General features: G+C 44.8%; 1 protein-coding gene across 6 annotated transcripts; it reads right to left on the bottom strand.

The window, feature by feature from the left end:
- Positions 1-127,914: 127,914 nt before the first annotated feature.
- On the bottom strand, positions 127,915-286,716 carry ESRRB (estrogen related receptor beta). 6 transcript variants are annotated; one of them, XM_019499256.2, is made up of 9 exons: positions 286,395-286,716; positions 280,710-280,935; positions 276,986-277,099; positions 178,497-178,906; positions 167,973-168,089; positions 152,164-152,274; positions 151,340-151,501; positions 139,653-139,922; positions 127,915-132,438 (listed from the first exon to the last, which is right to left on the bottom strand). In XM_019499256.2, exons 3-9 carry the CDS (start codon positions 277,000-277,002, stop codon positions 132,194-132,196), a joined length of 1,332 nt encoding a protein of 443 aa, XP_019354801.1. In that variant the 5' UTR covers positions 277,003-277,099; positions 280,710-280,935; positions 286,395-286,716; the 3' UTR covers positions 127,915-132,193. The 6 variants fall into 6 exon arrangements, with proteins under 6 accessions (XP_019354801.1, XP_019354798.1, XP_059579089.1 ...); XM_019499253.2 differs by lacking the exon at positions 276,986-277,099; XM_059723106.1 differs by lacking the exon at positions 280,710-280,935 and having other exon boundaries at positions 276,922-277,099.
- Between the last annotated feature and the right edge of the window lie 1,642 nt (positions 286,717-288,358).

Genomic DNA, 288,358 nt, shown 5'->3' with positions numbered 1-288,358 from the left:
ATATTGGTGTATATATACATAGATATAGTATATAAAGATATATTATCTATATTGAGTATATATTATTATATGTATAGATGTGGATATATACAATATAATTTATATATAAAATTATATTAGCAAATTTGTGGATGCTTAGCAAATTTACAGATGATGTCAAGTTGGGTGGAGTTGTAGCTACTCCAGAGAGTAGGGGTAGGATCTAGAACAGGGGTGGGCAATTATTTCAGGCGGAGAGCCGCTTACTGAGTTTTGGCAAGGCATCAAGGGCCACATGACAGGCAGCCAGGGGCAGATAAATATTAATTTTCTAAATTTTTTAGGGGCCCCGCAGGCCAGATAGAATGGCCTGGCAGGCCGCATGTTACCCACCCCTGATCTAGAATAACCTGAATAGACTGGAGAAATAGTCTGCAATCAGTCAGATGAGAGTCAACAAGGATAAGTGCAAAGTCCTGCACTTGGGAAGAAATAATTGCATGCACAAATACAGACTGGGGAATGACTGGCTAGGCTGCAGTACTGCAAAGAAGGGCCTAGGGATTACAGAGGACCATAAGCTAAATAGGAGCCAACAGTGTGCTCTGTTTGCAAAAAAAAAAAAAAAAAAAAAAAAAAAAAAAAGCCAACAGCATACTGGGTTGTATTAACTAGAGGCTCTCTTGCAAATCAAGATACGTCATTCTTTCACTCTATTCAGTACTGGCACAGCCTTACTTGAAGTACTGTGTCCAGTTTTGGACACTGCACTTCAAAGAGGATGTGGACAGTTTGGAAAGAATTCAGCACAGAGCAATGATAAAGATTGAGGCCTGAGAGGCAAGACTTATGAGGACAGGTTGAAAGACCTAGGGCACGGGTGGGCAAAATATGGCTTGTGGTCCAGATATGACCTAACAATTGATTGGAAACGGCCCGTGGCTGTCCCCACAGCGCTCCACATGGGGTTGAGTCCTGTCCAGGGCAGCCTGTATTGCACTCCAGCCCACATCTGCTGGCTTGGCCCTGGCCCATATGGACAGCTTACTGGCAGGGCTGCTCCCAGTGTGGCTGCAGCTGCCTGGGTTCTGCTCTGCTCCCCTTGCCTCCAGTGGCAGTTCTTTCTTCTTCTCCTGCTGTGCCACACCAGACTGGGAGGAAGCTTCAGCGAGGTGGCTCCTGTCCCAGTGCACAGGGCTCTGGTTCCAACTTCTGGCTGCCTTCAATCCACTCTGCCCACCTGGCATAGGCAGCCGAGTGGGTGGAAGGCAGCTGGGAGTTTCAGCTGGGTGCCCCAGTGGCCAGGGTCTCTGCGGAGACTGACCCAGGAACTCTGCAGACAAGATGTGCTCGGCCGGATGGATGGCACGGGGCTGCAGGCAATCGGCCAGGTGGATGAGATGGGGCCTTAGGCAGGTGGAGAGTAGCATCTGGGACAGGCAAGCAGGGGCCAGAGCTGGGATTGTGGGATGGTGACAGTGTGGGGCTAGAGTCATGACCCTCTCTCTGTATGCCCTTGCCCACAGAACCAGTGCCTGTTGCAGGGATGTGCAGGGAGTGGATCATGTCTCTGTCCTGGGTCCTGGCCCTGTGCTGTAACTGCCCTGCAATCCCAGCCCCAGCTCCGGCCCTGGCCCTGCCCACCTTTCCCACTCCCAGATGCTGCTTCCTGCCCATCTGCAGCTTTATTCCATCTGCCCAATTGAGAACACCCTGCACATGGGGGTCCCTGCCAGTCTCCATGCAGACCCCACCCACCTACTCTGCCTGGTGCCCCTGGCAGTAGGTATAGGGTGGACAGGCCCGGATCAAGTGCACCCCCCACCTCCGCCAGGCTGGGTTAGCCCCCTCCCCACCCCACCTGCAACTGCTCACCAAAACTTCTTAAGTGCTGTGGCCCTTCAGCCCAAATAATTGCCCATCCCTGTCCTAAACAGTCCCTAGCTCAGCTGCTGCTACCACCATTAAATGTCTTGCCTGACCCAGCTGTTGGTCTTAAAGCAGCAGCAGCAGCAGCAGCAGCAGCAGCAGCAGCAGCCAAGGACTGTCAAGTTCCCAGCATGGAAATGCTATGGGGCCATGGATTCTGCATGGGTGAGGGTGATTCTAATGCTCCTCCTAACTTGGCACCTGGGGCAGGTGCCCCTCTCTCCTGCCCCTAGTTACACTACTATGTCTAGTGTACTGATGTATGTCCAATCTTGCTACTGCTTGAAAATTGCCCTTTGGCCGTTAAGACTTTGAAATGAGTTTCAGTCTCCATTGGTTTTTACTGTACAGTGTCTGGATCAGACCCACAGTTGGCACCATCTACCCTCCTCGATCCCTCAATAGCAGTCTTGGCAAAAAAGCCAAACACTGAATGAGCCATTAGGTGATTAGATGCTACTTCAGTGATGTGTAATGCAAAAGCTTAAATAGATAAGTTGAAGACTCCTCCCTTACCCACAGAGGTGACTCCTCCAAAGCAGTTCAAATGACATTCTAAACATGTTCCCTTTTTCCTTGATAGGCTCCTGCCTGCATGTAGTAGGGTGATTCCTTCTGTTGAGTTAACCAACTAGAGACAATTTGCTGTTTTAACTCCTGCCAGTACTGCAGAGCCATCAGAACTACAGGAAAGGACCCTGTATTCAATGCTGGCTTACACAGCATCAACAGGGCAGTGAAGTGTTTTGCTTGTACAATCTTGATGGCTGGTGAGGAGTGAGATGGAAAGAACCCAGCTTGACTCCTGGCAGGGAGATTGAGCATCTCCTTATATAGGACTGGGCACCTTGGAGAGGGAGTAACAGTGAGTGGAGATCTGCTCTCTACGAATTTTTACAAAGTTGCTCTTCAGAACTTTTAAGGAATCTTCAGGCACCTCAAAGATCATGGCTATGAAAGGCTGGGGATGTTAATCCCACTTCCTGACTCTATACTTTTGGATTAGGCCATCAAGAATTGTTGGCTGCCATGAAGGCTTTTCATCTTACTCCTTCTCCTTTTTCTTCTTACAAGGAATTGATCACAGGTCACAAAAATAAAACTGCCAAAATGTAACCCTGCACTTTGGAGTGATGAGCATCCAGAATTTGTTAACTTCTTTTCTTTTCTGCAAAAAGAAACTAGTCACAAAATAGCTAATAGTCAGACAGTCAGAGAGGGCTGCTGTGGGAGGTCCTGCCATATCCTTTCTAGAGCCCCCTATCCATTGTTTACCGATTTCCCAGTACCATCTTAAATGAAGCATATGAAGCAGGATTTCTTCCTACAATATCTCATGGCACTGAATTGGTGAACATTTTTTTCTGGGGATGTGCTAACCCATAACTGGCCTCCTGTAGGGTTTCTTGCATCTTCCTTTGAAGGAGCTGTTGTTGGCCACTGTTAGAGACAAGATACTAAACTAGATACAATATGGATGCGGCATACATGTGCTCCAGAACACCTACCCTGTCCCAAGTAGTTAAAACTGAGGTCCTGAACAGACTAAATATTGACACTAGTATAGTCAGCATTATAATAGTAAAAAGTTGCCAACAAATTATGAAAACCCCTAAACTGGGATATTTCAGCCTATCAGGTGGAGAACTACCCCTGAAAGATGTCATCTCTCCACATTCTTCCCAGGATTGGTATTTACTAAAGGCAAACAGGCTACTTCAGGCTCCCTCCCAACTTGTAGTTAGTCACAGCACTAGGTGCCTAGTACATGCAGCTGAATGTAGCTCTGTCCATTTCCCTGGTATAATTTACATTATTATTCAAAACCAATGCATGTTACACTAGGGTATGTGCTCATCTATCCAAGACCTGACAGAAAAGGGAGCAGAGGCAGCATTTATCACTGAACCCAGGATCTCTTGTTTATTCCAGCTCTGTCTCCCTTAGCTAACCCTGTATAAAAGCACTTCTCACTTAAACTGTGCATTAAGGTACTATCTTTTCATAACATACTAGAGTCAAACTCCTGGTACATCTTCTTTCTAGACACAGTAACATTTCTTCTTCTTTTTTTTTTTTTAAGAGAAACTCACCATTTTCCATACTATTTCACCACCACCCTGATAATAGGATAAGAATGTGGGGATCCTCTCACTCTCAGTCCAATGCCTTACTGCCAGGCCACGTCTCCAAAATGCTGCAGTGATCAACTAGGAAAGCTATCTGAATATCTTGGAGGAAAAGACTCAGCAGCCACATGTACATGAGTGGTGGGCTGCACAGTTGTTGCTACACAGTCATTTAGTGCTTGCATAAGCAAGTACTAAATGACTGCGCAGTAAGCGGTGTTACTGCACAGTAGCATCCCTGCACAGGTTTTTTTTCTGATGTTACTGGACAGTAGCTCTTACTACTGCACAGTAACATTGGATCACAGTTAGTGCACCCCAACTCTACTGTGTAGCAGCATCTCGTGTAAATGTGGGCAGCAAGTTTGTGGGTCTGTATTTTATTTGCCATGTAAGGGATAAATTATTAAGTACCCTCTGTAATGTAAGAGACAGGAATCTTTCTCTTCTGCTTCTGTTAGACTCACCTATAGCCACAAGAGAGGGCTCCCTGTTCTAAGTTGACAGGATTGTGTCCTCTTCTGGCAAAAGAGATGTTCTATAAAAATGTGGCAGATGAGATGATGCAACCTGCCGCTGCTTCAGGCAAGCCCTTAGGGCAGTTTGCCTCACTGCACCTTGCCCTTCTGAAGAGCAACACCATTTTTTCCATTACCATGATGTAGGACTGTCTATAGTACTTATCTAGCCTATACATGTGCTTGGGAGTTGGGGGGGGGGGGGGGCAGAGGAGGATTTTAATTAGAGTGGTTCCTAGAGAGACTCTCTAATTAAAATGCTGCAGCATCACATGTATTAAGCCCCCGCGTGTTTAAAAATGGCCGCATGATACTTTAACTAAAGCTTATATGATGAGCTTTAGTTAAAGCGCCCCAGCAACCCTTTTTAAAACTGCAGGGGCTTGTACAAGTGACACTGTGATGATGCTAGAGCATTCTAATTAGAATGCATTAGAGTATGTGTATAGGCACCCTTAGTTTCTGATTTACAGAGCTATGTCAAGGATATCAAAATGGAGCAACAGGTTCTTGCTTTATCTGAGCACCCATCCAAAAGGAATGGGAAGAACACGCTAACTACCCTGTGGATCACGAGAATGAGATCAATTCTGTGGAAAGGGTGTTAGACAGCACTACTTGTCTATTTGCTTCACCAGTTGAGAAAAGCACTTAGATTTACACCAGTTGTCATGTTTGCTACTTGTTCCTGATCATTCCATCAGTAATAACCCTCTTCAAGGACCTGTTCTTCTAATCTGGACTCCATTCACATTCCCCTTTCCCTCTGCCCAAAATGGAACCAGACTGCAATGCACATCCTTTTTCAGCTTCAACTCCTCACAAAAGTCATTGTGCCCACTTCTATTCTGTGCTGTATGCTGGAAATGCCTTCCTTAAAGTTGTTTGCCAAGCTATTCTCACCTCATTCCTTTCCCTTCTAAACACTCTTTTCTGCCCAGGATCCAGTGAAAAGTGAAGTGGGAGGATATATACATTTTTGTTCAACAAAGATGATCAGAGCAGTCACTAGGGAATCTTACCACTGTCCCTTTATCTCCTCCCCATTTTTCTGGTTGTGTATGATGCTTCCTTGTGAGGGTATGTGACTTGAGAATGCAGGCTCTCCTCTAACCATTTACTTATTTGTATAATAGACCTAGACTAAAACTTAAGTGCTTAATATATTTATTAGAGACCACATAGAAAGGAGTTGTATTAACTATTTTGGCAGCAGCCTGCACTCCCCATAAGATTTGGTTACTTGCATCAGGCTGGTAGCAAAATTGTTTTGTTACACAGTTTTCATGGTTGATGTGGTACTGGTGACCTCATGTAAATGCATTTCTCCAAATTGGGGACTTCATACTCAGCATAATCACCTCCTGAAATAAATGAATATAGCTTGTGTTAATTGTTACACTGATGACCTTTTGGTGACCTATGATAGAAATATCTTTTTTTTTAAACTTTTTCCTCTAACCAGTGGTCCATAACAAATGAGTGAATCAGATTTCAAGGCAGTAGCTCAAAAGGGCATTTGAATGATTGAAATCCAATAAGAAAGTCTGACCTTTGGATGACCTCTGATGGAAAGGTCGTCACTGGCATAACTTCTTTCCTTACTCAGTGGCTTGTGATGAATTAGCTTGCCAAATTTTAAGATCCTAGCTCAGTGGGCACACAGAATTTAAGTTAGTCATTCTCCACCTGAGAGAAAATTAGCCCCATTTTCTAAACACAGTGTGAGGCAGGGAAGTTTAAGAGACTTGCCTAAGGTCACAGAAAAAGTCAGTGTTAAACCTGAGATTAGAAAATGAGAATTGTAGACTTGCTCTGGCCACATGTGTCCTACGTTGCACATTGTAATCTGCTACCTGTACTCCCATGGACTGCATCTTCTGTGCAGTTGCCTATGGCTTCAGGGTTCCCTGCAAATTACCTGTAGAAAACCTCTGAGTTAAGTTAAATTCAGATAACCCAGCCTAATGCATGTTAGGTGGAAGCTGAAGGATCTGATGGTCAGGTAATCACATACAACTTATCCCAGCCAAAAAATGATTAAAATCTCACTCTGACAAACCTGCTCTCATAAAACATTAATGGGTATATTTAAACCACATCACTGTGGGACGTTACATTCACCTAGACCAGCTGGTTGTGCCCCAGCCCAGAGTCTGGCAGACTGATTGTCACATATCATTTCAAGAACTAACCCCATCACCAACTGCAGCTATTTGTTATCAGCCCTTTTACCTTTGCCACTTCCATTTGTAATTTAAACACCCTAATTTAATAGGTTTGTCTCATTATTTTGATTAATCATATTAACTCATACTAATTAAGAAATGGATTTAGGTAATGACAGAGGTTAATAGAATCAGTTTTCACTTTCCCCTGGTTTTTCAGAGATGGGGGACACATGAGGTGCAAGGGGAAAATAAGAGAAGCTAGAAAGAATGAAAAAGAGAAACTGTTGGGGGGAAAAAATCACAGTTAGCAATCAGAAATTCCTTACTAATTGAATGTCTGATTTTATTAATGATGAAATTTATAAAGGTCCTTAAGAAAAGAAAAGAATTTAGCCAGTTCAGCAGTTAAGTGTGAAAATTAACTCTGAGATAAAAGTTAAAATATCCATTTTCTTTTCTCTATTTCTTTAAATTAAAACAAGCTCTCTTTGATATTCTATCCCATTAAAGCTTTAACTTCCCTTGCCTTCCACTACTAAATATCTGGAGACTGTGCAGAGAATAAAATACCCTGGATGATTCAAGAAAGGCTGACCTTGGAGGCCAGGAAGGTAATACATGGATCATCAAGTACAACCACCTGCCCATAGTGCTGATTCTCCCTGATGTTACCCTTCTGCTACTTTTATCACTTTGGAAAGGTTTCCAGCACTGGTTCTTCTTTATCACACTTATCCTCTTTTAGACACAGGAAAACTGAGACCCAAACACTGTAACAAGCTCTCGAATCTTGCACCTAGTGCTGTAAACTGCATTTCCAGCTGATAAGGCACAATAGGCATGAGGAACCCCTCTTGTACAGACAGCTATCCATAACAGGGGCGTTATCTTCACCAATGGTTTTCATCCTGTGGTCCATAGACCCCTGAGGGTCCGCAGATTATGTGTAAGGGGTCCATGAGAGATGACTACTGAAACAAAAACAACCACACTTACAATTCAAAGGGGTCCGCACCTCCATTCGAAATTTCCAAAGGGCTCTGGAAATGAAAAAGGTTAAAAACCACTGATCAACACTATGAAGCTTTTGCTTCAGCACAGCTCAGTTGACAGAGCACGCTAGTGGAGGCATGACATATACCAGCAGAAGGATTTTTCCTGCCAGCTTGAAATACACCACGTCTCTGTATGAAACAAGCTATACCTTGACAGAAGTTCTCTTTTCTCAGTGTGGCCATGTCAAAACTGGTGGTTTTGGTGGCATAACTAGGCTAGCTAGGGGGTGTGACCTTTTCATACCCATAGCTGACATCACTATTTCAGCAGAACTTGGTAGCGTAGACCAGACCACAGATGCACAGTAGTCACTTGCGGTGGTACAACAGCCCACTGCTTGTTCTTCCATACTTTGTATGTGTCACTACTCATATCAGCACAAAGTAAGCATAAATGCTGCAGTTCTAAGCTGGGAACATTGTACACCAATTCTGTCCAAACATGAATATTATGCTGAGGAAGTCAATGGAGAGCAACTGTAGTCCATGCTCTGTGCCATGATAATTGACCTAACTGCATGGATAAACTTTTGAGTACAAAACATGTTTGGAGTTGAAACTGGAGCTCCTTTTCCATGAATATGAGGGGTTCCAGGTGCTCATGAGTTTGGACTGAGCAACATCATCTAGTCTTCGGTATTTTTTTCACCAGGACAGAAATTAGTCTTCAGATCTCAGTAGGAAATGTGCCATTTATAATCACAGAATTATAGAAAATTAGGGTGAAAGGGAGCCCAGAAGGTCATCTAGTCCAACCCCCTGCTCAAAGCAGGACCATCCCCAACTAGATCATTCCAGCCAAAGCTTTGTCTTAAAAACCTCCAAGGATGGAGATTCCAACATCTCTCTGCATAACCTGTTCCAGTGTTTTACTACCCACCTAGTAAGAAAATTCTTCCTAATATCTAACTTTAACTTCCCTTGCTGCAACTTGAAACTGTTTCTGCCTGTTTTGTCATCTGCCACTGAGAACAGTTTAGCTCTGTCCTCTTTCGAACCCCGCTTCAGGTAGTTGAAGGCTGCTATTAAATCCCCGCTCAGTCTCCTCTTCTCTAGACTAAATAAGCCCAGTTCCCTCAGCCTCTCCTCAGAAGTCAGGTCCCCCAGCCTGCTCATCATTTTTATTGCCCTCTGCTGGACTTTCTCCAATTTGTCCACATCCTTTCTGTAGCGGGGGGCCCAAAACTGGACACAGATTTCCAGATATGGCCTCACCAGGGATGAATAAAGGGAAAGAATCACTTCCCTTGACCTGCTGGCAACACTTCTACCAATGCTGCCCATATGCTGTTAGCTTTCTTGGCAACAAGGGCACGCTGCTGGCTCATATTCAACTTATTGTCCACTGTAACCCCCAGGTCCTTTTCTGCAGAGCTGCTGCCCAGCCAGTCAGCCCCCACCCTGTACTGGTGCATGGGATTGTTCCGTCCTAAGTGCAGGACTTTGCACTTGTCCTTGTTGAACCTCATGAAATTTTTTTTGGCCCAATCCTCCAATTTGTCTAGGTCACTGAATCCTAACCCTACCCTCCAGCATATCTACTACTCCTCACAGCTTGGTGTCATCTGCAGACTTGCTGAGGGTGCACTCTCTGCCATGTTCCAGGTTGTTGATAAAGACATTGAACAAAACCAGCCCCAGGATCGACCCCTGGGGCACTCCACTTGATATTGCCTGCCAACTAGACATCGAGCCATTGATTACTGCCCTCTGTGCCCAGTGCTCCAGCCAATTTTCTATTCACCTTACAGTCCATTCATCCAGCCTGTACTTAGCTTGCCTGCAAGAATGTTGTCGGAGACCATATCAAAAGCCTTGCTAAAATCAAGGTATATCCCATCCACTTGTCTCCCCTCACCCACAGAGCCAGTCATCTCATCATATAAGGCAATCAGGTTGGTCAGGCATGACTTGCCCTTGGTGAATCCATGTTGACTGTTCCTAATCACTTGCTTCTCCTCCAAGTGCTTAAAAATGGATTACTTGAGAATCTGCTCCATGATTTTTCCAGTGACTGAGGTGAGGCTGTAGTTCCCTGGATCCTCCTATTTCCCTTTCTTAAGTATGAGCGCTATGTTTGCCCTTTTTCAATCATCTGGGATGTCTCCTGATTGCCATGATTTTTCAAAGATGATGGCAAATGGCTCTGAAATCTCATCAGCCAACTTCCTCAGCACCCTCGGGTGCATCCCATCGAGTCCCATGGACTTGTTCCCTCTAAGCTGTGTGGTGTGCACAGCTGCGCAGGTGTACTCATGCTGCACTGCCAGCCATGCCCGCGCATGCCACACAGCTTAGAGGGAACGCTGCTTGCATGTGTCTTTGTAGCGAAGATTGGAGCATCCTGTTATTCTTGTGCCTTCCGTTAGTTCCCCATATACCATGTCCTTGGGTATATGTCCATCTTCCAATCTGCTCAGATGGCCTAGCCAGCACAGTCATCTCTGTCTGAGTAGGGCTGTCATACAGTACTTGGTAAATTTGCCCTTTTAAGAACCTCTGCATTGGTAACTTGCCATTTGATTTTGCGTATTCAACGTAAACAGCGCAGGTAGAAGATGTTTAACCTCTTCTCTTGATTTGCATAAGTTGTCCATGTTTCCCCACCATACATGAGAGTGCAGAGTAAACAAGCTTTTTACACTAGCATTTTGGTCTTGATGGTAAGCTTTGAGTTGTTCCATGCTCTTTTAGTCAGTCTGCTGAGGGTGGTTACAGCCTTTCCGACGTGAACATTAAGTTCTTCATCCAGTGCGAGGTTGGTGGTCACTGTACAACCTAGGTAGCTGAACTTTTGGACTACTTCTAGCTGGTTCTCATTAAGGGCGTTTGATGGATCTTATGGAACTCCCTGTCCTAGTACAACTGTTATCGTTATGCTGATATTGAGAGTAAATGCCTGACAAGTTCTTGAAAGGCCATCCATGAATTCTTGTAGTAGGTCTTTGTCATGGGCTGTAAGGGCAGCATTATCAGCGAATAGAAGCTCCCTGATAAGCACCTTTCTAACTTTAGTCTTAGCCTTGAGTCATGACAGGTTGAAGAATTTCCCATCTGATCTTGTGTGAAGATACACTGCACCTTCCATATCTTTAAACACACATATCAGGAGTACCGAGAAGATTCCAAAGAGTACAGGGACAAGAACACATCCTTGCTTCACTCTGCTTTTCATCTGGGCTGAGTTCACAGGAAAAAACAAAGCATTTGCTCTCTTCAGGATGGGTCTTGGTGTTCTGTGCACAACTGAGGTCATCACTGGGCTGTTCACACTTACTTTATTATCCTTTCATTTCCCTTTCATTTCATTTTATAGAATATTTCACAGAAAGTGATTTGCTGTATAAATGTGCAAGGCCAGGTTTACTTTCCCTTATTAAGAGGAAGGGATAACTGTCCAGTGAATTCCAGTTATGTAGAAAGTGAACATAAGAGAGAAAATGCAGGAAAAAGTCAACCATTACAATTTATATTAATGAACCTGGTAATCCAGGATGAAGCATTCACAGAAAACCCTTTATTGATCCAGATCACAAAGTTGCTTTGATAACAAATGTGTAAAAATATTTCATCCTGAAGGATTTTAAAGTGTCCATGAATTGTTTTCTGGAAGTGGTTCACTCATCAATGAAATGGAGCTACCTCAGGATGGAAGGTGGTTGAAATAGCAGCTGTTGTGGGCAGTAGCCATGGAGGTCAGAAGGTCATTCTCTGGATTGGAATTCAGCGATCTGTGTTGATATATTTTTTCTCAGCTGTAACGTGTCACTAAGTAGTCACTGAGGTACATGGCAAGCATCTTCTGTGAAATAATTTTGTAAATTTTTCATGAAAATAGTCATCAATTAAAAATAAATCTTGACCAGATTGCCCTGGGCCGGGCCATATCAGTTTGTGCAGGGACCCTCCCTTACCCTGGAATCAGGGCAGCAGGTCCCTGCATGAGCTGATGGGAGCCGGCTCGAGGAGGGTGCGGGGCCTGGGGCAGATCAGCTCATGCGGAGACCCTCTCCCACCCTGGGATCAGGGCAGTGGGTCCCCACGTGAGTTGATATGCCCCTGGCCCTGTACCGGAGCCGGTCCGAGGGTGCGGGGCCTGGGGTAGATCAGTTCATGCGGAGACCCTCCCCCACCCTGAGATTGGGGCGGCGGGTTCCTGCATGAGCTGGTATGCCTTGGGCCCCATACTGCAGCTGGTCTGAGGAGGGTGCGGGGCCCAGGGCAAATCAGGATCTGCCCCCACTCTGATCCTGCACACCCTGGATGCAAAGAAGCCGCCACATTGCAGGGAGAGAGGGGTAGCAAGTGGCCAGATGCGAAGCCGGCGGTGGGATAGAGTCACCACGGTCACTCTGCCCAGCTCCCCAGGACCCCCAAAGTGCGGGTCCCAGGGCAGTTGCCCTGATTTGTCCCCTGCCAGGGATGGCTCTGGCTGCTGCTGGCCCCAGGCAGCAGCACCCAGCTCCTGTCAGCCGGTAGGCAGATAGGGGCTTCACCAGCACCCCTGGGAGGGCTGCAGGGCCTGTGCCAGAGTCCTCCCAGGGGTGTGTGCCCCCAATCTGCCTGCCAGACGCGACAGGAGCTGGGTGCTTCCACCTGGGACCAGCAGCAGCACCGATCTTCCCAGTGCTGGTCCCAGGCGGCAGCACCCGGCTTCTCTCATTTGGCAGGCAGATTGGGAGCTCACACACCCGGGTGGACTCTGGCACAGCCCCTGCAGCCCTCCCGGGGATGCGGGTAAGCCCCTGATCTGCCTGCCTGCTGCATTTTATGTTTCCCCATACTAACCTATGGACAAAACATTGAAACAGCATTGAAACATCAAAACAGTTTGGATGAAACGAAACAGAACAGTGCTTTTGAAACGAAATGAAACACTGTTACCTTGAATCATTAAAATGGAAGTCGAATCAGAATGGTGCTGTTTTGCACAGCCCTATTACCAACCCTTGAGGATTCACTGTGCATTTCTTTACCCTGGCAATGTTTAAAGAAACGTGACTGCAGGAGCTGGAGCTTTATTATTAGAAAACCTCAACATTTTTTTCTTTCAAATGGATACTTCTGCCCACCAGGGCTGTGGAGAAAAACTCACAGGTTTAGAATCCAGAGGGAAATACAATAACATTTGGATGTTTTCATTGAAAAACAAATCTCCTTGGGTGCATCTACTTATTCAAGGAGAACTTCATAGGCAACTCCCTGTGTTTATACATAGTGCCATCATAGTGTTACCAACCCTCAGGAATTCATTGTGCATATCTCTACTCTAGTGATGTTTAAAGAAACATGACTGCAGGTGCTGGAACTTTTTTATTTGAAAACCTCAACTTTTTTGTCTTTCAAATGGATGCTTCTAGCCACCAGGGCTATAGAAAGAAACTCACAAGTTTAGAATCCAGAGGCAAATACAATGAGTTTTGGATGTTTTCATTGGGAAAAAAATCTTCTTGGGCACATCTACACATGCGCTTTACTGCACGTTAAATGAATTAATTACTGTGACTGAGTCCAATGGGGGTTCTTATGGGCCAATAAAACTTCTCTTTGCAGGACAGAGTATGGAGTTGATCAGTCCTTTCCTGAGACTCTGGTGTGCGAAATGGGCCCTATTTGAATCGGATTCAGATTTGACCCGAATCGGGGACAGTGATTTGATTTGTTGATTCGGATCACTGTCCCTGATTCGATTCGGCTGAATCCAAATCTGAAGTTTCGATGCTGATTCGAAGAATCAGCGATTCGGACATAGACACAGCTTTAAATGTTTTTTCTACATATCTTGAGGTACCAAGCACAGCTCATGAATGCTGCCATGCTGGGGTGGATGGAGCATCCCACAAGAGGGGGGGGGGGGGGCTCCCTGCATGCTCGGCGGTGAACCCGGAAGTGGACCAGAAGTACTTCCCGTCCACTTCCAGGTCTGCCAGGGAGCACGCCGGGGGGGGGGGCACATCCCCCCAGCTCGGTGATTGATTGCAGGGGGACCCCAGATGCCCCCCCAGATCCAAGAGCCATCAGTCACTGAGCCGGGGGGGGAGGGGGCGCCCCCCACACGCTCCCTGGCAGGCCTGGAAGTGGACCAAAAGTGCTTCTGGTCCACTTCCAGGTCTGCTGCCGAGCACGGTGGGGACCCCTCCATGCTCCTGTGGGACGCTCCATCTGCCCCAGCATCGCAGCACTCATGAGCTGCCTGGTACCTTGAGGTATGTAGAAAAAACATTTAAAGCTGTTTCTATGTCTGAATCGCCAAATCTTTTCGAATCTCTCTGAATTGATTCAGAGGGTTTCAGTTTGATTCAGAGAGATTAAAGGGTCTCCTGATTTGATTCAGATTCAGAGATACAGCCACTGAACCGGGCCAAATTTCCGCCAGATCGAATCAGTGACCGAAGCTTCACGCAGCCCTACTGGCTAGTCTCACTGGAACTTTGAATGTATCAATGTGGATATTGCGTGACACCTGGTAAGTTCCAAAGTCAAGGAGCAAAGCCTGGATACTCACAAATCATTACCATTGCTTTCTAACTTAAGAGAACATAGGCTTGAGGAGCAGCTTTCCAGGCAATCTTTGCTTTCATTACTAAAGCCTGTATCTACAGCCCAAGATCTGAGCATTCCTAGGAAATCCTAAACAACGGAGAAGTTGGCAAGGATTCTAACCTCTAACTGCAAACAGATCATAGGAAATATAAGCATGATGTCTACAAAATCACAGATAAATATTAATATAAAATAGTTAAAAATTTAAAAAGAAAAATAATAAATATATCACTCAATAGAAACTTAAATACTGAGGGTTTGATCCTAATTTTACTTATGATGAATTTTATGTTGGTTTAAAGTAAATGGAGCTATTCCTAGTGTACAGTGGGAGCTCAGGATCAGACCCATGTGTAAAGTCTAACACGTATGCCTGTATGCACATATCTAAGTGGGTACTCTATATATCTCTTTGTCTGTGCATATGCATATGTATATATTTCCCAGCAGCTGTCTGCATCATTCACTCCCCAAACCAGCATGCATTCATTTTCATAACTTTTTGTTCCATTACAATATTAATGGGACTATCAATGGAAAAGGACAAGAGAAGCATTTTTAATGTTTATTTGACAGTTGCAAATTTCACTTGAGGTTGTTTACTGGGATCTGATTGTTGGCAAAGAAGAGTAGGAGAGGCAGTAAGATGAATGGGATCACAGGAAGAAGAGATGTATTTATAGGTCTTCTCAACACCATCTAAGAGTAATAAAAAGCCCTATCTAACCCCTCCTTTAACAAGTCTTAAGAAGTTTTAAACAACAAGAGATGAGAGATTGTTTTAATTAACTTCCATCTACTCCAGGTGGCTGGCTCAAAATGAGACATGTTGCATTTATGTCTATGAAAATTAAATGAATGCTTCTGGGCACATGTTCAGTCTCCCTCTCTGTATTTTCCCTCTGGACCTTTATGCTGGAAAGGGAGAATCTGTGCCATTCTAAATGTAATGCTGGGTGCTGATAAATTGGGTACCACTCTGCTATTCTGGCCAGTGCTCTTTTGTCCTTCATTTATAAAGCAAGGGTAACAGAGAGGCTTGCCGAGGATAGAGAAAGCCAGATTTGGTTTTGCAGTTTTCTCAACATTTGGGGCCCCCAAATCAATCGTGGCCTAAATATCACAAATCAATGAATTGTTAAAGAAACACATTTTGAGCCCCATTTATTTGCCTTTTTGTTGTTTTGAACCTTTTAGGATTCAGATTTTCAACTGTAATCCTGCAGACAGTTTTGGTCTGCCTCTCTCTGGGCGCGTCTACATGTGTGCATTTACTGCTCAGTAACTGAAATTATGGCACAGTATGGACATGCATCTACACGTACATATCCATACTGCACAGTAAATATGGCAACTTACATCAACTTGAGTGTAAATTTGATACCTGCATTATGCAGGTATCAAATTTACACCCAATAAGCTACTGCACAGTAATGCACATGTAGATGCCTTACTGTGTAATAATACCATGTGTGTGGACTGATTTGGGACTAACTTTAGCCCCAATTCAGTCCACACACAGTGTAAATGTGCTGTAATGCCTGTATATGTAGACACCGGCCTATTCCCGCTTACTGCGCAGTAATTTACTGCTCAGAAAATTTAAACCAGTGTAAATGCATGTGTATACATGCCCACTCTCTCTGAAATTTGCACATAATCCCATGACTCCAAAAGCTGAAGCTTTAAGAAAAGCACCAAATATTGTGTAACCTATGAGAAGGAATTTGTCAAATGTGTGTCGCCCTAATATGGATCTCCTTAAAACATCGAGGATTCAGAAGTTCCACTCAAATGCAAAAGAGATGGATTTTTGTTCCACAGTGAAAACAGTATCAAAAGGCATAGAGTAGTGGAAAGAGAAAAATCTCACATGGCATATGCATTTAGTTCTCCTTAGACTCTGTTATTAAAATAAGTGTTTTTTCCTCCTCTCCCTCATCAACTCCTCTTCCTCTCCCAGACCTAATTCAGGCTGACTTTTGCCAGAAAAACAGGGCCTTTAAAAGGGGAATTGTTTTCTGTTTCAGAAAAAAAGTGATTTTTCCTTAAAGATCACTGGTTTTAAATGGAGTTGAGTTGGTTTGGAAACTTGAGTTGGTTTTGAGAGACCATGAGATCATGAAAATCACATACTTAGTTTTTAGTGGGGGGAAAAACATTTCAAGAGGACTTTGGAAGCCTCAGTGAGGAGGTAAAATAGAGGCACAGAAATGTTTTTATGAAAATGAAAATAAAATTCAAAAGATTGTGATTGTTTACCTTAGGAAGGAGAGGAATAAAAAGGAGCACAATAAAAATATTAGAATAGTAATTGGTATAGATTAGGTAAATCAGGAATTCTGATTCTTTGTGTCGCAACATACAAACATAAAGGAGTCAATCACTAAAACTGAAAGCTGCAGAATCAAAACTGAGGGAAAGGAATACGTTTTCACCCACCATATTTGTACTGCAGCAGTGAGTTCTACAAGGTTGTAGAGACCAGGAGGCTAGCAGAATTCAAAAGAAGATAGAAAATGTATGTGCCTGGCATTACAGTTTTGGGTTTTTTTAAGAGGGTTTTTGGAGTGCCATTACACTTCAGTGCCTGGATATAACTCAGCCCTTACTTCTTGATGGACAAGGAGAGATTTTCTTGCTTTCAAGTTCTCCTACAGTTGCCTACTATAGCCTAATCCAGTATTATTGTTACAATATAATGGATGGTGAGTGATTTTTCTGAGATGCACTAAAAGGGTTGGATGCATAAACGGTAGGAAAAGGATCATGCCCCAGATGGACACAACCCTTTTGGGTCATTGAGCCCAGTCTACTGAGAGAGTATGGAAATGTGTGTCTTGGAGGGTATTGGAAAAAAAGAACCCTCCCCCTAAACTAAAAAGAATGTGTAGGGGCAAGATATTGAAGGGAGAACCAACCATGGAAAATGGGATTCTCCATTCTTCCCACAGAAAAGGGCCTCCCAATTTCAGTTCTGCTTTTGGCTCGTAACCTTTTGGGTTAGGAGCTGGTATAGCTCCAAAATACAGTATGAGAGGTAGAATAGGGTCTTTTATAGATAATGGTCTGAAGAGGGAGGTTAAACTAAGGGAACTGATCATTGTGCTAGCCAAACAATGGAGTAGAATCTGTGCCAGACCCACAGCTGTCCCTCCTTGCCTCAGGTGACTCCTGTAGAGATTTCCTACCCAAGAAAGAAGGGAGTCTTTCCTTTTTTGATCCCCCCTTCCCTTTATGAGCCAGGGAGGGGCATGTGGGTTGGGTGTGGATGGCCAAGCATATAGTCCAGCTGCTTTGAAAGAACATCTTGTGGGAGGTAAAGAAATGCTGCTTCTGGTGTGGAGAAGATCGCCACACCATTGCTACTGGTGTGGAGCTCTGCAGAGAAAAAGCCATTGGTGGATTCCACACATTGCTAGCTAGTAACTCCACTTCACCGTTTGTCAATTACCAGGACTAATTTCTAGTCAGTGTTGGGTTTAGTTAATTACATTTAGATTCCTTTCAGTAGTTTGGTTAATTACAGCTGGATGTTCCCTATGGTCACCCACCCCCCCAATGGGAGGAGAGGGTCCATTGCTGGCCCTATTTGCTGCCTGCACAGTTTACCTTTAGGCTGGGCCAAAGCCATGTGAAAAAAGCAGCCAGCAGACAGTATGTTGCAGACATTTTAACCAGATAAACCTTTACTAAAATGTTTAACTAAAGGAGTCTGGGGCCCTGTCAGGCTCCAAGCCTCTGCCGCACAGCACCTGAAAAACAGAACCTTCCCTTTCATGTAGCATGTAGATTTATAGCCTTTTTGGTGTTTTTAAAGACAGGGATACTCTCAGAGTAGTCTCTAACACTGAAAATTTCCGTGTCTCTAAACCTTCTTTTTTACAGCTTCTCTGGGCTGGTCTTTGGGACTTGTGTAATCCAAGGCAATGGGTCCTCTCAGTTTTGAGAGAAGAGGGGATGGGCTGGACCCATGACAGTAGTTTCATTCAGTCTGCCTCAGGCACTCAGCTTACTGGTTTATTGAGCTAAGCATTTAGGGTTATTAGTTGTAGCTGTGTTGGTCTAAGGACAAGGTTTTTTGGGTAAATGTGATATCTTTTGTTAGACCAAGTTAATAGTTAAAAAAAAAAGTATTTGCAAGCTTTCGGGTACAAACCCTTCTTTAGGCAGAGGGAGAGGTTGTTATTGCTTTGTGTGCTTTCCTGGGTTTTGATTCCACTCAGAAGAGCACACAAAGCAACTACAAACTCTCTCTGTGTCTAAAGAAGGGTGTTTGTGCTTTAAAGTTTGCAAAGAAAATTTTTTCCAACTGTTTAGTTGGTCTAATAAAAGATATCGTGTTTACCCAAAGAACCTTGTATGCCTTGGGCTGAGCACAAAACTCAAATCAAGGGACCCCTTATGTTCTTGTAGCGTGTTCAAATGACTTGAACCCTGCATGCTTTAGTTTCCTCTCTTCATGTGCATTGCTCACCACCATGTAAGGTAGTGTGACTGTATATACCCCGTACTGGCCGAGGAAAGGGTACTGAAGCTAGTGAGTGCACAGAGCACTCAGGGCTGCACCTGGAAGTGGGCAGCTAGCTGAGTTATCAGGCACACTTGTGGAAGGTATTGAGAGCTGGAAACGGCTCAGTTGGAAGAGTCTTGAGAGAGGCATAGCAAAATAACATAATGTACAAGGCCTCTGTTCGGAGAGGAGCATGGAAATGGTTCCAGTGTTAGGACCTAGAAAAGGATCAAGGCCCCGGGGAAGCTTTGTAGGCTGGCATTCAGAAAGAAAAATGGGGAGCTGAAGGATCCCCAAGAGGGAACAAGAGCTCAAGCCTAGGGTGGATGGAAGCAAGTTAAGCAATTTGGTGTGGGAGGGGTGGGAATGTTTCTTGAGCACTGCTGTGGACTCTGGGCCGAATCCCCTTGGTCTGATGACCCTGGGCGTGTATAGGCAAAACAGGGACCCTAAATTGAAGTGGTGGGTTTTTAAAAGCACCGCTTCAATTTAGGGCCCTTTAAACCCCCATGTCATGCACACACCTGAACTTACCTGCCTCTCTGGCAGTGGGGAGGGGAGGGTGAACTGCTGGTGGGCGGAGTGGTTCTTGGGCTGCAGGTGGGGGTGGTGCTTCCCTCCTCAGCAGCAACAGCCCCCATCAGGTGGCACCCGCCCTCAGGCACCCAGCTCAGGCAGTCCTGGGGGTGCCCCACAGCCATGGAGGGAAGCACCAGGCCCCTGTGCAGCTCAGGCAGGCAGGCAGACTCCAAGGGGAAAAAAAAAGATCACCTCTTGGTGAAACTTGCCAATTGTGGCCTTGGGTCCACCACGATCCACTGGCTGGGAAATTGGCTCCGTGGTCGGAGCCAGAGGATAGTAATTGACGGAAGTCAATCATCATGATGCCCTGTGACCAGTGGGGTCCCCCAAGGCTCTGTCCTTGGACCCATATTGTTCAACATCTTCATTAATGATGTGGACATTGGAGTCAGAAGCGGACTGGCCAAGTTTGCCGATGACACCAAACTTTGGGGCAAAGCATCCACACCAGAAGACAGGAGGGCAATCCAGGCTGACCTGGACAGGCTCAGCAAATGGGTGGACAAGAACCTGATGGTGTTTAACACTGAAAAATGCAAGGTTTTCCACCTTGGGAGGAAAAACCTGCAGCATCCGTATAGGTTCGGTAGTGCTACACTGGCTGGCACTACAGAAGAAAGAGACTTGGGTGTCATCATTGACCGCAAGATGAACATGAGCCTGCAATGTGATGCTGTGGCTAGTAAAGTGACCAAAATGCTGGCTTGCATCTATAGATGCTTCTAAAGCAAATCCCTGGACGTCATTCTCCCCTTGTACTCGGTCTTGGTGAGGCCGCAGCTGGAGTACTTTGTCCAATTTTGGGCCCCACAATTCAAAAAGGATGTGGAGAAGCTTGAGAGAGTCCAGAGAAGAGCCATGCACACGATCAGAGGTCAGGAAAAGAGACCTTATGACGACAGGCCTTGAGAGCCATGGGGCTCTTTAGCCTGGAAAAGCACAGGCTCAGGGGTGATCTGATGGCCACCTATAAGTTTATCAGGGGTGACCACCAGTATCTGGGGGAATGTTTGTTCACCAGAGCGCCCCAAGGGATGACGAGGTCGAACGGTTACAAACTACTGCAAGACTGATTCAGTCTGGACATAAGGAAGAATTTCTTTACTGTCGGAGCCCCCAAGGTCTGGAACAGCCTGCCATCGGAGGTGGTTCAAGCACCTACATTGAACACCTTCAAGAGTAAACTGGATGCTTATCTTGCTGGGATCCTATGACCCTAGCTGACTTCCTGCCCTACAGGCAGGGGGCTGGACTCATTGATCTTCCGAGGTCCCTTCCAGCCCTAATGTCTATGAAATCTTCAGCGGAGCCTGCCTTCCTGGGCTGCTGCCAGGCTGCCTGTATGGGCTTTCTGCAGAGCCCCTGAGCTGCATGGAGCCCAGTGCTTTCCTCCATGGCTGTAGGGGAGTTTTAGTTTGCTGCGCTCCAAGTCATTTAAGGTGCATTACGCCGCTGAATTTGCTACAGCAACTGGGATTACTGCACAATATGCCACTGATGTGTGCAAACGTCAACATCATTAAAGCAGTGCAAAAGCATTTAACCCGCTTTAAAGTGTCGAGCACACGTGCTCCTCGTTTCGCCTACACGCGGCCCCTGAAAGAAGAGAGCCCTGGTGTGGTGTTGAGATATGGTGCTATATGGGATTGTATTTGCTGAAACTTTATTTGCTGTGTTTGGAATTTTGTGGGTAAGTGAAAATTATAAAGAGGGGCAACAAAATATGAGCTGGCTGGAGAGCTGGCCTGCAGGAGAGTCTGGATGGGTAAGTGGAATCCGAGGACAAACCAGGCTGGGAAGCCAGGAGATCAAGCCAAAAGCAGGGTCTAGGAATGAACCTAGTCCTGTTGAGGCTGTTTCACACCCAAAAAACTATCAAAAACCACAAAATTCTATCAGCTGTACCTTTCTGGAATGACAATACCAGAGAAGAGACAGTACCTGAGAAGGGAACGCATCTCCAATTTTACATAAGCAAATTTTATTTGGTGAATAGCTTCTGGGCCTCTCTGAGAGAGAATAACATGACTTTGGGGGGCATATATGTGTGTGGGGGGGTGGGGGATGGGCTAGGGAGAGCATTCCATTTCCTCCCATCCCTCCCCTAAGTCCCATGTCTCATGGCTGTACTGATGAGCTAGGTTTGAAGGATTCAAATTCATTCGAAAGACTTGAAAATGAGGGGAGGAAGAAAGAAGAAATTTTGGAGCATGTTGAAGTTTTGACATAAATCACAAGCTTCCTTTCCCCATCTGTTTGGGCAGAATGTAAATGTGAGTGTGTTTCCTGGTGATCGTCCAGGTGATAGCCTCTTTGGAATTCCTCAGAACGGCCATCTGTCCACATGTAATAAATGATGGCTATAAAGGAAAGTGATCATGGCCCTGATAGAGCGAGAGGCATTTGTTTATATTCTTATAATATGTATCAGATTGAATAGAAATTATCACTTAAAATTGACAAATGGAGAGTGGAGATAGTCAGTGGGGACGCTGAAGCTCAGCCAGTGCTGGGCCAGCTGCAAACTTTCTTCGGCAAAGACTCTCTGTGGAATCCAGGCATAAAGCCAGCCTGTGATTAAAGTCGGGGCTAGGGGCTCATACATATTAATGTTTTGCATGTCTTTGGAAAACTGCATGGTGTCAGGAAGGCTATCTGGTGGCTTGTCAAGTTGCGTACATTTGGGCTTCTTCTACCTGTACAGGGGCACCATTTCTGAAGGGAATAAAGGGAAGGCACAATTCCCAGTAGCTTTGTTTTCAGTGGAAAGCGGTGCCACTTTAGAGTGAATGCAATAGAAATTTAGCTCTGGTTTAGGAAAGGCTTTTGAAGTGTGAAATCCTGAGTTCCCACCACCCCCTCTATATATGGAAGAGACAAAAATTCTGTATATTCCTGTGAATGTGTGTGGAAGGGTACCCCAGATGGTATTACTGATGCACAGGGGGATATTCCAGAAGTAGAAATATCTAAATCCCTTTAGATTGGAGTATCCTGGGTGGGATTGGTGTTACCTAATAATGTATTAGGAAAAGAGCTCTAATTAATCATGGACTATCAATCCCCTCCCTTCCCCCCCAGCTGCTGCTGGGTGAGTAGGAGCCCCCAGCAATTCATTCTTTTCCTGGAACCTTGCATGTTCCAGAGCACCAGCAGATGTGAAGCTATCTGCTTCCTCCAGAGGCATTATATTATTCTTCTTGCCTACTGTTACGTGGAGTTCAGTCCCAAAGAACATTGTTCGATATTTGTAGGTAAAAGAGAGGTTTATAATTCCTGGGGAGGCCTTTGAGAATGGACATTAAGAACCTCCTTTAGGGGTTAACAAGTCCATCCTGCTAGGATGAACAGTCTGCCTTTTTTCCACCATGTCCTGGAAGTTCAACAGTATAGAGCTCTGAGAACAAATCAGCTTACCTTGGGCACTATTGAAGATGTGGCAGGAGTTCTGGCTCTGGAGTAGCCACTAGGGCTGCTCATCTCCTACGAGGAGATAGGATAGGGAACGCAGCAGGAGTCCAGCTCTGGTTCAGGTCCCAGCAGACTTTCTCCAGGAGAGGAAGGGAAAGAAAGATGATTATGATGATAGAGATATGAGATGGGCATGGAAGAGGAAAGAGAAAATAGATTAAAGAAGAGAGGGTAAAACACTGTGCAGATGAGAGAGTGAAGAGAAATAGTCTAAGAACAGAAAGGTCAAAAGGATAAAAGCAAAAAAAATAAGGCAGGACTTGGAGAGGACAGGTGTGAGCCTGAAGTTCTAGGAAGGAAATACAGTGAAGGGATCACATGAGTGGGTAAATGGTGGTTTCCATCTGGCCACTTACAACCCCATGTAGGAGCTTGCACTAAAGCAAGACTTGGAGTGAAATGTGGGGACTTTTTTACATTCTTCATTTCTCCTCTGCCATCCTCCCCCAACAAGGTACTGGAGCCCTGTCTGCTATGACAGTTTGGTCACCTAGAGCAGGAAATAGAATGAAAATGCACAGTGCTGCCATTATTGGGGACTGAGTAGTGTCACACATTCAACTTAACTCTTATCAAGTAACAGTTAAAACACGAGCAGACACATTCAAGCAGGTTAGTACATTAAGTGTCCTTGTGGTATCGCAACGTTTTTCCCTTTCAGGTGAGACTTTTCTCCTAACACATACTAACTGTAATAGTCATTACATTCTAGTGATTTGAATGTGTAGCACCACCCTATGGTGATGGAACTGAGTCAGCCATTACTAGCATACTCTTCCGCTGCGGCCAGCAGGGTGGGTTCACACTGGGGGAGACTTGGGTCTCATATGAGATAAATTGGACAGCGCTCTCCCATATCTGTGTAACCCGGGCGGTACTCCAAAAGGTACCCCTCTCCAATTGAAGGAATCAAAGCAGGTGCACAAGTGCTGTGGGGGGTGTAGGGACTCTCCTCCCCCCTATAAAGCAGAGCCAGACCACTACTGGGGATTTAACCATATACTTTTTAATGAGAGAACAATACTGGGAACATAACAGGCATAATCAGGGGGTAGAGTGGACACTACAATGCCCCAAGGGGGCAGTATTCAACAAAGGTTAGACACTTACAATCATTGACAAAAGACAGGTTTAACAAAATATAAAGCACAAACATCAGAGCAAACAATACTGGTTGGGGAAATATAAAAAGGCACAAAATATAAAATGTCAAAAGACAAAGAAATATAGGGCCTAGGTACCTGGAAAAGGAGAAAACAAAATGGCCCCTTTCAACTGCAAGAGGAATTTCTCCTTGTTAGCTCCCTCACCCCAAATCACTAAACCTGGGACTTGAATTTGGATCTCCCATGTGATAGGCAGGAATACTACCACACAGCTACCAGTGCTGGGACTGCTTCAAGCTGCTAGGGGCCTTGACCTTCCTGGAGCCCCAGCCTCATGTCAAGCTGCCTGGTCTCTGATTGGAGGAGCTGGAAGCCGAGCTGGGAACCCCTCAGGTCGCTGCTCAGATCCCTGCTGAAGCGGGAAGCCTCTCCTGCTGGCCACAGCCTCTCGTAGGGGATCCGGGAGCCTAGCAGGAAGCCTCTCCTGCTGGCCACATGCTGTGCTGCTGAGGGTCCAACTGCTGCCTGCAGGTCCTGCTCCTTTAGGCTCTTCTGGGGCAACTGCTTCCGCCCTGCTGGCTCAGCTCTTGCCAGCTCTTTGAAGCTCCTTCCTCGTGGTCCCTCACTGGTCTCTTCCCTGAGTCAGCCATGCTGCCCCTTTTATCCCCCTCCAGGTGACCCAAGGGGCCAATCAGGGGACATGAGGGGCGAGTCTCTGGGGCCTGATTGATGAGGAAAGGGAATCTCAAGTCCTCCAATCATCTTTTGCACTTTCAAAACCCCCAGGCTAGGTCACTGCCAGCTAGCTCGTCACATCTGCATTCATGTGGACATGGGATATTGGCAAAGCTTTCCTGTTGGCAGTTAGTCTGTACCTGTGTCAGTAGAATCCAATAGTTATACTTTATTTTCCATCTCATTAAAACAAAAGGGTGTAATTTTCCATAACAATGCAGTGCTGTGATCTCTGAACATTCAGGGAGATCAACTTATCTGCCTTTCATTCTCCATACACCAAACTGGGTAACATTAATAATATAGTGTAACTGGGTGACCTGTCCTCTTAAAATAAGGCATGATTGCTGTAGCTGTGAGAAGGCTAAGCCGGCAGATTCAGAGGAGGTATGGCAGAGAAGCACCAGAGATGGGAGACTTCTGGGTTATGAGTAGGGCAAGCCTGCGGTGCAAAGGCTGAAGCCACAGCAGACCCACCCCAAGGTCCAGGACAGTATTTTTTTGTTTACTTGCTTTATTTTGTTAAAAGACTGTATATTGCTGGGGCATATTGAGAGGTGCCCCAGGCAGCAGAAGCCAGCAAGTTTAAAGACTGAATATAACTGAGGCTTGCTGAAGGATACTTGGGGAAGGGGCAAAAAACTGGTTGAAAAGGCCCTGAGGTGGCAACTTTCTACATACAGCATATATTTTTGACTTAGTTTTTAATAAAGAAAAATTCCTGTTAACCTATACACTGAGAAAGTGGAAGAGATCTTCCATAGCAGTGGGAAGAGGGCACTGATGGCTGGAGCTGGTTGGGAACTTTTTTACAAAAGTTTCTTTGTTCCAAGAACAAGCTGAGAGAGAGACTCCAGCATAGCCTATTGTTTCATGGGTGAACCCATCTTCCACAAACTAGGTGAATGCCTTAATTACCTGGTATTGATCTTTCTGAGCTGGGTATGTTATAAAGGGAAGAGGGGGTTGGGAAAATGTTTACAGATCTTGCTCTCATTCCAGTCAAGAATGAGTCTGAATTTTAACAAAAGTGTTTATAGTTCGTCTAGAATTGTTTTCTGGACAGTCCTGCTACTGGCCACTGTTTGAGTACTAGGGCATAGCGGCTGGCATGGTCATTCTGTTATAACAAATCACCTCACTCTGCTGGTCTATATGGCTAGGAACTAGGGCTGTGCAAAGCTTTGGCCGCTGATTCGATTCAGCCCAATTCGGTGGCTGAATCTCTGCATCCAAACAGAATCAAGGGACCCTTTAATTTCTCCAAATCGAATTGGAACCCTCTGAATCGATTCAGAAAGATTCAGCGGTTCAGACATATACACAGCTTTAAATGTTTTTTCTACATACCTCAAGGTACCAGGTGGCTCATTATTGCTGAGATGCTGGGGCAGATGGAGCGTCCCACAGGAGCATGCGGGGGAGGGAAGTGGGGGAGGGGGAGTTGTCCCTAGCATGCTTGGCACCAGGCCTGGAAGTGGACCAGAAGCACCTTTGGTCCACTTCTGGGTCTGCTGGGGAGCACGTGGGGGGCCCCCCCCACACCTCCCCCCTGGCTCAGCGACTGGTCCCTCCTGGGTCTGGGGGCGCACCCAGGGTCCCCCCACAGCCAATCACCGAGCCGGGGGGGTGGGGGGCCCCCCCAGTGCGCTTCCTGGCAGACCCAGAAGTGGACTGGAAGTACTTCTGCTGTACTTGTGGGTTTGCCGGTGAGCATCCAGGGGACCCCCCCCGCATTCCTGTGGGATGCTCCATCCACCCCAGCATCGCAGCATTCATGAGCCGTGCCTGGTACCTCAAGGTATGTAGAAAAAACATTTGAAGCTATGTCTATGTCCGAATCACTGGTTCTCTGAATCAGCATTGAATCTTCAGATTCGGCCGAACTGAATCAGGGACAGTGATCCGAATCAACAAATCAATTCACTGTCCCTGATTTGGGCCATATCTGAATCCAAATTGAATAGGGCCTATTTTGCATACCCCTACTAGGGACAGACATTACACATAAACCGATTTAAGTGTTCAGAAACTGGTTTAAACCTGTAACAGAACAGATGTTCAGTGCACATAAACCAGTTTGAAAATGGCTGAAACCAGTTTGAGATAAACCTGGTTGAATGTAGTATCAAACTTAATTGATTTGGTTCAAACTTGTTTACGCAATGTCTGTCCCAGACCCTTTGCTGGTTTAAGATAAACCAGACACCCTCAGCATCCTGGCATGCTCCCTGGGCTGGGTGGGGCTCTCTGCTCCACAGCAGAGCTGGCCCCTCCCCTCTGCTCCCTGGCTGAAGCTCCAGCACAGACCCCCTCACCACTCCCTGCTAAGCAGGAATTCCCCTCTCCCCTCTGTCTTGCTGAGGAGGTATCTTTGTACTAGCTAGCAGACCACATGCTGGCTACAGTCCCTGCTGAATCAACAGGTAGAATCAACAGGTAGAATCAACAAGTAGCTGGTAATGTCCCTCTGTTGTTTTCTTAATGGGGTGATAAACACTGTTATCAATTCCCTGCTGGGCTAATCAAAGCATCCTGCTGGGGCCTGGCTATGCCTCCCCCCCAGCTCAGTGCTGTGGAAGGGACGGGAGGGCTGCTTTAGCACCCCCAAGCTTCTAGCCTAAGCCACTGCAGGCATGTGCCTGCATATCTGGAATATCTGTGCAGTTACAAACCAGTTCAGCCTAGCCAGGTTAGAGTAACCTGCAAAGACAGGATCAATTCAGGCTCAGGCTTTTTGAATGTCTGTCCCTAGCCTATGTGTTTTGCTGTCCCTTCAAAAGGACATCTTGTGCAAACATCATCTGAGAGTTTGCATCCAGCATCACAGGACAGAGCAAGTTCACTCTGGAGTGGTTTGGCTTTGACCTTACTGTTGGGTTAAAGTAGAGCATATACATCATAGGAAAGTAGGGTTGGGAGAGACCTCATGAGGTCACCTGGTCCAGCCACCTGATCAAGACAGGATCATCCCTGACTAGACCATCCTATTTGAATATGCACTGATTTGCTAGATAATGTATAACGTTTAAAAAAAACCTAGGCAAAAATAGGCACAAGATGTTGTGTCAGGCAGTTGGTTTCAAAGTCAGGGTGGAGCAGGAATCAAAGGGAAGGTTCAACTGAACCCTCCCCCCCTGCATCTGTCCAACCTGTATTCATATGCAGTCTCAACCAGCAGGTTGAGTCTCAATGGCTTTACAGTAAACTCTGTGTAATTTGGTTATGGCACAATTTGCTCTTCTCATTTAAGTTGCTGCTGTTCTGATTCCCTGCTAGTGTGCACACACCCAGTTACCAAGTCCTGATAATTGGTTGCTATTGGATAATTTGCCATTATTTGCATTTCCCTTTGAGTGATAAACTAACCAGGATTTACTGTGGTAGTCCCTATATATAGTGTTAAATGAAATACTGGATACTATACAGAACATTAGAAAAGATGTGGTCTTCACCCTGAGTTGTAGACAATCTAGTGCAGATATGACAAAATGCAGGACAATAGCACAGAACAGGATGAGAATGGTGAGCAGAGATAAGGGGAGGTGTTCAGATATGATGGGTCTGTGCCTATTGTAAATGAGTTGATCAGTGGTGAGTATAGCACAAAGGTTTTCTCTCAGACTCAGCATCCTTCAGAGAGTGCAGACGGCATTCAACAATTGGGTGTTTCTGGTGTCTTCATTTTAATAAAATAAAAAGACTCCTAGGCTGACCAGCTGTATGATCCATTGGTATATTATATCCTCAAGAGTTTCTAAATAAAGATCAAAGGAACAGGCTACAAGTCTATGTCTCCAAACTCACACAGAGCACAGTTTTGCATAATACAGAGACACTGATGCCCGAGTCTCTTTCCAAAAAAAGGCTGTGTCAGTTTGTGTTAACCTTCATCTACAAAATTTTGCTTTGCCTATAAACCTGCTGGTTACAGCTCCCTCATGCCTCTGAGGAGTATGAGTCTAAATGCCTGTATAGCACTGGAACAGCAGCAGATTCAAGGATCTCTGTCATCTACGCACTGTGAGCAGTGGGCAAGCTTGGCTCTTCCAAGTGCGTATGGAAATGGGCATGTGACCTTTTCATAGCTTGGAAATCATCTAGAAATTTCTCTCCACTCCGTACCCAGACCCTATGTGCCATTAGTTGAAATAGGATTTGGCCCTATTAGCCAACATAGGGGTACTTACCTTTTGAGCATTTAAGTCGGTCAGGTCATGGACAGCCATGTTGCTAGTGCCTTTGAAGCAAGCCCTACAAACAGTGAGGGTACAAGTGTTTGCACCCAAAGCACTGCTTCAAAAGTGACTCTTCAAAAAAGAGTCACATTTCTCTGCTCATCTGAAAAAGACCTGAGACACCCCTCTCCCCAACTACTCAGAAGGGATCCCTGAATGACTACATTGGGACAACAAGGATCCCTGAATGACAGCACTGCTGCTGTGCTGGTGCTGTGCAGCCATTTATAGATTCTCACACTTCTCACTGGCACGTGGGAGTTGTAACCAGCAGATTTATAGGCAAGGAAATGTCTGCCATCTCCAGCATCCCACAGTGATTCATTCCTGCTCAAGATGGGAGGGGGACAGCAGGACAGACAGCCAGTGAGTGCTCTTGACTCTCCAGGGGAACCTTTGGAGACTGAGGCATGCAGAGATCCTGCAAAAGCAGGCACTGCTGCTGTCAGTAGCACAACCATGAGTGGGCTAGTGGGGAACAAGCTCCAGGCACTGCCTAAGGGTTGGGGGGCACTGGAATGGAGGTTGTGGGGAGCCTTGCTCTCCCACGTACCTCCATCCCACATGCCCTGCACATTCTAGGCTGTGGCTCCAGCAGTGGGGATGGCAGTAGAGCAGTGGCAGTACAAGGTAGAGTGACTGCAAGTTTGTTGCTACAGAGTGAGATGTTGCCTCCTTTCCTGCCACCAGATGATGGTGGGTTTTGGTTGATTAACACACATCTCCTACTACAGCAGCCACACTCTGGCTGCTCTTTCATCAGGCACTGCTGCCACTTCTCTTCCCTCCCTAGAACTGGACGAGGAAAAGTTCAGGGTGTAGGGGAAGCGGTAAAGGGGGTGCAGTCACGCACAGGGTGCAGTACTGGTTAGCTCAGGGGTGGGCAAAATGCAGCCCATGGGCTGGATGCAGCCCACCAGGCCATTCTATCCGGCTCGTGGGGACCCTAAAAACTTAGAAAATTCATATATATCTGCCCCTGGCTGCCTGTCATACGGCCCTCTATGGCTTGCTGAAACTCAGTAAGCAGCCCTCTGTGTGAAATAATTGCCTGCCCGTGGGTTAGCTGCTGCTTCCTCTGGCTGCTCTTTGCTTTTGTGGCCATTTTGAAATGCTTTGGAGATGGGGATCGGGGGGGGGGGGGGGGGGGGGGCGCTACATCTGTACAGTGCTGAAGCACTCCCAATTTAAAGTACTCCCCATGCACATCTGTCCAAACCTGAAGTAGGAACCTAGGCCAGCCTGCTTGAGGCTAGAAAAGCAGCTAATGTGTGTGTCACAAAAGTGGGGGAATAAGGGCCAACCTGCTTTTTGCCCAGTAACTCAGTCATAAGATCACTCCCCCAGCCTAGCAGAATTCAAACACACCAGTCCAATGACTATTTAATGCAAAAGGCAGAAACAAAGTTTAGAGCAGGGGTAGGAACCCAGGGTTTCCTCCCAGGAGAGGCTCCCTCTCTCAGTTTAAGGGTCAGGCTCTCTTCCTCTCCTTCTGGTCCCTTGACTTTTGCATTCATTCCTTTCCAAATGCTGCAGTTTCAGTAGCAGGGACACAGGACACCCTCAGCTTTGCCCAGCCCATAGTCTGGTTTAGGCATTGTCCTGGGAAGTGGGAGACATCCATTTAAATTTCCTGCTGCTGAGCTGGGCCTAGAATGGGGGTTTCTCTTTCTCTTTCCTAACCTCCCACAGGTAAAACAGGGGAACCACCATAGCCAATGTTCTGTTTCTGTAAGATGTTGTCAGTATATGCTCAAGAGGTCATGGGTAGAGGGGTACACCCCTGCTACAAAGCAAGGCAAAACCCCCCACATTTGTACCAATCTGACCATGCAGTAAAATTCTTTCCTGACCTCAAATATGGTGATCGATCTGACCCTGAGCGGAGGAAGAAGACCCCCTAGGCAGGAAGCTTTGGCTTTGCTTTTAGTAGCAGCACTGGCACACCCCAGGCAAAGTTCCCAGCCTTGGCTGTAGCCAACACCCAAAGCCTCTGGGAAGGCTTAAAAACACCCTGATACATAGCAGAAAAGCAGAGTGGGAGGCAACCAGCAAAGCCCAGAAGCATGGGAAATACTCATGGTAGAATATAGGCATGGTTATGCCTCGATCAGGGGTGGGTGAAATGTGGCCCACAGGCCAGATCCAGCCCACCAAAGGTTTTTTTTATCTGGCCGGCAGCAGGTTCCTCAGCCCCACCCAGCCCAGAGGCAGGGGGCAGCCCAGGCCATGATGCGTGAATCCAGTCTCCCGGGTGTACAGTGGGATGGGGGTGGCACAGCAGCTGGACTCAGCTTCCCGGCAACTACCACCATAGCAGCCCACTGCCCAGCTACTGCTGCCAGTATGCCCCACCCCCTCCACTGGGGGGTCCTGGACAGAGTGGGCGATCTGGTGGGTGGAGTCTCCATTGAGATCGGCCCAGGACCCCCTGGGCAGGGCATGCTTGGCCAGGCAGATGGGATGGGGCTGTGGGCAGGCAGGGAGCAGCATCCAGGAGTGGGATGGGCAGGTGTGGCCAGGATCAGAGGGCAGTAACAGCATGGAGCCAGGGCCTGAGGCAGAGTGGGGAAGGGATCATGGCTCTGCCACGGAGCCCAGGCACACACTGTCACCACCCTGCAACCCCAGCCTCAACCCCAGTCCTGGCCCTGGTGCTGCTCACCCATCCTGTTCCTGGATGCCAGTCTCTGCCCACCAGCAGCCCCACCCCATCTGCCTGGCTGAGTACATTCTGCCCACAGGCATCCTGGGCTTCTCTCTATAGAGACCCTGCCCATTCAACCTCCCACTCCATCCAGCACTCCATCCAGCACCCCAGTGGTGGGTGCAGGGCAAGTAGATTAGGGCCAGACAGAATCACCAAAACTGCTTAAGTGGCCCTCCAGCCCAAATCATTGCTCACCCCAGCCTAGAGTATTCCAATCAGTGGCTGCCCAACCTCTTCTTGAACACCTCCAGCGAAGGAGAGCCCACAACTTCCCTAGGCAGTCTATTCAATTACCTCACTGCTTTAACAGGAAATAAGTTTTCCAGATATCCAAAGTAAATTTACTTTGCTAGTGAACAGGGGCAGCATACAGGGCAAGCAATTTCCAGGCCCTTTGCTGGGAACAAGAGGAGGAAGGGGAAGGGGAAGAGAAACCAGACACCAAATCGTGCCCAGGGAAGGTAAGTGATCTAGAGCTGCCTGTGCTTTTGGCTTGCTGAGTGTTGTTTGGTGGGCTGTGTGTGTGTTTGGGGTGTGTGCTCTGAGAAACTGGGAGTGTTGGTAGCTGAGTGATTGCTGATTGCTGAGTGATTGCTGCCTGTGCCTGACAGAGGCACTAGCAAGGGGGCAGAGCCAGTCCAGGCCCAGCAGGGTATAAAAGGAGACTCTCCCCAGCAACCAGATAGCCAGCAAACAGGGCAAGCAATTTGCAGGCAGTTTGCTGCCTCCCACCTTCCCCCCCCCCCCCCCCCCCCCCCCCAAACAACTTTTAGGGAAGAGCTTTTCAGCTTTGTGTGAGGAAGCAGTGGGAAAAGGAACCTTTTGAGACCAAGGAGCTGTAAATAGGCCAGCTTCCAGGCAAGTTTGCTAGGGAAGGTGTGCTTGGAAGAACATCAGTAAGAGAAGAGGCAGATTAAGAGACCCAGGGAAATGGCTGGAGGATGTCACAATGCCAGAGCCACTGCCACTGCCTGTGCCTGCACCTGTGAAGTTTCTGGCCAGACAGGACCACACACCATCCTGGACTCCTAGGAAGGTGGAAGCTAGAAGTTTGTGACTTCTGGCAGCAAGCAGAAATCTTCATTTCCACCTGCAGCAATTCATCTGGAGAACAGATATGGAGCCCTAGCCACAGAGTGTGAGGAGTACATTCCTTTGGTGGAAGAGGACAAGCCAGGCCTCCCCACGGGGGGAAGGACTGAGACAACTGCTACCAAAAAGAAGCAATGGGTGGTTGTGGTTTGAGACTCCCTTCTGCAGGGGGTAGAAGGATCCATCTGCCAACTTGACCTGTTGTCTCAGGAAATCTGCTACTTACCTGGAGCCCAGATCCAAGATGTCACGAAAGTATTACCCCATGCTGCTCCTCCATGTGGGCACCAAAGATACTATCAGGAGATACTCTGAGCAGATCAAAAGTGACTACAGGGCTCTCAGTGCAAGGGTGAAAGGGACAGGGGTGCAGGCCATGTGCTCTTCAATCCTTCTGGTCAAGGGAAAGGGCCTGGGCAGGAGTGGGTGCATCCTGCAGATCAATGCATGGCTGCACAGGTGGTGTTGCCAGCATGGATTTGGCTGCTTTGACCACAGGATGATGTTCCAAGAAGGACTGCTGGGAAGAGATGGGATCTACCTGATGAAGAAAGGGAAGAGCATGTTTGCAGAAAGGCTCACTGACTGAGTGAGGAGAGCTTTAAACTAGGTTCACTGGGGGGATGGAGACCAAAACCCTGAGGTATGTGGGGAAGCAGGAGACCTGGAGGAAGAGCAAGCAGGAGGGGGCAGCTGAGGAGGTGTTCTCATTCTTCCTGAGAAATTAGGGCAATTGACTAGTTACCTCAGGTGCCTGTACATGAATGCATGGAGCCTGGGAAACAAGCAGAAAGAATTGGGAGTCCTTGCACAGTCCTAGAACTATGACATGACTGGAATAACAGAGACTTGGTGGGATAGCTCGCTTGACTGGAGCTCTGCCATGCATGGGTACAAACTGTTTAGGAAGGACAGGCAAGGAAGAAGAGGAGGAGGAGTTGCACATTATGTAAAAGAGCCATATGATTGCTTAAAACTCCAGTATGAAACTGGAGATAAGCCTGTTGAAACCTTCTGGCTTAGGGTCAGAGGAGAGAGCAACAAGGGTGATGTCATGGTGGGGGTGTGCTATAGACCAGAGGTTCTCAAACTGTGGTCCGCAGACCACCACTGGTCTGCGAGACCCATTCAGGTAATCTGCAGAAAGGTGACCTAAGGCTAAAGCTGACAAAAATTACACCCAACTTCCCAGAGCTTTGCTGAAAAAAACAGGCACATCCATCGCATTACAAAGGTAAGACTGCTGATATTAAAATATAAGTTGTGTGCTTTGATTTTTAGAACAAAATAACGTTTATTAAGTGGTCTGCCAAGACCCTCAGCAATTTTCAAGTGGTCCACAAAAAAAAAAGTTTGAGAACCACTGCTATAGACCACTAGACAAGGAGGAAGTGGTGAATGCGGCTTCCTTCAAACAACCAGTGGAAGTTTCCTGATCACAGGCCTTGGTTCTCTTGGGGGACTTCAATTACCCTGACATCTGTTAGGAGGGCAATACAGCAGTGCGCAGGCAATCCAGGAAGTTTTTGGAGAATGCAGCAGGCAATTTCCTGGTGCAACTGCTGGAGCAGCCAACTAAGGGCTGTGCTCTTCTTGTCCTACTGCTCCCAAACTGGTAAGAATTGATGGGAGATAGTAGAAATGGATGGCAACTTGGGCAGCAGGATCCATGAGATAATTATGGATCCTGCTGCCCAAGTTGAGTTCAGGATCCTGACAAAAGGAAGGCTAGACAGCAGCAAAGTGAGGACCTTGGACTTCAGAAAAGCAGACTTCAGCTCACTTAGGGAACTCATGGGCAGGATCCCCTGGGAAGCCAGTCTGCGGGGGAGAGGAGTCCAGGAGAGTTGCCTTTACTTTAAAGAAGCCTTACTGAGAGTGCAGGAACAAACCATCCCGATGTGCAGGAAGACTAGCAAGTATGGCAGAAACTAGCTTGGCTTAACAGGGAACTCTTCAGTAAACTAAATCACAAAAAGGAAGCTTATAAGAAGTGAAAACTTGGACAAACAACTAAGGATGAGTATAAGAATATTGCTTGGGCATGCAGGGATGAAGTCAGGAAGGCCAAAGCACAATTAGAGTTGCAGCTAGCTAAGGATGTGTCGTGGAAACACACACAGAGTACTTTTGGGTCAGGTCAGCAGAAGCTTTTATTCAAAAGAAACTACAGCTGTAGGGGGAGTTCCAAAGTGACATGGATTTCCCAAGCACTTGGAAGGGGTCCCCCCCCAAGAGCAAAATCAGGAGGCTTATATACTTTTTAACAGTCGCTTACAACTCACGTGATCATATAGTGAAATTAGCATGAAAAGCGGCTATAATATTACTTCATTATTTCTTTGCTGTTATCAGGATGGGAATTATGGGGGAGGTAGGGTTAGTTCACAAACCTCCTTCTTGCACCTGGAAATCTACTTTGTACATACTTTTTTTTTCTACCTTCAAGGCCGCGGTGAGCGAAGCATTTGCAGAAGAGTTACAAAGAACAAACACTTGCCCTTATCTGTTCTACTGTACCGAGCCAGCAATTCTACACAAAGCAGTTATGTCATCTTATAACTAAAATAATCAAAGTTTAAGGCATATATTTTTTCTGATTCCACAGCCCCCCCCCTTTGAGACTATTTAGTCTCACTTTAGCCTTAAATTTCCATTCTCATGAGCCCCTCTATTTCATCATGCAGCCTTTCATGTTTTCTTTCAATCTGCTCACACTTTTGTAACACCATTATTCTAGACTCTGCTGTGGGTTTTCTTGCCTTGCTAAAGCTTCCCCTGCTGGCTTTCACACAGCAGAGGATCAGTTGCATTAAGACATAGAACATTATCAGAACTATCAAGACAAACAATATTCCATACAGGATTTTCTTGCCAAGGGCCCCGAAATCTGGGAGCCAGGAGGTTAGCCAAGACCACATTTCTTCTAGACTCCAGTCAGTATTTTCTGAGGCCACTTGATGTAGGACCCTTAACTGATTTTGGATTTTGCGAATGTCAGTTTCGATTCGCATGTCCTGATTGACATAGACACAACAGGTGGAGTTTACTAAGGCACATACTCCTCCCTGGGATACCAATAGGTAATCTAGGGCTATGCGGTGTTGTATAGTTACTTGTGAGATCTGGGAGATCTCTTTTTGCAGAGCCTGAATTGCATCCGCAGTGGCATTTCCCATAGCTTCCATTGTGGCTGAAATGTTAATTATGGCTAGTTCCAATTCTCTTACTCCAAGCCACGGTATGAAGGTTCTCACAAATCGATGAAACCCTGTGTTTCTGGTAGCTAAGGGGTTAACCGCCCTTTTCATGTGATGGTTGAAATTTTTTACTTGTTCCAGATATATTGCACTATGCATTTCGAAACCAGGGATAACACGTCCAAGAGTGCATGCCCCCACCCAATTCCAGGGCAAGATTTTATGAGCCCTGTTTCCGCAGAGCCAGTAAAGGCCTGGGTCACAAAGGGTACTCAAATCTCGACAGTTGTTGTGCCCTATCCGGCACTTTCGATTGATATGCATCGTATAGGACGGTCCACGTTCAGCTGCTATCCTGCTGGACCGAGATGTATTACAAGAAGTAAAATTGGAGTGAATGTAAAATTCTGATCTGTTTGCAATGAGAGCAACATGAGGTTCCTTAGAAAAGTTGTAGACCATGAATCCTGTACAATTGAGAGAGGGTACGTTACCCAACAGGATTCCACTGGTGCTACTAGGGCTATAATCTAGAGTAGTTAGGCAATGAGGGTAGTGTCCTACAGGTGTGGCTTTATTATAAGCTCCGGTGTTGTTGGATCTGTAACAGAAAGGCGCCTCTACTCTTGGGGAGATTATCCAGTTAGCAGGGGCGGCCCTCCATTCTTTAGGAGCGGACCGATGGGCAGCTAACGAGTAGTGTCTAACGAAGCCGCCGTTTATTGTTCCCCATTGCTGGAGGGATATTGGTACTCCGATCATTGGGATTCCTTGGTGTAGGTGTGCTGGGCTGTGAGAGCATATCCAGCAGTCACTTTTATTTCCAGCTTGAGCCACCGCATGGGAGATCTGCAAATACAAATTTTTCTCCCACCCCCCTTGGGTGATACTGAGATACCCAAGTGTGATATATAAGGATATCAGTGCCATTTTTAGATACAGGAGGGACAAAGAATCTTAACAACAAACATAACCAGCGCCAGTAAGAAAAAGAACACTACCAGCCAAACCCAGGATGGCAGCCAAAGTCTTTCTTCGTCCTCTGGGCTCAAGTTACCTAAAGGACTGATAATGTCGGCTCTTGGTCTTGATCGAGGTGGTGATCTTCCGAATGGGAGCATTCACTTTCTTCGAGGCCGAAGATGATATCTTCGTTCTTCAACTGATGAATCCGGCTGGGCTGAGGTGTTGGGTGCAGGGGAGAGGTTACTAGCACTTGCACCCTGATGCTCCTCACTTGCCTGAGTGAGGTCCTGAGGGTCTTTGTCCTTGGCCTCAGGGAAAGATCCCAACCTTGGTTGGAATACAGCTGCTTCGGGGTCCAATGGAGGTGATACCTTCTTGCAGTGCGAGGCGTGAGTCCACGTTTGGTGACCTTGGCAACGAACAGCAGAATTAGTGGTTAGAAGTACCTGGAAAGGTCCTTTCCATCTGGGTTGAAGTGCGTTTTTCCGTTGATAGACCTTTACGTAGATCCAATCCCCTGGTTCGAGGTTGTGACAGGGAACATCCGGTGGTTGAGGTAAGGCTTCTTGGACCTGTGAATGAACAGACCTGGCATACTTCATTAATGCCTTGCAATAATTTAGCACAGTTTCATCAGTTAATTGTAGGTCTGTTTGGTGAGGGGCAACAGGTGGTGTAGCTGGCATCCTCATGGGTCGTGCCATGAGTATTTCATAAGGGGTTAGGCCATGTTTTCTGTTAACAGTGTTTCTAATGTGCATAAGAGCAATGGGCAGTGCATCAGGCCATTTGAGGCCTGTTTCAGCACAAATCTTCGAAATGCACGTTTTTAAATCAGAGTTTTTACGTTCTACAGCACCACTCGACTGTGGATGATAACTACAGTGTAGGTGTTTCTGTATGTTGAGTGCTTGGCAGATGTTTTTTACTATCTGTCCTGTGAAATGGGTGCCACGGTCACTATCTATTGTGAGGGGCAATCCAAATCTAGGGATGAATTCTTTGAGCAATTTCTTTGCTACAGTGATGGAATCAGCACGTACGCATGGGTAGGCTTCCACCCATCCAGAGAACACATCAATAATAACAAGAATGTATTCATAAGAACAGCACTTAGGTAGCTGCACAAAATCAATTTGCAGATTTACAAATGGTCCCCATGGAGGGGGATGGGCTGCGGGTGTCGTTTTTACCCGTTGCCCAATGTTGTGAGCTAAGCAGATGGGACAGGAGCTACAGTACTGTTGTGCCATGGAAGGAAAATTTGGGGCAAACCAATTTCTTTGTACTGTAGCAATCATTCCTCCTTTGCTCGTATGGGCCACAGAGTGGGTTAAATGAGCAAGATGTGGCAAAAGCTCTCTAGGCGCCACCAGGCGGCCGTCCGGGGAGCGCCAGAGAGAGTCGGGGTGCAGTGAACATCCTGCACGCAGCCAGTCATTTATTTCCTTTTTTGGGGCCTGATTTTGAAGAAGGGCCAGACTTGAAAGGCTAGCCAAAGGAGACTGGTCTGCTGAAAAACAAACAAAAACAGAGTTAGGAGCCTGTGGGCCAGAAAGGGCCGCATTTCTGGCAGAACGGTCTGCCAGATCATTTCCTCGTGTGACATCATCAAAGGGTTTCTCATGAGCTTTACATTTAACAATAGCAATAGCAAGAGGCAATTGAACAGCTTCTAAGAGCGCTTTTACATAACAACCATGACTGATTTGGGTCCCTGATGAAGTGAGGAACCCTCTTTGTTTCCAGATTTGTCCAAAATCATGAACAACACCAAAAGCATACTTAGAGTCAGTATAAATGGTTGTGGTTTGATTTTTTGCAAGAATGCAAGCACGTGTTAAAGCAATGAGTTCAGCAACTTGAGCAGAACGAGCTTGGGGTAAAGAATAGGCTTCCAAAACAGCATACTGAGTGCATACTGCATATTCCGCAACTAATTTGCCTGCATCATTTCTAAGACAGGAACCATCAACAAACAAAACAAGGTCAGAGTTCGGGATAGGAATGTCCTTGAGGTCAGTTCGAGGGGTTAACAATTGAGTTGTGATAGACAGGCAATCATGAGGCTCACCATCAGAGGCAATAGGCAGAAGTGACGCAGGATTCAGAATTGAACAGCGATTTAAGGTTACATTTGCAGCTGACAGTAGAAGTTTCTCATATTTAGTAAGACGGGAATTGGAAATGTGCTGAGTTTTGCCCTTGAGCAGAAGGGCCATCACAGCATGTGGAACTGCAACGGTTAAAGAGTGTCCCAAAACTAGAGAATCTGCCTTTTCAACCAACAAGGCAGCAGCTGCAACTGAACGGAGGCAAGGAGGAAGTCCCGCAGCTACGGGATCAAGGGCAGAGCTGTAATATGCAATTGGGCGATGCTTTTCACCATGCAGCTGAGTGAGTACTCCTAAAGCGATTCCTTCCCGTTCATGACAAAACAAGGTAAAGGGTTTCTTATAATTAGGAAGTCCAAGAGCAGGAGCAAGAGTGAGGGCTTGCTTAAGGACCACAAATGCTTGTTCGGCTTCAGGAGTCCAAGGGAGGGGTTCCGGGGTGGTATCATGAGTGAATGCTTGCAAGGGTTTTGCGAAAGCAGCATAACCCAGGATCCACTGTCTACAATAACCCGTTGCACCTAAGAATCCCCTCATCTGTTTTCTAGTCATAGGTTTGGGAATGTTGAGGATAGCTTCAACTCTACTAGGGGAAAGGTGTCGTTCTCCTGCTGAGATATCATGCCCTAAATAATGTACCTTAGACTTGCAGAGCTGCAATTTAGATTTTGAGGCCTTGTGGCCTTTCTGAGCTAAAGCTGTGAGGAGTGTCAAAGTATCTTGCTCACAGGCCTCTAAAGTGGGCGAGGCTAACAATAGATCATCAACGTACTGAACAAGGGTGGACCCCCCTTTGAACGTGATAGGATCCAAATCTTTTTTTAGGATCTGGGAAAACAGGGTTGGGGACTCTGTATATCCCTGAGGGAGTCTTGTCCAGGTATATTGAAATCCCTGATAAGTAAATGCAAACAGATACTGGCTATCCTTATGAACGGGGATAGAGAAAAAAGCAGAACAAAGATCCACTACTGTGAAATATGTAGCATCTGAAGGGATACAGGAAAGAATAGTGGCAGGGTTAGGGACCACGGGGAAAGCGGGTAACACAGCGGCATTTACAGCTCAAAGATCTTGCACAAAGCGATACGTATCTTTACCAGGTTTTTTGACAGGTAGGATAGGTGTGTTGCAAGGGGAGCGTATTGGGACAATAATCCCTTGCTCAAGGAGTGAGGAAACGACAGGCTTGATCCCTTCCTCAGCTTCCTTTGAGATGGGGTACTGTGGGACACGGGGAAGTGGCTTGGCAGGGTTCAGGATGATACGCACTGGTTCAGCACTCAGCATGTGCCCCACTTCATTCGCATGGGTGGACCACAGCTGTGGAGGTACTCGTGCCAACAGTTCCTCTTGCAAGAAGGAAGTGTCGGAATCAGAGTACTCCTGGGTTAGCAAAGCCACAAGCTCGGTTTCCCTATGTTCCGGTACCTCAAGGTAAACACCATCTGGGCTACAATAAATCACGCATCCCAGTTTACACAGCAAATCCTTACCAAGAAGGTTGACAGGTGCACAGGGGCTAAGAAGAAAGGCATGATTTTCAGACAAAGGGCCAATAGAGATGGAGACAGGTTCAGAGACGGGATGTGAGATAGGTTGTCCGCCTATACCGACAGCATTTACAGTTTCAGGAGAATAAGGTAGAAAAGGAAACTCAGCAGCCTTTAGCGTGGAGCGGGATGCTCCAGTGTCGACAAGACAGGAGACAGGTTTACCAGAAATAAGGCATTCAACAAACGGACCAGATTGGTCAGTAGCAAGCAAAGGAGCAATGATGTCACTGTCCCTCAGGCTGTCCTATTCAACACTGGGAAAACTGACAGGAAGTGGAGGTGGGGGCTGGGGTCTGGGTCCTTGGCCGGGGCGGTTGGGGCATTCTGATTTCCAATGTCCTTCTTGCTTGCAATAATGACATTGGTTCCCATAGCCTGGGTTTTGTGGGCTCAAGGATCTATCTCTTCCCCTGAATCTACCCGGGCCTCCCCTTCCCCGTCCTCATCCCCTTCCTCTACCTGGACCCTGCAACTGAGAAATCTTTAAGGCCATTAACTTAAACTCGGCACTGTCTTTAGACCGTTCCAATTTGTTATGAAAATGGTTAGCCGCAGCAAGGACTTCAGTCAAATCTTTAGTTTCCCAGCCAATAATTACTGTTTGAATTTTCTCAGCAATTTTAGGGTTAAGTCCCTGGACGAATGCTGCCACTATTGCTTGTTTAGCATTTCCAACTGGGTTATCCATTCCTGAGTATCGTTCAAATGCCTGTTTGAGGCGTTCTAAATAGTCACTGGGGGTGTTCATTTTTGTTTTGTTTACAGGTATTTATTTTGGTCCAGTCTGCCTTTTTTGGGCAAATTGTGAGAACTGCCTGAACCAAAGCATTTCTCTTGTCAATAAAGTCTTGGCCAATCCCTGGGTTTTGATCTGGCCAAGTACAGGCAGCGTACAGACGTAGCATAGTCTCCTTGGGCAAAATGGATCGCATGAGCTGATTAATGTCAGCCCATGTTGGATTATAACAATTTATAACAGTCTGCAATTCTTCCTGAAATTTTTCTGGGTCTTCCCTGATTTTTGGGAACTTTTGAGTTAAATTGTAGAGATCACCTGGAGTCCAGGGTGCATGCACAGTTACTATATTTTGTCCATCGGTGCCAAAGCCTGGCATTTGTCTTAGGGGGTAAACTTGTGCAGTTCGGGATCTCAGATTGATGGGAGATCTTTCCATGCCTATTCCCATTCTTCTAAATACACCTGTGGTGGGTTGTGACCCAGGAGTAAATTGCCACACTGGTGATGATTGAGTGGCAGATATGGTGGATGAGTCCGGACTATTAAGCTCCGTGGATGGATTTACTGAAGGAGCTTCAGCTAATGGGTCACTAGCCTGGGCTGCAGCCTGATGTTGAACCGGTTGTTGCTGATGTGGGAGTCCCAGGAGAGCAGGGTTCGAACAAAGGTCAAGGATATCCTCTGCTAGCTCCGGTGGTGGGGGCACCCCGGGCAATGCTGGATACATCGGAGCGGTGGCCAGCGTGTAATTTGGGGGAGCAGCCAATTTTTCCCGAACAGCTTTTAACTGCTGTTTTAATTTTTCTTGAGAGTCTTTTAGGCTCCTAGTTTGAGATTCTGTCCGCCTTTTGGACATTTCATCATACCAATAAAAGAACGCGTCCCACTGGTTTTGTGGTGTTTTGGATCCACAGGACTCTAACGCCCCCTCTCAAGTGCACTATTTTATCCTGATCAAATGTTCCTTCCTGTGGAAAATGTTTCACAGGATCATCCCTAGTATACCAGTTCCACTTATCCAGGTACTTGCAAGTCTCGGGAGAATAGTGTGTGTACATAAAGTACGCCGGAGTCCCCTTAGGGGGGACAGGAACCTGTTTAGACTGACTTGTTCCCATTTTCAGTCACACAGGGAGACGTAGGAGAGGCTTATTTAGGATGTCCGGGCCGCTCAGTGCCTTGCCCCGCAGTTTTTCACTGCCCAGACAAAAGGCTTCTGACCCGACACCGGCTCATAAAATGGAAATGGGGAGGGAAACACTAGAGGGATCCTTTCACTCCTGCTTTCGGCAGAAGCTACTGGGACGAGGGGTTTGGAAAAGACAAAATCACTCAGACGCCCTGTCCACTGGGTCACGAGGTTCCAGTTGGGTCCCCTTGCTTTCAAAACTGCCCTGTCAGGCAGAATTGGGGCGGCTGAACCCAACCGTAGTCTCAGTCCTGGTCAGTGGCTCATATTTCTAAATACACACACGCATTCATTCAATAAGCCCTGTCCACTGGGTCACGAGGTTCCAGTTGGGCCCCCTTGCTTTCAAAACTGCCCTGTCAGGCAGAATTGGGGCGGCTGAGCCCAACCGTAGTCTCAGTCCTGGTCAGTGGCTCATATTTCTAAATACACAGACACATCCACATTTATTCAGTCAGCCAGACCTCCTACCCCACACCGCCTTAGATAATTAACTACAAGCCCGATGTGCTGTTGGATGAAGGTGCCTCAAACAGTTTCTCCCTAAAACGTACGTTACCAGACACAAAATGGGATCCTTTACCAGACAGAAAATTTTAGCCGGCAGTAAGGTTCAGACTGACCTGTTTTAACAAGGTTCAGATCCATTTACCACGGCCAAGTTGGGAGCCTACAGGCAGTCCTCCTCCGAAACCCCAATAGAGATTTTGAATTAGGTCTCTTACCTCTCAAGTTTGGCGCCTCAGGGTTCGGGGGGGGTAGCCTGCGGTCCTCCTTCCTCAGCCTGTGTTCTGGATCCGAGTCACGGCACCAGGAATTGTCGTGGAAACACACACAGAGTACTTTTGGGTCAGGTCAGCAGAAGCTTTTATTCAAAAGAAACTACAGCTGTAGGGGGAGTTCCAAAGTGACATGGATTTCCCAAGCACTTGGAAGGGGTCCCCCCCCAAAAGCAAAATCAGGAGGCTTATATACTTTTTAACAGTCGCTTACAACTCACGTGATCATATAGTGAAATTAGCATGAAAAGCGGCTATAATATTACTTCATTATTTCTTTGCTGTTATCAGGATGGGAATTATGGGGGAGGTAGGGTTAGTTCACAAACCTCCTTCTTGCACCTGGAAATCTACTTTGTACATACTTTTTTTTTCTACCTTCAAGGCCGCGGTGAGCGAAGCATTTGCAGAAGAGTTACAAAGAACAAACACTTGCCCTTATCTGTTCTACTGTACCGAGCCAGCAATTCTACACAAAGCGGTTATGTCATCTTATAACTAAAATAATCAAAGTTTAAGGCATATATTTTTTCTGATTCCACAGATGTGAAGGGGAACAAGAAGAGTTTATACAAGTATGTCAATAACAAGAGGAAGATCTGGCAAAGTGTGGGTCCCTTACTGAATAGGAGAGGCAGCCTAGTGTCAGATGATGCAGAAAAGGCTGAAATACTCAATGCATTTTTTAACCTGAGTCTTAACAGGCAAGGTCAGCTCCCAGACTACTGCACCTAGCAGCACAGTTTGGTGTGGAGGTGGTGAGCAGCCAACAGTGGTGAAAGAACAGGTTAGGCACTCTATGGAAAAACTGGACATATACAAGTCCATGGGGCCGGATGGGATGCACCCAAGGGTTCTGAGGGAGTTGGCTGATGTTATTGCAGAGTCACTTTCCATCATCTTTCAAAACTCATGGCTATCAGGAGAGGTTCCAGATGATTGGAAAAGGGCAAACATAGTGCCCATATTTAAGACAAGGAAAAAGGAGGATCGTCAGAACCACAGACTGGTCAGCCTCACCTCAGTCCCTGGAAAAATCATGGAGCAAATCATCAAGGAATCCATTTCTAAGAACTTGGAGGAGAAGAAGATGATTAGGAATAGTCAGGATGGATTCACCAAGGGCAAGTCATGCCTGACCAACCTGATTGCATTCTGTGATGAGATGACTAGCTCTGTGGATGCGGGGAGACCAGTGGATGTGATATACCTTGATTTTAGCAAGGCTTTTGATATGGTCCCCCACAACATTCTTACAGGTAAACTAAGGAAATACCGGTTGGGTGAATGGCCTGAAAGGTCAACAGAAAACTGGCTGGAGCATTGGGCTCAAAGGGCAGTAATTAATGACTCAATGTCTTGTTGGCAGGCAGTATCAAGTGGAGTGCTTCAGGAGTCAATCCTGGGATCAGTCTTGTTCAATATTTTCATCAATGACTTGGAAGATGCCATAGAGTGCACCCTCAGCAAGTTTGCAGATGACAGCAAGCTGCGGGGAGTAGTAGATATGCTGGAGGGTAGGGCTCGGATTCAGAGTGACCTAGACAAATTGACGGATTGGGCAAAAAGGAATCTCATGAGGTTCAATGAGAACAAGTGCAAAGTCCTGCACTTAGGACAGAACAATCCCATGCACCAGTACAGTCTGGAGGCTGACTGACTGGGCAGCAGCTCTGCAGAAAAGGACCTGGGGGTTACAGTGGACAATAAGCTGAATATGAGCCAACAGTTCAATTTGTAGTGGCCATATAGCTAAGTCCTTAGACTTTCAACTGGCCATCTTGGCCACTTTCACTGGAAAGGTCAGTTTAATAAGTCATGAAAACAAATTCCCCTCTGTCTCTAGTGGGTTATGGAATAGAGAAGATCCCACACAATTTACTGATTCATTTGGATGCACTGGCTGGGGGAGTAGTTAGTTGATTGCACGATTTCACAATGATTACACACTTAATTCATACAACACAATTTTATTTTAAAGTTCTTTGCTACGTATATAACACTGCTTAGCTTTAAGAAATACCACAAAAATTAAGAAACACAATAATTACATATATCAGAAACAATGCTCCAAATGCACTTCCTTCCCAAACAATGCTATAAGAATTAGTATTACAAAAACAACTACAATTACAACTAAAAGTTAAATTTGAATCAATACTATTATTTTCATAATATACTTACAATCCTAGAATTCCGAGAAGCCAAACACCTAGATATGGTTTCATTCCTCAGTAGTACAGTCTAATGGGTTGGCCTCAGTAGTACGGTTCAATGGGCTCGCCTCAGAAATACAATTCAATGGGCTGGCCTCAATACTGATAGGACTAAGTCCCCTTCTTTCAGTCCCTTTCGGGCGCTCTGCAGCTTCAGCATGAACTAAGAGATTCGTGTTCACGGAGAGGGTGGTTCAGGTGATCAGTCTGATCCGGCCTACACTTACGATTCTTCCTTCGTTGTTCTGCAAGTATAGTCACCTCCAATTTGGGAAAGTAAGTTACAGTTTTTATTGAGTGAGTTACCGTCCTGGGCCACTCCTACTCAAACCTGTCATTACCCCCAAATTTGGGCTCGGAGCTCAACAGATTCTTTTGCTTGGTAATCAGTTTCTTTTGTTGATCATTTTAATTACTTTTGGGGAACTTCCATATCACTGCAAGTGACCTTTTCTTTCCAATCTTTTCAAAAGGCTCTAGGGTTTGATCTCTCGGAACTCAGGATATTTGCTTTAAGGATCATTTTCAGGTTCTCTTTGTTAGACCTCTAAAGATAAAATTCAAAAGTTAAAACTTTGAGCAAAGTCTGGATCTTCCACACGTAGTCCAAAACAATGACCTAGATAAGGAGATAAATCTTATCTTCTTCCTGAAACTGGCTAATGGGCAACCATTACAAACATTCAAACTATTTCATTCAATATGACACCCTCTTACTCCTAGAAGAGGCCATACCAGGCCTGGACTGAAGTACATAAATGTGGTACTTTTGGGGACCCATAAATTATCACTTCCTGGGTGCTCTCTCATATGTACAGAAAAGTATAACCAGAATATCTTCACTGCCAAATGTCTCCACAAGTTCACTAGGAGAAAATAAGTGTCCTTTTATGTCTTAGAAAGTTCTTAGGGTGACTCAACTGCTCTCCTGGACCAGATTTCTCTATTTAAGTGTAACCCTGGGTGTGACACTACCCACGCCTTCACCTGAATAGTGGGATCCTGGGGTACCCGGTAGCCAGTGGCCCTGCTCAGCTCCCTGGCTAGCTGCTGCAGGATCCCTGAGCAGAGACCTCCCCTTACAATCAAACAACCTTGCAGACGTTATAAAACTATTTACAGGATTTAATTATTTACAGGGTAACATATAACCAATGCAGTAGAACAAATGTTACACTGCATGACCTGGAGATGGTGGCTTAAGGGTTAAAGCTACTTGGATACACTTTATACTAGGGGAAGGTATACAAATTACCCATGATAAATAAGGAACCAATACATAAATACATTGATACTCCAATTAATAAACCATCAAGAACCTATTCACACAGTCTATAATTTGTACACTATGTACTGAGGACCCTGTTCATGGCACCTGGAGGGGTGTCTCAGGGGCAGGACTGCTTCTGTCCCTGCACAGGATCTGTGGGCGGTCCCTGGTGCTGGCCTCCCTGGGAGGAGCTCCAGGGGTCTGGGTACAGCAGGCAGTGGCTCCTCCCCTGTGGTCCCTGCAAGGGAGCTGATTCCTGCCTAGACTTCTTCCCTGGTTCTGCAGGGAGCAGTGTCTGGGCTGCAGGATGTAGCAGTTTCCCTTGCTCAGCACAGCCTCACAGCACCTGGCAAATGCAACCCCTCCCTGGGGTCTACCTGCCCCCGGGGGGTTCTCTGGTGCCCCTCTAGGCCATTGCTCCCTCTCCCCTCCTGCCTGTGCTCACCCAGCCACACAGGGGCTTGCAGGAGGGTCTTCCCAGGCTCAGAGTCAGCTCCACACAGGCAGCTCCTCTCTTGTGCTGCCCCGGCAGGGCTCAGAGGGGAAGGGAGGGAAAAAGGACACAGTGCAGCACTCTTGGTGCAGCCCCTGCTGCTACTTCTGTAGGGCTCAGCCAAGGGCTCCCAGAGGGGAAGCCATGGGGAGATCCTTTCCCTGGTCTCCAGTCTGTCTCCTACCCCCTCTCTCTCTCCTTTGTTCTCTCCCTGGGAAAACTGCTCCCCTCTTTTAACCAAGCCTCTCAGCCAGTCCCAGGCCAGGGCTCTTCCTGTGCTTTTGCTAACCTCTCTCATTCCAACCCTGCTGGGGTCACATCACCCCTCCCACTTCCAAGAGGGCTACCTCCAAAATAGCTTCACTCGCCCTCAGGGCAAATGATGTCCCTACTGGGACAAACTGTCTCTTCTCACTCTGTCCCTCTGCAGGGCAGCCCTTCCTATTCCTTCAGGTGGATCCAGTTTTAATGCTGCTACATAAGTCTGTCTTTGCTGTTTGCCAAGCCTTGGGCCCCTGTCTGCTCCTTTTCATAGCTCTGTGTTGATACAGAAATCTTTTCTGCTGCTCCCCCTGTCTAGGACAGCCTTCCTGTCTCTCTTTGTTGCCTCAGGTCTCTACCTTTCTTCCTATCCTAAGTGGGAGAAAATCCTTAATTTATCTCATCCATCTCTCTTTAATACTAACACACTTTGAATGGCTGTGGCTATCAGCACAGGTGCCTGTGGCATACTGCCCCAAAGTTTTCTTGGTTAAAATAGAGAAAGGGCTTCTTAGTTTTTGTCTCATGTCAGAAATGTCAAAGTTCAAACTAGTTTGGGGTGGAAGGGGGAGGAGGGTTGTTCTTTAGTTTCACGTGGTGGTCCCTAAAGTACCTAAACTATGAGTTGATCAGACTTTATGACTGCAGTTCTGAAGGACACCTGAATGTTTGATGTCCTAGGAGAAAGTCTGGTGACCTTTTTGTGAACTCTAATAGTAAATTCAAAAGTCCCTTTTCAAATAAAGGATCAGGAGGGAGCATAGCAAAACCCTAGGCTCAAGCCTGTTTGTTTCAAAAGAGGACCTCTCCATCGTGAGCTGGTTCAGACAAGAAGAGCTCCGAGTCTAGGTGGAAATGCATAGTGGGAAGTTGTCGTATATATTAATGTAGCAGGCTTGCCCCTCTGAGCTTGAGTTGAGTCCTAGGCTTGAAATCTTCCTGTTTTGATTGGTGGAGCCCATCCACCAATCAGGAGGCAGCAAGAGGAGTTAAGTCATGCCCCTTTCCTGAGGGGAGGGGAAGAGGAGCTCCCCCCAACCCGGACCTGATTGTAGACTGCAACATAGGTCAGGAAGACTACAGGGGTGGAGTCCTGGAGAGTATAAAAGGGCTGCATGCCCAGCATGAGGGGAGCACATCCAGGAGAGAGAAGAGGGGGGCTTAGAAGAGCTGAGGAGAGTGGCTCAGCAGGGCAAAGCAGTAGCCCAGAAGCGCCCCTGAAGGGGAATGGCAGATGGCTCCAGCAGCTAGGATCTCAGTGTACAGCACAGTGCATGGTGTCCAGACCCTGGGAGCAGCATAAGGTGGCTTGGGTCTGCAACATCTGGCGGGTGGCCAGAGACACAGTGCACAAGCTGGTGCATGGAGCAGGATCTTTGGAGCACTTGGCTGGCTCAGGTCCTCAACCCCTGGCACGAGGCTGGGAGCTTGGTACAGGAGGTGCTGCACGGAGAGCCCGGGAGCGGACTGAGCCTGGTGCTGCACAAGGCAGGCCAGGCCTCCAACCCATAGCAAAATGTTGAGTCTAGGGAGCCAGACGGTGCTCGGGCTACTGAGCCAACAGACAGGGCCAAGCCGGAGGCCCCAGAAGCCCTGCATAGCAGAGCCCTGTTCCAGGAGACAGCAACACCCCCCCCCCCCCCCCCCAACTCCCCAAGTCAACTGCAGGTGAGCGAGCAGGTTAGCACAGAGGACAAGGGCCACCCTCCGGGCCTGGGAGTCGTGAGTTCCAGGGAAAAGAGAATTTCCACAGGGGAAGGGGAGTCCCCCCGGTTAGTTAAGGGGAGGTCCCACTGGGAGGGCCCCCCTAAAGTTACCAGCTTCTTTGTAGGGCTTGGGTAAAGCCCAAGGGCATTGGGGTTTCCCCTTGGGATTAAGTTTATCTTTGGGGTTCTTGTGCCATAAGTGGTGTGATGTCATGCCTTATATTTTGTGAACTCTCATGTTTGCAAATTAGTAGATGAGTAGAGTCCTGGGGCTCTGCTGGGACCCCCTGTTGCTATTATTTCACCTGTTGTTTATTTGTATTTATTTGTGGCTTATTTATTGTTCACCTATACTTATCTATAGTTTATCTGTTGGCTATCTATGTTTATTTTGGGGTCTATCAGTTTCAGATCAGATACTAACCTGTATCTGGAGCACTGGTGTAAGTTTTTATAGCATTTACCCAGAAGGTATTGTTTATGTTATTTGTTTAGATATCCTAGAGAGAGAGAGAGAGAGAGAGTACATATGTTTATATCCCTGTTTCTTTCCCTTGTGATAAGTTAATGTAAATAAATTTGTATATAGTTAAGTCCCCTGACTGTCCTGGCCTGGTTCTATAGGGATGAAGGGAAACTGAGCAGTTTGCAGTTTCCCCACAGCACACCTGCCAGCTAACAATTCCCTTGAATTGGAGAAGGGGAGTATATACATGAGTTACCTGGGCTACACTAACAACCAGTCATTTGTCCCCCTGATAACAAATAGGACTGTGGAAGTGTAAAAGAGCAGAGCCCAATTTTGGTTCAGATGCTTAGAAGCGGATATGACATCTTGATAATCTAAAATATAGATTAGATCGGGGACACCCACATTTAGGATTAGACTGTCTAGACCAGGGATGCCGACATTTTGGTCACCCACAGTCTAAATCAGGGGTGCCAAAGGTAAGGCCCACAGACTGGATATAGTCTATGGAGTCCTATCATCCATGACCTAGCGTGCTGCATTGGGTTATGAACTGGCATGCTGCATGGAACATAAGCTGGCCCTGGCCCCAGGTGCTGCATGCAATGTGCAGAGCCAGTCTGGTCTGGGCTGTACACAGTGTAGGGACTGGAGCCAGCATGCATGCTGCACACAGTGCATGAGGCCAGGCTGGTGTGCGGGCTACATGCAATGCCCGCCCCAGACTGGCCCTTCACAATAAATTTGGGGCTGGTCTGGAACAGGCCCACAGACTGGCCCTGCATGCCAGATCCAGTATGAAATGCCAGTCTGGTGCAAGCTCCACATGCAGTTCACAAGGCCCTGCATGCCATGTGCAATGTGCTTCGGAGAAGCTCCAGGGGCTGGGGTGGTGCAAGTGCTAAGGTGCATGGTTGATAGCCCAGCAGTTGCAAATTTGAGGCCTAACAGAAGTGCTCAGAGCACAGCCCTCTCAGATTCCAACCAGTCTGCAAATTCTGCTAAATACTGTGTCAGAAGGACAAAAAAAAGAAGGAGCAGCCCCACGTGCTATAGGGCTGGGGCTCGGGCCAGCGTGTTCTGCACTTGGTTCATGGGGCTGGAGCTGGAGCTGGTGCAAAGCTGCAAGCAACGTAGAGTCCAGGTCAGGGCATGTGCTGGACTCTAAGGTGCCCACCCCAGTCTGACCTGAAAGACTTAGTGCTTCCAGCCAAGTATTAGTAAGACAATTTACAGCATCTTCCACCTACACAATGCCAGTGCTGCCCAGGAGTTGAACATCTACCTGGATGATCAGAGGCTGCAGCATGAAGCACAACCCGTCTACTTGGGCATGATGCTAGACTGGACAATGAGCTACCAGGAACACTTTAAAATTGACAGTAATGAAAGTTAAGACACACAACAGCCTATTTAACAAGCTGGCTGGATCATTGTGGGGTGCAAGAGCCTCAACCCTAAGGATGTCAGCTCTTGCCATCTTGTATTCTATGGCAGAGTACTGTGCACCAGTCTGGAACCAGTCATTACACATCAAACTTGTTGATGTGCAGCTACATTCGACGATGAACATCATCTTAGGAATTCTTTGACTGGCCCCACTAGCCTGGCTCCCAGTCCTGAGCAACATTTTTACACATCATATCTGATGGGAAGATGCAACCAGCAAGCTACTGGAGCAAATCTATGCCAATCCAAGCCTTCTGCTGTACAACAATCGCTTAAATCCACCTGCTGCACATCTACCATCACGACATCCACTGTGGTCCAAACTGCTGCACCAGGACTGCACAGCAGAGACCCTCTGGTGTGAGGAATGGAGGTCGACATTACCAACAAACGAGTTCCTTATCACAGATCCTACAGTCTGCCCACCTGGCTTCAACCTGCCATGCCATCAGTGAGCCTTACTGAATAGGTTCTGGACATGGCAAGGTCTGTGAGCAGCCAGCCTCCACCACTGGGGTCTTTGTGACAATCTAGATTGTAGCTGTCGCAAAACACACACCATGTCACATATTGTCAATGGCTGCCCACTGACTAAGTTTAGTGGCAGACTACAGGAAATGCACATGGCCACTAAGGACGCTATCGCATGGCTGAGCAATTGCGTACACACTGACTGACTGATACACACTGACTGACCCTGCATACTGGATCTGGCACATGCAGCTGGTTTGCGGGCCCAACCTGCCCTACAGAGTGAATCTGTTCCCCTCATCTGGCCTGTGGATGAGTTTGACACCCCTGAACTAAATAATTGACATCTTACTAGTAGCCCAAGAACCACATGGTATCTGCATAAAATAGAAGAGATAATAGCCACTTTCCTCTTTCATACCAAGCTGAGAGTTCAGTGGGACCTTAGGCCCTGACCTTGCTGCTTGTTCAAAATGGAGCATTTATATGTTATGACCTGGGTTACACATCTGGATTAGAGATGAAGGAGCCCCTGAGCTGAACTGCAGAAGCCCATGGGTGTTTTGGCTGCCTGCTTTCCATGCAGTCTCACTTCCAAGGCCAAGACTATAACAGGTTGCAGGCCACTCCACCAGGTATCAGCAGATCTGGCCTCAGTCTGTTGCCTGCTTAAAGCTGTTAGCTACTTAAAGTGGTCCCAGTTTTTTGTTGAAAAAACAAAATTTCAGCGTTTACAGCCCCTCTTGATTTCTGGGTTTCCTTGGTTTAATTTTGTCTCTAGTGGGTTATGGAATAGAGAAAATCCCACACAATTTACTGATTCGTTTTGATGCACTGGCTGGGGGAGTAGTTAACTGATTGCACGATTTCACAATGATTACACACTTAATTTATACAACACAATTTTATTTTAAAACTCTTTGCTACGTATATAACACTGCTTAGCTTTAAGAAACACCACAAACATTAAAAATACAATAATTACATATATCAGAAACAATGCTCCAAATGCACTTCCTTCCCAAACAATACTATAAGAATTAGTGTTACAAAAACAACTACAATTACAACTAAAAGTTAAATTTGAATCAATACTATTATTTTCATAATATACTTACAATCCTAGAATTCCGAGAAGCCAAATACCAAAATATGGTTTCATTCCTCAGTAGTACGATTTAATGGGTTGGCCTCAGTAGTACGGTTCAATGGAATGGGCTCGCCTCAGCAATACAATTCAATAGGCTGGCTTCAGCAGTGATAGGACTAAGTCCCCTTCCTTCAGTCCCTTTCAGGTGCTCCGCGGCTTCAGCGTGAACTAGGAGATTCGTGTTCACGGAGAGGGTTCAAGTGATCAGTCTGAACCGGGCTATACTTGCGATTTTCCTTCGTTGTTCTACAAGTATAGTCACCTCCAAATTGGGACAGTAAGTTACAGTTTTTATTGAGTGAGCTGCTGTCAGTGGGCTCCTCCTACTCAATCTGTCATTACCCCCAAATTTGGGCTCGGATCTTACTCAACAGATTCTTTTGCCTTTGTTGAGCATTTTAAATTACCTTTGGGAAACTTCCATATCACTGCAAATGCCCTTTTCTTACCAATCTGGTCAAAAGGCCTTAGGGTTTGATCTCTCGGAATTCAGGATATTTGCTCTCTTTGTAAAAGACTTCTAAAAGATGAAATTTAAATTAAGACTTTAAGCAAAGTCAGGACCTTTTGCACATAGTCCCCAAAACAATGAACTAGATAAGGAGATAAATCTTATCTTCTTCCTGAAACTGGCTAATGGGCAACCTTTACAAACATTCAAACTATTTCATTCAATATGACAAATTTCTATTTCTTTCTCCGTTCCAGGATTTTTGAGACTTTTCTGCCTTCACCTCTAAATGCAAGTAATGGAGGTTTTTGTTCTTTTTCTTTTCTTCATTGGGTTCCTCTTCTCTCACCTGCTTCTTCCCTCCTCCCCCCCCCCCCCCCCTTTGTATCTATCCCATGTTCTTGGCTGCTAAGCATCAACTGTACTGGGGCCTGCAGCTCTGGCATGGGGCCACACCCTAAAGCACATGCCAAGCACATCAGGAATTGGCCAAAAGAGCTGCAATAACAATAATAGAGCTGGCATCGTCTCCACTCCTTGTGGTCCCAAAGGGCTGCCCACACAGCATTGATTCATTGTTGTTAACAGGGATGGTGCCCCTACCTCTCTCCGTGGTATTTGGAAAATGTCTCCCTAAGTGATGTTAGGCTTTTATTATTACACTCACGAGCTCTTCCTGCCTGCTGGCTCAGTTGTGCTCTTATTCTCAGTGTGCTGCCTTCATTATGCTCCATTTTGGGAGGAGAGGTGAGCGTCTGAAGTCTCATTATTCCACCCCCACAACACAAGCCAACACCCGCATGTGAGACTTACTTTTTCCGTGCTGGATTCCATGCTCTGGAGCTCAGTGAAACTGTGCCTAGGCTGGCTGACAGGGACTGCTGGGATGCCCTGGGAGTGCCACACTCCACCCAGCTCTGCCTCCAAAGCCAGATTTGCTGCTTGTGCTGCAGTGGCAGCCTCATGTGGGTGACGCGTCATACACATACTTCCAGATTCTTGTGGCAAAGCAGCTCAGCTTAGCCCACCAAATTAATTGCTGCCTGGGACTGATTTTTATTAATCATAGTTGATGCTGCGTCCCTCCCCAGGACAAAGCACTTCCTATACATTACAGAATTAAGCCTCCTGATTTGCTTCACTCATGGTGGTGTGATCATTATACATAATTTAGAGGATGAGGAAACGGAGTCATACACAAAGTCACTCAGTAACTGGTGATGGCCAACTTTAAAACACAGGAGGGGTGAGCCCTGTTGAACCCTAAGCACTAACATTGGTTCCAACTCAGATGGAAGGGAATCTGCATCCTGACTGACTTGCAGTCTCTGGCTCTCACCACAAGACTACACTGCCTCTTTTCCTCTCCAGTGACTTGCATTTTCCTTTCTTCTTGTGCTTTCTCCTCACCCCAATGAGCTCTAAGAGGAGGGAGCTAATAATACAGTAAGTCAGGGTGGGAATCTTTCCCCTCACCCCTTCCTTCTCCCCCCTCTTCCTGTCCATACAAGATTGATAATGAAACCGATACCTTTCACCGGCGTAATTTTCATATTTAATGAGCGTGACTCAGAAACTATTACATTAATTAGTCAAATCCCACAAACCGTTAATGGTGCACGCGGTAATTAATATTGTATTCAATTAAAAGCTGACCCGTTTCAGGTGCCTTCCCCTGGTTTGGGGGGCTCTTTGGAGACAGCGTATGTTGTAGCGCCTGAGGCCAAGCCTTTTATTTTGTTCCGGTGGTGGGCGAGGTAGGGATTCGTCTTTTCCGTTTTGCTTCCATAATTTTTTTCTCTATGAACATATGCTGGGTCCTTTCCCCCCCATCCCTGAATGTGGCTGCTCTCACTATACAGACAACCTGCTTGCTGTGATTTATGGGTTAGCCCAGCTCAGGGCTCACAGACTGGAAAATTTCCAGTTTACACAAGAATTCCCTGAAAAATGAGCTTGGTTAATTTATTTCTTTCATTAACGAGTTCGAACTGTGAGATAATCTTTCTGAAACCCCCCTTCTTTCACAAAGCCTGACAAGCTCCAGGCCCCCCTACCTCACTCTAGCACTTTCACATTCATTCCTGAACTAGCTGCAAACAAAGCTGTAGGCCTGGGACTTCTGAAACTTCTGCAGAGAGGAATTTTTCACTGCTCGAAAGAGGGAGTCCCAGCCCTCACTCGCATCCCTCTGTTGGTAAGTCAGGGCTGGTGGCTAAGATTCCTTCTCTATCGCACATCCTGCTCCTGGTGAGTGAAGTGGATGGGATTGTTGCTTTTGACTTCAGTGGAAGCAGGGACAGATGTTCATGCTGAGCTTCTCTCCCAAGTCTCTCATGCTTTGGGGTGGGTTAGTGGACATACAGCTCAATAGGAGGCAGCAGGTTATGGGGGCTTTCACCATGATCTTTGTCTACTCAGTTGATCCAGGGAGCTTAGAGAGCTTCTGACTACAGTGACCTCACAGTTGGGGATATTCTGCTTGAAAGAAGTTTAGGCCATTTTTCTTGAATAAATACATTCCTCCCCTTGATTCTTTTCACTTCTGTGCTGGTGTCAGATTCTTACAGACAGCTGGTAACAGCATCTTTGCTGCCTCTATCCCATGCTGAGCAGTTTCTAGATAGGCTGCCTAAGCCCTTCTGTGCCTTCCTGTGGACTCTCTCCAGGTTTCCTATGTGCCTCCTATAGTGAGGTGACTCCTCAGAACTCTCACCAGGCTAAATAAAGAAGAATTATCACCTCCCCATCAGTCTCACAAAGGATGTCCCTATAGATTTGTCCTAAAATAGCATTTGTAATAGTATCACACTGCACACTCCTGCTTAATTTGGTATCTGTTCTGACCTGTCGGTCCTTCTCTGGATCACTGCTCTCTAACCAGCTCTCTCTTGGCTTCTGTTTTCACGTGGTATGATTTTCCCCTAAATATATTACCAGCATTTGTCCATGTTAAGTCTGTTCAGAATAGAAAAAAGATCCTGTTGTCATGTAAATATCTTAATATAGCAAGGAACCAAAATGGAAAAGACACAAAATGTCGATATGCCGGTTACTGATTCTAAAACAAACGGTTTGTTATTGATTCTAAAACAAAAGTTTTCTAGGAGCAGTGCTGGTTTTTAAGAAAATAAGTAATACTTTCAGTGACAGCTACACAAATATTTGGAAACAATCCTTTAGTTATATTGTAATTTAATAGGATTTCCTGGTAATGACTTTCGGTGCAGACTCTTCAAAGACTGCTGTAGTTGGTCTTGTAACAGTTCCCATGTATAGCACATTGACCTGCCCACAAGTTCAGACGAAATGCTTATGCAGTCATCCTGAGGTATTTGCTATATCTAGATGGCATGATTACATGGTATTATTAGACTGTAAAGCTCCTCCAGGCAAGCGCTGGTGTCCTCTTCTGTTTCTTGTACACAAGAGTTGACCACAGGGGTGATGCTTAAAAAGGGTCATAATGCACTGTCAACATGGAAAATATAATCCAGCCACTAAGCAGTATTTACTATGTCATAAATAGCTGGATATTACCAGCTGAGTAAGGGGTAGCCAGTCTCTTGATCTGCATATGCCTTGTGTGTAAGGGCAGGTGTCATGTTAGTACAATGGGAGTGACCATGCAAATTAATGTACCCAGTTCTGGAAGTACCTTTTGTTTACATCAGGGAGCAGGCCAAGTGTGAAATAAAGCTGGAATTTTAGGGGAAACTAAGGGAAGTTACTGGGAACTGTGCACCTAACTCCCTTATACTCCTTTAAGCACACACTTCGCCCTGAGGCGAATGCTGGGACAATTTGTGAGGCAAGGGAGAGTTAGGCTTGCTGACACTGGAATTTTAATTTTTTGAATATATATATTAAAAAATATATACATTAAAAAAATAAAAAGTGTGTGTGTGTATACACACGCACCATATAGCATACTGCTTTTCACAAACTTTAGCCCACTTTCAAAACCTTAAGCCCGTCCCCAAAAATTCACATCCATGCAACTGCACACCTGTTACAATAATCGCACCTGCACATCCATCCGTATTCCTTTCCTTGCTACATTTACACTGTTCCTTTGGCTCTAGCACCAGTTACGAGCTTTGAGCTCTCAGTTCATTCACTGTTACCGTTGCTGTCGGTTCTGCTGCTGTTGTCACTACAGCTGTCCTTCTTGCTGTCACTCAACCCAGTTGACTCATTGTCTCTTTCACTGTCACTGTCCACTTCCCCTTCAGTCCACTTCCCCTTCAGTCTTTGAAGACTCCCCCCTGTGCCGTCTCTCTGCCAGGCAGAGGTGGCTGATTCCTCCCCGTCCTCTCCTACCAATTTCCAGTAGTAGGACTGGAGTTTGCTCAGTACCATTTTAACACAGTCTGGTACCTCAAGTTTCCTGTGCCTGTATATCAGGAGGTTCCTGGACTTCCACAGGGTGCTCCTGACATAGGACACTAACTTATTGAAGTGGGCTGTCAGGGTCCCCTGGTGTTTAGTCAGGTGCCCGTATAGCACTGCCTCTCTTGTCACCAGCACAACCTCTGTCACCACTTCACAGAGCCGATTTACCGTTTTCTACACTGCCCTGGCATATGGGCACAGCCATAGGAGGTGATGGATGGTCTCTGTTGTTCTTTGGCAGACTTTCCTGGGGCAGCTGAATCGACCTCTCTGCCCCTCTCTGTGTCTCTTTACCATCAATGGGCTATTAGCCAGTTCAGGTCTCTGTGGTCTTTTCACAGGTCCTTGTGAAGATCCACTCCCATACAGCCTGGCAGCCATTGCTCCATGGTTTTCAGCATATCTCTGACCACTTCCTTTATCTTTCTGTGATTGGACATAGTCGCAGGGCCTTCGTTCTGTAGTCTGTACTCAGTGCAGAACTTGTTCAGGACCTTGTAGAACCACGGGTGTTCCATAATCCATGGTCTCCCGTTGGTCAGCATGAGCTTGCTGACACTGGAATACTGTTTAAACCTGATACAGGCAAGCTGGAAGGATCCACACACGAGCACACTTCATTTGGTATCAAACTCTCCCCTCTTCCTTCCAGAATGGTGTCTTGGCTTGAATGGGGATTACTTGATGGCAAAATAAGAGGATCCTTCCCTCCATATTGAAATTAATTTTGGGATTGGATCCTCTATCATACCTGCAGTGCCTTCCCATGGGCATGTAGCTAGAACCCTAATTTATGAGAAGATTATTCGCCTGCCTATGTGTCAACAAACTGCTACTGATGTTGTGCATTACCATAGCACTCCTTAGGGGAATGAGGTTGCAAGGTCATGTGGAGTGAATTCTCTGCTACTTTCAGGAACCAGTGTTTCCCTCCATGGCAGTAGTGATGTCCACTGATGAAACAGTCTGAAAGAAGCAAAGCTGAGTCCTTACTGAAACAGAATTCTTGTTTTTCCCCAGGAGACAGAAGTTAATGGACTGCTGTGTGGAATCCTTATGGGAGCACAGCTGTCTGGTGTGGTCACTGAATATCAGGCAGTCATTTCTCTCCCATCATTAGGAAGTTCATTGCCCTTGAATAAAAGGAAAGCCTGAATTTGGGGGAGAGGCTAGCAATCTATTTACTCTGTTCTTCCTTTCTTAATTTTGTAATTAATTTTTTTTTATTGCAGTTAAATATTTTCTGTCTAAAAATGGCCACGGGGATCTGCAGTTATGAGAGATTTCAGTATCAAATCAAGGTAGATAGGCAGCCACCAGCCATTTGAATGTCCAGGAGCAGACAGCTGAAATAAAGTTTGAGGGACCTGAGGTTGAGGGAGGGGTAAACAAGGAAGGGTAAAATGTGCATTAAAAGGGTTCCCTCTCTCTCCTACAATTCTGTGTGCTGTAGAGAAATCCTGCTGGTATTTACCATTTCCTGAAAATGATAGAGCATTGTTGCCAGTTCCTAGAAAGAGGCATCCAATTCCACCAAAACAGTCTGCCACCATGAAGCAAGTGGAGAAATACAAGTCCCTAGAGCTTAATTCAACTCCTGTCTTGGTTAAGAGGAAGATGCCTGCTGCTTGTGAATGGGAGTTGGATCAGGCTATGTATCTGATCCAAGTCCTGAGTGGTCCTTTTGGATGGAAACCCTTTTATTCACTTTGTCCAACTAGCATTTCTCTGATTTTGTATCCCAAAAGAAAATGGAGTGCCTGACTTTGACTCTGAGGCTGGCAGGGAAAGGTCAGGCTGCTCTTACATTTTCTTTTTTAAAAGCTTTCCTAATCAGAGCATGCTGTAGCTAAACCCAAGTGATAAGGGCATTTATAGACATGCTCCAGGAATGGGGGGAGAGGGGCGGGGCATGCGTTAATTAAAGCAGCTTCAAGAGGCACTCTAATTAAAGCACCTGGAGCGTCACATGTAACAGTGTCCCTGTGCTGAAAAATGGTGGCAGGGGTGCTTTAACTAAAACTCATTGAAAGAGCTTTAGTTAGAGTGCTCCCGCCACCATTTTTTAGCACAGAGAATGCTGACACGTGATGCTGGAATCTGCCGGAGCGTGGTAATTACCACGCTCCAGCAGACATGATTAATCAAGTCTACTCCAACATGCTGTAATTACAGCATGTTGGAGCAGCCTCACTGCCCGTGTATAGGAGCCCAATCAATTTAGAAAGGAGCAGCAATGAAACAGTTAGCCTGAGTCCTATTGTCCCTACTGCAGAGGTGGTTTAATATGGCTCTCCTTGCACAGATGATGCTATTATTTAATAGCTACTGGTACATAGCAAATATGCCCTGAGGTTCAAATGAAGCTCGGACCTATATCATCCCTGCCCCACAAGACTGTACACTTTAAAAATGTGTTAGATCCCTGCTTTTCCTTTTGGCCCTCTAATTAAATCCCATTACTTTGTTCCCTCCCTCTTTCTGCTTAGTTATTTCCTCCTGTTAGTGGCTGTAGACAGTTTTTGCTCCTTTGTTTGTTGATTGTTTGCTCTACTGGGACTATTCCATTTCAGGGTGAGAGCTCCTAAGAGATGCATCGTTCCTAACTGGCTGGCAGCTCTGCCCATGGAGAGAGGGGACTTTTTCATTGTAACTGCATGATGTAGCCATTGTGCATCCTGGCATAATTAGTTTTGTAAACCTGCCCATGCAGCCATATGCAGACACATGTCTATACTGACAGGCCCATAAATATAAATCTATCTACTGAAATCCGGCCTTAGGCAGTCACAGGAAGATGGCACAGGGTGAAGTGAATGCTAGATTTGGTACCACTCTGCCAGGATATTTTGTACAGCGTCACCCTACAGCAAAAAGGTTTAACTGGAAACCACACTTGCCCTGCTTTCCCTGTGCCAGCACCAGCATAGGTCACTTTCTCAGCTTGACATCTTCCTGAAAATATTGTGTGGTGCTCACCAGTTTATTAACTCCCCTTAGCATTTCTATTCCAATCTGTGCCCAGAGATACTGTGTTACCCTTTATTTAATGGCTGAATCAGTGATTCTTGCCCTCCACTGATGTCTGGTTTTGAACTGGTAAAGTGCATCCTAATGCCTTCTAGCTCGTAATGAGTATTCTGACTCAGGATAAAGCATTTTCTTTGTTACTCGTCTTCAGCTGTTCTACTACTAGTCAACACCTCCCTCCCTCAGCTCTCTTGATACACTTGAATCCTGACCTCCATCAATCCCAGGTGTTTGACTGTTGCATATCGTAGAGCATCTCCAACTCGTTGGACCATAATGTGAAAGTATCAAACTTATGTATATTGTGAAACTGATCCTGGATTGAATCATGGATATCAAGAAATGAGCAGCTACTATTCTACCCCACTGGGCCACCCACACCATGCAAGATACTGCTAGTTCACTTACTTTTAGGGTTACTGCTTGTCCAGTTGATGTTGTAAATCCTGGCTTACCCTACTGTTGCACCTGGAACCAAGTGGCTAGCCAGTATTTGGGGATTTGCTACATTGGTCTTTTTGCACTGGAAAAGAATGAATGAGAGGGTTAGTAATTCCTCTGATGCAATCCTGCTTTTTTGCAAGGTCCAATTTCCCTGGCCGTAGAACAAATGAGCCAGTTTCCTGTTCAGAAATCCAAGCCTGCTTTCTAGTTGGTCCCTGCACCAGGAGGAGCCCAGCTTCTCTGCTCTCAGGGCCATGCTGCTTCCCTAGTTTTAGTTTATCTTTCATATGCACTGCTCTGCTAGTCAATGTCTGGGCCCCTTTTTCCAAGGCCAGGGAAACCCCTATTATTTTCCATAGATTACTATTTGTTTTAATCCTTTCATGCAGCTGAGTACCTTGAGCAGTGGCTTCTATTATTTCAGTTATCTCACTCCATAAAGGAGTGACTGAAAGGTGTCTGGCACACCCATTGCCTTCAGTGAAGTCTTGGATTGCCTATAGATCAGACATGCTTTTTGGCAGCCACCAGGGCTCTTCCAGCACAACAATATAACTTGCTTTGACTGTAATGGCTATTCCACGAGTCTAGATGGCTAGATGGGAGTCCTCATGGGGGCTCCTCTTTAATCAATGACAGTTTACCTTAAGGATTCCAGGGATTGGCTCACTGGCCATAGGAACCCCTACAGCAGGCAAAGCCTATGCATAATCCCATACTCAAAATGCTGGTGAACTGCTTGCAAAGGTAGGAACTCTCCAAGCAGAGGGCAGGCAGTTCTGAACTCTGTGTGTGTGTGTGTGTGTGTGTGTGTGTGTGTGTGTGTGTGTGTGTCCCAGCAAGGGAGAGAATCCAACAATATTTCACCCAAATGAGAAATGTTATTCCGCAGATTAAAGCCACGCAGGGCCTGGTTTTGTCTTTATTTATGCCTTTCTATTTCCTTCTCTGCTGACATGGGTGCACATGCCGGGAAGCACTGAAGGACATAATTGGCGTTGTGAAAAATTATTGGGAAGCCAGGACGTTCCCTTGCAGTGATCCCCCCCTTCTCTTTCCCATCTGTCACCATCTAATGTGACAAAGTTTTTATCGGGCATTGAGGCAGAGGAGATTAAAAGTAAATACTGCAATCAGGAAGCAGCTGGGGGGAAAATGTAACACATTTCACACTAAGCTGAACAGCTCATCAACTTAGCCTTGTATATCTACAGTGGGTGGGAAGGAGGGAGGAAGGGCTGAGGGGGATGGGGAGGTTCAGTGTGCTCCTCCACACTGGGAGGCTGGAGGGGATTATGTTTTCCTAGATAAATCCGACTCTCACCTCTGTTGACATTTATTTGCCAGGGAGGGAAAAATCCCAGTCACTTTCTTTCTGTTCTTGTAGGAAGACCCAGCCAAGCAGTTTGCTTCTAGGGCTGGTTCCAGGTCTTCTAGACTCCCGCTAAACTACTGCCCAGCTCGTGTTCACCAGAGGGATCTAACCTGCCACAGCGCTCAGGCTGCTCTAACTCCTGTTGCACAGTTGCAAGCTAGCCACAGAGTGGGGGAATGAACAGGTGTAGCTGAATGGCAGAAGTATAAACTGACTGGGACAGAAAGGTCTTAGATTTGTTAAAGTGGCTGCCTAGGAAGTTTGGGAAGCCCTGGCTTTAATATCTTTGTACTCAGAACCTTTTGTCAGCTGGTAGTAGAGGGCAAGTTTACATGATTGTTCCTCTACCCACTTGACAAAGTGATTGGAAGAGGAAACTGAGAATGGTTTGGCTACAATGGGTTAAATAAGCTAAGCATGGCAGTTCTCACTTTTCTTTCTTTTATGGAGGTAACAGTTAAAGCTTAAGTATTTTGCTTATCAACTGTTTCTTCTCACAGTGCTTCTGAAGTGTGTTGATTTCTGGAACCTCATGCCCATGTTTTGTTTCTTCCTTTACAATATTGTTGTTGTGTGAATGCGGTGCTAGGGGAAGTGTCTGCACTGACAGCTCTAGTCTGTTAGAATCCTCTATCTATCCCCAGGGTAAATACAGGGCAATTCAGGCTCCCCATATGTGCCACCCTCTGCTAATGTGACACATACCTGCCTCAGAGGGGGAAGGTCTTCTCAGGGGTGAGAGGAGTTCAGCCTCCAGGATCCATTCAGATCTTGACTTCTCTGCTGAGTGCCAGTGAGGGAGCCAATTAGTGCCACTTGTGGTGGTGGTTTACATGAAGCAGACAGCTGTCTTTGAACCTGGATGCAGGCCCTGCAGCTTTAATTAATTTAATGACATTTCCCTAATTCAAAGTAACTTCCTGGATTTTTCATCATCTACTCCACAATCTTGATAAGGTTTCCCCTTTTGTTTTGCTGGTGAATCTGGTCACTGATGAGTAACATATTCAAAATCCTACCTGCCAAGGGATCAAAAAACACCAATTCTGCCAATGTCTTTTCAGGTGTGACATTTTTTTTTACCCCACTGGGCAGTTATCAAGTGGAGTGCTCCAGGGGTTGGTTGGTCCTGGGGTTGGTTTTTGTTCAATGTTTTCGTTAACCATATGAAAGATGGGATGGAGTGCATCCTTAGCAAGTTCATGGATTACACCAAGGTGGGGGGAGTAGTAGATACACTGAAGGGTAGGGCTAGGATTCAGAGTGACCTAGACAAATTAAAGTACTGGGCCAAAAGAAATCTCTTGAGATTCAACAAGGACAACTGCAAAGTCCTGCACTTAGGATGGAAGAGTCCCATGCACTGCTACAGGCTTGGGACCAACTGGCTAAGCAGCAGCTCTGCAGAAAAGGACCTGGGGGTTACAGTTGTGCGGGCCGGGGAGCGGTCCGAGGCCCTTTTTTCACGCGGCGGGCTGCGGCCAGCATCCCAGACATGCCGGGTCGGGGAAGACAGGCGGTACGCTAGAATTAGGCACGGACGCTTAATGGTTGATTTAAGATTGTTTACTTACACCGTAGATGGTCACGGTGCAGGCTGGAAAACTTCCAGGAAAACTTCGTTTAAGTCCCAGTTTAAGGACTCGGACAGAGCTCTGGATTCACTCACACGAAGTTTGCTAGGCTCCATGGAACTTTGCGCGCAGGGAAGGGTACGTCGAAGGATTAGGCGGCGACAGGGAGAGGCGAGAGGCTGATCAGACCCCTTTAGCCTTCTTGATATACACGCTGGGTCCAATAGGCTCCGCAGCGCTTAGAGATCTTCACAAGACGTGAAGTCTCCTCCTCCTGATGTTTGTGGAGTCCTCCAACTTGGGCGGAAACCACTCAAGCCTTTTATACGGCTAGCAAGCCAATCGCTAGCCGTCACGTGGGAATAATTTAGAACTGGCCAATAGTGGGGCACGAATTTGAATATGAATGGCGGAAACTCCTTGCAACGTGCATTTCTGTGTTGCAACGAAGAAATGCACCCTGCAAAGAAAGCTACAAATGGCGGGAAATAATTCAGCAGTGCCGAAGCACACACAAACAAAAATCACACCCTTGGGTTGTGACATCCCCCCTTGCTGAAGGCATAACTGAATTATGCTGCACGCTCGTCACTCGAGTAATAAAGAGCTCTTATCACGGGTCGTCGAACTAAACGGGTAAACACAAAATTCGCTAACATAAGAAGTTCGTTCTCTAGGGATTGAATCAAATAATAACACAAATACATATACACATAATCAGATTCATAACAAAAAACTGCACGATCAGGGCTTCGGTGGGCGTCATGGCGAAGTCATGCATCAGGCCCCCACTTCTTTCGATGATGTTATCCTTCTTGGGGCTTCTCTTCACCACGCACTCTGAATTCCGGATCTGTAAACAAAAACTCTCAAAAAATAAGCTAACGTATAACAAAGTATTCACAAAATCTCCATGGAACTATACTATCATTTCTAAAACATATAATACAGATGTTTGCTACTTTGAACTACCCTCTCTTGCACACTCAACTAGATGAAATTGTCGAGGAGCCGTCGTCTAATTCTTCTAGATAACGGAAACCTAACTCATAGGCCAGTTGCCATTGGCCTGCGTCCCCTAAAATCCAAAGTTGCCGCTTATTGAGTCCAGAATGCTGTAGGAGAAATCCAAACATGTATCGCTCCTCTGGTGTTCTCTGTGGCAATGATGGAAGGTCGGATTCGCGGTGTCTTGTGCCTTGAATCTCGGTCGGGTGTCGACGTTCCTGATCACTGGATAATCATGGCTCCATCAGGATACGCAGTCGGGACAACTGACGAAGGAGGTTACTCACAGGCTGGTTCACCATTGGGTTGAGCAGAATCCGGAGGACGACGATGTTCTTTTGCCCATAAACCTCAAGACAACTATCTATGCTGTGAACGGTCACTGGAACGGTTCCAGGATCTCGTAGATGACGGTGAGGCCATGGTCTTATTCGCTGGAGTGATGTCAGTCCCAGCGCACATGCAAACGTTAACCGCTACCATGTCGATGTCAGTGACATGTCCTCTACTCCACGAAGCTTGTCTGACCAAGAAGCTTTCTTCTTCCTGGTTTAGCAGGTCGGATCCAAGTTCCACAACTAAACATCCCAACCATACAGCTAGAGTTTCTTCAGGTTGGATTCTTGATTCTCTGCACAAATCCTGTAGTTCAGTTCTGGTGTGAGCATAGTAGGCAGTAACAACTCGGTTAGTTGTTGTTACAGGCTGGACTACTGCTGCAGGAGTCATTGCTGCTGTTATTGCTTCAGGCAGGAGGGGCGGATGCACTCTTCCACTCGATTCTCCCTTTCATCGGCAAGAAGGCGTGGTCGCCAGAAACGACACTGCGTCAGTGGGCAGAGTCACTGACCGAACTCTCGCGGGTTCCTCCGAAGCTCCACCCTTCTCTTCCGGTTCTTCCACGTGGTCTCCCTCTTGCTCGGCGCCATCTTGCCATGGCGTTTCAGGATTCTCTTTCGCAGCCGCTTCTTTGACCGCTCGAACGGCCATACGCAGCTGGGCTTTCAAACTTAAATTCTTTTGCATTAAATCAGTTACAGTGTGAAAAGTTGCAGTTAACACTCCCCCCTTGTCGTATTGTGGGGCCACCCTCTCATCCGCGGCACGTTCCTCCATCTCCAGATCTTCGCGGAGCTTGGATGGAAGCTCGCGACCCCTTAATCTAGACGCCAGCATAAAGGGAGCGAACTTGTCGATCGGTACCGGTTCTTCACTCTCCCGAGCACATCTTAGGCAACGGGCACACTCCCGGGTGAGGGTCGGGTTCACTTCGCCCGCCGGGTTGACTCTGGCGAGGGACACAGTGTCGAGGGGCCTGAACAGGACCCGCTCATCACCCATTATACACCTGAATGCCGCGGGGTGCAAATACACTTCCCTGTCTCTTGGGGCTCCGTCTTCGGAAGCTCCCTCTTCTCCCTTCAGCGAAAGGCGTCTGCTGATAAATCTCTCACCCGTTCCGCCCGCCTGGTGGTAAGCGATATGTGCCTCCAGTTCCATAAGGTTTTCTACTTGGCGTTTTTCACTGCGCCAAGGGCAGTTCTTAACTAATTCTAGCTCCAGCGTGGTTTCCCCTGATCCCATCCTCGTCACCATGTGCGGGCCAGGGAGTGGTCCAAGGCCCTTTTTTCGCGCGGCGGGCTGCGGCCAGCAGCCCGGACATGCCGGGTTGGGGAAGACAGGTGGTATGCTAGAATTAGGCATGGATGCTTAATGGTTGATTTAAGATTGTTTACTTACACCGTAGATGGTCGTGGTGCAGGCTGGAAAACTTCCAGGAAAACTTTGCTTAAGTCCCAGTTTAAGGACTTGGACAGAGCTCTGGATTCACTCACAAGTAGTTTGCTAGGCTCCGTGGAACTTTGCGCGCAGGGAAGGGTACGTCGAAGGATTAGGCGGCAACGGGGAGAGGCGAGAGGCTGATCAGACCCCTTTAGCCTTCTTGATATACACGCTGGGTCCAATAGGCTCTGCAGCGCTTAGAGATCTTCACAAGACGTGAAGTCTCCTCCTGATGTTCGTGGAGTCCTCCAACTTGGGCGGAAACCACTCAAGCCTTTTATATGGCTAGCAAGCCAATCGCTAGCCGTCCCATGGGAATAATTTATAACTGGCCAATAGCGGGGCACGAATTTGAATACGAATGGCGGGAACTCCTTGCAACGTGCATTTCTGTGTTGCAACGAAGAAATGCACCCTGCAAAGAAAGCTACAAATGGCGGGAAATAATTCAGCAGTGCCGAAGCACACACAAACAAAAATCACACCCTTGGGTTGTGACAACAGTAAGCTAGATATGATTCAATAAAGTGCCCTTGTTGTGAAGCTAACAGCATACTGGGCTGCATTAGTAGGAGTGTTGCCAGCAGATTAAAGGAAGTAATTATTCTCTTCTATTCAGCACTGGTGAGGCCACAATTGGTGTCCAGCTTTGGGCCCCCTGCTACAGAAAGGTTGCAGAGTCCAGCAGAGGGCAACAAAAATGGTTCAGGGGCTGGGGCACATGACCTCTGAAGAGAGGCTGAAGGAACTGGGTTCATTTAGTCTGCAGAAGAGAAGACTGAGGGGGGATTTGATAGCAGCCTTTAACTACCTGAAAGGGGGTTTCAGGAGCTAGACTGCTCTCAGTGGTGGCAGACAACAGAACAAGGTGCAATGGTCTCAAGTTGCAGCAAGGGAAATTTAGGTTGGATGTTAGGGAAAACATTCTCACGAGGAGAGCGGTGAAGCACTGGAACAGGTTACTTGGAGAGGTGGTAGAATCTCCATCCTTGGAAGTTTTTAAGGCCTGGTTTGACAAAGCCCTGACTGGAATGAACTAGTTGGGGATGGTCCTGCTTTGAGCAGGGGGTTTGGCTAGATGACCTCCTGAGATGCCTTCCAACCCTAATCTTCTATAATTCTATGATTTTCCAGGTTTCTGGGGAAAAAGTGCTTGTTTCACTTCAAGTCTGTGGGATGCATTACTGTCACTTTTCTTTCTAATATATAGTGCTTTAAGCTATAGGACTAAGTAACCATAGGGCATTCCAGAATCCCCCATATCAGTGTCATAGGTGCAAGCTTGGTGCAGATCCATAGCTGTCACTATTAGACTGTTGTTTGGCATCCTCTGAGAACTAGGCTGATATTCTCAGTCAGGAGCCATCCAGCTGGAAAAACTTGGCCAGGTCATCGAATATGTGATCTAGATACAGCAGAAGGGAGACTCTCTACATTTAGAACTGTAGCGTGAGAGGATTCTTTGAAGGAACCCAGAGATATAGAGCTATGCTCTTCCACTGATGGAGTCTAGATAGCTTTTAGTGGGATGGGGAAGTGGGGAAGAGCTACCTGCTGGGAGTCAGGCATCTTGCTCTGGAATCAGGCCTACATCTGTCACCCTTACCTTCCTGTTGCACTTGCCTGCAGCTGACCTGGATTCCCATGCACCTACTGAAGCTGCAAGCAAGCACCACGGGTGGAATGGGACACCTAATCCAGCAGCAGAGGAATGCTAAGAGACTGATTGTGCATGCTGGCTTTACTGGAACATTCTCAGTTTTTCTTGAGAAGTGCTAGGAAACAAGTTCAGGACATGTGAAATATCTGGATTTTTCTTTTGTTGTTCAGGGTTTTTTTAGTTATTGTAAAATTTTGTTCAGGATGTGTTGGGACACCACGTGGAATTTTCTGTGTGTTTACCAGGAGCAAGCAGTCCAGTGGCATGTGTGTTCAATGTGAGGAGCAGAGTCTGAGTCTCTAGCAAAGGCAAATGTTGACCAAGTGTGGGCTCTACTGAAGCTCTTGTTTTACTCCAAGTCTGTATTAATGATGCCTGCTCAGTATTGTATGATGAACTTATTCAAAACATCCAGTTACTAGAAAAAATCCTCTAATACAAAAAATGCAAATCAGTGTTGGGTCAGAAACTAGTCATGTCACCAGCTTGCATTTAAAAGAAGTGTACTTTTGTCTTTTATGTGAATATTTTATTTCCCTCCAAAATACTGATACAGTGTATCTAGTTTGAAAATGTGGTCATCCCAACCATAACTAGTCTTCAGACCTGGTACAAGAAGGTGCAGCTTTGTTCTGTCCATCTCAGAAGACATTCATCATGTAGAAAAAGCACATGTACATGCTCTGTTGAACAGCAATATCATGTTATCATTGTCACTCTGGTTCTGCTTATGAACTTCTCTTGTAGTGTTGTGTAAAATCAAGACTGAACACTCATAGGGTAAGGGACTTGATCTTTGCTTGTTTGTGAGACATCACACTTTTGGATGCTCAGGTGTAATTGTGGGTAGAGCTGATAGTAGTACCACCTTCATATTTAATGGTTGCTTGATGCTTCACCTCAGAGGTCCTGTTTTCAGTTGCGTATAATTTTCTTAACTTGAACTGAAATTTTACATGTTGGGTGTTTGCTTCTGGCTGAATTCTTTTAGAAACCTTCATCTAAAAAATGGAACTATTTATGAAAATAAGGAATAATAGGCTTTATCCATGCCAAAGAATTCGTAGAGCAGTTCTATTTAAAAGCTCTAGCAGGTCCATGCTTTGGAGTAGAGATTGGAATTTGGCAGGGTGTAGCAGTGGGAACAGGAACATGCCTTTTGATATCCTAGACATCACAAATGACCAATTTTTCAGCTTCTAGAAAATCTTTGCACTTGATCAGTTGCAATATTTAGTGTTTGGCAGCTAAATTCTCCGAAGCCTCTGTTTAATGAGCATGTGCCAGCTCCCCAGTGCCAACTGGACTGTGCATGAGTCATCAGTGCAGAAGGGTTGAGCACTCCACAGGCTCACAGTTGCAAGGCTGATCAGGATTCCCTCTGCAAATTGCTTCTCAGAGTCTCTAGAGTCCTTTGTGGTGCCAGGAAGACACAAAAAACAAAGAGCAGGAAGTCTCCCTCTGACAGACACTCTTAATGCATGCCCTGCTGGCAGCTCAACAGCAAAGTGGAGGAGAAGGTGGCGGTGATAGCAGTTATACCAGGGGACGGCAATTATTTCGGGCAGAGGGCCACTTACCCAGTTTTGGCAGACTGTCGAGGGCCACATGGGTATCCCCGCCCCTTGACAGGTACCCTGCCCCCTGGTCATCATCTTGGGACCAATGTCCCAATGTTTTGGGACCAGTGTCCCAGGGCCAGCACCGGTGGGGCCCAAAGCAGGGCACAGGCTGGCAGGGGTCTGTGGACCCAGGCTGGGGTGCACCAGCAGGGAGAGCAGGGAGCTGGCCCAGCTCCATAGAGCCCCTGCTGGGTGGGACCCCGTGCTCCTGCCACCCTGCTCTGGGCCCCGCCATCACTGGCCCCGGGACACCAGTGTGGGCCCCATGCTCCCACTGGCTCCCACACCTGCTCACTCCCAGTGCCCCCCAGCCCTGAGGTACAGGCAGCAGGCAGTGCATAGCCCCGACCCTCTGCTCACCGACAGGGAAGAAGCTGGAGCTGAGCGCACAGCCTGCAGGCCATATTTTGCCCATCCCTGAGTTATACTGTAATGTGGAGGTATGAGGGAAGATGTACAGAAGGCTTTGGAGGTGCAAAAGCAGAAAGGTCTATACCTATTATTACATACTGCCTAAACCTGGAATTGAACCAGATCTACTCACGTGATCATATGGTACTGTTTTACAAGGATTCCCTTCCACATTCCTGGCATATGATGGACCTGCTATGGGGTGAATCAGGGTGATGTAGTGAAGGAAGTTATCTAGGAGTTCTGTCCTATGTGTTGCAGAAGATCAAAAGTGTGCAGTTAATGAGGTAGGGGATTGCAGGAAGACAGAGAACTGAATTCTGCTTCTGCCTCTGCTACAGAGTTCCTAAATGGTCCTGGTCTGGTCACTTAAATGAAGTGTTCTTAGGTGGCCATATATTGTATATTCCTCGTTTTTGGGTGGCAACACAAGATACCTGAGGCCAAATTTGCAGACACATGAATATCCATAACTACAGCTGAAATCAGTGTGAGCTGTGCTTTTAATATGAATATGGGAGGCCCTAGACACTCAACTTCATTGCACAACATTAGCAAACAATTTTGAGAACTTTGGCTTTAAACTCCATTCCTCAGTTCTCCATCCACATAATGGGGATAATTGATACCACCTAGTCTCACAGGCATGTTCTGTTGAGAAATTCATTAATGTTTGCTAATCACTCATACTTTGGTAAGAGCACTGTAGCAGATCCCCAGAAAATTAGAAAATATATTCAGTTCATAATTTGAATGGTGTGTATTTAGTAAAACTTAGAGCCACATACTCAATGAGGAACATAAAAGAAACAAAATGAATAGCTACCCATCCACTCAATAAAATGGAGATTGTGTGGAAATAACAGTATGTGATTTCTACAATTACTGACTATATCATGATGCCTGTATTTAAGAGAACTGAATTAAGCAGCCTTCATTCTTACATTTCCTTTTTCATGTAGTGTTCTTATAACATAATTGTTTTAAAAATATAATTGTAGCTATGCTCCATGGAATTTGGGTTCCTCTCTCTATTGAAGTTAATGGAACTATAAGCCCATGTCAGGTCAGCATCAAATGAAAGTAATAAATGACCAACTGGCCTTTTCTCTGCATTTTTTGAATTCTTAAACTAAATTTTAAAAAAATAAACTTGGATTCAGAGAGAGAAACCTAGATGGGGCAATAGTCCAGTGAGTACAACAGTGGGTGCAAATCTCTGGCCTCTTAGGGAAACCCCATGACTCATAGCTCTTCTAGAGTTTCTGAGTCTGATTGGGAGTTCAGTCCCCAGCCTGGCTTCATTATACTCTCCTGGGTCAGCTGTGGTACATGTGTACAATGAGTAAGTCCTTTGGTTTTGGGGATGATGGAAAGGCTCTGTACTTTATTGCATCTGTTGCTTTATTTCTGCCCAATTATTCTCTCCGTGTCCCTCCACATGTCTCGTGTAACCCACCTCCTCCTAGAATGCATGTAGTGCCTTGGAACTTGATTGTTTGGTTCCATGTCATCCTTCAAAATGTCTCTGCCACTAGAGCTACCATAACTGTACAGGCTGCTTGCATTTTCAAGAAGGGATTTCCTGTGTTAGGCTGTGTCCTCCTCTTCCTCCTCAATTCCATTTTAACGGTAACTTTGGCAAGCAGTTTATAACATCATAAATTTGTCAAGACATTCTCTTCAGTTCTCCTACTGTGCCTATTATTGTGGTAACTGAGCGTAGTTTCACTGGCAGATCAAGGAGAGAAAAAGATTGGTTTTCATACAGGTGGGACATGAGGTTTTAACAGTAGGCTAATTCCTTTTGCCTCCCCCGACCTGCGAACTACTATTTCTTGGATTCTAAGAGAATGAGTTGAGCCATCATAGCCTGGTCTGTAAAGAATGTTTTCATGCAAACACTGAATAATTCAACATACTTTGTCTTTGAACAGAAGAGAACCAGGGGTATAATAGCAGAAGCTGCAAAAGAATAGGTACAGTGGAAAAATTGCACCTGGGAAATTTACACACACCTATCACATACCTGGCATAAGCCAAACTCTTTATACTCCTCTGTCATGAGCATCAGATTACTTAAGTTCCATCATCTTTGTTTTTCCCCCAAACTGAAGAGAAGTAGATGCCCTTATTCCATCACAAATACCAGACAGAAGCACCATGAAGATGTAAAATGACTGCCAACCTCATTTGGCTGAGTGACGATGAGTTTTTTGAATGACACTCCCAACCCTCTGTCCAGTGGTGGAAGTCTCCCATCACTTCTGTTTCTAGTGAGTCCATTTGGGAACAGCTTCAGCTGTGGTTTGATGGTAGATTAAATTAATGTTTACAGGAAGATTTGGGACTTCGGGTAATATTTTTGTCACTATGCCATTGCCCCTCGGCCAAGAAGTGGCTGAAAAGGGCTTTGAGCAGTTAATATTTCTATTGGAAGATAAATAGGTAACATGGCATCAGATTTCATAAGATTTGTTCATTCAGCAACCATGCACAAGTCCTGTTTCATTAAGTAGAAAGCAGTGAAAAATGGTAACACAGGCATCCTCCATTTGCAGACAGGTCAGATAAAGGACCTCTGCCTAGCCCCAAAAGCAGCCTTGCTTCTTTCCGGGGCCTCTCACAAATCTCTGCTAATTATACTCTGTACCACTCTTCCTTCCTCAGGCCCTGCGTTTTCACTTAGGAAAGCCCAACTATGCAAGGCTATTCAATGGGACCAGGGTCTAGAAGGTGATTGTGCACACTGACTCTCCTTTTGTATAACATAAAAGAAACTTAAGCATTTCAACTGGTAAACAAAGGAGAGTGCTGTAATCCAAATAGTGCCTTTAATGACTTTCTGGGTACAGTTATTGCATAGCATCTTTAAATCTTTTTATGGACTGATACCTTGGGTACCTATATATCAGCGGCTCCTATTGTGCACCTATTCGTAACATTCTGCATAACAATATTTTAAGAGAACAAAGAGCTGGCTATTTGGGCCGTGTATGGGTGTCACTTAATGACAAGCTAAGTGGAATGAGGTATGGTCAGCACTTAAATGGGAGACCTTCAAAGAATAGGTTGCTATAGGAAGTCCTGGTAGCAGTTTACTAAGTAGTATTTTCCCAGTGTTAGGGGACACTGAGCTCCTGGAGTTTCTGCCTTTTGGATGAGACATAACACTAAGGCCCTGAACACTTGCATAGTTTTATAACTGCTCCCCTGGCTGCCTCCTAGGTATATTATAAAGAGCTCTTGTGCTTTGTTTGGGCAATACCAAGTACCGTGATGAAGTGCAAGTAACTCAATGGGATATATACGAGCTTATGAAGCAGAGAATAAACCCCATAGTTTGCACAGTAAATCAATTTGTAAAGCGCTTTGGGATCTTTCTGGATGAAAGGCGCTATATAAATGTAAGTCATGACCATTCATCATTATTGAATATGAAATAGAGATATACACTCTATCAAGCTAGCAGCAATAGGCTTAGGCTCATGATTGCTCACAAAGACCAATCAATCATCAGATCACGACATAATGCAGCTAGAATAAAAAAAAAGAAAACCCACAGCAAATCATCCTAAGCAATGCAATTAATGGGCATCCAATATAAATAGTGATCTTGGTCAGGGTGTGTGGGCTTTTTCTGAGCAGCAGAGTGGAAGCAAGGGCTGCACAGTGTGGGAGAAAAGAATTACCAATCTACTGCTAGGAATAAAAGGACAGATCCTTTGCAGGTGTTATGCCATGTACATGTCCAGTGAAGCCTTTCTAAAAAGACTATATATGTTCTTTTCAAAATAGGATTCTATGTGATTAGTTTCTGTTTGTGCAAAATTTTGCAGACTTCACATATGCAGGTTGAGTTGTCCCTTCTTTAAGGAGCCAATTCACCAAGCCAGCTTTCACATCAGGATGCTACAGGACCAACCAAAGGTGCCTGCAGTCCCCCTGCCTCTTTCCCCACCATTTGTCACCCTTGGTATCCATGTGCACCCTATGTAAAACTATAGATCCAAGAATACTATTCTCCATCTTGAGCCAGGCAGAAGGATGCCTAAATCAAAAGGGAGAATAGCATGCAAAACTGTGGTCTCTCTGGTTTTTAACCCTTTTAGGAGAGACAATTATAATCTGCTCCATTTTGTGCCAGTTGAGACTGGAGCTCTTAGAGTTGAGACTGGCAGCTCTTGTATTCCGCACTGGAAGAGCCAATGCCAACTGAAGGCAATCTGTGCACTTGAACAGAAGGTCCTGTCTACCCAAATGTGAGTGTTGTGTGAGAGGAAGGCAATATCCAATATGATTGTTTTGACTATATTGACGATTTCTTTGTCGAGGTCCTGTGGTGTTATGGGCTATAATATTCTGCTTTCTCGTCTGTTTGTTCACCATTATAGAAGAGAGATTGAAAATTAATAAAATATAAGCGGGCCTGGTATAAAGTAGTAAGTAAAAATACAATCCCACAGCTCATTGTAACCATATCTTAAAAGTAAGATTAGTAGGGAACGTCCTGTCAGCTCTTCCACTGATAAGCTTGAGTGGCCAGTGATCTGGAGGCCAGGTAGAACTCATGGAGCCATCTTCATCTTAATAGATAAGAATACTCTTTGTGCTACAGGCTCGAGGATGATCTTCTATGCTATCAATGGATTGTCCACATCCAGCCTTGGACATCGTTTTTATAGCCAAGATTTTGCACAGCTTTTGCAAACTAGTTTTCAGTTGGAAGCCTAAGACTTGTAGGATTGGGTGGATGAAAACTTCTCAATAGCTAGTCTTGGGCTATATAGGTCCCATCCACAAGAGCATACAGTAGATAACCACAGCTACCTTCAGAACAGACCATAAGGCCATTTTTACCAACACATTCCCATAACACATTGACAGTCATTGCACTAAAGAATATCTGTTGTCAAAATGGAGTGAAGAAAAATCAAAATATAATAAGAAGGACCAGAAGAATGAAGCAGAATTCTTGAGATACCTGTAGATTTCTTGAATGTTTTTAATTTGGCAAGCTTCTCAGATAGTAAGGGTGGCTAGGGAAACAGCAAGCCTTTCTCCAAATGGTCTGTCTTCAGAGTACAATGCAGCGTAGTATACTGAACTGTATCCTCCAAATTAAAGATGAGAGGCTACTATTGGTTCCATTTTATGCCACCTGGGTTTCTCTTGTTTTTCAAGGTTCTGCAACTGGCCACTAAGCAGGCACTTGCAAAGACTTCTCAGGTTGAACCTTCCATAGCTCAGCCTGAATAGCGTGTGCCAATAAGGCCATTAATTTAACCTTTGAGGGAATGCTGTTAATTTTACTGGCAAAAAAGGACCAGTTTTAGTTTTCTTCCTGGTAGACCTCTTGGAACCTGTAGTATAGACCACAGCTGATACAAGGATAAGCAGTCCAGATCATTGACTGATCTTCATACTCTCCACCTTTCTTCAAGTCTGGTGTTCCTGACAGGATAACGTAGCTGTCACAACCCAAAGTTGTGAGTTTTTGTTTGTGTGTGCTTCGGCAAAGCTAAATTATGTTCCCGCTAAAATTACAGCTTCCTTGCATGGCGGAGTTCTCTGCTGTGGGAGAGAACTCCGGTGCAATGGGGAATTTCCCGCCAAATTTGCAGCTTCTTTGCATGGTGCATTTCTTTTGCATCTCAGAGATGCACGGTGCAAAGGAGTTTCTGCCATTTGTATGGGAGTTCACGCCACATTATTGGCCAATTCTGAATAAAGGCGCACGTGGCGGCTAGCTATTGGCTTGCTAGCTGTACAAAAGGCTTGGATGGTTTCCGCCCAAGCCAGAGAGAGAGGAAAACTGGAGAGAGAGAAAACGCTCCAGGAGGAGGAGACTTTGCGCTATGTGAAGATCTCTAAGCGATGTGGACCCTTACGGACCCAACGCGCCTCTCTTAAGCAGGCAACAGAGGTCTAAATAGCCTTTGGCCTCTCCCCGTCGCCGAGTGCAATCCTAGACGTATCCCTATCCTATAAACCCAAGCCGGATCCTCGGAGCGTTAACAACTCCGTGGTAGAGGGAACCAAACCAAGCCCGCGGAGCTTTAATAACTCCGGGGAAGATTAGTGCCATATGAACCCACGGAAATTCAGCCACTCCGGAGGGAACCGAACCAACGGAGCCTTAACAACTCCGGGGGAACTGAATCCATGGAGCCTCGACAACTCCGGGGAAAAGAGCTGGCTTGTTGTAATCCTCCAATGGGGATTCAAGCTGAGCTGTGCCTGGAAAGCTATCCAGCCTACACCACTACCATCTTTTGGTGTAAGTAAACAATCTTTTAATCAACCACTATGCGTCCGTAATCAATTCTAGCTCACCGCGGTCTTCTCCGGCCCTGCGTGCCCGGGCTGCTGGCCACAGCCCGCATGCGCAAAGATGGGCCCCGGCTCGCCCCCGGTCGGCCCGCACAGTAGCCATTACCATCTTGGTCATTCACCTTCTTATCTGGCATGGGAGGACATGTGGGGAGGGCTTCAGAAATTCAACTAAAGATTGACACTTGTGGCTGATGCCCGAAATTCTGCATCCTTGTCACTTATTCCAAGACCACATCTCTAATCCATCTCCACTTAACACATGGATTCTTGAATGTTATTTTTTAGCTCCAGAATTCTTATCTTTGCACCACAACATTGTAATTACATTGTTATTTCCAGCAGCAATCGATATCCTTTCAGTCAGGCTTTTAATAGCTTCTTGATTAATTAATTAGTTAATGTAGCTAATTTTATAGCTTCTTGATTAATTGATTAATTAGTGAATGTTTGTACAGTGCTTTGAAAATATAAAGTACTGTATAAGTGCTAAGTGTTATTATATTAATTATTATTATTATTTATTATTCTGTCTCAATTGGCCAGGTCCTACTGAGTAATTAGTTCAGCCTGAGCATTTTAATGCTGGATGTGGTTAGAAGGTGACTGATAGCAAAGCCCTTGGAGTTCATGACTATCTTCCTGTTAGTGGGCATTAGTAAGGACACTTATTTTCCTTGTCTGTTTTACATTACATAATCTTTAGGTTTCAATGCACACAGGTATTCTGCAAAGTATTAATATGATTAACTCTCAACCAAAAATGTGCAATGGGATCCAAGATCTGTGTGCTGTTTGTGCCTGTACTGCAGTGTGCGTGCATGTGTGTATATATTTAAATTGCAGACAAGGTTCCTTGGGTGAATTTGATATCTTTTATTAGACCAACCCAAATGGTTGGAGAATAGTTATTAAGCAAGCTTTCAGGTTCAAAAACCCTTCATCAGGCTAAGGAAGCTGCAGCAGTTGGTGTGTGCTCTTCCCGGATGGAATGAAAAGTAAAGAAGCCAGAGGCTGGGCTGGGGAGTCAGTTGCCAGGCTGATTGTAATGTATCAAAAATCCAATGTCTATGTTTAGTCCCTGATCTCTAGTATCCAGGAGGTTGATGAAATGGAGCTCGTAGGCTCGTCTCTGGGAAGTGTTGTGTGAGTTTCCCTTGAGGATCAGGACTGAAAGATTGGAGAGAGAGTGGCCCTCCTGTGAAAAATGTGCCCCCAACGGTAATTAAGTGTTTAAATTGCAAATTCTTGGGAGGGGGAACTGCATCTTCCTAGAAAGTGAGCCAATAGAAGCATGCTTTCAGTACGTACTATGAATGGGTGCTCGATGTAGGTTACTGGCTAGTGGCTATGGCCAGTGCTGCTCTTGGATGACTTTTGGCATGATTTCATAGACATTAGGGCTGGAAGGGACCTCAGAAGATCATCGAGTCCAGTCCCCTGCCTCAGAGGCAGGAAGTCGGCTGGGGTCATAGGATCTCAGCAAGATAAGAATCCAATTTTTTCTTGAAGGTGTTCAATGTAGGTGCTTGAACCACCTCCGATGGCAGGCTGTTCCAGATGTATTAACAAAGTATTCCTCGAGTTAATTAACTTGTTATACTGGCAAAACTGTGCCTTTTTCAGAAAAGCCAGTTCCAACATGCTCTTATCTGCCTACTGAGCAAGACAGTCATGCTGTCAAAAGCTTTAGGGGCTTTTGTTGGCATGGTGGCATCAGTTGCAAATTGCACTTCTTGTTTCCCTTGATAGATGTAGCAACAGTATTACACTGGCAAAAGTTGGTGATGTGAGCCTGGCTTTAGAGGATTGTATGGTGTAAGCTGTGTTGCGAGCAACAAAGTATTGCTCTCTCCTGCCCTTCCTGCTCCATGCTTCTGCTAAGGCCTGGCTTGGCTTAAAGTACATCCAAATATAACTGATATTTTAGATAGAGTCTAACAGCTGTGAAATCCCATAAACCAACCACAAAGAAAGGGAAACACATTGTGAGGGTTTGGGTTTTTTTTTTACTAAAAAGAACTAAAATTATAAACGCAGGACTTCAGGTTCAGGCCTCATGTCTGTGTGTATTCTTAACCAGATACAAAACTAAACTCAGGAAAAATAAAAACTGCTTCTTGAGACAAAATACCTGGTTGCAAGGCTTCATGGTAGAGTGACCTGAGAACAGGACTGAAAGCCCAAAACCAAATTCCAGGCCTAGCTCTGTCACTAAGTCCCTTTTGCCCTTGAGTAAGTAGTTTCTTTTTGTGCCTGTATTTCTTACACTCACCCTTTTAATATAGGATAATATATAGAGCAACCTCACAGGAGGTAATGAGACTTTCACTACTGCACATAAAACCCACTGCACATCCAAATTACAGGACCTGGTTCTCATGGGGGACTTTAATTATTGGGACAGCTGCTGCGAGGGAAACATAGCAGTGCACAAGCAGTCCAGCAAATTCCTAGAGAGTGTTATCCTTAGGGATAACTTTTTGATATAGACGGTAGAGAGGCCAATTAGGATAGAAATTCTTCTTGACTTACTATTAAAAAATGAGGGAACTGGTTGAGAATGTGAAGGTGAAAGGTGATCTGGGTGACAGTGGATGCATCTACATGAGATGCTAACTGTGCAGCAGCCAAATAAAACTGCGCAATAGTGTGTCATAGTACTGACAGTGCTAATACGCTACTGCACAGTATTATTAGGCTGATGTGCAGTAGCATCACTAAAAAGGCATTTGCCAGCACTACTGTGCAGTAACTCTGGTTACTGTGCATTTATTTAGTACTTGATTATAGAAGTACTATATAAATGTGCAGTAATGTCTCATGCAGACATGTCCTCTGACCATGAAATTATAATAGAGTTCAAGATCCTAAGGGAAGGAAGGAAGGAAGGAAGGAAGGAAGGAAGGAAGGAAGGAAGGAAGGAAGGAAGGAAGAAGAGCAGAATAAGGATGCTGGACTTCAGAAAGGCAGATTTTAACAAACTTGAGGAATTGAAGGGCAGGATCCCTTGGGAGGCAAGGAGAAAAGGAGTCCAGGAAAGCTGGCTGTATTTTAAGGAGGCTCTTTTAAGGGTTCAAGAGCAAGTGATGGAAGAATGGCAAGTGCAACAGGAGACCAACAGTGTGCTTTTGTTGCAGACAAAAACCCAACAGTGTACAGAGTTGTATTAACAGGAGTGTGATTTGCAAATCAAAGGAAGCTAAGCAGAGCAATGTACAGCAGTGATGTAGAGACATTTCCACTTCTGTCATTCTTCTGTCCATTCCAGCTCGTGCCAAGTCCTGGATCTAAGGCAGGCTGAGAGGCTGCACTGTTTATTGTAGCAGGATGTGGATACAAGCTATGGGGATGGTAGAAGTCATTTCAGTAATAGCTTTGGACATTATATGAAGGAGATTTTGCCTTCTGGCTAAACAGTGGAGCGGAGAGTGGAGCAGGCTAGTAGGGATTGGAAGTTTTCTGATACAAAGTTCTCCTGCTTGAAAAACTTTCAAGCATCACCAGCCAGGAGTGGGAAGCTTCAGGTGAACATTAATAGGATGCTGTATTAGAAAACTGGGATACAGAAACTTTCTGACTACAGGCCAGCATGCTACAAATGGAGACCATCAGGGGTCTAAGTGCTGACATTAAAAAATACAACTGCAAGGATTTTTAATTCATGCTGTCTGGGACAATGCTATCATGCTAATAATGGTGTAGCTATAACAATGCACTAGTGTGACAGAGTGGTGTGCGCTGAAATATGCACTTATACTTGCTAAGTTTGCAATTCTACTTTGGAAACTTCTTTTCCTCTAATAATTAGTTCAACAGTGGTGAGCCTAGATCATGAATGCTGAAATAAATTCCCCCCTCTTAGTTCACAGGTACTGGGGAGATACAGGAATGTGGATTTCCTAACCCAGAAATCCCTCCCACTTCTGCCAAAATTTTTCCCCTACAAAAAGAGGGTGATGTCCACTTATGCAGCCCTGGCCATGTCTACATGAGGTGCTACTGCGCAGTAGCATTTAAAAAAATGTGTGGTGACTGTACTGTGTAGTAACGCTGGTTACTTATGCAGAAGCAAGTACTAAATGACTGCTGCACAGTCCGCCGCTTGTGTAGACATCTATAGCTCCTGGCTTCAGTTTCAGTGTTGCTCTATCTCCATCCTATCCCTTGAGCCTGTTCCTAAGCAGATCAGGGGTTGTCTTTTAGCCCATGTGGCTGCATCACCTGCCCCAGGATCTCTTTCAGCACCATGGTATGTTCCAGGTTCTGTTCCTGTTCTTCCACCTCTGGGGGCTTCTCCTGTGGTGTTCTTGTCAATTCTGCCTCAGGCTGTTCCTGCTCAACATCTTGCTGTGTATAGCGTACACAATGGCTCTGTACTCTGGCAGTGCAAGCTCTCAACCAGATTTCTTGTGCGATGTGTGGGTACACAGGGAGTTGCTGGACTTGCACTATTGGCATCTGTTGCCCAGCAGTAGATGCCTTTTAAAGTTTTCCATTTGCGCACTACATTTGATTACCTCCTCTGCCAGCCCCTTCATGATTCTATCACATTTATAATGATTTTGGGCATTTCTCAAACTCATGTGCTTTGCTGTGCTCAGAGGTCACCCAAGGGCTTGGCGAGGTCCTCTGATCAGCTAGCAGCCTGCTTTGACAGTAGGTTGTAACGCTGTTTGGCAGAGGTGAGCTAAGTGCTGTTAAAATGCAGAAAGTCACATGATGAACTAAACACCAACCAGGTGTACATAAACCAGGAGACAGCTCCCTCACACAGAAGATATGAGAAGATGTGAGTAGATGGAAGGCACAGAAAATACAGAAACTTCTGGGATGCATTGGAGAACTATTAACCCGAGCTCTGCATCCTTCATCAATTGCATCTCCATTGCAAAGTGGGAAAGTTTGAGCTTGCTTTAAAGTAGAACCTGGGCTCTAACATACACCCCTTGCCACAGAAGCAGTTCTGGCTTCCCAGCATAAGGGATTTAGTTGTCTGGAAACAGCAAGGGGATTTTGGCTAACTCCAGCATAAGAGCCCATGATAAGTGCAGTGAAGACATGCGCAGAAGGAGAAAAATGAAGTATGGATGGAGAATTATCTGGGCCCACTGGACTTGCACAGTTGATTTATTTTACAAGAAACCAATCTGCTCTCTTGGAGTAATATTCCTTGCTAATAAACAAAGAAGAAAAATATGTTTGCTCTGAAGGAAGTGATAGGCATTTTTATACAGGGCATAGACAAAGTTCTTTAGTTTGCATGGGAAAGTTTAAGAATTGAGTCTTGTATTGATCTAACTAATGTGGTCTAAATAAACTGATTTAATTAATTAGTGCAGCCCCCTGGTGTGAACACTTTTTCAGGTTGCAATATATTAATTTGGTTTCATTCAATTCCTTGTCAAATTGTTGTTGATGATTTTTCTTAAAGAAAAACCTTCCCTGTTAAGGGCTAAGGTTCAAAGTTGAGAATGTGCATCAATAAATAAAGATTACAGGAACACTGTAACTGTGCCCAAGCCAAGCACTACAAACACTGAAATTCCAAATCAAGTTAACACCTAAGATACACTAAAATGCATTTAGGTATGGGCATGTTTAATTAAGGAATAGCAATTAAGGATTTTTTTGTGGTTCTCATATTAAATTAGACTGGTTTTCAAATGAACATTTTTCTGCTGTTGCTATATTTTTTTTTAGAAAGACTCTTCTTCATTAGAGGTTTACACACTACAGGGCAGAGTTAAGGCTGTTTGGGTGCCTTAACTGTTGCATTTAAAGCATAATATATACCCAACTAACTTTTCCTGTGTGCTATTCAAATGACTTGAAGGTATGCAGTAACAACCTTAAATTATATTCAACAATGTAAATGGGAGGGCAGATTTATTGGGAAGTCATAACACTACAAACAGTTACATTGGGTTTACAGTTGCTTTTGCCTTGCCACAGTACTGTCCAAGTAGTTTGAATACACAGGTGAATCTATCCCCTTCATTTGTAATTGAATTATCGATCAAGGGATTGTAGGACAGAGTTATGTGAACAGAGTAGAGCTCTGTGTAAAGAGTCCAGGTCCTGAGTTGTGATGTGTTTGTTTTTTCAAGGTTCTCCTGGCACGTGTTTTCTCCATGTGCCTGTCTGCTTGAATTACTGCTCATGTCACACTGGCCTTTGTTGGAATGCCCGGTATTGTTGACTTGACCCTGTCTCTAACCTATATAATAACTGGATGTAATTATTTTAATAACTGCAAACTAATTTATTTAAATATAGCCTGTGCATACAATTTCAACTATTGGGGAAAGCTTGAAGAGTCTGCAATCCTGCTAGTGAAATTCTGGACACAGGGAAGATTGATACCAATGCTAAGTTTCTTACAAGACTCATTCTAGAATAATTTCTACTCAGAGTAACCACTGCCATTTTGGTTTTTCATATCTAGCACAGACTGAGTACATGCTTTAACTGCAAGATTAAACTTCACCTCAATTATGAATATGCTAGCCACAATTTATATTTATATTATTATATTATGCTGGCCATAATTTATAAGCCACTTAAATTGCATATACTTATTAAGGGGTTGCATCTGTTTACCAGTTTCTAAAGCAATTTAATTAAATGTGGACTTCTTTGGCATGTGTAGACAAAGCCGTACAGATAAAAGGGTTAATACTAGAGTTAGAAATGTCAGTGCAAAACAAAGGAACACAAGTTTGATGCAACTTGTCTTTTCCTGTTTCTATCAGGCATCTCCTGCCTGAGCTGGGACAAAAGTTACCTTGCATGCCCAATTCTGCACACTGTAGTTTTTGTGTTTGCTTGCTAAGAATATATTTTGCAGGGATATACAGAAGATGCCCCCAAATGGGGCAAGAAACATTTGGTGGGGGGAAGGTAGGAGATATGTAAATAAGATCACCAAGCCTTTTAGCAGCAGATGGTAGTTACAGAGGGTGCTACTGTTTTAATTCCCCTGCAGGGGGCTCAGCTCCCATAAATTTAGGAAATGATGCCATTGCCATGTAAGAAAGTGAATCTATCACTGAGGGACTGAGGCAGTAAAAGGACTTCATTGTTGAAGTACAGCATTAAAGAACTGCATCACCACTGACAAAAAGCACTTTTGTTCAATTAACCCTTCCTATGCAGTCTGTTAAACAAAACCTGTGTAAGACTATTTGATACTGCCATCTGATAATGCCCTTCATGGTACACGTGCACACACACACACACTTTTGTACAGTATAGCCCATGATCGTGGACATTATAGAGAAAGCATGGGCAGAAGAGACAACTGGTTCCCTGTGCAATGGGGAAATTCATTCAGATTCAGGTGACTTACAAGCAGGGATTTGTAGCCTCTGGGGGTAGCACCACTTTATGGAAGATGAAGGTGTCTGGGATCCACTCCATTAAAGCAAGTTAAAAGCATTTGCCTCAGGCCCCTGGCAGGTTGCTGCATAGACCTTCCATTAGGCAAAATTTAGGGGGGCACTAATCTGTTGAGTCAAGGAAGCTGGATCCACCACTTTTCCTTTTTCCCAGCTGCTACTTATTACTAGAGATGGTTCTTGCCTGTTATCTGCTTCCCTTTGTCGGGCTGGAGGAACCTGTTTTGTGTGTGAGCGTCTATGCGTGTGTGCACGTGTGTGTCTGGCTGCCTGTCATTACAGCACTAATGGAAATACTGCACGGATCACAACTCTCAATTAGCTCCTCGGGAGATTGCTGTGACAGCCAGTTACTGAACAGCAAGGCCTGAAGGAATGAATTAATTTGTAGTACACGGCAGTTAGAGTCACAGTGTTAGCGATGGAATGAGACAGCAATAGACCCTGATTAGGCTCACGCTGTGTGATGCAAGGGAGTGTTACCTGGGGGCTGGCATTTCCCTCTCCCTCCCACAATCCCTGAAGGCTGGGAATGATCTTGGGACACTGGTAAGATGAGTCTGAAGATCTGAGTTTATTTCTTGGAGTCACTGCCTGCCTGAGGCTATCTGGCAGCCAGCAATGGACTTTCATTCTGCTCAGACAAGGGCATGCTGCACTCCAACTGGCTTAGAGCCAAGCCAAAGCCACTAAGTGAGTAGCATTCAAGGAGAGTAACACTATCTTTCTCTCTGTCTTCAAACAAGATCTCTCTTCCTTATTAGTTCAGGTAAGTGTATATCACACAGCACACCCTAGAGCTGCTGCACCAAGGGATGCTGGCATCTTGGCTGTGCTGTTCTCTAAGCAGGATCTCACTATGGTACGTAGTGAAGCAAGGGCTCAAAGTCTGTGTGGTGAGACACCAGCATGTGGCAGCCTTTGAAATGCATTCTTTGGGTATGTCAGAGTCTTTACTTCTTAAGAAAGAACCTGCAGTTTCCAGGACTGCTACTTAGAACCAGTTGTGCTTTTTCTATCACCCTGAGGTACCGTAGTACCATGGCCTAGTACTACATTATTGCCCTCCAGCCTCCACAGCTGTTTCCCATTGGCACTATCCATGGCACTTTCTTTTACCCTGAAATCTCCAGGCCTGCTGCCCAGAGCTTGGCATTCTCTTATGTGAACTACATGAGGCTTCAGCCTGGAGCTTTTCATGTTCAGTTGTGTGCAATGGTTTCTTCAGCACAATCTAGGGACAGAGAGTTAGAATCTGGTTCTCCAGTAGGCTTGCTTGTCTGAGACATCATCTTTTCTCCCCATTAGAGAGAGCATCATCCACCTCAGGAGAAAAACTGTGAAACTGGTAAGGTGCTAGAAATTGTGATTGTCTAAAAGGGGGCAGGCTCTGGGCCCCAAGAATGCATGATCTGCAGAATGGGGTTGAAGTAGCAGAGGAAGACAAGTATTATTTGGCTGGCACATCAGTGTTGGATTATGACATGCTGAGGCCCTAAACTATGTCCAGTTTAAGAGGCCATACGATAAAAATAACCCAATGTATGTAACAAAAATGTTTGTATTTAGAGAGTCATTTCCCATATCTCCTTTATCTCCTTCATTTACCAACTGATTCTTATAAAACTTGATATGAGTCAGTTGTTTTGTCCTTATTTAGAGGCCCCTCATATTGTGAGGCCCTAAATGTAGCTTAAGTAGCTTAAACCTAAATCCAGCACTGTGGCACAGGAAGAGCCCTCACTAGTCAAGAAAGCAGGATGGGATTGTTTTTTTTCCTTTTAGAGTCTGTTATCATAGCTAGCGCACTCACAGTAACAGCCGTACTGTTGATATATGTTCCAACAGTAGCAAAAATATGCAGGATGCTGAACAGATGTAGATGAAGAACCAGTCTCTATCCCAAATTGTTTTTATTTAAAAAAGACAAATACATGAGGGGAAATGAGAGAGAAATTACCCACCAGCAATGCAACTCTTATGGGCTGTTACTCTATTTATCCACAGAACAGACCTGTCTTTGGTAGTACTAGCATAAGCTTCCTTCCACCCCCCACCCCTGCCCCCTACCTTTTGGCTTCATTCCTGACCCACCGGGCAAAGAGGAATGTGGAGCCATTCAGTCTTTCAATAGCCGGTGAGTGGGTCGCATCATCTTGTCTATGTCGGTGGAGAGAGGAATGTTTTAATAACTGTAAAATCAACAGCCTAAGTTCCATTTGACTCCTGTGGTTTAATGACATGGAGACATCAAGGGGATAATTGTACTGACATTTAGCAACATAGCCCCCTCCACTAGTGCCTACCAAACTGAGGGCTCAGTCCCAGGGGCAGCATTGCTTCTGAGTGTGCCTGTTTTCTTTTGCTCCTGTACATACACTACGTATGCAGTTATATTAGCCAGACTCTTCCCTTGCCTTTTCTGCCTTTTTAAGACCTCTTTTTTTCCATTGATCTTTTTGTTTGCTTTCACATTGGCACCTGTTAGACATCCCAACCCTGGATGGGTGTGTGTGTGTGTGTGTGTGTGTGTGTGTAAAACCAGTATTTCCCTTGTCTTATCCCCTATGCACTGTTCAGATATGCCACTTCAATATCAATTTCAAGCAATGCCTGGCCAGCGGGGTTTGGTTCAGCCTCTTGATATAATGATGTTGTTCCCCCTTGTTTCTTATTAGCGTCTTTGTTGTGACGTAGGATATTGGTATTGTCTAAGTGTCTGTAAGAGGGATTTTACATCATCTTATAGGCTAGGTATAGACATCCAAAAAGCCCAAGGCAGAATCAGTCTAAGTTGTGGTTTTCTGTAAGTGGTGTAGTTTAGATTGGTAGCGAACAGAACACACATTCGTTCTTTGGTTGTGGGGTGGGGTGGGGTGGGCCTGGGTCCCACCATTTCTAAACCAGCCTGTGTGCGCCGAACTTTTGTTATGGGTACAGACACATTTCTGATCACTTATACCAGTAAAAGTGTACTGTTGGTAACTGGCTATAAAGTTACAGGTACTGGCCCCTGTTAGTGATGAGACACTAAAAAGTGGCACCTTGCTCTGATGTAGTGCAACTATTCCTACATTCTTAAGGGTATTCCTCGAGCATGGATTGACTTTACAGCATTTTCCAGAGAGCTGAGAAGATTCCTTTGTGTGACAAACACGTATGCAACAAGACTAAGAATCCTGTGAGAATAAAGCCCTGGAATAAACCTGCATTATTCAAATCCCCTTCTCCTTGCTACTGCAATTTTGTAACTTAAACCTGCTTTAATTGTGAAGCAGTTTATTCTAAGGGCAGGGGACTCTGCTGCTCCCACTGCACCAGTCAGACCAGCACTTTGATGTTTAAATTCTGCTGTGCATATGAGTGGTCTGCACGCTGAGGACCTGGCTTTCCACTTCTGAGTACCTGATTGTCACAGGTCCATGTTTTGCAAGGTATAAAATGTCTCTAGTCCAATGTAGGAGCAATTCCAGAGTCACTTTGTCCAGGTAGAAACAATGATGCAAAGACTGAGGCAGCAAAGGATTGGGACCTCTGTCTTGCCATTAAATTTTGGTGCTGTTTCCAGACATGATATGGCTGAAATCCAAGTGTGTCCCTGTTATTCAGGCAGCAGGAAGTAAAACACAGATGAAGGCTGGGAGAGAAATGGACTGAGAGGGGTGAGGAAAACTGATAAATAAAAAAAGTGACTAAAGCAAGAGGAGAGAGAGGGAGATTCTCTCCTGATTAGAATTCATGAACTCCGTTCTTACATTAAGTCTATATATGACACCTGGCCTTTAATGTGAAGCTGCCTACGAGCATTAAAAATTAAAAGCAGAAGGTAGGATCCATCCATCTCAGGCAGCGCTGCTCCCCTCCTATCTGAGCTCTGCACAAAGCTATTACACATTGATAAATTATTTTGGGTAATAGCTGAGATATTACATTGTTTCTGAGTGAAGGTAAAATCTCTCCATGACATGGGCATTTATCAGGAGCGCATTTCATCCTATTTATTATGGCCAAGACGAGATCGCGGGCTGCGGGCAGAGCTGGCATGTCGCACTGATCACCTCCCCCATTGCCTCTCTTTTCTCTGTCACTTCAATGATGGGATATTGATGGAGCTCATGACAAGTTAATTATTAACTAAAGATATGCAGTTCACCTTTGCCGGGGGGGTGGGGCATGGAAAGGAACAGTGATGGCTCTGTAAAAAAAATATATCCATTGTGTTCCTGGAATTCTTCTCCCTGCCTTCTCCCCTCCACCCAGTCCATGGTCCCTGGTTCTGGAGTCCCCAGATTAACATGCATATTGTTTAGAATCCAAGTAGTCCCAGGAGTGGATGAAGGTCTATAGGTTTGGTGTCCTGGGATGAGGTCAACTTCCAAGAGTTTGGATTCTTCTTGTCACCTGTGGATGTGAAATACATGAAGTGGAAATCCTGTCAGGACAGATTTTACCATGATCATTTTGGTTTCTCAGTTTCTTGTGATAGCCAGAAAACAGAGTGGAGGCTGACGTAGCGAGACATGCTAGAGTCATGAAGTTTTGATTCAGTTCTAAACAAGGAAAATGTGTGTATATGTGTCCTGACCTGAGGAGGGGCACTTGATGCTTGAAAGCTTATCTAGCAGCAGTCCCAGCTGGGCAGAGTGGGCAGAGTGAATTTATTTTGCAAAACAAAAGGTTTAATTCTCTATTTATCTTCCAAAAATTGACAAGGGTCTGAGTTAACTGCATAGTTAAGGTTTCTGCAGCAATCTCCAGCCCCATATGCCCCTTCTTCTGGGGATCTATGGTGAGAATACTCCTTCTAGTCTCTTTTACAAAATTGTGTGCAGTTGTATTTGAAGTGTTCCAAGAGAAAGGTTCCTGGTTTTGCTTGTGTCTGACTCTAGGTATCATAAGCGAGATGCTTAGCTGGATTACCTTGTGCCCAGAAACAAAATGACACAGTCAAGCATTATGTTTTCCATTATGTGGGACTAGAAACATGGGCCCGTTCCCACATTTTCCCATTTGAGTTTGTTCATGTCTCTAAAGCAGAGAATGATTCCTGTTTGATACCTCTGGACCAGAAACCATCCTTCCTTGCAGGAGGACATTGTTTCATTTTTTTACATTTCTTTAATGCCTGTCACATTGAAATATCCCAAAATGTGTGACAGATTGTGGACAGGCATCTCCACTTCTCTGGAGGAGCACAGTAGCCAATACTCAGCAGCATGGAACAGTGGAAAGGCACAGCGAGTGTCTCCCCTTGAACTTGACAGTCACTGATGCCAGTGTCCCATATTGGACTTTTTGGAACTGAAATTTCATTTAAGTCATTTCCAACCTTCCTGCCTTGTGCCACTGAGTCTGGACTCATTCTAAGAGCTCCCGGTTTCTTGGAAATCAGCAAGAGATACTCTTTCCTCCCCCCTCCCCCCCCCCCCCCCAAACCACAGCTCTGAGGGATTATCTGTTGAAAATACAGTTAGACTTCTATTTCAGTGCCTGCAAACAACCCCTTTTAACTGTTTAGAGTAAGGAAGAAATCCTGTTGATTGTAATGTTCTAGGTGGATTCATCCTCCAGGCTCTCACCAGCAGCCCTTGCATAAAAATGACATCCTCCAAAAGCAAAATTTTAAGCAGTGTCACCTGCTCTGTTCACAGTGGCTTTCAGAAATCTTAGTCAGAAAATCTAGTCTCTTGCTTTCAAAGGTTTAAGAAGGAGAGATGGGACTGGCTTCTCTGTGCAGATAAAGTGAGCGCTGTCTGGACCTTGGTGGAAAGATTAGCTGTCTGGACTTCAGGTAAGAAACTGCCCATCACTGCAGGAAGGCTAATCTCACTGCCCTTGTCTGGTCATAGTGATCAGTTTGCCCTTTACTTAATATAATAAAATATATAATAAAAAATATATTAGCAAGTGTGAACCTCCCCCATTCCCATCTACCCTCCAAAACCTCCTGGGATCCTTGAAGGTTACAAGTGTCATGTAACATGCTCACCTAAAAGAAACTGTACAATCTTCTGTCTTTGAGAGGATGAAGTGTGAAATATGTAAAGGCAAATTTCCATCCTGTATCGTCATCTTCAGTGACCGTTTTAATTTAGCACCCAACCCTAAGATCACTCGCCAGAGAGAACAGCCACATTGCTGTCACTGGGGGAATACTCAAGGTAGCAAAACACAAGTCAGAATGATCTCCCATAGAACCCTTTCCACTGACTGTAATGAGAAGTTAGATCAGGCCATATGCCTGGTAGTAAATGCTTGCAGGAGGCATCTCTTAGATTGTATATATGCTCTCCAGGGTATATACATCCAGGGAATCCATCTTTATTTGTTTTATGAAGAAGCCTGACCATCTGGCCCTTTAAAAGTAATAAAAATAATGCTTAAAGCTCTTCCTGGTATTGCAAATTCTTGACATTATCCGGGTTTTAGCTTTGAACTGCTGCATAGCAAATCCATTTCCTCATTAAAATGATGCCTTTGCTAATATTGGTGGGTTCCCAGGGGGTAGCGTATGCTGGGATTCTGCCTTTGGATGGTGAGAGTGTTACATTTCTAAGATAGGCCTGCAAGGCTCTTATATAGAAACAGGATGTATTGCCATACCAGATTACAAATAAGCAGTAATGAGGTGCATTTTGTTATCCTGAAAAAGTATATTTGTATATAACATTTTCCTATCTTAGGGAAGGAGAAGATATTTTGTTACACTGATCTGTCAGTTTTGGAAAATTAAGCTTTCTCTGACTTACTGGCATGTCTTATTTCAATGGATAATAGAAGTCATAGAATGGCCACAAAGTTTGGCATGATTTGACAGAACTATTGGTGGTAGGAGGATCAGGACTGTAATAATGGAGGATGCTACCGGTGAAAGTTGAGGCTCATTGGCAGAACTGCACCTGGATTGTGTGCCCAGCTACTGTGTGTTCTACACTCAGCTCTTGCCAGCCCAATCAGTTTAGTGCTATTAGGAACCTCAGTGTTCATTTAGATCGCACAAACAAATTTTCAATACAGTTTTGAAATGATTCCCAGCAAGTTGCTCCTGTTCCCAGCTTGAATCCCCCCAGCTGCAGGTGGGATGGGCAAGGGCTGATCAAATCTAAAATCTCTTGGTTCCTGGCACTTTCCTTTGGAAAACACATTGCCTCTGAAGTTAGGTCTCAAGGCTTTGCCTACCTCCAAGAGTGCACAAGAGGATTCATTAGATAAAGCAGGTCTGAATTTAAGTAGCTTTCAGTTTTGTGCGCACATTTATTTGGAACCAAAAAATATGGCTGCCAAAACAGACTGAGTGAAGGCCTTCTGAACCTTGGGGCAAAGGTTGTAAAGTGCTTTGGAGGGGTAAAGTATTCAGTGATCACTTGTACAATACGGTATCTTTAATCTCAGTACAAGGAACTCATTACTGGGGTTCCCTTCTTTTAACTAGTGGTCTGAAGAATACAGCATGTTTTGTAACTGCTGAACAGTATCTGTACCTCTAGAGCCATTCAGTACATTCTTGGGGTTTTATGCTGGGCTCATGGCTCCTAAAATGAAGAGCAATTACACATTTTCAGCAATACATCTTCTAGCACCCTTATAGACAGATGGGTTTACGAGCCCATCAACGTTCACCAGAATGCAGCTCCTTCACTGTCAAGGCAACAAATGTAGTCTCTGTCATAGCTATGTAGGCAGTCTGAAGTCCAGTTGTGCCGTGGTGGTGTGTCCACAGGGTACAAGTCCTGCAGAGAGGAGAAAGTTTGTTCAGCTGTATTTTGTGTTTGCAAGGCCCCACACGAGAACAAAGGAGAGGCCACGCTGGATCAGATTGGTGGGCCTTTCTGGTCAGGAATCCTGTCCTTGACAGTAGCTGATTCAGAGAAAAACTCAAAGATACCTGCAGGAGGCATCTGTGGAATAACCTGACTGCCAGGAAAGATCCTTCTGTACCCCGAATAGCTGAAGGCTGGTTCATGCCCGAACACTGGACTGTTAATATCACTTCCAAAAGTCAGGTTTATTTTTTAGTATTTACTGTTCTAGTCGTGGACATTCATCTTCCCCATGGAAATGCCAAATTCTCTCTTGAATTGAGCTAAACTCCTGGTTCCAACAGTAGCTCTGGCAGTGAACTGCCTAGAGGCCTTGGTGCATTACATATTTACACCACTGTAACTGATATTTATACCAGTGTAAGTAAGAAGACAGATGAAATGCCCTCCTATGCTTTGGTAACTTCAGGGAGAAACTTACACTTGGGCAGTTGTCGTGTCCAGCGATTTGCTCAGTGCAAACAAGCTATTACTGACTCTCCCACTACCTAGGGGTGAGACGCAGAACAGCAGCTTACAGTCTGCTGCCAGGGAATGCACTGCTCATCCGCCCACTCTGGATGCTGGTGTAATTTACCCCAGTGGTAAAAACAGATGCAAGTTACGCCAGTGTAAATATGTTGTGTGTCCAGGTCCTGATTGTTTTGCCACTTTTCCCTGTGACTGAACACCCCTTCATTCTTGTTTGTCACAATGCTACCTAACAATAATAATGAACTAAATCCCTGCAGATCCCTTCTTGTCTCACGGCAGTGCTCAGTATCCTCTGTTCTCTGTTAATGATGTCAGGCTTGTCTGTAAGAGTAGCTCACAGAAGGAGGCAGCCAGGCCTTCCCCCACACTTGCAACATCCTTAATTATGGAACATTCTCCCCAAACCAATCTGTAAAACTGCTTCTCTCTTCTCCTTTAAACCCCTCCTCAAGACTCTCATCTACTGAGATGCTTTTAGGCAATAACTGTCTCTGTGGGTGTCAGAAGATGTGTCTGCCATTTATTGGTATTTGTTTATATCTTAAAATTTATTCTTAAAACCATTTGTTCCTGTGTACATAGTGAGCTGGGGCAAAAATACATTCCTATCTCTGTTAACTTCTTCCTCCCTCTTCTGCTACCTGCTGTATCTTGTCTGAACTTGGACAGTGAGCTCTCCAGTCAAGGACAGAGTCTCTGTAGGAGTCTGTGTGGTGCCCTGAACAGTGAAGCTCTCATCCTCACTGGGCGCTATCATAAAACAAATATAGTGAAGGCACATGCAGATGCAGCACACTGCTACATAGCGGTAGGCCCATTGATGTTAGCACAGGAGTCCTTCACCCTTCCCTGTGCCACATACGGAGAGAGAGAACCATGTTCCCTATGCTACCAGGCCCACCTTGAGAAAGAGTTTAAGGCACTGTGCCTTTCACTGAGATACTTAAAGAGTTAACCTTACAATAATTGTATGGAGAGAGGGAGGGCAGCGTGATGGAGGGGTGAAGAGTTTCCATAAACCCGTTGCCTCAGCTCAGAGAACCTGCTAAGGGGCAGTGGTCAGAGAGAAACAGAGGGAGAGAGAGAGATATCAAGTGTAGTAATCAGAATGAAAAATGGAGCTCCGGTTACTTTAAACAAGAGCTAATTTATCACGAGAACGAGTGGATAAGTAGCTGAGTTTCAGGCGTTCAGTAAGTTCCCCGTTCTGCTCCAAAAATTATTCCACCCCTGTCTCCATGCTCCCATAAATCATCCCCTTCTTCACTTCTGCTCCGATTACCAATTACTCCTGCCTACGACACGCTTTCCCCTGCCCGACACAATCTGATGGGGCCCTGCCTTTTAATTTTACAAATGCTTTTTTCTCCCCCCTCCCAGGTTCTTTCTCTCTGTATTTTTTTTTTTTTCTACCTTCCACTTTCTTCTTTTTTAATATGGAGAAGGGGAGGGTAGAAATGTTTTTCTGGCACCTCCCCCTAATGCAGCTGGCTGGGTTGCCAGAGGGGTATGTGGATTATTTTCCTTAACCTGAACTCTTTGGATGTTTTGGGTACTGTTTCTAGGCAGGCAACACATTCTAGTTCCATCAAATTCCTTCTTATTTGTAATGACTTATTGGTACAAGGTGGGATTTTCACTGTGTAAAAACCAGGTGTTTCTATCAGTTACTTATTGCTTGTCTTTGAACAATATAGTGAGCATTGCACATACCAGATCTGTACGTTACATTCTGTGCTGCATCAGCTGCAGCCAAGGAAATTGTAATCTCTATCGCAATGCATTGCTGCTTGGGCAATTGTTTTATTAATATACTAATTTGTGTTGCAGAATCTGCCATGGACCCCAGGCAGCTAGGCACTACAAACACTGAGGAACAGCCCATCACCAGCTCTCTCAGGACAGCTTATTTTGTTCAGGGGCTGGTTTGAACTCTATCAATAAAAGTGCTCCATTGCTAATGTAAGCTATATGTGCATTAGGAGGGTGTGCTGGCATAGTTATACCAATAACCCTTTCTGCGTAGAGAAGGCCTCAAGTTCACTTAGGTATCACTACTGATTTAGACACTGGGCAAGTCTGATTGCAAATTGCACAAAAACTATATCTTGCAAATTTATTTTAAACATCTAAATAGTAAATGTGTTTTAATGCATTATCTTGTCTGTATGTTTTGTCTCTTGGCATGAACTGAGTCATGCTTGTGTTAATTATGGTGAGAATTTGAAATAGGCATTTTATGTTCACTAGTTCAGCCCACCAGCAACATGTCAATGGGTGTCTTTACACATGCACCGGGGTGGACGTGGGGGCACTTTAATTAGAGAGGCTCTCAGGATCCACTTTAATTAAAGAGTCCACAGTGTCTTGTGTATTCAGCATCCCATGCTTCAAAATGGCGGCAGGGGTGCTATAAAGCTCATTTGACAAGTTTTAATTAAAGTGCCCCTGGCGCCATTTTGAAGCACAGGGATGCTGAATACATGAGATGCTGAGGCTGCTGGAGTGTGCTAATTAGCACACTCCAGCAGACTCAATTAATCGAGTCTTCTCCGATGCATACTAATTTGTGTGCATAGGGACAGGCATCGGGCACGTGTGTAGGTGCCCTGTGTCCTCATTTTTAAAATAGGGACAGTAACCTTGTGTTTTCAGGGCTAGTTAGTTGATGTGGGTAGAAAATAAAACAAACTATTTTGTGCAAGTGTTAGACTGGTGAGCACTGGGTAATGTGAGTCAGTCCAATGAATGGAGCTTCTCTTGTTAAAAGCTCATTAGCTTAACGAAGGATTGCACTCCCTACCCCTAATTCCTTCAGTAAGATCTTAAACCAGGGTGCCATGAAATGTGTTGGATCTGTAAAGAAGAGACTCATTTACGCTGCAGAAGCTAGGAGAAATAAGTGACATCTCTGACTGGCTGCCTCACTGTAGAGAGAGCCACTATCCAGAGCTGATTTTTGAGCTGGGATGGGAGAGAGAGATAAATCACTGAGAGCAATCGGCTGATGCCACAATCCATAAGTAAAGGGGGCTCAAGCGCATTTGGCAGTGGGTCTTATTATTTCTACTCCAGAAGTGCTCCTTCCTAAAAGTGTCACTGTACAATATACACAGCAGTTAATTTGAACTCTGCTTGGTGAAATGAGGACTTAACAGTGGAGCAGATGGGGCCACAGGAGCATTTGGCTGCATGTTGCCTTTTTCCCTTTGCACAAAGGGGTTGGACACTCTCTTGGCTCTATGCTTTCACCTTTGATGTCATCCCTCAAAGACTCTGTGTCATTCCGTCCTGTTCTTTCACTGGTGTTAGAGGCAGCTCTCTGGATCTTATCGGTGCCAGAATGGTGAGAGGTGCTCACTAAAGAGTAAACTCTTCCATTCCTATAGAGATTTTATGGGTTTCTTCCATAGTCCTCCTATCAGGTCAGGGGCATGAACTTGGATTCATATCATGATGACATGTTTCATTAGTAGTAGCCCTCTGTGTCATCCTGAGGACACTGGTGCACTGAGTGTTGGTGTGCACAGGAGTTGCTCAGTCCACATGTGAAAAAAGTGACACTCAGGTATTGAAAACTAGGCTGAACCCACCAGTTTCTCCCTCTGAACTGATGGGCAAGCAGCACACACCCAGACAGCATACAGTAGTGCTCTACATCAATACCCTTTTCCAGTTCATTTATGCCTTCAAGTAATGTAACACAGATATGACAGGACACTGCCTAAATCTGATACAGCAGAAAACTGAGGCAAAAGGTTAGGAGCCTGGGAGAAAGAGAGTTTGGGGGAAACTGCCTGATAGAGCTCTCCCTAACTCCATAGCTGTTTGTTGAAAAAAATCCTGTAGATCTTTTGGCTATTCCTCTTCCAAGGTGGAGTGGTTCCCTGTGGTCTGTTCTCCAGGTCACTCTCCACACTAAGATGCGTGTGCACAACTTCCATTGGATGAAACCATGCTACTGTCTACTAGAGTTGTTCTTCCATTCTGTCCGCTGGTGTTACAGCAGTGAGGAAATAACAGCCCCAAACTATGCTGCTGACAGGCTGCAAATGCTACTACCCCACAGCCAGAGGTGTTTGAGGAGGAGGTAGTGCTTAATAATATGACAATATTTCTGCTTCATTCCAAATACATGGGAATTTCCTTGATTGAATCTCTCTTTGCCAAAGAGAAAAGGACCAGCTCTGAGGGGGAAGATGCTGTGTTTTCAAGTACCCAAGTGTGTTGATATTAGAGTGGAAACAGAACCCAAGTACTTGCTGTCGGCAGCACCACTTGGCTGTGTCTCCTCAAAGTGCCTGGAGAACACAGGAGTTATGCACACTAACAGGGCAGAACCACACAAGAAAAGCTGCTCATAACGTGCTGGAAAGAAAGCCGTGTGAATCATACTTGCTCAGAAGGAATTTTAAACATAGCACAGCCTGTGACACACAAAAGTACCACCCAGCTTTCTTAGTGAGCCCCCCAGGATGCAGTCAAACCAACCTGCCTTCCATCAGGACAGTAATCTACTGTAGGGTGCTCAACCCCCAGCCTGCAAGCCAGATCTGGCCCAGGGAGCTGAGATCCAGCCTGCTGGGCTTCCCACAGGACCAAAAATGTGGTGGCAGGCAGCAGTGACAGTGCTAATTACTGCTCCCTTGCTAACAAATTTCCAGACCTGTGGGGAGCCCAGTGGGTGGGATAGCATAGATTTGCTAGATTGGGTGTGCAGAATTGGGGCTGAGGCAGTGTGAGACCCAATCCAGGCACATGGGGCCAGGTTAAGGTGGCATGGGGCCCAATCCAGGTGTGCAGAACCAGGCCAAGGCAGTGTGGGGCCCAATCTGGGTGTGTGCGACCTGATCCAGATGCATAGGAATGGGCCACAGTTGGTGCACAGCCCAATCTGGGCATGCATGACCCAACCTTGTGTGCTGACCCCACAAGGTATCTGCCCCATGAGCCAACCCTGCACCACTCATCCGGCCTACAGGGTCGAAAGTTTGAGCACCACTTATCTACTGCATGGACCTCCAAATACTGTCTTCTCCAGAGGCCGCATCACCAGACTCTTGGATTTAATTTGTGAAACCCTGAATGGCATGGGGCCTCTTTAGTAATGTTAACAATTCAGTTTTGCTTAAATAACATCAGGTATCTGACTGATCCTCACCAAAGCCAGACAGTGCTCAGCCAAAAGTAGAATGCAGGCCCAGATCCACAAAGGGACGTAGACACTGGCACCAGTATGGAGTTCACAGCCCTGACATAGGTGACTGGACAGTGCTGAGGGATAGCATTCACAACAGCCAGAACACTGAAGGGGTCAGGGGAGGAACACTAGAGCTTACCAATAAGAAACAATGAAGAGAGGGGTGTGCCTGAAACCCCAGCACTATTCTGAATTTGGACATCTCCCTACACTTCTGTTAGGGACATCTGTGAGCATTCACAGTCCACAGCCTTCTCCTGAGCCTAGCTGCCCAAACCATTCCTTTAGACATGGGACTGGCTCCCTCTTCCGTGTTACAATTAGTTGATGCTGCTACTGCCCCCTTGCTCTATAACAGCTCAGTGGTTAGAGCATTTCTCCAGGCCATGAGAGACCTGGGATCCAGGGCCTCCTCAACCTGGGTGAGGTGGGGGATGGCACAATTGAAACCCAAAGCTAGTGCCCCAGCCAAGTGACTGAGCATGCTACCGTCTCCTGTTTTGGAGCTGTGCCCCTGGGCCAGGAGGAATGCAGGATTCATGGGTCAGCAGGAGAAAGCACAAGAAGGACCATGCCTCTGGCCAGCTGGGGTGCAATCCCTACTGTTTGTACTGCTTATGCTTCCACAGTTGGACTGGGATCGGATAAAATACAGAACCCTTGCTAGGAGCAGGGACTAGCACCCAATACTCCCCACTCCCAAGTGAGTGTCATAACCATTACCCTACAAGCATCTTCTTGTGCTCTCCCTTTTTGTGGCTCATAAACAAGTCAGAGATCCCCAACTTTCCAGTGTGGGCATGAGGCAGAAAGAGGAGGATGGAGGGCTGGGCTCCCATATCCATCCCCATTGACCTGCACCAGGAACCCAGTCCACCCCACTCTCCTGCTGCCAGTGAAGGTAGCATATCCTGTAGCTCAAGTAGCAGGTATTTGTTGTTGGCTAGGCTTGTGAAGTTCTCTGTTTGCCCTGACCTGATCTAATAGGGGTTCTGGTGGTTGAGGCTTTATTCACAGAGCAAGATTAGACTAGACATTAGGAAGAACTTCTTCACAGTTAGAGTGGCCAAGGTCTGGAATGGACTCCCAAGGGAGGTGGTGCTCTCCCCTACCCTGGGGGTCTTCAAGAGGAGGTTAGATAAGCATCTAGCTGGGGTCATCTAGACCCAGCACTCTTTCCTGCCTATGCAGGGGGTCGGACTTGATGATCTATTGAGGTCCCTTCCGACCCTAGCATCTATGAATCTACAGTAAAGGCAATAGTAGCATAAGTTTTTTCCTTGCCCCCCACTGCCACCCTAATATGCACATCATGCCCAATACTGTATTTTGGCCTTGCCACTGAGGACTTTTACCAGAAGTCAGATGAGAATCCTTTTTTTGCTGAGCGAATAGAACTGAATGGGCCAATTGGTTCAAGTTGGCATGCATGTGCTTTTCCACTAGGAACAGGGTTGAGACCCCCACCTCAGAGACAATGAGCAGTCATGAGACGTTATCACCTCTTGGGTCACTCTTCACCTGGGTGTAATGAGGCAAAGTCAAGCAGCCCAACAGCCAGTTCCCAATTTTGATAACAAGACACATCTGAATCCCACCCCTGTCCAACCACTATTCTGATGGGGACTTCTGAAGAGGTGCTTTCTCTCCTTTCATTATTCAATATCTGGTCCCTGAGTATGTGACCCTCCTGGCTTTGCTTTGAACTACTGACCATTAGAACAAAACTAAATTAAGAAGGAAGCAGGGGTAAAGGATGAGAGGAATAGTCTGGTCCCTGCTGAGATGAGCTGGTGCTGGTGATTCCATCGCTGCAAGGGAGGACTCCTCTCCTATCGAGAGATCTCCAGTCTGAACTTATGTTTCCTGCCACGTTCATTCTGTGTCTCAAAAACAAATCTCAGTGGGGAAGGTTATCACCAAGCTCTTTAACTGAGTCCCTCGTATGTCCGTCACATAAAGAAACCAATTAGGCTGCACTGCTTTTGCCTGCTTGAATATTCCTTGGAACAGGAAGGAACCAGCGGGACTTGGGATTAACTGGGCAAGGAGGAAGCTGAACTCATTGCAGAGCCCCTGCTTAACAGGGCCCCTGAAACTAAATGTTTTTTTTGTTTGTTTTTCAGTGAATTTAGCAGTGTGGAAGGGAGCTAGCCTTACAACTCAAGCTGTTCAAATTATTCACTGTGAAGAATAGTTCTAATATATTTAGCTCTTTTTCCTCCTGCAAATTATTTGTATGCCGACACTGGCTTTTCCATATGTCATTGTTGTTTGTATTTTTGACAGATTATTTAGTTTGTATAAATACACTGCATATGCACTGAGGACAGAGTTAAGGTTGGGTATTGTATGAGGATGTGTACATACTGTCTTTAAATTTGTAGAAAGATGGGGAATAACTGTGGAGGGTAAGTAGCTAGAAGCTGTGCAGTGAGGCACACAAAGAGAGAGGGGGAGGTTTAAAGACAGTGCTGCTGCTTATTTTAGCAGAGCTTTTGTTTGGTGTGGGGAGAAAATGATTTTCTGGGGTTGCTTATCTTTGTGCCACAATACATTGGCTGGCATTTCCTAATTTTTAGGTAGCAAAATTTAGTTCTTCTCTAACAAGTGACTGTCTGAAGACTCTACCTTCTTATTAGCAGATTCATGCCCTGTGTCTCAAAGTTCAAAAGAGCCATTGCCTTTGGCGTCAGAAAGAACTGTTTCTATTTTTGTTAGTTCTGCAGAGTTGGTACAACCCTAGACCGGGAGGGTGGGTCAGCTTGAATGAATTCGCAATTACTTCTATGAAAATCTGCTGGAGATAATGTGGTGTGCTTATGACACTGGGGACAAAGTTTGGTTTGCAAAACCTCTGATAATAGTGTGGGAGAGCCCAGTTTGACTCTTAGGGCCCAGGAGATGTTTGTACTGGGAGCAGCTAGTGCAAATATCATTTTACTTCATAAACTGAGCACATTTGATCCTGGATCATGGAGCTGTGGATACTTAACAGCTCTGTGTGAAGCTCTTAGCCGCCGTATATGATGTGTATCAAATATACTATGTAAAATATTTCCATAATCATATGATTCTTATACAATTGTATTTATAGTATAAGAAATAATAAACATATCATGTTATTACTTATATTGCACAGGCATATACAATACGCATGTGGAGGGGCATATAGAAATAGTTTTATTTGAATGCTGTGAGGGGCAAATGTTTTCAGCAGAAACCCTTGACTCTAGAATGTGCTTAGTACAGCAGAACCCAGCTGTGCTGGCCCTGAATAACTTCTGAAGGAGTCCTCTTTTCCTTCAGGTTTTAACTTGACTCAGGACCCTGTGATAGTAGGTAGTTAGACCCCAGTAGAGAGCAGTGTTAAGCTCCCATTTGCAGCCACTGAAATTTCTGATGGCTATAGGCTCTCAGCACTTATCCCAAGCTAGGCTCAGTTAGTTAGGGCAGGCTTGTTCTGTTTATTTATGTGTTTATTAATGAGAGCATTCTGGAAGGTTTGTTTCTTTCCAGTTTTGTAGACGTGCCCTGTGTTTTTATAATAAGGTGCATTGTATAAATTAACCCATAAATCTTTATTGTGGTCACTTCAAAATTCTGTATACAATTCACGGTGCAAAAAAAAAAATGTGTGGGCCTGTTTTACCAATGAGTGTCTAACGCAGTTTACTTCCTTGACTCTCATTTGCTACTTAGTGCATTCTAAGGATATCTGCTGAACCCCAATGTTATAGTTATTGATAAATGCCCCAATCTCTTTATGCCCCAAAATGCATCTCCTTTAACTATACATAGTATCAGCCACATGGAGGTGCCTCTTATAAGTTACTAGAAGGGGTTCTCCATTTGCTGTTTTCCCATTGAAAATCACATCATTGCTGTGATGATACTGCACAGAAGGAAGAACCCAACTGTTAGAATTGCACACACAAATATCTGCCTAATTTGTATGTGGAATCATAATACCGGGTAATCATGTGGCCTTGTGATACACACATGAGCAATTCTAACACTGAACTTAAATTTGTGCAGACTCACAAATGTACCTCCCTGTAAAGTGCCCTGGAGAAGTCTTAAGGAACATTGAGTGCATTTACACATGCATTAATGCACCGTAGTTATGGCGCATTAAGTTTAGTACTTGTAATAACAGGTACTAACTCAGTGTACAGTAACCAGTGCTATTGCCCGCTAGTGCCGGTGCATGCCTTTTTAATAACAATAATGCACAGTAAATTACCAGTAATTCTGCTGCACATTAGCACATTAGTATGGCTTTTGCCATGATGTACTAATGCGTAGTAGAATTAGTCTACTATGCATTTAGCATCTCGTGTAGACATGACCACTGATGTTTGTTATTCAAGATCAGATCATGTAGTCCAGTACTTTTTCTCCAGCAGTGAAGTACTTCACAGTACTGTCTCCTTTCTACAACTGATCATCTGCAGTATGTTGGACTTTTGGGGAAGAGGGGTGGGGGGGGTGGAAAAGGTCAGAATGGGTAGAGGGGGACGATCATATTCCTTCCTATTCCCTGCAGAATTCTGTATTGTAATGGATACATGGTTACCTGGATCTTCATATTAACTCTGCAATATACTATGGCTACTCAAAATGTATTTGAAAGCCCAGCCTACACTTGTCAGAAGATACAGACCTGTCTGAATTAGTTGCTCACAGAGTCATTGTGAATAAAATGATGAAGCTGTAAAAAAGGCTAATGTTATCCTAGAATGGATCAGGTGAGTATTTCCAGTAGAAAGAGGTTTTAATTCCATTATCCAAGGCCCTGGTAAGACCTTATCTGTAAAGCCTTGGTCATCCAGGCTCTAGAAAAATGACCTCAGACTGGAACAGGTGCAATGATCAGGGAGAACTCAAAGAGTCTAAAGAAGCAAATTGAAGTCCAGGAGGGGGAGGAGGGGCATAATTGCTATCTATGAACACATCAAGTGAGCAAACAGCAGGGAGGGAGAAGAGCTAGTTAGGATAAAGGAAGATATTGGCACAGGAACAAACTGGTACCTACTGGTCCTGCATAAATCTAGGTTGGGAGTTAGAAGAAAGTTTCTAACCAACAGAGAAATGAGGGTCTGGAATGGCCTTCCAACAGGTGGTGTGGCAAGAGACCAAGCTGGTTTAAAGATGAAGCTTAATGGGCTTAGGAAGAGGTTCATGCAACATGGTTGCCTGCACTGGCAGGGGCCTGGACTCAGTGACCCAGCAGGTCCCACACCCATTGCAGTCCATGTCCCTCTGTCTCACTGGCACTCTGAACTCCATTTGCTCCTGTTCTGGAAGGCTCTGGGACCCCTGATCAGAATTCAGCATTGCAATAGGTTGTTTTTAATCCTCCCCATATCTCCCTTATTTTTTTTCCCCTGCCGAGCTTGCTGGGCTGTAATGTTTCCCTTGGTGTAATCCATCACAGACACAACGTCGCTTGTGCAAATTAAAATGCACCTTGGAATAATAAAAAAGGGGCTTTTTTTCCTTCCTTCCCAGCAGCAGTTCCTCAGCACAAACCATTTGTCTCTGGGCAGGAATTCAAGAAAGTTAACCCTGTATGTGCTTCTGTGGGGTACGCATGCATCTACTGAGGAGAATGCTCAGTGGAGCCCAGGAGACCTGTTGAATGGGGCAGGGTATCTGCATGTACCTCAGGCTGCCTTATACTGTTAAGCTTTCAGATAGTTGGAGCTGTAACTTATTTACTTGCCCATTTGCAGAGCAGACTGGTAACCCATAAATGGAGCAAATTACAGTAGCCTTTACCTTCAGGTCAGTAGTATGGCCTATGAACACTGCATGCAGTGCTATATACTGTATACTGGGACATGTAGACCCCAATTGCATGGATCTAAATGAGGATCTAAATAAGGTACCTATAGTTTCTGCTTGTTTTTTCCTACATTTGCATAATAAAGGTGAAAGAATTGTACATTTTGATGGGCAATACTTGGCTAGTGGGTCAAATGGATAAAAATAAGGCTATGATGTAATGAGTCCATACCAAAAGAGGAATATTAGCAGCTCCAAAAAAGGAATATTAGTAGCTCCCCTTCCATTTCCATCTTGAGATTTCGCATCTAAAAGGTTAGGTCAAGGGTAGCACTTTATATTTTCTTATAATTTCCAGCAAAATTCTGCTTTGGTGGTTTATAACATTCTGGGAAGTTGTTACATAAGTTCTTTAAACCTCTTTCATAAGACAAGCGAGTCCAGAGAGCTGGTAAAAAGACAGGTGTTCAAAGTACAGATAGGAGGACAGGAGTTAGAATGGCAAGGGTCTGTGAGGGCAGAACAGAGGGGATTAGCACAGCTTTCTGGGATGGGATTAGACTGGAACAGCAATGAGGGTTTGAAGACAGAACTGAGGGGCTCTAACAGAGCTGTAAGTGGGAGTCAGAATTAGAGCAGAATAATGGAAATGAGTCTTCTGTGGGTCAGAACAGAGGTGCAACTGGCACAGGAGTAGCCTGCCTCAGCACATCTCTGGGAGAAGGGCATAGGATAGGCATCACAAACTTAGACTGTTCTGCTCTGGTTTGGAAATATCTGGGAGATACTGTGTTGGCAATAACAGCACAAGGCCAGGGTCCCAGGGAACTTACCTAGTAGCAGCTGTGAGCAAGGTAAGTAAAGGACCAGCCCCAAAGTAGACAAACGAACCCAGAGCTGCAGATCTGTGGCTGAGGACACCTCCCCATTGTTCTTCATCATTACTGGGAATTTTACAAATCACACTGCAGAATTTTAATTAGGGCTAACAAAGAATAATGGGGCTGTGAGTGGCTGTGCTGTTTCTGGAGAAATGGGCACATATCCAAAAGAGGGGGAGGGCACAGCTCTTCTAAACAACACCTGACGGCACTCTGGGAAGTCTCTCCTCTCTGAGAAGGCCTGATTTTGCTCTCCTTGTAACCCCATGGTCTTCAGTTAAATAAAAGCATTGTAGAAGTGGGGTGTATGCATGTGTTCCGTGTTTGTTACCCTTCATTCCTCAGATCTAGTAGCTAATTTTGTTTATATAATGCATTTCATGTTTGCAGCTCAGCCATTCCATTCTTCATCTCCTTCAGGACTCCTGGGTGAATGATGTCTAGTCTTGGGGACTTCCTATTCTTCAATTTAGGGATTTGTTGGAGCATTTCCTCTTGTGATACTTCACTCTCCTCTTTATTACCTAGAAAGAGATTTCTGGTGTAGGTCTCTCCCCAGCAGACTCTGCTGAAGAAATCATTTAACTTCTCTGCTATGTCCTTAGCAGGTATTCTCTTTTCTCCCCAAAGCCCAGCAGATCCACTGACTCTCTCACAAGCTTCCTGCTTCCAGTGCACTTACCCAACGGGCTTCTTTATTCATCTGACTTCAGTTAATTGCTCCACAATCCCCTTGCCATTCCAGTTTCCACCTTATGTTTTGTCCGTTAAGCTCCTTTCCATGGGCTTTGCTGTAGTTGGATTTCCATTTCCTGGAGGTCACCTTTTGGGCTTGAATGATCTCTTTGTATTTTGTCATTGAACAGATCAAGTTTTTACTCAAAAGTAGCCAGAGGTGCCAGGAGCCTTATATAGGAAAGGGTCCCAAAGTTGGTGTCACCAAGACTGGTAACCCACTTTTCATGGCCTGTGAGATGAGAGACATGTCCCCAGGGGGAGGGAGGTGGAGGCACAATGTGTGGACAAGCCAGCAGCACAGGCATGGATTGTCAAAAGTATAAAACTTTTTGAGAAAGTTTCTCTCCTTTTGGAACACATTTTCTGTGAACAATATGGAGTGCTAGGAGCAAAGAAAGCCTGGGGCAGATCTACAGAGCACAATATGGTCTTATGGATAAATACAAAACTTGTGAATAGACTAGAGGCCCTGTATCCCTGATACTACCTTGCTAAGGCTTTGGGAAAACCTTGGCTCAACAAGGTCTAAGCTTCTAGCAGGTCTCCCTCCCCCTTCACCCCCTTTTCTACTTTATTTAACAAGGCCTTAGCTTCTAACCACGTTTTCCCCCTTCCTGAAAGGTGACCAGGCTCAGTTGGGCTACCAAAAATATAATAAACGGCCGTTTCAAGGCCCTTACAGAGCTCAGCTGGAGGATATGTCTAGTGGCACACCTTCCAGGGAAACAGGAAGGTTTGAAGAAAGGTTAAACAGTAAGGGGTCAGTTAATTGGTACACATACCAAAGTAGTGAAATATAGCACACCTGCATGGGTATCTGTGTGGTAACTGGTGATTGTTTTTTTATGCCGTCATAAATCTGATTAGTTTCTACAGTGTTTCAGTGTAGACCAATGGTGCAAAAGATGCAAGTGTTCTACTGCAGTTTGGAACATGCAAACCCCTGTGCACTTCCCCTCTGCCAGCTGGTTTGATGAGCTGGATGACAGTGATTAAAGGCTCTGTAGTTACACTGTCATTTCTCTAAGCTTAATGTGTATTGTGTGCAACCAACCAAAGACATGTGGACTGGGGCCTGGCCAATCCAGCCCCCACAACACCAGCTAGCACAGGTATCCAAAGGCACATCATCGGGTTACTGTGGTGCTTCATCTTGGCTATCGATCCTGCTTTTCATTTGGGCTAATTAGCCCAGTGGGTGGGATGCCAAGCTATCTTGATCATCCCTGTCTAGCACTGTGTGCCATATAGGATGTTGGGTCCCAGGTCTCCAGCTTGTCCTATGTCTGATCCTGGAACATTACATTTCTCTCAGTGCCTCAATTTCTTCATCTGCCAAGGTAGATAATGATAGTCACCTGTGTCTTTCCTGGGGTGAGGGGATGGGAAAGCCGAGCCTTGTATGTTGGAGAAAAAATGCTCGGTGTAGCAGTGGTGATATGCTAAACGAGGTTGGAGTTTGGTCCTAAGCAGCTTCTCTGAGTCTTTTTACATGTTACACTATGAGCTGCACAAGTATTTAACAAATGTTGATTGATGCTAGTACTAGCTAGACTTTGGAGCAGTTGTACTTTAGGTCAGCAGGGGCCTGGCGGAGCAGGCCAGGGGAGCAGGCAGGGAAGGGTTAACTTGCTTGCCCAGCTCAGCTCTGGGCTGCTGCTTTTTAGGCTGAGACCAGTCCAGTAGCAGCTGGGCAGGCAGGTTAACTCCCCATGCCTGTTCCCTGAGACAGACAGCAGGTAGCAGCCACAAATAAAGGCAGGGGGGAAGGCAGTCAGTGGGGATCTGGGGTGCTGAGGAGAGCAGGGGGGCAATGGACCTGATCCAGGCCAGTGAGGGAGGGCACAGATGGGATGTTTACATTAAGGTGTAGCCTAGAGTGGCTGGGTAGCACAGATCAGAAATAATCCTGCACTGGAGTGGCATAACTTTGAGTGGCATAATGAGTGCTTAAAACTACTTTCAGGTGTTAATGTGTAGACAATCCTGGTGTTAAGAACTGCCCAGACTTACTGTGTAACAGCCCTCTGTCTCAATGATGAAAGAAATAGGCTGTGTGCACCAGGAACATCTCAGCATTTGTCCCAATTACTCGCGCTCTGACACCCACGGAGTTGGGATGGGAGTCAGAAGAAACCTGTGGTGGGAATGTATTCTGAAGGGTCAGATACCTTAGCATCCTTTTTCCTAGATCTAGTCTCCCTTCCTTGCTGGTTGCTCCTTCATCTTTCTTTTCCTTGTGTTATGAACTTATTCTGGGAAATCTTTCTCGGTACTACCCCCTCAGTGCCCCTTGCTAACTGCTGGGAAATGAAGGGAAGCACACAAGCAGTCAGGGCTTTCCAAAGAAGCCTGCTTAGTCCCCTTTACAGACCTTCAGAACTGACTCCCAAGTCTAGCTTGACCTTGCAAAGACATGATAAATCCAATACAGTCTGGAAAGGCTGAGGCTCAAAGCTAACAAGAGAGAAGCAACTCCCCCTCCATCCACTGCCCCCATTCCATGGGAGCCCAACGAAGATGAATTGGTCTGTTGATTCAGAGCAGAAGTAACTTGATAGTTGTGCGTCTTTCTGGAAAGCGCTGCACTGCCCTGTGCCCACGTCTTGTTATGTGCTGGCTTCATTGCTCTGACAGCATGAAGGATGTTTGGTTTTGTTCCTAGTGCTGTTATCATTTATCATCCTCTTGTAAAGTCAAAACCCTCTGTTCACATCCCCCCCTCCCCAGCCCAGCTTTCTGCTCACCCCCTCCCCAGCACTGATACGTCTTGTATCCAAGAAACAAACGCTCCCCACCAGTAGGTATCAAGAAAGCAGGCCTGGACATGCACTGATGTCCTTCCAACTCAGTGTCCCTCCCTAAAACCCCCCAAGCAAAGAACCATGGCTTGAATAGGGTCTGGGCTCATTAGTTTTGCGGGAGTGATGTGACCCTGATATTAGGGGAGAACTGTTGGTAAAGGCTAAAGTATCAATATCTTGCTCAGGAAAAAGCCTGTTGAAAGGGATGCCTGAGTGTGGGCCTCAGATTGAAAGCATGAGGTCAACGGGGCCATTCACAGATTCCCATCGCTTACCTGGGTACAGGCACTCATGCTGTAGCACATTCAGCCAGGTGCCTGCGTCGGGGGTCCATTCTGGGGAATGACATAACTGGGAAAAGAGTTCCAGGGCCAAGAAATAATCTCCGAGCAGCCCTTTAACTGCAGACTAGAGGTCTGTCAATTTCCCAGTATCACTTCAGGGCATCAGGACCACAGGGTAGGGCAGTGTAAGGCTGGATACTGCACATTTCCTTTTTCCATGGCCATTTTTTAATCTAAAGATCAGGAGATGGTGCAGGCTTCTTTTGGACTGGCATTGCTACTGATCACTTCATAAATGTGGATGGTGCCAGCAGGATCCATTTCTCCTTTCACTTGCTTCCACCAGAATAGGAACAATGTGCTTCAGCCTCAGAAACCCAAGAGCATGGCATTCTGGTACTGAGAGTATTGTACTTGGTCCACAGGTGCCACGTCTACATGAGATGCTTTACTGCACAGCAGACTAATTTGCTGCATAGTAAAGTGTCACTGTCTACACAGGTGCAGCAATTAGGATGCAGTAGACTAATTTACTGCGCTGCCAGGTAGTCCCATCAGGTACAAGGGGTATTTGGCAGCACAGTAAATTATTGCGTTTAAATGCACATGTAGATGGTGACATCAAGATTAGTTTACTCTGGTTCAAATTAAGCCGGAGTATATTCAATCACATTAATTGCACTTGTAGACATACCCAGGGTGACATACTGCAATGGAGACAGCCTAGAGCAGAGCAAGGGTTCAGGCTCCTTGGCTCACTCCTTCCTTGATGCTTTGTTTTCAAAGGGAACCAATTGCAAGTGTCAGTGCTCATGGCTCTTGGGTTATGGGCACCTCCCTCCCTAGGAACTGGGTTCAGATCCAAATAAGTTATTTCAGATGGGGCACAAGGCTGAATTAGAATCAGTGACCTAGGGGCACAAGGCTCCTCCCCTCTTCCCAGTCCCCAGAAGCAAGCAGCTTGTCTGTGTACAATCAGATGTTGTGCAAGGAGTCAAGGAGTTTCTCTTCGCATGCATTGGAGTGGTGTTACCAGACGTTTTATGTCATTGTATGTCACCTGAACTCTTTATTCTGTTCATTACAACACATTAATCAGAAGTGCAGCATTAAGAACCCTCTGGTTCTTTGTGGATCAGATGCTCATGCTTCTCTAACTTGGACTTTGCTTTGCTGTCCCCAGGCTCAGTGGAGTTTTGATGGGTCCTGGACTTCATGTAGCAGGAAGCCTAGTTTGGTATGGAAACTTTACAGCAAACAGAATGATTTAATTGCCTGGTTTTCGCCTCTTTTGGGCAAGGCAGTGTCATCTCCCTGTGCATCTGCTAAGGCTGCCAGCATCAGACTCTTATTATCCTTATTTATAGTGCACCATAAATGTTCAGAGCACTTTACAGACATATAAAAGACGAGATTCCTGCCTCTGAGGAGCTGACAGTGTAATGCAGACATACAGGAGTCATGGGACAATAATTCAACCTCTGAGGGTGGCAGATGTAGTACAAGAGAGCAGTGAAGGAAGCTTTTGCAAAAGAAGTGTGTTTGAAGGAGGGATTCAGCTGAAGGTGGGGGAAGCTCCTAGTTGAAAGCAAACTTGGAGCAATTCCAAAAGGGAGAGCTTGTGGGGGGAGACAGGGCAAAGGAGAAAACAGAGGGAGTTAATGACATGGGTGATATAGTGAGAGGCTAAAGAGGTGAATGTGGAGTGAAGGGGAGGGTAGGAGGAAATGGGAACAAAAATGTAGGCAACTATGGGCTTATGAAAAGGACTTTAAAGCAATAGCGAGCCCGCTCATCTTCATTCACATCCTTTGCCTGCTGCAGAAGAAGCTGTGCACAAACTGTTCTCCCCTTACTCTCCTTTTTCTCCTATTGTTAATGAATATTGTTAACATCCCTTATGTCCTGTATCTGCCAGAGAAGTGCTAAGTGCTGCACTTAACAGTTGAACCTACTTGTAACTGGAACACCCCCTCCATGGCCCTGTCTGCACCCTCCGAAAGTGCCTGCTCTTGAAAACAGTTCTGAACTGCATCATATGTCATCAGATGGCACTGTATTAGGAAGGTGTCAACACCCAGCCGGGCATTTCCATTAGGGATCCCAACATTGCTAACAGCTCAGACTAACCAATATGAGTGGTGGTGAGAGATTTTCCAAAAATATCCCTATTATTGGCAGAGCCTACATACAATGAAAACTTTTCCCTGCAATTTGCTGAAGCAACTCACTAAAGCACCACACTATAAATAGTTTCATTACATGCAGTTCACCACATTGGACATGCTCCACTGTTCTTCTACAAGTATATTGTGGGGCTAGAGGAGGTGTTTGTAGAAGTCAAGTTTTTTCTCTTGCATAATGCAAAAGAGGTACTTGCTGTGGGTAAAATGACTGCCAGAGAGGAAGAGGCCTCTGTGTGCTCCCTCTACGCCCAGATGCATGTCCCAGCTGAGGCTGATTGCTTCTTGCAGCCTTTTATTAATCTTCTCCTGGGACAGGACTATCACCAGCCCATCAGCGTGCAGCCTGCCCTAAGCCACTAGCGTTAACTCGATTAGGGCAGTGAGGAGTGACTTACAGGGGAAACTCTTCTCCATGGTCTGCATTTGCATACAGTGATTGATGCTGATACCTCCTCTAAACACATCCACATTTTGCATTTTAAACAAAGCAATTGCTGTAGAATTGCTTCCTGTCACTCAGGGGAATTCCCAGTGCTAGCAAAGGGGCTGCCTGCCTTTCTTAACTGATCTTTTCTCCTCTCCAAAGGAGACTGAGGAGTAGGGTCGAATGTCTTTCATCGGAGGTCAGTTGCCAGAGTCCAGATCCAGGTTGGTGAAGATCAAAGCCCATTGCTGCGTGGTGTCTAATGAAATCAGTTATGAACAGGCTTGGCTTTGGCATGTAACTGCCCCACAACTACCAGTCCATCCTCAAAACTAAGCAGGGAGGCCCAGGATCCAGTAAGCTTTGTGTAACCAGTGCACTTGCATTGTAGTATGTGGTCCTTCCAGGTCTTTCCAGGAGCAACTTCTGGACTCCTTGCACAATATCTGATTGTACACAGACAAGCTGTTTGTTTGGCGGGGGTTGGGGAGTTATACTGTTGCTGTATTTCCAAGGTAGGCAGAGGGCTTTACAACCTCTTTCCTGCATTGTCACCTGGCATCTGCACAAAACAGTGCTACATTTTAAAATGAAGGAACCCCGCCCACAGGGAAGTAAGAGGATAAAAGGTTGCATCTCCTGCCAGTTCCTGTTGTGGTTTTGTTTATGAAATATCTCCAATTAATAAACTAATTTAAGGCTGCAGGAAGGGAGATGGTTTCTTGACCTGAGCTAATCTGATGCGGAAGGATGCACAGCTAAAGGGAGATATGTTTGTGCTTGATCTGCCTTCTGAGACAACACAAAGAGTTCTGGGGAGCTGACTAGGTCTGCAATACATTTATGGCTTTTCCCACGAGAGGCTAAATAAAGTTTGCTTTGGAACCCGCTGTGGTGGGGGTAAATGGTCCTTCTAATGTTTGATTTCCTAAATGTATTCTTCTTTGCAAAGCAAAAGCAGCTTTGACTAGAGAGAGAATCGTTTTGAACAGTAATAATAAGCCATGCAAGGTATTTGTCAACAATTTAGGTCACAGAGTTTTTCAGAGCAGAAACCAGGTCATCCTCTTTGTCTGTCAAGTGCAGAGGTCACTGACATGACTAACTAAATAGCCATATATAGTATTATCTGCAAGGCAACAAAATGACAGTGCTGTAATAGAGACAATGTCAAAGCAATGGGCATTCAGCATTTGTCCCTGATGGGCACCCCCTTGATTTTTACTGAAGCTAGTTTTTAAATATATTTTAAATATTCCAGGAGCAGCTCACAAAGGCCTCTTGGACCCAACATCTGGGTGAGAGTGGGGAAAAAAATCTCTGCTGAAGTACACTGTAAACACACTTCTGTTGTCATCCTTTTCCATCCTTGGGTCTATGGATGACATTCTCTTGGGACCTCAGGGGCTTGGTCCCGTTTTGACTCAGAAAGCAGCATGGATATGGAGCACTAGATGCCTTGCTCCCTGAGGTTGAGCTTCTTGGATCCATACCTGATGCCAATGCCCCACTGGGAAGCTGGCTCTTCACCTCCTACCACACTTTATTAATTTTGCACTTCACAATTAGTCTTGCAGATATTATCTGTGTCTCGAGTTCTCTTCTGCATTGCATTAGAATGGCTTGAGCATTTAGGGTGCCTACAGATGTTTTAGGGGCCACACTAACTCCCGGTGCTTTATACAAAGTGCTGTGAGTTAGAGTGCTTCCCTCCCTCCCCCGCAAAAAACCCAACAATAACAAGTTGTTGGCCAAGTTCGCTGATGACACCAAACTTTGGGGTAAAGTGTCCACGCCCAAGGACAGGATGGTGATCCAGGCTGACTGACAGGCACGGAAATTGGGCAGATGAAAACCTGATGGCCCTCAACACTGAAAAATGCAAGACACTCCACCTTGGGAAGAAAAACCCACAGCATGCTTATATGCTTGGCAGTGCTACGCTTGCTAGCACCACGGCCGAAAGGGACTTGGGGGTCATGATTGAGCACAAGTTGAATATAAGCCACCAATGTGATTTTGCAGCTGGCAAAGTGAGCAAAATTCTGGCTTGCATCCATAGATGCTTCTCTAGCAAATCCCAAGATGTCATCCTCCCGCTGTACCTGGCCTTGGTGAGGCCACAGCTGGAGTACTGCATTCAATTCTGGGCTCCACAATTTAAAAAGGATGGGGAGAAGCTTGAGAGAGTCCAGCGGAGAGCCAAGTGCATGAACAGAGGGCAGGAAAACAGACCTTATGATGAGAGGCTGAGAGCCATGGGACTCTCCAGCCTGGAAAGCGCAGGCTCAGGGGGGACCTGGTGGCTACCTATAAGTGCATAAGGGGTGTGCATCAGGATCTGGAGGAATGCCTGTTCACCAGAGCACCCCATGGGATGCCAACGTCAAACGGTCACAAACTCCTGCAAGACCATTTCAGGCTGGGCATAAGGAAGAACGTCTTTACTTTCGGAGCCCCCAAGGCCTGAAACAGACTGCTGCCAGAGGAGGTGCAAGCACCTACTCTGGACTCCTTTAAGGGTTGTTTGGATGTTTATCTTGCTGCAATGCTATGACCCCAGCTGACTTCCTGCCCCTGCGGCAGAGGGCTGGACTTGATCTTCCGAGGTCCCTTCCAGCCCTAATGTCTATGAAATCTATGAAACAGATATTTGCCTGTTCAGTTGGGATGAATCAAGCCTCCCTGCGCCAGCCCTGGCCAGCAGAAAAGGGCACCGGAGAAAAGCTAAATGCTGTCTTTGCACCAGTGCTTTCTTGTGTTCAGGAAATGTACTTGGTTTAAGGCCAGGCTTTGTGTTCTGTAGCTCCCAGATCATCCCATATGCCTATTCTAGAAATATTTAAAACAACTAGTGTTACCATATTTCCAGTAACAAAAAAGAGGACATCGGGGGGGGGGGGGGGGGGGGGGAACAGAGGGGAAGGAGAAGAAAGAGGGAAGGGGTTAATGATTGTAGGGGGGCAGTGTTATGCACGTGCCCTGCCTCTGCCCCTCACTCTTAAGCCATAGCCCACCCAGCCCTGCTGCTGCCTCTCACTCCTGACTGACTGTACCCTGCCCCCAGCCCTGCAAGTGTCCCTCACTCCCAACCTGCAGCCTCCAGCCACCCGCCACCCCTAGCCTGGCTATCCACACAGCTCTCACAGATACACTGTCTCTGTCTCTGTCTCTGTCTCTCTTACCTGAAAGCTGCTGCTGGGGCCTGCTCACAGAGCACATGATCCCTCAACAGCCAATCACTTTGCCCCCCAGCCCCAAGCAGCCAAGTGTGACTTTTTTATTAGACTATCAAGGGTTTCTGGAGTCTGAAATAAGAGTTGTCTTCATCTTCATATCTGGAAGTTGCAATAAATAAATGGATAGGAGGGAAGTAGGGGCAGGGGGAATTTCAGGAAAGAGTTTGTTGGACTGGACCTTCTCTTCTCAGGTTCCTGCTTGCCAGCTCAGTAGAGCCCTTCATTGTTCTGTGTGGTACTCAGGTTCTTCCAGACTGGAAAGTTTACCTGAAAAACATGGAAGTCCCCTTGTCATCTCCTGTGAAGGGTGAGGGGTGCTTTGGGATCAAGTCAAAGCCTCAACACCCATCACGTTCTCTTTCTGCGTGGCATATTTGTTCTGTAATCTTGGCATATTTGTTCTGTAATCCTGGTGGCAGGAAAAGCAGCCCAAATTTTGCTTTGAAAATGGAAGGGAAAGGGCAGCCATAGAGACGTTGAGGGTCAGTGACAGAAACCTTGCAGACAAAATTAATATATTCCTATGTTAATGCTGCTTTCTGCATACTCTGAAAGCATGTCAGCTTCCTATTTACTTGCCATATTTTTCATGTTGAAAGCCTATTTGATGGGCATAAGATTAGTGATGATAAACTGTCCATGGCATGGTTCTCTTCTGCTTACCAGAGCAGGGAGCAGGTGATACAACTGGTTGCACTGGCCTACTCAAAAGGGAAGGAAAGTGCCCTGTTCTCTCATTCCTGTTCTCCCTTCCCTGTCCTGCTCTTCTTCCAGGTGCATTTCACAATACTGCTGAATGCTTGGTAGCATTTTTCTGTTCCTGGGCAGGACTCAGCCGATATTAGCTGATGGCTCAGCTTCCCAAACAAGCTCCAAAGTTACCTATCAGATCTGGCATACCTTGTCTATGGTACATAGCTCTACCATTATGATGAAGAGAGAGTCTTTCTTTGGTCCCCAATTCATGTCTGCCATTTCTGCAGAACAGTTGAGCATATTAGTATTTCTGCATTGTCCAAATGCTTGACATTTGCTCTGCTCCTGACAGCTACCACATTGCCTCTGATGTTTGCCCACTTCTCAGTGTGGATTTTTCCTCTGCTGTTGCCAGCTCATTTTTCTAGAAGTCCAGTGATTCTCACTTGTTACCATTGCTTCTTCATAACCTTCTTCCCCTTCTGAATCATCTCCAATATGGAAATGCCTCACAAGCAGGATGCACTTCTGAAACAGCGCCTTCAGAAAGAATGACCTGAGGAAGAATGCCTTGCCTTCAAAACTTGCCTAACTTTATCCCAGTGACATAGTTGGTGAAGCCAACTTGAAGTTGGTATTTTGCGTCTAGCCCTGTTCAGCACCATTATTCCCAGTGTCTACCCATACTGCACTAAGACATAGGTTGGGCAGGGAATGAAGGAAGAATGGTAAGAAAGAGTCAGAATTCTTTAATCTACTCTGCATTGATCATTGAGAAATCATAGAATCAGAAAAGAAAATTAGGGTTGGAAGGGACCTCAGGAGGTCATTTAGTCCAACGCCCTGCTCAGAGCAGGACCATCCCGAATTAGATCATCCCAGCCAAGGCTTGGTCTCGCCAGATCTTAAAAACCTCCAAAGATGAAGATTCCACCATCTCTCTGGGTAACCTGTTCCAGTGTTTTACTACCCTCCTAGTGAGAAAATTCTTACTAATATCTAACCTAAACTTCTCTTGCTGTAACTTGAGCCCATTGCTCCTTATTCTGTTATCTGCCACTATTGAGAACAGCTTAGCTGCCCAACGTGTTTGAATCCTCAGCCAAGTCTGAGATGCCAAAGACCTACTGAAGCCTCCCTTTGTGTTATCACTCCATCATACTCTCACTCTCTTTTATTTCTCAGGCACTTCATATTCCAGCCTTGCTGGGTAGCCAGTTATCTCCTGGCTGGTAGGCCACCAGAACTCCTTCCTGAAGGACACCCAGGCACCACTTCTCATCTCCTGCAGCAGCAGCAGCATCCTAAACTAGGTTAGCTCTTGCTTTCTGCCAGGACACAGCATTGGAACCTCAGTAGTTCACACGAGCAACCAGGACAGAGCCTGTGGCAATTTCTTGTTTGGTTTTTGTGTGTGTGGTGGCTTATATCCTTGACAAGAACACCTCAGAACTGCCAGGTAAAGCATTCACACATTGGAGAGGGCAGCCACCAGAGCAAGTGGAGGAGGCACCTGCTTTAAATGACCTGTAGGTAGATGCATGAAGCCAGACAAATGTGCTTTTGACATGGAGGAGGCAATAGCATTCACACTTGGCATTGTATTTCACTGCTGACTGAGGCAGATTTTGGTTTAATAAGAGGTCACAAAGGAAAAGTTAGCAACTCAGCACTCATGCTGCTGTAATCTAGTCTGGCTTTTTGCCTTGATCTCTGTGTGTGAGTGTGTGTAGAGAATCAACAGCACTTGCATATATGGCGTCCTCCGGGACATGTGGCAACCTCAGATTTGGTTCTAACCCTTTAACTGCCTTTACCCACCACCATTTCCATGCCAGTAGAATATTCCCCTTTTAATTGTTTGTTTTAGGTTCCCAAATTGAACACATTCTAACAGGGAAGCAGACCCTACGATGACAGGCTGAGAGCCCTGGGGCTCTTTAGCCTGGAAAAGCGCAGGCTCAGGGGTGATCTGATGGCCACCTATAAGTTTATCAGGAGTGACCATCAGTATCTGGGGGAAAGTTTGTTCACCAGAGCGCCCCAAGGAATGACGACTAGGTCGAATGGTCATAAAGTACTACAAGACTGTTTCAGGCTGGACACAAGGAAGAATTTCTTTACTGTCCGAGCCCCCAAGGTCTGGAACAGCCTGCCACCGGAGGTGGTTCAAGCGCCTACATTGAACACCTTCAAGAGCAAACTGGATACTCATCTTGCTGGGATCCTATGAACCCAGCTGACTTCCTGCCCTTTGGGCAGGGGGCTGGACTCGATGATCTTCCGAGGTCCCTTCCAGCCCTAATGTCTATGAAATCTATGAAATAACAAATACAAGGATTTAACACCTTTTGTTTTTGTGTTGGAGCAGTCTCAGTCGGTGTGCGTGAGCATGTCAACAGCCTTTCATACCTTCTCTAAAGCAAAGTATATTTAGGGACATCCTTTATCTTGTTTCTTATGTTGTTCCTTATGTTGTGGTAGTGTCTAGAAACCAGCCTTGGACCACAATCCCACGGTGCCAAAGACTGCACAAATGTATAACAAAAGGGCAATTCTTGCTCCAAAAAAACCTTGTACGAAACAGCAGATTTGAGACAGTAGACAACAGCTGGATACAGATATAGATACACAAAGAGACACTGTGATAGGACTGATCAACATGACAGGCAGTGATATTCACATTCTTGGGCACCTTTAGGGTTTCATATGTTTTTAAAAGTTGGTTACTGACCGTGAACATGAAGGCATTACTTTAATCACTGTAACAAGTTCAGTTCAACAGTTCTCTTGCCAAGTTCTCACAAAGTCTTTGTTTTTGCTGTGGTTAAAGGTCTAATGTCTCTGTTATAACTTGTGTGTGTTTTGACTTGCCTAATCTCTTGGCCAAGAGCATCAAATTATTTGTCATCCCTTGGTTTTGTCTCATCTGTGGTAATTGAGTGTGCGCTGTATATGTCAGTTATAGCACACTTCTGCCAGTGATTTTCCACATGGAGCAGTGTTCTTTTGAAGCTTGACTAGCACTCAAATGGATTTTCTCCTGTATCACTTAGCTATTTCAGCAAGTTCTTCACGGGCTGTTCAGTTGCTGGTCCAGTTGCTTTGTGGAACTAGGGCTAAATGGCTTGTGTTGAAAATCACAATTTTAGAAAAATTCAGAGAGACTTTGGTCTTGAACCGTAATCCAATGTTGGTCCCTTCTCCTGCTTTGGGCTCTGTTACATGAACACGCAGATGCAATGTCCTTGATCACAACTAAAGCAGTGATATTACTAAAACAATTTATGCTGAGCAGGTGGCCGTGTTTCCCAGGGTGAACAAATTAGTCCAACATGTCTCCTGAAACAGCAGGGTCCCAGGGGGTCTCATAGGCTTTTAGTGCTATTCATTTCTGGACTTCAGGATGGTTCCCTGCTGGTTTGCTGTTTCATCCGTACCACTCTTCCACTCTAGCCAGAGCAGGACTCTTCCAGCTCTTCTTTTGGCTTTAGTAGTTACAAGGTGCCTTTTGTGAATTCTTTCCATTGCTTTTCCTTCTCGCTGCTGTGGGAAATACAGTGTTCATTTTCATGGTTACTGTGGCAGCCAGTCAAAGGTCAGTCTTTCGTGCTGTGATGGTGAAGATGGAAAGCAGTGATTTCTCCAGACATTTCCTCCAGATTGCAATTCATGCTTGAAACAGTCCTTTTTCCATCTTATGTCCTGATCCTCGTCAAAGAGCATGTACAGTTTTATCATGTTCACTTGTATGGGTTTTTTTTTTTTTATCAAATCAACTAATTATTTGCCATCAGATAGGCATGCTCTTGAGAGTTTGTCTGCTGTTAACAAATTGGGTCCTGGTTGGAACTCCAGGATTTGTATCATATTTTTTCATTTGCCAAAGTAGTTGCTATATAGAGGAAAAGCATTATTAAAACAATCCCCTGTTTTTAATAATCCCAACACCAGGAACTTATATTTTTCATTATTATGATGCAGCAAAATGACTAACCATACTGTAGTGAACACTTCTTTTTTAACAAACTTTTCTTTTGGTCCCATGTAGTTCATTATAGTGAGTTTGTACTGTATTTCTATGGTGTTCCTCCAAACCCTTTTTTGTATATTGCAGTCACTGGTTTAGGACCAGTTTCAACTGTGATGTAAGACATAGTAGGATATGAAAAGGTAGGAGAGGATTCTAAAATCATATATAGCCCCTTGCCAAACTATATCTCATTTTTTGCACATTCTTTCTGTCACAGTTTCAGTTCTTCAAGCATATGCTACAGCCAGCCATTCAAGGTATGGACAAACAAATATATTATAGTGAGTAAAAAAGAGGTAAGGACTCACCTTGGAGCAGCTGCTCTATGGTTTCTCTCTGCATGTCTGCTTTTTTCCCATGGTAAGTGAAAACTAAAGCATTGTAGTCTACCCTTCAGTGAAACGGGGCTATTATCCCAGGTTAGATTTCACTTACCAAGGAGTAAAAATGCACAGTGACAGTTACCACACATCAACTGTTTCCTGGTAAGTCCCAACCTCTGTCATTTGTTCATTTATTCATACCCTCTGCCTCATTCCTGTAACTGTATGGCTGTCTCCCATCCTTCTGAAGCTTCTGTAGACAGCCTGATTCCTCTCAGCAGCTTCGACTCCAACAGTAGTCTTGAGGTCAGTATGTACTTCAGACATTGGAAATGGTTCATGCTTGTTCATTATGCATTATTGTGAATGAATTGGCTTAAGTGAATTGCCCAAGCTACATAGTTGGATGGGAATTGACTAACATTATTCAACATGCCTTGCAGTCTTTACATTTTTTCTCAGCATGTTCTGTCACTTAAGTCTTAGACTCATTATACCCTTGTGGCCAGTTTCTCTTCCAAGTAAATGATTGCAGTTGTATGACATTTACACTTAGTCTTGCTCTATTTCAAGGAACTTTCTCGCAATTTTCAGTAATCCTCACAGTCATTCCTGATATTTAGTAGCGACACTAACCCAGGCCACACACATTTATTCCTGTGCAACCTTCTAGGACCTGGGGTACTTTGTGGTCCAGTGTTTTTGGCACTGAATTCCAAAGCATAATCTCAAAAAGCAGCATTTGCCAAGCCGTGTGTTTGAAGTTACATATCTCAGAGTTTTCTGCCCCTTGGAGAACATAAACCTGCCCGTACATTTGAACTGCTAGAGAAGGTGGGTCTTGCCATGTCAGCAAATGATTCATTCCTTGTGGGCAGGTGAAAATGTTCCCTCTTAACATCTGTGTTCCTTTCCTTTGGATCAATGTAAAATCTCAGTCTGCGTCCTTTGATTTGTTTTCTTTCCTGTGTAGTTACTAAGGAGCAAGCCCTGTCTGCTGTTCACTCTTCTATGAATGATGCCATCTGCTGTCATATTTCACAGCTTTTCTCTTTTTCAGTGCATGGTGAGCATTTCAGAAGGTGCTGTTGAAAGTTTAGAGTCCTGCTGTATCTGTGATCTGTGTACCAGCAAGAAATGACATTTTCCTTTAGACACATCTTCATCTGAGGCATTCACATCCGAGTTCAGGCTTGGTACTGGAACTGTTGGGCTTACTTGGTGGCATTCCTTTTCTTGACCAGGCCACTCACCTCACGTGGGTGCAAGTACAATGGATTGTCATTTGAAATGTATTGCCACAAACTCCTGTCTTGCTTGTTTAGCTTCTGTAGTTTGCCTTATGCTTTTGTGCTCCCCCAGGGCCTGTGCTTATTACTTACTGTGGAATTTCAAGCTTCAGACTTTCTTTATACTGCTCCATTTCTGCTTCCGTTATGTTCATTCCTGCTTTTCCCTTTTGCATGTAGACCATCATATGTGCTTTTAAAGATGTACATAAAGATCTCACAAAATTGAGTGACACCAAAATGGCAGAGGAAGTTCAATGCTGATAAATTCAGAGTGTTGCACATGGAAAGGAGGGGGCACATAACCCATACACAATAGCAGGCTCTACTTCAGCAGTTTCTACTTGAAAAAAGGGATCTTGGAATTATTATGGAGAAGCTTCTGAAAACATTGGCTCAGCCTGATGATTTAAGAGAGCTGAAAAAGGGATTGGGCAAATTCATGGAGGATAAGTCTACTGGGTGTATTAGATGTAATAGAGGCACAATCTCAATATTAGGACTTCCTAGGTCTCTTAATGCTGGAAGCTGTATGGAGCACAGCCGAGGATGGATCATTCTGAATATGCCCAGATTAAATATTCTTTCTCTTAGCATCTACACTCTACCCCTGGGAGAAACTGGGGTAGCTCTCCCAATATAGCTGTTCTTACCTTCTTTAGTTACATCTATTTTGCCTAGGGTGACCATATTTCCAGAGTCTCAGAATGGGACAACCTGAAAAGTTTTGGAAAGTCTGCTCAGCTGCCTCCAAGCTCCAGTCTTGGTGGATTGTGCCATGGTGAGTGGTTGAGTGTGTCTACAATGCATTGTCAAAATGTGCCTATGGTGTAGTGTACTCATATACGTACCCATGTTTGGTTAGCCCAGGTTGACCTCTGGGCTACTTCACTAGTTGGCAATACTTGAGCTAGCTAGTTTAAAGCTAGTCTGGGTGTGTCTACACAAGCTGAATCCAAGGTGCATCCACATCTTGAATAGTGGGTACAATTCTGGTATCCTCATCTCAAAAAGGATATAGAAGAATTAAAAAGGTACAGAGGAGGTTAACAAAGATGATCAGGGCTATTGAGTAGCTGCTGTACCAGAAGAGATTAAAAAGGCTAGGAATCTTCCATTTGAAAGGGAGAAAGCTGACGGGGAGTATGATAGAGGTCTATAATTCATGAAGGGTGTCGATAAAGTGAATTGTTGCTCACCAAGTCCCAGAGTATAAGAATTAGGGGGAACCCACTGAAATTAACAGGGGAGGTTTAAAACAAACAAGAGAAAGTATTTTTTCACACAGTGAGTAGTTAACTTGTGGAACTTGTTGCTACAAGAGGTTGTGAAGGCAGATAGAATAATTATATTAAAAATGGATTAGACAAATTCATGGAGGAAAGATCCATTAATAGCTATTAAAAAGAATGGTCAGGGATGTATCTTCTGACATCCCTAAACCAATGATAGCTGATGCCAGGGAGGGTATGACAGGGGATGGATTACCCTATACATGACCTCTAAATGTACACTTCCTCTAAAGCAATAGTGGCCAACCTGTAGCACAGGTGCCACATGTCACAAGCAGCCTCTGTCTGTGGCACACAGCAGATTGAGGAGGGAACAGGCATCACGGCAGCAGATAGGGCCAGAAGCAGAAAGATGTATAGCAAATCAGGCAGGGAGCATGGGGCTGGGAGTAGAAAGCAGTGCAGCAGATTGGGCAGGGGAAAGGGATCAGAGCAACTCTTGGTGAAGCTTTGGGGTTAATTTGTGGCATGCCTGCCAAAACAGGTAGTTCCTACTGCTCTAAAGCATGTGCTGTTGCCACTGTTTGTGACAGGGCTCTGGGCCAGATGGACTGTTGGTTTGACTCAGTATTGCACCTCTTACATTCTTATGGAGTGAGTGCCATGTAGACATAGCCTTTGTCTCACTTCTGTGGCTGGTTCCCACCATGTGCGTCTGTGAGACACAGAAGAGACTGTAATGCTGCACACAGCGTTCTGCAAGAGAAGCAGAAACTTTACATATCTTGCTACTGTATGCAGCGGATGTGTACGTGTGTGTATGCATTGCGGTCGGTCTGCAACCTCCCCTTTGTTTTGAGAGCATTTTGATTGTAAAACTGTACTATGCTTTCTCTGTTGCCTGCTCCCCTCCATATTGGACTGAGATGCCAGGAGGTGTAAGCAGCATGCTAGTAATGGTAGACAATCCGAACTGTTAACCTTGGAGGGTTCCTAGCTCACAGGGAAGACCCCCTAGAACAATGAACTGTCTCCTGCCCCCAGGAACCAGTGTCCCCTGTTGGGCTCTTTGATCTTTGACGCAGATCAGCTGGCAAGAATTTACTGTGGACACATGGGGGGGGGGGGGGGCTGAGACTGTATAAAAGGCCCTTTCAGCAAAGGGGAAGGAATATACCAGACCCAGAAAATGGCAAGACCAGGCAGGAGGAAGAGAGGCCTTTGGAGAGGTGGGGGATGAGCACACAGGTTTGGTTGTTTTTCCATAAAGTTGGATGTCTGTTGTGCTTCTCTATATGAGTGAAATGCAGTTAGTTTATACCAGAGGTATAACCATCAGGACTCGCGCTCAGCCAGAGAGTGGGCAGGGGGAAGAGAGTGCAGAGCAGAGCAAGGGGGAAGGGCAGGAGTCTTACTTGCTCCAATGACTCAAAAAAGCAGCAGCACAGTGGCAGCCCGCTGGGCGTGGGGACATTGTGGTGCCCCCACTACACTAGCACCTAGGGTTAGCAGCCTGCTATTCCCACCCCCAATTTATGCTACTGGTCTAGACACTGTTTTGAGTGCCTGTGTCACTTTCTGTAACCATCATGGAGCCCTTGAAGAGTAAAATGATATTCCAGAGAGGGTAAATGTTTGGTGGAGCTCTAGGAACATCCAGAGCTGAAAGAAGTGATATTTGTTGTGTGATTGGCCCCTTGGAAATACTCTATAGCCATACCAACAGAAATGCATGGCTGCAGAGAGCTTTAAAAGTGCCCGACCATGTGACAAATTAACCGTCATGTAATAAGGGTTCAGATGAAGGTGCTCCAAAGTGGACCGCCTTCATTAACTTCTGCCAGTCCCTGCATGTGATTCCACCCCTGATGTCTGTAGGATGAGGGAGGGGAGAGAGCTCTGGTCTGGGGTTTGTTGAGCCCTCACTGGAGGGGGGAGGGAGGGAGAAGGTAGACTGGAGCCTTGATTACATCTGCTCAGCAGGGGCTGGTCCTTGTATCTACCTGAGAGTGCATGTTCCCAATGCAATCTAAGGGATTATTGGTTAGCCATGGCCCTATCTGTTGGTATAATGATTGTTTATGTTTTAGTTAATGTATTGTGGTTTGATAATGGAAATGGTAACACCAAATTATTTGCAGAATTGACTGATTTCAGTCCTGCAATGGAAACGAATGTATAACCCTGAAAGATGCAATTAATGGAGGTGGTGGTAATTTTGGCTTCAGACATATCACCTTCCCTCCAAATACAGGGCACTCTTCACTGCAGTAAGATTATTCACAACCTGTGTATTGCCCTTGATTTAATTGACAGGTGTTGTAAATGAACCCCCCCTTTAACATGATTGATGTAGTCCTGATCTCTTGAATAGAGGCTTGATATTCCCCCCACCCCGGGGTGGGGGCAGGTTCTTGCCAATTTAGGTGAAGTGTTTTTGGTTTGCTCTGTCTCGGCTTGCCTTTATCTGACCATTGCTCTGCCTTTATTACTGTACAATTGCAACCACATCAGGGAATGTATAATAAAGCATATTGGGAATGTAATGCCACTGCATTGAAATCAGAGGACTACATTTATCCCAGGTGTAATTTTCTTCATTATAAGGATGCATTTGACTCCAAGGTTGTTTGCAGAAAAGTAAATGTTTTGATTGCAAATGTTTGGAACAGAGAATTTTGATTTGGGAACTAAGAAAATGGGGGTTTCCAAAGAGAGAAACCAAGTTTTGTAGAAAAAGAAAAAGAGCTATATCAAGGAGTATCTCTGAAAGCTACCTTTTTTCCAAAGCTTGCTTTGTGCTGCAGTCGAGCTCTCGGGAACAGGGCACAATTCTTTTTTAAGTTCTTCAGTTTCAGATGAAGAAAAAGGAAAAAGTGTCTTTTGGGGCAAAAGTTAAATTGTTAAAGAGGGGAGAAATCCTATGATTTTATTTTTTTGAGAAAAAAACAACGCATCAGTTTGGCCAAGTTATTCTTTATAGGCCAGTTTTGAAGATAAATGCTAATTGCACACTGAGCTGTGTCTGAAAGAATGACTGAAATACTTAATATATATGTTTAAGTAGTGCACGCACGCAAATAATATCCCTTCTCATTTAGACTGTAAGCTCTTCCAGACAGGAACCTTATTTTCATACTGCTCTGTCAAATACCCAAGTGAGATGGTGCAAAGTAGCCAGACAGCTGTCCTAACAAGCAAATGGCAATATGCTGCTCCTTTTCCTAGCATATAAGAACATACAAGATGCCTGAATGAGTCAGACCACAAATCTATGTAGCCCAGTATCCTGTATCTTACTATAGATGGAGCAGATGCCATGGGGAAGAATATTTATGCAGAACTTTATCCAGACTGAGCTGTCTTCTGCCCTTCTTCTCTTTCAGCATCTAAAGACCCAGGAAATGCTAATCTAGAGATGGTAACCCCAGTTGTTACGTTTAATACTCACTGAGAGAGATGCCCTGACTAAATTTGTCTAATTCTCTTTGGAACCTTGGCCACTAGAACATCCTGTGGCAATGAGTTCCACAAGTTAACTACACACTACGAAAAAGAAGAACCTTTTGTGTGTTAAACCTGCCCCTGTAATAATGTAATTGTCTGCCCCCTAGTTCTGATAACTGTGAGAGATGGAAAGTAGTAAATACTTACATACCTTCTCTGCATAATTCATTATATTTTGGACCTCTATTATATTCCCCCCCACCACCCCATATCATCTTTTCTCTAAAGTGAAAAGACCTTATTTAGTCTCTCCTGCATGCAGGCCTCTCTCTGCCCCTAATCATCCTTGTAGCCTTTCTCTATATCTTTTCTAGTTCTACTGTACTGTAGTACTATAGCCCATGTACTTTCAGTGCAGAGGATATATTGGGCTTGTGAAGGCAGGGCTGGAAAGTCCTGTGTTCTGATAAGCATCATCACAGAAATGGGCAGCTACAGGATAGATATTTTTTTTAAACAGCACAACATGGGTCACACTTTCATAAGGGCTCAGTCCCAGATAGACACATAGCCAGATTTAAGAGTGCCTCTGTACACTGGGTGCTGAGGTATTTGGAAATCTAATGGTAGGTGTCAGAATGGGACCTGCTGACTGGTCTCCTCCCAAGCTAGTGTTGAATTTTTCCTGCCAAATAATCTTTCTGGTCCCTTGGAGGGTCCCATTTTTTTTTTATGTGAATACCTTCCAACACCCTGGAGATCAGTGCCTTTTAGGTGTAGTTTTAACAGAGCCCCAGGAAAAGGGAGCTTTTCAGGTTTTGTGTGATGATTCTTATAAATCCGTTGCAATGAGCATTTACTTGTAATGAAACATTGTTCCACTGCCTTTTGGGGAGTGAGTCACAAGTCCCTAATTTACTGTTACTGGAGGGAAGGAGTTTAGCATTGAGCTTTCCAGTAGAAGGCCTAGCCTCTTTCATGAAGCTCTCTGTATGGTACTATAGCTAAGTCCTAGGGGACCCCCCTTCCCTGCCTTCTGCCTAAGGAACAAAAAAAAAAGTCTGTCAGTGTTTTAGTTTGGTCAAGGTACAAATTCCCAGGGGATACTATGGTCAATCTTTTTTTTCAACATGGAGGTCTTGGGAACATATACATGGAGGGTAGTATACAACACAGATAAATGAGGGGTGACCCAAGGAGGCAAGATATCCCTACACAGCCTTACAGATGGGCAACCCAAAAGCTAAAGTCAAGTGTCCCAGCCTAGATGTGTGACACTTTCTGTATGAATGGCTAAAACAGATGAGTGGACATTGGAGTACTGCATCCAGTTCTGGGTGCTGCACTTCAGGAGGGATGTGGATAGCATTGAAAGTGTCCAAAGGAGGGCCACTCGCATGATCAGGGGTCAGCAGGGCAGGCCCTATGAGGAGAGGCTACAGGACCTGAACCTGTTCAGCCTCCACAAGAGAAGGCTGAGAGGGGATCTGGTGGCTGTCTATAAACTTACCAGGGGGACCAGCAGAAAACAGGAGAGTCCCTGTTCCCTTGAGCACTACCAGGAGTAACTAGGAATAACGGCCATTAGTTGACGGAGAGTAGATTCAGGCTAGATATCAGGAAGCACTACTTCACAGTCAGGGTGGCTAGGTTCTGTAACCAACTTCCAAGGGAAGTGGTGCTCGCTCCTACCCTGGGGGTCTTCAAAAGGAGGCTAGATAGACACCTTGCCGGGGTCATTTGGCCCCAGTATTCTTTCCTGCCATGGCAGGGGGTCAGACTTGATGATCTGCTTAGGTCCCTTCTGACCCTACCTACTATGAAACTATGATTTGCCTTGGGTCAATGTTAGAACCACTGGAGCTCTTGATTCTCAGTTTTGTGCCTAAATCACTGCACTAAAATTCCTCCATCTTTCTAGCATATTAGTTGGACCAGGGCTGTCCAACAGCTACACAACCAAGGGCTGAACACCCCACGGGCCAAATCCACAAGGGCCACATACTTGCAAGCTGCACCCAAGCAAGCCATAGATAGCACCCTTCTCCCGCAGGGTTCATGCCACGTGGATGCTCCCTCCTCTCCCCACTCCACTCCCTCCACTTTGTGCCCATGTGGCCCCTGGCTCACCCTTGGCCACCCACACTGCACTGCCCTGCCCCCTGGAGTGGGGGCAAGCAAAAGAAGCTGGAGGGGAGTGGGGAAACCTGGAGACTCCAGCTGTTTTTGCAGCTGGAATGATGAGGGGAGCAGCAGCCACAACTTAACTCCTCATGGACCACAGGCAGCCCTTAGGCCACCAATTGGACAGCCCTGAGTTAGACTGGCTGTGTACATCTGCCTCAGTGTGAGTTGCATCACTTTGCTACGTACCCATTTTGTAGGCAACTTGCAGCTGCTCTGCAACATGCATCATTCTTTCTGTCACTGCTGGGCTTCAGCCAGTGATGTCATTTCTGATGAGCGCTGCTGGGTTTCACTGGAACAGCTTCAAGCTTTTCATCACTTACTTATTTTAATTTCTTACAAAAGTGGAGCTCGAGATAGAGGAACAAAGTGCAACAGGCAAGACTGACCAGGGCTGTGATAGGTGCCAGCTCAAGTGCATGCATCCCCCTCTTACTGACTTTAACCTGAGCACTGCCACATGCATTTACCTGTTAACAAGAGACTGATGCCACGAGCACAGCACAACACAACCCCCATATAGGGCATGAGGAAGTTCATAATTGCCCCCCCCCCCCCCAAAATAAAAGTCACCTGGGCTAGCTTCATTTGTACATATCTGTGTTTTTTATTTCTTGTTTTGTTCGAAATGACCTGTACCACAAGAATACAACTGATTTATTTAACAGGTTCCTTTTGTTTTAAGGAGCAGATAATAGTTGAGTAGATACGGTTTATTTCACTGTCTGACTAGAACGCCCTGCATCTTTCTCACACCTTTGCTAGCTCTCTGGTTTCCCCATATAATCCAGCCACAAGAACAGGTGGCCTTGCACCAGGTGATTGGTTTGTAGCTTGTGGATACAAGGGGAAGCTCTTTTTTTTCTCAACTCTGGTTGAGGAAAAATTCCAACCAGTTACATTCTCCGGTCTTTCTCAGTGCCATTTCCTTTAATAGCTGCTTAGTGCTTACACTTCTGCAGCATGATTTTTAAAATATGTTTGTAATAGTTAAAAACAATTATGCCTTAGTTAGGTTATGAAGAGATAGTAACACCCCCTATTTATCCTGACTGCTAATATGAGGTTGTGGTTCAATGTTTCTTCTGTCACTTCATAATTTTGCTCCAAACATAAATCTATGTGTCATTGCACCAGTTACCTTAAATGATCCCTGTGAAATGTATTTTGCTTAGAAGCCAGAAACCTAAAGGAATGTGGCCAAATAAGAGAAGCTGGCTCGTCAGAGCCTCTTGGGGAGAGGGGCTTTGTTTTTGTAGTATCTGGCAGGTGCTTGGGTTTCTGTTACCTGTGCACACAAACTTTTGCTGTATGAATGGGAGCAGTAATACAGCTCCCACAAGCATGACTGGTGGACTCAGGCTTCCAGCTTATTACTTCTGAGTCTTGTTTTACAGTTACTACATATGTTTAGTACCCAGGAGCAAGCCAGGGTCAAGCTTCTCTTACACATGTGAAGTTACAATGGTACAGGACTGGCTTTGCGACTTGGATGCTAGGTAGAGATTCCCTACAGGGATCTAAGGGAATCTGTCCTAGATTCCTATTTAACATCTGAATTCTTGAATCCCAGATCATGTGCGAGTGAGACTGCTGAGCATGCAATGGCTTTAACAGTTGCTGCAGCCCTACAACCTATTTCAAAGTGCATTGAGAGAGCTGGAGCATGACAGGGTCCATAAAGCCAGGTTCTAGTCTCTATGTTTGAGCACCCACCCCCATTGAATCTAAGCTCTAGTATAGTGGCAGTACAATAATCCCAGGGGTATGCTGCCTCTGAATACCACTGTGGCCAAGGAGCCCAGACCTTGTTTCTTAGGTAAAACTGTGGGGGGCTTTTAGGGTGAATTCCATGCCTGTGTTCCCTTCACAAATCCCAGGGGAAGTTCACATCCCCTTTTCCTGTATTAAAATAAAAAAAAAAAAGGTGGGGGGGGGGGGGTGCTTGCTAAGACACTGATTTCCCAGTCTGCTGAGATGCTTTCATTGCTTGCCACAACAGCTGTATGAGCTGTGAGTGTACCTCTGGGGAGGTAAGTTCTTCAGCGGTCATGGAGAACCAGGGTCTTGAAGCTTTTCTCTGAGAAGAGTATTTACAGTGAAACACCTTCATGTTCTGACTAGCTCCACTGGTGGTACATTTTTGGGAGGAGGGGCATGTGATGATGCTTTCTGCCATTACCACTTCAGTATCTCTACAGTCCCCCATCAAGACAAGAATCCCCTCTGTAATCTAGATAGTCTGAACAAGCTGCAGTGGGATGGGAGCTAGACTTAGCACCTTCTCTCCTGACCCTCTTTTTTTTTTTTTTCATTAGGGTTTAGCCTTTCTTTATTCAGAAATAATCCCAGTGCTAGCAGAATAGGAAGAGTCCCTTTTACAAATACAAGTAAAATTGCACCTTTTTCAGGGACCTGAAGTTGAGACCAGTGATGGTTATAGCTTCTTCTCTGGCCGTCACAGTCAGGTTCTCAACAGTTAACTTCGTACAGAAAAGAAGCAGGACTAATGACTGAGAATGGTGCGCAATGCTGTTGCCAGAAGGAGGTGGAGGGAACTTGGCATGGAAGAGAACCCAGTGTATTGGCCACAACTCAGCCTGGTACAATAGTACAAGTACTTATGCCAAACAGACAGAAACACTTGCCAAGGTAAAGTATGCAGTTGGAGATGGCTACACAGTGACAACACACATGGCCAAGCGCCCTCTCCATCATGGGGAGTTGCCTGAGCGCTTCACACAATTAGAAATTTTGCTCCGCAGAAGCCTCTGGGAGGAAATGTGGTGCTTAGCACAGGAGTTTGTTCAAAGCACAAGGCTGTTGTCAGCTCTCTGTCCTGGGGAAGGGAGTGCACGACCTGTCACATTTTCCAAGTGGCTCCTGGCTCCAGTGCTTAGTTCTATGTGTTTTCTAAAGTGTGCAATCCCAGGGATCTCCCTCCCGTTTCTGAGTGTAACACTGGGTAAACAGGCTGAAGGAGCAGCACCAGGGCACACAGCAGAGCTAGATCAGGGACCAGAGGCAATCTAGCCACTTGTTGGGGTCTAACATACTCTGCTGAGAAAAAGGGAGCACAGTGCTAGTACAGCTAATGTATTTGTGGTGCCCAAGTGAGCATGGGTAATGCTATGATGTGCCACAAGATGTACTGTAACTGCATCCTCAGTGAAGAGGCCTGGGCAGTGACACCTTCTCCAGTGGCGAGTGAGCTTAATGCACTGTCTGCTCTCTCCCTCTTTTGGGACCATGGCCCACTCAGCTCATACTCTCTCTCCTGGGCCTGCCAGCAATGGGGGCAGTTAGTGCCAGCTAGATTTTAGGGTAGAACTGAATTGAAATATTCCCTGCCCACGCTAGTGAGCAGCCAACAGATGATGATTTTCTGCTATCACTAACTCAGGCAGGCTTTGAACAAGAGACGTAGACAAGGAAGTCCTTGACTATCCATCTCAAGCGTTCTTAGCCACCCAAATTTCTCCACAGCCGCTTCAGCTACAATAGTTCCTACCTAAATCAGCTGATGGACAAGGGCCAGCCACAGCAAACTAGTGGGGAATAGGGGACCCTTTGGCCACAAGCATAATCTCTCCCAATCAACATTTCATTAAAGGAATAAACTGCTGGAGCTGGCCCCATGTCAGGAGTATGCAGTGACTAGGGAATTCTGAGCAAGGGAGATGGTAGATGGGATGTAGTTACTAAGGTTTGAACACCTCCATCTCAGTTGTTTTGGGTTGTTTTTTTTTATTTGGTACCCAACAGCAGGCTCCCAGGCATGGAGATCACTTTCTCTTGCAAACAATTCCCTTTGTCTCCACTAGCCTGGAGTTGTGTGAAAGCAAATGTCCCATGTTCAAAGAAAGGTGAAGGCATGCCCAGGTGTGGTGTTTTTTTGGTAGGGTGGAAGCATGTTTGTATTTGGGCCCAGTTGCCACATGCTCTAGCACAAGCACCTATGTGAGTGGCAGAGAGCTAGTTTCTGAGCTGAGGCAGACTTGAGACACTATGGGGTGAAAAGTGCAGAAGGAGTTTAAATAGCACCATATATGAAACAATGCAGAGATTACCAGATGATGCCAGCACTGAAGCAGAATGTCAGGCTTGTTCCCACTGTAGACAGAGACTTGTTTTCTCGGGACAGGTCCTGACACTTCACTAGCCTGTGGGGACTGTGTGGGGGTGGGTAGCAGGCAGGCAGAATGACACACTGTACAAGGTTGCAGAATATCTTACATGGTTAGGAGCAACTTTCCCAGTAAGAAGTGGGGCCTCTATGTACAAGTGTTAGGTGGAGCTAGGGGAGTGCAGGAGGCAGACATTTTGAGGTGAAGAGGTCCTATAATGCTCTTCTCTAAAGAAACACGTGCCCCATGGTCCTGTTAGCTGGCAGGTGACAAGTAGCAGGACCCACGGTGCCCCTCACTCGCTTGCTTGTTCGCACGCTCTCTCTCTCTCTCTCTCTGCCTCCCCCCCCAACCAGCAAAGCTTATAGTGGCTCTATTCTTCCTCATTCCCTGCTTCCCTCCTCCTCTGGAGCTGGTGGAGGGAACTGGGGAGCAGGCGACTCTGGATAGTGCAGAGAGCATCGCTGCTTCCATCTGGCCTCCTCCGCAAGTGCAAGAGCGTGCTCTGGTGTTTCCCACCGAGAAAACAAAAAAGAGACATGGGTGACTGATTAAAAGAGTTTCCCCCTCTGTACATGAGATTCTGCAGCCAAGCCGACAGAGACATTAAATAATTCTTCCATAATAAATGATTGGAGATAAAAGCCGGTGGCGGCTGCTGCTGCTGCTGTTTTGGATTGCTCCGTGTCTGGTTCTAGTTTGTTCCCCGGCCACTGTGGGCTGGCACTGGGGCTGTCAGACCTTTGCCTCTAGCATTTCTAAGAAGAGTTTATGCATGGGGACCTTGCCCTGCAGTTTGATGCTGTAGAAGTGCTGCACGGCCTTGGCGGCTGTCTGCCGCAGGAGGGGCAAGGTCAGCAGCAGCTTGCCTGCTCGCCGCGGCTCCTCATTGCGCTGACTCAGCTCGTAGTCCTGCAGGGCTTCATGGAGAAGGTCCTGGAGTTTCTGCACTGCCTCCATGTCCTCTATGTGCATGGAATCTGTGGAGGTTGAGGGAGGGGAGAGCAGAGACAGCCAGTCAGCTAATGGGCTGGGAAAGGCCTTCATTTGAATCTAAGATTGTAAGTTGACATTGCAGCTTCTGGAAACCACCTCACTGGTAGGAAAGCTTCAGGCCATATGTGTGAGGGATGAGCACGTGCCTCCAGTGCTGAACCTTGTGCCAGCCACCACTCAGGGGAACAGCAGGTTCCAAAAGAGTGGCAGATAGGGTGCACTCCAGCACAGCCATTTTGACAAGTGCATGCAGATGAGGTTGGCTTGGGGCTGGGCTGGGTACTTGGCTGCTGGTAGGTCTACCCACCCTCTAACCCCAATGGGGAGAGTCAAGAGCAGCAAGGGGCTGCTGCTGGTGCTAGCACTTGGGAGTGATTTTGCATAAACAGCAGCTCTAGCACCTATGAGCTAGCTGCATGCTGTGTGGCTGTGCAGGGTGTGGGTGATGTGCATGCTCAGAGGTCATGCCCAGGATGTCATGTGTGATATATGTGCATGTGCAGAAGCTGCTCAGGAAGTTTTCTGCTCTTGTCTTTTGGGTGATTTTCCACTTGTCCACCAGGTTCTCAGCAGGGGGGGCTCAGAATAGGGCCTTCCTCACTTTATACAGTCCGACCTCGTGGTTTGCCACAAACAATGCTCAGGAGGCATTCATATCATCTCAAGTATTGCCAGCTGGTAAAACAGCCACTGTTGGCCCAGAGCTGAGAGCAGTGGCTGGGAGGCCTGGGAAGAACTTAAGATATCTAATTCCCCAGGAGACGCCATGCTGACAGACAGAGGTGGCAACACAATGGGAGTGGGGCAGATTGGAAGAGCTGGCCCAGGGCAGACGCTCAGCAGTATCTTGCCTGTCCCTTCCCTGGAGTCAGGAGCCTTTCCTCTCTTTACTCCCTTCCCTGCCACTGCTTGGAGGCCTTTACTGTATATCAAACCCATCATTAAAAACTCCTACCTTGGTGCAGTGAATCCAAAAGAAATGGAAAGGTCTACCTATTTAAAAGAATCCCCATTAATATCCACCCACCACCTGGAATGTGCCTCCCAGCATCACAATTCCCTGTCTTTGGCGGCCTGGACTGATCCAAGACACACACATGATGCAGCATGGCACTGGAAGTACAGGGCCTCTTGTCATGTTTCCATGTGTCAGGAGGGGGCAGGGTAACTCTGCTCTTTAGAGTGGTTTTCCCAGTGCATCAGAGAAGCAGGCTAGCAGTGTCCCTTGTGCTACTTGTCTCTTGTCACCTGACTTCAAAGGGGAGGAGACCTTAGGGCACATAATAACTTCAAACACAGAGAAAAAGAACTGGGAAATAAAGACCCAGCTCAAACCTACTTCCCTCCACCCCCCAAAAAAATGCCCAGCCCCCTTTGTGCTGATTGGGGCTCTCAATTGGCAGCTGACTGCAAAAAATAAAATAACGTTGCAGGATTAATTTCCTTGCAATCCATCAGTGAGCTGGTGTCGATGGCATTGATAAACTGTTAATTACAAAATCAATGGCTATGAATTTTTACAGCTGTCAGAGTGTCAAGGTGGAGGGAGGCTGCCTGGCCATGTCCCACAGGGGGCTATGGCATGGAAGTCACAATTCACTCCCACAAACCCCCTCCAGAGCCCCTGGCATCTCGGCCAGAGCATAACGGACAGTCAGCCTGTCAAAAAAGTAGCTGCAGGCAGGGCCTGTTGTTTCTCCCCCCTTTTCCATCTGACAAGGTATTAAGTGGGAGCTGACCCATCACATCCCCCATAAGCAGGGCTCCATGTGTTTCCCAATCACAGACACTTCTGCATAGCTCACCCCTTGCTCTGGCTCTCTGCTCAAACCACCTCAGCACTGTGGTCCTGTCTTCAGGGGAGGGGAACATAGAGAATAAATGGCAAAGGGACAAGATTAGGGACAGGAAGTGATGGCCCCTGTTGAATATAGCATGTGGCCCTGAAGGCAAAGGCTTAGGCCAATTCAGAGGTCCAGGTGGAGTGGGTAGTGATGGCTTACATTGTAGCACAGGGCTATCCAACTGGCAGCTGCTGCATGCAGCCCAGTGGCATGCCATCCCTGCTGGTGCAGCCCATGAGGCATGTGACCTGTGGCCACTTTGAAGTGGGACAGCCCTGCTGTAGCCTGTTCAGTATAGCACCAAGAGGTAACTGGGGGTTCAGGATATGCCAGCAGTCTGGACATGAAAGAGCTGGGAGATAATGGTCTTCACTCTTCTTGATGTACAAGCAAAATCCCCTGCATTCTTCTAAGTGCTTCCCTGATGTTTCACAACATTCAGAAGGAGTTGGCGAACAGCTAGGGGTCTGGGAATGTATAGTACTTTCCAGCACGGCTCTGTCCATACTCAACTCCTCAGACAAGGTAAGAGCTAACCCATTGTTCTTGGTTCTCTTTTGCACTGGTATGCCCATAACCTGTGGGAAATTGGGGCCTTCCTAGATATGTATTAAAGAAGCCAACCTACACTGGGAAGCACGTGCAGGCTAAATGCCAGACTTGGAGTTGCCTGTGCAATGTTAACCCAGCCTCTGAGGGTGCCTGCATCATGAGAGGTTTTAATTACAGGAAAAAGGGGGCACTCACCTATGCAAAAAATACCAGGGCTATAAAGGGTTCTTCAATCAAGTGGACCAAGTTCTGCTCCTAACTGGGCCAGGCCACCCCAAAAAATTGAAAGGGGTTGCACGTGCTAGCTGAGAGCAGGATCTGGCCCAGCATTTTCCAACCTTTTTCTTGCTTTCTGTGATTCACAGAGCAGAACCACACAGCAGCTTGCAAGTCATTCAGTTTAACTGTCAGATGTCTCGGTCATTCTTCACTTTCTTTCCACTCCCATTACAGATTGTCAGCTCCAATATGTCCTGGCCCAGGGGCTGCCTGAGTGCCTCAGCCAGGACATGGCTCAGTGAGCATGGGGAGCCCCAACTAACATTAAGCGCTAAGTCACTACTGTAAAGAACTCAGGTAGCACTAAGAGACCAAAGTGTCTGTGCCCCTGCTTAGAGTAGTTTCTCTTGAGGTGCTTCTGGTGCTATCCCACAATATTCACCCTTTAGTATGCCAGTTTGTCAGTGTGGGGACTGTGGCTGTAACTTTGTCCCCATCACTGCTCAGGTCTCTGTTCCCTTCACAAGCCAGTGACCTTCTTTGTAGGTTGGAGACTGGTTCTGCAAGAAGAGTTTATTAGATGGCCAAAAAGCCATGGTCCCACAATTAAGAAAGAGGACAACTTTGGCTAAAAGCCCACCCTGGTTCAGAGGCAAAGCAAAGACAGTAATTAGAAATAAAAAAGCAATATATAACAAATGGAGACGGGGAGAAGAGATGGAGATTTATATAAAGCAAAAGTTGTGAAGTGCTGAAAATCAATAATGGAAGTGAAGGACATCAGGGAAAAATCCATAGCAGGCACAGCGAAGGACAATAAGGAGGAGTTTCTTAAATACATTATAAGCAAAAGAAAATCTAGAAGTTGTAGAAGGAAAGCCACCTACTTCTCAGGAGCAAATGCCAGGGTTGTCCAGGCAGCTCCGAAGACAGAAAGAAGTCTACACTACTGATTTTGGTAAGAGTAGCAGCCTTACCAGGCCACAACATTGTGCTAAACTTAGCTCTGCAGAGAGACCAAGCTAATTGGCCCAGGCATGATGCTGTACAAACACAGTCCCATATCTCTCCCCCAAACCAAAACAGCATAACTATGTTGACATGGTGGCAGGCAGCAGTATTCTATGTCCCTTCAGCGATGTAGCTGCGTGACCCCCATGGGAATGGGTGAGGGAGGAGAGACTGGCAACTAGCTTGGACCTAATTTTTCCAAGTCACAATAGAAGTCCTATTTCTGGGAGTTTCTGGGGATACTCGACTAGTCCCTGGGGGTACATACCTATTACTATATGGAGATGGTAACATCAGTAACAAGGCACAAGTGCACTAGTTGCTTGTCTATATTTGGAAGTGATTATAGACTTATTTGTACCACATGAGGATGGTGAAGTACTTTCCAGTGCATTATCATCTGAGACTGATGATGGACAACATCTCCTACAGATAACCATATTAATGTCAGTTGTCAGCTAACTTGCCCCAAGAGTTCTAAAAGAACTGGAAAAGAGATTTTACCTACTGATGTTAATTTTTAATGAAATTTTAAAATGCCAGGGAACTGTCTTAAGACTGGAAAACTGCGAATATGCCAGGTTTCAGAAAAAGGGGTAGTTAATTGACAGGCCAGCCTGATAGCAAGCCTGGGCAAAATAATGGAAAAGCTGATTCATGCTTTTATTAAGAATTAAATGTTGGAAATATAATTAATGTCAATCAGCATGGTTTTTAGGTGCTGTTAGGTGTTGACTTGCCAAACAAAGCTAATTTCATTCTTTGGTGAGATTACAAAACCAGTGGATAAAGATAATTGCATCAGTGCAATAGATTTCAGCTTTTGTAAGATGTTTGATTTAGTCCTACATGCCATTCTGATTTTAAAAAATTAGGACTAGGGGCTATCAATAGAGTTGACATGCATTGATTTAAATTGGCTAACTGACAGCTCTCAAAGCAGCTGTCAATGGAAACGTCACTGACTGGGGGTGTGCTATAGGGGTTCTGCAGAGATCAGTAGTAGACCTGACATAGGTCAACATTTTTCAATGACTGGGAAGTAAATTTAAAAAAAAATCACTACAAATAAGATATATGGCTAAGATGCAGCGGGAGAGTGGTGACTAATGGTGAGGGCATGGCAGGGCCATGACAGAGTCTGATCTGGATCACTTGGTAAGCCAGACCTCTTAACATGCATTGTAATGCTGAATCAATGCAACAGCTTACAAATGAAGGAGCAAAGGATCCTGGAAAGGAGAGAGGGGCCAAAACAGATGAGCAGTTCAACAGAAATTCAGGTATATTCCTATTAGTAAGGGCTCCTATACCTATTTTTAAGAGAAGGTAATTAACCAGTGGAATAAATTAGCAAGGGCAGGGAGGTGCTGTTCATCTCCTTCTGTCTTCAAGTCTAGATACCTTTTTGGCCTGACAAGTTACTGCACTTAACCTGGAAACCTGAGGTTTCAGGACCCACTTTGCCCAGGGGGCGTGAACCTGCATTTCTTTGACTTTCTAGCACAGTGCTTTAGACACCAGGACACAAATCAAGTATTTTCCAGCTAACTCTCCAATGCTCCTTTCAAAGTTGGCTTTCTGGGCAACCAAAAAAAGGAGATACGTTGGACCAGGAGGCAGAAAAACAAGCCAGAGGGTGTGTAGCTCCTTGAGATGGATACTAACTGGAGAACAGGTCTCGGGTTCTAGCTTGAGCCCTTATTCCTAACAGGGCAGAAGCTTCTTCATTTTTTCTTGTTCACTTTATCTAATAACTATTAAATGCAAGGAGCAGTGGATCGGCTTCAAAAGGAGCTCTTAAGAACGGTCTGGACAGTACCCAGTCTGTGACATGATGGTTGGCACCCTGGGCTGGAAAATCATAGGTACAATTTCAAACTTCATCTGGCCAACAAGGGGCCTTGAATGAAGATTTCCAGTTTCCTGAACAAGTGCCCTAACCTCTTTGCTATCAAACTGAAAACAGGGGAGGATCTTCACCCTGGCAGGGCTTTTCCCATGCCTTAGGCACACATATTTCCACATCCACACTGTAAGGGGAATAGAACTGCTACATTGTTCAGCTACAAAACTGCCACTCAGGTGCCCAAATGGAACAGAAGTCTGTCCCTAGTGGTTCTTTGTGGTCTTAAACTCTATGAAACTAGGCTGAGGCAGGAAGCTCTTCACCTTGCAGTCTTTATCTCCAGTTCTGACTTTTCCTGGTTGGATTGCTTTGTGAGGCAAGACTTTCTTAGCTACATGTGCAGTACCAATATAGCTCCCCAGATCCCTTTTATTTAGGACAAGCTCTCGCAGAAGCATCCCAGGTATTCTTCTAGCTCTAAATAGTGCTACTATCTTTTAAATTAATATTGGCACTGGTGAAAGGTGCTAGCTTGGGAGATGCTGGTTTGAACAGGGGCAGGGTGGGGTAGGCTCTCTCTTCCTCATCTTTGCCAGTGGCACATATGCCTTGTCTTGAAGACAGCTCCAGTTCCCTTTTTGCACTTAAAGAGTTCAGTCTCTGAGACCCATTTAGGCATCTATTGTGGCGATGGCTTTGGTGCTGTGAGCTTGTGCCTACTGAGAAGGAGATCAAGACCCTCTCTTCATTTCACACTGGCCAGGAAACAGCTGCCAAATGATAATGGGTCACTCTCTACTAGAAATGGGACTGAACTTCAGCCCCCCACACCTTTTGTGAAGTTTAAAACCGAGTGGTGTCTCAGTTTGACTTTACCAGTCATCATTCCCCCAAGCCAGATTCACACTAGGCCTTAGAGTAAACTCAGAACGCTGTCAGCATTCCTCAAACCCCAGAGCCAACCTGTCCCACTGACCTGAGATTGGCTGGAACCAACACACTAGTGGGGAAAACTGCCCTAGACTGTTCTTCAGTCTCCAAAAGGCAGCTGACTCCCCCTAACCCAGGGCCTGAATGGAGGTGGGAGGCAGAAAAGAGGAGACTGCTCACATGCTATCTCAACTCCACCACTCCCAGACACTCCATCCTCTTTATCCAAGGCTCTGTTCTGAGAGATAATGGGGTATGGAACTCATTTCCAGACCCAAAAGTCAGCCGGGCCCTTACTTCTACAGGGACCTAAATGCTTTGTAGCAAACAGCAAAGGAGAACTGATGCATAACAGATCTGTTTGCACTAGCCAACTCATCGCCTTCAGTCCCACTACCTTGTTCCCAGAGGTGTGTTTGCCCCACAGCCGCAGTACTGCTGGGACTTTATTCCAAGCTTGCTTCACTTGCACATGCCAAACCTGGAAACATGGCAAAGCCCCACTTTTTCAGGGACATGCCCACAGCTGCTCTCAGATGCAGCAGATACAGGGAGATCAAGAATGACTGTAGGGGTAACCCTGGAGTGATTTCACTACCACATTGCTGGGTCTGGTGTGCGAGAGACCAGAAGCAGGTGGATGAGGGATGAAGCTCTCCCTGGATGTACTGGGGTTATACGTAGTGTAGATGTACCCAGACTCCCCAAAGACATCCCAGCATCTTGATTTCCTCAGCACTGGCGAGTGCCAAACACTTCTGGGCCTTGGTGGCCTCTCCAGCCATGACTTTACCTGAGTTGGCAAGGGCCAGGGCCTTGAGTGTGACAAACTCCTCCTTCTCAACCTTGAGTTTCTTGTACCGGCGCACCAGCTGCAGGATGGCCAGGTACAGCTCTAGCAGCCCTGTCAGGCGGGAGTGCTCCTCATCCATGATGTAATCCTCAGCGTAGACCAGCTTGTCCTCGTAGGGCAGTGAGCGGTACACAATGCCCAGGATGAGGATCTCCATCCAGGCACTCTGCAGCAGGCTCATCTGGTCCCCCAGGGAGAGATTAGAGAAACCTGGCAGGGAAATGACAAGCTGGGTTAGACTGGGAAGGGCTGCAAAGGCTCTCTGCCACCTGAGACCCAACCACTCATCCCCCTTCTCCACTGTCACAGCATCCGATACTGATAGCACTTGCCACTTTTCTGTTTCCAGTCTGGGATTTGCTTTCCTCTTGCCTCTGCTCCCTGGCAGCCCAATGCTCATGCACCACCAGTAGCACATACATGCCATTCCTTGCTCCTCTTCCTCCCACAGCACTGCCTGCTGGTGCATTTCCCCCTGCTCTTCCAGCAGTGTTATCTATACTGCAGACAATTTGCTCCCCACCTCAGCCAGGAGCATGACTACCCTTACCCAGCCTGGTAAAACGATGGAGAGGAGAGAGTGGGAGCAGGGCATCATGGGGCTTCTACTGGAGCAGAAGGAGGAGTTGTGGTCTGCAGTCCAAGCTCACTGTGGTCTAAATGCCACCTCAGGAATCCTGGTTTGGGGGCAAATATGTCTTCCAGCCAGAGGAACTGACTTAAATCTAGTTGAAAACACGATTTACAGCTATCCATTCTCACCTGCCGGGCTCAATATCCCCGCCCTTCAAACACACCCACCCCACCCCCCCATCAGGCCATGATCTGCATGCTGCTGCAGCCCCTAAAATACAAACAGGCACGGCAGTAAGGCCAAAGTAAGTGAAGCCTTAGGTCTCTGCACAGAACTACTGTATGAGGAGAGAGATTCTAGAAACAGAGACAGACACTCCTTTAGTACAGAAGCAGCAGTGGAAGCTGGGAAGCCCAAAGCACCATTGCACTAAAAGAAGGGAACCCCAAGTAATAAGAGAATTAGCCTGAAGGGCACTTTGTGCTCCATTGCCTAAAATACAAGGGGGGGGGGTGGGAAGGAGAGGGAGAGGGAGGGAAGGGGGAGGAGGAGAGGGTGAGGGAGAGCCTCATTGAACACTAATTTCAGGCAGCTTCTGGAGCTCTTAACCCCTGAACTGGCTGTACATTAACATTTGTTAAGTGGCTTAAAGCAGGGGCTTTCAACCTTTTTAAATAAGTGTACCCCTTCTGAGTCAAAATTACAACTCCTGTACCCCTTATTTTTTTTCTTGTTTTTAAAGGGGGGGGGGGGGGACAGGGACAGACAGATTGAGGCCCCTATGGTAAGGGAGGGAGTGGGGCTGGAGCAGGAACTGCACAGCCGGGGTGGGTCGGTTGCAGGATGGAGCTGCAAGCAGCTCATCTGGACGGTGCGACAGGGAGAGTGGGGAGCAGCTCCCATTGCTGCACGCACCCCGGGAGGGCATGGGGTGGGGAGACATGCCCCCGGATCTGCATGCGGGGTGGGCTGGGACCAGAGCAGTGCCGGGCTCTTCCTGGCAGGGGACTGGCCCGGGCTGCACTTGGGGCAGGCAGTGGTGGCGCTGGAAGCAAGGCTACAGGGGGGGCTGCTGCCACCCCAGAATTTGCTGTAGCACCCACACAACCTCCCTCCCAGCGTTGCTGCTGCCCAGCCCGAGTGCAGCATGGCCCAACCACCACTGCTGGGAAGAGCCTAGCACAGCTAGGCCCACAGCGGCAGTCTGCACAAATACAGGGGCACACGCCCTACCCCCCATGCCCTCCTGGGGGTGCGCGTAGCAGTGGTTATGAGGGAGGCTAAACGGGAGGGGGGAGGGCTCACACATAGCAGCCACTAGGGATGCATGTGTGTGCTTCTGTGGGGTCACCCTATTTGATTCGAATTTGGCCTGAATCGGGGACAGTGATTTGATTAGTTGATTCAGATCACTGTCCCTGATTCAATTTGGCTGAATCCAAATCTGAAGGTTCGATGCTGATTCGGAGAATCGGTGATTCGGCCATAGACAGCTTTAAATGTTTTTTCTACATACTGTGAGGTGCCAGTGTGACTTGTGAACACTGTGATGCTGGGGTGGATAAGCGTCTCATAGGAGCGGGGGGCCTCCATGTGCTCGGTGGCAAACCCGGAACTGAACCAGAAGTATTTCTGGTTCACTTCCAGGTCCACTGGGGAGAGCATGGGGGGCCTCTCAGTGGTCAGCCACAGGAGGATCCCAGGTGCCCCCCCTAGACCAAGGAGGCACCAGTCACTGAGCTGGAGGGGTGCGGGGGGGCCTGCATGCTCCCCAACGGATCTGGAAATGGACCAGAAGTGCTTATGGTCCACTTCTGAGTCTGCTGCTGAGCGTGCTAGGGACCCACCATGCTTCTGCGGGACACTCTGTGCACCCCAGCATCGCAGCATTCACGAGCCATCTGCTACCTAGAGGTATGTAGAAAAAACATTTAAAGCTGTCTCTATGTCTGAATCACCAAATCTTTCCGAATTGATTCCGAGGGTTCCGATTTGATTCAGAGAGATTAAAGGGTCCTCTGATTCAATTCAGAGATTCAGCCACCGAATCAGGCTGATGGGCCTTGTGCCTTGCACCTAGCCAATTGCACGCTGCCCGTCAGCAGCCTGCAGAGCTGCATGTGCAACCAGCCATGGGAACGCAGTGCAGGTATGGCTGTGGCAGTGGTGCAGGGTGGTGGGTGTTGATAGCAGTGGTGGTTTATACGTGTGAGCCCTCCCAGTCTGGCCAGGCAGGCGGTGCCTGTGAGGCTCGCAGAGGGGTGCCACTGTTCTCGCCCTCCCTGGCCTGGTCCTGAGACCAGGCACAGAAGCACACTCCCTCCCCCCCACCTGCCACGCAGACGCTCACTGCTTTCCGGAAAGGGGGTGGAGGAGAGCAAGATGAGGTGGGGTAGAGGCACTGCGGTGTGCTGTGTGGGGCCAGCAGCACTCAGTGTGCTCCTCCCCCCTGGGTAAGAGGCAAACTGTGGAAGCGCACTGGGGAAGACACCGCCACAGTACCCCAGGGCACACTCCATCCCCACCCGCCTGCCCACGCATATCCCCTACAGCCTTTCTAAGTACCCTTGAGGATACGCATACCCCCAGTTGACAACCCCTGGCTTAGAGCACTCATTATTAGGCTTAAAGTTACACCACTCCAGGGCAGGATTATCTCTAGTCCACCTAACTTTGCTCCTGTTCCATTAAGGTGTGGCCACTCCCCACAGCTCACCCCAAGTTGAAGTCCTCCAGCATCCCAGGTTGCAGTGGGCCCTCCTGAGACTGAGTGGGACTCCCGGGCACAGCAGAGCCAGGCAAGGTGCCTCTAACCTGCTGCTCCTACCAGGCAGAGCCAGCCTCACATCCCTGGAGCTTGCTCACATTGCTCAGGCCCAGCAGTCCAGGAATGTGCCTGGGGGGAGAGTGTTCAGGGATGGGACTTCCCATCCCTGCTAGGCTTGGGAGGCAGCTGAAGGTTCAGGTGCCTGCCAACCGTGGGCACTGCTGGGTGAGCCAGGCAAGGGGACTGCCATGCTGCAGCCGCTGAGCTCAGCCCTGGGGGCCTGGGCCTTTTTTCCCGGTGCTGCTGCTGGACTCCAAGGTCCCCTTGGATGATCCTCTTCAGAGCTCAGATGGTGCCTGGCTGGCTGCCTGCACAGGCGGGGAGGGGGGGCAGTGGGGAGAGGGGTGCCTCTAGAGAAAAAAAGGATCAGGCCCATTGGAGCTCAAGCAGTGAGCCAGTCCTGCCCCTGTTCACCAAGCCTCTGGTGGCAAATCACCACTGTGCAGGTGAAGGAAAGTCAGAGGTGGTTTTTCACCTTAAAGTGTGACTGCTGCACAAAGCTGAACAACACTAAGCCAATTAACTTTTGTTCAGCTTACAGAGTAAGGTATAAGGAGGCCCAGAGAGTACTGCCCTCAGCTGCTCAAGAGGCATAATGCAACAAGGGAAAGCTGCTGCCTGGCCCTGGGAGGGAAGGGGAGGGGAGGGGAAAAACAAAAGAAAGTGTGTCCACTGCTGGATCTCAAATGAATGGTGATGATGGACTGTTGCAGTGGCTCAAACAAGTAGTGAGGCATCAGTAGCTTGGGTGAATCCTGCCTAAGCCTGACAGTTGCCCATACAACCAGTCTCCCAGGACACTTTGGAGTACCCTGGGTATGTGTAAGCAGGATGGGGGACACCCAAACCTTTGGTGCCGGGTTCTCTCTCCTCTTTCACTCATGCCCAGACTTTCTCTCTCCAACCCCACACAGTTTTTTCTCCACCACTTTTTCAGCCTCCTTCCTTTCCTGGCCCCTGGCTCTCTCTCCTTGGGCAGCCCCCTCTGAACTCATCAGCCTGTCTGTGAGTCACCAGCCCTGCCAGCTGTGATCTGTGCTTAGCAGGATGCACTTTATTCCCACAGCCCTCCCTGCACACACGCTTGGGCCTGTGTTTGGGTCTAAGTTACCAGCCACCTGAATGATCATTTGATTTCTCTTGTTATCAAGTCAGCAATTAACAAAAGACCCAGTGATTGCTGTATCGACTGGCGGTGGGTTCCATTTTTCTATCTGCACTATCTCAGCCCAGCGAAGTGAGGGCAGAGGGATGGGTTAGTGGGATTTATTTATCACTACACCATGTTTTGTGTTTGTGTTACCAGGGGAAGCAAGGGGTGATAATGGCATGGCAGCCCTTGGACATCCAATTTCCCTTATCAGGCCACTGAATAGAGAAGAGGCCCCCCCGGCCACATTAATTAACAGATACCAATCAGCTGTCACGTGTTGTGTGTGTGTGAGGTCTGAGGTGGGTGGGGGGAGGAATCGATAAGCCATTGGGGAGGAGTGCCGGAGGGAATGAGGGAGCAGCTGAAGAGGAGCCCAAGTCACCAGGGAGCAGAACTGCAAATCCTATACTAGCCAAATAGAGCGAAGGGAGACAGACAGCCCTCAGTCAGGGGGGTTCAATCTGTCCCACAGCATCTGTTCCAGCACCACTGGCTGAGGGATGCCTCGCACAATCCCCCAGTGTTGAAGATTTCTCTCCAGATAGGAAAATGAGCCTGTCCTGTGCCCCCAATGGTTCTGAGGGGCAGCTGTGGCTGGCCACAAAGGTGGCTGTCCTGTAACGATCTGTGTTCACAGCTGGACTTGTAACAAATCTGCTCCCTACTGCAAGCTAACAATGTGGATGCCTTTCTATGTTTAACTCTGTGATTCTTTCTGTGGTACTTGCTTCTTCCTTTGTCTCGACCCTGCTCTCTCCCTACCTTTGGCAGCTAGTTAACAGCTCCCTTTATCCCTGCTCCTGAATGCAGCACTCCTGAATGAGTGAATTGGAAGGTGCTGGGATGAGCTGTGGGCATCAGGCTCCAGGCCCCTGGATTCCTGATGCCTTGGCAGCATGTGTGGCTGGTTTTATCCCCTCGGGGAGAGAGGGGCTCTGTGTTGGGCAGAGCTGCTATATAGTTTTGGTTTCCAAAGTTTCTAGTTTATTTTTTCTCCCCCACCCCCCCATCACCATTGCTTATTTCGTGAATCAAACCACTCATGCATCAGCCTGTCACCTAATGCTAGCAAGGATGTAGCATGCAGGGATTGAGTGCTAACCTAGGACACAATTGTTTCAGTTTCTGGATCAGTCACTTAATTTGTCTGTGCCTTAGTTCCCCATCTGTGAAAGGGGTACAGTTGTACCCTGACACCCAGGAACACTTGCTAAAGATCATGAGTGAACTGGAAATGGATTGGCATAACTTGGACATAGTTCTCTCCCCCGATTCCCTTGGCCTCACTCATCAGTATCCTGACCTGCCCAATTCCATGAACACATCTCTGACTTCATAATTCACCACTAGTGTTCCTAACTCTTTCCATCCTGCAATCTTCCCTCCCTGTTTAAAATCCTCTAGCTTGACCTCCCTGTCCTCAGCTCCTCATTTGCTTGTCCAGGCAGAGAGCAGATCCTTTCCCCACAATGCCAGCTGCATCTAAAACAGCTCCCTGAGACCTCTGCACCCTAAATTCACTTTTCATCATGCACTTTTAATCTACTTTTTCTGATGTTTCTACCGGGTTCCGATTTCTCAAAAAGGCAATTAATTTCTTCTGCTTGTGTTCAATCTTTATCCTCAAAGGGAGGGCTCTGAACCCTATAGCCCATCCTAAAGAGAGATGCTGGACCCAGGCATCCTCTGCCGCGGGGGGCTGCACCAGGTAAGAGTAGAATCTGATTTGCTTCCTATACTGCCATTGTATTATAACTTGGGGACCCTCCTGTATATCTGCACGAAGGGCAGGCCGCTACAGAATAGCTTGGAAAACCACTAGCCTGCTGGTACAAATGAAGTGTATGTGTACAATAGATGGACCTAGGAACATGGGTTTCTTGGATCTACCCTTTGAAGGTCAGTTACTGCCAGAGATTTCCAAGTCAAGAGGCCAGATGCTGATCTTGTTTAAAGTGACAGCCTTTAATAGAATTTCATGGGACTTGCATGGAATGACTGGGTTTGCACTGCCTTTTCCCCCTTTAAAACCTGGCCCAGGGAATTCAGGCAGAGATCTTTGGTGAGGGCCAGAAACAGTAAAAATGCTGGAAAAGTCCTGTTTACTCACGTTGATTGGTAACAATTCAAGGCTGCCATTCAACTGCGATCACTAGGGAATCTATCCCCAGTTTACCCATCTCTTCTGTTCTTGTTCACTTTCTAGAGTACTGAATAAATTTGGGAACATTAACAGCCATAGGAAGTCATCTATATTCACAGAACATTCACAAGTTGCCTCTTGTACCAATGAAGAAACAAGAGTGAGGTAGCAGGTAGAACATGAACTGCTCGCTCTTAGATAAAGCTCAGTGACTAAAAAAATACAAGTGTGTGGCTAGATAGATCACTGGATGGCCAAGCTGTGTTTGGCAAACATGGTAGTAGTCTCTGAGACCTGTTTCAGCCCCTACAGTAATCTAGGACTGCTCTGACTTCCACCCAGCAGCTTTCATCTGGGGAGGTAGAAGTAGGTCCCTCCTGCTGACTGTGTGCTGCCAGGGGATCCCCCCTGTCAGAGGACTTCTTGTGTAGGCAGCTTTGGCATAAAGGAGTGAGAGTGGAGAAAGCAGCATCTGGATGAGAGCCCCCACTGTTATTTATTTGTATCACTTTACACCAAAGACAAGTGGTTTGTGGCTCTGCTGTGCCAGGCACTGCTTAGTAGGGCTGTGCGAAGCTTTGGTCGTTGATTCAATTCGGCAGAGATTCGGCCCGATTTGATGGCCAAATCTCCGAATTCGAATCAAATCAGGAGATCCTTTAATCTCTCTGAATCGAACTGGAACCCTCAGAATCAATTCAGAGAGATTCAGAAAGATTCAGACATAGACACAGCTTTAAATGTTTTTTCTACATACCTCAAGGTACCAGGCAGCTCATGAGTGCTGCTATGCTGGGGCAGATGGAGTGTCCCACAGGAGTGTTTGGGGGGGGGGTCCCCAGCGTGCTCAGCAGAGGACCTGGAAATGGACCAGAAGCACCTTTGGCCCACTTCCGGGTCTGCTGGGGAGCGCGTGGGGGCCCCCCCGCCACACCTCTCCCCTGGCTCGGCGACTGGTGCCTCCTGGGGCTGATCACCGAGCTGGGAGGGCGTGGGGGGGCCCCCAGCGTGCTCCCTGGTGGACCCACAAGTAGACGGGAAGTACTTCTGGTCCCCTGCTGGGTTTGCTGCTGAGCATGTGTGGGGGGGGCCTCTGCACTCCTGTGGGACACTCCATCCACCCCAACATCGCAGTGCTCATGAGCCGTGCCCAGTACCTCAAGGTATGTAGAAAAAACATTTAAAGCTGTGTCGATGTCCGAATCGCTGATTCTCTGAATCAGCATTGACTCTTCAGATTTGGATTCAGCCGAATTGAATTGGGGACCGTGATCTGAATCAACAAATCAAATCACTGTCCCCAATTTGGGCAGAATCTGAATCCAAATTAAATAGGGCCTGTTTCGCACACCCCTACTGCTTAGACCAACAAAGATACAGCCCCAAAAGGAATGCAACCCAAGGAGTCTGATACAAATGGTGTGTGGAAGGGCACAGCCACGCTAGCATTATAGCACCTAGGATTTTCCTGCTGTGAAACATGACTGCACCAGAGCTGCTGCTTCATAGCATCCAGGACTCTCTAGCAATTGAACATTACTGCACCATCGGAGCTGTTTTCCAACACAGCACCCAGAACCCTTCAGAAATGAAAGATGGGTAAATCTTCTCCACTGTGCTCCAGCACCCAGGAATCATTACATGGACCTGATCCTGAAAGACTCTGGGAAATTGACTCAGCCCCACACCTCTCCTACCTCCCAAGTTCAGAGCCTCATACTGAAGCATCCAGTGCCTGCAATGCTGAGTCCAAGCTGCATTCCCTCACTACTTCCCAGCACTTTACTGGGTCACCTCTAGCACGGGGACACACACACCTTCCCCTCCTGTACTCCAGCTAGTGGCTGCCAGATTCCATATGAAAAGTTGCTTTATTTGCTCTATCTGATCTGACATTCAGGTCTGTTTACTTTTATTTCAGTGATTTGGTAGCTCTGAGCTCCCAGAATTTAAAAAAAAAAAAAAAACCCACATAATTTGTGGCAAATGAAGTTCATAATCTGCTAATTTATTATCATTTCTGTCATCCTAGAGCACCATTAGCACAGGTAATAAAGGGAGATGTAATTATAGGATCTGAGGCCACTCCAGACACAGCTGCTATCACTCCACTTGCCATATTTCATTCTGTGCTGGTGCTAGCATCTTCCTATCAAGAACAGCACCACAGCCATCCTGGGAGAACCTCCATCATTGTCACCTCTCAAGAGAAATCCCTTCCTGCACAGGCACGTGGAAAAGGTAGAAGAAATACAAAGGTGACTAACAAAGAGGGCAGGTGGGAGAAGGGAAGGAAGAAGGGGGTCTCATCCAGAGAAAAGGCTACTATCTGGCTGGGGAAGATACTGAGCTAATGACCTTACATTTTCCTGTTCCTGTTTGCAGGAAAGTGGCTTTAAGCTTAACCAGTTTCATTTTGCTAACACTGTGGAGGAGTTTGCATTGGGTACTGGGTCCTTAGGGTGTTGGTCTCAGCCTTACCCTCTGCTGGGAAAAAAAAAAATCCAAATACAGTACAAACCTGCTTTTATACCTTTCCCTCTGTTCTCAGTGTCTAAGACCCAAAGCATGTGGGAGCTCCATATGATATCCATGATGTGAGGAAGTGTTGGGGTCTGGGATTCTGCACAAAGTCAAGGGACCAAACTGCTTGGCCACTCTGTGATAGTTATTCCCTCCTCCTTGCTTTGACTCAGTCCACTTGCTTCATTCATTTCACATTGCTAAAAGGAGGTTTTAAAAAAAGAAACCAAAAAGCCAAGCCCAAGCCTTGCTGGCATTTTATTTTTGTATTCTAATCTCTTATACAATAACCCCAAGCACTTGCCTTTAAAAATGACATGATTATGGATATTGCTGTAGATCAGGAGTGAGCTGCTCTGACTACAGTGACTGGTTTGCTACATTATGAGGTGTCTGAAAGGTAAGGGAGTTACAGGAAGGAGGGCTGCAGGATGACTGTGTCCTTTCAAAAGGAAAAGAGCCCTCTTTAGAAAGCAGGAGTCACCTTGCTGTTCTGCTGCATTTCTAAGAGAGTAGCAGCAGCAGTGCAGAGATGGAATGTGCATCATTCCCAACAAGGGTTATTCAGAGTGAAGCAGCCAGTAGTCACTGTAGCTGCAGTAGGTGGTTATGGAACTATGGTTGGGCATCCCCAGTGTACTGCAGTAACCATAGCTAGTAAGGATGGACTGCAGCATCTAGACATAACAGTCACAGCCACATAACCCCGTGACTGCCTTCATTTGCATTGGGTTAATACCCTTCCTGTTAACATTCCCCAGATGCTGGGTTAGTGGAGCAATCCAGGCTGAGGTCTCTTAATCAGCAACATAACCTAGTTTGTGCTGAATCAGCCCAATGTGGATTCCACAGCTAGTGAGTGGGGTAATCCCTGATACTGCAGATCTTTTAAGAAGGGCACCACCTGGATTAACCTCTCCTCAGAAAACACTGTCCTCAGAAAGACCTACTTGTCTGAGCTCTACAGTTAAGGTGCATGAGAGTCATCAATTCAAGCAGCCCAGGGAGTTTTCTTACAGGGAGCCACCAACCTCCTAATCCAGCAATAGGAATTTTTTACTGGAAAATAGCCCCTTGAAGCAGAGAGAGGCAGCAGCCATACAGAGAACGAGGAAAACACTAGAGAAAGAAGGTGCTACCTGAACTAAATGTCTGCCAGATTAGGACAACTAAACCCTGTAACATACTCCCAAATGGTCTAATAAGATCTAAAATGTCTCATGGAAATGTGCTTTTTGTCAGGAGCAAGAAATCTGTGAACTGAAAGGCTGGGTGGAAGAGAGAGAACCTGTGGTGCAGAAGCCTGAATAGTGTGTAGGCAATGCGTGCAAAGGTTTGACAGTGGATTAGATCCAGTAGCTGAGTACAAAATGTTCCCCTGGTTGGGGGAAGAAAGGCGGGGGTGGGGATGAGACTGCTGTATCGGATTATTCATGCTGCATGTCTAGCTGAAGCAGTCTTCTGCAACGCAGCAAGGTGAGCACAGAGGACACATCTGACATCCCTTTCACACTGACCCATGTATTCTCCTGGTCCACTCAGAACCTCTACCCATGATGCTGGGCACTTTTCCTTGATTCTTTACATCATGGTAATTAACACAAGGTCATACTGAGGAATCAACATAACCTGTCTAACATCAGAAATCCTCTGGGAGCCTCCCATACCTGAATGAAGGTGATGGCCATTCCTTCAACCTGGGTTCTATTACTGAAGTACTTGTGCTCTACTTGTAAGCTGGTCTGCTAGTTGAACAACCCAGAATCCTGTAGTATACTACATTCAGCCTTGAAGGCCAATCACACTGCCATAAAGATATCCCCATACCCTACTGTCACAAGAAACTGGTGTTCCAAGATGGCTTCTGAACTAGTCTTCCAGATGGGTAGATTTACGCTAGGATAAATACATATGACAAGGAAAGCTTCCCCTTCAGAGAGTAGCAAAAGCCCTGTACTATAGGCAAAGTGGCATTATGACAACCTACATTTCTATGAGATGTTATACCATTAGGTACACCATCTGGTCACCCTGGTTATCTACAGACACAACGATCTAGGACAGGCTGGGTCCAATGTAACATTACACAAAATCACCATAGTTTACCACATCGTCCCAGGGATTGTTTATGTACCACTCACTTTCAGGTAGTACTGAAAGCTGAACTATATCATCTGCAAGGCTACCACATAACCCAAAGGTATTATGTGCATATGCTAATCAATTTACATATGCAAATATCACATTTGGGCATGTTACCAGTTAGGGCTTCACCATCAGCAGGTTTTTCCAGAAATTGTTTCAACCCATCAAAGAGTATCAGAACCCCCCACTAAAGGCAAAGTAGTGGACCAAATCAGTCACCCCTCTTGCCTTTTACACCAAACCTCCAAATTCCCCACTTTACCCGGAATGTGCTTGGCCCAGCCGATGATCACCACCAGTTCTCTGTCTGCCAAGTCACAGAGGGTTGTCAGCGCTTTGATATCACTCTCTGGCATAGTAGGATCAGGCATGGCATAAATCTTCTCTGGCTCTGCCACCAGCAAGTGGGAGACAATCTTAGTCACTGCAAATTGCAAAGAAGTTACTAGCATACTCTTTCAAGAGGAGGAAGCTTTGAGACTACAGTTGGCAAAATCCAGGACTGCAGGGGGTTTTGGTACCACAGAGTCTGAATTTGGGAATGTTTTTGTTCACAGAAAGTAGATTGCATTGTAGTTAGTCTCAGGCTTGGAAATTAGAATCAGTGAGACTTCAGCACTAAACTAGCACTTTTTACTGTTGACAAAAGCACAAACTTACTGTAAGAAAAAATCATTTGGTTATCTTGGGTAGAGAGCCAAGAGGGATATGAAGAGGCAAAGGATGTGAAATACAGTAGCTGAGAAGTTTAAGAAATCACTTGATGATAAGCTAGAGAGAGATCAGGGTGTGCGGCTAATTTCATAGGTCAGGTGAAGACCAGAGGATCACTGAGGTTATATGCTCAGTCTCTCTCTTTGGGAAAGTTCTAGTGAGGATCTATGGTTAGAAAGGATAAAGCAACAATAGGATGGACACAGATTTCCACACCTACAGTACAGTCAGAGGGGGAAGAACCGTCTGACAGTAATGAATGGAAATTGAAAGAGATCCTATCTGCATAGTACTACCTGCAGATCCATGGCACCAAGAGAAAACAGAGCCAAATGCTGGCTCCAAGGAACACAGTGTGCCAGTTATACTTACATGGCTTTTTGACTGGAGGGGGTATTTGTAAGCTCAGGTAAGTGCTGCTCTCAGAGTCCAGTCTTCTCTTGTATTTCTGGCGCCCCCCACGGACTCGATCCAGGCGAACCCCTGCAAATACAAGAGGTAGGAAATCCTGATAACCTCTTAGCAATGCCATGATGAAGTCCGGAATATTGTTCAAGAGAGGAGGAGTGCCTGTCCTCCCATATCCAGCAGAATCTCCCTGACCAGGTCACTGAATCTAGCTGTCCCATCAGTCCCAGCTTGAGCAGGAGGCTGCCTGATAGTATCACTGAAAAAGTTACCTTACTCCACCACATTAACAAAGATAAAAATTAGCTCGCCCCTACTTTTGAATAACTGCTTGGTGGATAAATTGAGGGCTTCAGCCTTCAGTGCCCTCTGGATGATCATGTTTTTAAAAAAGGAAGTCTCAGAAATGTCACTTGAACCTGAAGTTATAAAAAAACCCTTGAGATTGTTCTTAAAAATGAAAAGTTAAATGTTCTGTGACCTCTTACTGTCTATATTTGCAGAAAGCTGCCCATAACAAAGAGATTAAGAAATATGAACAGAACCAAGATGTTACCATTTTTATCAAGCAAGGCAACTATAATAAGAAAAGAACTAAATATAAATAGAAACAACAGCATGGCAAAGATAACATGGAACTAGGGAAACACAAAAGAAATGTAGCCGTGGCTCTTTAAAATACAGTGAGTCAGACTGCAAACAGAACATTGAATGCAATATCAAAATTTTCCATATCTATTCAAATAGCAATATTGGCATCAATAATCAATATCATAAGGACAGCAATTGCACATACAGTATTGCCAGTATGAAATGTGGGTCAGTAATGGAAAGAATCCATGAATATTTGTCTCGATTAAGTAAATTATTTCTGACCGGACCCTTGGTCTTTTGCATTCAATATCTATGAAATTAGGCAACTATCGAGTTCAGCTGTGACAAACAGCCACTGAAAGTGATTTTTAGAGTCAAACTGAATTTTATCCAAGTATTTACACCACACACACTTGTGTAATCATCTAGTCAAGGAACAGAAATAAACTTATGCGACTTCCCTGAGCAGCCACACTACACAACAAATATTGTGACTAAATGTTTGAGTAATAAACATGAGCGTTTTGGATGAATAAATCTGAGGAACTCTTATTGTTCTCCCAGATAGTGTATGCAGAAAGAGGCTCAATCTGTCAAGTTCCAAGCCAACCCTGTGTTAACCTACCACTGCACTGAAAGCTTTATACCATTATACTAACAGCAGTAATACTGCAACGCAGCAGCCTGGTGCTGACACAACCTCCACCTAATGTCCCACACCATCACTTGTACTGTCCTAAGCTGACTTCCAGAGGGACAACAATGGCTATTGCTAAAGCACAACCCAGTTCAGTGAGTGATACAGAGTGGTGATGGCTGAGAGCCCTTCAACTAGATTCCATCCTATGACTTTCCTATGTATACAAATGTATTCTGATTTCAAAGGAAAGAAACCTCTGAAGGTCTCCACTCCCTGCTGTGCAGAATAAGCAGTGCCTCCTTTTGGTCAATAAGGGGGAAAATATGCTTTCCTGGGAAGTGGTGAATCAGCAGCTGAGTGGGAACTGGCTCCACATCTGTCCAAATAAACCCCTTAAAACTTGATAGGGGAAGCAGGGGGGTCCCCTGGTCCAAGAAGGTTGTTCCAAATGAAACACAGCTATCCAATGCCCCTCGTTAAAAAGCAAAGAAGGTGGCATCACCTAGCAGCAGAAGCAAGAAACCAGTCTGCAGTTCTTTGTGGTACATTTTGATGCAGCAAAAGGAAAAAAAATAGGGTGAAGTCACTCTTACAAAAGAGATGCATGCAGACAGGGACAGTGGCCCCAGTGCTTGGCTGGTGAGATGGTTGCACAGGTTGCAACAGTATTAGGGACTCTCAATCAGATTATAGGGACACAAAAACTTAAGGACATTACAAGAGATAAGAGAGACTCAAGGAGATTTGCCCTCCTCCTCGTGCTGAGTGGATATAGGTCTGTTCATCCAAGGACTTTGGCTTGTTAATTTTGAACCAGTCTGTTCTCCTGTTCCCCATCCTGTTTGACACTCCTTGAGGTAAACACTTTAAATAACAGTTTACACAACCATTGTTCCACCCTGTCACCACTGTCACAAGTCTGGAAGAGCTTGTGAACATAGTGACTCATATATGGGCCAGTTTCTCCTGGCTCCCAGTCACTGAACAGAGTGGTCTAAAGTGCCACAGCAAGTGAACAGACTGATATGCACTTATTACATGTCTTGCTATTTGTCATTGGTGCAGTGCATGAGAAATGCTCAAGACAAGCTTCTAGGCAAAAACCCTGCTACCCCAGGAAACTAACAGCTGAAGTGGTCACATAGCAATGGAAGAAGAGGCGGAGCCAATAACAAAAGCCCAAAAAACAGGCACCTTCCTGTTTCCTTGGGATTTAGCATTTTGTTGGTTCATTTACTGACTCATTTTATAAATATGGTTGAGAAAGGGGTGGGCTGAATCATGCTTCCAAGGAGGACATGGAAAAGGAGCAAGAGGAAGCCTGCTGGGTGGGGAGGTCTTTGAGCTGGAGCAGCAGGGGAGAAGGCTCAGAAATGAGAATAGGACAAGGCAGAGGAAAGAGAGAACAATGAGAGACTGAAGTGGAGCAAGAAGGGAGGAACAGAGCCTTGAAAGAGAGAGGAAGGTCACTGCAAAGTCACCTGGTGGTGAAACATTCTGCATTTCACACCAACCGCTTAACTTCCTTGACGTTTGACTGCAGTGCATAAAACTGCTTTGAGAAAATCTTACTGGACAACTTGATGCATGATTTACTGCTTCCAACCTGGTAGCAATGACAACCCATTACTCTCCAAATGCCATATGACCTACCCAGCCCATTTCACGCCAAGCCTGCCACAGGTCACTTCTTAGCAGGGAAGGTGTCTGTATCACAAAACTACCCCCAACATCAGTACTTAAGGCCCCCAGCAGACAACTTCAGCAAAAAGAGAAGGCCTGATAGGCCATAGCAAGTTAACTCTCTTCTAACACTAGAGGAAGGCTCTCCACATATGCCACGGGGCATACTAGCATGGGGCAGTTTTGGGGCAGCTCATCTGTGCTGTACTAGTTTAAGGGCAGCAGTGACTTCTGAAATGGAGGCTGTTCAGGATGGAAATCTCACAGATCCACTTAAACTGTAACAAGAAGCTTGGCACACCCCAGTCCTGTCACTTCTGAGGGGACCCCTGTATCCTAGTCTTATTGCCTGCCATAGGACCACCCATAGCATCTGCCGCATTGTTCTGGATTCTTTAGATCTGTGGTATATGCTGTCTGTTCCCCACTGCCAATACGTGTCTTAGGACAGAGGAGAGTGGTAACCATGTATCTTCTGGTGTCCAGTCTTTTTCAACCCAGCGTCCTGTCTTGAGTAGGCCTGTCAGTTTTCTAACTATCCTGTTGGTGCCACTCATGTTCCAGGAGCTTGCCTACAGAGAAGGTCTGTGCCAGCATCAAGTCTCTGCAGTGCAAGAGCCGATCTGCTGATCTGTTCAAGCTCCCTGCATTTCTCTGACGTGCCCCATTGGAAAGACGTCTGCCTGACAAGTTTGGGATCAGATGTCCCCTCACTGACTTGATAACATCAGGCTTGGGGGTTTTTTTCTTAATGGAAGTAAAATAATTCCAGACTTTTTTTAAAAGCTGGACCCAGGCCCAGTCTGTCGGAAGTAAAAATAGCCGAGTATGCAGCGACAGCAGCACCGGGAATCAGGTTTAGTTTCTCTTTTATTTTCGGGGGACTAAAAATACTTTTAAAAGCTCTGTGAAGCTCGGCTTTGCCAGTGGGAAATGCATCTTAGGCCCAATATCAGCTGTCGTGTTGAATTACTAGCCTCACATCACTTTCTATTGAGTCCTATCACATGCTCATGAATTGATAGTAACAGAGAGATCCATCTGAGCCAGAAAATGTTGCTAGAGGAAGAATGAAGCCAAGGGACTCTGATGGAATGACTTGTGCCCAGATGGAGAAAAGCACAGGTAAAGGAAGCACTAAGAAGAATGCACCAGTCAGGGCATGATGCCCTAGTGTTTTCAGCAGCAGAGGCATAACTAACATGTCTTGCTGGAGATCAAAGAAGGGGGCATGCAGACAGTAGGGTGGGAGGGATGCTGACGACAGTATACAGAAAAGAGGGGAAGCATTGTTGCCAGTGAAATGCTGTGATTTCCCTCTGAACAGCCTGTGTTTTTCCCTGAACCACAAATAAAAGTTGCAGTGGGATATATGTCAGGGTACAGAGCTATGACAGGAGTAGAGAGGTTTAAGAGAGAAGGAGGTGAAGATGGCCATATAAAACCACAGCTAATAAAAGCCTTAAACAAAAGGACTGAAGAGAAAAGCCATGCCTAGGCCTAAGTGGAGCTGAATGGGCCTTCACAAAATCCTGTGAGGCTTACCTACCTTCTGTTATTTAAGGGTTTTAGGTATAAAAAGTAACTCAGGCAAAATGTTGAAATGCGCCGATAGAGGCTTGGCTGTAGCTGGGCATCTTTGCATGCTGCCTAAAGCAGCCTTTCCCAGCCCCAGGAGCACTTCCCCTAGCACATGGCCAGCACATCCCCATACCCTATGATTCCCTGCTGGAATGTCCTCTTGAGGGCCATAATTAGCTAGCATGACTTAGAGTAGCCCTCAGACTGGGAGGATCTGCCTGTTGCAGATCAGCTAGAGGGATGAGGACACTTTTGCAGTGCCTAGTCTGACAGCTGCTCCTACGTTGAAGCTCAGTTCCTGGACCTGGTTTTCACTGGCTGGATGGCACATGCAATGAGCCTCCACAGGAACCGTTATTTTTTAACATGTACTTTTTGTTTCTCCTCATTTGCCAAGCCAGTTTCTTGCCCTTCCCCAGGTTGGCTCTCTTGTTCATACATGACCACTTGATAATCAAGACATCACTTGCAACTTCCCATAAAACAGCAATATGACAAGTCTGAGCTCTATATACATGGTCATCTCTCACAAGCAGCTGTCCTTTCCCCCTTGTCTATCTGGTCTTTCCTCTAGACCTCTTCCCACATGTGCTGTTGTCTTGTCCACTGTTTTCCTATGTTAGACAAATAACACCATAAGGAGCATAGGGAAATAGGTAAAATCCTACCCTTCCTGGTGAGAGCCAGGGTGATACACAGGTGTGTCTAGGGTACAAGCCACATCTACCCTCTAGGAGCCAGTCAGCAGACTGGATCAGGGCAGGCAGCATTTGCACTCAGGCAATGCTATAGTTTTGCTGGTATAGTTATGTTGGTTAGGGGAATATGAAGATCACACCCCTCTTAGCCAGTGTAGCCCCATGCTCATGAAGCCCCTTCTGTGAGTGCAACTATATCACCAGAAGAGGACTTCTATCAGTTTGTCTTTTGTTGTCTGAAGGGGCAATACAGCTATATTGACAGAAAACTCCTTCTGTTGGCATATGCTGTGTCTTCACCAGGGTGTTCTACCACCACTGCTGTACTGGCACTGAGGTCTGTCCTACAGACAGGGCTTCCAACCTGGGCTACGTTCCCTGCTTTTGTGAACACATTAATTGAGTCGCATGACAGTTGCGTGGGTATTCTCCCCTGCCGCTGCCCAGGTGTGCGGGGGAGGGACTCATCACTCTGTGGGGTTGCACTGAGAATGGATTTTGGCCGCCTGTATTGACAGACATCAAAATCAAGCTAGAGGCAGGCTGCTGACTGCACTGACTGACTGAAGACACCACAGGGATGGAAGGGGACTTCAAGGGCAAGCTTAAACCAGCCCCCTCATGCTGAATTAGCAGCTGTGCCCTACAATACCTTTCCTTCCATCATTTTGTTTGTTTAAATGTCAATACAAGCACTCGCACCAGAGCCTGGTTAGACCAGACACTGCTGGTTAAGGGGCCAGGAATGTATCGTGATATGCATGGCTGTGCTGAATACTGCAAACCTATGACCAATGGCACAACAGCGTTGCAACAGGCTTGCAGTAAATGGTATACCATGCAGTTTGCCATGCACTGTAGCCCTGTGGCCCGCAGTGTCCAGTACATCCATTCCCCTTTCACCTCTCCCACTGATGTTGGCTTTAGCTGTAGTTTTGTCAGCTCCTCACAGACTTCTCTGAAGCCCGTGCCTTTTTGTACCTGGGAAGCCTGAAGAATTCAGCCAGTTACCTACGGCTTGTGGGTAAAGAAGCATAAGGAACACCTGGTCTCTACTGGGAGTGCACACACTTGCAGATGGTCTATACCCTCTTCCCCAGTCCTTCACATGGTGCCTGCTTTCTTACAAGTGCACTCTCATCAAGGCAGGGGTTCTGCTTTTTCTAAGTATTTTTTAGTGCTTGGTTCAGTAGAGCTCAGCTCCTGGTTGGAGCCCCTGTGTGCTATTGCATTATCAATATATAGTCCTGAGATTCCAGTGCAAGTCTTTGTTGGATACCACACACTTCAGGGGAGCACCACCATGCATGATTTGGAAGAAGAAATGTTGGTATGCACAAGCATCACATACTGGGAGGACAGAGTAAAACTCAGGGAATTTTCTAACAGCCCAAATGATGCCAAGACCAAGTCCTATTAGCTTTCATTAAGAATTAGATGCCTATAGGCCTGAGGTTAGATTCACAAAGAGATCTTTCTAAGGGCACTGCTGCCCAGTAGAATCATCTGTCATGAGTTAGGCACTAGGACACCTAAGCATGAGATCCACAAAGGCCCAGCAAATGAGCAAGGAACCACCAGGTGAAAAGAAATGGGGAAGCAACAGATCTGTCCTGTGAAACTCCAAGATTTAATAGCCATGAACCTCTCCCTGGAGTTAGTCACCTAATGAGGATCAGTCTTTTCTTGTGCAAAATACAAAGTAGTCACAGGGCTTTCTTCTTTTGACCAATCAATATTTAATTATTATTATATGCAGTGTAACATTTGTACCAGGATCAGGGAAAAGCCCGTTACAGAACATCCTATAGCCCATGGCTAGGACAGTCTCCTGGAAGGACAGAGATCTGGATCCAAATCCCCACTTCTCAGGCAGAGAGGAGATTTGAACACAAGTTAGTGAGTCCTGCCAGGCTATGGGCTTTGAGCTGCTAGGTACTCTCACGACCTGGATAGTCTTGCATAATCCAGTGGAAGATATTTTGCGCTGTTGGGCACCTTAGACACCTTGGGGACTTCAGACACATTTGGGGTTATGTGGCAGCACTCTCTGTAACAGGTTTGGTTATAGTGTTGCCAAAAGTGGCTAAAATCTGGTACCTCATGGATCAGGACCTTTGCACACCTGGGGCCTTCCTTCCTTCATCCTTTCCTAATGTCCATTTTATTAAGCTATTAAAAGAAATCCCCCCCCCCCTTGTGTGGCACACAGAGTAGCATATGGGGGTAGAAATGAGATTGAGATTTATTAAACTCCCCAAAACCGTTAGATACAAGACATTTGTTGAGTGCCAGTTACAGCCAGACAACCCCTTTCCTTAATCAACAGCTATGTACCACTAATGGAGGCTAGACACAAGAATTGATGGAAGAGCGGTCCAATCTGGTGTGGCAGCAGGCTAGATACTGAACTAAACAGATCAATGAGCTAGACTGAATGGGGGGAGGGGAACCATCCTAGATAGATTAATGTTCTGTTCAGGTACAGCAGGAGGTAGGATACTGGACTAGTTAATGCTCTAGCCAAACAGTGCAGAGGTGTGGCAAGCTGTGTTCCTGCAATGGAAGGTAGTCAGGTGTGGATGATACAGACATCAAGGTGTCACTCACTGCACCTGGGGATCCTGCAACTCCGAGCCTGGAGTCTGTCTATCTGGCTTTAAACACAGGCATATTTTGGGGAAAGAAACATCCTTTTTCATTCTTTTTCATTTGGATGCCTAGAATAGTGATATTTCTGGCACCGGCTAGAGGCAGAATACTCTATAAATACAAAGCCATTAAATCCCATGCAGCAGCAACCTGATCGGAGCTGCCTTTTAATTTCCTGACATGAGCTGGCCACTAACCCAATTACCCAGAATCCCCGGAGGAGTCCTCATCCTTCCCAGGAATCACAAAGAGAGAGACCGAGCATATTGCATGGATGTCAGCCGAGCTTTCACTGAAATCAAATATCTTTTAGAAAACACATGGTCTGGGAGTGAGAGTGGGGGCAGGCAGAGGAGAGGAGGGAGGGTTCTGGAAACATTTGGCTCCATTGAGAGATTTTGAAATTTAAAAACAGAAATGAAGAACCCCAGCTTTAGTTACTGCATTGAAAATGCACTCTCCTATTTATTCAGTTATCAGGCTTTACTGAAGGATGAATCCAGTGGTTATTAAAGGGAAGTAGATTGAGATTGCCAATGCCTGACATCTTCTGTTTAAAGGGCAGACAGCACAAGAGGCCAGGCTTGTCCAGGGGAAGAAGTGAATTTGTTTCAATTAGAAAACTCTTGGGGGCACCCCACCACCACATGCAATAAGGCCCAGAAACAGCAGAGCTGAGGCTAAGCTTGAATAAGGTGCCATTGACTATAGGATTTCACAGCCTACAGACTGGGACTGTCAAAAGAAAGATCAAGTTGTGAGGGATAATTGCTTGAGGTGAAAGGCAAATTTGGCTTCCTTGTCTATAGGCTCTCAGGTTGTGTCACCTCTAAATGTGAGCAGTGACTACCTCCCCAGTGTAATGACAGGTAGAGGTTTGGAGAGTGCAAAGATCTAAGTGATATAAAGTTGCAAGTTCCTGAGATTGAAACCATTCCCATAGAGGTTGGAAATGCCCTGGGAAGATCTACCATTAATACAAAGGCATATTGGGTAAATTCTGTGGTTCTTGTCTGCTCACTTCTTTCATATTTTGTTTCATTACCTGCCCCTATAGTGTTGGTGCTGAAGTATTCTAGTGATGAGTACAGGAGGAATAAATTAGATGAGACAGATAAGAGTCCAAGAGCTTGTGGGATTTGTAACAGAAAGAAGCTGGATGCTCTGTTGAATTTTAACTTGTTTTGCATCACTCCCTTTAGAAAGGCACAAGCATGACAAGTAGCTAAGGCCAAGAAAGGAAGAGTTCAATCTGGAATCTGAATCCATGGCATCTCTACTCAACAGCAGATGCACTTTTTGGAAAGAATGGATCTGCGTATGTAAAGAAATAAACCATATCCCTGTCCCAGCAAGCCCCTGGGAACCTGACACTTCTCCTCCTGGAGATCCAGCTGCTTCCTTCTTTTGTGAAAAAAGCACCTTCTTTTGCATGTGTTGGCTCTCCTCATCCACTTCTTACCAACACTCACCTAAGAAATACAGCTACAAGGGGAACCTTCAGTGTCTGTAAGCTCTCCAGACCACAGTACTTCCAGAAGGAAAACACTTCCCTTCCCAGGTGTTCTGAAAGGACAGAATCTTTGCAGTCCACAGCTCTATCCCTAAACTGTAAGTGCCAGGTCCTGCCTTTATGGTGTCCAGTTCGTAAGAGTAAAATGCTGGAAAATCTGGGAAACTTTGAGGTTATCCCCTGCTCTCTGCAACAGGTGAACACCCTTGTAAGGGAAGACTTCCTAGATTTAAGATTTAACATACCAACTGGGAGGAATAGTGCACAGCTTCCTGCAGTAGCCCCAAAAGTATCAGACCAGAAGGGGAATCTGACAAACCCCAGTCTTTGGCCAGTGTCCTTAGAACAGGCTTTAGGCCTTTAGATGGAATGGTTTTCCCTGAATTAGCAGCCTAGCAACTGTCCCTTCTCTTGAGTGAATTCCTCTCAGCCCTTTAAGATCAACGTATTAAAGCAAATCTGGTGCTGGCAGATTGTGGCCAGTTAACATCCATGGATAGCAAGGTTCTTATTATCTACAGGATTATGGGCACTGTGCACAATGGCTGTACTGTTCTTCACCCTCAACCTTCTGGGACCGTTTCTAGAAGTGAAAAGGATGTCCTGTCTCCACAGCTCATTCCATCTTTGTCCTCTGCTGGGAGCATATGAGCACTGACTGTGGTAATGATTTTTCCTCTCCAGTAGGATTAGAGAGAAGCCACTAGCCTTTCTGAGAAACTTGCTCATCATAAGCCAGGAGATAAGTCACATCACAGGTTTTGCAGGAAGTGGGAGATGGCCACGTGTCAGCAATACAAAGCACATTCTTACTGCTTGCGAAGATTTAAAAGAATGAAGGGACAAACACCCAGTAGGAGTATTACAGGGTTATGCACTTTGAGGACATGTTCCTTTTTGCCTTTCCCATATGCATACACATGCACATGCTTTGTGAGGGGATCTAGCTCCCCTGACCTCAGAGTCCTTCCCCTGCCCCCAGTTGCTCTGGTTCCTATTAGATCTCGAAAATGCAGGATTATAGTCCTCTGCAGTGGAATCGAAAAGAAAAACAGCATCAAGGGAGCAGAGGCTGAAAGGACGGGGCTTTGCAAAGATTAGACAGTTTCTCTTTCAAAGCTGAAAGCGACGGCCTGGGTTAAGCCTTGGTAACCTGCCAGGAGTGTGTCGAGCTGCACTGGGAATAAAAGACACCAGTACAAAAACAGCAAGTGGTGGCAGCTGCCTGCTGGCTGCACAGTTTCAGAAAGAGGGCAAACATTCCTGATGGGGAAAGGTCTCCACACGGCTATCATCACTGTGAATGCCACACAACGAGAAAGGAAGGGCCTGTTTGACAAAGGACGGCTGGGTCGCTCCATTTGGAAAGCTGCTCACAAGCTTGGCCAGTGGGGGGCTGGAGGCTTTGTTGTGGACTCTGTGCTACAGGCAACATCTCTTCTTTCCTTTGATTTGCCAACTTCTCTGTTGTGAGACTTCTAAGGAGGTTGCAAGCAGCCCCCCTCCCACTCCGTTCGCCCTCAAAGAGTGGTTTTCCCAGGGGAAGCTTGACATCATGCCACCTCTCCCTTGTACATCACACCTCTCCTCACATCTGCTACCTGCTCATGATACTGGTGTTAAAGGAAAGCTTCCTCGCTTGGCTCCTACAGGGAAAGCTAGCATCACAGTCACTGCCATGGCAACACCCTGAGAGGTAACCCACACAGGGTTAGGACATCAGTGTCAAAAAGCGGAGAAGCTAAGCTGGGAGTTGTTAGCTTACATCTAAACTTAAACTCCCTTCAACTGAACCCACTTACACATATTTCTCATTATCTGAAATTAATCACTGCCTCCACTTTTAGACATGAAAACTGTGAGTACAACTGAAAAGCCATCACAGAAGGGCAATGAGCGACTGGGACATGACAAAAGGAGGCTCATTCTCCCCACATCCGATACAGTGCAGGCTGAAGTCAGAAGTGCAGAACTCCAGAGACCCACAACCACAAACAAACATCCACCACCAGAAAGTACCCGTAACAAAGTACAAGCGCTTACAGCAAGACTAGTTTTAAACGCTGCCTGAATGGAGTGAGCAGGAGCTATACTCCAGCTGGTACGTGTCTGGGACACAATATCAGGGAAGCGTCTGGGTTCAAACAATCCCAGTCTTGATGAAACGTGTGCTCCCTTCCAAACCTAGCTCCACTGGCCAGTGCATGTGTGTACACACACAGTTGCTCCTTTGAGGACTCTCACAGGAGAGTCTTTACTTTAGATTCCCCCAGTTTTTGTTCAGTAGGAGCAAAAAGACCAGAACTATGCCTGCCCCTGCACTGTCTTCTACAGGATGCTGCTAAGGCAAGGAAACAGAGCATTAAATAGCACAGATATGCCAGGCAATAAGCCCTTCCCTAGAGGCATCAGCTCTGGGGGGCAGGTGAAATTTCAGGCTCCGTGTCTGGGAGTCTTTGGCCTCTCTGCTGAGACTGCTAACAAAGAGGTCAGTTAGCACTATCTCAATGGAAAGGGAGAGTGAGTCTCATAGGGAAGATGACAAGCAGGCAAATGCTTCAGACATCTGAGCCAGTGGGGCTCTGCCCAGGATACTTCCTGCCCCAAGCTCTGTCCAGGTTGTGCTCTCCCCAGCGAGTCTCCCGTGCTCTTCAGCATCATGCTGGGAGAACCTGAGCTGACAAGGCTCTGGTGTCCATGCAGTTCCCTGGTTGCAGTGCATTGATCAGGGCTCTCTTAAAGAAAGAGGCCTGGATATCTGAGACACCTATTGATCGCTCACTCAGCTCCTTTCCTGCCTGTTTCTTGTTCACTTTCTGCATTTCCATAACAAACCTACACTGCTGCGTTCAACCAAAGGAAGACCCTGCTGGATCTTAGAGAGGCAAAGTCCCAGAAGGGAGCCTGAGCCTGCTCCTACAATAGGATTCATGCCAAATGTTAGAAGTTGAGTAAGATAAGGATCAGAATTACCCCACCTGTGCGTGTCCTCTCTGCTTATTACTCCCAAATATCCCTTCTGTTTGAAGCTAAGGCTGGGCCCAGGAAGCAGAATGGTCTAAGTACATAATTCAGTACGTGCAAAATAACTAAGAAAAGACACATTTCCCCTTTCATAGCAGTTGCTGGCCAAATATAACAATAGTCTCCCACCCCTTTTATGAACAAGGCCAGCATCTGTACACACAACTGTTACAGTGACTGGCCCACGGGCAGTCAATGAAGGAGCCATGAACAGAACTCAGGGATATTAACTTTAACTACAAGACCATCCTGACTTTGGGTACTCACTCCCCAGTTTGCCAGCAGCCAGGGACAGGGGGCAGGGAACATGCTAGCAGCCTTTTGAAATGTCTGAAGGCAAAGGAAAGAGAGGAGATATCTGGTGCAATATAAGAGGGTGGAATAGGGGGAACTAGAAATAATCAGATGAAATTAATAAAAGGGCAAAAAGAAAGCTGGGCTTCTTCCCAGTGAGCTCTACGAGACAAAAGAGCGCTCTCTCCAGGGAAGCCTCATCACATGGGACTTTTAAAACCAGATTGGATAAAGCACTAGAAAACATACAAAAGAGACAGCTCCTGCTTGGGCTGGGAGATGGCGTGGTTGATCTCACAGAAGGATGGAAATCCAAGGTGGGAAAGACCAATGACCCCTTTATAATCTCAAATCCCTTGTCAGTTCTGCATTTTTGAGCAGAAAGTCAAACAATTATGGATTTGCTCTTTCCAGAAACTCCTGACTGGAGACCAAGAGCCATAAAACAATTTTTTCTCCCTTTTTGGATTTTGCTTTTAAAGACGTGTATTGATTGAATTCTCCATAATAATACTTTGTACTTCCACAGGGCTTAATATAAATTAACTAATCCATCCTCAAAATCCCTCCACAAAACAGTTAGGTGTGCCCCTCATTTCACAGATGGGAAAACAGGGAGAGAGAGAAAGAAAGAACATGCCCTAAAAATCAGTGTTTCTTAACCTTTTTTGTACCATGGCCCATTTGTAAACATCAATGGCCAGTCCCAACCCAGTGCCTCTCACTCCCAACCCACTGCCCCCCGTCCCCAGGACCCAGCCGCCCCAGGATGTGGGGCATGGGATGGATGTGTGGGGCATGGCGGGGCTCCAAGTAGCCCCTTGCAGGCTAGAACTCTGCCAGCCTGCAAACGAAAAGCCACCATTTCCCATGTTTTTCTCCTTTAAAGGAAAATCCATTTTTAAAGTTTGTTGATCCATTTTTAAAGTTTATTCATGACCCTTTCATATACTCTTGTGACCCACTTTTGGGTTGTGACCCATGGGTTAAGAAATGCTGCCCTAAATCATACATTAAACCAGTGTCAAAAGCAGCTGAGAACTCAGGAGCCCTGTGACCTGTCACTAGGTCTGGCTTCCCCTCCCCACATATATTTTTCTATGGACATCTATCATAGTCCTGTCAATACATCCTTATGTCATATACTCTATACCAGAGGTAGGCAACATTTTTTGGCTAGAGTACTGAAAAAAACACAATGTCTACCTTGAAAGGTGCCAGAGTGCGGACATGCTGGAGCCCAGAGCAGCTGTTTGCAGCCTCCTGGCTGCAGTCGGCCCACAAAGCTCCGTCTGCTTGCAGCGGGGCTCGCAGCCTCCCAACTGCCTGCTGGGAGCAGCCTGGGCTCCGTGGCTGGCAGCAGCTGCTTAGAGCCTGGGCTGGCAGTGGTGTGCCGAGCAAAATGGCCTTGTGTGCCATGCTCAGCACATGTGCTGGGGGTTGCTGACCCCTGCTAAACATAACAGGTCCAAGTCATGGATTCAATAGCGAACCACCATTCACTTTAATGGTGCTGGATCAGTCCAGTAGATGATGAATACTACTATACTCCATTACTAAAGCAGTTTGATGATAAAAGGTATGACAGCAAGGAAGCATCAATAACTCAGAAAAGCACATGGGGCCAGGAAATATTTCATTCTCTGCTATACTGAATGCAGAGAATTAGGTATCAAGGGGTCACTCTCCTACCCTGCAAATAGGTACGTTCTCTGAATCCTACTTGAACTCCATCACCTTCAACAGCAAGGTCATGGATGGTTTGCCCCCTCCGAGATTGGTAACTGGCCAGCTATGGTAGGAAGATCTCTACCCGTAGATATTACACATCCATCAAAGCACACAGACAAGGTTTAAAATCTAATCTACATTCCTAACAATACTAGCTGCTGTCAATCAGCATCTCAAAAAATGAGCACCCTACTGCAAAGCAATGCAAACTCTAATAACATCTTACAATTCATCACTGGCTGCTAATAGGGTGCAGCTGGATGTGAGCAGTGCGCTGGTTGCCTTGGCTCACACACGTTGGACTTGCATAGTCTGTAGCCAGTGGCTATTTGTTGTGGTTAGACTGAGGCTGCCATGCTTAGCCAGATATAGTAATGCAGAGAGCTCCAGGCAATGACTCTCCTCTCCTCCCTTCCCCCCTCCCAGCAGGATGCCAGGGAAATTAGGCCTTAAAGTCAATCCATAAGAATGTGTTTAATTGCCACTGAATTCCCAGTGGTTCACCTTGAATGGATGAGGATAAGCGGGGGGAAGCAGCATAAGAAAGAAGCCGAGCACTGTTCAGCTGTTCACAGAGTGCTGAGTGGATTAATAGACTGAGAGACTCAGGCCAAGCACAAATGGCAGGAGGACCCCCAGCTCATGGACAATGTTGTGCCTCCTACCGTGTTCCTAAAGCCTCCCCTCAAACTGGAACAGCTGGAAGCTCCTCCCTGCACTTTGTGACATGGCTTCATGAACCCTGCCATACTTCATAAACAGCCCAAACTACTCATCTTTAATTAGCCATCCTTAGTTAAAGCCCCCACTCCCATTGTATGGGTCCTGGTTTAGTCAACAGGACACAGCAGTGACCTTGGTGGGGAATGTTTTCCTGTCTGTGATTCCTTTAGAGAAGAAGTGTATGCTATCGATGGTCATGCCCTAGCTCAATGAGGGCCAACCTTTTCGGAAGGTGTACCACAAATCATCCCTGCACCCTTCCCCCTCCCCCCAAGCATCACTCCAATCCCCTTCCCCTGGCTAATCAATTGCTCTGTTTTCTGCCCCTGTCCCATACTCCCTGCCCAATCTGCTCCCTACCATATCCTCCCTGATTGATCTCAGACTTTGCTTTCTGCTTCCTCCCTTCTCTGCTGTTGTGCTGCCTTTGGAAACTAGAGCTATGCTTCAAAGAGCCAAATCTTGTCTCCTGACAGAAGTAGATCCCTACCTACCCCGAGTCCTTTATAAAGCCTGCACTTTGGGAAAGACAGGGATTTTTCACATGTAGCCAGTCTAGGGACTATCACAAGGTCATACTCAGGATCAGGCTCCTGCCAGGAGAGCGAATCATCCTGAGTCCCTGGCCCTTCTCTCTTACCTTCTTTCAGCATCCCCACTTTGAGGCATTTCATGAAGCGACAGGCCTGACAGGACTTGCGCCTCCGTTTTGTGATCTCACACTCGTTGGTGGCTGGGCAGCTGTATTCAATGTTCCCTGCAATCAAACAGACAGAGAGTCACTCTTGCTCTCCTCCTTCAATGGCAGGAACTGCTTTAATGGCCATTGTAAAGTCCACCTGGTTTGTGCTGGGTAAAGCCCAACAGGCCACAGGCACCACCAGCATGCATGCTACATATTCATTCATTCATTCATACACCCAAGACTGTAATGAAAATGTCACTGGTGAGTGTCTGGGGTAAGTAGACAGGCTGGGACGTATTTGTCAAAAAACTGTACAAAGGCAATGTAGAAGAAAAAGCAATGCCTGCCCTGGAGCTTCAGTAGAAATCCAGCCTGCAGGGGTGATTGTAGATGCCAGGTCTTCAGCCATATGATACCATGGCAAGCAAGACACACTGCTTACCACTTAAGCAACAACTCTAGTACAAGCATATATCACTTACTACTACTGTAACCCTGGGCCTGGGAGGCCAGCACTTAGCACAGGCCCAGTTCAGTTCCAGGGTGTGTCCCAGTCCCACCATTTCACATGAGGTTTGTGCTTTCCTCTGTGCTTTAGAACTGTGTCTGATCATTCCCATCTTTTGCTTCTGGAGCTGGGGAAGGGTATTTCCAGTGTGGCTCTAGGGCATTGTGATCCAGCATGTTACAGGGCAAAGAAAGCATTGGTTTGTGATGAGAAGCTTGTTTGATGCATTTCAGTTCCTGGGACCTGAACACAAACCTTCTTTTTGGTTTCACTGTGTATGGCATTTGTCCCCCCAATTCTTGAGTTTGAATCTACAGTCCAAATCAACCCGAACACTGAAAGCTGAATGCTTTTGAGTTTGGCCTGATTTAGGGTTAAAATCATGAAAAAGTATAAATCCAAACAGTTTCCTCAGAAACTATAAACTAGGCCCAATTCTCCTGAAACCCAGTCCTGGATGTGGCAAAAGTTGAGTGACCTTCAGCACAGCTGGCTCAAGGATCTGGTTACTGAAGGTAGAAAGGCCCTGGTTATGTTGCAAATAGGTCCTCTCTTGAGAATTCTGCTCCTAAAAGAGATGGCAGCTTCCTATTCCATAATCTCCTACTGCATTTTTATTGACCCCTGGCCACACCTACCTCTTGCCCCTTAGCTCAGCACAGTGTCCCCCATGTTTCCAAACACATTCTTCACTTTCCCCTTTTCTGGGAGTCACCTCTCTCTTTAATTGCTATGGGCCTGGTTTTCACTTCCAAGGCTTAAAGGGCAATAGAAGCATCCCAAGTTCATGCCTGCTTGCACTGCATACCACCATGAGGCAAGAAGGCAACACCAGGCACAGATGCAGTGGCCTAACACAAAGATGAAAGTATTGTGATGTTAGGTCATGGAGTTGCAGAACAGTTATTTAATCCTAAAAGACAACAAGCAGAGAGACAGCTGTCTCGCTGCCTGCCACTCCCTCTAGAGTTGATTTTTCTGAAGTGGGCTGTTCAATATGTGGAGTGAAACCAGGAGGTTTGTAATTCAAAGCTGACGACAATGTGATGGCAATAATGTATTTAAGGGAGGCAGTAAGGCTGGTGGTTAGAACGAGAAGCTCAGAATCAGGTTTTCTTGGTGTGACACTCAAGTTGGGAAGGATTGTGTTCTGACAGATTAGAGCAGGAATCAGTGATTCAGACTCCAATGTTCCACTCACAGTCCTGACAAGGAGTGTAAATTAACTCATGAGAACAAAGGTCAGGGACTGAGGACCATCGGATTCTACCATCTCCAACTAGATGGTAGGTGGAGATTGGCTTCGGAGAGCTGGAGCAGGAAATCCCTGGATTCTTTTACTGGAACTGCAGTGGACTCTTGTAGTCTAGGACAAGACTTTTCACCCTCTGTCTAATGGTAGCTGTCCAATAGTACCTACTAGCCACCTAGAATGAGGGAGGTGAAGTTTAATTAAAGCCCATCAAGATGCTGATTGGGAGCATGCTAAAGATGGACAGAACAGGGAGACTCAAAATGAAGGATGCACCATAGGATTCATCTCACACTATTATGCTGAAGAAATCCAGACCCCGCTGGGTGACCTGGTGCCAGGAGTACTGTAAGTCCCATAGGATAAGGACTGACTGCATGTAGGATGTGGATCTTCTGCCTTCAATCTTGTCTTGTATGACCTGTGCTCTGACAAAGATCTCCACCATGATGGCTGCCTTCTCAGGCCTTGCCCTTCTGTACACTCACAGCCCTGCCATCCCTGAGACAAAGACACTATGCAGAAGCAGAAAGCAGTGCACAAGTGTCTTCTGTTGCATCTATAACCCATGAAAGGACAGCACTTGAATGACAATAGCCAGCCACATATCAAATATCTCTGAAAAATGGAAATTAAGATTCAGGCTTGATCCCAAGGTCATAAATGAACTCCTCTAGATATATGAACCCAGGAAGCCAAAGGCTCAAAAGCCTTGAGGCCCTGGCCACAAGCTCATACAAGTGAGGAAATGGAGTAGCCTCATCCCAAGAAATTTGGTCTGTACTGCCTTCCTGTTTTCCAAGTGAGGACTCATCCCCCGACAAGTCCCACCGCTTTACACGAGTTTAGAGTATGGCTATCACTTCTGTTTTGCATCAGGCACCAAATAATCATCTCATTATGCAGCTATAACCTATTGTGTTGCTATGCAGTTTGTGTGTTCTTATATCAAATGGACAGTAATGACGGCTCATCCTGCTATGGCTCAAACTCATCACATGCTGACTGAAGGATGACTCTGGAGTTTCCCAGAGACCCTGGTCTGATGATACAGTTGTCAAGCAAGACACTGGGACACATCCTGAGTAAGCTCCAATACTATCAGACTAACCACCTACCCTGCAAAGACTAGTGTGTCCATGCATGTGTCAATGACATTTGTGCACAGCAACCACTTCAGAGCCAAAGCATGCTCGTCACCGGGGTTTGAATTAGGGGGGAGCTCAGGGAGGGCTGACCCCCTGCCTCTCATAAGAAACAGGAGCCCCCCTGTAAGATTTGAAAATCATAACCTGGGGGGGGGCTCTGATTTTATTAGGGCATTGTGATAGGCAGCCCAATTTTTTTGCAGGCCCCCCCGCCCCACAGTCAAAGTGCAATTTGAACCCTGTTCATTACCTCTCAGGCCAGCCCTTCAAAGTGACAAAGAAGTGGTCTCTTGTGTAGCAGACTTTTTGGCTACCTGGGGAACATGTAGGCAAACCACACACCCAGAAACTGGAGTTTCTTTATTCCACTTCCACACTCTATATGTACTTCTAGGCTTCTTTCATATCTTGTGACAGATTCTTCCCTGCCTCTTGCCTTGTGCCTTTATTTGTACTTGTGCAAAGTAGGTGGCATCTGCCACCAAATCAGAACAGCAGCAATTTTATACCTACTTTGTGTGTAAACACAAAGAGCCAAGCCAGCTGAGAATCAGGCTCATTGTGCCCCCTCTGACATGAGTCCCCCACTGGGGTGAGAACTCCATTCAGTTGTGCAGAATTACATCGGGCGTACACTTGGCTCAAAAATGTGTTATCAGCTGTAGGCAGGACTAAGTGCTATAGCAGAGGAAGATTCCTTTGCTTGACAGTGCTCTGTAGTTTGGGAGGAACTAAGGACACCACAGAGGAGAGAAAGACGCAGTCAGCATCAGCCAAGCAAAACTCATCCAAGAAAAACAACTGTCTTCCCAACTTTAGCAAAGTTCTTTGACTTTTTTTTTTTTTTTTTGGATCTCAATTTCTTTTATGGGCCCTGCGGCAGGCTGCCAGCACAGCTGAGCTGATCATACTGCCTTGTAATTTTTGTAAGTGCCCTGTGATAAAGTGATGAGATTAACTCATCGGAATTCCAGCAGCCTCGCCGTGGCTGGCGGTCATGCTGCCAGCGCAGCCACCATGCTCCGGGTGCTCTGGGGAAGGGAGGCTAGCAGGACTCTGGGCTCGCTGTGACAGCTGGGGGAAGGGAAAGGAGGGAGAAGGCCATGCAGGTCAGCGACTCCCTGCAGAACAGTGCACCTCTGCTCAGGCATGAGAACCTGTATGTGTGGGTATGAATTTGTGGCAAGTTTGCATGTGCATTGGGTATTAGAAGGCTAGAAAAGGGGTTAGTCTGACTTTCTAAGAGGCTGTGTTCTGAACTGCCCCTCGTTACAGGAGTTTTTTTTGCCTTAAACCCGTGTTTATCTCTGATCCAAACACAGCTGGTGGGATTCCCCTGACATCACTGTACATTATTTACCTCAGAAATGACTTGACACTGCCAAAGGCAGAGGCAGGCAGAGCAATTAAAGCAAGGCTCTGCCCTTTCCCTAGCTCTGCCATAGGTTTGTTTTGTGGCCACACAGGGTGAATAACATCCTCTCTCAGTTAGCCCTGCTGGAAAAGGGAGCGAACACTGCTCCACCTTCCAGGGGCCTGCAAGCCTGGATTCAGTAAGGCCTGAAACGTCAATTGGGGGTTTCAGCTGGGGGATGCCAGGACCGGGCAATCGACTATTAATATGTTAGATAGCAGGATTTCTTTATGGTGGAGCGCGCTAAAATGACACCATTTTCTGTAAAATGTGGACCAGTGGCTGCCAAGAAGTTAGCAGCATAATTTCCAATGTAGTCGTATGCACTTCTATGGAGAAAGTGCCTGCAAAAAAGCACGAGTGCCAGCTGCAGCTCCACCTTTTCACTGTGTCTAAAGAACGTGTTACTGGGACAGGGAGGAGCAAGGAATGCTCCCCGGGGCCCTGAGAACTTGGCAGCATCCCACAAAGCTCCTGTTTAAGAGGTCTACTGAGCTTCTGTTGCAGAGATGAGCTCAGAAATAGTGTCAGTGAAAGGCCCAATACGGACTGCACCTCTGCTTATCCACTTATACTGATCCTGCCCTCATGCAAACACATCTCCAGCTTACTGGGAGGATGTCTGAGGGATCAGACACAGAAGTTTCTGGGAAACTCCTCAAACTAAAGCTATTCAGCTTTAGCCCTGAGTTTTCTTTTTCATGCTCCCCTATCCTCTTCTGTCATTCTTCCCCTTTCACTGCTTACCTTTTCATCTCTGATTTCAGTTTAGTTGCTGGACTTACTTATTTGGATCAGATACTGGAAATAATCTAGTGGGACCTTTGCACCAGTAAAGGCTCCAGTTCAGCAATGCCTCTCCCTAGACACCAATTCCTCCTCCTGCTCATTTTATGTTAACACTGATACTGTGTGAAAGTAACAGTTTGCAGGGTTGATTCTGTTTAACTTCATCACAAATGCCCCCTTTAGTCTGGAACTTCAAGCATCAATAGTTGTGAAAACCTGAGGGAAAATCTGGTCATTTGAGAGAAATGAGTGCAAGGGATTAAGACCCTAAGACTCCTAAACCCATACTTGGGCATCTAAATAAGTGGCCTGATTTAAAAAAATGCAGAGCATCTTGCAATTCCCATCCACACTTTGTAAAATCAGGAGATTTATTAAGGTGCCCACATATAGATTCAGCAGCCTAAGTTTCAAGGTAGCAAAGGATGGAATATTAAACAAGGAACCGCAAGTTGGAAAGCTGATGAGAGCATCAAGAGTGTGTGATGACATCATGGCAGTCACACGCATAAAGCTGGAGTCAACAGTATCTTCAGAGATGTCACTCCTTTAACTGCTCCAGGCAGATGAGCTTCTGCTCTCCCACACAGCACTACCAGAATCAGTGGCACACCCCAGGAACACCAGAGTCTGTGCCTATGCGGTAGCCTGCAGGGCAAGGACCCGCAATACTTTGCTATTATTGTGCTTTTCTATATTTTAATGACCATAGGAATGTAACTAGAAAACATAAGTAATTTAATAGGCCCCACAGAAACTGCCCTGCTGAGATCCCTTTGCAAGTCTGCATTTAGTAAGAGTCTGTTTTTTCAGATAAAAACAACTGGTTTGGGGGGCAGGGTTGGCCATCTCATCAGAGTTGGTGAACTGCAGTATCAGAGAGGATTCTGCCAATAGATGCGAGCAGCATGTGAGAACACTCAGGTTGTATTGATGCTGCTGTAAAGGAACTTCCTGAACATTTCTGTTGCTGAGCTGTGACCTTAGAGCTGAAAAATAACACAGAAAGGGGGTAAGTATGAAAGAGGGCTAGTGGGAACACCCGCATGCATGTACCGCTCTTCTCTACTGAAGGGAAACACAACTGCTCAGTCCTGTTATAGGTTTTCCACTGCCAAGGGGATTCACCTTTAGCAAGTATCAGTAGGTTAGGTTTTTGCTATGAAGTTCCCAGTGGCCAGTCGAAGTAGAACATCAGCCAGCAATGCTAGAAAGCTATGGTTTTGTTACAAATTCTTTATAAATCATCCTACCTACCACAGGGAAGTGAATGAGCTGCATTGTCCATATTTAAATCCCAAAATGGTATAAGCCCCAGCTGTTTCAAAAATCACCTATCTTCTATGTCCTACCATGGCAATTGTGTTCAGCTATGTGTCCTGAGGGTGAGGTTTACAAGATCCAGAATCTGCCCCATTAGAACAGGATGTAAAATGCACGTCTTTTTCTGAGTCTCCACTAACTGCAAGCTCATGTACTACCTGTGATATAATTTGCTGGGCTTTTAGAGGGCTTTGAGGACAATACATGGTGATCTACAGGGAAGGGAATGGGGAGTACAGCCATTTAAATTTATTTTATTGCCTATTTGGAGCTTTGAGACATTTTTAGTTTTACAAATATCATATTTTCTACACACCAGAACATAATACCTTGTTTCTGAAAGGTGGGGTGAAGGGAAAAAAGAACTTTCCTTATTGTAAGTAATTGAGTAGCAGCAGCCAGGGAATAAAGCATCCTCATTGCTCTGCTCTCTGTCAGATTCTACTTCTGGTTTCACCAGTAAATGGCAGAACTTGCTCTTACTGTATTTCTCACAAGTAATGAACACTACAATTTCCAGCAGCTGGTTGTTGGGGGAAAGGTGCATATTGTATGTGAGAAAATACGGCAATTATCGAACATCCACTACACAATAACCTAGCTGGTCTTTAAGCTGCAGACAATCAGTGATGGGAAAATTCCAACTGGCCCTGTCTATAATGAGCCTTTACCCTCCTATTCCTTAGTCCATCTTCTCCCACAACTTGAAAAAGAGATGGCTCCTACAGCATGCTCAGATGTGTCCCAAATCCTAGCTCTAGATGTCTAGCAGTTTAGGGGGAAGAGCGAGTACTAAAGTTGATATAAGAAAACAAGCTCTGTCAACCTTTTAAATAAAAAGGCTTCAAAAAGAGCATCCTCCCTGGTCACAGTGGGGGCACTAGCATGGGGAGTAAGAGGATCAACGAATACCTTGCCAAACCACTGGGTTTTGCATCCTGAAATGCCACTCTGAAACCAACAGGGAGTACAGCTGGAGAGCACCAATGACTTGTGCTCTCAGGTGAACCACTGCCTTACAGTTCAGAGCCCTCATCTCCTTCAGTCTGCTGATTATGGGACACTGCAAGCATTTGGCCTGTGCTTGCTGCTATTTTAGCTGTCCCATGCAAATGAATTGTCCTTAGTCTTGATGACTGAGAAATGGCAGCATGGAAGAGTGAACTAACTTGCCCAAGGCTGTGAAGGGTGTCAGCACCAGAACTGAAAACAACCTCCAGATGGCACCTGTCTGCCTAGGTTCTTGCAGCAGGCACACAGCTGTGGAATCTACTGGAGCTCTAGGCACTACCCCTCTTGGACATTATAGCCACAAAAAGGTTCTTTATGCTAACAAGTAATGTGATGGGTTATACCCCAGCACATATAACACACACTTGTGCATGCTTCTCGCATGCAAAAAAGGCATATTAAGGGGTCTGGGTGCTGATTTAGAAATTCTTACTTGTATCTAAAGGTCGCTTCTATCTCTGCCCTTCTGCCTCCAGCCATGCTCACACCTTACAGCTCAATTAGTCTTCAGCTCAATGCATGCTGTATAGGAGGCTTTTCTGCTCCTAGAATCTGCCTATTTCACTGGTTTGCAAACCAAAACCTAGGCCTGCTTCCTCCCCACTTCTGCCTCTCTCTCTCCAGCTCTCAGCACCCTGATGGAATAGAGATGTCCACCTCAGCTGCATGAGGCTGAACTATGCTGTTCTGACAGAGAAGGGCATTGCGGTTCCCCAATTGCTGGGCCAAGCCATTGTAAGAGGGCTGCAAAGACAAGAGAAATCCTCACTTAACTCGTTCCTTCCCATCTGTTACATGTTAGCAGGCAATCAATTAGGGAGCAGCAGGCAAGGATGCTGCACTGAAGGGAGTGTCTCTTTCCCTCTGCTGAAATCAGGCTGTGCATCTCTCATGGGCTGCTCCAGGATCAAATTACTGTCCATCCTCCTCACCTCCTCTCTAATTCCTCCTGAAACTCCTCAAGTTCGCTGCACCTTTCTCCATCCTGTCTGGAAGCTTAGCAGATCAAGCCTGTCTTCTCTGTTATGGAAGCTCTCTGAAGCTGCTCCCTTAGAAAGTTAACCTTTCAATTTCTTCCCATATAAGTGTCCCCTGGTGACCTGGCCTCAGGACTTAAGTCATCACCTGCCTTTAACATCTGACTGTTCAGAACAGACATACCAAATGAATCAATTGGAAGAACATGGCTCAGTGCTGACAGTCAGGAATGGATGTAAAAAGTTCAGATCTAATCCTGGGAAATACTGCATAGAAAGCCCAGCAGATGCACATACTCTCTTAACGTTATAATGAAAAAAGAAATTCCCAACAGGCTGACCAATATGTCTCTCTGGAGCAGGCCAGGTTATTTACTTCTACAGAGTGTGTTAGTGATGAGAAAAACAGGCCACCTCACAGGTTGCTCCCTCTAGTTGTGTCTGCAGAGATGGGATGTAATCAGGTGCAAGTGACCTGTATTTCAATGAATGAAATATAATAAGTGCCCTTCTCACATGTATCTTTGATTCATTTCGTGGAAGTAAAGGAAGTCTTGAGTAAGTGAATTTAGGTACTAAGTGCAATTCTGTACCATCCTACTCAAGTTTTGAAAATCCATGAACATATCTACTTTTGCAGACTTTTGTAACACACCACCACCTTGCTCTTAAAATTGAGATACAAAAAACTACAGCAAGAAGAAGGGCCCACTTCCTTTTTGTATTAACTGTTTTTCAGGGACTGAAGCAAGGTGAAACAGAATCACACTTAGGCACCTAAGTCCATCTACCAACAGGTGAAACAGAATCTGGCCCTGAGTTTCCAAAACTACTAGATGATTAAAATCTTTAGGTGTTGTGCAGTTCAAAAAGGAAAGATACAAGCTTGGCTCTGTTCTTGGCTACTGTTCTGCATCTAAGTGAGGCCTGCTTTGCTTCTAAAGTTAAAACTCACTAGCACAAACTAGGATTGATGGGTTTATGTTACACTCCCTCTTTTCCTCAAGCTTTGCTCCAATTCAAATCACTAACCAGGCCCTTGCCCTATTCTGATGCCCTCTGCAAGTAAAGAGTCTGCTCTTCAGGTAAGTCTACGCTAAACAAAGACCCTTTGACAGCAAAGCTCCGCCCCCCACACCTTTCCCAACACCCCTAATAGCAATAGGTCAAGGTCCCCTCCTGAAACAGGGAGCTCTGGCTCTTCACTGCACAGCTGGTGAGCTCCTGGGAATTACATGTGTTACAGCAGCATTTAGCAAAGCAGTTTTGCCATGTGTCATGATTCTCCTGCTAGGCTGGGAACCTGACAACACTTCCCAGAGCTGCAAGGGGACAGCAGTCTAGTTCACATCCAGGTTTTTTTCCCCATGGGGCCAGGCAGAGCTTTGCTGGGGGTGGAAGTTAAGGCCTTATCTACGCTATAAAGTTCTGCTGTCAGAACTCAATCATGTCCTCTCACGTGAGTAAAACTACTGGCAGCAGCACAGCCCTGGCAGCAGCAGGCCTTCTCTGACTATAAAGCTGCACCCACAAGCAGGAGGCCTGCTGGCTTAGGCTCCTGCTGCTTTTAAGAAGAAGATGGCAAGGGGGGGGATTTAATAGCAGCCTTCAACTACGTGAAGGGTGGCAACAAAGGGGATGAGGCTGGGCTGTTCTCAGTGGTGGCAGCTGACAGAGCAAGAAGCAACAGTCTCAACTTGCAGCAAAAGAAGTTTAGGTGAAATATTAGGAAAAAACTTTATTACCCTTTCATTAGGAGGGGAATAAAGCACTTGAACAGGTTACCCAGAGTGATGCTCGAATCTCCAGCCTTGGGGGTTTTTAAGACCTGGCTAGACAAAGCCTTGGCTGGGATGATATAGTTGTGGATGGTCCTGTTTTGAGCAGGAGGTTGGGCTAGATGACCTCCTGAGGCCCCTCCCAACCCTCATTTCCTATGATTCTGAGTGTAGGCATCTCCTAATGTATTTACCAGCATCTGCAGCTACCAGAAGTGGCCCCTTCTGGAGCAAATGTCTTGCCTCACTCTTTCATACTCCCCTTCCACCCCATTGTACCTTGGATTGTTCTTTTGAAGAAGGCTTTGCATGCCTCGCAGGAAGCCACTCCATAGTGGTATCCAGAAGCAATGTCCCCACACACCAGGCACAGCCTCTTGGGGATGGCATTGAGCATATACTCGCACTTGGTGGGAGAGTCCTCCATAATGGCGCTGGCACAGTCGTCATAGCGCTTGCGACAGGACCCTCCACCCATCCCTGCACCATTGAACATGGGTGGTGAGTCCAAGCCATTAGAGTGGCCACCCATGGTGATGCCGTAGCCACCACTGGCATCAGAGGAGCCGCTGGGGCTGTGGTGGCTGATGGCATCAATGCCAGAAGATGGGCTGGAGGGCTCAGTCTTGATGAAAGATCCGCAGCTGGAGGAGAGGTGCCGCTCCTCTGTGGACATCCTGCCAAGCAGCCTGCAGGAAGGGAGCACAGGAACTTGTTAGTTTGCAGAAATATCAGGCAGGGCATGGTCACCATTATGTCCAACCCAGTCCTGCCTTTGATCCAGTTGCAATCATCTCAGTCCAGTTCAACCTAACCTGACTTCTTAAAGGACATCAATCTGGTTTGCTAGGGGTTGCAATTCTGTTTCTTGTTAACAAAGGCATTGGATATCCCCAGCATAGTTCTTTCTCATTTGAAATTTTCAGACCAGCACAAATTGTGGCAAACAATCTAATGAAGAGGCACTGTCACCATCATTACAAGTAGAGCAAAATTGATTGCAATTAAGAACATTTGGGGATGGGAGACACTAGAGATTCTGCACTGAGGAGATTTACAGCGGTGCTAGACATGTGAAAGGGTCCCTCAGTCTGGGATTCTCTACCACTGCTTCAAGCAAGCAGAGTTCACATCATCCTGTCCTAGGAATGGGCAGGAAGGGACCGTCTCAGATTGTAAATTCACTTGCAATAAGAAGTGTGCATTATTGTATTCATTTCCTTCTTTTTGTAAACACGTTCTTATCCCCTCTGGAGAAGAGGCTGCAGAAGCTGATAAATGATCATTTATAAATGACTCCTTTGACTCCCTCATGTCTCCTCCAGTTCTCACAGGGAATTTTCACTAACAGAAGAATGCATTAGAATAGCCATTTGGCCCAGTGTCGTATTTCTCACACTGACTAGTATCACTGTCTAGGTGTATAAGCAAAATACAAGAAGCCCTGAAGTGGGCATTTCTGGAGTGCCTTCTCAATTGTGAAAGCTTCTCTCTCTCATTTGTCAGTCAGAGATTGGCTTATGTCTAGCAGTAGCATAAGGAGGATGGGGTGATTGGGGCCAACTTACAGGCTGGGGTGGAGAAATAGAAAAACAGCAGTGGCTGCCACAGCTGCATAATTATGCCAGTGGCACAGCAGCAGCCAAAAGCCATTGCTGCCTCCATACACTGCAGCTGCCCCAGGTGCCCAGCTGCCTTGTTACTCCTCTGATGTCTAGAAACAAACCTCTGAGTATTAAAAACAGAAACAAAAAACCTTATCCAAAAATCTGTAGAGAGGCTTATTATTCAGATAAATGTCTAAATCTTCCCTGAACTCTGCTAAACTGATATGATATCTTGTGGCAATGAGTTCCACGGATTATTGGGCATTGTGTGAAAATGTATTTTCTTTTATCAGTAAACTCTTTTAATCAGTAAAATCAGAAATGTAAATTCTTTTACATTTGAAGCCTTATGATTTCATTGAATGCCCTCATTATATTTGTGTTATGAGAGGGTAAACTGGAATGCCCAATATACCCAACTCTAAAACAGTCATCATTCTGTGCACCTTTATCATGCTCACCTAATTCATTGCCTCATTTTCTTTTCTATCTTCATACAAAAGATATTGCTGTCAGCCTCATCAGTAATCCCTAACACTCTTCTCTCTCTCTCTCTCTCTACTATGTACTATTTTTCAATCGGGTGATCAGAACTGAACTCAGTGGGCAAGATCCTCAGCAGTGGAACCTGGCATGACTCCATGAAAATCAATTGTCCAGCTAAGCACCTCACCCATTATTCTAGGTAAGGGACACTATTTATGTAAACACTAATATAACAGCCTTTTCAGGGTTAGTTTTCATCCCACTTCCTATATTTTCTATTTTTTTCACTTCTAACTGTTATTACCTATGGAGCAAAGAACTTCACTAAGCTGCACATGAATTCCCCTCAAGTCTTTTTCTACAGTTAATTTAAAACCCATCAACATGCATGACAAAAATTATGCTTTCCAATGTGTATCATACAGTTGCCAACAATAGTTTCTGCCATTGTGCTACCCTTTCACCCAGCTCTGCTAGGACCCTCTTAAGTACCTCATTCTTCTCTGGTTCTGAGTAACCTACAAAACCTTGTATCATCTGCAAGCTTGCTACCTTACTGCCTGCCCCCTTTCCAGATCATTAGTACATATATTTAACAACACAATATGAATCCATGGAGCACTGCACTGTTAACTTTGCTTTGTCAGACTGAAAATTGACTGGCTAGCCCTGCCCTTTGTTTTCAGTTTCTTAGGCTAGGGACAAACATTACACATAAACCAGTTTAAGTGATCAGAAACTGGTTTGAACAGAACTTAGGTTTAGTGCACATAATTCAGTTTCAAAAAGGCTGAAACTGGTCTAAGATGAACCTGGTTGAATGTAGTATCAGACTTAACTGATTTGGGTCAAACTGGTTTATGCAATGTCTGTTCCAGCCCCCTTCCTGGTTTAAGTTGAACCAGAGTCCCCCAGCATCCCAGATGCTTTGCAGGCCTGGGCTTTGCTCTCTGCAGAGAACAGGCCTGGCCCTGCCCCTCTGCTCCCTATCCAGCACTCTGGTGGAGACCACAGGCACAACAGCATCTGCCTGGCTTCCCCCCCACCCCTCACTGCTCAAGCAGGGATCCCCCCTGCCTCCCATCTCCCATAGCACAGATCCCAGCCCAACAGACTGTAGGCATGTGGTATGCTAGCTAATGCTGAAAGGAGTCTGGTGTGTGTCTCCAGTTTCACTGGGACAGGCAGACAGAACAGTGTCCGTTTAGGGCTTTTTGGAGCGAATCAACAGGTCAGCTGGTAATGTCCCTCCATTCCTCCCTTGGAAAAAGCTGTTTAAGAAGAGCTTGAACTAATGAGAGAGGCTTTTGCTTTGCTGATGTGCTGATGAATGCCGTGTTATCAGCTCCCTGCTGACTCCCTCACCTGTCAGGTTTGCTGCAGATAGTATGAAGAAGCATGCACTGCACACCATGCCCTTTGCCTCAGAGTGCTACCCCGGGGCTCAGGTCTGGCAACACTCCTGCCCCTTGAGCAGTGAAAAGCCTGGGACAGTGCAGGCAGGGTGGGGGTTTACACCCCTCCCTAATCAGAGCATTCTGTCAGGGCCTGGCCATAGCCCCCCCCCCCCCCCTCAGCTCAGGACTGTGGAAGGGAAGGGAGGGCTGCTGTGGTGCTCCCTGCCCTGCCCCTGGCTTTCAGCCTGAGCCACTGCACGCATGTGCTTGCATTTCTTCAGTCCAGAGGGCATGTCTGTACAGTTACAAACTGGCTCACCCTAACCTACAAAGATTGAATCAATTCAGGCTCAGGCTTTTTGAATGTCTGTCCCTAGCCTTAGATACTTTTAAATCTATAATAGTACTTAAGCTCTCATCCCATGACTACTGAGTTTCCCCACTTGTGAGGGAATTTAAAAGCCATATAAATGATACCAAGGGGGTTCTTTGCTGCTTAAAGAATTCTATTTGATTGGAGATACATGATTTTCCTTTGAGGCAGTTCTATTGGTTTGTGGTTACTATATCATGGCTATCTAGGTATTTTATCATTGCATTTCTAATTCTAATTTAAATCCATTTACCTGATAAATGTATACATAGCAACATCCGGCCACCAGAGAGCTAAAGCCATGACAAAGAACAAGATAGAGCTTTTGTTGTGTATCAAGATTAAAGCACACATGTCTATAGATGGCTGGGCTGTTATTTATTCCTATACATGAGTGCTGTGATTGTGTATTGGTCTACATGTGTGCACATATGCAGCAGCTTCATGATATTGTACCCAAGAAATCTTGTGGTCTCAAGACTACAATAACAACAACTTTGTTCTAACCAAGACTCCTAATTTTCCTTCCTATATTCTCTATTTAGGCCAGCATGTCTGAACTCCTACTTGTTCCACCTGAAGTAGAGCTGCCTAACAACTCTGCTACCTAGAGAAACTGCTGACCATGATAGTGGGAGTTGGAAGCTCTCACTCTTGGACTTCTCTGTACCAGTGATACTAAAGAGGAACACAGCCATCCATTAGTCCATCCATCAGTCCTTCTCAGAGACAGATCTAAAGAGTACCTGTTCATCTAAGCTCTGCCCAGAAAAAGGCTACAGTGGACTACAGGGCACAGCATCTTGCAAAAAATTTAGCTGACTGAAGCTGCATTCATCTTTTATGCAGCTAAGGAGACTACAATTCTCAGCGTCAAAAGTTTCCTTACTAGCTTGGATTAGAATACTACTCTGTATGCTGGGAGATACCTTAAGCCTCCATGGCCTCATCTCTGCCATGGTGGCTGCATTCTTGAACTCTGCTGGCTTTACTCCCCATCACTGATCTCACAACCAGTTGACACAATAACAGTTACCGCTTTAATATCATGGTTGGGTCATAACAGAAGGCAACACTCAAACAAAACCATGTCAGCTGCCATTTACTATAGCAAGGAACTGATGAGTGAAAGAAAAAAACCAAAACAAATTATAAAGATAAGGCAAGGTGGTGGCAAGTTCTTGAGATGGTCAGAGGACAATCTCCTGCTTTAGCAAGTTGAGGAAACAATTCAGTCACTAATTTAAGCCTGAATCCATCAGAAGGGATGAGCTGGTTTTGAATATGAAGGTGGTCAGAAATTTAGGAAAAAGTGATCACAGTTTGATAGAATCCATGATTCTAAGGAAAGGAAGAAATGAGAAAAGCACAATAAAGGGGAGATATCAATTAGGTTAGGTAAAGAGTGAAGTCCAGACAAACAAAATCAGGAAAGCAAAGAAGAAAATATGGGTGCATTTTTAAGGCACGAGATGTTAAGAAACATAAGAAGGGATTTTACAAATATAATCAGATAGAAAAGCCAGAGAAACTATGGCCCTGCTGCTCAAAGGAAGTGTGTTATTCTCAACAGATTAATAGATGGTGCAGCCGCTCAACATCTGCTTTGCTTCAGTCTTCATACAAAAAAGAAAATCCACAACCTGTGAGCACACAACTAATGTTATTAATATAAACAAAGAGAAGGAAGGCTGGCAGATAATAATAAGTAAAGAGTATGTCAGAGAATTTTTGACAAATTTGAATGAATTTTAGTCCACAAGGCCTGACTGAATTCAGCCCACAGTGCTGAAGAAGTTAGCTGGAGAAGTCTTAGAGCTGCTGGCAGTGTCAGCAAAGTAAAAAATGACAAGCAAGGTCACAGAGAACTGAAGAAGGGCTAATACAGTGCCCAATTTTAGCAGGGGGGAAAGAGAGATTCCGGGTAATTATAGACTGGTGTGTTTGGCTTCAGTAATGGTAGAGCTAAGAACAAATCATGGCCAAACTAAGTTGATTTCCTTCTTTGACAGGGTAACTCAGTGAGGTAGGTAAGGGGAATGTGGTGGACATAACATATCTGGACTTCAGTATGCGTTTTGATAGCCTCACACACCATTCTGAGAAGTAAACTGGAGAAATGTGGACCAGACAGAATTACTATGAGGAGGTGGGGGGATACACAATTGGTTGGATAACAGCAAGCAGAGTACCTAGGAATGGATTGATATCAGACTGGCAGGATGTCTCAAGTGGGGTTCTACAAGGGTCTGTTCTGGGCCCTTGGATACATGGTAGAGAGTAAACCAAGCAAAAATGCAGATGACAAAAATGGGAAGGGGACTGTAAACCATTTGAAAGATAGGATTATAATTCAAAGAGATCTTGATAAATTAAAGAACTGAGGTATAGACAGCAAAAGGAAATTCGACAAAGACAAATGTAAAATGCTACAAATGAAGAAAACTCTAGTACGTAAAATACAGAATGGAAGATAGCTGGCTAGGCAGCAGTACTACTGAGAAGGATCTGGTAGAATGAAACTCAATATTAGAGCATTGTGATGCTGTCACAAAAAAAAGCAACTGTACTGCTGGGTTGTATTACCAAAAGCATTGTATACGAAAGACAGGAGGTGACAATACCACTCCATTCAGTACTAGTAAGACACCAGCTGCAGTGTTGTGGCTATTTTTCTGCACTGCATTATAAGGATCTTGCCTAGGTGTACATGTGAAAGGTTTTGGTGTGATGGTCTCAGGACTCCATTCAAGCAGATCCATCAAGTACCTGACTAGACCTCTCACACATACACCATGACCCAGAGGCTCAACAGTTGCCTACTCTGTGCTGGAGGGGATCCACAAGAAAGCAAAAAAGGATAAAGGGATGAAATGCAAGCTGTATGAGGAAAAGCTGAAGAAACTACGTATGATTAAGAGGGAGATATGATAGTACTTTCCAGTATTTGAAAAACTGCCATGAAGAAGACAGAGAGAAAGCGTCCTCCCTTGCCGCCAATAGCAGGACATGAGGTAATGAGATTTAAACTACAGCAAAGCGGATTTAGATCAAATCTCAGGGAAAATTCCTAAGTGTGAGACCAGCAGGATAACACAACAAGCTACCTCGGGCAATTGTGGAATTCACTTCACTGGCAGTCTTCACAAGGAGGCCAGATAGGTATCTACGCTAGATGATTTATGAATAGCGCATTGTACAAAAGCACATTGTCCAGGCAGAGAAATAGACTAAATGACCCTTGAAGTCCTTCCCAACCATAGGATTCTTTAGCACCACAGACAGACAAAGGGACTGATGCTGTACCTCAAGGCAAGCCCCCCAAGATTGCACTGGGGATTATGAAAAAGATCTGACTTGAATCTGAGCTGAATTTCCAAATTTAGTCTGGTGAATTAGAATCCCAGTCTCTATCTTGAGAAATCAAGAAATCACACACTCGATGAGGAACAGAAGGCAGCAGATTATATTATATGATTTGAGAAAAGGATACTGAAAATGGGTAAGTTTAAGGTCTGGGACAATTTGGGTCAAACAGAAATGAAATTCAAATTGGCTGAAGAAACCAATAGTGTACTGACAAAGACTGCACCAAGTTTCTCAGTTGGTACTGTCACAGCCTGGGAAGAGCCTATCCCACATGTGTCATTTAAGATCCACGCTCAGCTTGCTGCCATGCATAATCTAATAGCATTTTTCCAATTATATAAATCTCAACTCTATTTGAAGGAACAGAGCTGTGATGGCTAGGGGTAGTTATAAGAGCATTAACTAGTGTGAATTCCCCCACAGTGATATGATATAGGAAAATGCATTGCATCTTCTCTGGCTGAGATTCAGGAACGTTTCAGGAAATGCCTTCCATTTTATTTCCATATCGAGGTTTCCTTTGTCAAAAATGGTTTGTAACCAAGTTTCACTGAGGTAAACCCATCTCTTGGCCTGGCACAAGCCAGAATGGAAAAGAAGCCATGGCTCACAACACTCGAGCTTTTTTTATTTTTTTTTAATATTTTGAATAGTGGATTTGGTATAGGACTGACAGCCCAGAACACTAGAGCTAGAACAGGCTGGGCATGAAGAGCAGAAGGTTGGGCTTTCCTCTTATTCTCCCGTTGATGTGCCTGGTTCTGACCTAGAGGAGCAAGAGAGGAGTTCTGTCTCCATGGCTTGGTTCAGTCCTCTAACTGAATGCCATGTACAGATCCCTGTACTAGTGGTTTTTCAGATGCTGTCACCAGTTCCTTAGAATGTAGACTGGGGTCTCCCCAAGCCTTTTCTCATGGGTCAGTGAGTTGCCAACAGAATGTGATAAATAGTGACTAAGACTTACTGGGCAGGCCAGATCTGGATTGGTGATCAAAAGGTAAAAGGCTCCATGTCTCAACAAGAAATTGAACTGGCAGTCAGAATACCGTGGCTCACTGTTGGATCTCTATTTTTATTTTATATGCTTTGTCACAATTTGCACAACCCACCACCTCTCAGTGTTAGCACAGTGCTGGGGCTCCCAGAAACTCTGCACACTGAGAAAAGCTTGACAAAGTTGAACTCAGAGTCATAGAGTCACAGAGTAGTAAAGCTGGGACTCCAGAGGTCTAGTTCAACCCCTGCCTGAGGCAGGACCGTCCCTATCCAAACCAACCCACACAACCATAATCTAAACTCTACATAAGACTAGCCTCAACCCTGACACAACAAAGACCTACACCCTAACCTGCCGTAGGTGAAGCAGGGGAATCACAGCAGCCAATGTCCTGCTTCTATAAGATGATGTAAATATATGCTCAAGAGGTCCCAGGTAGAGGGCCACACCCCTCACTACAGAAGAAGGCAAGAAACCCCAAAGTCCATACCAATCTAAGCACGAGGTAAAATTCCTTCCTGACCCCAAATATGGTGATCAGTCTGACCATAAGCAGTGGGGACCCTCTAGCCTAGAACCTCTGGCTTTGCTCCTAGCATGAGAATTGGCACACCTCAATTGCAGTCCCCAGCCTTAGCTGTAGCCTACACCAAATGCCTCTGGGGAAGCTTAAAAACACCATGACACAGAACAGAAAAAAGTGTGGGGGGGAGGGGAGCGCAGGGAGCAACTAGTCCAACCTCTTCTTGAAAAACTCCAGTGATGGAGAGTCTACAACTTCCCTAGGCAGTCTATTCCACTGCCTCACTGTTCTAAGAATAAAGAAGTTTTTCTGGATAGCCAATCTAAATTTACTTTGCTGCAACTTTAAACCATTTGTCCACATACTTCTCTCCACAGCAAGAGAGGAAAGGTGCTTTGCCTCTTCTTTATGGCAGCCCTTCAAGTATTTGAAAACTACTATCATTAAGCAGCTTTTCCACAAGCTGAACATGCCTAGCTCCCTCAACTAGCCTTCTATTGAGTCTGATCTACCAAGACTCCCAAGTCCTTTTCTATGCAGCTGCCATCCAGCCAGGTGTCACCCAGTTTGTATTTGTGTTTTTGATTATTCCTCCCAAGGTATAGCATCTTGCATTTTTCTGCATTGACCTTCAGCCTGTTAGCAATAACCCAATTTTCCAATCTGTCAAGATCCTTCTGGGTTGCTCTCAAATACTCCAGTATGTTCGCAATGCTTCCCAGTTTCATGTCATCTGCAAACTTTCTCAAGAAACTTTCTATGCCAGTATCCAAATTGTTAATAAATGCATAGAAGAGCATTGGGCCCAGGACAGACCCTGTGGAACTCCACTCGAATCCTCCTGCCATTTGGCTATTAGTATTAAGCCAGTTATTTACTTGTAGTGGTTTTATCCAGCCCATGTTTCTCCAATTTATTTATGAGAATAACTTTACACAATTTCAACAGGTTATGAGAAACTTTCCACAGGTTCCATGAAAACACCTGATAAAGAACTGTCTTTGAGTGGTACCCTTTTGTGGTTGTTTTTAAATAGACCCAAGGCAGCGACAGCAAAATGCACAAAGTGAGGTAAAAATTGGAAACAGCCCACCTGAGCAACATTTTGAGCCAAACAGCAGCCAAACACTTCTATCTTTCCTACAAAAAGTTTGACGTGAACAGGAGCCATTTTGCTCGGCTCTAGTTACCTTATTAGGAATATAAAAGGCAAGAGACCTGATCCAATTCTCCTCTGAGCTGGCACAGGAAGCTCCGTTACTATTTCTGTGCCCATGTAACAGGCTTAGAGGTTCTAAACATTTCATTCTTTTCACCTTTCCTCATCATAAGTCATTCCCTCTAATCCCTTTAGCATCTTTGTTGCCCTTTTCTGGATTCTCTCCAATTTCCCTATGTCTTTCTTATAGTGAGAAGCCCAGAAATACATGCAGATCCTCAAGTACTATCACACCAGAGCTGTATGGGACAGGACTCTCTCTTTTCTATATCAATCATATATATCTATATCTATATATACACACACAAATGTCATTTGATAACCACTATCCCCACCCGGTTTTTTTCTGATCATAACTGCTCCCATTAAATACAATACCTCATTTGGGGATTTTCCTCATCCCATGGTGGTTTTTTAAAATCACACTTTACTAATTTCTGCTCATCTTGCCAAACTCCTCTAACTCTCCCTCCTCCCCACCACTCTTTTTCCTCCATTTTTAACATTTGCAGCTTGGAGTCTACTGTGATTATTACAGCTGCACTTTTTACATGCTCCTTCAAGTCATTTGTGAAGATTTAAAAGAAAAGGCAGACCTACTGCTGACCCCCTGAACACACACACACACACCCAGAGGGATAAAGAACCTCTCTTGCCCCTCTGTTTACACACTGTCAGCTACTCTGCGATCCATTTCACAGGATTTGTATCCAAACCAATTTGATCTAATTTCCCTAATAAGATCTTGCATGGATCTATGTCAAAAGCCTGAATACAGTTCAGAGAGTCTATCTACTGCATATCCTTTGCCCATTAATTATCTAATTGTATCAAGAAAGGCTATTGTCTGCTGCTCTCTCCTTTCACAAACCTATTGCTGTTTATTGCTTGTGATGTTGTTACCCTTAATGTGCCCAATCCTGCCCTTAGACATAGATTTATAAATCCCATTGATTTCAGACAGAGGAGCACGGCAGCAGACAAAAACAGAATTTGGCTCTAGACACTTGCGGATTTTACTCATTAATAGTTGTTGTATTATCTTCCTAGGTGACTTAGGTTAATGGGATGGCACTTGCAAGCTTTTTCAGCTCTTTATTAGCTTCTCTTCTGCCTTTCATCCTTCCTCTTTTCTATGCAATGGCTGGGCTGCCTATGGCTCAACACACTCCTAGGAACATCAGAAATATTAAGTGCTGGAAGAGCCACTGAAATAACAGCACTAGAGAAAGGAAAAAGATTGTCTTTATAAAAATAAGGTAGGAAACACTGTCTTGTAACATGCCTTAATTAAATTTTCTAATACAAAAATAATAAAGAACAGCACAAAGTTGGACATGTTTAGATAAACCTCCTATGCCTATTTCTACAGCATGTTACTAGTGATGTCTTCTGTAGAAAATCCTCATTTTTGCTACCTTCCTCTTCTTCACCCACATTGCTGCTGAGTCCCAGAGTTCTGGCTGTAGGAAGCCGACGTTCGCTAACCTCCAGCAATGCTCTTACTTGTACCAAAGAATCCATCCTCTCTCAGCACAATCCTTTACATTGGAGTACAGCAGTGGTACAAGAGCTGATTTTATGCCAGAGAGGGGGTCCCTTCCACCAGAGAGATTCTCTGCTGGATATATACAGAGAGAAGCTAGTCACTTTATGACACCTTAGCAGCCAAAAACAGTGGGAGCAATACCAAGAACCTTGCCCTGTTGCTCCTTCCAGAAACACTTTATGTCAAAGGAGTGGGAAATCAGAGGCAAAGGTAACCAATGCTGATGGGTGCCTTCAACTGGGGACAGGAGTATTTCATCACTGGCACCATACTATAAACTTCCTGCAGTCAAAGCAAGCAAGGTTATTGGAGGTTATGCCCTTTATGGGCCAGACCTGGCACTAGTGTCTTGTGCCTAAATCATGTACAAACTCACTCACTGTTGTTGGGATTTTTAAGGGGCAAAGTATGGTTAAAATGAACACACACTAAACAATTTCCCCCTGAGCAACAGCAAATATTCAGGAGAGAAGGAAGAGAAGTTGTTGAACATACATTCTCTCTGGTCCTTCTCAGGTGGGCAATGGGCATCAGAGTTATTATCTACTTGCAAAGTCTTCTCTTCTGGATACTCAGAGCGTTCCAAAGAGTCCAAATGGGACTTTCTGGTAGCTCTTACTGGAGAATCTAGATTCCAAACTGCATGAAATCTTGATGCTTTTAATCATTCTACCATACCATTTAAACCCCCTGCAGGGAACATGTCAGCACAACTTTAAACTTCTAGGTGTCCTATGGTTGTGCTGGTAGAACTTACCACATTAGTACTAGAAGCTCAAAAAGGGGGTTTCATGGTTTGTTACAAGCTCTGCCGGCAAATATCTACGAGGCCTCCATTATATTTCTAATTGCCTCAAAATACCAGTTTGTGACACAAATGGCATTTTCAACAACACATTTTAATGCTCAACCAGGAAAAGCTGAAGAAATTTTAATTCCCACAAGCACTACTGATTAAACAAGTCTGCAGTGGTATATTTGAGATATGCAAAGAGGGAATATTTTTCCTCTACCTTAAAAGGAGGCAAAAAACAATTATTGGGTAATAATCTTAGTTTATGTACAGTGATAAGTTTGGATCTTTTGACTTCCCTTCAAAGCCACTTTAGTAGAATATAACAGAGGTTAAAAAAAAAAAAAGCTAATGAAATTTGTAGATGATGCTAGTCTGGAAGGAGATGCAAAGATTTTTGAGGATAAGGAAATAATCCAAGGGGAGTTAAAGGGATTGAAAACATGAGCACAAAATCAACTCAGAATGAGATTTCACCCTACAATTGCAGTAAATACATTAAGGAAATGCAAACTGAACCCCAGAAATAAGTATGCTTGAAAAAAAACAAGGGACTGGGGGGGGGGAGGTGGGGGGGGTAGAACCAACAGCAAATTAGACAGGAGTTGAAAATGTCACATGGATGCAACAGTGGCCAATGTATTTTGGTCTGCATTTGCAAAGGACTCATGCCATGGAGCGGTATGGTAAAAGATGAGCTCTCATCTAAGCAAACCCTGTCTGGCAGCTTCCATCACCAAGGACAGCCCAGATGTGCAGCTGCCTACTGTAACTCACGGCACTTCACAGGAACTGTTGAGTTACAGAGATCCCCCTGAACCAACAGACATTCACTGTTGGGTCCAGGGGGCTGGAGGATCAAGCTCTAGTTTGGAGCAGCTGTGTGGCTGCAACCTCTCTTGCCTAGCTCCCCCACACAGCTCAGGTGGCACCTTCAGGATGGGAAGGGAGGGGAGGGAGTTCTCTCTGGGGTTTGCCCAGCCTGCACTGGAGGGTGGGGTGGGTGAATTAGAGCTCCCCCACTTCAGGTAGGCTCCAATCCACCTGCCCCACCCTCCAGCACAGGCCGGGCAAACCCCAGAGAGAACTCCCTCCCCTCCCTTCTCCCCCTCCCATCCTGAACACAGCACCAGGGATGGGGTGGGTTGATGCAGCCCAGCCCTGCTCCCGGCATGTACTGACAGAAGTTGATGAAGGCACTCCACTTTGAAGCGCCTTCCTCTGAATCCTCATGTAAAGAGGGTTCAGATTGTCGCATTATCAGGCACTTTTAAAGCACCTGTAGCTGTGTACTTCTGTCAGGGCATGGCTATAGAGCATTTCAGGGGTCCAAATGCATGACGAAATGTAGCTTCTGGCAGCAACCCTAGTCTCCATTCACTCAGGATCTGTCAACAAGGAACATGTTGTCACTTAAAGGGAAGATGCACCTAAAGTCATTCATGATCAGCTACCTAGTCAGTTTGAGACCTGCATGCTGCTCCACCACGATGGAGAATGTCATTATCACAACACCATCTCCTGATAAAGTTGGTGTCCCTTTTTAGGATAAAGTCTGTACCCCAAGGACACCAAGAACTGCCCTTGACACCTTACCTTGCTGAACCTGCCACAGAGCATGTGAGTTAACTCATTTCAAGACCATCCTGTTGAGATTCATACACACTGAGCAGGGAAAACTTATTTTCCTGCTGCTATGCAGAACTGATTTCTGGTTTATAAGCAGGCAGCACAAAGCACTGCCAGAAGGGAGGGAAGGGGTCATGACTATGAAGTTCCTGCTTTTCCAACAAGTAGGATTTAGATTCTTTTTTACCTATAGGATTTTGTGTATAGTGCTTTAGTGTCCAAGAATCTCAACATTAATTCAAGCTGTTTTTTGGCCTAAATTATAGGTGCTGTTTCTAAGGGCTCTTCTTAGCTTCCCAGAAACGCTTCCTTTTGGATTGCATTTCTGTTTCTGACAGGTCTTTTGCACTTCTTCTCTAGAGCAGAGCAAATCTCAGTGTTTTCAGCTTGAAGGACATTTTTATTTGTATAGTTTTTTCTTTTATTTACAAAAAGTAAATTTCAGTTTGGGGCTCAAAAAACCCATTTAGTTAAAAGGGTGCTGAATTTGCCCAGAATCGGGGTGAAAAACCATCAAACACTGCACAACTTCAATACACAGCCACAAGCTAACTGAAATTTGAGGCCCAGATTCACAAATCTGGATAGAGCGTTAGGCTGTAACAAAGTGCAAAGTATCTGAGTTGTGTTATAAAATGTCCACACAGTACTAATGCAACCCACAATATTTTTCTGCCGTTCCTTTCTTTGCTGATGATCTGTATCTGGTTTCTTTAGTACAAATACACTACATCCAGCTTGCCCATGTAATTTTTAGCTTTGTATTTTCTTGTGGTGGGGGGGAGAAAACTTAGGAGTCAGGAAGCTGAAGGAGTTAGACTGAAACTGTAAACAAATGAACCAGCCAGTGAAACCAAAAGCTCCACAGCCTGGGAAGTCTGTCTCAAGACCTGTCTCCAAGGGGCAGTCCCACTGGTGGCCTGAGGAGAACTGGGTTATATTAGGTCTATTGATGTGGGATGTTGGCTGAAACCCAGTTCTTCCACACAAATCGAAGAAATTGATTCGTTTCGTTTCATGGAAGCGGTGGGGGAGGCTCACATCCAGGCTCCCTTGCGAGTTTGGGAGATGGTAGATGCTCAAATTCAGGCTTTACACTTGTCTGAAGCCCAGGAAACATTTTATCCCTTTGAGCCATTGTGTAACTAAATCCCAGCTACACATCAATAGATCTCCTGTAAGCCAGGTCTGATCATATGATAAAAGTTGCCCCCATGTGCTGGCTTTAAAAATAAAATACTTCTTGTTATGGATGTACAGAGATGTTATGGATGCCCTGCTAGCCTCCATCCTTCTCCTCCTCCTCAAAATTTCTCTGTAAGAAGACTTGCACAAATGAAGAAGGAATTAATACAGAGCAGTGACACGTCAGTTCACTCTCATTAACAGGTCAGCTTCCAATGGTACTTTGCCCTCTGATGCACTGCAAGCATTTCCTCCAAAATGAATTGCTTTATCATTCAGACTAATGTTTTTAACAAAGAGCTGCTGGTAAAATCTTAACAAACATGAAAATAAGGACTGACCCACCAATTATCATTTATCCCCAAGTTCTTACCTAGCATTCTACTTTTCACATCTCCAGTCTGACTACACTTTCTCCTACCAGTTCTACATCTGCAAATCTGTCCCCTGCTAAAGTTCTAAGCCACCCTTCAGCTCTTCTGTGTCCTGCAACTTGGGATCTCTTTTCCTTTTGCAGTATTTACAGAAAAAAAACTTCACCTTCTTAATCTCCTTCAGATGATACAGAAAGGCAAGTCTTGAAATGACCTAGGTAGAATAGACTGCTTCAGACACCACTTCAGATACAGAATTCAGCTCCAGCTTCTCCCAAGGGCAAAGAAAAGCAACCTAAAGCACCTTGAGTAAGGTCCTATCATTTTAGCGACCCACTCTGCTCTCTCAGCACTGGCATCCTTCATTCTCTTTCGAGTCATCTGAAAACGATTAATAAGAAAATCTCTACTTCTCAATTATGCAGTCTAGCCCAGCCTCCTTGTACCTCCTTGTGGCATAGATTCACTTTCCGATTTCCATGGAAAGCATCTGCCCTCAACTGGCCCTACAATACAGAGAGGTGATATTAGGGGAGTGAGAGAGGAATTACTGGAGTGCATGAGGTATTTGGGGAGGGAGTCATGATGAATGAAGCAGGAATGAACCGACAAAGAATTCTGGCATGTCAAACCAGAAACAAAGATAAAAAGCCACTAGTATAGTAACTAAGTATATGTCAGTGAAAACTGGATTCTGGTTTATTCAGAGCTGGAAACCTGACATCACTGCACCCGAGATTCTCACCAGTTGGTCTGTCACTCTATTTCTTTTTCTTTTCTTTCTTAGTTTTCCTTTATTCCATGTCCCAAAACCCAGTGCAGGAGTAGCAGATCACCTCTGTCTCCTTCCCTCCAGTACCCACCGGGGAGGCCCACCTGTCCCAGAAGCCACCCCAAGCTCTTGGAGAAATCTATAATTAAAGAGCTCATCATTAGAAAGATCAGTCAAAACCAGACTGATCCTGGAAATCTGATTGAAAGTGCATCCCACACAAATTACAGCATGGAAAATAATGATGAGTAATTAGTGCTTTTCCATCAGGCCTTTCTATCCCTAATCATCTTGGAAGCATTAATAAGGCTAAGAGGGTGCAAAAGTAGGGTGATGGTGTGAGGTTGGACACAAGGCTTGACATGATCTGGATGCCACAGAACATCTAGGCTCTTGGCTGAACAGTATGTGGAATAAGGATCATAGTAGCAAGGGTACTATGAATGAAGTGTAAGTTCGGTGCCGGATTTAGGCTTAAGCTATTTAAGCTACAGCTTAGGGCCTCACAATACGAGGAGCCTCTAACTAAGAAAAAAACAGGATATTTTCATTCTAATATGACAGAGCTCCTCTGCAAAAGTAGTAGAGGTTTCTCTCGGAGGTTTAAGTGCTTAAACGAGGAAACAAAGGGCACGGACAGAAGTGAGTATTTCGAAAGTTTTCCGCATGGGAATGCTAATACATGTGACATTGGAGTCTGCTGGAGCATAGAAATTACTATGCTTCAGCAGACTCTGAAGCGTTGTAATTACAGCGTGTCGGAGCAACCCCTCTGCATGTGTATAGGTACCCATAGTATGGTGCCACCCTACCCTGCCTTCTGCCTGACTACATTAACATGACTAACTACCTCTCTTATTTCAGACAGAGAGGGTCAGTGGCAATGAGCTGCTCTACAGAATCTTGAGTAAAAACTCCGAAACAGGGTCAATCTGAAATATTCCAGGCCCCTAAAATACAAACCACCCCAGGACTAGTAGAACTAAGATTACAAAGAGCAGAAACATCAACTTGGAAAACCAACATATCCTGTATGCCTCTGACTCCTTTATTTTTCATTCCATCCAGGAAGAGCACACACCAACTGCAGAAACTTCCTTAGCCTGATGAAGGGTTTTTGAACACGAAAGCTTGCTTAATAATTGTTTTCCAGCTATTTAAGTTGGTCTAAAAGATATCAGATTCACCCAAAGAACCTTGTCTGCCTATGTAGCTATCTAAATCTATACATCTGTGTTCATATCAGTACATAGTGTGGAATCCAGAAATGGAATGGTATTGTAGGGTCATGGCTGAGGTTTGTTCATGCAGCTGTGTAGCACCCAGGGCTGGAACAGTAAGGGGTTCTGCAGTCAAGTCTCAGGTACATTGAGGCAAGGGTTTGAAGGAACAATTCTTTTATTATCTTATATTAGTTATATCCAATACTACCCCATTTTTTTTAGCAAGTTCTAGCTGAGGTGGGCAGAAAGAAAAGCGACATAAAAATAAACTCAGTAAAAAAACAACCAAACAAAACAATCCTTTCAGTTAAGATTAAATCCTGTCTCATCCCTGGAATTTCTCCCTTTCCCTTGTATTATTCCTTAGGGATATAAGGGAAATGCAGCAAACTCGCAACAACTTCAATGGCAATTTCATTTCCTTCTCCCCTTTATAAATGTTCCTGCTAACGAACAAAAAGAAGCCAAGAGACAGATACAGTAACACAGACAGACATGTAGTTGGTAACCCACAGAGAAGGAGCTTTACTTCTGCTTAGATAGCCAATATAGACTACCTAAGTCTGGGATGGAATTGAAAGACTATGTCCTTTTTTGTGTTTGAAATGGGCTTTATTCAGGATACATGGGAGAAGGCGGCTCAAATGAAGCTTCCATATATCAGGACATAGGAAAACATGCCCAAATTTCCATTGTTTCTGACATTTGGCAGCTCTATGAAACAAACGTAAACTTGACCTGAGTTCATCCAAATAAGAGACTGCAATGTAGAAAATAACCTGAAACAAGTCACATTCTATACTGATGTGCATGTGTCTAACTAGAACATACCGAGGCACTGTGAATATTAAATTAAAGTTAGGAACATGCAATGAACTCAGCACCCCTAATTCAGGCTGCTAAAATTATACATATTACACATATATAATGCAGGTTTATGGTACACACAAACTTACAGTACATCTCCCTCACACATCCCTACATGTCTCCTGCTCTCACTAAATAGGGAAACCCATGATGATGGGTTTCTTACACATGCTCAGCTCCAGTTTAACATCTACATAGCACCATAATTGCACACAGAGCTTCATAGTCAGGCAAAAATGAACTAAGCCAAAAAAGAAAGCCTTTGCTGAACAGGGCAACAATGCTTGTGAGCTGCATCCAGCATCAGAGCCCCATCTCCACTGGGACGTGAAAGGGAGACTATCTCCTGTGGTTTGACAAATGTCTGTGCTGTTTCAGATCTGATGGTCTGAAGAGACAACATCCTCTTTCCTGAGGGGCAGAAAAGAAAGCACAGCTCTTCGTGGAGGGGGGCTGCCCTCTGTGGGGAAGGAGACTCAGAATGGAGGGTGTTTCAGAGATACCTACAGCCCAGCCCACCCTGACGGCGTGTCCTCCCTGCTGCGTGCGTTCCATTTGCCCTTGGAATGCTATCACTTATTATCACGCTGACTTCTCCAGATGGGGCATTTTGGCTATTGATCTGATAAATAAACAGCCTGCTCGCTCGATCAAAATGTTATTTTGCATTTCAATTACTGTTCACTAATGCAACCTTCATCCCGCCAAGAGCGCTGCTGGCAATGACACTCGACCTGGCACAGGCGCTCTGAGCAAACTCGGCTGTGCCTGCCGCAAGCACCTAACGGGATTACCGCCCTCCATTAGATGCGGAGAAGGAGAGGGAGACGGACGGACAGTCCTGGGCTGAAGGGGGACAGACGTGGGCAGAAAGAAAAGCATGTGTAGGATGGAGGCAGGATGGGAATAAGCAGGACCACAATTACATTTACAACATGAGACTGACAGACATTTTGCCAACAGGATATCTCCAAGGGGGCCTATGTCCATTCCAGCATTCAAATGGCCATATATATTCACATAGGCAATCCTGATGGTTGACTCAGCAGATGATCTGTGCTCACAAGGAGGTTTGAAGGGAGGAGAAGAAACTGAGAGAAATAAGGAATGGAAATCAATGTGAGATTATGGGTCAGTGGTGTTAGCTGTAAGTCAGTCCACCTTCAGGATATTCCTCCTGGATATTTGGGGATTTAGCAGCACACACACTGTAAATAGGATACTGCACTTCAGCTTTGGAGGGAGGAAAAAGCTTTTTAAGTTCTGAATGCAGCTGCGAAGAGATGCAGAGAGACGAGTGATCATGGACAGCTGTGGAGCTGATGCAGTAGGAGTGTGATGCACAGAAATGTGGGTAAGAAACAGATCTTTCTGGTCCAAATCACATGACATAGGTTAGGTTTACAAAAGTTTCAAGCCCCATTCCCATGACAGGCATCAGAATCTGTTAAGCTAGTCCTATTTTTATACAGTCCCTTTCTTTTTTTTTTGGCTAAAAGCAACTGAAATTTATCAACTGCCAAATAATACAGCCCACTAATAACACACACAAATAGAGGCACAGAGGTGACCACAATCCAGAGGTGAGGCCTCTTATAAGACATCCATTAATAAGACCCTTCTGTAGAACACAAATGGCATTTGGATTATTCTGCCACTTGTTCTCAAAACAGTTCGTTCTGCAGCACTGAGGAGAATCTACCGTCCAATTCTTCTCTACAGGACGCTCTTCTCTCCTTGAGGCAGCAAAAGCCTTCCCTCTGATGCCTCTGAGATAACATACCCCATAGTGCCACTGGAATATTTTGTCATACAGAAATGGACAGATGGCCACTTCACATATAACACAAGAAATGTTCCCTTTTTGAGTTAAGTAATAAGTATGCTTACTGTAATAGACATTTCCCTGCAACATCTCTCTACCCCACAAGAACATGTCCTCTTAGCTGGGCTGACAAACTGCCACTTTCTGTAACACCAAAGGAACATGAAATATGGCATGTGGTGCCTCCCTCTCCCCCTTCCACCATTCTTGCTCTCTCTCATGAAGAAATCATTGGGAACATGCCTGAATTTAAAAAAAATGTCAGTCTCATCACTCCAATCCCACTTGCCTGTGGAAGGTTAAAGTAACAATAAAGCTGACTCTTCCTTGCCCTGATCTTTAAACAGACATTCACACCAGTACAAAGTGCATGTAAAACACCACCATTTTGGCTTTGTTAGATTTGGTACACACTTTCTATCAACGTCTAGAGCAAGAGGCATAGGAAAGGATAATCAGGCCACATTTTGTTCTGTGTTTATAGATCGTCTAAGACAAAGGGGCTGCTGGCCACGACCAGGGCTCCTAGGTACCAACGTAATATTGGTGCTACTGTGATAATACATTTTCTTCTGATTCAGTCTAGAAAAGCTAAATGTGCTGTTTTTATGCTGGTTCTGAATTTCTGGGCCATTTTGGAAATACCTTCACCCACACTTGAAGTCTGTTTTCCATCCCAGTGCCACTCAGCTTCTCTCTCTCTTACAAAGTGGGAAACTACTGGCCATCTAAAGGTTAAAAAATCCATACAAAATATCCACATTATATAAATGAAACACTCAGTATATGAGATCAATGTGATGCAGAAAGACAAGATCTATAACTCCACACCCTCCAACCTCATCTGGAGTTTGTGTGCCAACCCACCTCCCTTTGACCTCAGACTAAGCCTGTATCCCAACTCCCTTTCCCTCCAGGCTGCTCTGTGCTCTTCAAGTCTTGTCTCCTCAAAGCCATATAGGCTGTGCAAAGCTTCAGTCCCTGATTTGATTTGGCGGAGATTCAGCCCGATTTGGTGGCTGAATCTCCAAATCCAAATTTAATCAGGAGACACTTTAATCTCTCTGAATCGAATTGGAACCCTTCAAATAGATTCGGAGAGATTCAGAAAGATTCAATGATTCGGACATAGACAAAGCTTTAAATGTTTTTTCTACATACCTCAAGGTACCAAGAGGCTCGTGAATGCTGCAGTACTGGGGTGGATGGAGCTTCCCATGGGAGCGTGGGAAGCTCTTCAGCATGCTTGGCAGCAGACCCAGCACTTCTGGTCCACTTCTGGGTCTGCTGGGGAGCGCTCGGGATGTGTGGGGGCCTGCACACCCCCTCAGCTTGGCAACTGGTGCCTCCTGGGTCGGGATGCCCACCCAGGCTGCAGCTGATCACTGAGCCAGGGAGGCACAGGGGGGCCCCCCTGTGAACTCAGTGGCGGACCTGGGCGGTGGGGCAACACTCCTGTGGGATTCTCCATCCACCCCAGCATCTCAGCATTCACAAGCCACACCTGGTACCTTGAGGTACGAGAAAAAATATTTAAAGCTGTGTCTATGGCCGAATCGCTGAATCTCCTAATCAACATCACATCTTCAGATTCAGATTCAGCCAAATCGAATCAGAGACAGTGATCTGAATCAATGAATCGAATCACTCCCCCCGATTCAGGCTGAATCTGAATCAAATACAGCCCATTTCACCTACCCCTAATATGGCCTATTACTGCCAGAGTCTCTTTTTGAGCTTCCTCTATGACTCACTATATTGATAATGGCTTCCTGAATCACATCTTCCTCTAACTCATTGTATGCCCTCGTCCCATGCATATCCCAGAGTTGTACTATACATCTCAGATCGTGAGTTCACCATACTCACAGGAAGGCCAGCGTAGTCTACCACACAGATCACTGGCTACAGAGACAGGCCTTCTGATGTGCCATTCCGGAATGTGGGCCAAAGACCACCAAGTAGACCTATAAGCTCCCCACTTCATGAGGGGGGCCACTAAGGAGATACTCATTGCATTACTGATCCCTTGGGACACCTAAAGGACAAAATAAGGACAGGAGTGAAGGTCAAAGGATCAAAACAAGTTCACCAAGGGAAGACACTGAGCAGAGGACACCAGACAGAGTGCAGAGTGCCAAGTGCCCACTGGCTCTCAAATGAGCTCGAGGAGCCAGTAGACACTGCCCAATGAAACTCTGCCCAAGGACATGAACTGACCAGGGACAGGATAGCAGGCTCCCCACCCCTGGGGATCCACCTGACTACAGCCTCCTTCCTGGTCAGATAGATTGCCAGCTTGCCTAGGACCAGGAGGAGGTTGACCAGAAGGTACTAGGACTTGCCAGGTCCACTGATGGGGACTGCAATAAAGAAAAAGGTGAGGGGAATAGTGCAGCCAGAACCTCAGCAGGAGGTCCAGGAGGAGGCAGTGAAGGGACTGTAGCCTGGTGTACTCCAGGTAGGCATGTGCCAGGGTCTCCCTCTGCTCACAGAAAGGGCAGGTATTGGGGAAGTCCATGAACCACACCAGATGCATGCCCATGGTGGAGCCATCAGCTGGGGTCTCCAGTGGCTTGCAGGACCAGAATGGAATACAAGCTTGTCCACCAGGGACCCTCAGCAAGGATGAGGGTGTCCTGCCACTTGGTGTCTGCGTGGGACATGAGGATGGGATGATGGACGGTGTAGACCACGAGCGTGTAGAGCTAGCGGTGATGGGCTGTTCGGAAGCAGACTGCCTTGGTATCCCCCAGTCTGCTAAGATGGTGTGTTGGGGAATGCAGTATGGCCTACCAGGGTAAGGTCTCATGAGAAGTGCTGTGGGCTGAGGGACCATGGAGCCAGGAAGTATCCGAATTCCAGCTCTAACACAAAGTTCCACAAAAGACTTGGGCAAGTCATTTCAACTGCCTTTAAGTTTTTCCAGGTGAAAAATGCAGATAACAGTACAGACTGACCCACATTCCAGAAACACTGAGAGCATGAATTAGTTGACATTTATGCTGTGCTTTGAAGATATAAAGTGTATAGGTAACATGGGATGCATGCCTTAAAAATGCCATGACAGATGGACAGACTGAAGCACTCACAAAAGAATCACCACCATAGGCTGCTGGTAGAAGCTGAGCCTATTCCTTCAGCATTATAACAGAGACCTCTAATTTTTCCACTAACAGGGCAACTCCATTAGTTGACAGAAGTAGGCAGCCATTTCCTTCTATGTGGATGAGCCAAGAAAGAAACACAACATACGCTTTATAAATCTGTTATATTATTAGTTTTATTGAGACCAACTCTGTCCTCCTTCAAACCCATCTCAATGCACCTTAAACTCATTACCCTGCAAACCAATCTGCACAATAACCTTATCTCTAACACTGTCTAATCCTATCTCTATCTCCCTAGGTCCCATTTCACACTCCTCCTGTCTCCTGACCCCATCATCATAAATCCATTTTGCTGTTGCATCCTAACTAGAGTGGGTGAACAAATTTTCAGAAAAACTTTATTTTGCCAAAAACTGTAATTTTCATTTCAATACAAAATTGGGTCATGTTCAAGATTCTTTTTTTTTTTTTAAGTTTTTCTTCAGAGTGACTTAAAACCAAATGCTTTATTATTTTCTAAGCATTTTATGCAACTTCCCTATAGGCTGCACATATTGCCCTGTAACTTTTTTTTGACTGGCTGAGATCAATTCATTTAAAAAATGTTCAGAAAATAACCAAACTAAATGTTTTAAAAGTTTCTAAAACAAAGCTCTTCTTTAATTTTTATTTTCTAAAAATGTTGAACTGTTGGGTTTACATCCTATTTTTATATGAAACATATAAAAATATTTCCCCCCCCCCCCCATTAGATGGAAATGCCAATGTTTTTCCCCCATTAGATGGCAAGTCCAAAACTGAGTCAGCTCTAGTCCCCACTCCATTCAACTGTGCTATATCTTGCATCTCAGTCTTACCTTGCTCTACCCTTATGTGCACCAGATACAACATTTCATGTTTTCTTCATATATGTGTAATATACAGAAAAATGTTTTGGACACTTCCTCACTGGCTTCCCCAGCTATATAAATGAGAGAGGCACATACAGAGTACATGTAAGTAATCTTAAAAAACTGTAAACACTAAAAGAGAAAACCTGGAAATTCAAGAGTACAGCAGCAGCTGTGTCCTTAACTCATATATTAATTATTCAGTGCTTTATACAAGGCAAAGATTAGCCACATGCAGCCAAAACCAACCACTCTGTTTTGCAAGCTTAGTGCTCATGGACAAATCTTGGTCTGTGTTCTCATGTGCTACCATAAAAGCTTTACATCAGTTTTCCTGTTATGTAATGAACTCAGAGCTAGGGTCTGGTCAGAGGCTCAGAAATTCTAGTATCTTACCAACTTGTAAAAAGTAATCGAACATTCTGTTCACTTTGACATGAGCGTGAACAGAAGTTCTTGCTTGTTCACTTGTAATAGAGACAGCACGGGTTCCTTGGTTCCTACACAAACTGCAGAATAATATAGCATTGTAATCTGCCAAGAAAGAATTGGTTGACATGATCACAGACACTTTGTCTGTTACCTAAATCCAATCTCAATATTTTGTAGCTCCACTGAAAATCCTGCAAAAATAAGTCCATCTTGCACTGAAGTTAAATAGAGAGGTTGCCATTGACTTCAAAGGGAATTAGATCTACAGATACAAGACCTGCATGTATTCAGCTGAATATGGTGGACACTAGCACTACCTTGTACCTTTCTTTTGACAGGGTGGATTTGCAAAGTCTTTCTCCATATGCTAGAGGCCTGCCTGCCTTGGCTGAATAAGCCCTTCTTGAAACAATTAGATCAAAGGCACAGTTATTTCAAGGAAAGGACAGAGAGAGAACAAGTCTGACAGAATGGCAGGCCATGCTGTGGGGATTGACAGTGGCACTAGTTAACCAGCTGGTGATCACTACAGTTCACCTCCTCTGAGTATCAATGGGAAAAATGAATAACTGAGTCCCCACTGTTATCCAGTGGTATAACCCAGGGAGGCCATTTCACTGTCAACTATGAGTAGGTTCATCCACTCTATTCAGGCTACCCCATAGGTGTTCTTCAGTAAATAAGTTCTTCTGTGTATGGATGACTCATCTATTGACTTGGATTCATAACCTGCAAACAAAGAGTTTAATTTTCCTCACTCATTGCAAAAAATTCAGTCCAGACCCAACTATATGTTTTGCCCCAGCAACACCCCCAGAAAAGAAAGAAAACCAGGAGGAACCCAGGTAAGACACCAAGCTAAAACAAGGATTAAATATGCTATCCACTACACAGAGCAGGCCACCTGGCATGGGAGCACCCCAGCCTCCAGTGACAGCAATTATTCAATAGAAAAATCATTGGTCACATCAATTACCAAATGAATCCCTCTAGGTAGCTGGGATACAGCTGCAACATCACTCAGGCCCAAGCATCTATAAGAAACCTGTGTAAAGATAAAAGCTTAATACCATACAGAATGGGAGCCACTCAAGAAACCCACAAGGACTGGGTTTCAGCCCTGGGAGCAACTGCTTCTGACCCAGCACAATTCCAGTGTAAACAGCTGGCCCCGTCAATGTTAATTTTCCTATTTTTGTGTATGTAATTTCGCTGAGATGGTTCGGTTTCTGGAAATTCTGCAAACGCATTAACGTTCCTCTGTCCCTGCAGAGCTGCTGGATAGAGTTTCAGGCCATGAGGGACTGAATGATCCCTTCCTTTGCCTATTTCCAGATATTAGAGGGAACTTCCTGGTTGGATTGTAACAAGACCTCGCAAGGCTGCAATGAGGGGTAATTTCCAGAGTGAAATCCTCCCAGGTATGCAAACCTGGGCTGATACGCGCTTCTGAAAAACAAAATGCAAAAGACTCAATTATTTTGTTTGGCTTCAAATGTCAGCTAGGTATAACCCAGGGGTTTGAGATAAATACCAGACTATCTCCCGGGTGCATATCCAAAACCTAAAATAAAATTCAGGGTTCCTGAATTCTCAAACCCAGATGGATGAATTCTGCTCAGCTTCATTTATAAAGCAAGCAGCCAATATTTTACTAAGAATGCATACTGTTAAAGCCATTTTGTAAAGGTCCCTCTTACTGACCACAATCCCTTACACGTAACCATGTGGTCCCTGTATCCTAGAGGACCAGGGCTGATGGAAGTGAAAGAGCTAAAGGAACACAGGTAAGAAGGATGGTGTATCCCATTGCATCAGGGTTTATTTTAATCAATCTACTGAAAAAATAGCAGCACAGAGTAATTATTAATAATCAAGCAAAATTGGATTATTTCTCTGCACTGCAGTGCTGACTGGATGGGAAAGCTGGTATAGAACTAGCTCATTAGAGAAGGCTACTGAACTAAAATAGCTGACATCGGTAATTTTTCAGGGAAGGTAGAAAAACAAAACTCACCAGTTAACCATATGGGGATACAATCTGCAGGACCCTGGTGGTACCTGGATAAGACTGAAAAATATGATGTGATGTTCCAGACGGTCAAATCCTATAGCATTATCCCATTCATATCCAAGTGATAGTGGTAGGGCCATCCATGAGAACATTCTGGGATATCTGGGAAACTTCAAATACTAAGAAGCCACTTCTGACTGTTCCTTATTTTTAAACAGGGATCAAGTGGCTCCATCCAAAATGTGACCTACCGGAAATGTGAAGGAATGAGTTGCTGCAAAGTATAGAGCAACTTGCTTAACACATTGTGCCCAGTTCTTCTCTTTGTATTTTTTTTAATCCAAGTAATCAAATGGAAGATAATATCCTAAGGGAATATTATGCTTAAGCTTTTAGAGGTACCAAAGCCAGGAAATCCAGCATTACACTTTCTACAACAATGGCAACACACACACGTTGCACAGAGGGAACCATATTTTCAAGCACAGTTACCTCAGTTGCTCCCCACAAAATATATTGGTGCTCCCACAAATGTACACTTGACACAGAAAACAGAAAAATAAAATACACTCAACTGTACTTATGAACATGTTGCTGCATCTTCCAGCAACTTTTTCTGTGCCCGAGCGTTTTGTCTGTGCATGTTTGTCTGCGCATAATTCAGGCACCTCTCTTTGAGAATTTTGCCTCACCTCCCATAATCAGGGACCAATCTGGTATAAAATGGTTTAGGTCCCTCAAAGTAAATGAAGTCTGCTGATTTACAACAGCTGGGCAGCTGCAGACCTAAAACATTAAGAGTTTGCATACTCACAGCCATAAAACATAAAACATGACCTAATTGCAAAGGGAATGTGGTATGGTTACTGATGGAGGCAGAACTTGGATTTCCCCCCAGATCTGTTTATGCAAAACCTTGGCCATAAAGCTGAATTAATACACCATCCACTGTATGTTTAACAGTGTATCAATTAACATTTCATATTAAATATTTACTTTTGTCAATCTTGGTTAATCTCATAGCACCCTATAGAAAAGAGCAATAATTTTCTCTTAGTTAATGAACGTTTTTTAATTGCATGTTAATTATTTTATAAGTGAAGGGGAGTAATCCATGGTGACTTTTGGATATTTTGGGGTTTTACTAAAATATCGGTTTTGCAGTGTACAGACTGTCACACAATCCCTGACCCCCAGTAATCAATGAATTCTCAAATTTTAGAGTGAAATGTGGCAAATATGACAGGTAAGTATTATACACAAGGCGGTTCCCCATTAGGGCCAATGTAAAATGGGTGTTAACTGCCTCCTGCTTTCACTGTCACCTCTGAAAATGAAGGCAGAACTGGTGGGTGGGAATCTTTTTCTTCTTTGGATCAGCCCAGTCCCCAAAGATGCATCTTTGATTCTATATCACTAGTGTCTGCATGGTGCACCAATCTAAATGTGGGGGGAGGCGGGGAAGGAGGAGCGGAGAAGAGGGAAAATAGTGCTGAATGAACAGCTCCTTAGGCATTGTTTGTTGGCTGGAGTAGTAAGGGTTAAGCCTACTTGAGGTTCACTTTGTTCTCCATCATTTGTACAAGGCCCAGCAATCAATCAATCTTGCTCTTTCCTTCTTTTCTTTTCTTTTTTCTTTTCGGAACCATTGCAAGAATATCATGCCCAGGATCTTGTTTAAATCCACGTCACTTCTCCATCAAGTCAACCCACGCCCCCCACCACCACCCAGCTTCCCCATAAAGAACCCCCCTCCCCCTCAAAAGGGGCCTTCTGAGCTCGTTTTGCTAATGTATTCTCAAACCAAATTAGGAGCCCTGACTCTCAGTGAAGTTCGTGAGGTAGTTGCCGCGATGCACTGAATTAAAGATAGAATCTTGGACTCAAATCAGATTAGAGCCCACACACACACATGCAAAAGCCCACTTTCTAATCAATTTTATAAAGGGCCTTCAGCAGAGATACACTAATGGTATTGAGCTGAGATCTTTAAACTAAGTCTGCAAGAAGTCTGCGGAGATAAAGCATACACTGTATTAAAGAGAGAGCTCTTCACAGTGCCCTTCCCACAGAAAGCCCAGTGCACATGGGAACTGCATTTCAGAACACAAAACAACCCTCTGGACACTGACAAGACATTCCTCCCATCCTCCTGTCTCGCTTTCATGATTCAAACCTCTAGTCTTCTCTTGGTTTTTCTCTCTCTCTCTTTCTCTCTCTTCCTTTGAAGCTGTGGCAGAAGGTCCCTACACACCATATTCTCCTCTTCTTGATGGAGGGCAACAGGGTCATGGGAATGACTGAGTCTTAGGATGTCCCAGGCTGGGGGACTGAGGATAAATGAAAAGTGGGGATCTTTTTTGTTCTGAGAGCAGAACACTGCTGTATCTCCAGAAAGTAAGGAGCCTGGATAACCAGCCACAAAGGTTCTGGTTGAAGATGTGTTTTAACTCCAAGATATCTGTCCCATGCTGGTAGGACACTGATCCCAATGTGCTGCTGGCTAAGACAGGACATCATAACCCTGAATCTTTGGGATATTGCAATAAATACATCCTGGCTTTAGGATGTCTCTGAGTCTACCACAAAGGACCTGGTTTGAAGGCAGCAGCCCACATGCTGGTCTCCCCATGTACCCATTTTCTGGTTTCCAACAGTGGAAATTATTGTCTTTTAAACATTTTGCTCATCTTGTTAAAGCTGACATTCCACATTGTTACATGGGTCCTGGAAGAAATTAGTAGGAAGAAGAAAGCTCCCGTTAGGGGGATAGTGTGGGTGGATGAAAATCAATAGTGGGAGACAAGCAGAAGGAAAAAAGGATATTTTATTTAAGCAGCTATAAATGAAGATAACATTTCCCAGCTGTTGCCCAGTCCTCTGTAGCCAGAGGAATGAGCGAGGTGAAGGCTGTTTGTTTGCCAAGCCTACAGCTTCAAGCAGGTGAACAAGCCTTTGTCCTCTTTTAACCCACTTCAATGAGAGGTTGTGAAAGCATTTTACAAACAGCAATGAATCAAACCTCATAGCATACGCCCTGTTAGTGCAGTCACCTGCCTCTTATAGAGAGGAAAATTCAGTCACATTGAAGCAAAAGTATTTGCCCAAGGTCACACAAAAACCTGTGGCAGAGCTAATAGCCCTGGTGCCTTAGCCATGAGACCATCCACTATCAACAGAAAACTGCCTCTTTGGCTACTAGAAAACATGCTGCCTAGACCCTCACAAACTTTTCAGCTGTTTCAAGAAGTTCTTAATTTGACAAGCCCTGGTTGGTTGCTTATATAGCCTGCTCTGTACTTTTTAAAAAAAAATGTAAAAGTCCACAAAAAATCTGATCAAATATGACCCTCTAACCAGCAACTAATAAACTTAAAAATGAATGCACCTCTCTTTCCACAAGCCAGGGCATACACCAGATTAGGTCATTTCCATCTTGCAATAAATAAACTTACAAAGAAATAAATAAAACACTAGAGATGACGGACCAAGATTTAAAAGAAAAAAAAAAAATCAGTGTTTCCTGTGGCACTCAGTAAAAGTGGCAATTGCAGCTGAGAGTTGGGAAGAATGCAAGATGTAAACATGGCATTTTGCAGCAGGGGGAACCCAAACTACGTTCAACCAAGGACTGTAGCAACAATTTACCATAAGCTTGAGCTCTGCACTGAACTGGAATAAAATAGAGAAGAATTCAAGTGCCTTAAAATGACAAGAGTTGCAGTTCACAGGGACTACAAGTTCCAGCCTACAATGCTCCATCTTGATCTGATCCATTAGGAATAACATGGCATCCCTATGGGCTGTTGGTTTCTATTAACCACAAGAGCAGCAGATTTGTGATAGAATCCTGTGGGCTGGGCCTGGCCAGCAAGCCATGTTTTTGGCAACTGCTGCTCTACAGAATGCTGCATAACAGGGGACCAGCTTTCACCAGTGAGAACCCAAATTCCAAACAGGATGTACCACACCAGAGAAGAGAGATGTAGAGCCATAAAGGGAAAGCAGAAGACAAAAGTAGAGGCAAAGGACAGCTAGTGGAAGAGCAGAATAGAGATGAGAGGAGTCTTGAGAGGGGTCTTTGACTATTCCTATATAGGCACATGGAGTGACGCTGGTTCATGCTCAGATGGACTCCTCACTCCCTCCCACCCACACTCCACATGTTCCCTGAGAGGGTTTCAGGCCTCACACTGCTGTGCAGTTTTATGACAGCCATGCACTGACAGTGATGCCAATTTTCAATGCAATTAACCTTTCCAGCCTAATGAAATGGTTCTATTGGCTGTGATGGCAGCAAGAAGCCCCTTGGCTCTGGCAGGCTCCTGAGGATGGGTTATCGAGGTCACAGAGCTTTACCGCCTTAGTTCTATTTGCAGGCTGCAGCTAATCAATGCCAGACTTGAAAAGAGCAGGCAATGCCAGCCCCAACATCATTCTCCAACACTGTATTGATCCAAGGGAGGAGAGGGGACTTGAGTCTCAGCCTGTTGATCTGCTGTCACAGGCAAAGTTCTTCCAGGAATGTACCCCCAGAGGGGAGGAGAGCTTGGGAAGAAACAAGTGTAAATTCCATAGATAGGGAAGAGCAGGGGTTAGTCTACAAGTGGAACAAAGCAACATACTGCTGCCCTGCCGTCGGCAAGCAGTAAATCTAAGAATGAGTCTAAGGAAGTCTTCTCAGTCTGTCAAGTTAGACATACCATGCATAGGGAGCTTCCTTAGGGTGCAACATGCTTCACCTCCAAGCCTGTGGGCTGATGCACCCACCCCAACATCAACAGCATCATTCCTTTCTAGTTAGTTACTGATCTGCATGGGTTAATGCAGCCAGTGGATGCAAGTCATGGAGTTCTGCATGAGTGCAGCACAAAGATCTCGATGGTCCAGAAATTGTGGGGGGCAAAAATATCTTCAGCCATTTTGAATTCCTTACATTCAAAAGCTTGTCTAACTTCATCCCAACTATGCAGTTGGTCACACAAAGACCTGTCATTTTGACCCCCTATGTCTTGCTCCATTGCTCAGACCTGTCCAGCAAATTCATCTTCACAGCTACCAACTCAAACATTAAAGCACACAAGCCAGGCCCCCAAAACTACAAGATCACCTTAACAATTGTGAGATTCCTAACAATAAGAAATACTGCATTTCTTCCCAGCCCTCCAAGGTGCACTTGAGTCATATTTCCATCCTTTCTCTGTACCTGTGAGGGCTAGAAACTTACTGCAGAAAACTGAACTGGAGATTCTGAAGGAATTGCTTAACTCCAGGAGCCAGGGCTTTATGGAAGGGGGGACCACAGTAAATACCAACTAATACAAGAATCACAATGATCTCACAAGTGCTGGCAACACCACAACCTCCACCAAACTCTAGTGACTGTACTCTTTACTCTGAGGCTCACCCTTCCCTGTACTATGTGGCCTGCCATGGTTACCCTCATCTTCTCTTCATCCCCATTAGTCTTTTTCCCCCACTTGTTGCACGCTCTAGGATTAGGCATTAAGCTCTTTGGGGACAGGGACTCTTACTAGCTGTTTGTCTGGCATCTGATATTGGGTTCCTGGATCCCGATTAAGGTCACTAGAAGCACAAAACATAAAATTAATAATATAGTGCCCAGCAGCTTCTTGACATTTTAACAACAACAACAAAAAAGCCTAATGACACCTAAATCCTTTCACTTACAGGTCCATCCACAACTATACAAAATGGTTCCAGCACCAGGTGGGTGTGTGCACACATCTGTTACAGGGTTTAAACCATCCTAATTAATTTTCCTATAACTACTAAAAGAAGAGAAAGGCCAGGTGGGAAAATATTTTCAAAAGATGTGTTTCCTAGTCTGTGTACAGAAGTCAAGTGTTTACATAGCTCAGTATATGTTCAGGGGCAGGTTTTACAGACACAGATAAGAGACATACTAACGCAAAGACATCTTCAGAGGAATAACTCTGTGGCTGCCATTCCCCCTGAAAAGTGTCTACAAGTTAGTGCTTGTGCAGTGCTACAATACAAAAGCTTTCCTCTTGAATTAAGAAGTGCATCCTTGTAGTTACAGAACCCAGCATTTATGACATCCACCTTTGGGAACTCCACTTCTGCCAAGACAAAAATGTAAAGCAGTCTGATATGTAGGGATTGTGCATAGAACAGCAAGAGCTCTATTATTAAAAGGCATTCTTATGATTATTACAGCCATACCCAGAGATTTCACTGTGCACTATACCTTCACCTACTGAAAGACCATCCATGCCTTAAAGAACTTGGAGAAAAGAAATATTATGATTCTCATTTTACAGAGGAGGGGAAAGAGGCACAGAGAAGTCACTTTCAATGAGCTAGCTCAGGTAGCAGAAAACAGTCTAGTCGTGGCTGTATGGAATTCCATATAGTTAATTCACCCAGCTGAAAAGGGTGACAACACACTCATGACACCACACTGCAGGGAAGACTTTCCCTAAGTTCTTTACCCAAGATCAGAAAGGAAGCCTGTAAGACAGTGAGGAAAATAACCTTGATTCTCTGAGCTCCAGTGCTGTACCTCAGCCACAAGAACAGTGTCCTTGCTAAATAATAGACAGAAAAGGGAACAATTACAAGGATAAATTTCTCTGACTCCAAGGACCATGCATGTATTTCACCAGTATGGTGGCACACAAATCTCTCACAGACAAGCAAACAGAACAGTCGTAACTGCAACTTAGCAATTTTTTTTTATTTCCTGCAAATTGATGAACAAATTAAAAACAGAGGGAGAAAGCATCAGAGGTTGATTTTTGTTTTCACTTCCCCTTCGTAAAATGATGACCCTTTGTGTGAAAACAGCAAACATTTGTTTCAGCAAATTCATAAAAAATTATTCTTGAAGGCCAATTCTTTGTCTTATCTTCTATAAACATTTCTCCTAGAACTAAATTCATGTTTCCTGGAGAAAACCACCAGAAGAATGAATGAGCTTCACACAGCAATAACATCAGCTTAAGTCCCCTGAGGAGAGAAAAGGAAATCAGGTATGAAAGGAAAAGGATCCTTCTCATCAGGCCAGGGAGTCTGACAGCAGCTCTGAGAGGAACAACTTTATGGACTGAGTAGGGGTTGTGAAAGTTGTGTCTTCACCTTTTGCAATGCCCTGACCACTTGGTGATCTAAAATTGGTTCCTCTTAATAAAGAAAGTGGAAGGAGAGAACTTTGCTCAGAAAAAGACTCTTTGATGCAGCTCACCGGATTCCTTTCCCTCCAGAACTGCTGGGTGCCCTGTCTCACCATTTTTTTGTAGAATCATGGAAGTTAGAGCTGAGAAAGCCAAATGCATCCCATAGAGTCTATCTATAATCTAGACTGAAGGACTCTTCCTTCAGTTGATTCCTATATCCTTAGCCTTGCCTGATTTTTTTCTCCCTCTCACCTGGATCAGGTTTGGGTCACTAGCCAATGAGCTTCATGTATCAAATGCTCAAAAATTAATCCTAATTATCCATTACCTTTACAAAGTCAATTCAGAGAAACTATCCCACATCCCACCTTATGGACCTGTATTGAAATGAATCTGAATTTACTGTTTGCCCCCATAGTTCCTATTGTCTCTGTTTTGTAAGAATGAACAAGTAACACTAAAAGACCATATAAACATTACTTTTCTTCCTTCTAGCAAATAGCCAAACTTAAGAGGCTGTACATGTGACTGCTACATAGTGCAAGTATATTACAGATACAGATAGCTCTGATCTATCACTCTTTCATTTTCTGACCTATCAGACATTTGGTTACCCAAAACCATTTAAGTGACATTTGGTGACCTCGGCATGTGCTCCCTTTGACAATACAGTCAGAGTCGTTTCACAGGAGTTTGGAGCTCATTACACATAGTGAATCCATAGAATTCCACATAGAATTCAAAGTGATCTCTGTATCTTGCCATGTCTCTGACACCCCCCCCCCCCCCCCCCCCAATATACCGCCAACTAAACCAATGGGAGATTCATGGCTCAGACACAGCCCAGCAAAATCCATCCTCTTTGTGTTGTGTTTTCAGGCTCAAGTTCATCTGGTTCCTGACTACTGTACTGAGATGGAGTTCATTCCCTCCCAGTCAGTGTTCAGTGAATAGTAGCCATAGCATTCGATGCCTGCATTCTGATTTGCTGTCCCTTCAAGATTCAGTCTCTGTACCCCCAACAAAAGACCACTTCGTCTTGTTCCAACCAGCTATAGAATGAGAAAAAATATTTTTATCCTAGTTATATTTTTAAATCGTCTTGAATAGATCCCTCAGATCTGTCAACATTTAGGCTTCAAAACAGTGCTGCTAAGTGTTATCGATATTCAAACACTTTATTGTTAAAGCTTTTAGCTTTGGATTTTTTTATTTTATTTATTTATTTGCCTACATACAGCTATTACCCCACATGAGAATAAGCATTTTTGTATTAGTTGATCAGTAACAGGAACACTGGGGGTAGAAAGCAAAATGTTGTCTGCTTCGGAATACAGTAACTTAACATGTACCATATAATGCCTTCCAACCGAAAAGCCTTCCGATCACAAATTAAGCCCATGTGCAGGAATCATTTCACCCACCATAGAAATGTAGACACTTCTGAGGTAGACAGCCACAACTACTTTATCGTGTAAAGTGATGTGGCACGCTCCTGAAGTTAAGAAGTAAAGAAGAATCTTGTGTCCTGTTGGCACTGCAGGAAATCCAAGGAGGCAGAAGGGAATTATCCGAGGTGGAATCTGTTCAGGACACTCGCTGCTAGCCCACCTGGCTAACTACCCCAACGCCACAGGACAGCTAACGATCACAGTATCCAGAATAACAGTTTGACATCTCCTCTGAGAGTCAGCACCCTCCTCACACTAGGCTAAGATAGTGCCCTTTGAGATCACCAAATACCATTTTCTGCACACCCCCACACATCACCCTGCTTGCCTTTCATGCAGTACTAACCTGATTTAACTCTGCCTACCATGAGCTGTCAGACAAGATTGTAAGTCTGAACAAGGACAATGGCAAGAGTGGTGAGGAGAGGGCAAGTGGTTGGTACTTAATGATGGAGGCATTTTTTAAAACTCTCATATAATTTAAAAGAGCGTCAGACTTTTAAACCACTCTAAAGAATTTCATAGTTTCATAGTTGTAGGGTCAGAAGGGACCTAAGCAGATCATCAAGTCCGACCCCCTGCCATGGCAGGAAAGAGTACTGGGGTCAAACAACCCCGGCGAGGTGTTCATCCAGCCTCCTCTTAAAGACCCCCAGGGTAGGAGCCAGCACCACTTCTCTTGGAAGTTGGTTCCAGATCCTAGCCACCCTGACAGTGAAGTAGCGCCTTCTGATGTCTAGCCTGAATCTGCCCTCTGCCAGCTTGTGACCGTTATTTCTACTCACTCCTGGTTGTGCTCGGGGGAACAGGGACTCCCCCAATGCCTGCTGGAATTTAATAGACAGCCTCTTACCATGTTGTTCCACACACCTTCTCTGATCCATTAAATGTGCCAGTTTTGTCCACCAAACAGCCTCTTCAATTCTTACAAGCCTTCCTAAACAATGTCCCTTGCATGTGGGAAAGCCTCCTTCAATTGAATCAAAAGGGCACCACCCTCTACAACAAAATCCCTCATTGAGATCCAATTCCACTGCAACAGCTCTCAAAAAATAGCCAGTTAGTGATGGATGGGTTAGGCAGCAGGTGGGCAGAGCCCACACTCTATCTTTTATAATCTTTAAAAAACGCAAATATACGCAATGTCTATAATAGATTTTTCTCATCTTCCCCATTCATTGCCTGCTACCATTCTGAGGACAAAACAGCCCTGAGAAGACATGTACCTGATCACCCCTTCTGTGTTTCCACCTGTTCTCCTTTCCATTGTCTACTCATCATCTTTCCAGCTTAAAAGTTCTTCCAGATAAAGAACGTATCTCTGAACAGCATGTAGTGTGGTGGGGCCCCAATCTGACTGAGGGCCTTTTGTGCTGCCATAATGCAAATAATAATGGGCATTTGCCTATGCCATCAGACCATAAATCTGTAGAGATGCTAGTCTGCCTCAGAGTCTTTGTGACTGGGCTAACAATGCACTGCGGAGTGCCACAGGCTAGGGTTGAGCTTCCTTGACAGAGGTCTGAAGGTATGCTACATAGCTGGTGTGTAGTTCGCTGGTAAAAACGGAGGGCAGGGTCAGGACTTGAATAGCAGAAACTGCAGGCCAAGACGGAGGAGCCCTGGCAGGGGCTGAAGGAGGCAGCTTGTCCATACTGTGCCTTTGTCTACAGAGTAATATCAGTTCCTCACTTTCATGAGCACTAAATTCACACAAAAATGTTTTTATAAAAACCCACCACAGGCGATTAAACCATGATCTAGATTAATTAGCTGCCATATTTCATTTTAAAAATCAGAACTGGCCTGTACTGACACAGAGGAAACTTATAATGTTTTCACTCAGACCTAACAGCCTCTGATTTTTCACTGTGCCTCGAACTGAACGGCTGCTCCTGGCCCTGGGCTCGGATGCCAAGCATCTGCCCGCCCCCAGTTCAGTGGACAAGGACTAAAGAGCCCCTGAGAAAGGGAGGCTGTGGTCAGGGAACAGGGTGAGGAATTTCCTAATGAAAGTGCTGACCCTGGTGTAACCCGTGTGCCCCAAGCAGCATCACTCCAGTGCTGGAAACCAAAGATTGATGAATTGTATAATGTACTTTTATTGCTGTTAATTTTTCTGAGTGCTGCTGTTTCATGTCTCACAGAGACTAACTGGCCTCTTTGGTCACGGAACAATATTTACTCCATGCTGCCAGAAGCAAAGGCTGTGTCCCAGCTCTCAGAGTGACAAGCAAATGTCAAAATAGGCCCCAAACCAAGTAGAAGGACAAGTCTGAAATAGGCCTGGAGTCTTCCAAAGGGTGAGCACATGTCTCTATCACCCACATGCTCCTTATGGAACCACAGGCTTGCTTATCATTCACTTGCACAGGTATTCGTTGCTTATTCAGAGAGGGTGCACATTTTGTTAAGGCACAGGGAGCCCAGTTCCTCTGGCAGGACAAAGCACTAGAAAACATGCCATAGGGCACAATCCCATCCAAGCAGCAAAATGGCCTGGATGGAGCCCCAGAGGGTTTGTGCATCTAATCCCTAGGCTGCTGTATCCTTTTCGTTCATCTTTCTTTTGTTCTTTGTCCTTTAGAATGGGAAGCAAGTCAGGACAGGCACCATTTAAATCCACATCAGTGAAGTACCCTGAACATTTGCCAGCACTATACAATAATAAATAATTCTATGAGTCTGGGACTTCCATCTCCTCTTCAGGACCAGGCACTGGAGAAAAGGCCTCTGTTTCCTGGAGGTTACCATTTGGTTGCACAGTTGCTGAGCATAGGCATATTATTGCAATTTGCATTCCAGTCTGGGCCTTCAGTATCTTTAGGGACTAGTTTTAACAGCGGAGCCCAAATGGAGACTTCCTCTGCTAAATTGCTAGGACTTGCACTGGACTGGGAACCTCTGCCCCTTTTCAAGATAGCAGGAATTAGGCTGAGAAGGGATTAGGTATAAATTGTTCTTTGCATCTTTTAGCAGAATTATACATGCGCAATAAGCAGGCACAACATACATGTGCACAATGGCATACATACAAACGCCAAGAAACAAGACATGTACATCCCACCCCTCAACACACAGATACAGGGGCATGCATGCCCCTGTATCTATGTTAAACACAACATTCATCAAGCATATGATGATGATTAACACTCCCCAAAGAACACCTAGTGCCTACTACCATATGGACATTTACATCACAGGCAGAATATCCTTTACACATATAACAGGCCATCAGTGTGGAGACTATAGAGGAAATCAGCCCAGTCCTTCAATGTCAGAAGCAGAGACAGTCACTGCCATGATCTGTTCTCACATCACTTGGTTTGTGTCTTCAGTACAGAACATTTCTGATCAACAAAGAAGTCAAGTGAGAGCAAGAACAGTGGCTGCTCCTCACTGCCATTAAACAGTAAGGAAGTAACTGGGGGCCTGGGTCATCCCACTGCACAGGATTGAGGACTGGGTCAGAACAAAGTCATAACGGGGGGAAATGTGAACCCCAGGAGCAGGGGACAGAAAACCTTCAAAAAAGCCATAGTAATCACTGCTCCCCTCCTTCACAACCGATGTGCTACAAGTTCCCCACCTCCCCACCTTGTTCTCTCACAGTTTCATTTATTTTGTCCATCACAATCACGGCAACAAGAATACAATGCAATGAGTTGGGGCTTCTGGTCCCTCCCAGTGCCCAGCCAGGGCTACAAACGTGCTGAGCACCCTTTCATGAATCTACTCTGTCACATCGTATTAAGTCTCATAGTGGGACTTGATTCCCTGTCAGAGCATTAGCTTCCAGTGAGTGTGTCTTCTCTCACCAACTACCTGTCATAAACGTATCTGAAATTCAGGGGTGTGGTTGCCATTCCTCAGGGCACATTGCAAAACATATGGTGGATCTTTCCATTGTCAACAGCTCCGTTTCAGATTCCTCTGTACTTTGAAATATCCTGTTTCCTGACCCTCACCAGGTCTCAGGCACAGCTCAAAGTGTCGTTCTTCATCTTTGGCTGCTCATAGTAATGCGGCTCTAAGGATTGATCACCAAGAGAAGGGCAGGCTCAGGTGAGGACAGTTGAATCATTTAAACACAAAGGGTCTGTGTATTTCTGTAAGAAAGCTTCATAGATGGAAGAAAAATATTGTGCACTGGCCAGACCTTGTCCTAACCTAACAGTACTCTGGCCACCACTTTCTCATTGAGACAAAGATAGCACAGTGCATTTTCCAAACCTGTAGAAAAATCTGTTTTCAGCAGCATGATCCAAAACTGTATATAACAAGTTAGATGTAAATCATTTGTGAGAAGAACAGGGAAAAGTTTGGGCCATTTATTTTTGCTGGAGTTAAGTCTATTTTTAGGCACATCCCGGATGTGTTTCCTAGAGTAAAATACTTCAAAGGCTTTGAAAAAAGTCCTTCTCCTCCTCAAGCCGCTGCATATAAGCACCTGAAAACCCATTCTCCTTGCAGAAAAACAGCCTCTGGCCTGGGTTTTTTCATGTGCATTTAGAAAAGCTAATCAGAAATATGGGGAGCTTGTCAGAGTTTATCAGTTTCAACCTACAGCTGGAAACTTCATTACATAACACCGAGGTCACAAGTTCGATCCCCGGTTGGACTGGATGATCTCTTGAAGTCCATTCCATCCTTACTTCTCTATGAAATAACTCTATGTGTAGGACATGACCACATCAATTGAGCTGACTTCTTCACTTTTCAGTTATCATCTATTACTTGTAGTGTAGTTAGTCCCAGGCTCTGTGACTCGCCTTCTGCCTTGCCTATTCTACCTCCATTGTACCTTCTATCTTCAAACAAGAGGTACTTGCTGTAGGATCCTGTTTATAAAACCAACTTGTACCTCCTAATCTTCTTCGGGTCTTCAATTTGGGACACGAACAGGCAATAACCTCCTACAGTGTCATCCGGCCATTGCTGCTTTCCCTTGGGGCCTGAAAGATATGGGTGAAGCACTAATCCCTTTTTCAGCAGTACAGTTATTTTCTCCCCCAAGCTCTTTCTTCATGGATCTTGTTGAGATATTGCTTATTTTGGACTTTGAGTAGATAGGGAGTCCTTCAGTTAAATTTTCCACCCAGACAGAGATTTCAGGCAGTATGTCTTGCTCAGCAGAGCGGTTCTTAGTATCCTCCTTCAACCTTTTCTTTTGAGGTCATCTGCTGCTGTAGGAGCTTTACTGTTGCTCAGTTTGGTGGCACTGTAACTTATATGGGACTGAAACCTGGACCTAGGTTTCTTGCAATTGCCTCTTTCATTAAAACTTCCCAGAGATGACATTTTGTCTCCTATTGCCACCCTTTGCTCAAGTCCTCTCATTCTAAGGATTTCCTCCTCACATGCTCACTACAGCATCTTCTGGTTTAGAGCTCTCATGGATTCTCCACACGATGCAGTGCTTCACCTGAGCCCTGCTTTGTTCATCTCTGTTATGTCTTTATCCCAATAATATTCTTTGCAACTCTGCAAGTTCACACTTCATCTCTTCTCACACCTCATTTGGCATTTTGTCCGTACATGCATCAAACTGTCCCCCAATCACCATTAGGTTACTTCCTCCAACATAATCCAAATGATTCCCAAAGGGATGATGGAATCGTTTCATGCATTAGAAGCATGAAACCTGAACTCTGAAAGCAGCAGCTCGTGATCAGAGTCAATAACAGCACCTGGTACAGTTCTGCAAAGGGAGAATTACTGGTTCCCCTCTCTATACAGCAAGAGCATGACTCTCCTTCTCACCGAGGTCTCTCAAAGCCGTTTCAGGAGTATCTTCCACTACTAGGATGTTGAGCTGAATGGTCTAATACTAACCTCTCCAATGATTTCCATTTTTACTTCTCACTTACATCACTATGAACAACTTAAACGTCAAGAGCTGGTCCTTCAAGCAGGACTCAAAAAGTGTTTATGTTTGATGACCTCTCCTAACCTAATCTCTCATTTATAGTCTGACCAACCATCTCCTTCTAAAATTAGCACCAACAGCTTCCCATAGTGGTTAGTGTCTTTAAGAACCTGTAGCAATCTATTACTAATTAATTACTATCTGTAAAATGGAATCAGTTGCACAACAGTCTCTCCTATAAATTATGAAATACAGATTAGATTACCCAACGAAGAAGTAAATTGGGAATGTCAGTCACTTTACTGAGAAGCCACCAAGAATTTCTTCTAGAGCTACTGAGGCTCTTTTTCCTAGTGATGATCCATCACATAATTGTAGCACTGGAAATGTATGAGATTACATTGTGAGACCAGTCCTATTGGGCATCATGACATCATACCCTGGTAAAAAAATAGAGTAATTGAGGACAGGGATTGGTGACAACCCAAGAAATGACAGAGTTTCTATTTTTAAGTTGGTCTGTAACAAGAAGTATAAATTAAGAATAAACAATCTGGGAGTAAGAAGGACCATGACAAACCTTCAATAAAGAGAATACTTAAGCAATTTGAATACATATTCCTAAATCAGTCTGAACAGATTTTGTTCTAGAAAAAGTGAAATAACAATTAGCTAACAAAATTCCCATGCCTTGGGCTGGTAATATCATAGGGAATATACACACCAGATTTACAGCAAACCTCACTGTTCCCCTTTTACTAATTGGACCATATAAAGGTTTAAACTTATCATGAACTCTGAGGTAACACAAGCTGGAGATCTGAATCACAACTACTACCCACCTATCCTGTTAAATTGCTATGATACAGGAAAGTGACAGCTCTTTACTATAGACTTAGAACTGCAGGTATAACGGTGCCTAGAATGTTGCACTGATTTCTGGGCATCACATTCTCAGAAAGTTACTAACAAACTCGATAGCTTTAAGACATCACAAATGAGTGGAAGGCAGGCAGCCTGGGCCAAATGATAACTGAACTGTTTAGCATGGAAGGAATAGAAGGAATAACCAGGAAAAATGGGATGAAATGAGAAAAGAAACCATTTAAGCAGATTTAAAAATAAATACAACCGTGGAACCAGTTCACAAGAAAGGAATTAAGCTTCTTGCTTTGTGTCGTTACAAGTAAATGAGATAGATTATTGGAAAAAAAACACAATGGGCAGGATCCTGCACTGTCCCAGGGAGATGGCTTAGATAACGTAAAAGTCCTTCTATAACATCTATGACTGTGCCTAAGACAGGGAATAAGGACTGCCAGAATAAACTACTGAAAGAAATTCACACTTACTGTTTAGCCCCCAAAGTAATTTGATTATTTCTAAGAATTATATTTGGAAAATAATCTGAAATTATACTGTAACTCTTCCCAGTAATTCAACAACCCGAAACCCTCATTCCTGAGAAAGCCGTATTCCTGCGCAGTGTCAGTGAAGCCCTGCAGGGGGCTGTAGAGTTCTTCTGTTTCCTCATCCTGGTGCATGGGCTGGAATGATGGGCAGAGTTATCCTGAAGCCGGTTAAAGCAATGAGGATTGTCATTGGCCAGTCTCCCTATACAGGATGCAGATCCATTTCTTCCTCGGCCAAACAGCAATTCTTTCACAAGCATTTTTCCTATTCCCCTTATTTAACACCAGGTCTCCTTCAGATTAAACAGGTGACCGCAAGCCCTGTAACTTCTGAAACCTTCTGCAGTGATAAATGTTCCATAATGACCACCCAAAGCAGGAGGTCCTGTGGGCATTTGGCACAAGAGCTGGGATCCTGTCACAGCAAACTCTATTAAGAGAGTAGTCATTTTTAGTTCAAGGTGCTTTTGTTGCCTGCACAATGTAAGCTTGAGACGCTTTTACAGAAACAGACTTTTGAAGGACTTAAGCTGGCTCTGTCCCTTCACTCAGCTGTACCTTCCTTCCTCACCCACATAAGCACCTCTCCTCAACCAACCATGGTGAATCACTTGCCTGTGCAGAAAGACACCCTGGGGCTTCTGCCCTATGACTGCCTCCCATGCACTTGGATGTGCTCTGACACTATCACATAAAACATGCTATTTACCCCCTCACACCTTAATTTGCAGTCTTCTGCGCAAGAATGAACTAAAAAGATAACTGTACACACACTGCTCTTTGGCAGTGTTCAAGGAAACTCTCTTCAGTGATAATCCAGTCTTTGAGAAATATAAGAATTGAGATATTTTTTTCTGATCTGTCTGAATTACATAAATTAATAGGTAGCAAATTTCCAGCCAGGTGCTCCTAAAGTATACAGGAGATCCCAATCTGGGAAGGATTTGTTCTGCAACAGCAACATTTTGAAGGTGGAGGACTACTGAATGCAACTCCTCTCTTAGCTGTGCCAGCGTGCCTTACCCTTCTACGCCTGTTTGCTAAATTATAAGCTCTCCGAGGCAGAGACTGCCTTAATGGTTGTATAGGCCCAGCACTTTATGGTCACTTAAATGCCCCCAGTCCCAGTGAAGTTTAAAGGCAGTATGCGCCTACATCTCAGAGGAGTCTTTGAAAATCCCAGCCTTTGCAAATAAGTCACTCTTAAAATACGTATTTTATTATGTTTCCCTTTCTAGCAGCACATTCTTGAATCAAATAATTTATCTCCTAGGAGAGGGTCAAGAACTTGTAACAGACATCAGCCACCAACCTCTTTAAATCCATCCAATATTAGACTCGTTAGTCATCAGGATAACAATCCTATTTGCAAATCAGCTACTATTATCAGATAACCAGTGGGACCTCATACAACATCTAATAGTCCAACAATATCAGTACCAAGATATATAACTGCTTCTGTACAAAAACCTTTCTTCTAATCCTTCTTAAACTCAACAAGACTGATTAGTTTTTATTATTCATGAATTAATTTTTAACTCTTGGTCCAACATGGGAATTGAATCTGTAACATTTTACACAGATTGAGGCAAAGAATCTCTACATCGACAGCACAGAACAGCCAAAAGCAGATTTTTTTCTCCCTTAGCCTCACTTTAATTGTTAGTTGATGTCTATTTTTTCCCCTAAACCTTAGGTAAAAATTTCAAGGAAAAAATGAATGCATAAAAATACATAGAATATTGTGTCATTGGGCTGGGAGAACTTATTTGTAAAAAAAGAAGTATGTAAGAAGAACAAAAATGGTAGTTGTAGAATACAGTGCAGTGTGTAGCTTTTAAAAGTTAAGTCATTGTTGTAGAAAGAATTTGAGCAGGGAAAAAAATTGAAAAATGGGTCCCCATTAGGATGAGAGAGAGGGCCATGGGCACTATTCAGGGCAAATGGTTCCTTCAGCAATGCTAGCCTCTTAACTGTAATTGCTAAAACCAAAAATAACTACTTTTTCATTTTAAATCACCAAAGACTTCTATGATATGAAAACAGGATGATTGGAAGTACTATTTTCTTTGATAGTGGGACTTGACTTTATTTTTTAACAAATAACTTTTATCAAAAAGCAACGAATTCCATGACGGGAAGTATGGTACATTTTGTGCCTTCCCTCCCAAAATGCCATGCTTAAAATCCAGAAGAACCAAAATAAAAGTTATTTTCAGATAAGGTATCTGAAGGTTAAACTGAAGAAAAAAATCCCAACCACTGATGCTTCCAGCTTTGGCACAAGTACCCAGCTTTAGCAAACCAGAATTTGACAGCTTCCTCCATGGTTTGCACCCCTACCTTTTCTTTCTTGCATGTTAATAAAGAAAATATCACTTCACTTCTTTAAAACCAGAGATCCCAATGTTGGTGGATCAATAAATAGAATAGCTAGCCATGTCTATCCGATGACATCTAATCTTATTATCTGTATATCTACTACCTAATTATATCTGTTCCAATTAAAACCACAGAATATCTATAAATACAGATGTTACATACACTTTAGTTAGATAGCATTAGACTACTGTACACTTCTACAACATCATTTATCCCAGGATCTCAGAAGTTCTACAATCATCAATTAATTAAGCCTTGGAATAGGTCCTCAAGTAAGGTATGTATAATTTCATATACACACATACAAATATATGTCCCTAGATGCACAGAATCTTTTTGTAGATAAGTACATTCACATGCATGTAGACAGCACACACATACTTTATAGAAGAGACATTTATATGAATTCATACACGGCATAGATGCACTTCCCTTATAAATATACATATGTATACAGAGTATGTGTGTGTTTATATCTAAATAAATACATATGTATGTATATATACACACACAAAAATATCTGTGTGCAACCGAAGCAGTTTCTCTCATTTTATTCATTTTAGTGCAGTGCAGTGTGTATGGTGTAACTGCACAACGTGCATCAATTATTCTACAGGAGATTCGTACATCATTTGTATAAAGCAATAATATGTGTGGACACATCAATACATCTCACCATTCTTTTCAGAAAGCCACATTTGTTACAATTTGTTAAGCTGGATAAGAGCCCGCAAGGAGCGGAGCAAAGTTAACATCCTTTCTGGAGCTGAAGCGCCAGAGTACAAGGGCCCCGTGCAGGAACTCCTTTGGCAATGAAGGTGAGTTTTGACTGTATTAGACAGCTGTGCCTCTCCTCCCTGACCCTGGTCTCAAGTTAGACTGCATTGCAGGATTCACTCAGTCACCTGGAAGTCACTGCTTAATAGCCCAGTTAGGTGTACAAAGTGTCCTGCTTCCTTCGGAAACCTTTGCACTACAGTTGAATACAATAACCCAACTGACTGAGAAAGAGTGTCAGACACTGGGCATTACAGTTTTTGGTTTCACCAAAGTCTCTGCTTGCCATCTCCCTACACCAAAGCTCTCCTTATCTCCCAATAAACAACCAAATAGCAGAACAACAAACATTTAAGAGACTGAATGAAGGGGCAAGTGTGAGGCACGGGGAAAAGAAAGCAATGCCCTGGGGGGAAAGGGGCCAGAGAGGGATTGAATCTGTGTATTGTCCGTAAACAAATCTTCATTTTCCCCCCTCTCTTTAGTCTGTTAAAAATCAGGCGATGTTTTTAATCTTGTATACAACTCAGAAACAAGGAGCAAATGAAAGACACAGAAACTCTACTGTACTGGGTTTTTGGGGGGGTTGTTTTTGTTTGGGGGGGTTCACTCATGGATGTTTTAAAAACACAAACACAACCAGACAAAGTATGAAAAATGTGTATAATATTTCTAAGAACAGCATTTTGGACAATCCAAAATGTTGTTATCCAGCAAGGTTATGGTTCTAAAATGAACCCCTGAACCCGATGTGACCAACCTAGGTTCTGAACAGTTGTGTTTGGAGGTCTGTGAAATTCTAATAAAGATACCATCTTTTCAAATCGCCAAATAAACAATATTGTTGATCATTTGAAATGTCAGTTTGAATGGATTAAAAAAATGCAAGAAAAACTTTAAGAAAAAATAAAATCAATTGAAACAAAATTCTTCCTGCTCCTCATTTTTGTGTGTCTAATTTTTTAAATCTGAAAATGGCATAAAGCTCAGTGGAAGGTTTGTTTGTAATTATTCTTGCCAGCACATTGGAAAACACATGAAAAATAATGTTTATGTATGGGTGGCAATTGATACAAAAGGTATTTCTGTCCTTCGCTCTTCCCCAGATATTTGCAGAGGGGAAAAAATGAGATGTTCTTAAAATGATCATGTCCATATGCAAAATGATAACAGGAGAACTGAACAATTTTTAAGACTGTTCTTTTGACCTTTCTCTTGAGTAAAAGGACAGTGAGACAATACACTCACCAGCATTGTTCACAATGACGGCTCCATCACCGAAGATTGAGGTTCATTATTACTGAAGGGAACTTTAAAGTGTCAGGATAAAAACAGAAGGAATTAAAAAATGCTGCTTGCCAAACCCATGTGTGTGTAGGTTAGCCTCAGAGAATGAGAGAAAAACAACAACAAATCTCCAAATAAAACAGCTACATTATGGGTAAATAATTAATTTAGAACGAAAGGCACTTTGATTAGAGATTCTCTCTTGTTATTCAGGATTCCCAAAGCTGGAGGTCCCAGGCACTCTTGCTTCCCGATGCCCTAGGTTTTCCTATATATGGGGAAAGTGTCTGACACTTAAAATGTTCAGTAAATTGGACATAATTTCCCAGGATAGAAAAGTCAGAATTCTTAGACAAGGTATCGTGCACCGCTCTTACCCTCCTATAAAAAAACCTCCGAATAGTCATCTCTCCCCTGTCAGCCTCTTTAAACAGGATGGAAAATCAGGGAGGTGCCCTAAGGATGAACACCTCACCAGCAGTGCAAAATTGGACAAAAACAGGCCACCTCGCTCTAGCTCTATACTTTCACACTGGAGAACAGAAACAGGAACAATTCGGTGTTGGAATGCTCCTGCAACTTGAATCCCAAGCACAGAATGGGACAGAAAGGAAACTAATGAAGAAATTTGCATGAGAAAGCAAAGGACTGTCCTTCTCTATACATACACACAAAACACAAGTTTGTGACTTTCTTATGAATGGATTCTAGCTCTCTTGTTCCCAACATCTGTATGGGTCAGGAATATTCTTTCCAGACAGAAAGTCAGCATTTTCTGGGATCCCAAAAAGTATAATGAGATTTTTTGTTCCTCTTTTTACCCCCTCCTCCTTTTAGAAGAGGAGAGCAAGAAAAATTCAGCTCGGCAGGGACCCAGAGCCAAGGCAGGTTGTGTGATAACAGCCTGCCACCTGATTTTTGCAAGCTGTCTTTGCGAAGAGCAAAGGGCCACTGAACGGGAACCTTGCCTGGGGTGATCAGAATGCACTGAATAACACAATGCATTGGAGGACTTATTTGTACACAGTGCATTTCATGAAGGGCGTCACAGAATGCTTTGAAGTGTCAGAAGCATTGGGATTAGGAAATATTAGTAAAAAGATCTTGATCATTTTAAATCTAAACAAAAAGAGTTATAGATATATGCTCAATGCTGGTCAAAGCAAAATCAACTCTATAGAAAAGAAATTAGTAGCAGCAAGACTGAAAGGAGCACAGCAGTGTGAAGGACTGGCAACGGTTAACCGTACACAAGCTTCTGTCCAGCCAACACAGGGTCAAATGATGTACAGTGAAAGTTTCAAATCCTCAATCCCCCTGAGCTTGTTTGCTAATTACATTTGCAATTACAAACATGACAAATATATTATTATACAGTGCGTTCCACCTCCAGCAGGCATGTTCCTCCTCACGGACAGTCACTTTCAGCAGCAGAGCTCTCAAGCACTTTATGATCTACAAAGTACACTGTGGTGCTCTGAAGAAGGAACTTTACAGAGGGGCATTACAGGGGGAGCAAAATTTAAAATAACGGAACAAGTTACTAAAATTTAATGTTGCAAAAATTAATTGCCAGCACTTAACTAAGCTCTCACCAGGGCAGGCATCATCATTCCTAAATAACAAAACAATGTGTTCTCTCTCCACCTGCAGACCCCGGCACACACTGCAAACTCAAACTGACACCTTGAGATCCCCAATTTAGCCTGTCGCTAAAATACAGTAGGGCATGGAAAGAAGGCAAGATGTAGAAAAATCATCATAGCTTGATGATCACAGCCAGCAGATTCCTGGTTCTCTATGAACCTCTGATGATTATATATTTTAATTTGTATGGGAAGAGTGCTTAGGAACCCATCATTACACTCCTGGCATTATTGTGCTAAGCATTGTACAGCTGCTAAAACTACTTAACTGCACATGCAAACTAAAAAGCCCCTTGTATTCCCCAACTGCAAAATGAATTTAATTTAATTCTGCAAAACAGAGATGGTCTTGCCGGGAAGAATCTGCCCAGTCTCCAAGGTCTACAATAGGGTTGTGCACAAACCAAAAACCTTGTTGCAAATAGTGAGCTCTGGATTCTGGAACACATAAGAGAGTGGATAGAACTAGGAGAAGGGAGTTTTGGCTTTTATAGCCAGCATATTCTACATTTTTTTTATTTCCCTAATTAAAAGCATCCTAGACACTGAGTATTACTTGAAGGTGTTATTCCAGAACGTCCATCAGCCCAGCAGAGAATACTGTGTTCATTTAGGTTTAGATTTACCGTCTTCCCCCTTCTTGTCTTTCCTTAGAGAGTTTACGTCCTCTCAAAACATCAAATCTCTAAGAGAGAGTATGGCTGGCACTAGCATGTAACTCCTTATTGGGCTAAAATTATTCAGAGTTTAAAAAATATCCAGAAGCGCGAAATTAAGAACACTAGGAATCAGACATAAGTAATGCAGCAGAGAAATGGCTGAGGGTCATCGAGGAGAAGGGAGCAGAAGGGACTGAGGAACATTCTCTTTGAGAGGAAGGGACTAGGATCTGAAATCTTTGCCACAGCAAGTTTCTCTGATGCAATCTTTCCAAAGTCTTTTCCCTCTTGAGCTAAATGCAATATCTATTGATTACCTCAAATCAATACAGTGAAAAAAATTCCTGTTTGGTGGTGGGTTGTTTTTTTTTAAATAAATTGATCTTTCCATGTTTCTCAATAATTTATATGATTAGACTATTTGTTTAAAAACATGGAATTTTGGAAAGGGATGGGGATGTTAATAAAAATCCAATACAGTCCTACAGAATTGCCAAATTCCAGGGTCAGCCCAATACTTGACAAGCTTAATACAGCAGGTCCCAAACCTGAGAGAGAAAATCTGCTCAGGAAACACAGATCCTAGTTCCTTTTCCTTATAAATGGTTCTCAATTTACTCTGCCAATTAAATTAAATAAAAATTTAAAAATAAATTAAAATAAAAACAAAACAAAACAAAACAACTTCTCCCTATTCCAGACTTTCAGAGATGCGTGAAGCAAACAGCTGCATTCAGCGCCTTACTCAAATTTCTTCTCATTCACTGGCTATGGAGGTTTCCAAGAACCTCTAAAATCAAGTCACATTTCTTCAGTCCATAAATCAGAATCAACAAAAACAACAGATTTGCTTATTGTCTCTGAAGTTCCTGAATGTATGCCTTCACTGGATCAGAATTCCAATACTGTCTCTTTATCATCGCTTAAAGAACCTATCCCTTTTTTCTTTTTTACTTTTTTTCTGATTGTAAAATAATTGTCATATTTATTAGAACAACAATTTGTGCATCTCTCTTTTATATCAGATGAAATATATAAAAAGACAACATCTGGCAGGATGCCCTTACTTGCCAATGATTTTTATTTTCCCCCTTGTTATGGTAACTTGGTCAGTTTCTCTTTTTTATAAATGATATTAATTTGAAATGTCAGTGGTATTTTCCTACAGTCCTATCAACAACATCTCAGGCAGTAACTAAAATTAGACAGAAAAAAGAACCTCTCCTCTCCTTTGGGACAGTGAAGCTAAAACTAAAGGGTAAAAGTGCCAGATTTTACTCCTCTGTTAAACAGTGATAGACTTGCTTCCAGAAGATACAGTAATGGCATTTAATGTACACCTATATGCATAAATATGCCTATGTATTGTACACATTTTGTATGTGCTGGCACATGGGGTGTATATAACAAACTGCAGACAGACTTTGGCAGTATAGTGTAACTAATGTATTAACTCCACTTGCCCTGACCTGTAAGATTAACAGCAGACACAAATCATTTGCTTTGTTTGTTTGCTAATTCTTACAAAAGGGTCCTCCTTTGAGCTGTTTCACCTGCCACGGACAGAACTTTATCCAAACTGGTACACAGAGACACTGAGGGGTCGCTCGAAATAGTATTCTAAAGCGCTTCAAATCAAGTATCTACACCACACACACACACACACACACACACACACACACACCCCCACACACGGTAAACACTTAGGAACAAATGCCTCCTCACTGTCATTGCAAAATCTCACACTGAAGGAAACAATGCATGGCAAAGACCAGAACTTCCTTCTTGACTCCCCGTATAATTTCTCAAGTCAACCTGCACACAGGTAGAAGGAAAGGGAACATTTACTACCCAAGGAAGGCAAAATCCTAAGTATAATGGTCTTTGATTAGAGGTGATGCATTCCTTTGCTTAGCTACTCCTTGTTTGGACTTGTCCTGGATTTGGAAATCATGTAAAATTTAGATCTTTTGCTGGACTCTGAAGTGGGGGGATATACCTTTTTTAATTTGTCTGCCTCATTCTCACTCTCTCTCGTCAATATTTAATATATAAGCTACAACTCCCAAGAAATTGTATGGACCACCCAGTGCACCAAGCCTACTGGTGCTCCCACTGTGGCAAAATGTAAACATAAAGAAACATCTCTCGGTATTTTAAAATTTGCATTCAATTTAACATTCAGTTTGTAAAAAGGGAAACATAATCAAGTGCAACAGTTTTGAAAGTAGTCTTTCAATAGCCAATATTCACCATAATAAATCACTTTAACTAAAGTAACATGCTACACAAGTAGATAAAGATACAAGCACATATTAACCTTTAAAATTCACTATACAGTATACCTGTAGAATTTACACACTGTGGATAACTGGGTAAATATATATACACTGGGCCAAATTCAACCTTGAGTATCACCTGCACAATCTCACTAAAATATTGTCTCAGTTACACTTAGGTGTAAATCAAAGCAAAACCTCACTCATTGCACAGATGTGTTTTTAAGGCTTCTTACATCTTCCCTCCCTCTTTTTGACTTTGTATAGATTTTGCTATAGCTTCAATAGCATTTGTAACACTGTTATGCCTCTAACTTTTTTACATTTTTAATTTAAAAAAATGGGATTTCCCCCCTAATGTTCTCAAGTTAGGGGGGGATTTCCCCCCTAATGTTTCTTCTCCCTCCGTCCTCACACTAAAAATTTTTCCATCTCAAAGGGCAGTCCTCATACCCCACTTCAAAGCTAAGGGTCTCAGTGGCACATCCTCCAGGGTCACCTTTCTTAGTCTCTTCACAAGCTAAAGTTAAGAGGCACAAGCACTGCTGAAGTGCTCTGGATGCACTGCTGTCAGGGGCTGTCCAGGAAGACTACCAAATAGTAAAAGCTGCTAAAAGCAATCAAATGTGCAGTTTACTTTTATTGTGTACATGCTATTTGGATTCCTCTTTGGAATTTCAAAAGTACAATGGATGAACAGAAAAAGTTAAGAGTTGATGAATCAGTCAGTGATTACCAAGCTACAATCAAGCTGTTTTGAGTAGTGGTAACTGCACTTTCTAATTTTGACTTTGTATTAAAAATACTTGATGGGATACAGTATGTATTTCCCTTAAGGATCTGTTTGTTTATTTTTAATTCAAAGTAGAACAGTCACAAATGAAGCACCAACAGGAACACAAAATCCACATGCGTTAGAGGGATGATTTCCTTTAAAAATGTCAAATTTTAATGGCATTGCTGGAAGCAGGGGAGTAAGGGAAGAAGGAAAGAGTGTTAGGACAAAAGAAATAAGAAGGGGTCAGGAAAAAGGGACAGAGGTAGAAAACCAGTGTGGGGAGTAAGGGGGAGATGAAAGATAACTATAATAAGGAGCGGGGCAAAAGTCATCATGTTAAATTTTTAATTCAATTTTAAATTTCCACTATCTATAATGCAGTTATTAAAATAATGAACCAGCCAAATGATTCCACGTCCATTGCTGATGACATCTGGAGCTCTTGTAGATGACACATGAATTAACACACAAACACACAAAAGGGGAAGCAACTCAGATTTAGCGGAGAGGAAAGACGCACTTGAAAATGAATTGCACTATGCTTTGGATACAAACGGTGAGAGGATTTTGTCCCGTTTCCCAACTTCCCTGAAAGGATCGAATCCAACTTAATGTGCTAAAGTGATTTTACACATCACATTAATGGGCACGTTTTAGCATAACGTACAAAGAATGAGAACCCTAGCAGGTGCTGAGGTATCTGTCATCAGTCCCAGCTCGGGATGCCTGCTCCACTCCATTCACTCTTCCCCATACTGCTTGCCCTGTCACCAGCCTAGGATGGCTACACGTTTCTGAGAGAATATCAAGTGAAGCTTTTACCTTTCGATTAAAATCAGTGAAGCCGGTAAAAATATCTGTTTTAATGGATCTACTTTGTGTGGACAGTATAGATCTGTTTATGTTCCCACCCACTAGTTCATCTAACAGAAAATTTAGCTAACCCTGAGCGCAAACAGAAAGTAAATCTACGAGAGCAGAAGCACATTGCAGATTTTCTGGTTTTTATCGGCCTGGGTTCCCAGGAGATGAAGCATTAAAGAAAGAACTTACAAGAAGACAATTGTAAAAACTCACTTAAAGTAACTCAAGTCCAATCAAACTGTAGGGAGGTTTTCTTAGGTAAAAGCACCAGCTCTGAGCAAGCTTTCTTCTTTGCACCTGTTCTGAATGGAGATCTGCATCCCTGTAGCCCTCTGGCAGGAGCTAAATATTTACACCCTGTCACACAGCCCCTTTCCCACCTCCATGGCTTTTGTCAAAAAGGTGGGAAACCCGTGACAGAATTTCTTCTCAAGGAGGGAAGAAAAGGAAATTAAAATTAAAAACTGTTTTCCCCTTCCCAACTCACAGCTGGACAATGCCCCGGCTCACGCAGGGCACCAGTGCCATCCCGTTATTTCCGACACAAGCAAAGCAAAACAACAGACAAAGCGGGCACCTACTGGTTGTGGTAGCTGAGAGGGTCTGAGATGCAAAGTTCGGAAATGTCCATCAGTCCAGTTTAAGCATTCCCAGTTGGCAGAGAAAAGCAACTAAATCGCACTGTAGAGAGAGTGAAGGGAAAGAAAGAGCCACAGACAGGGAACCAGACTCCAAGCAAAGGGACAAGAAAGGAGAGAAAGGGGGTGGGGAGGAAAGAGAGGAGACAGTTAAAGAGGGAAAGAGTGAGAGAGAGCAAGACATACGCACATCCACACACACACACTCATTCAGACACACTGAAGCAAGCAGAGGGAAAGGAGACAGCTGAGAGGACACAGGCACAAGAGATTTAGTTCCCACTAACCCCACTGTAGCTTTAAGACTGAGAGACTGATGAATATGGCAATGCTGCTATTGGCTCTCTCTCAGGGGCTGGACTTGAAGTGACAGAGCAGAACTGGGGTGGGGGGGGAGATGGGTGAGAAGGAGGGAGGTGGGGGGTAAAGCAAGTGAGACTTCAATAGACTCACATACCCACACATGGGCTAATACCAGCAGAGGAGGAGAGTGCTGCTCACACAGCCAGAAGGCTTGTGATCCCACTGCCAGCCAGACAAAACCAGGGGGACAGTGAGTGACCTTCAGTCCTTTACACCGTCCCTGCTTGCCCTCTACTCTGACAGCAGGACTGAGCAAGAGCTGGACCTCATGGATGGTGGGTTTGCTTTGTGTTTTTGTTTGTTTCCAAATGCACAGCCTGCATGCTCCTCTCACTGCCTGTAACTGCTGAAGAGTGCCAAGGGGAGTATTTTGGGATCGGCCCCAAAACCTTGTGCTTACTGTGCACATGCAACTCCTGACCATTTCCTCAAGTGATTGGGAACCAGAAAAACTGCTTCTCATCGGAAGGCACAGCAGAAAAGCTGGGAGAAAGGAGAGACACAGCAGAGACAGCACTGCTCTATCTAGCAGCCTGTCACTGGATCCTAAATGCACATTGCTGACAGGCAGACCCAAGGGATCAAACCCCAAGCACAGAGAAAAGCCATGCTCCGGGTGGATCCTGCCTACTCCTGACAGATACCTGAGAGGTCGTTCTCTGTTTACACTTTGGCTGCACCTGGATAGATTGAAATGCCAAAAATAGTCTTGCTGAGTTGAACCAAACTGAATGTGCATGTACAAGTCTGAATGTGCACAGTGAAATTAACTTCTTGGCTTTACTGGCACTCATCAAAGCATGATGCCTTGTAGTCAGAAACCATGGTGATGGGCACCTTAGCAATGCAGATAACAGTAATATCAAATACAATCCCCCTGACCCAGTCTTAAAATGCAGTTTATTGTGACACACACCTCTCAGTTGTCTTACTCACTGACATACCATGCTTCTCTGAGAGGGTCACTTGTGAAGTTTTGTTAGCATCAGCAAAATATTCCAATCCTGACATGAAAGGTGCTTTCTTTATAAGCCATGTGCATGCCAATGTGCTTATGCACATGGTAGTCCAAATATACACCAAAATAAACCCACATATAAATTCATCTATACATGCATAGATGCATGCATAGATGCATGCACAAACACATTACTCCTCCTGTAGACTTATACATATACTGTGAACACACAGTCAAACAAATACACATCTAATACAAGACCATATGTATATACAAGTCTATGCTGAGCATGAATAATGACACAGCCTTGGTGTTGTATACTTAAGTACACACTCTAATAGTCACAATCAAATACAAACCCTCAAATTCACACATCCATATAAAAAAAATAGGGCCTGATTCCCATCTCACAGCAATGTAAGTCAGCAGTAATGTCAGTACAATCCATGGATTTATATTGATATGAAACCTGTGTAAATAAAATCAGGATCAGTATTTCAGGGTAGCACACTGATATGTCCATTCACTTATAAACCCAGCCAAATCTTAGGCTTAGTCTATCATACATCCTTACTCTTACACCCACAGGAACATTTTCAAAGCCCTACACAGACTTACCAGCTGTTATTAGAGCATAAGAGCTCACAACACCCATACCACCTTGATTACACACATTTTCACCTGAAGATCGTGCATTTAACTTGATTCAACCAAACCTACCCAAACACTCTTAATCATGAACATTGGAATTTGTCATACACATGCTTCTAATTTACATAGTCTGTTGCTGAAGTCTGTCTCATACAAATTGTATGACAGGATCTATTTGTCTGTTGTTACCCTCTGTGTTCTAAGCTAAATTTGGGCATTTTTACTTCTCTCTGCCTTGTTTTCTACTTTATCTTCTGATATTCGCTACTTCCCAAAATAAATTCACTTAATAAATAATCAAGAAACATAGATATCTTTTTGAAGGAAAAATCATACCAAGAAGACAGCAGACCCTCTTGCTTTCATGTTCCAGGAGAAAAATAATAATAATACTTAAATCAGAGCCAACAGGAGATTGCTTTACAAAAAAAATTAGAATCCAATTTGAGCCTATAATGGTGGGCAATGGTATAGTACACTATGCAGAGTGCAAAGCAGATCATGTCTATTCAACTGAAGAGGACTGCAGAACGGCAGGTGAAATTTGACTTGACCAAGTATACAGTAATGTACCCTGCCCAACTTAGTCTGAAGCTTGTCAAATAAGCTAAGGGGCTCAGTATTTGCAGGGCACAGAGGTAAAGAATGGGGAAAATAACGGGAGAGATCCTTACCTGGTGTAAATCAGCATAGCTCCATAAATCCCCATTAAGTCAATACGGCTACAACAATTTACATTTACAGAGGAGCTAACCCTATACAGAAGCTATAATTAAAGCTTTGTACAAAATAGTGGTATGACCTCACCTGGGAACAATGCTGGATTCTCACAACTCACTTTAAGCTAGAACAGACTAAAAAAAAAAAACACCTCAGCAGCATGACACGAATGGTCTGAGGTACCTTATAGTGGGACTTGTATAAGAAGAAATCTCAAAAGAGGAGTGAGAGAAGACTTATTTATGATGCCTGACTACAGCAGAATCTCGATAACAGTGGATTGTAGGTAAATGAGATTCCTCTAGTAAAAGCTCTACTTCCCTCCTTGACCATTTTCCCCCAAGAGAATAAGATATTTAGTAAACACAAATAAAAGGAAAGGATCTATATAATCCAGCATATTATTAACCTGTGCACAGTTTAGGAGGCCATCAATACAAATTCTGTGCCTTGATTTCAGGACTTTCTGAACATGAATAGCATTTCACCTGTTAGAGTCAATGCAATGAAATAAGAAGAAAAACAAACAAACCTCATGCTAAATAATAGCAAGGGGATTAGTTGTGCGTTACACCCTCCCAGATACAACACTGCCAGGTGCACTGTGAAACATTTAATGCTATTTTTTGCACTATATTGGCCCATGTCTGTCAGAAATGGGATACTGAACTGATAAAGCAAGAGTGTGTCCATGATAGGAAACCTTAATTTATGCTCTGTTGTACATTAAAGGGTGAAAAAAATACATTGTATACAGTTAAAGCATCAACCTTGCTTACTGCTGCATAAATGGAGAAGTGAGGCTGAGGCTTTATTTCCCAGGCCAAAGGTCTGGATATTGTGAGAATGTTCTACCAATAGCCCCTTAGTTCTGTTAGACCAGAAAATTATTTTTTACAGATGCTGTATGAAAATAATGGTTACACCGTGTACTAAAGCTAGTGATAGGAAATTGGAAAAAGTCTTCAGCACAGGTATGCTTAGAAGCTTATGCAAAGCTTTGTGCTCCCCAGCTTTCACAACCATCTCTTCATAATCTTTCCCTACCTAAAGATTCTGACTGTCCACGTGACCTGATGTGACACCTATCTGGGCAAGAGGTGTAATGGCCTTTCTACTCCATTGGGAAATGAGCTGTTTATTCTCTCCACCATGGTGAAGAGACAATCACTGACTTACTGGGTTACTGCTGGTTCCATTTTCAAAAAGGAAAGGTGGGGTGGTCAGCATTTATGCCTCAGAGCATGCCACAGGACTGCAAAACCATTCTCGAAACAGTGTAAGAGCCTTCCCTGCCCATAAGGTTAGGAAGTTCTGCTGGAATGAAAAAAGGACTTTGACTTGCCCAAGTTTTACAAGGCCACAGTACACTCTGGGAGCATCTTTAAATTACAAGTAGCAAGTCAGTGTGGCCTAGCAAGAGGATTATTGGGACTCCATATCAGAGTGGAGAAGCAGGTAATCTTGCCATTTTTAAAGGAGATGTGACTAGGGAATGGAGAGAATAAGCAACTGGGTACTTCCTGTAGGAGTCTGAGGTCAGCCCAGAGAGCAGGCCATTCAGTAACCACTGGTACTGAAAGGAAGGCAATAGGCTATCCAGATGTGTTGCTGATGAGAATTTCTAATGATACATGACCACAAGAGAGTAGATAGAAAGGCATAGGGGCTATGTGCTCTGTGGCAGGAAGGCTGGGTGAGCTCTCCCCCACGTCAAAATGGGCAGAACTAGATTCAAGGGTGGTAACAGATTCTGCTTGGTACTCATTTTAATAAAACCAATTCTTGCATTGTGTAGTCTTGCCCACTTGCTGCATCCTGATTGGTGGAGAGAGCAGAAGCATATCATGCAATTTCACATGATAAGAGGTCAAACGAGTGACTAGTCTTTCATAGGGGTGCTGCTTTCCCCAACTGCTCAAATTTTGTGCTTAAATTTTTATGAGGGCCTAACATGAACCGGACAAGGAGCCATGCAATTGGCTGGCACAGGCTCCATGTGGTCTAATTAACTGATAATGTTAACACAATGGGGGTTTGTGCTCTGATAATGGGCTCCTGCTGACAGAGCACTGCCCAGGCGAACAGGAGATGGAAATTTGTACAGTGGCTGCAGAGATCCATTATTGGTGCAAAAGTTAATATTAGCACTTTAGATCCAATGTAAAGGAACAAATGAACCATTCCACACCTCTGAAGTAGATACATGAAGTCCTTCACCCTCACCAGGAGTCTGAGATGACAGCCTCTATGGGCTCTGTTGGATCCACCATCTTGAATTCGCCAGGCAGAGGAGGCCAGGAATTCAAAGAGCTGGTTTTGGAGCTTGAGAGGCTTCATTTCGGTTTCAAAAAACCTCTGTAACTTCCATAACCCACAAAGAGATCAAAGATGGCAACAATAACCCTAACGCTGTCCTCTCTGAGACCTGTTAAGTCAAGAGCAAGAGTTCTTTGTTGAAGAAGCTTTTATGAACAAATAGGGAAGGTGGTGGAGGGGTGTCAAACTGACAGCCTGAAAACTGAAATACTGCCTTTATCCACAGGAGAATGGAGAGCAGCTGCAAGGTGGGCACTGCAGCATTCCGGTGAGTTTCCCCCATGTACACAGTCTACATTTGTCATGGTCTACATTTGTCAACCTTATGTAGAAGGATCATCTTTAAAGAAAGGAGGTAGAAATACAAATACCAAACCTCCACTGTATTTCTAGGTCCCTGTACAGAGTATGCTAAAAAGTGAGCCTATGTGAGGTAAGCGTATTGGTGGTTTTCGTAACGTGGGCATCTGGATGTATACTTTTCCAGTCAATTTCATGAAAATAGTCAGCAGGTAATAATGACTTTCATTCACTATGAAAGTGTCCTATATGTAAATGATCAGTATCAGCTCAGTATCAATTCCCCAAGCTTTCTAAAAAAAAACCCAGAAAATTCATATCACCTAAGTTGATCTTCTGAGAGCTGAGGGACAGATATTTTTTTCTGTTTTTTAATGACTAAGCTACTTTTTGATAGATTAATTTTTACTTTTTTAACATTTATCATGGAATAATAGTCAACTTTCCAACAAGCTGACTGATTGACTGACAGAAATTTCATTTGGTTTAATATCAGAGCAACCTGCAAATCATGCCAAGTAAACCTGATTTTACTCTTTGATAAAATTGTGTGTTTTGTGGATAAAGGAAATACTGCGGATAGCAAAGATCTAGCATTTTTTTGTACCTATCCAATATGATTACTCGCAATATTCTCATGGGAAAGTCAGGGAGGTGGAAGTTGCATGCAGGATAAATTAGATGCAATGCTTCAGAGAGATGGGCAGAGTAACTTGCTGCACTTATCCTTAAGTCTGTGTGTTGTGGAGAGAGTCACTGTACATCTACAAGGCACAATGCAGTTCACAGCTAGCTCATGTACTGAAGACAGGGTAGCTGTGTTAGCACAGCAATCCACTAGGCAAATAACGTCGGCATGATAAACAAAAAATCATTATTTTATACCATTTATGATAGTACCCGTCATACTGCTAACAAGAAATTCACAGATGTCACCATGCTGCACACCATCATCACTCAGCTTCACAATGGCAGTGATTGTGGGGCTAGAACACTAATCCTCTAGCCCCAAAGCATGGTCTCCAACTATGGGAGCTAAACAAGAATCTCTCTCTCAGCTACTGGTAGCATATACCACACCCTCTCAGACATATGCCAGAACAAATAAGGCACAGACCTAAGTGTAGTTCCCTGCTGTAACTCATAGAACTTCACAAGAAGCACTGTGAGTTACAACAATCCCCCAGATGCAACAGATGCTCACTGTTGGGTCCTGGGGGTTGGGTGATACAACTGCAATTTGGAGTAGCTGCGTGTCTACAGCTGCTCTCACCTAGCCCTGCCTATCCCCCCTCCCTGCCCTGGTTCTGTCTTCACAACGTGGTGATGGGGGGGGAGGGAACAGAAGGAGTTCAGTCTGGGGCTTTTTCACCCAGTGCTGGAGGGTGGCATGAGTGGATTGGAGCCCTCCACCCCTGCTCCCCACCTTGCCTTGCCTGGCCCCACCAACAGCATGTCCTGACAGACGTTAATGAAAGTGCTCCATTTAGGAACATCTTCAACTGAACCCTCATGTAATGAGGTTTCAGATTGTCATGGGATCAGGCCCTTTTAAAGTGCTCTGCAGCTATGCACTTGTTTTTGGTCTAGCTGTAGAGCACTTTCAGGGGTCAGACTGGGTGAAAATTGTCACTTCTCTCTGTGCCTATAAAAAACCGGCATAGTTAAGACTATTACCACTCTCCCACGAAACCTTCGTCTAACATCTCCCCAGCTACATAGTTAGTCCAATAAAAGTTATTACCAGCAAACCTTGCTTCCCATATATTGCCTGGACCATCATGGCTACAACACTTCTACTATACACAGATGATGTAAAATGCATGCTGCATCCATTGAGATGATTCATACACCACTAAGACAATTTCCTTACATCAGGCCAACTCCACACAGACTGTTCTTCACCCGAAATGGTCAGCTACCAAGAGTATAATTAAGGCTGTACTTTTAATTTGAAGAGTGAGACAATGGGTGTGCACTATGCATTTATGATGGGATACTAGTGATGCGCTGAAAGATGGATGGATGGATGTAGATTAAATTTTTTCTATGTTAATGGGATTTGCACACAAGCAACTTTAACCCTTTGTTATTATTATTATTTTTTACAAAGAAATATATGCACCAGCCAATTCATTCAGATTGCGATTAGCCTTCAGACCAATGACAGTGCTAACTGGTGGTCATCAGACTCTTGGGAGATGGGTCAGTTCATTGTTTTCATTTTAGAGATGTACAAACTGAAGAAGTGAAAGGCTAAGTCATTTGCCCAAAGTCACAAAGCAAATGAACTTGTGACAGAGCAGGGCATCGAGCCAAGTCATTGGCTCCCTATCTTTTTTCTAACCTCAAAATTCTCTGTCCAAAAACTGTGGTTTTTCAAGATTGTTAGAGCCAGGAAAGCAACTATTAATTTTCCCCCCCTTTTGATGCTTATAAACAATTATATTAATCAGTCTTGAGATAGAGATAAAGATAACTAGTTAGAAATTCTCAGTGGGAATGTGGAAGACCATCAAAACAGCAGCCACTATTCTGTGGAGCTTCTGCTATGTTTTACTCTTCTATACCTGCTTTCACTTTGTAGTAGTAATTGCAGGGCAAGCTCAGTTTCCAGAACTGAGCGTGCTCCTGATGACACCCCGATGCAAGTACATGCATAGAAAAGTATTCCAGACAGAGAGCCATATCAACTTCAGAGGGATGGCAAATACAGGGTAGGAGCTGGGTAAGGAGAATATTGCCAAATGGAAAAAACTAAATGGAGCTGAGGAGGTTTCCTTATTTTCCAGCTTAAAATAAAGAAGATTGGAAGAGAGGTGAGAGGGAAGAAGAGAACCAGGGAGTACTTGAACAATCAACTTATGCCTTTTACCCCCAAAATGTTTCATTGGGATTCACAGTATTTCTGCCAACATCTTTATTAATCTGATTTTTAAATATATATTTGCATAAGTCCAATTTAACTACAGCAGCCAGCAGCTTGCCACCAACAAAAGGGGCAAATGGTTACAGAGGCAGATAGAGAGATCTTTGGATCTTTGGACCAAGCAGACCTGGATGAGAGTTATGGTTTGGCTCTTAACTTTGACCTACCAGTGATACTCTCTCCTGCAGTTCCTCCATTTACTGTATTGCACTCAGCCTCTGATTAGGCCACACTGCTAGGACAGAACACAACAGAGGCATTCACCAGCAAGTGACCTTATTTGGGATGACAGTTACCTATTTTCTATCAGTATGCTTCTCTCTTCTCCCCAGCAGGGCAGAGATGGAGCCTCCCTTCTCCCCTGAGACCTCAGAGCCACTGCGCAGTCAAGAGAGCAGCACCTGGGTCATTTGTTCAGTTAGCAGGAAGGAGATGTAAAGGATTAAAGGACCCTGAAATACCTTTACTTGGGATGTCACCAATACCAACAGCAGTGAGACTTCAAGGTTCTCCCACTCAGACAGGAGAAGTCAAACAGAACATAGTCACCTTTTACACTGTTCCACAGTCCAGGATAAAAAATCAGGGGTGGGGAAAAGGTTAAGAGGATGTTCATTCACTCCTCTGCTTTGAGGTGTTTTAGCTTCTCTCTTTAACACTTTTCACTCTAACCCAAAAGAAAAAAAAAAACTTCAGGAACCAAATGTTTCTAAGGCCACGATCTCATCTGATCACAAAGAAATGTCTGTTCTTGTCAAAAGAAATAATAGTTATTTGCTATTAGATACAAGGAATGAATCAAAAGATTATTAGCTTACATGCTGTTAGGGATGTATGTTAACCATTCCAATGGAGAATGGCAAGTGGGCCAGCAGAACTGAAATGCCCTGCGGCTAGTACTGTTGAGAGAATGGGCTGGGTAGGGAAGAAGAAGAGAAGTTTTTTGTGTTTCACAGTTGCTGACTGGGATGGAGGGGACAATCAAGTTGCTCCCCACCACCATTCCTTGAAGGATGAGTGAGAGCATTGCAGCTTCATAGACAGCAGGACTCCAGTATTACAACGGAACAAAAATGGTGCCTCTGGGGGCTAAGCTGGTTCCCAGAACACGTATCGCAGTTTTGACTGCTTTATGAGAATTAGCAGAAAAAGAAAGCAATTAGGAAGAAGTGGCCTGCTCAGAGTTCCCTTTCAACTCCACTTGGGCCCCGATCCTAAAGAAAGTGGAAAAGTCTGAAGATCACCCTTCAGCTTGTTTAGACTGTTGTCTGTGTATTAGGGCCGTGGCTTTGCCTTCACCCATCCACTCTCCTCTGAAATCCTAAGAACTCACTCCCCATGAAGCGGTACAAAGGCTCATATCAGGTCACCAAACCTGCAGTCCCAGGCTAACCTTTGTAAAAAATACTCCAAGTAATATGGAACAAAACAGTTGATGAGATGCCAAGACACCAGATGCCCAGTCAGCTGAGGACAGGTACAACTTGAAACAAGATGTCCCCATCCCAAGTCATCTACCCACACCTGCTTCATAAGTGCTGTAACTGCAAACAAGAAACTATAAGTGCTCTGGTTAGAGTCACAAATGGTATAGGACAAGCTTCCTTCCAGCAGCTTTGACGGTGAATCCCTTTCCACACCAGCACCTCCCACAACCCATTATTCCATATTTGTATCTGTCAAAATACCTAGATACCAATCAGTTGCTCTGCTGCCTGGTATTCTATTGTTGAAATGCCTCCTAGCCACATAACGTCACTATGACCCTAGTGCTGTACCCCCATGGCGGGGAGGGGTTGTGATGTGGGCAACATTTCATCCACAGCCAGGTTAAGTCCAGCACACTAGTTGCACTTGTTAAATAAAAACAAATAGGAAACTCAGTCTGTGTTTGTCACAGATACTCACTTGAACCCACCTGGCTGACTGCCCTCTCCCCTTTTTGAAGTGTTTTAAAATTATGAGCCCTTGAAGTTGTGGCGTAGTGTGGGACAGAAGCCAAGGATGTCAGCAATCAAGTCCCCATCGTAAGTGAGATAAGGGACTTCATTACAAGCCCCAATGTCACTCTTGTTGCTCCTTAAGAAGAGTCATGTTTAACCTCAATAATATCAAAATGACACCTGAATCCAGTGTATTTTAAGTTTAGTCTCAGTGCTATAACCTCCCAGCAGCATCCTTGCTTCCAGGCCTCCTCAGTGCTTCCCAGGCAATGGCCCATTTTTACTCTTCTAGTTTATTTTCATAAATTACTTGGGTTTTTTTGGAAGATATTAACTCTTTATGCCTTTATTCCAGTGATAAGTAAGCACTGTTAACGCCTTCCTTCTGCTCCTCTACTGAACCCACTGTGCTTCCATCAAACATTAATGTTCAGCTGAAATCTATAGGCTCTGTCTAAGCATTTATAACCAGCTTATCAAACCTACACTGTTCTGTTACTCATATATTCAGCAACTCAGCAGGGAAGGATGAGCTACCTACTGAGATTGAGGGGCCACAAGGTGCCACTACAACACCCCTGGAAACCACTGCAACAGTGGTTTCATGCGACTGCAGAGCCAGACAATGAGCAGGATGGAAGGGCAGTAGCAAGAGGAAAAGGGTTTGTCAGGTCACGTGGAACTTCCTCAAATTGACAGTTCTGCAAAGTAGACATACAAGCGTGACTTGGAGATCCTGACCACAGATCAGGTGAAAGATCCCAAGCTCTTGTCCAGCAAGAACCCTGCGCTTCACACTGGCAATACTCATTTCAGAGGAAGAGGCATTAAACATTTATTAACCAAGTAGAGCAGTTTTAAAAGAAAAAAACAACAGTTTTGGTCCTCAGCCACAATAGCATGGAAACCAACCACCAACCAGAGCACAGCATTTGCTCATTCTGGTTTATAGTCAGCCATGTGGCAGCTGCATTCTACCCAGATGCACTGGCAGTGTTTTGCAGAACACCACAGAGGGGTATTTCATTCTGCCAGCAGCACAACAGTCATACTAAACAGCCCAGCAAGTGAGCTGTATCAGAACTTGCTAGCACATGCAGCAGAACAGCAGGTGGACTTTACCTGCACAGACAAAACTGGGACATTGGCTGTGCAGCACATACATCTGACCTGAATGCACCATAGACATTGTTTTTATGATAATGCAGCTACACACAGGGCTTCTCTGGACTGGGCTGGACATGCTTTGGAGCAAGGATAATTTATTCCCAAGTATTATGTACAGCATGCATGTACTACACAAATACTAATACAGAATATTAGTAATAGCTGCTTTCGGGGTCAGCTAACAAATGTCTATTGGGGCATTTCACTGAACAAGTCTGCTGACTGCCATTTTTGTTGTCTAGTGTTAGAAGAAAAAGGACTGACAGCCTGGAGGCTAATTAATTCTCAAATCTCTACTTACTGACTGAATGGCCTCAACCAAGTCCTTTAACCTCTCAGTGCTCCTATGTTAGATCACCATAAGGGTTTATTCATGGGTATTTATGAGGTTCTCAGTGAGCCTTAGATGTGTCCTAGAGGCTTTCAAGCAAAAGGTGATAAGCTAAATGTTGCAGTTCCCAGGAGAGAAAGAACCTGCACCATTCTTGTGCTCTGCACTTCTTGGATGCTGCTGGCCTAAGCCAGGGAATCACTGTTCCTGGACCCATTTTGTTATAGGTTGTATCTGTAGGTAAATGCTCTGCTGGGATGCAAACCTCAATGAATTCAAACAGGAATACTGAAAACACAGAGGCAAAAAGAAGTGAGTGAAGGGGAAAGGAATGATATCTACCAGCAGCTCTCAGGATATGAAAGGCATCCAGTAGAGAACCAAGCACTGGGCATGGTTAGCAGAAACACTCTTCAGTATGGAATTAAAGGAAACTAGGTTGGAAGATACAGGCAGGGTCTAATAGCTGTGAAAGGGTTAATTCCCATTCCCCCAGAGCACTAGGTCCCAACTGTCGCGACAAGATCCTTAAAAAAACAAAACAAAAAAACAAAACAATCCACATCTCCCCAAAGAGGCACATGCTCTTCCAGGAGAAAAAGTAGCTGGTCATCAGAGGAAGGGGAAATTTGTTTAAAAGCCATTTAAAAAGCCAACCCAAGCACCCAGGAGTATTCGTTGCTCCTTGAACTGATCTGCAAAGACAGAGAGGATTATTTATTTATGAACTTCCTTTCCACTCAGGGATGGACATCTCTGCAGGGGTAGTTTTGGAAGGAGCAAGGAAGAGGAAGACAGGTACTGCTTGGAATCCTCTAGAGCCAGCCCTAGGCGAGGGTCTCAGGAAAATTAAATGCAATTTGCACCCATGTGACATCAATCATGCAAGAGTTCCAGTAAGAGCAGGAAAAGCCACTGAGAGCATCCACAGGCCTCCAGAGGGATGGAACTGAGGGGGCTCCAGGCACCCACCCTTCCTAGCAAGTTTTGAATACCTTTCAGGGAGGTCTCTAAAGAACAATGGTGCTGGAGTATAAGGGCATTTCTCTCTCCTTGCGGTTGAACTGCTTCCCTTTAAACATAGATCAAGCATCTCCAGGGACCTGACAAGCATTTAACAGGCTTGACTGATGGAGAGAACTCCAGTGAAAGAACTGAGACTTGAATATACCAACAGATACCCTCAGATCAGTCATTATAACTGATAAAAATAACCCAGGGAGCCATAGGCTTTCAGATCCTACTGGGAAGGTGGGTCAGGTTCTCACCTATCCCTATATTACAGGTAACACCCTTGATGAGAGACAAGATTGCTCAAGAGGGAATGTGTAAGTGCAAAAAAGAAAAATAAAGAGCAGGTATTTTATTTGTCACAAAGACTTGGACATCCCTGACGAAGCAGCAGATGAAGAAGAGCTACTCCTCAGATGCAGGAAGGTCCCACTTGTAACAGCAGTAGCATCTTCCCTTTACAAAAAGAGAAATCCTTGTGGTAACCCAGGTCTGATGACACCAGCAGTCACACAGGCACAGCTTTCTCATGTTGATCTGGCACTTTTACCATGCACGGAGTCACTGTGGATGTAGCACCACTGTGGCTTTGAGCAATTGAACAACCTAGGTTTTTTCACCACTGGAAGACAAACACAGCTCTATGTCTGGGCTTGGGCAGCCAGGTTCCTACACCTGTGCACAGAGAGTGGGACACTCTGTCCTGTCGTGATTTATGGCCACCTGTAATTTGTCAGTGAGGAAATGCCAGGCCACTCTGAAGGAAGAGCTGGAGGGAGGGTTGTAAACTATTGCTTCAAACACATCTGGCAGCTATGTAGTGAGGGCTGGCGAGCTCCTTTTTTTCAATCTGCTGCTCAACCAAATTCTTTCTGTGCTTTTCCCCAGATGCAACATTTTCCTTCATGAACCATTAAATAATGTAGTGGAGGGCTCTTTAAGAGCCATTGGATCCCATTCACTTCAATGCTACACAGAATCATCTCAATAGTTTGTAGAGTGCTTTGGGATCTTTTGACAAAGAAAGCACTAAAGGAACAAGACGTTATCATCATCAAACCTGACAACATGAGGTGGTCTCAGAAAATCTGATGGGCTGAGAGCAAGACAGTAAGATGGCCTCGGAGAACCAGGTCACTCCCAGGGTATGTTTATACCACAGAAGGTGGGGCTATGCTGACACATGCTGGGCCCACTCCACACGCACGCTACCTCCTGAACTGGCAGTAGGATGGGCATGTTAATGTGGTATTGTGTGCACACCAACAAGCTTTTCTGAAAGACTTATTCCCAGATCCCTTTGCATAGCAATCTCAAGAAAATTATTGTGTGACCCTCCCAAAATGTGAAAGGGGAAGAGGAGGCCAATCTATCAAGCCCCTCCCCCAGAAGCTACCTAGTGATACCAGTCCTATCTCTACTCTTAAAGGGGCTTCCGTTTGCTACCCAGGGGGCGTGTCTATATGTGCTTTTATGTGCACCTAAACATGCACATTAGCCTATTGTGCATTAAGGTGATTTAAGCGTGCATCTATACATGAACACGCTAAGGCATATTAACACGGGTGTGTGAACTGAATTGGGACTAAAGTCCCAAGTCAATGGACACACACAGCACTAATGCAACATAGCTATTTGCAAAAAATTTGATACCTGCTTTATGCAGGTACCAAATTTAGGCCTGAATAGCCTAAAATCACCATTTATAAAGCGCATTAAGGGCATGTACATGTAGACATGCACCCTTAATGCACCTTAAATTAGGCTAACGCACATTAAATGTGCGCATGTAAACATGCCCAGTAAGTTCTAAAGAACTATTTTCAAGGTCTGCGTATGAATATAAACCTAATTCCTCATGCATTGCTCATCATTAAGCTCAAAGAGCCAACTCGGCACTGGACAAGAGAGCAATACAGAGGACAGCTGTGCCCCGAGGAGGTCATAAACGGATAGTCTATTTGGCTTTGCTTTCGGTCAGATTCTTGTTGCTAGAATTCTCAGTCTCATGCACTAGCACCTTGCTGTGCTGCCTGGACTACAGAAAACAGGAGGAGGATGCTTATCTAATAACCCTTCCCAGGGGAATTTTAAAGAGGTTACAATTTTGGCTTTTTAGAAGCTTAATATTTGCAGAAGCATGGGTCTCAAAACTATACCCAGCTACATCCATTTACACGCCACCAGGAAGTTTCCTCTCTCCACTGATGAGAGTGGAGACCTCTGCCCAGGAGGGCTGTAGTACCAAACACCCACTGATCAGTGCAATTACCTTTTCAATGGGAGTTACTCTAAGCTATGCTCTGTTTTTCCTCTACTCTCCCAAACCCACTCTCTTGTTCTTTAAGTTTTCCCTATACAACAAAAGTACACCTGTAAAATGTATGGTATAATTTTAAATTGATTCAGGTAAGTGGTAAAAAGGGCTGTGTGAACAACTATTTCAGCTTAAACAAGACCTATTTAGGAATCAGATAAACCAGAATAAATTACTTTGTTAATATAGGAGTGTCCACCTAGGGAACTATACTGGTTTAACTATATTCGTTTAAAATATTAAACTGGTACAAGGTTCTTTTGTAGACAAAGCCTAAGCTTAAATCATTAAAAAACTAACCGATACAGGGCACTTATAAACCAGCCAGCTTGTACTAATTTAACTATTGTCATAAAGCAGCTTCCGCTGCGAGATTGGGGAGGGGAGAACTAAATCATTGGCTCATCATTCAGTGGGAATCATCCCATCAGGTTAAGCACATTTAAGAAATGGTGCTTGAAAGTCAGAACCTAACCAAAGAGGCCAGATCTGCATTCTGCCCCTGGCTGGAAAAGAAGCTTAGATAGAAAGAACAGCACCCCTGCAATTCAAGATATCACCCTGATCACCAGGGACATGAGTGTGTTGGGGCCCAGCTCCCAGACGCAATCAGCAGTGACTACCAAAGTTAATTATTATAGAGGGAAAACTGAACACAGGAAGACAGGGCTCCCATCTGTGACCTGCTCCCCAGCACAATTCACGGAGCCCAGCTATCAAGAAAAGCTTCTCAGGGAAGCTATAGCCCCTGCCAGCCTGGGAGGCTGGGGTCAGAATCCGCTCCTATCAAACAACTCTCCAGCCCAGGATGTGACTGTGGCTGGTGAAACATGTTAGCTAATGAAGATTGAATCAGACAGGCAGGCAGAGACAATCCCCTCAGCCTGTTAATCCACTTAGGGAAGGAGAAGGGAAACATGAGCTGAATTCCTGCACTCCCTGAATGGACTGTACTGGCTCTAGCCCTTGGGAGAAAGAGACTCATCTGAGTTGGAACAAGGAGAGGTGTGGAATGGATACTAGTGCCTCTGGGAGAGAAGTGCAGTCCTCCCTAAGGAGAGACTGTGAGCTGGATTTCTATGCCCATTAGGAAGCACTTCTGGGTGCAGCAGCTCCTGGGGATGAGCATTAACAGATTTGGATGCGTCTCTCCCTTGGGATGAACTATATGAAACAATGGACCAGGACATGTGATCTGGATGACACATGGCACCTCACATCTATCTTGCCAGGATCAGAGAGAAGACACTCCAAATTCCAGGAAATCTGAGGGAATGAAAAAAAAGTGCAAATGTGTTCCTTGAAATTCTACGTCCCTGCTTCTATCCCAAGAGATCGTTCCATCCTTCTTGGCTGCTTCTGCAATCACAGCAGTGACAATAGCAGTCCAAAACCTGGCTGGTAACTAATCCGATTCCCTTCGTTCACCGCAGCAGAAATCCTGCTTGCTGGAATGCTGACTGCCTGTCACAGCAGACACTGGATTATCCTTGACCACTAGAGGGCGCTCCACATCTCAAAGACAGAGTCAATGTCACAGAGCGGGCTCTGTGTCACCGATTCACTGAGACAGTTAAAAGAATCTTTATTTCCAGCAGTTGTGGAATCTGAGCAGAGAAAAATTAGAAGATTAATAATAAATAATAATAAATGAATCCAATCCTGTGCCTCTCCCCTCCCCCAGCTCAGCCCCCGCATAAGGTAAAGTCCTTTGTCCCATTTGTCCTCTGCGTCCTGCTCAGTCAGGTGATTTCCTCAGAGCGGAGGTTAAATCACTTATTCTTTTCCCCTAGATCCTGGATCCAGAGCAGCAAACAAACATTTTCCGCTTGACAGACCTGTGAAGAGCCAGACCTCTGATGAGGGGGAGCTCCTGAAGTCACGCTTGCTGGGCCATTGCAGGCTCTGGATCATGTCCTCTGGTTGCATGCAGATTCCACAGTGCCCAGCGTTATGCCCTCACTGCCACAGAGGGCTGGATGGAAGCAAGGGAAAGTGGCATCCCTCACACTTATTTAATGGGCTTATTCTACCCGTTCTGACCCAAGCTGTTGTTTCCGGAAGCAGGGTGATCTTTGCAGGGAGATGCCCAAGGACAATAGTTTCAAACAAATGTGCCCAAGGTTGTGGGTACTGAATGAAAAGCCGGGTTTGTAAAACAACCTATATGCACTGTATGGAAACAACTACATTTTGTACCTATACCTGTATGAATATTCTGCTCTTGCTGTCACTCCCAGTTCAGTTGCTTGCTTCTGAAAGCGTGAGACATGTAGGAACGAAGCAGAGTCTAGCGATTAGAGATGGCACTGGGAGCTAAGTCTCCAGAACAAGCCAAATCCTTTCTTTGTGCCTCAGTTTCCCCCTGCCTGTAAAATGGAGGTAATACTACTTCATCCTGTGAAGCACCAGGGATGTGGATTGAATGGTAAGGTTTGTTCAGCACCTTGAGATTTATAAATGAAAACCTGAGAGTAGGACTGTCAGGCCTACAGCCCACAGGCCAAATCTGGCTGGCAAAGCCATTTCCCCTGGCCCACAGGGCTCCTGGTGGGCTGGCAAATTTGGGGGTGGGGTCTGCTGCAGAATTCAGGGATACAGGGCCCTGTTAGAGATGGCCTTCAGCAGTGGGGAGGCAAGTGATGACTGCTAACAGCACAGTTGCTCTGCAGCCACCTGCCCTGCTGCCTGGCTCCAGTCTACCAGGAGCCTGGTAGGTTGGATCTGGCCTGGACAGTAGGGTGATTTTGACACCCCCACCCTAGAGAATGGCAAGAAGTTCTGGATAAGAGCCCAGGCCTTGCTCTGTTGAAGTCAGTGGAGCTGCACTGATGTATACCAGCTGAGGACGTGGCCCTAGGTTATTTTAATAGTCAGGTGTTTGTACCTCCCCAAGGGAAAGTGTAGGACTTCAGTCATGTGTTGCTGGTGACTCCCACCTGAGGGCACTCACTTCTTTTCCCTTCCATCTGTTCACACATAAAGGATATTTTTGCTAATTATTCCCTCATGCTTTTGTCCATTAGTGTCAGACCCTGCAGGAACATTCCCTAGAGCTCCTGTTCACACGGCACTTTGGTACCAGTATTTCCTATCCCATTCAGTCTACACCTTGGGTTTGTCCACACTGGGACACTCAAGAAAATTAACCGGAATTAAGGAAGACAAGTCATTCAGAATTAAGAAAAGTTTAATTCGATTAAGCTTAATTCACTTCCAAAACGAATGACAGTGACCCACAGCACATGCAGGGACTAGCATTAACTAGTTAATGTTAAGAAATGTCAACAGATCTGGAGAAGGAAGATCATCTAGTTTTAAACGTATGTACTATGCTTTAAAGCAGTGGTTCCCAAACTGTGGGTCATGGCCTCAAATGGGGTTGCAACATCAGTGGATGAGGTAATGGGGGTGAGGGACTGTGGCTTAGGAGTGAGGGGCCATGCTGAGAAAATGGGGCCATAAATGGGGTCATGCTGAGGAAAAGTTTGGGAAGCACTGCTTTAAAGGCACTTGAAATCTAACAGGCTCTTATCCTGATTAAATTATAACACAATCTAAGTTATAGCCAAGACAGCAAGTGATGCAGGTGGTGAGGGCAGAGAGGGGAGTGAGCTTAATGAAAGGTGCCTAACAATATCTACAGTGGATAGCGCCTCTGAAATAAAATGGAGGGACTCATTGAAATACTGATATTTTCTACTTGCAATAGTTCTGCTTACTGCATTTGATGCAACATTCACCACTGGAAACAAACACCACAGTACAGGTAAAGGCTAGAATCATGCATGTGATTATCAGCGCTGTATGAGTGCTTTCATCCATAGATTAATACCACCCACTTTATCATTGTTACAACGCATGATACTTAAAAACACATCTCTGAATATGTGTATCGTTAGTAAGCGAAGATGCAATTATCCAAAGTTAGGCAACATGAGCATTAAATGGCTGTCCTCTGTCCAGAAACTTCATGTTTGCTGAGGTTTTCTCCCTCTCACAGTAAAGGATTTTAGGTCACATTTTCATAGATCTCAGTGACATTCTTCTATCTTGCATTGCTGCATACAGCAAGAACTGGGTTTTTTTGCTAGTTTTTTTTTAATAAACCAGGGATAAGGGCTCACTTGCACCTCCCGTAAGTCACTAATTGAAAGTAACTTACCTTCTAAGGGAAGTGGCAATTGTTTTGCATGCAGCCAAATGATGGACCAGCTTTATCCAAACTACCACCTTTATCCAAACTAGTAGTTCAGTAGTGGTAGTACCTCAGTGCATCTTCTTTCAAAGTAAAAATTCTACTCCCTAGAAAGGTAATGCAGTTTGGTCACATGGAAATAGCTGATATGCAACTACAAGGAACTACATATACTCTAACAGGGCAGACTGGAAGCAACATGATTTAAAGGGATGTGAACACTTAATGTCTCAGACCTAATGTTGTGCTTCTACTCACAAAAAGAATAACCTAAGTTGAAAGCATTAGGAAGACTGCAAAGTCAAAAGTTAGCATGCAAGTTACTTGTGAAACCTGAATTCACTCTCCTTGTCTCTAGGCAGTAAGTTACAGGCTTTAACTGCATGGTCATATAGTATTTTGTTCCATAGTACCGTCCCTCATTAAGTGAACAGAACAGAGGCTGCTTCCATAATTCAACATTTTGCTTTTGTTTGTTGTTGATCCACCTGTGGCCCCAGCCTTTATTTATTGCACACTATTCAAACGTTGCTCTGAAGATAAGATTTAATTTTCTCATGGGCTTCATTACTATAATATTGGTGCACTTCACAAAGGTTAGCAGATTTATTTTCACAGCTCCTCTGTGAAAAGGGGTGGCATTATCACCAATTTACAAAGGAGGAACTGAGGCACACAGAGAATAACATAAAAGGTTTCCACTAGTTTTGGGTATACAGTTTGAGACACTAGAATCTAACTTTTCAGCACTGTATACTACCATACTTATATTCAAGGTACAGCCCCCTTTTACTTCATTGGCAGATACAAGCACTTACCATTTCTATAAACCAGGCCCCATGGCATCAAGTTGAGCACTCATCAAATGACAACACACATAACGAAGACAGTGAAAAGTTAAGCCAAATTGACCAGCCTCATATAAGAATCCAACTCTCCAGGACAGCCTTACCCATAAAACCCTCACTTTCTCTACCTGATGTCTCCTGCCTCATTCACTATATCCTTCCAGCCACTGCAACAAATGAGACAGTTTTCCTCACTGATTCATCCCCACCACAGGTCCATTTTGTGCCCTGAGTGAGACAGGGTCCTGTAGGAGAAGCAATTTACAACAACATAGTTAAAAGCTACATCATATTGCACACACAGAGCAGCCTTAATCTCGTTATTTACCATCTTCTTCACATGCAGTCTTAAAAATGTTATTTTAACATAGAAAATTATGCCACAAACACCTACATTTTAAAAACCTGAACAAACAAATCCCAGCAGGTAGCATCTTATTGACACCAACACTGGAAGGCTAGAACTTTGATACATCACATGACTTCTGCTGCTTAAACTAATAGGTAAGAGACAGCAGCTGTCATCCTCTAAGCCTAAACAGCCCAGAAGTAGAGGGGGATGGGGCACTTGCTACGGGGTTTGCAGGAACTGCTGACATAAGAGGTACTGCGAGATCTGACAACCATGGAAGGAAGCACCTCTTAATAAGCAGAGCCTCCTTTTATTCCAAATGTGGCCCCTTTCTTTACATTCCTTGCAAACTGGACCCAGCTCACACTTGCCTTTTCCCCATTTCTGGTTCCTCATCCTAGTCACATGTTTCTTCCTCCAGTATTCCATGTCCCACTCCCAGTCTCCTTGCCAAGCAAGAATTAGTCTTCCCCCTCCAGACTTTTGGTTTCATTCTTCCTCCACATTCACAGTCCCAGCCTCCTTGTTCAGCTATTCCCCATAACTTCCTCATCCCTGAGAGTTCCTTACCTGACTCTAACCTTGCCTGGCTCAAGCTTATCTAACTTTATCCCAACTACATAGTCAGTCCAATAAAAGATATCCTAAAAAATCCTTGTCTCTCTCATTATTTCTGGATCATCATGACTGCAACATCATTCTGCGCTACCTTGCTTACCCAGGCAGGTTTCATCTCCCCACTTCCTCCCCCTCTCCACCAAACATACCAGTTCCCAATCCCAGTTTCCCACTCTCCCTTATCAGCCTCTGGCCCCAGTTTCTGTCCTCCTAGGTCTTTATCCTTATCTACTCCCTTGTGTAACCCCCCTCCACCAGGCTGGTTCTTGTCATCTCTGTATTCAAATTAGGCAACTTGGTTCTCCATGCTGCCTCACCTCAGCAGGGCCAGGGGTCATGGGCAGCACAAGAAACAAGCTCCCTGCTCTTGGTTCAGGAGCCTGGACCCAGACCCCACACAGTCTGCAGCAGTCTAGACCTGCAATTGCAAGGGAAGGTCTGCTCAACCCCTGGCTAAAGCCTGCCCAGTAAAGACAGAATCTTTGAGAAAAGTAGCTGGCAAAATCTCAGGGGTCTCTACCGAAGCCCTAGAATCTAGGATTTGTTCAAATGTGGTTGGCTTTTCACAGGAATGGCAAAATGCACATCTATAACACAACAGATGCCCCCCCCCATGGCATACCTGTTCCAAAACCTGAGGGTCTTTACAGCTTAAAGTAAAGGTCACCAGAATTTTTAAAGATGGCCAAAATATATTTTCTCTACCTTTATTTTTGGAAATAACTGAACCATAGTTTCAGTCTGAAAAATAGAGAAGTTCGGCCCAAACGGTTAACATTCAATAAATATATAAACAACAGAAAACAAGGCTTTATGAAAAGTAATGTGAAACCTTGGGAATAGATGATACTGCTAGCCCCACCTATAAGAGCAACCCGGAACAAAAATTAGGACAGTTGCAACTGAAGGTGTAGCAGCTACGTGATTTAAACTAGAGAGCGATGCTGTTCTTAGCAGGGCCTGGCCATATCTAGATTTGGACTGAAGACCTCAGAGGAAAAAAAAAGAGAAATACTTAAAACAAGCATCCTTTATGTATTACATGATAGTTTAAGGGTTCCAATAATTATTTTATAGAACTATTTAAAGTTAGATGCCTGTACATCTCTCAGGCTCACATTGAAATATGTAACCCTACAGACGACTTTTAAATACAACATGTCTATGATCTAGTTGTTTGCCTGCTCGGCAAAAAACATAACAATAAAAAACAGACTAAGCCACCAAGCCTACGGTACCACCAGGCCTAAGAGGCCAAACCCCTATTCTGGGTCTCCAAACCTATCATTTGAAAACCTGAAGCCTTCACAAATGTCAGGCATAGGAGAAGTGGCAACCAACAGAACCAGCTTGTGAGAGATGATGCAGACTCCCCTTTCTTACTATACACAATCCTACTTCTCTGAAATGCACAAGGCCCCCCATTCAATTGCTGGCTGCAACAGACTCCTCACACATGAGGGTAAGCCTGCCACTGATGTTCACTCGCCTGCCACCCTCTCTGTATTCTGCATACTACCACAGGAAGGCCTTGTAATTTTGTTTATCCCTGCCCGAATACACTTCTCTATTAACCATGTTTGTTATAGACACTGGAGAGATGGTGGCCCTTCCCAAAACAATACTCTCTTGGGATCAAAAGTCTCCTGCTTTTTCATAAGCTAGAGCTGAAATGTTGGGAAACTTTCCCAGAAAGCCTTGTTGGCATTTCCTGAGGGAATCAATTTGATCATCTATTATTTGTATTGCAGTGGTGCCTAGAGCAGCTGCAACATCCTGTGCAGCCTGAGCAGAGGACGAATAGAGAGGCCCGAAGTCCCAAATGCCAGAGCTGTGCCTTCAGCCCAAGGCCATCCTTCCCATCTGATGAGTGGTGAAGGCCTTCCAGCATTCATATCAAATGCTGCTCCCAGGAAACAAAGGCATATACAGCCGTATGCACAGCACATGTGGGAAAGATCATGCACAAAGGGGCAGGGATAAAGCGACTGGAGAAGTCTTAATTGAATTCCCTGACCTTCATGCAATTTAGGTCTAGATAACAACATTATTGTGATAATGCAGATTTGCTTTTACTGTTATAAGGTCTGCGCTGCTCCTAGGCAAGCCAGTGCCCGTTTCATGCAGCTGGAAAACAAGGGTCTCATCCCTCTTTGATAAAGGCTGTGGGAGGGAAAAGAGAGCTCTGACAGAGAAAGTGCATGCGACCGCTCTGTACTGTGTGTTTGCACAAGTGCGTGAGAGTGTATTCCTGGGTGATGTTATTCACAGGCCCTGGCTGACAGTAAATAAGACGGTGGAGCTTGATTCATGAGGGATGACAGGAAATCTATAGTGTGTGGGCTCTATAATCTGCTCGCTACTGCGTAGCAAAATGAAAGAACAACAGTCCAATTACTGAGTCCTTGCTGATCCTGGGCACATCCTGCAGCTCTTGGTCTGCTCTGCACAGATCAGCTGGAGTCTATCAGGGCCAAGGCGAAGGCTGCCCTGGCCCTGACCACTCTCCACACTGGGAAAAGCAGCTGCATTTTGATCTCTGGGAGCCAGAGGGCTGCCTTGTATTGGATCCAAATGGAGCTGAGCCTGTGGCATGGCTTTCAGAACAAGCAGCTGGCTGGAGGGGGTAAGATTCAGCCAAGCATCTCGTGTTGCTAAATGGTGCCTTGGGCAGACAACCGTTCAGTCATTCTAGATTCAACCTAGTGCTGTCCTGTATTTGCTGGCCTCAAACCCTTGGGCTGGCTGAGTTGCACAAAAGATGAATCAGGCTCAGCACCTTGGAGTTGGGAGATCTAGAGATGCTCACACCAAGCAGACACACTAGGCCCTGAGACAAACACAAGCAAATCAGGATATAATTGGAAGAGCAAAGTTCGGGAGATCCCTGCATAACTATATCATGGGTTGACTACAAACTCCATCCACAAAGGCCTCCCAGAATTGGAGAAAAATAACAGCTGGAAGGAAAGGGGGATTCAGGGGCCAGAAAGAAAAAGGATGTTTGCAGATCAGATTTCAAAACAGATGGGAAGCAGACAGAGCAGAGCTGCAAGGACCCTGTTCTAGATGTCAGCAGCTGCACAGAAGCATGGCCTCCCACCAGCAGTGGGTGGGCAGAGAGAGTGTGAAGAGTGTCAGAGAAGTTTGCTTCTGTTTCTAGTCTGAAGTAAAGAGGGGAGGCTGCAAAGTCTGACAAGAGGATTTATGAACAGAGAATGTAGTTTTGCTCCAAATCCTCAAATGAACATGGAGCCAGCAGAGCCATCTGAGGCAAGGAGGGTGCATGCTCAACATCATATCATCAGTGCACATGTTGGGGTAGATGGCACAGCCAAAAGGAGAATGCTCCCCACTTTCATTTCCCTCCAGTCTAACTTTAACTCACCCTTCCCACTGTCCCTGACCCTCCTTCATTTCCTGCCTTCCCACACATCTCCCCCCTCAGACAGCAATCACAATGGGACCAGAGGGCAGCTTCCTCACCCTGGCAAGCGGGCACGGTTTCCACCACTCAGAAAGGCCTTCTCCATCACTGAGTGGATACTGTGGGGGCTGCTGTCCTTCCCCTGCCTCCCCCTTCACCCATGCCCGCCACTCTCCTCCCCACCCCTTGTTATCTGTCAGTAAACAGTAATTAAAGATGTGGTCTGCTTGATAAAGCTCCCACCCGCCCTCACATGGTGCTGCCCTCTCGGACGTGTCTAATTAAAATCCTGATGAGAAGATGAAGAAATCCCAGCAGCCGAGAGTCTGCTGACTCTCCCTGTGCTCAGCCTCTTCATTACTGACGACGAGGCAGAGAGATATAAAGGACCCCAGGAAACACTCCGACAGACCAATCGATATGGTCTTTTGTGGGACGTGACGGACCACTCCGGACTGCCTTTTGAACTGCAGACATAATGACAATGTCGGAGTGTGGTTCTCTGCATAGGGCTGACAGGGCAAGCGTCCTCACTAATGTTGTTAAACTGCTGCACCCAGGAACAGGGTCCAGGACTCCCACAGGTCAGCAGTCCTTGGACTACTTAATAAATTCACCCAAGTCAGAAGAGCTGGTCACCAACACCTCCCATGCTAGCCCTAACCAAGATCATTGCCCACAGTATTAGGGCATTGAAATGTCTTTAAGCCTTCTAACTGCACATGCACAAATAATCTATGCGAAGGGTACACATGCCTAAGTGCACATGTATAAGCTTGTGAGCACAAGCATGTGCACACAAATGTGAAAACACAGAAAGGTGCATGCTCACGTCTCTCAACCATACACCATGCTATGTTTTCATTTAATAAAGTTTTGCAGTTGAATGTTTACCCTTTCATTCTATGCATTTGTACTCACCTCAGACCACTTTGCATGGGTAATATTTTAAAATCAAATTAAATGAGTTTCTATAAGAAACACTACAGAAGGGGAGCTTTTGCACTCCACATCTCTGCACACATTCCACATCATGCAAAGTTTTCACTGGGAAAAATTAGCTTACGTGCTCAAACATTTCTTCAACCAAATGAAGTGTTTAGCAAAAACTATTCCTGGTTTAAGACCTTAAGGAAGTGTGAAAAAGTGTTAATCCAGAAGTTGCTTCATATTTTCTTATCTAAATCCAGTGTATATATTGATTTCCATGGGCAGTTTTGCATGCAAATATATGCACAAGTGCACTGGAACAACAGAATAACTACTTGCACACTTGGGTATCTTTGCTCACAAGTGGAAGCTTGCTACTTATGTCTGAGAGGGAGATGTGTACTCAATGTGTGGTGCACATGTAGGAACCTGAGTGTTTTCATTTGAGAGCTGTGTTTCTTTCCCGACTCCTGTCAAGTAACTGGCACCCTCTGGGTGGCTGCCTCTTGTGATTTTATCACAAATTTTGAAAAACTTGGTGTTTTTCTTCCTACCTGCACCCCTGGGTTTATGTAAGAACTCAGCTATTAAAAGGTAATTTTTTCTAGATTTCTGGTTGTTCAGAAAAGCTTGAAAATATATTTTCTATACGCTTAAAAACTGAAAGACAAATAAAATGGTCTAAAAACCCACAACCACCATGGTAAGTCTTGAATGCTTGGAGTGGGCAATATCATATGTTTCCTTATTCCCCTCCACACAGGTCCACCAATACACCTCACTCCTGAGCAGACACATGGTGTTCTAGCTATTTCAGGCCTGGGCATATCCAGAACAGGGACTGCAAAATAAGTGAGCCTAGTACTGATCTAATGCAGAATATAACAAGAGAAAAACCCAGATCCACATAGCATGTCACAAATATTGGTCACTACCAGTGGCAACAGGATTTGGGTGCAAAGTCACCCAGTGGTCTTAGAGGGAACAGGATAGGGGCACTTGAACTCTAGATTCTGGTGGAAAAAGAGAGGCAAGCCTGTGGGGAGCACTGGCACTGACTGTAGAAAGGCTCACAAGTACTCCAGGCCTAGCCTCCCCCAACAGAAGGGACTGCAAGACATGAGGCAAAGGCACGGGCTGTGCCGAGCCATCTGTAAAGTCCCAGCCTGTCCTGGTACCTGTGCTTGATGGAATGACACATTGCTGCAGCAGCTAATAAATAGAAGTAATTTGATTAGCTTTCCCTAACTAGCGATAAGATCCTGACAAACCCTTTTTAATGCGTTTCTGGAGCAGGATGAAATTGTTTCATTTGGAGAGCAGGGCCCCCCGGGAGTTGCCTCCAAGCTCCTTTAGTGAGAGGTAAAAATATGCCAATCATTAATGAGGGGAGAATTACGGAGACTTTAATGCAATCAGAAAAGAGGAGCCCTGAGGCAGCTGGGGAATAAAACTTGCCCTTAAATCAGAGGCAGGCAGCTGGGGTATGGAAATAGAGGCATACACAAGCATGCACACACATACTCACATGCCTTCCTGCACACACATGCACAAACTGTATAAAGCTGTTGTAAATACACAGATAGTTTTTCCTGGACAATGGTTATGAATGCCTGCCTCCATGGCAAACTGTATCCATCTCACCTAAAAAGCCATCATAAAAATCATAAGCGGCTGCATCTGTTTGGCAGCTACTGGGGTTCAAATATGAACTCATCCCATTCTTTCTAATCAACTCTGCCTGCTGAAAGGAGAAACCACACACACAAGCAGACTCATGCTTTGGGAGTTTAGGGTCAATACCTCAAACCAAAGTGTTTTGTTAGCAATCAGGTTCACCTTTGGGTATCCAGGTGGCTGAAAGCTGTAGTCCAGGTGGCTGTAAGTGCCTCTCTCTGGCTGAATTCACTTTGCAAACGCAGCATGCATAACCATACCAGCCAGGGCCCTCATGCCAGAAGCAGCATCTGCAGCAAGTAATAAGAGGCATCTCCTTCACCCCGGTCATTTTAGTGTGCTCCCTTCCTTCTTTGGTGGAAGCAGCTCCCATGCAACTCCTGCAGTTTCATAGCATTTCCTTACAAGCAAAAAGGAAATCTCTAATCCCGCATCTCTATTTAACCCACTGGCATTTCCCCTGGCAGCGCAGGAGGCACTTGCAAAAAAATGGCTTTGACAAGTTCTGCTTTTATTGATACCAGCAGCAGTGTGGTCAGGGGACGTGACCAGGCCCTGGGGCAAAGCAGAAATAGTGCCTTCTGATTGCCACCGTGATAGCAAACAGGAATGCGCGGCTGCCAGTAACAGCTGTTTTCTTTCACCAACCCCCCTCCTCAAGTTGGCACACAGGGCAATTGCCTCTGTTGCCCCCCGTAGTTGCACCACTGGATACTAGTGTTCTTTAGAAACCTCCTCTTCCCACAAAGAAAGATTCACATCAGGAAGCAGAGAAGCATAGGATGCTACCCACAGCATACAAATGACGGGATCAACTTGCACCACCCCTTGTGGTGAGCTCGTGCAATCATAAGGACTATTGACCATTCCTCCAAGATCCCACCTCCCACTTCACTTCAGTCTGCTCCTTCCTTGGGGTCAGCACTCTCATGTGCAGCAGCACTAGGATATCAAAATGCCAAGCCCCTTTCCACTCTTCTTTCCCCTGCCACAGACACAGCCCATGGTACCAAAGGAAGGAAAAGGCTCTTCATCTCTCCCTTCCCCTGTTAACACAAAAGGTGCAGCAGCAGAGTGGGTGCTTTCAGTCCAAGGAGAAAATCCAAATCTATTTCTACACGTTGGGGCATTCAGGCTGGGACAATCAGTGAAATGCTTCCTCTGACAGAAACCCCATAGCAAAAAAAAATGTTTAATGTACTGGCAAGTCTGTAACACCATGCTCTACTGTGGGCACATCTACACGTGCAATCAGTGCACATGAATAAACTCCATAGCTTATTGTTCTGGGATTTTTTGCACCTGGGCACACCGCTTGAATGTGCACCTGGAAGCAAATAACTCCAGATTAGCTCTGGAATTTACTCATGGACGGTGCATGGAGCCTGACCAGAGCAGCCCCGACTGGCAGTGGACCCCAGGGTCAGCTTGCCAGCCTCGGGCAGCTCCAACTGGGCTCAATGTGCTGCAGAGGGACTGGCTGGGGTACAAAGGTGCTTCAGTGCAGGGCTAGCCAGCAGGCAACTCCACCTCTGAAGCATCCTTATGCCCCAGCCAGCTGGTCAGCATCTACATGTGTGAATACGAGTACTACCCTGCTGCAGAGTTTATTAATTGTGTGTGCTCTAATAGGGGTGCTGTGTAGATGTTGAGACATTTACTATGGAGTTAACAGACTTGTCAGTTAATTAACTAAGTAGTTAATCTTATATAGACCTGCCCTGTTAAATGGAATAAGCATCTTGCTTCAGTTGGTATCATCAGCCCAATGGCAGAACTAAGGAAATTCTCTCTTTTCCCTGTTCTTTTTGAGCATCAGATCTATCCCCATTAATAACAGATCATTGCAGGATGCAGTGGCTGCAGAACTGAAATCCAAGGTGGCCAAAATTACCAGCTATTAAATCCCAATGTTCAAATGAACTCGTGCTCAATGAAGCCCACTGAAAAGTATATACACTCAGGTCTCTTTTTATGTGAGGGTTGCATTCCAAAAAAACCTCACATAAAGTGAATTCACATAAAGCAAATCCATTATTACATGCACAGCTGCATTGCATGCCTCTTCGCTGAAGATCGAATTTTTCCTCACACAAAGCAAATTTCTGGTATAAATAAAGTCGTTGCAAAGAAGCAAATTCGCACAAAATGAATTCGCAAAGATAGACTCGAGTGCAGAGGGGAAACCTGGAAACAAGGAGAATGGCAAAAAGAAAGCTCAAAGGGAATATATTACAGGCATCCAAAGGACCACATCCTAGAATACAGACCCTAACAAACTAGCAGGTACATGGAATAGGGTTTGTGCATTTCTGAGCCCAAGTGCTAAAGGGCAAGACTTGTTATTAAGCCACCAGAAACTGAGCACTTAGCCCTGATCAGAGCATGCCCCATGTACAGCAACTCCTTCTGGCTGCCTGAGGCAGACGATGATACCTTCCAAAAAATACAGCATTCATTCTCCATAGCTAGAAAGAAAATGGCAATGACAAGTGGCTTGATGGGAAGGTGAAGGAACCTTAAAGGCTCTCCCAGGCTCCCTCAATACTCTTGTCCCTGTAAGGAACAAAAGGATCGTATAAACTGGTGACAATATACGCTCCTGCTGAGCAGGCTGGGTAGACAGTGTTAGCATCCCCTAGAAACCAGAGAACCCACTCTCCAAGAATTGTGAGAAATGCTGGGAAAGGCCTGGTGCAACCACCAAGACAACAAAACGGGGCCTCATGTCATACAGGACTCCATGGGGGCTTCTACATGACACTGCAGCTCCTCTAAGGCCATGGAGTGTTGAGCACTGGTTCAGTTTGAATTTAGCTCCACTCATTGCAAGGGTGTGTGGGGCACAGCCTGTTTCAGCTCTGTGTACTTTCTGGCTTCTGTAGGAGGTCCTGATCCAATTCATGCTTCTGCCCAGTTGAGATCAGATCCAGTTTCCAACCCAGGCTACCTTCTGTCTGAAGTGCCAGTCTAATTTGAGGGCCCGTTGGGTCTGACCTAGAGGTTCAAACCCATTCAAAATTCTTCCACTTTTTCTTCCAGAAATCCATTCCCATGAGCAATCCTGTTCCTACTGTGGGCTTGGCCAATTTTAATAGGGGTGTCATTTCTGTAGTGGGTGTGACCCTGTTTGTGGTCTGGCTCCTATTGAAATAGCCTTCCTTCCAGATCTCCATAAGCAAATCTTATCTGTGCAGTAGGCCAAGGTGTGCGAGCATCCCGTTCTGCAAAAAGGCAGCCCTACGTGTGCAGCTGCAAATGACTCCTTCTTATTCTGGTTTGTTATGATTAAAAATGCACATTGCCTGGCGAGGCCTTGGAGTGGAACCCAGCTGGAAATTGGATCATTAATATTCCCTCTCCTGCCCATTGCCACCATTTCCTACCTCTTTACAAGCAATTGTTAACATTGCAACAGTTTAGAGTCTCACATTAAAGGAAGGAGGAGACATTTCAGAGCTGAAAAACCCCTACTAGTTCTATCCATGGGTCCTCAGCTGGATTTGTCCACATCCTGGCATCCAGCAGTCACATCACTGCATTATGTCCTGAAGTCTTACTGCCTCTCACATTGCCCCACCACTTCTAAAAGATCTCAAAAAACTTCACAGCCACCAAGTCTCCTTGGAAGATGGGTCAACCCTGTCCCTATTCCACAGAAGAAGAAAGATATGAACAAGGGAAGTGACTTGCTCACAGTCAGATTGCTAGTTCTGTGGCAGAACAGAACACAGGAGTGGCTGCTCCCAGGCTTTTGATGTACTGCTGAAAAAAATGCAGCAGCTACAGCACCACAAATTCTCCCCAAGGGCTGGTGATAGAAAAGTCCACATTCAGTCAAAGCAGGGACAAGACAACGCACAGGAGGAAAGTCCAGCAGAAGCTGGAAGGGGGGCATTCCTCATTTTTGGCTAACCTGAGACCCACATGGGCTTGCTTCCCTATAACTTTTCCCTTGACCTGTTATTTGTCCTTCCTTTAGGAGTCTGAAGATAGACCCCTCCTTTTCAGTTTATTGCCCCTTTTTAGTTCTGATGGGTAAAGAGTGACATCAGAGAAGTAGCTGTAACAGGTAGGAATCACAGAATGCAGCACTGAGCAGAAAGTTTGGAACCAGCACAACACACTCAGAAAGTAATTTAACAGCACTTAAAGAGGCACTGTATATGCCCATAGGAACTGGACCACTGTACATGCCCACTCCCACTCCATAAACAAAATCACCTATAGAGAAGTTAGGGGGCAGCCAGGACAAGTGTGCTAGGCACAGGAATCATATTTTTCTTCTTGGCCACAGGCACTGCTTTCCGCCCAGTACAGGCCTTTTCTAATAAATCTGGGAACAGCTAAGCTAACCAAGCTGATATGCTTTGGCTTGGGGGAGGGGCCTAGGGGAGGGAGCCAGGAAGGTAAAGCTGCTTCAGAGGCCAATTGCATCTACTAGGGACAAAAAAAAAGTTTGTGCTGCAGAAGCCTGCCAGATCCAATGCAGTTCATCTTACAGCCAACCTTAAGGTTCATCACCAAAGGTAGTTTCATCAAGTCAGGAAGGTATTTTCTTCAAATGGGCCTTTATTTGTTTCACAATATCCCAACCCATCCAACAGAGACCTTGTCCTGAATCAATGGTCTAGCACAGCAGTGTCAAAGATCCAGCCCACAGAGCCCCCCCACCATCTAGCCCCCTGTGCTGTCCCTGGGTCTGAGTTGACCCATGTGACACACATGACTGGTTCCACATGCAGAACTTGGGACATGCACCACATGAGGTACCTATTCTAGCCAATGTGGGATCCATGCTACATGTTCTGGCTGGTCCGGAACGTGCACATGCCAGTTGCAGGAGAGGAGGTTGAAATGTGCAGCGTAGGTACCAGAGAGGGCTCCCCATATGTTGGATCCAGCACACAGAGGTGGAAGGGAGTCTGTGGGCCCAATCTGGCTCATGGACCAGTCTCATGCCACTCATCCAACCTGTGGGGCCAGAAGAGTTGGACTTGGAGCTTAAAATTATTGATTCCTTAGGACAGTGTAGGTTTGTACAATGCCCAAGACAACAGAGCCTTGATTTCTAACTTGATCCCCACAATATACTACCATAAGACAAATTATAAGTAAAGAGCTGCAAGTGATATGGAAAGGAGTCATAAAGCAATAGAGCTCATCCATTCCTTGCTGCTAACACAACTGCTATGCACTGTCACAGAAAGGCCTTCCTAACTGCACTGAAGACAACAAGGTAAACGGGAAAAGTCAAGGGACTCAGGTACACAGGATTTGCTACACCTGCCCACACCATTGGCCCATTAACCTCAGACTTGTGTTTATAACTTGAAGAAGGCAACAGAAACCCACCCCATGACTTGTGCTGTCCCACACGTAAGGAAAGGCCCTTCATGTAACAAGAGGTAGCTACAAACAGGCCTCTCACTCCATTACCTAGAGCACCTCACATTGTGAGCATCTGGCTTTGGGCGCTCCCACATTACTAGAGCTAGCTTTCTACAGAGAGAGCAAGATCCTCAATACCTGCTGTAAATCAACATAGCTCCTGCTGAAGTCAGAGCTGTCTGTATTCCACAGTAGGCAAAACAGACACTATGGCAGCATGTACCTAAAATCACACCAGGTTCCATCTCCATCAAAGAAACTGGGGGTTCAGTTTCTGACCCGAGAGCAGCTTTCCATTGGTCTGTGGTACTCACTGAATCATGAGAGGATATGGGCAAGTCAGTGGTTCTAGTTTTATGTGAACTGCCTATTCAAGGATGCCCCACTGGCTCTCCACCCAACAAAAGCAACCTCTCCAGCCTCTTTGCTGGGCTCAAGCCATAGGCTTTTATGCATGGCTGTCTGATGATTGCACCAGGCAGAGCCCAGAGGTTCTGTTAACATTACATGGCCATGAGTTCTGTCCACTCTGCTACAAAACAATTAATCCCCAAGACTATTTAGAGTTGGAGAAGAGAAAATACTTCTGGAACAGTCTCGTCTTCGCAGCTAATTGTTCCCATACTATCCGAACCCTAGCTGGACTCCCCCTTCCCCCTGTCCTCAGCTAGCACTGTCAGGCTCAGTCCTCCCCACCCTAACCCCCCCCCTCCCCAAGGACAAGCAAAGTTATTACAATAATGAATTAGCCAGGCTGCTTACTGCTGCCAGTGGCGAAGGCAATTATCCCACTCCACGTCCCCAGCCACCGCTCAGCTCCCTCATAAAGAGAGGCTTTTGGGGCCGCTTTGTGCTTTGATTGGAAATGAAGAGATTGCTAATTAGGGAACCCCTGCTGGGACCGGGCTGGCAGGAACAATGGTGAAATGGACGGAGCACACGTCCATTTCAAGAGGAAGAGAAAGAGAGGAATGTGAGCTTTTCTAATATACTGCATCCTCCACTCACACCATAAACAACAGGGCAGACAATTTTATAGAGCTTTTCACCTTTTAAAGCATGCTAATTTGTTTATGGGGGGTTATAATTTGGTGTGTGTTTGCATAGGTCAATGCCTGCAGTTTGTGTACAGTGCGCACGTACACACACACACACACACACCCCGTGCGCCAGAGATGCATTTTCTTGACATGTGTGTCTATAGAGCTCAGCACGTATTTCTATCACTCTCTGGACAGCATGCATCAATTCTGCATTAACACAAAAATAAGCCTAGTGTCCAAACAGGCCTTTCCCTTCTCTGACAACTATTCAAATACTTAGAAATTCATAGAGCCTCTAAAGTCAGAGATGGAAATGACCTATCAGATCATACAGTTCATTTAATGCTTACCCCAATGCACAACCACTCCCTACAGTTGGTTTCCCAGTGCTTTGTCCAAACTAGTTGTAAATGCTTGCAGAAAAACTTTCACCAGTAGATTATTCTACCTCTGGAAATATTTTTTTCTAACATGTGGATTTTACTTTTCTTAAATTTTATCACAGTTCTGCAAGTGACATTCCTTAGAAGAACAAAGATTTCTCTCCTTGGTGATTATTAAAGCTTAAGGACTAATATTTGAAAAAACAACCTCACTTCCCTTGGTTTGTGAAGCATCCAAGAAAAAATGGTGAAGTTCTCCCATTTATTATATCCACCTACATGCAAACAAGCGCCCTACCTTATACTACTCTCTTTGCTCTATCTAGAGCTATACATTTATCTCTTGCTCTGGGCCCTACATGTTTTGACAATGCTTAAAAGAAATAAAATTTATTCAAAATAAACAAAAGAAAGCTCAACGTGCAAATCATACCCATGATAAAAGTTGACTATCAGCAAAAAAAGAGAATGCCCCAACCTTTTGGAAAAAGCTGACTGCACATATTTGCAAATGTTGTGTGTTGATTCCTTACTTAAATCATTCCATCAAGAAACAGAACCAGTACCACATCCCAAAATAAAACTGAACAAAAGCAAGTTTTCAAATTGAATATCTGACCTTTAGAAGAGCGATTCATGCCCTACTGGTTAGTTACCTGGGACTGTTTTATGTGTTTGCTTGTTTGTTTTAACTGAGTTTGGTGGCTAATATAATACACAAATCAAACTGAAAATGTTTTACCTGAATCCACATTTTAAAATTCAATAATCAAGTATTTGAGCAAAAAAGTGCTTTTCATGAGAACTCATTCAACGAAGATTGCATGACCAAATTTTGGCAGACAGTGAACACAAAAAAGAGTGGCAAACCTGGGTAAACTAAAAATCATTTTCAAATGCACAGCCTGGTTTTACTGACTGTTTGCTCAGCTCTGCTGTTTATATCCTTCAAACAGTTGTAGGTTGTTTTCACATCTCCCCCTTAGCCATCACTTAGCCAAGCACTACATATTTAGCTCGTCTGATCTTTCCTCTGGAAAACGGTCCCTCCAGCTCCCTTATTATTTTTGCTGTTCTTCTCCCACCTACCCTCCAATTTTCCTCTATCTTTCTGCTATAACGATGCTCAGAACTGAAAGTCTCACCAGAGCTGTACAAAGCAGGAGTGTTACCCTATTAATCCATGACATATACATAACTAAACCCCATTCCAAGGCTGGCTGGCATTCATGGCTCAGGGAGAGTGGGGGGGGGGACAGGGGTTGGCAGTCATGCCATAGTAGCAAATTGGTTCCAAATTTCCACTTGCAATCATTCCTACATTGGTCTCATCCAGTTCCACCCTACATAGTATACCTGTGATTAGAAAACTTCCCTCACTTCTATTTATATTGCAACAGTAATAAGAACTCCCCTTAATTATACCTGTAACTATACCTGCAAGGTTGATAAATAGTAACAAAGTATGCATCTATATCAGACTCTGCACTCAAGCAAAGGAATAGTTCAGAACATAAAGTGCCAGATTCTACGCTGATATCAGTGGACATAGCTCCTTTGAGTTCAGTAGCACTAGGCTAATTTACATCACTATACGCGGAGAAAATGCAAAGAAAGGCACATTTCTCCATACTAGCCCCAATTCCAACACAAAGTTGCGTTTCCTTGAATTCAATATATGACTAATTTCTTTTAAAGGACGTGATTATGTCTGAAATGGCACCAATTCAATTCATCTATCAACAGAGTAAACTTTTAAAATATTTACAACTGCCGTCCTAACAATAAAGCTCTAACTTAATAGAAACAATAAAAAAGACGTATCAATTTACGATAAAACTATACACACTCAGGCACCTACACTGAACCCTGATCAAGATGCATCATTCACACGTACATAAATAGGGTCAAATTTTAACTATCCCCAATGCAGGTATCAAGGGTGGCAAAATGCACACAAATACCCCTCTCCTCTGCATGACAACGTAAGAGCAGTCTGCCTCACAGATAGGAAGTAGGTATGCAGTGTGGGAGAAGGAACTGGCTTCCCAAAAAATCCTCTTGAGATCAAGCAGAAACACAGGAAGCAGAGTTCTGGCTCCACACCACACAAACCCTCCCCATCTTCACACAGGTCTACTACTAGAGCTAGCCAAGTAATACTCTGAAAAGGGTCAAGAACATTATCTCCCAATTACCCCTTATTTCAAAGAGCACGGGAATAGCTGTGGCCATATACTATTCCTCTTGGGGTAGTCCAGTGGACACTGCCCTGTACTCTAGACACAACTTTGTGCAGTGTTCATGACATGGTGAAATTACTGATGAAAGACTCCTATTTTTTGCAGGGTTGGATTTTTCAATGGATATGAGTAACACTCACATTCATTATTCTCTGAGCAGTATAAATCTTAAGATGTCCTTCCCTATCCATTTCCTTGTTTTAAGAGCTCAGCTTTTATAACTGATGCAATAAGCAAGTGTACTGGTGTCACTAAGAGGCCCATTTAGATTTCTAACAGTTTTATTTTGGGCACCACCAGTTTTTTAAATTTTTTGCATGTTTGTTTTACTTTTGTACAAATAAAAGACAGCATTTAGAGTAAAGGGACAGCACAACCTCTGGACTACTAAACTATAAGGAGGGGAACAGGCCACGCCAATATTTCCTAGCAACCAGCATCTTTCAGGGACAGACCTGAGAGGCTCAATCAATTTAGTTCATCAAAGAGAAGGTAGAAAGGTGATGATCACAGTCTATAAGTACCTACACTAGGGCAAGAGGCAGCTCTTTAATCTAGCATAAAAAAGTAAGAAGCCCCAATGGCTGGTAGCAGAAGCCAAATAAATTCAGACTAGCAATCAGGAATGCATTTTCAAATAGGGGGAGTAGCCAACCACTGGAACAACTTACCTGAGCCTATGTTGGATTCCACATTGCTTTAAGCCTATAAATCATGACTGGATATACCTTAAAATCTATGAATCTCTAGAAGAGATACTTTAACTCAAGCAGAAGTTATGGGCTGGAAGCAGGATTGACTTGGTGAAATTCTACAGCCAGTGAGATGCAGAAGCTCAGCATACAGTATCACAACAGCCCTTTTTGGTCTTAGAAATTGCTTAATTTATTTTATTTTGCCAATTTAAAATAAAACACTCATCTACAAAAGTGCAATATGTACAAGGATACAGTATATTGCTTCTGGTCTGCTAAAGTATTCACTGATGACAAATGCTGTTATAGAATATGTTATCCATCATCTTTTTTATTCTTCTGTCAGCTTCAATTAAGAAGAATCATGTCTAGTTTTCATGTAACGGTAATTTCTTAAATGTTCCACTATCCCTGCCCTGGAAAACTGTCTGTTTATGCCAATGAGAATACCTGCCTAATCTCTCAGCTTCTATAAAGCATTTATATATCACAGTGCTAAATGCTGTGCAGTATACAGATTAAAAACAACAGGGAAACTGGCCAGTGAAATTCACCCATGTTTTGAATTCAATGATGTCATTGGGCTGGTGATATTCTGCAGAAAAAACATTTTAAAAAGAGATATGTATTTTTAACCTATTTACTCAAACTTTTCTGACTGTGCGCCAGCTGGCAATTAGACTTATTACTAAAATTAAAAACAAACAACCTTTCTTTCCTTTAAGTTTTAAAGGAGAGAAAGCCAGCTGAATTGTAGGATCATAGTTATCAGTCAGCTAATTCTATAGCCTTACATTTCTGTGCACCAGTACTTTTCCCACCTATCCATTTTTGTCTCTATTCTTATAGTAAAGATGTATAGTATGGTAACACCTGAGGCCCAAGGCAAGCTTGAAGCCCCAGCATTGTAACAACACAATGGAGACAAAGCCCTCTATTTCAATTGTCTTAAAGATTCTGGATGCTGCACTACAGCTGTTAATTCAGTGGGTCAAATTTAATCCTGAATTAACCACAGTGACTACAGTGGAGTTCCAAAACAGACTATTTGATCTAATATCTGAAAAATATTCCCTTTATTGATGTTAATCACTGCCAAGTCATCCATGATCACGCACTAATGTTCTCCAAATCCTCCCTTTGATTCACCACACTCTAGATTCTTTTCAAATCCCATCACTTCCCCTTCTGTTACCCATCTAAATTCTACTTCTTCCTCTGTGCCTCAGCCTCTAAAAACTATGCTAGAAAGCCATGTTCTTTCACCTCCTGAACTATCACAACCCTTCTTCATCCAGCACCCTGGGTACTAAAAAAGCCAATTTGTGTCACTTACTTGCTTCCCTCCCCAAGAAATTCCTGGAGTAGAAGAGGTCAAACTAAGTTCTTTGTCCTTCCAGATCTGCCATTCCATTAGAATGACTGGGGACAGATTATACAATTTCACAATTCCTGTCACTTGAAAAGTCAAAAAAAACTTAGATGGAAAAAGACCTATTGCTTTGCTCAGTTTCCTGCCCTAAACAGTGCAGGATGTATCTACTGGACATCCCAAATGTTTCATTAGTTGGAGTCACATAAGGTTCTCTTTTATGGTAGAACAAAGATGGTTTATGAGTATGTTCAAATTACTTTAGGGGGTAGGTCATCATCTACCCTAAATGCATCCACACCTGTCTTAGCTTCATTGATAACGTGCCACAGGAGCAATACTACAAATACAGGTAAGGCAGGGACCATTTTAAAATTAGTTATCAAGGCCTAGTGCACATTGAGGAGTGTCTTCCCTACTCGCTTTGAATAGAAGCCACATTTACTCCAATGAAAGAGCCATGTGTACATAGACTGGGGAGACGGGAAGAACCAATAGTCACTGGAGAAGCTGAAAGCATAGATTGCAAGTGCCTGTCCAGGCCTCTGAACCCTTGGAGATGTTGATCTCCATTGCAGATGCCAGCAATGCAACCAGAGCTCTACTGGTGCAGATAACACAGGTGGAGGGCTTGAGCAGATGGTGGCCTTTAGATTGGCAGAGCCCTTACCTAGTCTGAGAGAAAATATTTTACTATGTGTAAAGAACTGCTGCCAGTGGTGGGCCTTACACCCTGGCTTAAACTTGGCATGTCCAGATGAGGAAGGGAATCAAAAGCTGCAGAAAACTTGGAGAGAACTCAAAAAGAAAAGCAACATAAATGAGGAAGAGGCTGAAGAGACTACTTCAAAGACAAGATTTAAAAACTAAAAGGAGTAAAAATATAGACCTCGCCTAGGCTAACAGGGTGAGGGACAAATATCCACCTATAAAAATACCAGAACAGTAAAAACTGCAAGGGAGGAGAAGAATGGTTTAGACTGTACAAGGCAGGCCAACTAAGAGGAAGGGAAAGAAATTAAGAAAGGGAGAAGTCAAATAGAGTAATCAGGAAACTTTCCCTAATAGCAAATTGGAGCAAGCTGCTGAATTTTTCTCCAGGAAGGAGTGGAAGTAAAGAGGCATTTAAGACCATATAAAGCATTAGAACATAATAGGTGCCCTATCCATGGTCCATCTCCCCAAATATCCTGTCTCTAGCAGTGACAAGAATGGATGCTTTAGAGAGAAAGCACTGAACAGGGTATACCTAGATTCAGTGATCTATCCCCTGTCATATCCTCCCTGGCATCCAGCATCATTGGATTAGAAATGCCAGAGGATACATCTCTGACTGTTCCATTTAATAGCTATTGATGGATCTATCACCTATGAATTTGTCTAGTCCCTTTTTGAACCTGGCTATATTATCTGCCTGTACAACCTCCTGTAGTAATGAGTTCCCCAAGTTAACTGTGTGCTTTATAAAAAGGTATTTCCCTCTTGTTAGTTTTAAATCTGTCTCCTGCTAATTTCAGCAGTTGCTATCTAGGTCTAGTAGAATAGGATACCTTAAGGATCACTGTTGCACAGAGGGACTAAATGATCTAACAGGCCTTTCCATTTTGAATTTTTGATTCAAAGTACCACAGTTACTTGGCTGCATAACTAGAGTTCTAAGAGAACAAAATATAACCATAGAAAATATGGGAATCAAAAAATGCTTTCAGTCCTCATCCAGAAAGGCTTAAAAAAGATTCTAGGCTTTCCCTTTAAGAAACATTTAAATATGGGATGGGAGCATGGTTTATCCTCCCTAACTATAGGAGAAGGAATGGGGAAAGGTCAAAGTCCTGTAGACCTCTATGTACTGATGCGGTCTGGTTTAAGAAACTTAAAAGGATTCCGATTAACTGGCACGAGTTCATTGATTACACACAGACAGAAGTCTGACCGCGGGGGCTAACCATTTCCAGGACAGCTGTTCTGTTGGTGGAACACTGCTGCATTCCAGAAATGAACTCCTACAGTCAAATTAGCAGCTTGAGTTGTTTCCTCTCAGAAATGTGACTTTAACAAAGTTGCAGCAGTTCCTAGATGAACAGAGAACCAGGAAGGACCAATTTTACTTGCTTCCATTTTGAGACATATCCACAGAAGATTCTCTCTTAAACATATACTCATGCCATACATTACCACATCGGTAGTTATTCATATTTACTCTACATTTCAGCTGGGCTCAGAAAATGGAAGTATCCATGATATTCATTGTCTGGTATAGAGAGGAGATGCACGTGTGGCCACTTGCCACTCCAGGCCCATCATGTCAAGTCCTTGATGCTTTTTAGAGGAGATCAAGCACTGTCAGAGATTCTGATTTTGAGTCCAGCCAGGGTCAGTACCCAGAAGTGCTAACCACTGTACAAACACCCAAGGAGAGAGCACATCCCTGCCCTAAAGAAAGTATCATCTACATTTGATCTAGGATGCCAGCTGAGTGCAACTATTAGGGAGGACTGTTGGGTGTGGGTGTAGAGAGTCATATCATTTTGAATATCATCTCATTAACTACCCCAAGTGTCATCAACCAGAAGCTCAGGCTCCATCCCCACCAGATGTTCTCTTCATGTCAAAATCTTTAAAGGAAGACCTACAGTAAAAGGTAACCAGGGATATGTAATGCCCCAAACATGCTCTTAATTCAGTTATGGAGCACGCAACACTGATCACCCCAGGGAATTTCTGAAGTATTGCATTTCAGAACATAGGGGGCTTAACTCATGGGTTTTCCCAAGACCCTCACCTATTTGTTGCAAAGCTTAGTTTTTAACCTGGGAATCTGGGTTTACAAACATAAACATTACTTATTTTCCTTAGTTATTTCAGGAAAGCATGGCCCATTTTCAAAACACCTTTAACAATGCACCGGGGCACCCGAGTGCAAACACCTGCAGTTGCATATGTAACACACAGAAAAGCACCTGTGTCCCCAGAGTGTAGATCTACAGGCACAGGTACCCCTTCAGACATCCATGGTATTTTAAGCATAAACGCTTCAGTCAAGACTTGAAAATAGACTACGAAAGGTGTATCATCCAATAAGGGAATCTTTATCACTGACAGAAGTGCTTGTCAGGGAGGACATCATACAGAAGAGCTGGTTTGTAGCCCCACCCACAACACATCAAAGAAGGAAGATCCAATGGGGCTCCTATACTATTTTTAGGATAAAGGAGGGGGTATACTGTGATGCTGACATCCACTGACCCCATCCCTGAAAGACTCTGCTACAGTTTAGTTCCCTCCCTGCAATGAAGAGGAGTATCTGAAGATAAAAAGCTGTATTCTTGCTAGTGACGGGGCTAGTGCTGTGCTCACAACAAACTGGTGATAGAGGTAACAAATACAGGGCTGGACATAAATGCTTACAGCTCACAAATATTTCAAGAAACATCTCCCCATCCTGTGGTGTGGAGCAGTAGGTCCGAGACATCTCTCACAGAAAGGCCACATTAGATGTTGCTTCATACTGGAGAAATGGCTTGTCAGCATAATTTCATAGTTGGTAGGGTCGGAAGGGACCTGAGCAGATCAAGTCTGAACGCTGTCATGGGCAGGAAAGAATGCTGGGGTCAAATGACCCCGGCTAGGTGTCTATCTAGCCTCCTTTTGAAGACCCCCAGGGTAGGAGCGAGCACCACTTCCCTTGGAAGTTGGTTCCAGATCCTAGCCGCCCTGACTGTGAAGTAGTGCTTCCTGATGTCCAGCCTGAACCTACTCTCCATCAACTTATGGCCATTATTTCTTGTTACTCCTGGTAGCGCTCGGGGGAACAGGGACTCTCCCAATGCCTGCTGGTCTCCCTTGGCCAGTTTATAGATGGCCACCAGATCCCCTCTCAACCTTCTCTTGTGGAGGCTGGACAGGTTCAGATCCTGCAGCCTCCCCTCATAGGGCCTGCCCTGTTGCCCCCTGATCATGCGAGTGGCCCTCCTCTGGACCCTCCTGATGCTGTCCACATCCCTCCTAAAGTGTAGGGCCCAGAACTGGATGCAGTACTCCAACTGCATCTGATTCAGAATGAAGTCTCCACAATGTCATTTTATTGGAGTGAGGTTTGGGGGACAAAATTGTAACCATTCCTGACCTAGAAGGCAGAAGGGAAGAACAAAAGGACCTTCACATACTCCAAGATACCTTCACCCATCCTGTCTTCCTCCCCCACATTCCCCATTAAAGTCCACAAAACCAGTGTAATTTTTCTCCATCCTCCAAAAGGGATCAGAACAGGCTCCCTTTCAGCACCCTTCTCCAGCCAGCAAAGCAGGAGTAGAGCACTGGCTTCTTGCTGCAGAGCTGAACCCTCAGTTATGAAAGTGAATTTTCTCAGCAGCCCCAAGACTGTCAAGTTTTACAGTAAAATGCATGGTGAGCAGCTGGACTGCAAGAGCTCAGATTCTGAGTTTACACAGTAATAGCAGTGAGGCAGCTGGCTGAACTGGGTATGCCTCACTGAGGTCACAGAGGAAATCACACAGATCTGAGCAACTACCCTCACAGCATGCAGCCAGGCAGTTCCCAAATGCTGAGGATTCAGAAGCTGAGCCAAGCAGGCTTCCTGTAATCATGGGTGCTGTGAATACTGGTCATCTTTAAACATGATGATCTTGTGGCTCCTCACCTCAAAATGGAACCTCTTGTGCTCATTAGGACTGTGCAAAGCTTCAGTTGCTAATTTGATTCGGCGGAGATTCAGCCCAATTCAGTGGCCAAATCTCTGAATCCGAATCAAATCAGGAGACCCTTTAATCTCTCAGAATTGAATTGGAACCCTCTGTATTGATTTGGAGAGATTCGGAAAGATTCAGTGATTTGGACATAGACACAGCTTTAATTTCTACATACCTCAAGGTACCAGGTGGCTCATGAGTGCTGCGATGTTGGGGCAGATGGAGCGTCCCACAGGAGCGGGGGGGAGGGGGGGGTCCCCACTGTGCTTGGCAGCAGACTTGGAAGTGGACCAGAAGCACTTCCGGGTCTGCCAGGGACCGCATGGGGGACCCCCCCCGCACCTCTCCCCTGGCTCAGCAACTGGTGCCACCTGGGTCTGGGGGGCAGCCGGGGTCCCCCTGTGGCTGATCACAGAGCTAGGTGGGCACAAGGGGGGCCCCCCTGGCATGCTCCCTGGTGGACCTGGAAGTGAACCTGAAGTACTTTTAGTCCACTTCCGGGTTTGCCGCCAAGCATGCGGGGGGGCTCCCCTGCACTCCTGTGAGACCCTCCAACCACCCCGATATCGCAGTGTTCATGAACCACACCTGGTACCTCAAGGTATGTGCCACTGGTAGGTGTTGTAAGGCTTCGGCCCCTTTCTGGTCAGTGCCTTGTTCCCTAGTGACGTCAGGGTGAGGCTGCACCCTGGGGGCATCTAGATGGTTTCAGGCACTGCCCCTACTCGTCTGCCACATCTTTGATGTTAATTGATGGGGAGGCAGTTCCCTGTTGGTGGTCCCAAAGGGGTCTTGACCCTGGCCTTCCTTTGTGAGGCTCCAAATCTCCCTTTTACCCCATCCTTACCACATCCACGGCATGGGAAGACACTGCTCCCTGTAGTCTTCCCTGGGATGATCTCTTCTCATCCATGTTACCTGCCTCGACCTGGGTCAGGTCTTTCTGGCCGTCAATCCCTCCCGAGTCGATCCCTGGTCTTCAGATCAACTTCCGGGCAACTAAACCTGCTCCAGCCTGGGGTAATTGTAATTTAGGGTAATCTTCAACTGAAAAAGGTGTTCGGCATCTGCCGACGGGTGCCTGGGATTCTGGCTCCCAGGACCCCTCAGTCCCCTGGGACAGGAGAAGGAATCCATCCAACTCTCTGTGTGTTTTTCCCAGGGCCCAGCTGACTAGGAGCTAATCACTCCTGATCCCACCACCTAGTGGTACTTGTCACTTCCCCATAAGGCTTCAATGCAGCTACCACCTGCTCCTCCCTCTTCACTGGGCTGCCCGTGGGGTTTTGCCGTTGTTTATTGCCCCTCCCCGCCGCAGTACCTGAGCTCTCTGGTGCAGCTGTGGCTTCACCTGTGCTTGTGAGGAAGAGCTGCTTCTCCCCACTGTGGCTGTCCGGCGATCCTCTCCTCCCAGAGCACGGACTCCCTGTTCCTTCAGCCAGGCTTCCCTGGCTGATGCTGGAGCTTCCTTCCCCACGCTCAGGGCCACTGCCTGGCTCCGCTGCCTGCGTCTCCCCACTGCTCTTTGAGCAGCCCACACTTCTGAGGCCCCACCCCCAGGGCTCACCGATTCACAGGCTCAGGCAGCTGCAGAACTGCCAAGCCTGTGTTGGCATTTCCCCGCAGCTGCCGCTTGTTTCCTTCCCTGAGGTAAGTACCGGGGCTCATCAGGAGGGGTCCTGGGATATGTTGGGAGGGCTTTTGCCCCCACTCTCACAGTATGTATACAAACATTTAAAGCTGTGTCTATGTCCGAATCGCTGATTCTCTTCAGATTCAGCCGACTGAATTAGGGACAGTGATCCGAATCAACAAATCGAATCACTGTCCCTGATTTGGGCCAAATCTGAATCGAATAGGGCCCGTTTTGCACATCCCTAGTGGTCATCTGCTCTCCCTGAAACCTACCTTTCTTGTCATGTGCCAAAGAACCTAGGATTGGACTACAGCTAAAAAAAAAAAAAAAAAAATACCATAAAGACTGAGGGCTTCACCACAGAGAGCATATCTACATGGAACCATACACTGAAGAGGTACCCAAGCTTGCTCTGCATGAACTTGTAGAGATACTAGATGCAGACGAGTTGCATTGGTGCTTAGCTCTTCATGGGTTAATTCACCCTCATTGGAACCATGTCACTTTCTCTGCACCTGCAAACAGGAGAGAGAAAGCAGAAAACAAAACCTAAAGTCAGAGGGAATAAGTATCCAGCTAGGACAGGGATGACACACTACAGTTCAGTTTGTTTGATGTTCCTCTACTTGCATGCAATTCTGCAATGTGACACATGGATGGAATTAAACCCTATCAGGTGACTGAATCCTTGATTTCACACTTACCAGGGCCCTGTGCAATATGGAACAGGGAAAATGTGACTGGCATATAACCTACACTTGTGCACAGACTTCAGAGAGAATGCAATCACCCTTTCCTTTGTACTTCTGGGCCACTGTTTGACACGCACATAGAGAGGCCTCCAGAATACATGGGTCCTGCAAATACACAAGCAAGAGCTAAGAGGTCCATCCCATGCCACCAGTGAGAGATGAACAACTCTACACAGGGTGCACACAGTGTGTACAGATTGTGTGTAACCACCATCTTATTCCCCACCTGCAGCCTTGTCTACACCATCACTTTTCTGCTAACGTGGCACATGGGGCTTTTACTAGCAGAAACATACCACACTAACTGTATCAGTAAAAAAAAAATTCAGTGACAACAAGGCCTGGGATGTATATATTTTAACACTGTGACCTCACATCACCTATGTATATAATTCAACTATTTGCATACGAAGTGCTGGCTTATATACTACTCTCACCAAAGAAGGCTATTAATACAAGGAAAGGCAGCACTAGAGCACAGAAAAATGGGAGTAGCACATGAAAGGATTCAGTAAAAGGACACGGACAGCATGCTGAGCATTCCACTTAACAGAAAAACCAGAGCAGCTAGAGGAACTAGAAATCAAAGAAGTAGGCAGGTGCCCTGTACAAGCTAGAAGTCTTTGTATCCTGTAATTAGCCATGCAGCAACCAAAACCCCTGGCACTCACAACAGGTTACACTTGCTTATATCGATTCAATATAATCATGTTTCCCTCATCCTTATCCTCACCTTCCTCCCCCTACTCTCTCTCTTCACTAATTACACCCTCCAATTGTGTCTTGCCTTAAATTAGATTGTAAGAGCCTTGGGGCTGAGGCCATCCATTGCAGTCCTCAGTCCAAGGGGACCCTGATCCCAATACGAATGAATAAATAAATCAAAACACAATGACAACAACTACTGAGGCCATTGGTGCAAGTCACAGCCAGAGGCTGGAAATTATTTAATAATGAGAACTTTAAAAAAAGGGAGCAGTGCCAGAATATAGCTTGGAATTGTGATGGGTTTCAGACTGGTGGCATAACATGTTGTAATGGTTCAATACTTTGCACTTTATTAAACCCACTATTGGCAACCCAAGTGTTCAGAAGTCATGAGGTAGGCCTCAAAACCATGATGAGGATTTTAAAATTTGGGTGCTTTTTATTTGTCATCTAGTTTTTGAGCCCTTATGTTCTCACTTCCTCTCACCATAATAAGGTGCACTAGAATCTTTGGGTGGGGGAGGTTTAATACTAAAAACAGAGTTTCCCACAATCACTCCTCTCCCAGAAATGGGGCTTTAAGTAAAATATCTCAGTAAAATAGTGAGAGTTACCAACACAAAAATGAGCGAAATACAGGCCCTATATATAAAGCAGCTACATTGGTTTAGAAAAACGAATATGTGGTATGAATAAAAACATGAGCACCTTATTTTGGATGATTTCGGTCTCTATTTTGTGCAGAATTCTGCAGTAGTTGGAGGGGAAAAGCACTTAAACTACAAATACAGCTAGGGAAAGTTGTCTAGGTATGAGCAAAATGCTTAATAACTTCAGCAAGTGATTAAAAAAAACAAAGGAGGTACGAAGTAACTATGCTTGTGCATACATAGGAGAGTATATAGAGAAGGAGTGCCACAACTAGTAAGTGCAGCAGCCTTTTAATTTTAGATACAAGAATCCAACCCTTTTTTTTTTTTAAGTTACAAGTGAAAAATCACTTGGGTGGATAACCAACAGGGATTATTGCAAGTCAGAACTGGCATGTGCTGGCAGAGTTTCCTGAAAGCCTAGGACTGAGAATGTAAGCAATGCTCTTGGCCAGAAGTAAGAGGTTACCACAGAGCTACAAGGGAGAAACTTTTATATCTCATTAAGCTCCATGTCCCTCACTACCAAGCTACTTCTGAGGCTCCCCTCAAAAAATCAGGCAGACAAGAAGGGAAGCCCTGCTGCACTGGTTGGCTGCCCAGGCTGGAATCTCTCTGGGAAGGGCCGGCAGAGGAGCAGCACATTCTTCACTGGCTTCAGTAAACAAAAAGATGCTTTTGGAACAAAATTCTCCAAAGTGGCAAGAACAGCACTATTGCTTCCATGCTGATGACTTCCTGAAGGATCAATAAGCTAAGGCAATCAATACTCTCAGCCAGTCTGTAGTCCCCAGAAGCCTGGGCCCTCATTTGCTATCCTTTAACCTCTTCACAACTACAGCTTTTAAGGAGGAGGAAATTAAGAGAGAAACTACAATTTCAGGTCTCTGTCCCCAGCTGTTGCTTTGATAATGTAGAGGTTTAGTGGTGCTCCACTCCATCCCTGAGAGTCTGCTGATACGTCCTCTTTCATGTAAGAGACATTCTGGGCAACAGCTGGTGTGGACAAACACCACAGCAAGCCATAGTATTGGAGCTGCTTTGGCATCCCAAAGAGATCCCAAACTGAAGTCTGATGCCACACAGACAAGGGAGGAGGTAGGAGAGAAATAATACCAGGCAGAGTGGAGAACATGTGCACTGTGCACTGTATGAACCAGGAGATAAAACACACTGGGGACATCTGCATAGAAGTTTACAGTGGTGGAGTTCTATGGGGCTTTGTGTGTCCAAAAAAACCTTGTTCCAGATTACAGCTTTCCTGGGGGGACAGGTGCACATTAACACTATTTTAAGGCAGGCAAACTAAAATCACAGAGGCAAAGGGACTTGCCTAATACTGAACAGGCAGAGCACATCAGAGCTGGGATTAGAGCTAAAGGACAATATAGGCATAAAAGATGGGTATAAACTAACTATGAATATAAAAGTAGGCTGCAAGTTAAAAGGTTTCTAACCACAAGAAGAGTGTGGTCCTGGAATAACTACCCTATAGGAGTAGTTAGGGCCAAAAATGAGACCCAGAGGGTCTTTCCCTGTCCAAATCCCTAATAAGGCAGTTTGTGGCTCCTGTTTTAAGGCACAGAGATCTCTAACAGTGTGGTGAAACTAGAGGGAAACATGGAAAGAATAAAACACCTAAAGGGAAGAAACCCTCAACAGAGAAAGCTACTAGGAACAGCAACTGTAGCATAAAGGATTTGAAAGACATAAGGATTCATATCTTGAAATGGGAAGGACTGAGAAATCTGCTGATAAAGCAGGGAATGAAAGGGGCTGGTCTCTTGGGTAAGGAAACCTGCCCAGGTCCTAAAGCTGATCAAGGTTTTTGCATCTGGAATGTTTGACTACATGAGCTTCTCAGAGAAAATCCTGGGCTATAACTCAGAGCTCCTGGCCTTTTGCTCTCTAGTGCTTATAAAAAGGTGATCAGTGATAGGGAGCATGTAATTTTCTGCTGATCTGGCAATGCTTTTATCAAGAGAAAACAATTCACTGCAAGGAATAGTAAGAACCTTTTCAAGTTGCAGTCATTCACATCCCTTTTCTCCATGAAGAAAAATAAGCTGCAAATGACACTTCCTCCAAACATGACATTCAGACTCTGCTGGGCACCTGCGTTACTGCAACCAAAGGCTGATGTTTAGCCAAATGGGTGTTTTATTCCATTAGGGAGGGAAGATTCCCAGTAAGACACTCAGCTCTTTCTTCCAGACTTTGAAGAGCTTGAGATCTCAGATTCTATAAAAAAAAAAAAAAAATGACATTTTCAGACTATTGAGGCTTCTTCTTAAACCTGTGTGCGACTAGATTTACAACTAAGTTATTTGGCTTAACAGGTGAAGGGATATGAAAAGTATACCAATGCTTTTTTTTTTTTTTAATTAAAATATTTTTAAAATAGCTTATAACATAAATGGCACACAAGAACAAATAATTGTAGGGCATGAATTTTCACTGAACCTTTGAAAGCAATCTCTGCTTTTCATCTGTAGATGCTGCAATTGATAGATTCTAAAGTTCATCAGAAATTGTATATATGCACAGGTATGCATACACACAGTTGAGAGCTGGCTACATATCAGGGCAACTCTGTCTGCATACTCATGTGCCCTATACGTGTACAGTGATATGTAGCCACTTCTCAGGTGAAGAGCAGGAGACCATCCCCACAGGATGCTGCACAGCAGTGGAGATGGAGAGTAAGAATACATTGGCTACAGAAAAGCAAGAGAAATGCTTGCATTCACAGACAATGCCAGACAGTGATTAAAACAGATTGAGAGAGAAGGAAAAACCCTCATTGCACCAGCCAAGAAGAGAGGAGATTGTGGTGGAAGGGAAAAAAAAAAAGAAGAGGAAAGTTTAAGATCCTATAAGGGTGGAGTGTAGCCAGAGAAAGCAGCCTGAGAGCTTCAAAGGAAATATTCTGCCCCGGTGCTGCCACTGGTGCCATTACTATGGATGACACATGAGGAGGAGACTGATTATTCTTTATTGTCATATATAATCTGAATCCATGTTTTGTTTTGGTATTTGGAAGCACCTCAAGATTTTTTGTTTCTTGTGGTCAATAGTGACTTGGCTTTCACTGTTTATTTCTTGGACCAATATAGCTGATGGTTCATCTCTACAACAGTCATAGAATCATAGAAAAAAGGACCGGAAGGGACCTATCAGATCATCAAGTCCAGTCCAGTGCCATGGGCAGGAGGTAATTGGGCTCAAACGAGCTCAATGAGGTATCTGTCTAGCCTCCTCTTAAAGACCTCCAGAGATGGCAACTGCACCACCTCTTCTGGAAGTGCGTCCCAGATTCTAGTTACGTGTACAGAAAAGAAGTTTTTCCTTATGTCCAGCCAAACCTTTTCCTTGACTAGCTTGTGTCCATTGGTCCGCATCTTCCCTGGGGGGGGAGGGGAGAGAAGGGGAGGGCGCTATTCTGAAAAGTTATTCACCTAGGTCCTGGTGTTCTCCCTTGACATATCTGTAGGCAACTATCAAGTCACCTCTCAGCCTTCTTTTGCTCAGGCTGAACAGTCCCAGATCCCAAAGTCTCTCCTCATAGGGCCTGTCCCCCATGGGCCATTGGGCACAACTCCATTTGAAGTCAATGAAGTTACACCAGGACTAAAAGTAGTCCAGACCCTGCTTGTCATATGTTGTCAAACATTTATTTAGCACTTACATAGACCTTCACACCTATCAAACACACAATGCTGATGATGATGGCTCAGCATCATTAGTCCCATTTTACAGCTAGGGAAGCTGAGGCATGCAGCAAAATGACCTGGTAATGTGGCAAGTCAGAGACTGTGCCTGGAAGCGCACACACCGCTAAAAGACATTTCTCCCCTCCATACTGCAGGGGAGGAGGATTACTGAGGCACCAGCTAGTCTCTTGTAGTTCAGCCTTTATGGGTTCAGAGTTTCAAACCCAACCCAAGGGCAGAAGGCCATTGGCTATGTTGTAACATGCCAGCCCTTAGCAGCATAGAATCCACTGCAGTCCATTAGAACTCTAAGCGTCTCCAATGAGACTAGGATCTATCTGGGTATCTGTAATTAATTCATCACAAGGGCATTCAAGCAATAATTTGGCCCACAGTCCCCATGGCAGTGGTTCTGATTTCTCAACTATACCATTTTACCTGAAGACTCCAGCTAATCTGAAGGGTAGAACATGGCTCAACAACATGCAAGTCTGCCCTTCAGAAACAGCACGACTGAAGTGCTGACCTCTCCACATTTTTTAAGAATAAAGGGTTGGCCAAGCGTCAAACAGGCCTAGAAATATTCCATTAAAAAATTAAATCAAGTCTTCTAGAAACGGATAAAAGGGCAGCTCACCCTTCTCATTTAGAAGAGGATTTATCTGGAGTTTCTATTAGGCCTGTACATGCTCTCCATGCCTACCTACAGGAGAGCTGCTCTGAAGCATCACTTGACTTTGTTTTAAATATCTCGCTACAGTTTCCATTTTAGCTTTGTGAGATGATTATTTTTTTCTTACTGAACTGAAGTTGTACAGCAGTTGAAAATGCTGATGGCTTAACTGGTTTCATTTTTTTTTCCATAGCAGCCCTGAGGGGTTTTAACTCTTTCTGCAGCCCTGAAATCCTGCTTTTGGAGTTCAATGTTTAACTCGCGCTGGGAGACTCATAAATATTCGGAGTCACTCTCTCCCTCTCTGTTTGATTAGGAAATGAGCCTTTAACTCAATGTAATCCCCAAGCCATTAACAAAAAAGCCCTCAACAGCTCTACTATTAGAATTTCACTCCTAACCCACAGAGGATTGAATTAGATTAACATAACTACCCGCAATCTGAGTTTATTTTCTGTGCCAGATAGAAATGTGTTTTCAGGAAAGGAAAAGAGAGAGTGAGAGAGAGCAAGCATGAGCATAATGAAATGTAAAAATAGAGAGATGAGAAAGAGATGGACAGATGTATAGGAGAAGAAATAAAAGGAGGGAGACGAGGGATAGCTGCACAATCTTTAATAAGTAGCTGCTGGCTTTGCGGGGGGGGGGGGGGGGGGGGGGGGGGGGGGGGGAGTTGTATTTGGAAGGGCCCTAACAGTGTAGAATTGTACTACTAAGAAGAGTGTTTTCTCCCCTAGTGTTTTCTCCATATATTCAGAGACTTAAAGATACACACCTGGGCATGCTGCATTTCCAACACCTGTGCAGCCCATTTGGAACAGGTTTTAGTCATAAGTCCCATGAGGAGTTATACATAAGGAAAGAGAGAAGGGAGGAAGGCAGAGAGAATGCATGCGTCAATCATTATTTTACAGTCAAAGAAACAAATAGACAAGGATGGAACAAGCAAGATTTTTCAGTCCTCAAAATCACAAACAGCCCTGTGACAAATTACATTTAAGAAGTCAGTTTGGAGGAGATTAGGTTGATAGGTGCTTAAGTCCACATAAAATTAATCGTTAGTGAAGCAGAAAGTAAATAATAACAGACTGCCTTCTATACAATGCATCAAAGTTTTTTAAATGTTTATTCATCTAACCACACATAAAAATAAAAAAGAAAGATGTCCCATAATCTATTGAGCTGCATGCTATAGGGCAGCAGGTGCTTGGTAATTTTTCTAGAATTTTTGCCAGAATAAGACAAAGAATCTGCAGGTTGAGCAGGAAGAGACCTATAGTAGTTGTTTAAAAGAGGAGGAAGAGGATAAAGTTGAGCTGTTATTGTAACCCAACCAATAAAAATATTCCCCAAATCCTTAAAACCAAAAGACACAGGGGGTTTATTGGGAATACTTGTTCAGGAATGTTTGGATCTCTGCAAAGTGTTCAGTCATGGGTAGCTGTAGTCATGCTTGAATGTAGGCACATTGGATTTTTGTTGCATTTGCAGTGGGGCAAGAGGTTGTTTTTTATTTTAAAATAGTCTGCTTTTGTTCTTGATTTTTAAGAAAACCAAAGATCAGCTGTATAATAGTGATTTGTTAATTAACAATCAGCATTTTTCATTTCTTCACTACATTTAAAAAACCCTCCTCTCATTTGTATAATTAAAGTATGATGTATAAGAAACAAAGAAACAATAAATGCAGTATTGTATCGGACAAAAATTATGGTTTATAGCAAGCATACTTGGAAAAAAATAAATTGAAAAAAGAAAGTCGTAATGAGTCAAAACTAAGCTTTCTATAGTGAGCATTTTCACAGTGATAATTTGATTTGATTTAGTTTCTTACAGAGGAAGCTGTGTGTTGCAAGGATCATGTTAAAATGTTACTAACTTAAACAAACAAACAAACAAAAATCAACATGTTTATCAATTTTGTCCTGCTATCTGACCTCTGTATCAAAATTCCAGTTCAGTAGCTTGAGTCATTACATCCATGATTAGAAACTCCACAAGAACCAATCTGAAACAACTTCCAAAATAAGAGAAATATATTTATGAGTTTAAAACTTAGGGACTTATTAAAATTTACACTGAATTTAAAAACCCCATAACAAATTATATGAGCTTTAAAAAGACAGTTTGGTCTGTTTGTAAACTTTTCCCAGTCAATTTTGCCAAACCTATCATTTATTTCTGAGTACTTGATATTTTCAATAAAGGAAAGTTGTCAATCTATAAAAAAAAAAAAAAAAAAACACTGAAAAGCAAAATAAAATTTGTAACCTTGATCTATTTCTCAGACACTATAAATATAAGAAATTCCAAAGCAGTCACATAAATATATAATAAAGTTTTTTTCTATATTGAAAAAAATAACTGAAACTAAATTCAGTTAAAATGATCAAATCTTTGAGGCCAAAATATGAAACACTACCAACTAATAAAAACTATTTTAATTTTAATACTTGCATACAAAAAGCTAAGGAATAAAAACTAATTGCCAATTCTTTTTCAAACCTTTACAATAAGAGCTTCTCCTCCTTTTTCTCTTAACAAAAAGCACTAAAAAATGCTCTATTGTTCAAACAATTTTGCATTCTAGATGCCTTAAAGCAAACACTTCATTGACAATCACAGAGACAATAATTTCTTCTTTTGATTGTCACCATGCCTGACTTCTCAAAGTACTGCACCTTTCTATTGTCACCACAGATAGTTGCTTGGGGACTTTTAAAACTTGCTAAACATCAGCTGCTCAATGCCAAATATATTCAGTAATACAATATTTCATTTTCACAGTTGTGCTACAGAAGGTTTGAGCCAACACTGCTACTGAAGGGAGAAAAAGGGGGTGTTTGGTTCTTTTTAGAATGGGCTGCTGAAGTTCCCAGGTTTATGGTTCCTTTACCAGCACCAGACAAATCACACCTGTCCTTGGTAAGCCCTTAAGCAGAGTTACATTATACATTGACCTTTTCCAAATGCCAACAGACCTGACTATTCCTATTTCCCAAACAATCCCATTCCACTCAAACTTTCATTTGGTTATTTCAAGAAGGGAAAAAAGAAAAAAAACAAAAACAAAAACAAAAGCCACCCACTCGAATAGTGAAGCTGACAATTTACATAAAGTTCTGAGATCAACTCCTCAGGTCCTGGGTCACCCTGACCTTCCTTTGACAGTGTGAAAATGGCAAAAATAATTTCCTTTAGCCACATTGTGATGCTGCCAGGATTTTAAGCCCAGATAAAATGATCAGTGCAGGGAGATATTTGAAACAAACAAAAAAAAAAATCACAATAAAAGGGAGAAGTTGGGTACTTACATGCTGCAGGTTGAGAGATGAAGCACAGGGCTGGAGTAGAATTTCCCTTGCCCTCAGGTGTTTCTAATTGCTGATTAAATATCTTTTGGTTCCACCCGCACCAACCGACAGTCCCTTCTGCGTCTCTGCCTCTCTTTGTGACTAGGACACAGTACTCCGAGTCCCAACCTATAAATAGATTCCAGCTCCGTGATTGATATAACAGGCAGCTGACAAAAAAAAAAAAAAAAAAAATAACCAGGTCTTAAGCAAAGCAGCAAAAGCTGGGCTTTCAACTCTGCACTGCACCCAGGGAGGAGGAGTCCCCACGGTCATCCATGGGCATAGGAAAGGGAAAGTGCAAGGGAATTACTTCCCCAGCAACATTTACAGCAACTTGAGGCACGTAGAGCAAGTGAACAAAATTCAGTGCACAAAGAGAAACCGAACAGCACAAATGACAGTTTTGATCTGACTCATTAACACATTAAAAAAAATAAGCAGAATTTGAGGACTCTGACAGATTAAGAGTAGAGTTTTACATTCTGTGTTGTGGTCCAACCCTTTTCCATAAAAGTTTATATTCCTGCTGCAGAATAAACTGCAATGGATGCCTGGGTTAGTAGTGCTGAGGTGAGAACATCTGTAAAGGGACTCTGCAAAAAAACCTCAAAAACTTTGGAGGCTGAAAATAAAGATCCTGTGCTCCAAGCTCCATTTGATCAGGATTGTTCCTGAAAACTAGTGTCAGGGTATTGATAAAGTGCTCTAGGCTAGAAGAACCCACAGGCAACCATCCCTCACTGGCTGCCATTAGCTCAGCAGAACAGGTTACTCCGTTTCAGGAACTTGGGCTTTGGTCAGCCCTTTCTGACTCCTAAATGCTTAGCAGTAGTAGTGACATCTCAATGGGATACATAGCTCTCGGTGGTAATTGGACTCAAAGGTAAACTTCACTGAGTTGCAGCTCCAGGTGAGTAACAGGATAGAGAGAACAGTAGAAAAAGTTGAAGGCAAAGTGGCCTTCTCTGCTCTGGTGTTATCTCCCATGGTTGCAGCTTGTTCCAGTTCAGCTCTGCTGGCACACACATTAGCACAGACAGCATGCCAACATTTTTACCACCACATAACATTAGACATCATTATTAAAAATACTGCAGCCCCATTGAGCTGGGTAAATACTCAGGCAATTAACTCAATTGTGTTGCCATGTGGCTCAGTTGAGACTGGTACCTGAGCCGACTAGTTTAAAGCTTCTTGGGACTATCTGCACTCTATGCCACTAATGATCCCTCATGAAAATAACTAGCAAAAAACAATTACCTTATGGTAAGGCCAGATACTACTGCCCTGGCATATACAGTGCATCCTTTGAAGTCAATATACCTTTTGCCTGGGTAAATATGACTGGATTTAACTTGCTTGTTTTTAGGGAAGCAAAAACACTGTATGCCATTCCCAATAGTCTCATTCTTGCTGAATGGACCAGTGGCCGAGATTCTACAAATTTACCATATGAAGCAGCAGCGCACTGAAGTATGCTGTGCTGCTCCATGCACTACCTCTGCAACTGGATGCAGTATAACTACATTTATGCAGTGCTGTAGCTGGGATAATTAGCACTGTAGAAAGACACAGTCAATTAGCCAACCTGTTTGCTACACAAGCCCCCTGCTTCTCATTTGAGAGGTAGCACGTGAGGAGCAATTTGGCATGTTTAAGCATATTGTTGCCTAGCTTTGTAAATCTGTGATGTAGACATATCCCCATATCTACAGATGAGAAGTGCTATATGAGGTGTTTTCCTATCCCCCATAAACAGTGCAGCAGATTCAAACCAGATTCCACTGATTTAAAAAAAGATGTCTTGTCCACTGACTTCCTTAAAGATACTTTACTGCCATATTTGGCCCATTGATATCTGTTGAGATGAACACCAAGGTCTAAAGTTATGTAACAGAACATCAAATCTTGAATTTGATCAA

The sequence above is a fragment of the Alligator mississippiensis genome, chromosome 2, assembly GCF_030867095.1.
Source record: "Alligator mississippiensis isolate rAllMis1 chromosome 2, rAllMis1, whole genome shotgun sequence".
NCBI classification, from domain to species: Eukaryota; Metazoa; Chordata; order Crocodylia; family Alligatoridae; genus Alligator; species Alligator mississippiensis.
This window is presented reverse-complemented; position numbering and strand designations above follow the sequence as displayed.

Coding starts and splice junctions, on each gene's coding strand:
- ESRRB (XM_019499253.2), bottom strand. CDS start 280,786: ATGTTTGGAGGAAGTGTCATTTGCAGCTTATTTTTCTTCATGGAGAAA. Junction 178,907..280,709: donor AATGACTGCAACTTGAAAAG/GTTCTTACTATT, acceptor CCCTTCCTGCAG/GCTGCTTGGCAGGATGTCCA. Junction 168,090..178,496: donor CTTCAAAAGAACAATCCAAG/GTACAATGGGGT, acceptor GTTTGATTGCAG/GGAACATTGAATACAGCTGC.